Source organism: Lampetra planeri, chromosome 20, assembly GCF_965212315.1.
Source record: "Lampetra planeri chromosome 20, kcLamPlan1.2.h2, whole genome shotgun sequence".
In the NCBI taxonomy this organism is placed as follows: domain Eukaryota; kingdom Metazoa; phylum Chordata; class Hyperoartia; order Petromyzontiformes; family Petromyzontidae; genus Lampetra; species Lampetra planeri.
The window spans coordinates 6,917,701-7,188,011 of record NC_136126.1 but is presented as its reverse complement, the minus strand read 5'-3'; the positions used below and the strand labels follow the sequence as shown (position 1 = coordinate 7,188,011).

Genomic DNA, 270,311 nt, shown 5'->3' with positions numbered 1-270,311 from the left:
ATTGAAGCACCATTCATTGGGTAATTCAACAAAATCTTAATGCATTTAAGAATGTTGTGTTACTCTTGGTTTTTCCCCAATGAGTAAAATATATTCATAGTTTTGACAATCGCAAATATGAAATGGTTTTGCCATGAATATTACTGGTGTACATTCAGAAAATTATCTGCACTCTGAGATAAATTCACTTACCTTTTCCTGCTTTCACCATTACCTTTTCTGTGCTGCACTCATTTCACAGCCTATACACATTTGTGCTTTGTTATCTGAGTGTACTTTATCTCTCCTGTGCTAAACATGAACAAGGGTAATCGTGTTGGCCTCTCTCTGCCGCAGTATGTAAACATTACTAATGGCAATGCATGCACGCTTTTTTTTACTCTAGACCAAATCAGCAATCCTCAAGGTTTTGTGCTGGCAGTCTGCTAGTAGCCCGAAAATTCTGTTTGGTGATGACCTGGCAGTTAGTGGTGGAGGGTGTAAAATCTATCTTAATATCCGCAGTGAGGTTGCAACTGTGGTTGCATTACTTTTATAGGAGTTTAAAAATCACTGTTCTGCTTTCCCCGTCTCTGCACATGGCTACGTTTGTTGAGATACGCTTCAGGATACTGCTGCTGCGGTGTAACGGTGAGTACTCAGGACTTGTCGCCGGTTCTGTCTGGCGCAGCAGTTGAAACAATTTGCGAGTTTCTTATATCAACCCACCCTTGACCACCCAACAGTATATTGGGTACAGCACAGTTGATCAGCAGATTGTGTGTGTGTGATATGGCAAAGTGTGAGTTATCGTATCTCTTCCAAGTTGTCTGGCCAGCATGGAAGAGTAGGCCAACTACCCTTTATAGGGCCTCTATCTCCCTCAAGTGGAAGCCCTTCTGCCGCCAGCATTGGCATGAGCAATACATTTATAGCGCTGTACATCTCAGAGTTTATCCGATGTCCATTCAGTCGTGCGCGTTTCCTGAATGTGATGTTGAAAACAAGACTGGTCTCGTGCATGCATGTTGCTTGTTTTAGGCGTTGCTGTAAAGTGCTGAATGAACTATTGGGCACAATGCAACGTAACAACTTGGAGGCTCGTAAAAAAAGTGAGGGGGGGGGGGACTACAGCCCTTCTTAACTCGGCAAATACAGGTCAGCTTCAAGCGCTGTGTATTGTTGTGCGTCTTTAACCTGAACATTCATTTTACAGAAAGCATACGATCTGGAACTGAGATGAAATACATCTGAAAGCTCAAGTTGGCTTGCAATGTAGTTTAAAGTAGTTGCGTGTGGCCAAGAGTTGAGAGAGATTTAAAACTAGTCACGAGTTTTATCGTGCCTTTTTCATGTTGAAAAATGCACTGTTACATTTGCTTGTGAAGTTAGGATTCTTATGTTTTGCAGGTAGTTGAGTACTGAACGCAAATTAATCCAGAACTTCCTTGTAGTAATACATTGAATGATAACATGCTTATTACTAAACACTGCAGTTTATCTTTAGAACGCATCACTAAATGTGTGTATTCATGTACTGTGTACAATTTACTGTGTATCTTACACTGATTAAAAAATTTGTTTAGAGGTACTAGTTTGGATAAATGCTTACATCGTAAGCGTTTCTTGAGCAATTGCGCATATGTAAACCTATTTCTGTGTTTTTAAATTGAATGTCATTTTGTCACAATTTATTTGGCATTATTTACGTACCGGGCGTTGTACACTGCAGACTAAATATTCAAAAAGTCATCCTAATTGTAAGCATTTTTTGTCAAACAGAATTGTTTTGGGGCTCTTGATGTTCTTCCGAGAATATAACAATTACTCATCAACAAGGAACACATTCCTGCGGAGGGAGCTGGTAGGAACGTTGGATTGCTCGGTCAATGGCCAGGGTCAACGGCGGCGTGGTGTATTCCGCAAATATGCCCGACTGAGGGCGGGCACAAGCCGGCGTGAGTAGGTTAAACGTTGAGTTTTATAAGGGCACCACGGGGTGACCAGCCCCTCCCCACCCAACCCCACCCCTCCCACCCACCCCCCACCCAGCCCTACCCTCCCCACCCTCCCCACCAGCCCCTCTCCACCCTCCCCACCCAGCCCCTCTCCACCCTCTCCTCTCTACCCAGCCCCTCCCTGCACGACGGACACAATAATCCCCAGTGGCCTGGTGTAACCAGGAGGTTCCTACCATAAACTGAGCGTCTCTTCATCATCCACTAGCGCTGTGCTGTAACTGTCTCTTGTGCAACTTGTTCCTTATTAATAAACCACCCCTCTCCTGTTCCATACCCTTTATATGGTGCGGTCCTTTTAAGTGTTAATTAAAATCCTGTTTCTGAAGCAGAGTGCCATAATGCAGCTGGGTTTTAAAACTAATGTTTGGCTTCAGAGGTTGGCAGAGCCATTATTTGTCATAATCTTTTTTTCTTTTACTCAATGATATTTATGATATCGTTACTGACTGGTCTACCTGATTTGTGGATGTTGGTAAATTGGGTAGGATGGTAGATAAAAAGGAGCAAATGTGGAAACAGATTTTGAAAAGCTTGTTGATTGCCCAGATATTGAAGGATGTTACCTAGTGATCTAGTACAAAGTGTGGCATTTTGATTCCAGAAACTTAAATAACCTCTCGTTTGAACATGGCTCAGTGAAAATGTAGGCAATTAACACAAACGTTCATTTCTAAGACGCACATAAATTGTATATTTCTGTCTTCATTGCCAAATAAATTACAGTATACCTGTGATGCATAAGCCCAGACAATTATTAGAGTGAATTTTCACATTACAGTAATTATAGTTCCGAATAGGTAGTTAGGTTTATGCATTTCTGTAGCTATGATCTACTAAAAGCTCTGGTTTTTACCGGGGTTTTTTCACTGCGTATATACGTTTCTGAAAATACTGACTACCAGACACGTTTTCAAATGAGAGCGATTCTAAAGAAGTATGGCCCCTTCACTCATCACGTAAAGGGCTGTTAACGCATCCACACGTCAGCAGGCAGGGTATCTCCTCCAAAGAACGGCACTTTTATTTGTAAATATTCACACAGCACGGGTACCATCAAGGGATACCACGTTGGGGCCTGGAATCAGGTCAGAATGGTGAACCCTGGTATTCTCAGGTGACCAAACTGATCCGTTCATGTACCCAGCCGGCCAAACAATTGGACACGAGTCGCACGGCTGGAGTAGATAGGTCAAGGGCCCTTTGGCAAAGCGGCTGCCAGAAGCTTAGTCGATTATGATGGTAACCTTGATGGTTTCAACAAAACGTATGTGTGTAATGCGGATGCGGGAGGGAGCAAAAAGAAGGTTATCATGTCTAGAAATGTTGCAAATGTAACAAGCGCAGCCTGGTAGAGATATGAATTTCATGTGCATTTTCAGTGTTTTATTTGTAATTGTTAAATGAAAAGTGCGTTAATTTGGTTAAGCAGAATGGGTTTTGGTGAGTTCTGGTCTTTGTAAATAAAGCACGATATAGAATAAACGGTAAAATGTTTATTTTGTAAGGTATATAAAGGATAGATGCAAGTGTTTTTTTAATACACTTTTATTTAATTTTTCTTTGGGTCTTTCGGTAAAACCATGTAGAACAAAAAATAATTCTGCGTGACATTACCGAAAGACCCCAAAAATATGAATTCCTACAGTCACGAAAGCTTTATTGTTTGTATAACATTGCAAGACGGGTATCGTGACAATGTTTATTCCCTCAAACCTATGTGAAATAAATTATTTATTCGGCATTATTAAATCATGATTTTAAATAGGCTGCTAAACAAGTGGTGTAAAAAAGGACGATCCACTTGATATTTTTCTGCCACTAAAGTTTCAGAATGTTTCACTTTAGACACCGAGGTTAAATGTGCTTTCTGCACGTGTTCTGGCAATGAAAATAATGGAAGAGAGAAGCTAAATTCATAAAGGGATGAACCACTAAAGGCTGTGGATACCTTTTCCCGATTATACAACTCCTTGTGCTCTTATACTTTGCGTGTTCAGCAGCAGAATCCATTAGGGAATACGGCAGTATAACTCGTGATATTAAAGGGCAGCCTTTATAACATTCAAAGCAAGGATTGGATTTAATGTTTAAGAATTGTACCCCTGTGAGGTAAAAGGTTGACTATAAATTAACAAGGACGGGAGAAGACGCTACCTAAAATCATGCTAAACTAGGGCGCGTGGCAAGGTGGCTGCCTTTTAATGAGCTGCACATCAGACAGGCAGACGATGTCCCGTGGCATTATCTTGGAACACTAACATTGCAACCGCAATCACTCTATGAATGTTGCCAAAAAATATATATTTTACAATTCAAGTTGTCGCCTTGCTGTGTTGGTCACTTGGCAATGCTCGTAGCTCAAACACAAAGCATCAAGAGCAGCAGCAGCACATTCTCCTCCGACCTCGAGAACACGGCGGACTGATTTCGCCGTTGGAATCTCCATCCCAACCCCTAGAAATCAACAGTGACAGCCTTTAACCCGGATGATACCCTCCCCCCTCCCCCCCCCCAGAATGAATCACGAAATGTCACTACCACCTTAGACCAAAAAAATTAACCCGTAAAAACAAAGTTTTTCACTATAAATCCTTTATATGCATGGCGGCTAGAGTCCTCTCGTCCTCTGGCTTGAGATGGCTGCCACCTATGGGTCAGATGATTGCCTGCCACCATTAAGCAATTGGTAATTAAATATAATTTTTTTTTCCTAAAAAGTGTAACATTTTGGAAAAAAAAATTCACGAACATTAATTGTCACGCACAACGAGTCTGTGTGGAAAATGTCAGCTCGATTGGATCACGGGACGTGGGTTAAAAAACGACCGAAAGATTTGCACGGTCGTAAGCAAGCAAGCACGCAAGCACGCAAGCAAGTAAGCAAGCGAATTTAATATAAAGGATTTTAAAAAAGCAGCCTCGCCTTCAGAATTTGCCTCGAAAAGAGGAAATTGCCTGTGGGCGTTGTCTGAAAACTAGTCAGGGCAACGTGGGGCAATGGTGCCCACTCACCACAGATATTGGCCCTCCGTGCTCGTACACACGCCAGCCGAGCACTGCTCTCCGCTGTGTTGGGGGCAGCCCTCCACACGAGATCTCTCCACGCTCGCTCAACGTCGAAATCCGCCTTCTGTGTCTGGGAGTTTAAACGTGTGACACCTGTAAAATGATAATTGGTTTTATACCCTTCTATCTGGCAACAAAACTGACACCTTTTTTTACAAGGAGTCATGTTTACATAGACCACAATACCTGCAGTCATAATGCAAACAAAAAACAGCTCTGATAATGTGCACTGTCCTTGAAGTTGATTGGTCCACACCCGAGACAGCTTTCCTTAGAGCCTAGTCTCACATGGGTTGGACCAGATGACGCCAAAAGGCGCACATTATCAGAGTTATGTTTTTTGTTTGCATTATGACTGCAGGTATTGTGGTCTATGTAAACATGACTCCTTGTAAAAAAGTTGTCAGTTGTGTTGCCAGATAGAAGGGTAAAAAACCAATTATATTTTTTACTGGCAAATGAGGTTCCAAACCTGTAAAATGGTTCAGGAACACCTTGTCCAATCCAAGTGGGGGCAGGGTGGGGTGGGGGAGAAATTCCTGAACGGGGCCTCATTTCGCGCTGATGCATGATGGGACAGCTTCGATGGGCAGCACTAACATCCCGAACGAGAGCCTCCGTCACCGACTCCCACTTGGAAGGATCCTTCTTGGATTCGAGAGCAGTGCTCCACCATTCGCCACAACCGAAGAGTTCATGGTCTATGCGGTCATTGTCTGCACGAGTAGACAATGAAAGGCGACCAGCGGATCCTAAATCCAACCAGGGCACCGGCTGCATTGACAATTCCCCCACTAGCACTATTCATTTTAACACGTAGGCTTTCGCGACCAATATTATTCATAATCAACGTTTTTTGGTTTAGATCGCGTTATTTATAAATGTGCTGCTCTATTTAAGACTGGGAGCCAGAGCAGAGCCTCACCATTCTTGCGAATTGCCCGATGATGCTGGATGCAATTACCAGCGAAATGTCGTACTCAAAAATTGTAAATGTTGTGGTTTCACGCTTCAACAAACCGGTGGGCTAAAGCAGTGAACTATTTGTCTTTTGTCAACGTGACACTTTTTTTTTACTGATTGGCCGTGTCGGGTGGTGGAGGGTTACGACACATTTATAAATAACGCGATCTAAATCCAAAAACGTTGATTATGAGCACTATTCATGGTCGACATCACAGACATCCACAACATCACCGGTGCAGTCATCGCGTGGCTCAACAACGTCGACATGAGCACACACAAAGGTCTTGCTGATCACCATCCACCACCACCGCCACCGCTATTCTAAGGCGCTCCATTTAGCGGCATTGCATTCTGATATTTGGACAAGGAACACTCGCAAATCGAAGGGCAGAATAATGAAGTGGTTTTAGTCTCTTTAGTGTTTCATGAGCTGATCTGTGAGCAGTGCCACAGTAGTCGAACGGTGGTAGACTGATAGCTTCTACAATTTGCAGGCGCTATCGAATGGGGAAAACAATGTTTGTTTCTGTATTTTTAACAAACGTATTTTTGATTAGAGTTTCGTTGAGATGTCATCAATATTGGGTTGGAATGTAAGTTTCGAATCAATCAGTAAACCCAAGTATTTGAAGCACTCTGTTCAATGATGTTGTTTCTGATATCCGTAATAGATGAATGGAATGAAACTGGATTTGTGTTTAAGCTGCACGCTTTTATTTTGTGATCCAGGTCAATGTACCTCAGTACGAGTAGCGTTCCCTTTATTTGTTTTACTGTCCCTTGTGTTCTGCACACAGGCGAATACTCAATACTTGTTTGCAGTGGTGGTATGAATTAATCATATCCTTTCATAGGTTCACCTCTAGGTTTTGGCTGTACGTTTTTATTAGCGTAGCATGCACCGAATAGCACGTTTATCATCATTGTCCGTCTTACTGCAATCTCTGTCCTCTAACCCTGCCTGTCTCCTTTTTGTTTGTCTATGTTTCTCTTGCTGTCTTTCGTTCCGTCTCCCTGACTGTCTTTTTAAATCATTTATATTAAGTTCACTTGCTTGCGCACTTACGACCGTGCAAATCTTTCGGTCGTTTTTTTAACCCACTTCCCGTGATCCAATCGAGCTGACATTTTGCACACAGACTCGTTGTGCGTGACAATTTATTTGCGCGAAATTTTTTTTCTATAACTTTACACTTTTTAGGAATTTTCTTTTTTATATTTAATTACTAATTGCTTAATGGTGGCAGGCAATCATCTGACCCATAGGTGGCAGCCATCTCAAGCCAGAGGACGAGAGGACTCTATCTGCCACGCATATAAGGGATTTATAGTGAAAAACTTTGTTTTTACGGGTTCATTTTGTATTCGTCACTTTGTGTCTCCATATGTTTGCCTCTCTCTCTTTCTCCCTCTGCTGCTATATTTTTACGTCTGGTCTGTGTCTATCGCTCTCCGATTTCCTTATTTTCCCTCTCCCTCCATCTGTAGCCCTTGTGTTTCTCTGTCTCTCTGTCTCCCTCTGTCTCTTTGTCTCTCAGGCACCTTGTCCTGTCCTGCTTTGTCTCTTGATGTATCCACCTATCTCCGTCTCATCTCTGTTTCTCTCTCGTCTCTGTCTTATATCCCTCTGTCTCCACTCTCGCACTCACCATGTGCTTACAAGGTGAGATTTGGGTTTTTTTGCAGCTCCCTTCCCCTGCGCTCCCATCTTTTCTTCCAACACCATGTTTACGTGGCCATGTTGGCCCATAGTGAGTCACTTTTTTTCTTCCCTAGATTTGGCCAGAGACTAAAGAACAGCTTGAATTTGGCCAGCATTTGAAACCGATATTTGGTACATCCCTAGTTTAAACATGAGCCTGCGGAGCGGTTTTGTTTCTGTTATGATGATTTTTCCCATTATTTACAGAATCGATCTTTGGAACAGTGCAGGATATTTTGCATATATGTTCAGTATGTTAGCTTCTTTGGACTGGGGCTTGGCTGACTTGATGGCCAGCATATGACCAGGCCCTACCCCTCCTTAACAACCCTACCTGTTCTGTCACCATAACTACACCAACGCATTTCATAACCCCACGATGTATTGCAACCATTGTTTGTACAATTTGAGAATTGTTGTAAAGCGCCTTGGATGTACAATTTGAGAATTGTTGTAAAGCGTCTTGGATGCAGGCGCTGTATATAGATAATATGAAACATTGCGCGGGGGGGAATAAACTGCAAAATCGACAATGTATAGGCATGGTGGTGGCTGTAGGCCAGAACATGCGAGCGGCAAGAGCAAGAAAGGTTTCAGCCACGTACCGAGATTTCTATGGAAGCAGAGCAAACAGTTACTGGCACGTGTCCCCATGGGCCACGATTGTAAGAGGCTCAGAGGGGAAGGTTTGTTTTTTTTGGCTGGCGGCGAATGCGATGTTGTATGTGCCTTTGCTGACCTAAAACTGTCTGCCTGGTACGACTTTCTTTTGAAAGGATTTAATTGAAAATTTCCCATATTATCTCATTGACTCTCGTGGCTTAATGCACGCAGATTAAAGTAATTGAAAAGAGTTACTTCATTATTTCCCGTTTCCCGATGTAATACGTGTTAATGGATTGTGGCAGGAATTTATGATCTTAAAAATTCACTTTTTTCCCCATCCGTTGGATGAACAGCTGGAGAATAATGTCTGGAGCCCTTATCTAAATAATTGTGTTGGCCCACACACGGGTGGGCGTGTGTTAAAGGGACTCCTGCAATGGAATAGAATCGTGGCAATAATGGTGGCGATAGCTGTAACGCTTATGACATTAATGGCTCCTGGGGCCAAATAATTATCCAACCCAACTCGTTCTCAACAGCAGATTGCAGTTTTCACTTACCATTGTTATAACCATTGATGGGGTGGCATCAGGCAGTGTGCGTAAACAGAACAGGATTGGAATGCTGTCTCACTACAAATGTGAGACTGCTTGTTACATACGTGGCAGTGTATGTGCTAGCAGTCAGAACTGAGCTCATATGGCTTGTTGATGCTTCTAAATAAGGAAATAATTTTAAAGGTAATTGGCAACAATTAATTATAGATAATGTAACATTTACCCTTTCTATTGCCGTACAAGCTTAAACCACTTAAACTGTTCACAAGGCTTAGGATTCAACAATAAAATTGTTGCAAATACTTTCAACTTAAACTGTGTCCATGTGTCTTTGTGTAAATGTGTGTATGGGGAGGGGGAGGGGGGAGCAGTGAGTAGCGGCACTCTGCTACGAATTGCAGCGTCCTAAGTTATATTCCTTGCCATGGCCAATGTCATCCATGTGTGTTAGTCTTAAATGAGTATCTGGCGTGGTGTATAAACACTGGGGAGATAAAGACGTCTGGTAGAAAACTAATTGTATTTTACCAGGTAAAGCCCACGAAGCTATATAGCTCTTTTACTGGTAGGAACCTCCTGGTTCCACCTGCCCACAGGGGATTATTGTGTCCGTCCGTCCGTCGTCCATCCAAAAATGGGAGGGGTGGGGCTGGGTGGAGAGGGGAGGGGCTGGGTGGGGAGGGTGGGGCTGGGTGGAGAGGGGAGGGTGGGGAGGGGCTGGGAGGGGAGGGTAGGGCTGGGTGGGGGGTGGGAGGGGTGGGCTGGGTGGGGAGGGGTTGGTCACCCCGTGGTGCCCTTATAAAACTCAACGTTTAACCTACTCACGCCGGCTTGTGCCCGCCCTCACAGTCGGGCATATTTGCGGAATACACCACGCCGCCGTTGACCCTGGCCATTGACCGAACAACCCAACGTTCCTACCAGCTCCCTCCGCAGGAATGTGTTTCAGAAGCGACCTAGCCACAAATGATAACCCAACGAAGCGGCTTATCACGTGGAAATTTCCATCAGCCAAATACTCTAAACATGTTTCTAAATTTGGAGGAAAAAAAAACCGGAGGGTCCAGAGAAAAATATGCGAACTTCAACTATATACAGCCGTCAGGTTGATGATCGAATCCCACGGCCTCCTGTGTACCAGGCGAGGTAGTTAACATCTCCTAGCCACCGCGGGGTGGTGTGACCCACACCGTACCTGCCTCCTTGTGCACAGTGACTGCCGAAACAGATGCTCGCTGAGAGCTCTTGCCCCAACAGTGTATGTGTTGGCTGTTCAGTGGATCTTTTCCATCTGTCTGTGAGTTGGCTTGAGGGAATATGTTAATCTGCAGTGAAGGTAACACGAGTGTCAATGTTCTGCTGTGTGCACGGGGTGTATTTTTTATAGTAATTTAAATTTGGAGTGCGGCAGTGGTTTCACGCACTCCTCTTTGGACTCGCCGACCCAATTTCTATTTCCGGCCACTCCTGACATTGGTGGAAAGTGACACGTACACTGGTATTGAGTGCCCAAGTCACCATCTCACTTCTGACCAGCATGATGGTGAAGTATGGTTAAACAACCCCCCGCCCCCATGACCAACACAGCCTGGGAAAGGCCTTCATCCAGCAACGGATTGACAGAGGGTTTTAATGCTACATGCCAATCAGGCAAATAAAATATCTCGATTTTAATTTCAGTTGGAAGCGAGCCCTTTTTTTTCTCGTATCAAATTCTCTCGTCGCCACTGTCACACAAGCCCGCTGTGCTGCAGCGTGCCAATGTTCAACATTTTACGTGGGTCGTAGGTATTGATTTATTTCGTTTTCACGAGGAAAGAAACCGAGCGTTGTGTGAAAGTGCCGAGTTGCCACGGCCACTATTTGCAACGAGCCTGCATTCTTGTAATTCGCATTTTCGTGCGTTATTTTCATTCGCATCTTCCTGCGTTGCTCGTGCCTTGTTATTCCTATCCCCTGTCTAACTGCCGAGTGAAGGCCTGAAACTGTATCCGTTAAATTCCCAGCAGTTTCTATGGATGCTGTGATGATGCATCAATTCAACAATGCCCATCGTTTCAGCAATGTCTTAAACTCATGATATATTAGAGGTCGCAACCGGGTACCCGATACCCGTACCCTACCTGATACACGGCTACCCGTACCCGGCCGGGTACGGGTACGGGTAGCCATTTGCGACCCTGGTGCGGCCGGGTACGGGTACGGGTAGGCCGTGAGTCACTGGTGAGTAACCGTTTGTCACTCATTTCGGGCAGGGTACGGGTAGGGAATGGGTACCCGTACGGGTACCCATTTGCGACCCAGGTGCGGCCGGGTATGGGTACGGGTAAGGAATCAAAACCTGTTTGCGACCTCTGTGATATATGCATTGAATTGCGTGCGAATCAATGCTTTTTCAATCCATGCGTTGTACCGGCCCGAAACGTTAAGCAGTCAGCAACGAACAGCGTTTTATAGTTATACCAGATAAGAGTCTACACGATTCTTGAATTGAGCCAAGACAAGCGGAGAGGGTGGGAGGGATTCCCAAAGTCGGGCAGCGCAAAGGGAGTAAGCGGATAGAGAGATGTGATATGAAACTTGAAACTTGATCCTGCAGTGTGGTGGTTGAACACAGCGTGGATGAACAGAGTGTGGAGTTTACGAAGCTGTCTGTTAGACCGAGTCCTCAACACGGGTGGAGGATCAATGAGTGGATTGCATCGTGTGGCGCAGTGGCGCTGTGGTGAGCACATTGCACTATAAACCCCGGAGTGTAATTGCCTGCTATCGCTCACTTCAGAAGTGAGTGATTCCTCAAATAGTCCTGGATCTCTTCCCCACTTCATCAAACCCGCACTGACCAGCGTGCTTAAGGCGCCGTCCATAAATGACGTCACGCGATTTTAGACGATTTTTGACCCCCCCCCCCCCTTCGTCACACGGCGTCACAAAAAGTCAGACCCCCCTCATATATGACGTCACAAAGCTCTGCCTCGCCCCCCCAATTTTTTTTAACATGCTTCAAATCGCTTTAAACTATTGTCATTGTAGTGTGTATTTAATGCGGCGCTGCACTCTGATGTTGTAGAAGAAAACATTTATTATAAAGTTTATTAATTAAGTAGAACGTGTTGTCTATATTTATTTAAAGTTGCGCATTTTCACGTGACGTCACATTTTCCACCCCCCCCCCTCGTCACACATCGTCACAAATGTCTGACCCCACCCCCCAGGTGTGTGACGTCATTTATGGACGGCCCCTTAATATGTTCAAACGACTCGCAACTCGTGTAACTCGCACGCAGTGGAAAGGCCTTCATCCAGCAGTGGATTGACAATACAATGTTCTTGAAAGCGAAGTAGGATTGAGCCTGGATCGCGTTTGGATCAGTGGTTACCATCGATATAAAAAACACGTTTGTCATCGGCCTATGGGATACATGGACGGGTAGCAGAGGGCAGTGCATCAGCATCCGTTATTGTACTCTACTATGGTCTCGCATCTATGGCTCCTTGCCTTGGCCAATCTTGACCGACACGGCATGGGGAGGACCTTCATCCAGCAGTGGATTTACAGAAGAGCGAAACACGTGACAACTGTTTGTGTTACACTATGAGACACTTCCTTTACCAGTGGCAAGATATAGTAATAGGTTTTTACCCTTTCAACTGGTACAAAAGCTGACACCTTTATACAAGGCATCATGTTTGTTTGCAATAACCACAACACAAGCAGTCAAAATGCAAACAAAAAGACACAACTCTGATAATGATAATGAAGATGTCTCAGTGTAAATGCTTACCCCTCAATACTCTGATAGTGTGCTGTTTTTGAGTTGTACGCCTTATGGCATCATCTGGTCCAACACCAATGGAGACTAGGCTCTAAGAAAAGCTGTCTCGGGTGTGGACCAATCAACTTCAAGGACAGTGCATATCATTATCATTATAAGAGTTGTTTCTTTTTGTTTGCATTTTGACTGCTTGTGTTGTGGTTATTGCAAACATGATGCCTTGTATAAAGGTAGATTTGAAGCTTTCGTGACTTCAAGGATTCATATTCTTAGGGTTTTTTTCGGTAAAGTCACGTAGGTAAAAAAATATAATTAATAAAAGTAAAATTTAAAAAAATACTTTTATTTATTTTAATGTTTTACCTACGCGACTTTACCGAAAAAACCCCTAAGAATTTGTATAAAGGTGTCAGTTTTTGTACCAGTTGAAAGGGTAAAACCCTACTACTATAACTGTTTGTGTGTAATAAGCAGAGGTGGGACAAAGTCATTGTTATGCAAGTCCAAGTCGAGTCGCAAGTCATCAAATTCATGACTCGAGTCTGACTCGAGTCCAAGTCACATGACTCGAGTCCACATCTCATAGGTGGGACAAAGTCATTGTTATGCAAGTCCAAGTCGAGTCGCAAGTCATCAAATTCATGACTCGAGTCTGACTCGAGTCCAAGTCACATGACTCGAGTCCACACCTCTGGTAATAAGGTTGTATGACGACTGCCATCGACCACGAGAGGCCACCGCATTCACAGCGGTGTTCAACCATTTTTTAAAAATATATTCTTTGGTTCTTTCGGTAAAGTCACGTAGATAGAAAACAACAAAATTAAAAACCCAAAACTCACGTTTCGATCGCAACACGAGCGGTCGTCAGACGGAGAGAAAGAATATTCATTCCTGCAGTCACGAAAGTTTAAAATATTTTTTATTTATTAATCGAATACGCAACAACTCATCGACTCCACTTTCCCACGGTGGTCAGTTGCCACAGCTTCATCCAGCCACGGACCCCACCGAGCGAGCAATGCTGTGTTGTGCTGTGTGTTTACTGAACGATTTCAGCAGTGTGGGAAGATGGCTACTGACGGCGGCTGTAGCTGATGAGGAAGGCGACTTCGTGGAGAGCTGGGATTAACACCCCCCCCCCCCACACAGTTAAGGGAAGGAGCGCGCGCTTTGATGTTGAGATTTGTATAGCAGAGGACAAAGCCGGACCACGAAACGGGACTCTAAAAGTGCGCACCGCCACACGATTCTCCCCTAACAGCGCGTTACTATAAGCATGTTGTATCACCGTGTCGTTGGCAAGCAATCTGGCAGTTGGCACATTCGAATTGTTTCTTCCGCTTGTTTTATTATTAACCTCATCTGTTTTTCCATTGTCAAGGGATTCCTTGTAGATTTACATTTGGGAGTTTAGCCGCGAGGGTTATCAGCATTTGGAAAGAAAGTGGCACGCTAGTCGAAAAGACATTTTATCTACCGGACCTAATGTACAAAATAGTGTATTTGTATTGGTAGGCATAGTCCATATTCTTAAAATTAATAAAAGTACTTTTATTAATTAAAATGTTTTACCTACGTGACTTTACCGAAAACCAAAGAATATGAATCCTTGCAGTCACGAAAGCTTCAAATCTAGAACTCATAGTCCACTGATGTCAAATGTCGTCGCCATAGAGTGGCAGTAATCCATGTGAAGATAAAACCCGAAAACCCAAGTGCAGGAGAATGCAGGTGAACTTGTGTTTTGGTTGTTCAGGACATCTCACGTGGATGTCCCCTCATTGTTGGAGAAGCACGACAACTTTACTTACATAAGACAAACTCAAAACACCTCCTTTGGTTAATTTTAGATGATAAAGTACAGTTTTCTGCTGTATAGATGGTTTAGAAACCGACATAACAAAGGTGATTTCATAAAAATTCACACAAGTCAACATTGCAACTTTTATTTTTGGTACTGTTTGCAAAATTGACGATTACTAGTCGTGACGAGATGCATGGTTTGTATAGAAGGTATCTCTACAAATGATGGTCACTGCTGCATTGGACTCAAGGTCCTTTCGCTGGGGCCTTGAGACCACGACAGCAGTTTTTACCCCCAAATCTAACCATGCACACGCATTGCGATTACAGCGTTTATAAAAGCAGATCCTAATAGTAGGCGAAACTATTTCACGCATCTGTGTCAGGCGCCACAAGTCCACTGGGCAGCACCTCGTGACACGCAAACACGCAAACGAATGGCCGCAAGGTTCCTTTCCCCACAGCGGACGCCGTCCTTCTTGTGGTGACACCCCTGCCGCCTGTTTCACAGCTCTGCCGCATTTATAATAAATTCCTCTTACACCGACGGCCGAAAAACCGCACCGCAGTGCAAGACAGTTCAGTGGCAGGCATCCCCAGCAACGAGCAGCACCGGCAGCCAAGAAGCCGGAGGATGGGGTCATTTAGTACCTTCCGAGAAACAAGCGTGCTTGATCACACCCACCCACAATATCTCAAGGGCCATGTGCGTCTTGTTCTGATGTGTGCGCCGCGTCTCAGCCAACGGCACTTTTGTTGTTCTAGATTTGAAGCTTTCGTGACTGCAAGGATTCATACTCTGTTTTTTTTCGGTAAAGTCACGTAGGTAAAAAATAAAATAAATGAAAACAACTAAATAAGATTAATTAAAACAAATACATTTAATTGTTTTCATTTATTACGTGACTTTACCGGAAAAAAAAACAAAGACTACTTTTTGTTGTTGTTGTTGTAGTTGAGCGAGCTAAGAGTGCCGGTGTCTCTCCGACTCAGCTTTGTGGAGAGATTTGTGCCGTTATTCTTCCCGGCACGAGTGGTGTGTTCCAGGGTGTTGGCGACAGAGATGAAGGGGCATGGGCGCGTGGTAAAACCGTAAACCATTAGCAAGTGAGGCCGTGCTGGTGAGATTTACTTGGGTAGATATGTGAAACTTGGTTACTCTATTCTTTGGGTCTTTCGGTAAAGCCAAATTATAAAATAATAACAATATCACGACGTTTCGATCGCAACACAAGCAATCGTCGTCAGGTGAACAATATAGCGGGAGAGCTGCTGAGAATTTATGCATGACCTGTGCTGATCCTAGCACTTCCATGCCTCGAGGTGAAGCTTCTGATTGGTGTTGGAAAAGTGACTTTTAACTGTGAAAATGCATTTCCCCAGGCATGCTGAGACTATCACTGTGGTGCAAACTATGTCCATATTATGTCCACCAGCTGCAGACCTGTGATAGCAGCGAGTAATAGGTGTTAGATTATTGTTAGAGTTAAAATTAGGATTAATTCAAAAATTCATTTTAGACTGGTTCGCAAAGGTGGGTTCAGGGTTACTGACAATATAAAGACAAGTGTTGGTCTCACTAATTAAGTTAGATTATTGTTAAAGTTAAAATTAGGATTAATTCAAAAATTCATTTTAGTCTGTTTGCAAAGGTGGGTACAGGTTTACTGACAATATAAAGACAAGTGTTGGTCTCACTAATTAAGTTAGGGTTCATTGTCATCATTATTATCATCACCCATTGGTCGCTGGCAGAAATGCTTTGTCACAATTCATCTGACTTCTGCACTTGAATGGATCTTATTCGTCCATCTCCCGTGGCGGTCACACTCAGAGGCACATTATATCCTTTGGTTGCCTTTCCATCACCAGGATTTACTACTGGCAACTATCTAATCGACATAGTTTTGCCGAAGCCCCACTAACTTTATGTAACAATGTCTCCATTTTTCGTTTGTTCCCTGACCCAAAAAATGCATGGTTGGGGCAAAAAAGACAAAGATCCCCCATATAGCTTTAACAGCCCTTTGGGCCAAGTGCTGTTAGTGAGCACCTATTAAGGCCCGCACAGCACACGATGTGGCCAGCACCACGCCGGCTGCTTTCTTTCCCCAGTGCTAATGTTTGCACACTGCACCAGGTACTCATTTTAAGGCTGCGTTTACCTAGTGGAGTCCCTGGACAGGTTCAGATAATCATCACCGATGTTGGCCATGAGCGGGAATTGAACTCGGGCCGGCGCGTTCGTAGCGCAGTGCGCTTGCCACTCTCCGTGGTTTAGAAAACGTGCGGTCAATCGGCGTGCATTTGAACTTGGACCGGGTTTGAGCTGCAACTTCCTTGCAGATTTTGTTATCTTTGTGGGCACACGCGCGAGTGTGCCTGGGTGTTTTCAGAATATCACAACACTACTGCAGTTTTCTCAGGCCCGCGGTGTTTTGAAAGCGTCGCACGCGATGTGCACGACGGTGCCAAATGCCGCCACAGGATGGGAGCAAGGTCCGGCCTTGGGTTACCCCGTTCTTCTCTGCGTGTGAAGCTTTAAGCAAAAACGCTTTTATATGCCGCCAACTTCGGACGCTTTCCGGTGTGCTCACGATTTTCTAACTGAACCAAACGCGCACCACTGCATGCGATCGTGCCTGTGACGGGTTGGCGCAGCCCTTTTCTCTACGGAATAATCCACGGTGTCTCGGCCTCGCTGTGCGCTGCGTTGCACCACTATCCGAGTAGTTAACCTCGCATTCAATAAACCTTCAGAGCCAGGGTGAACATCTGACGCCAACGTATTTAATGGATTAAACGAGGTAAAACTGATGGAAAACACAACACAAAATACAGCATCTGTTAATACTTACAATATCAATACAATGAATGAACACTGCAGCATCATAACATTGTCTTAGCTAACATGAATCTCAACAATAGGTCCTAGATGGACCAGGCACCTACATTAGCACTGATTAGCTATACAACAAGAGAAAAGGTCACTTTATATAATCACCATACTGCAGCCTATATACTGAACTGTGGATGAGATACTTCTTCATCCTTGCTACGTCGACCTGTCATCCACTGGGATGTGTTTAGGGGTGACTGCGAAATTCAACCCTTTAGCTAGTACCAATTTTAGGCTGTCAGAAATTGGGATGTTACTATGATTGATGACAATCTTGTTAACATCTAACTTTTTAGCGTGTGGCTCTGGCTTCTTTTTTTACACTACCTGGCCGGGTACGGGTAGGGTACGGGTAACGGCCGGGTACGGGTACCTGTTTGCGACCCTGGTGCGGCCGGGTACGGGTAAGGAATCAAAACCCGTTTGCGACCTCTGGTACCAATTGCTGTGAGATGGAACAAACGCTGAACAAATTGCGCAAAGAAGCAAAGGCGGGCGCGCACCCTTGGAATTAGACTGAGAGACAATAGGAGGAGCACGTGGATCAGGAAACAGCCACCGCATTTACTTTTAAGGAAAGTGGGCCTCGTCAGGACGTGTCCCTCGAAGGCGCAATAACCCAAGCATGAAGCTGGCGACGGAATTGCAGCCAAAAGAGAAAAACAGCCAAGAGGGCGACCTGCCACGGAGATGGAGCGACGAGATGGGCTTGTGGACGGTAGTGAGATGGGCTACGTCTTCACGAGGCCATATGTGATGGCGGCAGCAGGGGGAAGGCTTCCATCCAGCAGTGGATTGATTATGGACACTGCTGACGATGACACTTTTTGGAAAACCCAACTTGCATGTAATGACGATTGTTCATTACCAGGGTTATTACAGTATTTTTTTTCTACGTGTAATGCTTTTCTCCAGTTTTACAAAGTATGAATAATTTATATGTTGTTAACTTTTGTAATAGCTGTGTAACAGCTGAGATTATTGTTGTCAAGTGTATATTGAAGTTCAGTCGTATATAATGAGAATTTTAGTTAATTATGTTTAATATTTATTATTTTATTATTTCCCTTCTACGTGACTTTACCGAAAGAACCAAGAATAGAAAAATGATAGTCTTATTGAACATCTCTCACCGTCATTTAGTTGCAAGTGCAACGAGCTCGTAGGACATTCATTAATCAATCAATTACTGTATTTATTAAGTGGCACTTTCGTGTATTTTACAATGCCTTAGCCTGGGGCATCTCCACATCAATGTTCAAATTTACAGGAAATCTCAAACTAAATCATGCTGCCCGTAAACGCATGATAAACTACATGATGGATACTCTTAGTTCTTTCGGTAAAGTCACGTAGGTAAAAAATGAAATTTTAATTAATAAAAAATAAAAACAATAAAATATTTTTTTTATTTTTTAATAAAATATTTAATTGTTTTTATTTTTTATTAATTTTAATTTCATTTTTTACCGAAAGAACTAAGAGTATGAATCCTTGCAGTCACGAAAGCTTCAAATCTACATGATGGATCACTGTCGGTTACCACATTCTCTTCGCATTCTGGCGGGGCATTGCCTACATCTGCATCGGAGCCGGAGGGACATTTCTCATCCGTTTCCTTCGTCGTGTTTTTGTTGTTTTGATTATATGATTGCGTACGAGAGTCAAAAGCAGCATACGGATGTTCCCCAAGAAGAGAGTTTTCAATCAACGTATTCTGCCAGCTGTGACGTAAAACATCAGAAACTTGGTCACTAAAATTAATAATAAATGGAACAGCATCTGAGAGGTGTGCAATCCAGCAAAGACAGATGCACGATATTATTTACTCTTAAGACCGTGCTAATAATGCTAATTTATAACGCGCACAATTTTCACTTGTCTGTAGGCAGCGAATAGAATATCAGCCAAATGAGTGAATACCACCAAGGGCATGATGATCTCGCCCACCAACGAGATGGAACAGTGGGATTTCGTGCGTGTGCCGGACTATGTGGGATGGTTTACGGTGTGGGGATGCCTTCAACCAGCAGTGGATAGAGAGAGTCCGGTAATGATTCTAGATTTGAAGTTTTCGTGACTGCAAGGATTCATACTCTTTGTTTTTTTCGGTAAAGTCACGTAGGTAAAAAAATTAAATAAATAAAATCACGACGTTTCGGGCACAACACAAGCGTCCTTCTTCAGGTGGGGACAACTTAGCGCAAGCACACCGCTTAAGTGTGTCGGCAATGATTTACTTCGCAAGAACATGATGGTGACCACGGCGATGATGGCTGAATCATTATTGACCTGCGCCGGCATTCGAGAATACGGAGGCTGTGTTCTGTTCGCGAGACCGGCACTCACTACAGCCACGGTAATTCAACAGAGGAAGGCGTGAAAATGTTAATTTACGAAGTCAGCATGCCTGCTAGGGGCGTTTCCCTCATCCACCCAGCGCCTTCTTAGCCCCCTCCCACCTTGTTGAGCCACTTCTTGGTCACAGAAGCAGAAAGAGGTGGTTTTAATTTGATCATTTAAACATCACCAGGGAGTTAAATGTTGGTTGGAGCGAAGCGGAACTGAAGGACGTGACGGTGATTAAAGTTCTTGCCTTACACGCGGCCCCTTCCACTCCCTCGCCTCCGAAGCAGCACCCCCACACATCGTGCCTTCTCATTCGCACGGTTGGTTTCGTACGGTGCGAATGAAGTTCGACATTCGGACATACACAAAGCCTCCCTCTCCGCCTCTCGTTCCTTTCGGGTTTGCTCCTGGTGCTGGTTGCGCGGGGCAAAGCTGGAAATAGTCGCGCATTCACCTTCTTGAATTTACTTCTCACCTGATGACGGTTGTTTGTGTTGCAATCGAAACGTCGTAATCTATTTTTTTTTCCACGTGACTTTACCCAAAGAACCAAGGAGTAATTCATCACCATCTCGTCGTCGATGCCCTCAATGGGTTTAAAAATAAAAGGTAGAAAACCATCGTGGCTGTACACTCACGATGGTTATCTAAATTATTCAGAGGACACGGACGAGATTAGTTATTTCTGAGTTAATGGGTGACACTCTCTGACACTCCTCGAAATTGTGGTTGATCGGGGGGGGGTGTATCTTACAGCGACGGTTTCACATTCCACGTGGGCCCTCTCTTCCTAAGCCTCCAATGTCGCTGGCCACGTACTGGGGATTGACCCCCAACTCGCCGTGCGCTCTTACAATGGCAGCAGTGTTTGACGTCTTAGTCATGGCCAGTTCTCAAAGTGCGGCGATTTATTTAAACAAACAAACCAAAAAAAAATCACCATATCGACGCCTTTGTTCACGTGCGAACATTTACTACTCAAGTCCTTGAATATTTTCAAAAACAATGGCTCCAGGAGTTGAAGCTCTCGTTCAACTCGTTGCTGCTGTTGCTGCTGTTGTTGCTGCTGTTGCTGTTGCTGCTGCTGTTGCTGCTGCTGTTGTTGTTGCTGCTGCTGTTGCTGCTGTTGTTGCTGCTGCTGTTGCTGCTGCTGCTGTTGTTGCTGCTGCTGCTGTTGTTGCTGCTGCTGTTGTTGCTGCTGTTGTTGCTGCTGTTGTTGCTGCTGTTGCTGTTGCTGCTGCTCTGATGTTGTAGGAGAAAACATTTATTAAAAAGTCTATTTAATTAAGTAGAACGTGTTGTCTATATTTAGTTAAAGTTGCGCATTTTGATGTGACGTCACATTTCTCAAACCCCGCCCCCCCTCCTCGTCACACATCGTCACAATGTCTGACCCCGCCCCCCCCAGGTGCGTGCCGTCACTTACGGACGGCCCCTGTTGTAAAGCGACGACTGTCAGATCGTCTTTGTGAAGAATGGCGTCGTCATCAGCGCCAGAAGTACAATCACGCGAAGTTGACGACCTCGTACCGAGTGTCTCATGGGCTGAGTGTGTCCGCAAGTGGCGAAATGTGAAACTCTACGGCAACACTCGCAAAGCTTCGTACAGCAAGCAGCTAAAGTCTAATTTAGCTTTTTTTTCGATTTAAAGCTTTCGTGACTGTAGGGATTCATCTTCTTGGTTCTTTCGGAAAAAGTCACGTAGAAGGGAAATAATAAAATAAAAAAATTAAACAATTAAATACAATTGTGAGAATTGTATTTTATTATGTTTCACTTTTTATTATTTCACATACATAATAAAATACAATTATGAGAATTGTATTTTATTACGTTTCATTGTTATTATTTTATTATTTCCCTTCTACGTGACTTTACCGAAAGAACCAAGAAGATCTAATTGAGCTGTGCAGTACACATTGCTAGAGAGCTGTACAGTACACATCAATAGCTCTCCACACGAGGCTGACTGAGTGTGTACACGATCTGCAACAGCATTCTACTCATCACTCCCCGTTGTCACAATCGTCATCAATTGCGACTGTCGTAATTTGAATCATTCAGTCGATGGTCCTCCAATAGCCTCACCTATGCCTAAGCCAGTGGTTCTTCACCTTCACTGCAGCCTGGCACCCCTTTGGTTTTCAATCGTTAAACAAATGTTTCATGTTAATAAATGCATAGGTTTGATTAAACAAAGTAGTTGTATTTTGTGCACGTGCTTCGATGATTTACCTTCTAAACAAATCTGGCCATGCCTCGTACCCCCAGAAAGGGCATCTCAGACCCCAGGGGTTGCTTGCAAGCACCCCAGGTTAAGAATAAGAAGAACCAATGCTCTGACAAATGCCTTCTCAAACGCAGGGCACAACATTTGTGATGGTCCTACACACTTGCTGCGTAAAGCCGGCCCGGTCAACTTTTCTCTCGAATGGCTTTTGGGCTGTAATTGCTTTCTAATATCTTAATTAGTAATCTGTGCTTGCCACGATTTTCTCCTGTTCGCTTCAATTATCATTCCTATCAGCCTCTCTTATCCGCAAGCTGCAGTCTCTGATGGGCATTGTAAGCGCCCTCTAAGTCAACCGCACTGCATACGGTAAATGAGATTAACACACACACACAAAGGTGCCGAATTCTACGTGTAATTACGTAAGTGAAAAAAAACAGACGATGAAAGCCTCGGGACACATTCAAGGACATGTTTGCGTTCAAAGTCCTCCACGTAATTGGAAAGCAGTGGCCGCTGTAACCACACACGCGGTTATCCGCGGCGCAGGGGCACCCGAAGGAGGGTTGGGGATGGGGGGCCCGGGGCAAATCAGACTGTGGGCCCCCTCCCCCAACTCCTTCAAACTAGACCCAATGTGCGACATCTCATTTCTAATTTGAAATTGCAAACTCATTTCTTTGGAACGGTTTTTTGTGTTTAGTTTGTTGTGTGTCCCCCTCCCCTTCCACCGCGCGCGCCTCCGATTAGCACTTTTGGCTACGTACGGTGTGAAAGAAGTTCAACGTACATACCGTGACGTCAAAGCGTGCCCCCCCTCCCAAAGAAAAAAGCGGGGCCTGGGGCTGTCGCCCCAATTCGCCATCCCCTAGGGGACGGATCTGGACCGCGGGGATGAGTACTCCATTCCGTTGTTGTTGTTGTTGTTTACAACGGTTTAATTATCCAGCCTATCCCACAAAGCTTGGCCATCAACACCTTCACTTGGCGAAGCAATTTCATTCGCTGCTAATCAGCCTCCCGCATGGAAGCTTGTGCAAAGTGCGGCGCCGCCAGGCATCTAAAGGCTGTGTGCGTCGTGCGAATGACATGCTGCATTTAAAATTGTTTTATTATGAAAGAAACGATCGACGAACACGGGTGTGATTGTCTTGGCCATGGAAATGAACAACATTGCGACCGCGTAAACAAGGCGGAGATACGCCCGGGGTTTAATGGTTGGCACACTGCTCATGCCATCCAGATGCGATCTCCTGGCATGAAATTTGAAATAATGGTGCACTTCTCATAAATCGCCCTGCATTTGTGACGAGAGAGAACGTGATGCGAGAAAGTGGTGAGGGATCATCTGATCATGTCCATGTATTTACTAGCTCGTGGTATTTATTTAAGGAAACATTTCGCGGATAATATTATTATCCGCGACATTTTCTATTCACGAGGGAATACTCCGCTAATTCTATCGAGGCCCCCACCCCCTTCTCCCCCCAACCAGGACTGGGTTGACCCCTGACCCCTCCCCCCACCAAACAGGAGTTGAATCGAGCCACTCGCTCTATATCTGAGCCATCTGGCCGCCATTTCAACATTCAACCATAGCGCTTCGTTACAAATGTAGCTTTCATTTCAGAATATAATTGGGTGTGCACCGGCAGACACATTTGAGTCCCACCGAGCACAATGCGTGCCATTTCACGGCTGCTTTTGAAAATGTCAGCCACAGATTTCAAATGACGAGCGTCACACGTTTCATGCCGCTACGAGCGGTGGCGCAGATGCCACCCTGTGGGTTGTTGCATTTAAATATCCTGGCCTTATTGTGGTAGGTTTTTACCCTTTAAACTGGTACAAAACTGACACCTTTATACAAGGCATCATGTTTGCAATAACCGCAACACAAGCAGTCAAAATGCAAACAAAAAGAAACAACTCTGATAATGGTAATGGTATGCACTGTCCTTGAAGTTGATTGGTCCACACCTGAGACAGCTTTCCTTAGAGCCTAGTCTCCATTGGTGTATTTTGCCACTGGTAAAGGAGGTCTCATAGTGTACCCTGGCCTTATTGTGGGCGTTCGTTCCGAGCTCCAGCACGCGGAATCAATTGTCACGCATTGCCAAGCTCAGCAACATCACCCTATTCTTAGCAGCGTTTACTTGGCTAGAAGAGTTCACGCGACTTTTAAAACCAACGCCGCATTATGGAATACATTCGGTGGCTTGGGCTGATTTCATAGGGGTGGTGCCTTAGTCGCGAACACACCCAGGGGGTTCAGATGTTATTAAAAATGTGGAATAGGAACGTGGCCTCTCACCTTCCCCGCTGCCTCCTTGGGTCTCCGAGGACCCACGGTGCTGTCACTCTCCTCACCTCTTAACCTTTGCCCCCTGCTGACCCCCACCGATGCTTCATCTGCTTCCCACTTTATCTTTACAGACCGGCTGTGCAAAATGCGGCGTTCTTTTTACGAATGCGTGCAAGGCTTGAATGTTTTTAAAACGTTCAAATTAGAAATTAACTTATACATATGTACTCTTAGTTCTTTCGGTAAAGTCACGTAGGTAAAAAATGAAATTAAAATAAGAAAATTCACGTAGGTAAAAAATGAAATTAAAATAAGAAAAATAATAAAAACAATATAATCACGACGTTTCGGAGGCAACACAAGCTTCCGTCTTAATTTTAATTTCATTTTTTACCTACGTGACTTTACCGAAAGAACTAAGAGTATGAATCCTTGCAGTCACGAATATAAACTGAATGTTTTATTTCACCAGGCAAGGTCCACTGAGCTATATAGCTGTTTTTCAGAAGCGACCTGGCCACAAATGAAAGCTCAACAAAGTGGCTTATCACGTGGAAATTTATAGCTGCCAAATACTCTAAATGCAGCAAGAACCAGCACCAACATGGCCCAAGCTTTTTCTTCCTATATTGGGATGTTTGGCCAATTCCACGAATGTTTCTATATTCTGTGTTTGCAATGTAAAACACAAAACATGTACAATATTTCGATTTAAAGCTTTCGTGACTGCAGGGATTCATCTTCTTGGTTCTTTCGGTAAAGTCACGTAGAATGGAAATAATAAAATAATAAAAAGGCAGAGTCTTCTCGACAGACCTGTTCTTCACCTGAGGACGGCTGCTTGCGTTGTGGCCGAAACGTCGTGAGAATTATTTTATTATGTTTTATTTTTATTATTTTATTATTCCCATTCTACGTGACTTTACCGAAAGAACCAAGAAGATGTACAATATTATGAATGTTACTCATGTAGCTTTTCTTATATTAAAAAGTGCGTTTTCCTGCTCATGTAGGTCTCGTGTGGCGATCATCACGGGTGGTGAAACTCTACATTCCTATGGCAAGGACCAGGCTGCATAAATTGAGTGGTATTTATTTTATTGAACCTGAAGGGATGAAGGACTGGGTTGGCCTGATCATGTTAACCCGATGTTTTTGGAAAGATTGGGAGTACCCACACTTTACCCCACCAAATATGACCTGCCCTTCGACTAACCCTGTGGTTCAATCTCGATTTGAGGCTGTCGTAGGTATACCTACGTGACTTTACCGAAAGAACCAGAGAGTATTGAACCCTGTGGTTGTACCCAATTACACTGCTGAGTGGAAAGAGACGGGGGGGGGGGGGGGGGTGGAACCGTTGTTTCAACTGCCCAACCAGGAGATCAGCCGATGACGCAGTGTACTAACCATTGCACTACAGCAGCGTCCCTATGCAATCTCTATTACCTAAGGGGATGTCTCCATTGTAACGTGCAGCTCTCTAATACTGCACGTGCAGGTGTGCGGCCTTTGACTGCTAAGTAAGAACAGCGGTGCAGGAGATATTGCATTCAGCACAACTTTGCAGCAAACGTCCATAAACGAAGCGGGGATTTCGTGAAATCCATCAATTTGCTTTCTGTCATTCTCAAGACTACGGTGCAGATTTAGAACGTAATGGTTTTTACTTTTCTCAGTCTTTCATACTTTTTTGGCATTTAAATTTCAAGTCGCGGAAATTATGCTGGAAGACTATGTTATATTATTAAAATGTTTAGTTTAATGGATATTTTTTTTTATCATGAAAGCATGTTATACAATATGCACATATTTTATTTGGCCATGAATTTGTTTTTCAAAAATCTATTTTGATCATCAGCAATTCAATTCAACTTAATTCTGCGCCCATTAAAATCCTCATTTGTACAAAGCGCTGCACCCGTGTGTCAATTAATTAATTTTAATTAAGCCACAAACCCATGAACATATTTCGCTGCGATATTAAAAAAAATTCCTATTTCTCCTTTACTTTGAGCGATTACTATTTTTCCCCCCCCGGAATTTCTTCATAAATCACAATTAGCTGATGAGCATGGAAACGTCTTCAGTCTCCGAGATTGACTCAAGGTGGGGGCCATTTAACCTTGCGCGTATAGCTGGAAGGTCATGTCTGTGGTAGGCTTCCTCATGAATAATTCATGCAGGGAGACATTGTCAGCATTGTATTTTTGCTACACCCCCCCACCCCTAATTCTTCCACACGATCTTTGTTTGCGTGCGCGTTGCGTGCGTGAGTGCCCGTCGCATATGCTTCACCGAACACCGCTGATCAGCTACAGATTCCCTATAAAGATTCATGCCTCTGTGTGTCCCCGCTATGGATGGATTGCTTCGCTGGGAGACTTGGCATTTATCACGGGCCACATTAACCCATTCGTCTGCGAGATGTTTTCGTTGCGTCCGGCAGTTGAAAATTTATCGGGAGAAATCGCAGTCAATTATATTTAAAGGGACGTCGCGTGTGTGTGTGTGTGTGTGCAAGTGCACGTGTATGCGGTCTCTGGGACGTGAGCCCTGTTCGTTATGGGGTAAATACTCTTGCATTAACACTGCCATGAGGGACCAGCATTGGAAATGACTCAAAATAATCCCTCCCATACCCCACCCCAGTCTCGCCATCTCTCGCTGGACTTGGGATCGCGCAGGTAAAGAGGTTAACGGCGCAAAATGACACTGTCAGGGACAAGTAATTTCTCTTTGAGCGGAATGTCTCCCGTCTTTGAGTATGATGCTTCTGTGGTCCAAAAGAGGCGCTCATGGGAGAAAGTGATTCAAACTGTGATTGATTGGATGTGAACAAAGGCAGCGAGAACATATATATGAAACGTACAACATTGCAATGTCGGAAGGATCATCATCAGGCAAAAAAAATGCAATCAGTAGCTTCAACCCTTTCTTAAATTGCAGTGCAGTTGGTTCAGCAGTTTAAGGTTTCCACTGCAGACATCGTTAATCCAAAATTAAGCAGTGACCCACAATGAAGTTACTGCGTATGAGAGCGAAGTGGAAGACACTTCATCTCCGGCAGACTGGCTCATTGGACTTTAACAATCTGCGTTACACATTCCTGGAATATTTCCTGATTCAACTTTTATGCGATGCTGTTGCAAACGTATGGAAATTACCGTGTCGGTGGTCGCAGTAATAACTGCACAGCTGTCCGATATGTTTTTCTGGTTGTACCACGTGTTGTTCGGTGTGATGTCCGACGTTTCGCTCAATGTGCTGGAAGCTTCTTCAGGAGTTCCTGAAGAAGTGTTATTTTTTTCCCCAAATTGTGCATGAAACGAAACGTTGGACATCATGCCTAACGGTTTGCAATTCAACTCGAGAATGCTTCTGAGGTCTAATGTGTGTAGAGTGTATGAAGGTAACAATGCGGAGCTGTTTCCTGCCACCAAGCCTGTTAGTTATGCAGGAGTTTAATATACAAACCAAATGCGGTACTGTACCTGCTCGTACTTGAAACCTCTGGCTTGGTTTGTATAAAAATAGGTAATTCCTCAAAGATGTCCTGGGACGGTATCTGACAAATGTGGATGCTTGCCTCTCCTGTAATGGGATGTCATTTGTCTTTTAAGTGAACAGTAACTCAATACCAAAAAAAATCGATAATGTAAAACATTTTCGTTTGCCTAAATTGTCAGCATAATTGTCCTGTTTTTAAAATACATATTCGACGCTGAGCATCACCCGGGTTCCAAACCATCACGTGAATAAACAAAGTCATCAAGCACACTGACCCTTGCCATTATTTGGTGAGGTTATGCAGTGGATTTGAGAAATTACAAGCAAAGTAATTTAATAGTTGACTGGATAGCACGAGTCCCATTCATCATGGGGAATATGTAGCCATTCGTTTTGGAGAAGCAGCGATTGCCAAACACATTTACTCTCGTACATCCTGTTACAAAGCATCCCTCGGCAATCGTATGCTCGCTAAATGAACGCAGTGTCACATTTTTTGGACACCAAGGAAAGTTGGCCATGGCCGGTGCCTGGGCTTGGAGGCGAACAAATTAAAAAATAAAATCAGGTCAGAGCAGCAGATGGCATTGCGAGACCCAGCATGAGCACACTGGACTATGGAAAATAAGAGTCTATATAAGTAAAATTGAACATTAAGTCAAAGTATGTCCTTCCGGTGGGCATCAGATTACGGGGTTTAGATAACTGGCGAGGGCTTAGAGCTATTGTTCAACTCTGAATGGCTTAGTGACAAAAATAACTGCAATTTCACTTGAAGCGATTGAATGCGGGGCATGAACTTCCCCCTTTATTTGGCAAGGTGCACTTTTCAAAAAGAAAAACCTGGGAATCAGTAATGGCTTGTGTTCTCATCGATGTACAGTGATGTATACGAACAGACCCATCCGTTCCTTAGAAACAGTACTCGCCAAATAGCTACGGTGCTGCTTCCATAGAATAATTTTTTATTTTATTATACTGGAGGAATCCGAAGAGCTATGAAGCTCTTTTTCACAGGTGTCCAGTGATAGACTTCCAGTCACATCGTGGCACAATATTCACATGGGCAATATGTATTTATGTTGGAGGAATGCGATGAGCTTTTAAGCTTTTTTTCACAAATGTCTAGTAGTAGGTAGGCTTCCAAGCACAATATTCACGTGGGCAATATGGCAATGCTGCCAGCCAATGAGTGACACTGACAATGGCCCAAATACTTGGGCACCGAATACTTTTGAATTGAACTGCTATCGGTGCAAACCAGCACAGGGCAAGGACCTGCACAACCAGAGAAAGTAGATCTCTTTATCACTTTCGCATCAGCACAAACATTGCCTTGAGGACCTGTCCTAAACCACACATTTCTCCGTGAAGGAAATATTCCACGGCAATCAACAGCACACTTAGTAGGTGCCGAGTTCTTGCTGCTGCACCGCTCAGATCGCATCGATTGCGGCTTCGCTCACAAGGTGTCCCAGACCCGGCGCTGTTCCCGCAGGTGTGATCCAGAGATTGAACTTTCCTCCGCCCGTGATTGTAATTGATGAATGGGCAACAACCTTAATGTGGATTTGAGTGTAGCCTTGTTATTAAATGCACGCATCGGTGCAGCTCAGAGCTTCCCAACACAGTGCGGGCCGTTGGTGTTGTTTGACCATACTTCACCACGCTGGGTCAGTGCGGGTTTGTGAAGGTGGGGGAACGCAGACGCGGAATTATAGCAGTGCATTATTATTATTATAACAACTCGCTTATTTGCCCGTCCTAGGATGGAAGCTGTAAAATTTACGACAAAAATCGAGCAGAGTATAATTGTATCTCGTGTAAATTTAATGGCAGTGATTCTTGCACAAAACTACGTCATAAAACGCCTAACTTAATGTCACTGTAGCACTGTGTATAAACTGACCTTCAATTTGTTCAAATTCACTGCTCTGATACTTTATTCTGTTCTGCTTTCGGTCGCTGGGGTTGAAATAAATTGGAAATCGATGCAATATGTGGAAAATCGCCAAGAAATGTCTATTTTACCATAATGTAGAAGCATAAATTAGACTTACCTTTTCTCTCAAGTGCTGAAGAAATAAATAAAGACACCAAATCCACTTTGTTGCTGTGTAGAATTATTTATTACATTCACTATCAATGAAGAAACGTCAAACTTAAAGCAAATTTGCGAATAACATTTTATTTCCGTTCGACCTGCGTGAGTGTAAAATGACGGGGGGGGTGGCATGTGGAGTGACGTCACGCGCGTTACATACATTTCTGGGCTATTATAGTAATTTCCATTGCCGATGCCCTTCGCTGCTCCATGTGTAACCCCACAGTCCATACCACTTATTTTGCATGGTGATTATCCCGTGCATCGATCCGGGCTTAAACATGCTTAGTTTCCGAGCTCTGGCGAGATCAGGTGCCTCGATGTGATTTGGTCATATGCTGTATTACAGATCATATATACACCCTGTTTGTACGTAATATTCAGAACACGTGTTGAGTGCACTACACTCTCTCGAACAAATGAATTTGCAATATAAAAAACGCACAACAGAGGCAATATACAGGGTGTCGTGATGGGTGCGTTGCAGAAGCCCTAGTTTCTAACCCTAATTGTTTAAATCAGATCGATGAATGCATTAGTTAAATCTGCGTTGCATTACACGAGGATCTCGTTAGGAATGGGGATGATGTCACGGGATAGGATGCTGATTGCATTTAGTACACGGGCTAATGGCCTAAGTGGCAATGCTGGAGCGTGCGCCTCCAATTAACACGGTTGACCACGTCCGGTGCATATACAACAATGCATGTGAAGAATCACCGCTGACTCAAGTCCTTTACCCTCCGAGTAACTTTCATGAGAATCTCCAAGGTCTTCCTTGCAAAATATTCTTATTGTGTTCACGGCCTCTCTGCGTTCCACCACATAGCCTCACAGCAGCGCTTCCATTATGACACCCTGTTTGTGCATGGCGGTCACCCATCACAGCACCATCCAGGCGCAACCACGCTTAGCGATTTCGCGGTGATGCAGTAGAGACGTGGGAGCATTTTACTGGTAGCAACCTCCTGGTTCCACCAGCCCACAGGGGATTATTATATCCGTCCGTCGTGGATCCAAAAATGGGAGAGGTGGGGCTGGGTGGAGAGGGGAGGGTGGGGAGGGGCTGGGTGGGGAGGGGCTGGGTGGGTAGGGGCTGGATGGGGAGGGTGGAGCTGGGTGGGGAGGGGAGGGACTGGGTGGGGAGGGGAGGGACTGGGTGGGGAGGGAGGGGCTGGGTGGGGAGGGTGGGGCTGAGTGGGGGGTGGGAGGGGTGGGGCTGGGTGAGGAGGGGCTGGTCACCCCGTGGTTCCCTTATAAAACTCAACGTTTAACCTACTCACGCCGGCTTGTGCCCGCCCTCACAGTCGGGCATATTTGCGGAATACACCACGCTGCCGTTGACCCTGGCCATTGACCGAGCAACCCAACGTTCCTACCAGCTCCCTCCGCAGGAATGTGTTGTGCTGCACTGCTCTCTGCTGCTAACCAAGGAAGCTCCACATCCCTCTGCCAACCTGTTTGCGCTATGAACCACCACCCATGACCGTTGGGAAACACTCCACCGCTGTTCACCTTGGTTGTTGCAGATCTCGGTGTAAATGTCATACACGCATGGTAAAGGTAAATCGAAATTTAAATGAGCAACACTTTTAATATCGGCCCATAAATGGTAGTAATGCCCACAGTGATGCTGTGCCTTTATTTAAACGACTTATAGGATTTTTTTTGTAATGATCGTCATCATCACCTTGGTCAATACAATGCTGGATTAAGCCATCACCAAGCAGCCCGCCTCTGATGGTTCTGAAATGTAACAATCCGCCCACTAACACTTGCACGCATCGCTCTGTCTCCTTGGTGGACGCGTTCCATTCCTTGCCACAGGGTGTATCATAGGGCTACAGCGTTGCCTTTTGGTTATTATAATTACACTAATAAAACAAGAATATACTTTTGGAGGGCTCGCTAAAAATACAAAGCTCCAGAGGTGTGGACTCGAGTCATGTGACTTGGACTCGAGTCAGACTCGAGTCATGAATTTTATGACTTGCGACTCGACTTGGACTTGCATAACAATGACTTTGTCCCACCTATGAGATGTGGACTCGAGTCATGTGACTTGGACTCGAGTCAGACTCGAGTCATGAATTTGATGACTTGCGACTCGACTTGGACTTGCATAACAATGACTTTGTCCCACCTCTGCAAAGCTCTCTCGGCTTGCGAGTCCCTAAAGACCGTGTGCTGTCCAGATGCCGTGCCTTGTGCCAAGGTGTTCACCACTGCTATCGCGTGAGCACTGAATCCTGATGGGTGCCCAGGTTTTGCCAGCTCATGTTGAATAACACGGCGCTCCAAATGGGAAATTAGAAATGCTATCCTGCAGCGATTCATCGACCCACATGTTTCAGAGCGATAAAGTCTCCAGCTATTATAAGTATGGCGATATATGAACGACCTTGCCTGGTATTCAGGTCGTGGTTTCAATCCCGACACTGATGCACGTATATTTGGAATGGGCATTGTTTTTTTTTTGGTCGCGTGGGGTTTCCTCTGGGTCCACATTTATAAGCGTGCGTTTCGAGCATTTTGCGGCGAGAAATTACCACGTGATAAGCCACTTCCTTGAGCTTCAATTTGTGGCTCTTGAAAAATATCTACATAGCTCGTTGGGTCTTAACTGGTAAAATAAAGTGTTTATTTTTATGCAACTGTGCATCATATAGAATGTGTCTGCGTTGCAGAACAAACGACAGAGTGTGTGGGGTTGGTAGCAGTTTGCTTCTCTCTACATAAATAAAACCTGTGACTATTCCTTAAATAAAATATTTAAAAATACTTTTAAAAAAAAACACGCTTTAATTAAATGTACCGTACTCGTAATGGCAGAACTCAAGGAAGTGGCCCCGCAGCTTGCCACAGCGTAAGGGACCGTGGTTATTTACAGGCAACGTGAGTTGAGCGTGGACAATTAGACCCGTAAAAAAGATTGTTAAAAATATAGATATTTAAAAAAAATTCTTATGGTAGAACATAGTCTTGTCATCAGTATGACATACCTATACCAAGTTTGCAGTCGATACGATATTGGGAAGTGGGGGGAAATTGTGGTAATTCTAGATTTGAAGCTATCGTGACTGCAAGGATTCATATTCTTAGGTTTTCGGTAAAGTCACGTAGGTAAAACATTAAAATTAATAAAAGTAAAATAAAATAAAAATAAAAATAACGACGTTTCGGAGGCAACACAAGCTTCCGTCTTCAGGTGGAACCGTCACAGCCACGACAGCTGTATCAAGTAAATGAGAGATTGCAGGAGCTACCACTCCGTTTATATATAATTAATTAATTTCAATGTTTTACCTACGTGACTTTACCGAAAACCTAAGAATATGAATAGGAAATTGTGTTAAAATATTTTTTAAGGATACGGCAACAGACGGAGTGAGTTAAATAAAAGCGTGAAAAAGAGGGCAGTACACAGCAAAATACATTGTCATACTGTACTATGCTCCCAGGTCTATGCTCTCCACCTTCACCACCCAACAGCAACCAGCACCAACCAGCATTTCTTTCAAACTCGTGGACTCAAACCTCATTCCCCATCTTCTCTCTTTCTCCGGTAGATCTCACAAAACTCGTCGCCTGTGTGTGTGGTCTTTAACTTGTTTTCTTTATTTCTACTAAAAACTGAGTCCACTCGTGCCTTTCAATGCGAGAGAGAGAGAGAGAGAAACATAACACAACTCGAGTCTTTAAAATGTCAGCGATAACAAATAAGGGCAATTCTAACGGAAAAATGTTCAGCCAAACCCAATCGATCGGGAAACTCCAGAAAGCGACGCTATCAATATCACAATCCAAACACGCGCATGGACCGCACAGTACTTTGTGGCGACGATTCCACGTTAAATAAAATGCAACTTTAAATCAATGGAGCATCAGGGCTTCTTCGAAATTGGTGATCAGCATTGAGGAGCGGGTTTATTTGTCATCCGACCTGCATGAACCATGCAGGGCCTCTCGTCAGCGTCCACGGACAAATATCGGGGGTCAGCGTGCTGGCGCGTACCAGGCACGCGAGGTCAATCCCCTCTTGATGTTCCGCTCTGAACCCCGGCTGCCTTATCAGCCTGCGGTGGCTTCAGATCTGCCACATGCCGACCTCGCGGCCACATTGGCCATCGCCCATCGAGGGTAGTTCAAAGCCCGAAAAAAAAATGTATTTGCGGTCAACGTGACTACAAGCAGCCATGAATTTGTCTCCTTAGATGATCGTGCAGCAAAATAAGCGTTCGCGCCGCGTGCTGAGCCTTGCACGTTCGTCTGCGCGTCGCGGCGATCGATCCTCGCGTTACGCGGCGCACTGCGTTCACGGCCACACAGCGCTCGCACGTCCGTCGGAAAGAGGTGCGCGGAATAAGAAATGTTGCAGCCCCCCTTCCCCCCGTCGCCGACAAAGCTGTCAACGCTCATCTCGGATAGTAATTGTGCAGCCCCGCCATTACCTGCTCAAGGCACTTTTTTCAAAGGACCAGTAAATTGCGGGTAAACGACTGAAGATGATTCATACCGATGCTACGTTTCCTTCGTTAATGATGAATATTAACTCTGATTACTGACTTACGGGGTGATTTAATGGAGACTGATTCAGTTGACGCTGATTATGGCTATAAATGCTCAGGCGCAAGATGGAGTGCGAGCGAGACGGAACGTTGGCACGCACGCCGTTTAATGAGGACAATGAGGATGGCGATGACCGGGAATTATTTATTGACAACGTTGATGAATGCCAAGGTGCAGCCCTGCAATTGCTGGGCCACGCCCAAGAGGGAGCCCTTCCAAATGATGTTTTGGCCAGAGGTCTTGGAAGAGGTGGGAGGACCCACACTTTTACCCCCACCGCATGCAACCTGTGGATTGATGATGAACCGCGGTGAACTCGTTGGCACTGCTGAGTGGACAAAGGATGTGGAGGGGAAAGTTGGAGGCAGTCGCCTTCCAGCAACAGCGGAGGGCAGAGGAGCGACGCTCACAACAACGAGCGGAGCGCCAGGTGGCTAAAACTCAGAAAGTTGACAAAGTGGGCAGCACAGCTGATGCATCTGTCAATCATCTCAGTCCGTCAACTCATCGCACCTGCTGGATCTGTTCCCTGACCTCCTGCTAACGGCCCTTCGACACTTCATATGACGGCCTCAAAGTGCACCTGGCCTGGCACAAGCGCCGTGGTGACGTCACCGCCACTTAGTGGTGAACGGCGGTTTTTGTTGTTGTTGGGGAGATTAAGAGAGGCATCAATTATTTCACTTACCGTGGCGGGCGATCGACCCGTCCACTTCTACGTTGCAAGTCCAATGTGCTGAACCATCACCGGTGTGTTCACCATCACCGGTGTGTTCACCATCACCGATGTGTTCACCATCACCGGTGTGTTCACCATCACCGATGTGTTCACCATCACCGGTGTGTTCACCATCACCGGTGTGTTCACCATCACCGGTGTGTTCACCATCACCGATGTGTTCACCATCATTGGTGTGTTCACCATCACCGATGTGTTCACCATCACCACAGCACGGCAGAATCAACCCCCCCCCCACACACACACCATTCCTCTAGACAGATGGCAGGCGAAATGAATGAATGTCCTCGTCGTAAATTAATGATGGCGTCGGTGCCCGGGCGTCGCGTTACAATTTGAGCGCGCGGGGGGGTGGGGGGGAGGGTAACGGGAAGTGGGGTGGGGGGCAACGGAAAGAAGGGGGGGGGGTCAGCGAGAGGGAGGGGGGGGGGACGTGGGGGGGTGGATGGCTGCCAGCTCGCTCTGCCCAGCCCCGGCCGCAGCCCAGAGGTCGCAACCGGGTACCCGATACCCGTACCCTACCCGATACCCGGCTACCTGGTGCGGCCGGGTACGGGTACGGTAAGGAATCAAAACCCGTTTGGGACCTCTGCCGCAGCTTCAACCCAGCGTGTCGGGTGACGCTGACCCCGTCGGCTGCACTCAGGGAGGACACTGGGCCGGGAGAGACAGGACCAGGGAGCGGCTTTTGAACTTCCCCGCTGCCCCGGTCTCTCCGGGGTCACGCCCAGCAGGCGACGGACGGTAGAAGGGAGCCTTTTACGCGCAAACGGTTGGCAGGGAATGGGGTCGCGTCGATGAATTAGCACGGCGAAGTTGTTCGCGGTCGTAGTGCTGCACGGCTCTCCGATGATGTTTTCGGGTCGCTCCGCACCGTGTTGTCCGACGTTTCGCTCCACGTCCCCGGGGGAGCTTCAGTGTATGACAAAGCTCCCAGCGCGTGGTGCGAAACGTTGGACATCGTATTGAAAAAGACGCGTTACGTCCCCGAAAACACATCGGAGAGTAATGCTGATGAACCCTCGTACGTGTGCGCACACCCGTAGGAGGGAATGGCCTGGTTTTTTTTCTGATTGAAGAGCGAACAATTAACATGAATATTTAACGAGGGTGCCACGAATAGACAAATGGATATCAAACGAATATCAAATACCGTTGTGCTTGCCTTTTGTTAGACCCCTTTTAGAAATTGAAAACTGACACTGCAGTCATCCAGGCGAAGAAAAGCCTTTTATGAAAAATATATGACAAATTATCCGAACCATTTATTAAAACGGAACAGCTACACTGAGATTGCATGTAGATACATTACGTAGCGACAACATACGTACTGAGAGTAGTCGGGCACGGATATATACTTTCACCATGGCTTTTCACAGTGGCATTAGAACATATTTTTCACCCAAAAAATGTCAAATACAGAGTACACGTCAATGGAGAAAGTATTAATCATCTTAGATTTGCCGATGACGTGGTCATTAGAACGACCAATGGACTAGAACTACAGAAAATGATCGAATAAGTTCCCAAAGAAGGCGACAACGTTGGGCTCAAGATAAATACGAGCGAAACGAAATCTACGTACGAGTTTACTGAACAAGAATTAAAAAGTATATATTGTTGGAGCGACACGTCTGCAGAAAACGCAACACAGTATAAACAAGGGCAATTATTGACGGCATTTGGAGCATGAAAATAGTGAAATGAAGAGGCGAGTGAGAGCGGATATAATTTTTAAAAAAAATTTGACCATGAAAAGTAACACATCAGTATGCCTAAAGAGGAAAGTGTTCAGCCAATGCGTATTGCCCGCGATGGTATGGATCGGAAACATGCACAATGACAAAGAAAATTGCATTTTTATTTCATTTTTTACGATGGATTTCACTTTAAATTTATAGATCTGATTGAAAATGGTTGTGGGAATAATAAAAGAAACTGGAAAGCACGCGAATAAGTATGGATAGATGCAAGTTGGGAATTGCACTGAGGAACGGAACGAGGTACACACGGAGCAGAGAACACACATTAGAGACGTCGTATTGACTAATTCTAGATTTGAAGCTTTCGTGACTGCAAGGATTCATATTCTTAGTTTTTTTCGGTAAAGTCACGTAGGTAAAACATTAAAATTAATAAAAGTAAAATAAAATAAAAATCACGACGTTTCGGAGCTTGTATTGCCTCCGAAACGTCGTGATTTTTATTTTATTTTACTTTTATTAATTTTCATTTTTTACCTACGTGACTTTACCGAAAAAACCTAAGAATATCGTATTGACTGCTAATGAGAGGACATGGAATTGGACAGAGCATATCGCTGGATGGGATCGTGACCTTTGCTTGACACTGATGATGGATGGGCATCCAGTGGAGGTAACTTTTCTCAATTGTATGTTCGTATGTTGAGCTTCTTTCGCACCGTACGTAGCCAACAGTAAGTCAACCACTGTGGAGATGGAGTGATGAAATCATCCCGTGCGCAGGAGCGAGATGGATTGTGGTGTCGCAATGATCACGAGGGATTTCAAGGGTGTTGGGGAGGTCTTCATCAAGCACTGAATAGAGGATGGCTATTCCCGATGACGATGATCATGCTAATTCACGCTTCTTGCCTTTAAAGTAATTACGCAATTTCCTTTTTATTTGCCTCAAAATTTCCTCCGTCTCCGAGTGCTCTTCATCTATTTACCCCCACGAATAATTCTCCAAACTGTTCAGTAATGAAAGGGTAAAATATATATTGGCGCTAACAAGCGTGAAAGCAAAAGCTATTTTCACGTTAAGATTGTGCGTGTTTTTTTTTTGTAAAGTCTCACTTTAGCCGCATTAAATTGCCTTCTGGGAGTCGCGTGCGCGAGGTTGCATCAATACCATTGAGCGTTCGCCAAGGTGCCATTTCCCCTACGACAGCACGACGTTACCAGAAACGTTTCCACGTTCAAAAAGGTAACAAAACATGCAAAGGGCAAACGGTCCAATCGATCTCCGCGCGTCGACGCGACGTTTTTTTTGTTTTAAGCTGAATGAAAATTTGTGCCAGCAGGTGTGGAGACGAGTCAAAGGTGGTGGGGGGTGGGGTGTCAGGGTCGAGGCGAGTTCATTCGTCGTGGCATGGAAGCGTGCTTGGTGCAAATTGCGCTCGAGCGGTTTGATCGAATGCGTCACCGCTCGTCACCCACCGCAAGCCCTCACCACCCGGTGTCAGTTGAAGCTGTCTGTCCTCAAAAAGGCGACGTGAAATCTTCCCTGTCCCGTAGGAAAATAATAAAAATAAAACATAATAAAATCATTCTCACGACGTTTCGGCCACAACGCAAGCAGCCGTCTTGCGTTGTGGCGGAAACGTCGTGAGAATTATTTTATTATGTTTTATTTTTATTATTTTATTATTTTCCGTCTACGTGACTTTACCGAAAGAACCAAGAAGATGAATCCCTACAGTCACGAAAGCTTTAAATCGAAACTTCCCTGTCCCGTCCGCCGCAATTGTGCGGGCGTACGCGCGTCCGTGACACTGTCCACACGACAACAGCGGTGGTGGTGGTGGTGGTGTGGGGGGGAGAGATTCTGTGTGGACGTGTAAACAACGTGTCGCCTTGACGTTGCAATGCCCGGGTCACCCCGAGTTATTCGGCGCATCCGCACGAACCGCTGGAAGCGTTCCGTGTTCAGTGTCACGCATTGACTTTGGCAGCTCTTTGCGAGAGTCCATGGAGACTCGTGTTGATATTGTTTTTGTTTTAATGAACTTAGCACCAGTTTTGTTACGTAAATAAAAATGCCTTTCGAAATTTGCGTCATGGTCGAGGTGCAACGGCTTACAACAAGCACATCAAATTTCGATTTAAAGCTTTCGTGACTGCAGGGATTCATCTTCTTGGTTCTTTCGGTAAAGTCACGTAGAAGGGAAATAATAAAATAATAAAAATAAAACATAATAAAATAATTATCACGACGTTTCGGCCACAACGCAAGCAGCCGTCCTCAGGTGAAAACCAGGTCCGTCGAGGCGACAGCGTCTGAATGAAACAGCACACGAGCTTGGAGCATCTATATAAGCTGGGCGCCTTGACAAAGGAATTTGCATATCAAGAGGAATTTATCATATTTATGGGAAATGCAGGAATGTGATTAGTACTGCATATGCCCGTGCATTATGCAGGATTAGCAGGATCAAAGGAAGGGGTAGCATTAATAAAGGGAAGGAGTGTTAATAGTATGTAGCTGCAGTAACTAAAACCAACACGTAAACAACTAAAGTATAAACTACATAGTATCATCAGTATACTAACTATACTAACTATACTCTACAACACCAAGTCCAGGATTCTCAACGTCTGTTTGACAGCTGACAGCAAAAGCCTCTATCGTCAATGGGCGTTAATGCCCTCGATACATTAACGGGCGGCATCATCGCTTGTTCTTTTTTTCACAGAGAGCAGCAGCTCAGCGAAGAGCGTTGCTGACCCAACGGGAATGCGCGCCCGCCACTAACATAGCCGCTGCCGTATAATAATAATAATTATTAATCATAACCTTGACCCGGTCGAGCGCCCACGTTTCTATAAATCCTGGCTGTGTGCCCTTGGATGGCAGGCTGTTTCCGCGTGCATCCAACAGCCTGGACCGGCCACCATCACCACCACCCACACCTCGAATCGCGGGCGACTGCACGAACACCGCGCGAGGTGGCCGCTCTCCACGGCTGTTTGCGTGTGCGCTGCAGCAGCAGTAGCAGCAGGAGTAGCAGCAGCATCAGTAGCAGCAGCAGGAGTAGCAGCAGCATCAATAGCAGTAGCAGCAGTAGCAGGAGTAGCAGCAGTAGCAGCAGCAGCAGCAGCGGCAGCAGCAGTAGCAGCAGTAGCAGCAGCAGGAGCAGTAGCAGCAGCAGAAGCAGCAGTAGCAGCAGCAGGAGCAGCAGCAGCAGTAGCAGCAGTAGCAGCAGCATCAATAGCAGTAGCAGCAGTAGCAGCAGTAGCAGCAGCAGGAGCAGTAGCAGCAGCAGTAGCAGCATCAATAGCAGCAGCAGTAGCAGCAATAGCAGCAGCATGAGCAGCAGCATCAATAGCAGTAGCAGCAGCAGGAGTAGCAGCAGCAGCAGGAGCAGTAGCTGCAGCAGTAGCAGCTGCAGCAGTAGCAGCAGCAGTAGCAGCAGTATCTGCAGCAGTAGCAGCAGCAGTAGCAGCAGTAGCAGCAGCAGTAGTAGCAGCAGCAGTAGCAGCAGCAGTAGCAGCAGTATCTGCAGCAGTAGCAGCAGCAGTAGCAGCAGTATCTGCAGTAGTAGCAGCAGTAGTAGCAGCAGCAGGAGCAGCAGCAGCGTCGTCGTCGTGACACGGGAACGCGCCTGCTCCGTGCCAATGCTGCTGCAAGCTGCTGCTGCTGCAAGCTGCTGCTGCAAGCTGCTGCTGCTGTCTGGAAGTTAGAATCTATATTTGTTTGTCATCAGTAGACGAATTAACGCCAAATCACTTTGGATGAGATTTGCATTTCAATGCCAACCAGCGTTGTGATACAAATTCCGGTTACGTGTTGCTAGCTATACCCCTCGCGAGGTCATGTCTTTCTATTACACCTGAAGATTTGATTTATTTATTAAAACCACCCCTTAACACCTCACTTTCAAGCCTCTCAGCAGGCCTTAGCTCCCCTGCTCAATAAATCCACAGATGGCCATGTAATGCACTGTATATGCCCGAATTTTTAACTTATTGTCGACGTTGGAAGAGGCGACTGGGTGAGCAACGCAGGTCCGCACAATGGCGTTTGAAAAGCTCTAGGTCCTAATCAGATCCTTTAATATGTTTTCATCGAAAACATTGCCGGGTGACTCACTCTATGAATTGCTGCTCCAAACTCTACTAGACTGTTATATTGCCACCGAATTAATTCCGAAGTCAGAGTCAAACTCACGCTCGGCGGCTCTCCGAGAAGGAGAGATAGATCTTCTTGGTTCTTTCGGTAAAGTCACGTAGAAGGGAAATAATAAAATAATACAAATAAAACATAATACAATTTTATAAAAAAAAGCAATAAAATAAAATTGTATTATGTTTTATTTGTATTATTTTATTTTTTCCCTTCTACGTGACTTTACCGAAATAACCAAGAAGATGAATCCCTGCAGTCACGAAAGCTGTAAATCGAAATTTAAGGAGGGATAGGTTCACAAGTCACTCCGTGCGTGAGCACAAATGCACGAAGCCAGAGGCACCAATCAATCAACGCATTTTAAAGTCGGGACGCCTCTTAACGGCCACGATATGGGGCTGCTATTAATTTGCACCAATTGTCCACACGTATCCCCCAAACGCACATCCTATCGGGGCGGACGTCAGTGAATAAACGCGTTTCAGAATCAGAATATTTATACTGGAGGTATCCGATGAGCTTTGAAGCAACTTTTCACAGATGCCCAGTATTTCACAGATGTCCAATCCTGTGGATAGATGGGAGGAGCCTGCTGCTTCGTTCCTCTTGTCCGACAGGAGACCACGGTGGCATTTTGTCTGCGCCACAGAGAAACGCGGATTACAGGAGTTGTCCTCCACTTTCAAGTGGCTCTTCTTATCTGCCAGATGACCACAGATCACGGGAGGAATCCCATCCCGTGAAGGAAAGCAGTGGCCAGAATTAACAGGAATCGGAGAGATAATCGGAGCATGGCCAAGAGGAATCCCACTATCATCGACGATTGAACTAACAATTAGCAATCGCTCCATGCGCTCTACCATACAATTGCCACACAAGAAAATCACTGCCACAAAACTACAGAATCCTTTATTTAGTTCTCACGTGTAGCAAGCCACACGTGCTGCTGCTATTATGTGGCTTACCGATGCAAACTCCACACCACAGAGAAAAGCGCTACTTTTTTTTACGGATAAAACCCTGTGTCTTGTCACAGCCAGAGAGTGGGTAGAATGATCTGATCAGAGGCACTTTTGTCACGCCCGCCTGCCTGGTTGGCATAATTCAACACCACAACCCCCCCCCCATCGTGGGGACGCGGTGAGTTATTGGCGCTGAGCTGAGTGACTGATGCAGGGCTGTTGCTGGCTTGCTCAACGTTCAAAAGCCTTTACAAACCTGGGGAACCCCTTGTCGGGACCGGGACCGGCTTGCGCGGTGCGCCGTGCCGTGATGGCCCAACGTTGGGCGGAGCGTTGACTTCGTTTCGAACAATCGTGGCGTTAGTTCCAGTGCCGCGTGTAAGAGGTGGGTCGTCTCTACGGGATGAGCGCAATTAACGAGATGGCCATCAATTGGGATGGGGTTTTCTGTCCTATTCTTGCGCGTAATGGGCAATGCATTCAGGAGCTCAATGCCCAATGTCAAGGTCTCACAGCCACGAGAGGGCTTCAGGAGAGCGTTTGTGTAGTTTTGATATTTCTCCTCCATTGTATATATATGCATGTTGAACTACTCTCGCATCGTACGTAGCCAACCGTGCCAATCGGTGGTTTACATGGTTCATGGCCACGGTCGAACCACTGTGCCTTGTCTGTAATTTTTACATTCGTGGGGGAGATGTGCACTCACCTGGGGCGTATGATTCCTGTCACTTTGAACGCAACTAATACCCGCCATCGAGGCCAAACAGACGTCGTTCATGCTAGTCGAGATTCGATCGGTTTAGGGGTCATCGCACCGTACGGCGAAGGGAAACCCGCAAACAATTTTGGACACAAATCCGAGTATTTTTGAGTCCCGTTTGTTTTTTCTACTTTGATGAGGCGATGCAAAATGTAGATCTCTGCCGATGACGGAACCCGCAAGTGCACAACGTGGCACATCACGCTGCCGGCTCCGTGCTGAGTCGGGAGGCAGTGGCTGCGTTGATTTATAGCAATTGTAGTGCAGCAGAACTGCGTCCTGTCCGAGACGAAGCCGAGAGGTCAACTTCCCGAATCCAGTCTGTTATCTCACCGGTAACATCGGGAAGCATTCGCTAGTCCTCCAAACTGTGACTGCGTCCCTGCCTAGATGAACCTGCCAGCCTGAGTTTGATCTCCAGCCGTGGCCAACGTGAGTGGCGAGTGAAATCTAAGCCAGCCCAAGGTCGCCCCTCCCCTCCCCAGCGTGGCCAAATGACGCGCACGACGGCCATCATTCTGCAGGGGATTGACAAAGGCAACAACAACGACAACATTGATTTGAAGCTTTCGTGACTGCAGGAATCCATACTCGTTGGGTCTTTCGGTTAAGTCACGTAGGTAGAAAAAGTAATAGATCACGACGTTTCGAGCGCAACACAAGCAATCGTCATCAGGTGGGACAACGACACCCCCCCCCTACCCCCAGTGACTCAAGTTCTGCTGCACGGTCTCTCAGCAGATCTCTCCTCCAGTGCTGCTACGGGGTCCCACTTCTGCCCCCCCCCCTCTACCCCCCTCCCCTCTCTACCCCCCTCCTCTCTACCCCCCTCCCCTCTCTACCCCCCCCCTCTACCCCCCTCCCCTCTCTACCCCCCCTCTCTAATCCCCCCCTCTCTACCCCCCTCCCCTCTCTACCCCCCCCCCTCTCTAATCCCCCCCTCTCTACACCCTCCCCTCTCTACCCCCCTCCCCTCTCTACCCCCCCTCTCTAATCCCCCCCCTCTCTAATCCCCCCCTCTCTACCCCCCTCCCCTCTCTACCCCCCTCCCCTCTCTACCCCCCCCCCCTCTCTAATCCCCCCCCTCTCTACCCCCCTCCCCTCTCTACCCCACCCCCCTCCCCTCTCTACCCCCCCTCTCTAATCCCCCCCCCTCTCTACCCCCCTCCCTCTCTACCCCCCTCCCCTCTCTACCCCCCTCCCCCTCTCTACCCCCCCTCTCTAATCCCCCCCTCTCTACCCCCCTCCCTCTCTACCCCCCCTCCCCTCTCTACCCCCCTCCCCTCTCTACCCCCCCCTCTCTAATCCCCCCCTCTCTACCCCCCTCCCTCTCTACCCCCCTCCCCCTCTCTACCCCCCTCCCCTCTCTACCCCCTCCCCTCTCTACCCCCCTCCCCTCTCTACCCCTCCCTCTCTTAATCCCCCCCTCTCTAACCCCCCTCCCTCTCTACCCCCCTCCCCTCTCTACCCCCCCTCCCCTCTCGACCCCCCTCCCCTCTCTACCCCCCCCTCTCTACCCCCCCCTCTCTACCCCCCCTCCCCTCTCTACCCCCCTCCCCTCTCTACCCCCCCCCTCTCTACCCCCCTCCCCTCTCTTCCCCCCTCCCCTCTCTACCCCCCCCCCCTCTCTACCCCCCCCCCTCTCTATCCCCCCCTCTCTACCCCCCTCCCCTCTCTACCCCCCTCCCCTCTCTACCCCCCCCCTCTCTACCCCCCCCTCTCTACCTCCCCCTCCCCTCTCTACCCCCCTCCCTCTCTACCCCCCCCTCTCTAATCCCCCTCTCTACCCCCCCCCCCTCTCTACCCCCCTCCCCTCTCTACCCCTCTCCCCTCTCTACCCCCCCCTCTCTAATCCCCCCCCTCTCTACCCCCCTCCCCTCTCTACCCCCCCCCTCTCTAATCCCCCCCTCTCTACCCCCCCTCCCCTCTCTACCCCCCTCCCCTCTCTAACCCCCTCCCTCTCTACCCCCCCCCCTCTCTAATCCCCCCCCTCTCTACCCCCCTCCCCTCTCTACCCCCCCTCCCCTCTCGACCCCCTCCCCTCTCTACCCCCCCCTCTCTACCCCCGCCTCTCTACCCCCCCTCCCCTCTCTACCCCCCTCCCCTCTCTACCCCCCCCTCTCTACCCCCCCTCCCCTCTCTACCCCCCTCCCCTCTCTACCCCCCCCCTCTCTAATCCCCCCCCTCTCTACCCCCCTCCCTTTCTACCCCCCTCCCCTCTCTACCCCCCTCCCCTCTCTACCCCCCCTCCCCTCTCTAACCCCCCTCCCCTCTCTACCCCCCTCCCCTCTCTACCCCCCCTCCCCTCTCTACTCCCCCCCCCCTCTCTACCCCCCCCCCTCTCTACCCCCCTCCCCTCTCTACCCCCCCCCCCTCTCTACCCACCCCCCCCCCTCTCTACCCCCTCCCTCTCTACCCCCCTCCCCTCTCTACCCCCCTCCCCTCTCTACCCCCCTCCCCCTCTCTACCCCCCCTCCCCTCTCTACCCCCTTCCCCTCTCTACCCCCCCCCCTCTCTACCCCCCTCCCCTCTCTATCCCCCCCTCTCTACACCCCCCTCTCTACCCCCCTCCCCTCTCTACCCCCTTCCCCTCTCTACCCCCCCCCTCTCTACCCCCCCTCCCCTCTCTATCCCCCCCTTTCTACCCCCCTCCCCTCTCTACCCCCTCCCCTCTCTACCCCCCTCCCCTCTCTACCCCCCTTCCCCTCTCTACCCCCCTCCCCTCTCTATCCCCCCCTTTCTACCCCCCCTCCCCTCTCTACCCCCCTCCCCTCTCTACCCCCCTCCCCTCTCTACCCCCTCCCCTCTCTATCCCCCCCTTTCTACCCCCCTCCCCTCTCTACCCCCCCCCCTCTCTACCCCCCCCCCCTCTCTACCCCCCTCCCCTCTCTACCCCCCCCCTCTCTACCCCCCCCCTCTCTACCCCCCCTCCCTCTCTACCCCCCTCCCCTCTCTACCCCCCTCCCCTCTCTACCCCCTCCCCTCTCTACCCCCCCCCTCTCTAATCCCCCCCTCTCTACCCCCCCTCTCTACCCCCCCTCTCTACCCCCCCCCCTCTCTACCCCCCTCCCCTCTCTACCCCCCTTCCCCTCTCTACCCCCCCCCCTCTCTACCCCCCCTCCCCTCTCTACCCCCCCCCTTATCTCTACCACCCCCTCTCTACCCCACTCCCTCTCTACCCCCCTCCCCTCTCTACCCCCCCCTCTCTACCCCCTCCCCTCTCTACCCCCCCCCCTCTCTACCCCCCCTCTCTACCCCCCCTCTCTACCCCCCCTCTCTACCCCCCCCCTCTCTACCCCCCTCCCCTCTCTACCCCCTTCCCCTCTACCCCCCCCCATCTCTACCCCCCTCCCCTCTCTACCCCCCCCCTTCTCTCTACCACCCCCCTCTCTACCCCACTCCCTCTCTACCCCCCCTCCCCTCTCTACCCCCCCCCTCTCTACCCCCCTCCCCTCTCTACCCCCCCCCCCTCTCTACCCCCCCTCTCTACCCCCCCTCTCTACCCCACTCCCTCTCTACCCCCCCTCCCCTCTCTACCCCCCCTTCTCTCTACCACCCCCTCTCTACCCCACTCCCTCTCTACCCCCCTCTTCTCTCTACCCCCCCCCTCTCTACCCCCTCCCCTCTCTACCCCCCCCCCTCTCTACCCCCCCTCTCTACCCCCCCTCTCTACCCCCCCTCTCTACCCCCCCCCCCTCTCTACCCCCCCTCCCCTCTCTACCCCCCTCCCCTCTCTACCCCCCCCCCCTCTCTACCCCCCTCCCCTCTCTACCCCCCCCTTCTCTCTACCACCCCCCTCTCTCTACCCCACTCCCTCTCTACCCCCCTCCCCTCTCTACCCCCCCCCCTCTCTACCCCCCCCCCTCTCTACCCCCCCTCTCTACCCCCCCTCTCTCTACCCCCCTCCCCTCTCTACCCCCCCCTACTTCTCCCCCCCCCCCTACTGCCGAGGCCTACTATATAACCTCGTGCCACGGCAGCTCTCTTGCCTACTTCAGCAGTTTTTTCTTGCTGTGGTTGTCTCTCCCACCTGATGACGATTGCTTGTGTTGCGATCGAAACGTCGTGATCGATTGTTTTTTCTACCTACGTGACTTTACCCGACAGAACCAAAGAGTAACGACGATAACATATCACGGTGGCGTGATGTTGTCTTCTTCACCTGGTATGCAGGAGGTTTGATCCCAACCCTGACGCCTGTATATTTGGGGCTTGCGTGTTCTCCCCGTGGTTGCGTGGATTTTTTTTCTCCTGCTTCTCTGGGTTTTCCCTCCACATGTAAAAACATGCGTTTTAGTATTTGGCTGCTATAAATGTCCACGTGATAAGCCACTTGGTTGAGCTATCATTTGTGGCCAGGTCGCTTCTGAAAAAGAATCTAATAGCTCAGTGGGCCTTACCTGGTAAAATATATATTTTTTGCGATTTGCTTCCCTTTACTATACTTTGCAGTCCGGTCGTCTTTTTGGACTGTTCGTTGTTGTAATGTTCTGACCATTCTTCTTGGTTCTTTCGGTAAAGTCACGTAGAAGGGAAATAATAAAATAATAAAAATAAAGCATAACAAAAAAAAATTCTCACGACGTTTTGGCCACAACGCAAGCAGCCGTCCTCAGGTGAAGAACAGAGCTGTCGGAAAGACAGCGTCTACGTGCCTTTACCGAAAGAACCAAGAAGATGCAGTCACGAAAGCTTTAAATCGAAAAATCTTCTGACCCGCCCCGAATCGACATCTGTGACAAAGAGCTTTACAGCTCATCGGATTCCTCCAGTATAAATAAATATTCCGATTATGAATGTTTTTCTTGGTGGCTCTGAATGGAAGTCCGCTCACTGCTGGTGAACCTGTGAACTACAGCATCTCCTTGGGAGGTGCTGCGTCCTCCTGATGAAGCTGGTTCTCCTCTAAGAATCGCCTTCGAGCCCACGACACAACACGTGACGGTTCATCAAAGGGCGACAGGCAAATGGGTCCCATGGGGCTAGAGAAGCCAAGTCCCGTTGCGGTGATCGACGACATTCTGCCACAGGCTTTAGAGGTCACCTCTCGACGCCCCTCCGTGTAGCCTTGAGGTTTTTGCAAACATATTCAAGAAGAATGACCGTTTCTTCAATCCATCACGTTTTGTTGGCAGGCTGTGTACTGGAATAGTATCTTAATTGTTGTGAGACGCCGTTGACATGTTTGACGATCTATAAAATGTACGTATTATTATGAATTGTTGCTCAAGTATGTTTTTATATTACGTGAATGCATTTTATTGTGGGTGCCTAAACTGTCAATCATACGTTCAAGATTCTATGGCTGGATGTAAACTTTTTAGAAAAAAATGTTTCATCATCGCGAGGCACGGAGATTCCTACTGGCCGTGCTCCCTTGCTGTCACAGGGTTTCAAGAAATGATCAATGTAGACACATGGAATGGAATCTCAAATTACCCGCGCAGTCCTTGACTTTTACGTAACACATAAGGCAAAGGCAGCTCTGTGCATACATCTGGTGGGGATACATTCGACTTCAGCCTGTAGAATTCTTTCCCGACATTTTTTTACGAAGCGTTTGGGGACTGTGTTGGTCGATATTATCACCTTTTCGGGGGGAGAAAAGAAATAACAACTCAAAATTGCAACCCCTTATAGTGTTCGAAAGAAGACCAGGCATAATTACGACATTTTACACTTTTTCTCATATGGCTCCATTTATTTTATATTTTACATACGCTCACGAAATTCACTCAAAAAGTTTGAAGGTTGTTTGAACCGCGCGTCTGGATGGTTTCTCTCTCTGGCAGCTCACACCGCTCCTCGGTTCAAATGACTCCGTTCCGATGCGGAACTTTGCCGTATCACCGCCGTGGGAAATTTTAATTCAAAGCTTTTTTTGTTCGAACTGGTGGCTTACTCGGTACATTCCCCGTGAACTCTACACACCCCTCTTCTACTGGGACACATCGGATATCCCGAAATCATCTCTCGAGCCGAGAACATAGAATCCACAGCAACAAAGCCACTTTGCGCGAGTATCCGCCGTTGACATTTGCTCCAAAACGTGATCTCGTACCTCACTCAGATCCTCTCGAGAAGTGAAACACCGTGTCCTTCTTAAAACCTTGCGAGTAGTTACACGCTGAAGGGTTTGGTTCAGAGGCGCCTGGTATTGCCACTGAAATCGTACATCCAGAGGACAAGTTTACAATTCCCATTTCGAATAATATTCATTTCCCCCTTTGCTGCAATTCACAGAGTGTAATTTGAAATTAAGATTTCACTCGAATGCAATAACTATGGCAAACACCGAGGCATGCCATAGGTTATTAAACCACGGGGCAGCTGCTTAATTTGGAGGGAAGGTGAGGCAATGTCCCCCTTGGGCTGAGTGAATCTTCTCAAGTTTCCTAGTAATTTGGGGGTAGGGGGGGCACGTATCCCACATCCAAAGCACTCCCTTGTACGTGAATGGCAACTTCAGAATTAGAACATTTCCATTTGTACTGACTTCACTTCGTCCGTGTGTATTTATTACTGTACCGTACTATTCAAACGTAAGTTTCTATTTTTTGGTTGATGAACATGATGATGAATATGCTAATAATTCCAAAGCAAATATCTATATATATAGTTTTTTTGGGACTTCCAGCTTCGTGTGAAACTCTCCTCCACTGCCCACCTGTGCTCACTGTTCAATCAACACCTCCCCCGATAACTGTATCATCTCTCGCTGAAGAGAACAAAACGCAGCACTATAAATATATTCATATCTCCGTTTGCTCTGCCGTGATGCACGCACATCACTATTGTCTCTCGCGGCATCCTTGAGACGCAGTTGCCCTCAGGCACCGTGTCAACTCACGTTGCATTGCGTTAAGTAGGTTAAAGGTAAAGGTGCAGCCCTGAAATGTCTTGCTCGTGGTATGTCTGATGGAAGGGGGCGCTATTCCTTAAGAGAGAGCCCCCTAGGAGGGTGTTTGGTGTCATGGTTCACTCACTGGATTTGCAACACAGAGGTTTGCCGGTTCGTATCGACGAGTTTCTTAGATCCTCCGTAACTCCGTCCACTCAGCAGTGTAAATGGATGCGGCACATTTAGTCGAGTGGTGGGGTAAATTGTGGATGCTCCCACCTTGTTGAAGACGGCCGGCAAGCGTGGAAGAGAAGACAAAAATATCTTTCAGAGGGAGCTCCTGAGAGCTGGTAGTGGAGGCCCGTCAGTCAGAAGTGAGGGGAGCCATCAATTGCAGGGCTGCAACCTTTACCTTTCAAACAGACAGATTCCCAGAGGCCATCGCGTCCATCACAGACAGGGGCTGCACCTCGCGACGCACTGCAGGCACGGGGCACCGCGACTCGACGACTCGATCGCCGGACGTTCAAGATCCCTTGTGGCACGCTTTACAAGAGGCAGGGCAGCGCGCTCGCTTGATCCAGGGAACCAAATGAACCCCTTCTTGGATGACAAAATTACCCCTTTTGTTTAATTACGGCCCGAAGGAAGAAAAAAAAACACGACGCCGCTCTAAGTAGGATGACACGTTGACCAAAATGAGGCTCGCCGCCATGCAGCGGCTGCGCGCTTAGACGGACAGACTCGGTGCGATAATAGCAGTTGCGGCCGTGCGCTGGGCTTGTTTGTGAGAATTAACATTTTTAATGCGATGTTCATTTAACGCGAAGGAGTGTTTTTTGTCGTTGTTGTCGTCATCGCTGCAGAAGCGTTGCGATGTTCGACTTTCAGTCGCACTGCCGCGCACAGCGGTGGCTTAACGGGATTTCACGAGTCACACTGTCAATATGATCAAATTGCAATTCTTGGCACCGCATGTTTTATTCACGTGGAAATGAATTACATTTACAGCCATTCATCGTTGCAATGATAAAACAAAAATTAGGGTGGGGTGGGGTACTCTCCTATCCACATCATTTATAAAAACACGAGTAAACTGTTCGTAAAGAATGCAATTGAAAGAACATAATTTTAGAAAAATCGACAAAGACCATAGATTTAGTTTGAACGCTATATTCCACAACGTGTGAATGTGACATGAAGCCATAACAACACTTGGTCACTCTGTTGTCCCGTAACAAAATCCAACCCGGCATTTACAGTTTGCTCGGAGATTAAACAACAACAAAATTCCAACATGAAGAATTTTTTCTTGAAATCGGCCAACCTTCGGTTAATGCTTCAAACAATGAGCACACTATTGTCATACACGCCTGCTGAAACCAACTGTTTGTCCCTACTGCGACAAATTAAAACAAAATACAAGGCTGGAAACATGTACATGGCACATGTTTGAAATTAAACATTCATGTTTAATTTATCCTTGCAGCGGCAGTAACGGAGGATAGTGGATCAATCGCAGAGTGCCCAGAGCACAATTTACAAAGACAAACACTGCACGTGGGGCAGTATATGTCTTTGTAAATTGCTCTAAGTGCGGTAATTTTGCCAATTGAAGGCATGTTGCATTAAAAATGGTCAATGAAAATCAGAGTGAATAAATAATGTTGTCCATGTTCCGGTTAGCCATAGTCATTGTCACAAACTGAATGCTGTTTTTTGTTAAATCTAACAGTCCGATTAGCGTCGGTATGACTATAAAACTATGTTAAATGTATTTATGTAAACTTGACATCGGATAAGTTTGCTTTTTTTACATGCGTGTAGCTGTTTCCAAAGCAAACGTTATCCAACAGAGCAACACAAAACAGCGTTTCATTTGCAAAGGGGACTCATAATCCGTGATGTTGTCACTCGCTTTATTTTTCTTTGCCCGAAAGCTACAAAACTCATAAAGCAACCGCGCGGCAACTCCACCGCACGGCTCAACCAACAGATCTGTCACCACCTCCCCCTCCTCCTCCCCGTGGTAGCCCAACGTCGCCTGTATGTCTGTCTAAAGCACAGCAAGTTGGCACAGTAGGGGGCACAGGTGGTGCCATCGGCCACTCATCTCAGTCATCTCAGTCAGTCGACCCGTGGCAACCTGCTGGGTCTGCCCCGTGACCTCCTGCCAGCGGGCGTTCGACACTTCACGTGGCCTCAACGTGCACCTAGCCTGGCACAAGCGTCGTGGTGCCGTCACCGCCACTTAGTGGCGAATGGCGGTTGTTGTTGTATGTATAACTTCTTTCGCACCGTACGTAGCCAACCATGCTAATCGTAGGTGCCGGGGGGGGGACAACACTAAACACACACACAAACTTCATTCGCTCCGTACGTAGCTAGTCGATCACCCTTCCTACTGCTGCTGCTGTACTTCTCAGCAGCTGCAACAGCAGCGTTCAATCCACAGCGACTTGTATGAGACAACTCAAGAGCTCCCTCCCCTCCACCTCTGTCGCTTGGCCGTCGAGTGACACTGAAGCGAGTCCCAATGGCCCAGATCTGTTGAGTTGTTTTCGTTTGTTCGCAAGATTGCCATTGAAATGCTTCAAATCTACATGTGAAACGTGTCTGTGGGCACGTGCCAATCGCAAGCGTGTTAGAACGCGTGCGATTAGCATGCACGCCAGGGGGTGCGTGTACTTTCGCGTGTGCGTGTGGGGAGCGGTGGTGTGGCGGTTAGCGCCACGCTGCACTACGAACCTGGCGACCCAAGTGCGATTCCCGCTCACGGCCAACACCGGTGAAGATTATACAGTATCACTATGTCACACCATTTTTGTTCCTGGGCAGTAAGTGTTATTTTTAAATTGCTTATGCCTCAAAAGTACAGAAAATGGCTCTTATTCCCCACAAACTTTGCTTTTGTGACCAGGACTTTATGTGAAGGAATGACACAGATGAACACGTTTTCTCACTAAAAATAGGTATATTTCTAAATATCACTGCCCTGGTCAGAAAAGCAAAGTTTGTGGGGAATAATAGCCATTTTCTGTACTTGTGAGGCATAAGCAATTAGGAAACAACACTTTCTATCCAGGAACAAAAAAATATATATATTGTTGCGCAGTGAATTATTTGAACCGGTCCTTGTCCTCCCCTAGGTCGACTCAGCCTCAGATGAGTACCTGGTTCAGCGTGTAAACATCGCCACTCGGGAGACAAAGGCGGCCGGGCGTGGTGCTGGCCACCCACCCCCTCGTGTGCCGTGCCGGCCTTCATAGGTGCTCGCTAACAGCACTTGCCCCAACAGTGTGTTAAGGCTATACGGGAGATCATTGTCTTTGTGTCCATTCCCACATGTGTCTGCACAGTTGAATCCGCCTAAGAACACATTCCTGCGGAGGGAGCTGGTAGGAACGTTGGGTTGCTCGGTCAATGGCCAGGGTCAACGGCGGCGTGGTGTATACCGCAAATATGGCCGACTGTGAGGGCGGGCACAAGCCGGCGTGAGTAGGTTAAACGTTGAGTTTTATAAGGGCACCACGGGGTGACCAACCCCTCCCCACCCACCCCCCACCCAGCCCCACCCTACCCACCCAGCCCCACCCAGCCCCACCCTCCCCACCCTCCCCTCTCCACCCAGCCCCACCCCTCCCATTGTTGGATGCACGACGGACGGACGGACACAATAATCCCCTGTGGGCTGGTAGAACCAGGAGGTTCCTACCAGTAAAACGTGAAACTCATAGACATTCGTCAATAACACGGTGGCCTTGAAAGGGAACTATTATATGCGACGTTTAAGGCAACGAGCCTTCTTCATAGCACATAAATAGTGAGGCCAGAGAGGAAGAGCGTGGAGAGGAGTTGGATGCTCCCTTATGGGACTGCCAGCTTGTTATTTATATTCTACACTAGCATAAGTACCCGGCGTTGCCCGGGTGAAAAATATATTTCTTAATAACCTTACATATATACACACCCTCACCACTCACCACTCACCCTCACCATTCACCCTCACCACTCTCCCTCACCACTCTCCCTCACCACTCATCCTCACCAATCACACCCTCACCAATCACCACTCACCACTCACCCTCAACACTCACCCTCACCACTCACCACTCACCCTCACCATTGACCCTCACCACTCTCCCTCACCACTCATCCTCACAAATCACACCCTCACCACTCTCCCTCACCACTCTCCCTCACCACTCATCCTCACCAATCACACCCTCACCAATCACCACTCACCACTCACCCTCAACACTCACCCTCACCACTCACAACTCACCCTCACCATTCACCCTCACCACTCTCCCTCACCACTCTCCCTCACCACTCATCCTCACCAATCACACCCTCACCAATCACCACTCACCACTCACCCTCAACACTCACCCTCACCACTCACCCTCACCATTCACCCTCACCACTCTCCCTCACCACCCTCCCTCACCACTCATCCTCACCAATCACACCCTCACCAATCACCACTCACCCTCAACACTCACCCTCACCACTCACCACTCACCCTCACCTTTCACCCTCACCACTCTCCCTCACCACTCTCCCTCACCACTCATCCTCACCAATCACACCCTCACCAATCACCACTCACCACTCACCCTCAACACTCACCCTCACCACTCACCCTCACCACTCACCCTCACCACTCACCCTCACCACTCAACCTCCCCTCACCAGTCACTAATCACCACTCACAATCGCCACTCACAACCGCCCTCACCATTATATTTTTGCCCCAGTCAACGCCGGATATTTCCCATTCGTAGCAGTTTATATCAACTCTATAAGCAACTTATATTAAACAGGAAGCGCGATCCTAAAGTAATTTACAACCTTCGATTAGTCCTTTGTGCGATTCAAAGAATCGATTCCTGGAATGTTGGGGGTTTACATTTTGAATGATAGAGTTTCATTTTCATTGTTATTTTACTTTTTAATTTTTTCAGGAGTTTTTAATTACATTTTTGCCCCGGTCAACGCCAGATATTTCCCGTTCGTAGCAGTTTATATCGACTTTAACCAATTTATAGTAAACGGGAATCGTCCGAATCTAACGGAATCTACAACCTTCGATTCCTTTGCGCGATTCAGAGAATCGATTCTTGGCGCGTCGGGTTTAAAAGTAATTACACAGTTGTTTTTTCATTGGTATGTAATATTTGAAAGTTTTCATAAGATTTTAAATGTATTTTCCCCCCGGGCAACGCTGGGTATATCGAGTTTATACCACAAAGTCGTCGCTTGACACGGGTGGGGTGTCGAGGCCTAGTACCGTGCAGAGCCTCCGGCCTCGCTTAGATTGCCCACTCGGCTGAGGCTGGGTACCGGGGCCGTTACCCCCCCCCCCCCCCGCGCTACAATAATACTGTGTAATCGCTATAATTTGATTATCTACCGACCCTATAATAGTAATTGCACACATTGTGGTGGGGGGGGGAGTGAAGAGGACGTGAAACTTTGATGAATTTTCCTCAGAGTCGCGTGGTGGGTGTCAAGGCCTAGTACCGTGCAGAGCCTCCGGCCTCGCCTAAATAGCCCACCCGGCTGAGGCTGGGTACGGGTGCCGTTCCCCCCCCCCCCCCCCACGCTACAATAATACTGTGTAATCGCTATAATTTTATTATCTACCGACCCTATAATAGTAATTGCACACATTGGGGTGGGAGGGGAGTGAAGAGGACGTGAAACTTTGATGAATTTACCTCAGAGTCGCGTGTTAATGCGTGCGCATATTTTTAACGGGAATTAAAAATGGCGTCCACCCCGCAGCGAATGCGTCGCTACCCGTTGCCAGGGGCAACCGCCGTCCAATGAAACTGCGTATGGTCCGGCGACACACAGACACACACACAGACAGACAGACAGATTTGCGATTTTATATATATAGATAAATGTGTACATACCAAAAAAATGTATTTAATGGAGAATTAAATGTACTTAAAACTATACTGCATAGGGAAATTAAATTTTGAACATTTTTATCAATTCTCTCAACCGAGTTAAGTCAAATCATATGCAAAATTTATTTCTTTTGCCCATCAGAACCACTACAGATAATTCTAGATTTGAAGCTTTCGTGACTGCAAGGATTCATATTCTTAGGTTTTTTCGGTAAAGTCACGTAGGCAAAACATTAAAATTAATGAAAGTAAAATAAAATAAAAATCACGACGTTTCGGAGGCAACACAAGTCTCCGTCATCAGATGGGACCGTCACAGCCAGATTTGCTGCATCAAGTGAGGCAATGATTCAAGATGTAATCCCTTAAAAGCAAGTTGAGGGGGGAGGAGAGGGGGGCGGAGCTCATCAGAATGTGGTAGTCAATGAATGGAACGTATCGGGAGGGAGGGGGGCGGGGCTCAAAGACGGCACGACGTGCCACGTAGAACGCATCGGGAGGGGGAGGGGGGGCGGGGCCAAAAGAATGCACGACGTGGTACACGAGAGTCGGCGGCGTGGACGTGGTTGTGCGCAAGCAACTACTGCTGCACACGCCAACGCATTGGACAGAGAGGGGGAGGGGAGGCCAAAAGAGAATGTGGTGCAAGTGTACGTGGACATGTGTGTGTACAAGCACCTGTTGATACACATGATAGAAAAGAACGAAAATGCCCATGTTTATACCAGTGCTGGCTGAACAATGAAGAGAGTACTGTTAAACACTGGGGATGTTAACACTCGGTAAAGTAAAGTAAAATAGTGCCTCTCAGATAAGATGGTCCAAAAATGTGTAATTAAGTCTTTTTTGCGTGGTTGATAACATATTTCCAATGATTACTAAGTTTGTACCCATCATCACGGTTGAAATTATGTCTGTGTTTGTATATTTGTATGGCTTCGTGTACAAACCTCCCGATGCGTTCTACGTGGCACGTCGTGCCGTCTTTGAGCCTCGCCCCCCTCCCTCCCGATACGTTCCATTCATTGGCTACCACATTCTGATGAGCTCCGCCCCCCTCTCCTCCCCCCTCAACTTGCTTTTAAGGGATTACATCTTGAATCACTGCCTCACTTGATGCAGCAAATCTGGCTGTGACGGTCCCATCTGATGACGGAGACTTGTGTTGCCTCCGAAACGTCGTGATTTTTATTTTATTTTACTTTCATTAATTTTAATGTTTTACCTACGTGACTTTACCGAAAAAACCTAAGAACACTACAGATAACATTTTCCAATTCTCAATAACAACAAGACCACATTACCCCACCACTCCAATCCCTCCACTGGCTCCCAATATCCCAGATCAATTTCAAAAATCGCACTCACCGTCTTCAAGATCCTCCACGGAGACGCCGCTGCCCACCGCCACTCGCAACCCCCCCCCCCTCCCCCGTACGTACTCAGCTGTTGCAGCAAACCGGGTTCTCTGTCAAAGCCCCAAGTCAAACCGTCCCTCAGTCGCCAGATTAAGCTGGTTGTAATCGCCAGCCGAAACGTCGTACTCGAATTGTAAATGTTGTGGGTGTTCTCTCCACAAACACAGACACTTGTGTGTTAAAGTATTAATTAATTGGCACGTTCTGTCTACGTGACAAATCCTACGAATTGGCTGTGACGAGTGATGGGTGGGTTAATGACACATTTATATTCACGTGATTTAACCCCAAACATTTTTTTATTATGAATAATATCGGTCACGAAAGCCTACGTGTTAAACGGGCTGGAACTCACTTCCCCCAGTTCACTGTGCTGTCGATTCCCTGTTCAAGCAAATATTTTCCTCTTTCCTCTGTCTATGACTGGACTAACTGTCCGCAATGTATGTATGTTGAACTTCTTTCGCACCGTACGTAGCGAACCTTGCTAAATCGGAGGTGCGGGGGAAGGACAACAAACTAAACACAAAAAAGCAGTTCTAAAAAAATACATATTTTCAATCTGGATTTAAAAGTGGATAGCTCCAGCCGCTTCCTAATATCGGAAGAAAAAGCATTCCAGACGGCCACAGAAGGGCATTTGAAAGCACGTGATGCAGTGACTATCTTTGGTCGATGGCTCGCCAAACAAAAAAATAAGTACGCGCACTGCTGCTATACGGCGTTTCGAGATGCGGTTACACTTAGACGCCGTATGAATCCACATTGTATCGTAATAATTAGTGAGAAAGTAACATGCCATAAATAACGGGCCATCGCGAAAAATTACTGTACAGATGTGCAGGGCTAGCTCGGTCATTACGGTCACTTTGATTAATCGGAAATAACCTGCTATTGGCTTATTATTATTATTCCCAAGACGTTAATTTTTGTAATTGTGGAAATGAAACAATAGAAAAAAATTAGTGTGTTTTATTATACATGTATTAAAAATGTATACCAAACTATTCCAAGGGGATAATTATCGTAATCTCTTTTTTGTGAGAGGATTCGTTTCTGATTTTTAGAACGTGTAAGGGCCAAATATGCTCATTAGCGAGCCTGCAATTTACTGTCGACATGTTTGCCGCCTTGCTTACATGTTCGCTAGTTTTATTTTTAATGTCCCTTGACTGCAGAACAAACCCGATGCTGGAAAATGCAAACGGTTTGACCGTACGTTTTATTGGAGCCAATTAGTGGCAGATGCTAGCGTTACAAATTATGTGAGGAGCAAACAGCCATTAGTGTGAAAGTGGCAATGTGGGAGTTAAGGAAATGCTCAGAGGATATGAAGCGAGTTCATTGTCTTTTGTACATTTTTTTGTCTGCGAGCGTTTTTAGCTGTTACCTCCTTGCGGAGTAATTGAGACTCAAGAGCCTCTTCTAATTCTGTCTCTACGCGTGGGTGACGAGGAACACCTCAAAAGCGGTGCCTGGCTAGGGTACAAAATGCGTTTTTTACGATCATGCCCATGCTTTCCACACATGCCTCTACAAGCCCATTCCATGACCCAGTAATATATAAACACACTACATCATTCGGTTTTTCATTTTGTCCAAACAAAAACAAAAACCTCGTGACAACAATATATTTTTGCGAGGCGCTATGAATAAGGCTTATAAAGCCAGCATGGAAGAGTAGGCCAAATTTCCCTCTACCCTAGAGCAGTGGTTACCAACTGTTCTGGATCTATGGACCACCATGCACCAATTAAATCAAAATATTCGTACGTCGGCAACCAGTGACAGAAATCAACAGATGCGGTCACTGGCCAGTTAGATGAGTCATTAAATTATAGTGTGTATGTTGAATTTATTTCGCACCGTACGGAGCCAACAGTGCTAATCGGAGGTGCGGGGGAACGACGACAAAGTAGACACAAAAAGCAGTACCAAAGAAATCAGTTTTCAAATCGAGATTTAAAAGTGTATCGCTCCAGTGGCTTTCTAATATCGGAAGAGCGTTCCAGACGGGTGCATCAGTTCACCTGAAAGCGCCCGATGCAGTGACCGTCTTCGTTCGATAGCCTGCCAAGAGCCATTGTGAGGATGACCGCAGTTCACGTGATGGTTTATGCTACTCGACGAGATCGGCAAGGTAGAAATCTAAACAGATGTAGAATGGGCACTGAAATAATTTTGCGAAATCAACGGTGCTCTTTGCAACGGTCTCGCGTGCCACTTCTCACAGCCAGGGGGACACCAGCGGTCCGCGGACCACAAATTGGGAACCACTGCTCTCTCGCTCTCTCTCTCTCTCAAGCGCTCCCTCTGGTGGAGGCTCTTCCACAAGCGAACAAACGAGCGAGCAGTTGCAGGGCTGCACCTTTGGCGACGTCGAGAAAGCCACGGGGAGAAAAAAAAGTACGCGCGGAACGACGGAGCAACGCTTCTTTCATCAGCGACACTCCAAATAACCGCGACGAAAACATCCCGCCCTCATTAACCGAGCACCCAACGTGGAGTCTGGTGATTGCTGGTGCTGTGTTTGCTAATTCTCGGCAGGCCTAGCTAAGGGGGTGGGGGGTGGGATGGGACTGTGAGTGCAGAATGCAACGTCGTTTTCCCCTTGTTGTGTCACTAACCTTGTTCAACTGTTTGAAATGTACCGTTTACGACCAACATCATAATGATGTTTCGTCACCATCGACGCCAAACGCTTTTTGGGATAATTTTGTCGCACGGGTTATTGAGCTAAACTGGATTCTCATAAGTGCCTGAATATGGAAGCTAGGACGCGATTAAATAAACGTGTCGCTTTCCCTCGCGCTTGAAATACGCAGTGTGTTATCCCAGTCACTGACTGAAGACGAGGCGATGGTCGGTCTAAAAAAATGCGTTTCATGATTAGCTTATTGAGCATTCTTCATCCACTGCTGGATTAAGCTTTCTGATCATGACGTACATCTGTCACTTCACACTGATAAACCTCCACGCCCTCTGAGTCCTGTATACAGCTCGTGCATCAAACTATACTATTTATCATTTACGGTGCCGTAACACATGTGCACGCACGCACACACACAAGCTGGCGTACTTATATCGCAGTGCATCAGCAAGGTTGACGCGTGATGTTTGGGGTGAGTTCAGGGTCAGGGGCCGTGTATTGATTGTTTTAGAGTTCTAATGTTTACCGGTTAGCTCCCAACTCTTCGACTCACCGCCGCCACGTGTTTGTGGCCAGCGCGCTAATTATAAACGGACGTAATGATTTTCCCCCTTAAATTAAAGTGTCGTCATCATTCGGGGTAAATAATTATTCGACTCAATAAAATGTAGCTTTTTTTCTCTTCGTTTTTTTTGGCGAATGTAACGGCCTCTAGTGGCCGAAGGAGTCACGTGAAGCCATGAGATACAGCATGCAAATAATTGAGCATCGATTCTTAAATATGCCATTAATTGCAAATGATCATGAGCTATGGTTATCATCATCACCATCATCATCAGCAACGATCAATCCACTGCCGAATGAAGGCATCCACAATCCATCGTCATCTCTCACAGTCTTGCAACATTAATAATCCACCCAGCGCCCGCACGACAACTGATTTCATCTCTCCATCTCCCTGGCCCCCCCTACGCCTTCCCGTACGCACGATTTGCTCCTCGGCATGAGCTGAGGATCGGTATTATGCATGCATGCACGTTGACTTTCTTTCGCGCCGTACGTAGCCAACCGCGCTAATCGGAGGTGGGGGGGGGATTCATCGTCGAGTCGACGACCGCATCTCTCCGCCGCCAGCGATTGATCGTCGGGACCCGCGCCGCTCGCGATGGGGTGAAACGGTCGCGAGCGGGAGCCGCGCACTTGCATCCGCTCGCTAATTAAGCGCAGCGGCAAGGGCGCCAGGCTCGCAGATGAAGTCTTCCCGCCGTCGCAACGCCGCACGACAGGGGTTTCTGGCAAAGGCGATGCTTCACAAGCAAAAGCCCCGTTACCTCGTGCTCTGCCAGGGAGGACAGCAATAACCCCCCCTTCCCCCCGGCTCAATGTCAAGAACAAGGGCAAGAGAGGAGCTGCTGGAACCTCGCTCCCACGCGCGCTCCTCGCAGTGGGAGGCTGATTGAATGCAGCGGGGTGATATTTCTGCTATGCCTGCTTACCACGCATAAGCACAACATTATCATTTAAAAAAAAAAAACGGCTATCGGTAAGGGAACTTTGTTTATTGACGCTATTTTTTATTTCGATTTAAAGCTTTCGTGACTGCAGGGATTCATCTTCTTGGTTCTTTCGGTAAAGTCACGTAGAAGGGAAGTAATAAAATAATAAAAATAAAACATAATAAAATAATTCTCACGACGTTTCGGCCACAACGCAAGCAGCCGTCCTCAGGTGAAGAAACAGGTCTGTCGAGAAGACAGCGCCATATTTTTTTTTTAATGTATGTGCGTGTGTGCGGAGAAAGCCAACAGAACCTTTTTGTGTGTCCTTCTTACGGCCCTTTCTCTCATCGTCCCCCCCTTGCCTCCCCGAGGCTTACGAGGGGAGTGCGCGCGACAACATTACGCTTGCACTCCCCCCACCCCAGCGCCGCTGTTGTGGTTATTATTGCGAGCTCGCGAAATGAAGATGAGCGTTAACGCTCGGATAGTCACGCAGATTTAGAATCCGGCGGCCCCCCGAGGCTTGCCATAACGTAAGGGGCCGTGGTGATTTACAGCCAACGTGAGTTGAGCGTGGACAATTAGACCAAAGTCGAAACATTACATGTAAAAAAGAATGTTTAAAAAAAATATTAATGATAGAATATAGTGTTGTCATCAGTATGACATAAGTATACCAAGTTTGCAGTCGATACGACATTGGGAAGTGGGTAAAAATTTAGTTACAAGATTTGAGGATACAACAACAACAGAGTGAGTTAATAAAAAGCGTGTAAAAGAATGTTTTAAAATATGTCTTTTTATTTTAATGATAGAATATCGTATTGTCATCAGTATGACATAAGTATACCAAGTTTGCAGTCGATACCACATTGGGAAGTGGGTAAAAATTGAGTTACAAGATTTGAGGATACAACAACAGAGTGAGTTAATAAAAATAGTGTAAAAGATTGTTTTAAAATATATGTTTTTTTTTATTTTTTTAATGATAGAATATAGTATTGTCATCAGTATGACATACGTATACCAAGTTTGCAGTCGATACCACATTGGGAAGTGGGTTAAAATCGAGTTACACGATTTGAGGATACGACAACAACAGACAGAGTGTGTTAATAAAACGCGTGTAATAATAAAAAAATTAACTCGTAAAAACAAAGTTTTTCACTATAAATCCTTTATATGCGTGGCGGCTAGAGTCCTCTCGTCCTCTGGCTTGAGATGGCTGCCACCTATGGGTCAGATGATTGCCTGCCACCATTAAGCAATTGGTAATTAAATATAAAAAAAAAAATTCCTAAAAAATGTAAAGTTATGGAAAACAATTTTCACTAAAATAAATTGTCACGCACAACGAGTCTGTGTGCAAAATGTCAGCTCGATTGGATCACGAAAGATTTGCACGGTCGTAAGCGCGCAAGCAAGTGAACTTAATATAAAGGATTTAAAAAGCAGGTTACATGCCGTGCTCTGAGTATGTATGTATGTTGAACTTCTTTAGCACCGTACGTAGCCAACCGTTTGCTAATCCGAGTTTGCGGTAGTATAGGAGGATGGCGAGAAGGGCACTAACATCACAACAGCTGTCTCCGTTTTCCGTTGCAAAGCGGCGCCTTTCTCTGCTCGTGTTCTTACTCATAGCGCCTATGTCCCACCTATGTACCATAGATTTCATTAAAACATAATTTCGTTTTAATTGCATTGCATTAAATTTGTAATACATTACGCTGGGGAAAATGTGTTTTTTCGCGTATGAATTAAACGGTGAAAATATTAAAATAGCCGGTGGAACAATGAAAATGTTTGTTTTTTTACAACGTGACTGAAAATATGTTGACGTGGCTTTTATATCCTACAGAATTTATTGACTGGATATTATGATATGTTTTTTCCTACAATCGAAAAAATTACTAAATTAACGTCCTGTTAGATTGCGATTTAAGAACAAGGTATACAAAACTATCTTACGGCCGTACCGAGCGTTGTTCGGCACGACGTCCGACGTTTCGCTCCACGTGGCCCCCCGGAGCTTCAGTTCCCGAGGAAGCTTCGGTTCCCGCAGAAGCTGTCAGCGCGTGGACCGAAACGTCTAATGACGCGCTAAACGCCAACGCGGGTGCGACTCCCCCGAGGCACACCGGGGGAGCTGTAACGGCACGACCGCAAAACATCCACGCGCGCTCATCTACGGCCGCATTACCCCACGGTCTTATTTTAAAACCCCGTATTTATACCTTAATTACATAACTCATTACAATAAGTGGATGGATGCGAGGGCGTACAATATAAACGTACAGCACAGGCGCGTTTAATAATACGTTGTCAATTTTTTTGGTAATCTTTTTTTTTCCAATTCACACAGCTGGAATGGAAGCTCAACGTCGCCTCACTCTTTGGCCTCTTCTCCGCGGGCAGACAGCGACAAATCATCACCCTCGGTGGAGCCAGGTGTGTGGCTGCGATTGGGATCGCTTGGTGGCTTGCGGGAAGTTGCCGCTTACGTGGCCACACTCGCCACCTATCCCGACGGACCTGCTCTTCCCGAATGGCAATGAGGATCGATTGCAAATTAAGGTTGTAGTGGGCTTCTCACGAACATAACTGTTGCGTATTCAGCCTACACGAAGATGATTCGTTTTTGTTTCCTTTCAATTGCTTGATCGAAGCGTCTTTTTTGCTTGAAATAGGTGCAATTCACGAGATAGAGAGAAAACATGCTTTTAATGTAACAGCCAGAGTGATTATAGCTAACCTTAGTTGCTCAAAGCGCGCAGAGTAATGGCCATCTTCGGAAATGTTATATCACGAAATAACGGCAATAACGGCGATTACGGCGAGATTTTTGTAAAATAACTCCCGAGCTATGCAACTCTACTCTAGAATTGCAAATGTTGTGGACTTAATCTCCAACACAACGGTGTGCTGTAATAATAACGAATTGGCATGTTTTTTTTACGTGGCAAATTGTACTATTTGGCTGGAGCCAGGTTTAACGACACTTTTAGATTTACGCCATCTAATGCAAAAAATAAATTTGTATTATGGATGTTAAAATTACGCGGGGAGGCGTCCGACAGGATTTATAATGACACTTTGCGTGCGGGTTAAACTGGTAGTCAAACACTGCCACAAAGACCAACAATGACTCGTGCATTACATATGAAGTATTGAATGACGGCAGGAAACTCCTTGACGGGTAACACACTTTTTATTAAATCTTGACTTGTCACTATACAACGAGTGGTCTCTATTCCTCAGACTACACACACTTGACTTGACTCGTGTAGCCTCTATTCCTCCGGCTACACACACTTCACTTGACTCGTGTAGCATCTATTCCTCCGGCTACACACACTTCACTTGACTCGTGTAGCATCTATTCCTCCGGCTACACACACTGCACTTGACTCGTGTAGCTTCTATCCCTCCGGCTACACACACTGCTCTTGACTCCGTAACGTCCGTGAAGCCTACAGGCCCACCCCGGCTTGGGCGTGGGCCACAACCTCCGAGTCCCACGAGCCGGCTCTCTCACGGACGTTCGGCTCCGGGTCCCAGGGTTCCGCCTCTTCCTCCGTCTTCCGTCTTCGCTGGTACTCTTCTCCCCCCGTGCGCCTGTGCGCATCCCCTTATATAGTCCCCGCTCACGGGAGACGGAGTGTATGCGGACCTCGACGTGAGCATCGCTCCTTAGTTGACCAATCACGCCGCGCTGTTCCTACGATCCGTTTTCCCCAGCGCGTGTTACCACTACACAACCAATCACGCCGCGCTGCCACACGATCACTCCCTCTCAAGCGCGTCACCGGCACACAGCCAATCACCACCACACAACCCATGACCCCGCGCTGACCCCTGATCCTCCACCGTCAGCGCGCGTCACCAACACACACAGCCAATCACTACGCGCTGACACACGATCCCTACCCCAGCGCGTATCACCACTACATCACCCCCTCCCACATAGCTCGCAGCCCGCCCGGCTGCTAAACAACAACACAAGAAACCCCACCCCCCTAGTGTGCCCCGTAACGCAACAACAACACAACAATAACAACAACTTATGTACAAATCGACAACCAACGCAATAAAAGTCAACAACAACACCTAGATAAGAAGCTATGTACAGCCCGACGAACAACACAATAAAAGCGAACTCCAGAAAATGAACGCGTCCAGTGTCTCTGCGACCACATGCAGTGACGAGGCGCTCCGGCCGCCTCGACTCCTCAATCGGTAGGTCATAACAAGTAGCGTGACCTAGCGCGAGTCTGCCTGGCCGGTCCGTCGTATGGAACGGGACGCTGACGACCGTCCGGTGGCTCCGGCAGCTCTGGACGGCGCGGATCGGGCCTGGAAGGACCGGTCGCGCCGTGAAGATCCGGCCGCCGGTGGTCGGCAGCTGTCAGTTCCGAGACACCTGGGAGCGGATCAGGCGGAGACACGTGAGGATCAGGCAGAGACATTTCCCCCCTTGGGTCGTCGGTCACGTCACATGCTCGGCCCTCACGACACAAAGGGAGGCCATATGGAGGCGAGAATGGTTTCAGTCGGGAGGGGTGGACGTACCAACGACGCTTTCCCCATTTTATCTGAACGCACTGGGGGCGTGCAACCCGCACGACCTCCACGGGTCCCCGCCATGGCTTCAACAATTTAGGCGACGTAGCCAAAGGTGCCTGAGGGCAATGCAGCCAGGCCCTATCACCAGGTTTCCAGTCGTGCACGGACACCTTCCGTGCACGCAACCGCTCGTTTGCAATTTGGCGAGCCCGCGAATTAAGCCGTGCGGCCTCCCTTGCCTCTGTCAGCTTATGGATATTAAATTTAATATGTTCAGCCAATTTCGAATTTGTTCGTGGTGCGGGCAGGCCCAGCTGCGTTTCCATGGGCGGGTCGGCTTCCCGACCGTACATCAGATAGAATGGGGAAAATCCCGTTGCTGAATGGGGGGCCATTCTATACGCGGCGAGGACCCCCGGGACCTGCAGGTCCCAATCAACATGTGCCTCACACACCTGCTGGCACAGCATAGAAGTCAAAGTCCTGTGGAGTCTCTCCACCATCCCATCCGTCTGTGGGTGGTACGGGGAGGTACGCACCTTCTTAGTACCCAATAGGTCGCACACCTCTTGCAGCAATTTACTTGAAAACATTTTCCCTTGGTCGGTCAGCAAGCGTTCGGGAGCCCCCTTGTCCAGGACGTAGCCCTGGACAAAGGCGTCCGTCACAGCCGCCGCCGACTGGTTGGCGAGTGGCCACGCCATAGGCCACCGGGTAAAATATTCGACACCCACCAACAGGTACCTATTACCCCTAGGCGTGACTGGAAAAGGCCCCAAAATATCGAGCGCAACGAGCTCGTTAGTGCGCGAGACCTGAATAGATTGCAGCGGTGGATTAGATGCCACGGGCGGTGGTTTCCGTCTGGCACAATCAACACATCCCTTTAGAATATTTACCACGTCACTCCCCATCCCCGGCCAATAATAGTCACGCTGAAGCAGAGCAAGCGTTTTGTTTACTCCCAAATGCAAGAGGCGTTCATGTGCGGCCAGGACAACTTTCCCCCTCACAGTGGAAGGCACCACAAGTGCGTGCCGCCGGGACAAACTATCCCATCTCATTAATAGGCCTTGCTTAAGTACCCAGGAGCCAGTTCGCTCACGGCCCTCCTCGGGGCCCCCCACCCTGCGGCGCAATGCCAGCAGGGAGCTGTCTTCCATTTGGAGACGGCCCCACTCAATCAGCGACAGTGAGAGTAGCAAGTCCTCTCCCTCAGGGGTAGCGGGAACATCCCCGATTGGTGCACCCGCAGTCGCAGCCAACGCCCCCACACCTTCCCCAACTGTCGGTTTACAGCGCGCCGATCCCGATAAGCACGCACATTTGTGACAAGGCGACAATCGCGACAGGGCATCGGCGTTTGTGTGGCGCAACCCCTTACGGTATGTAGTCGTGAACTGATAGTCCTGGAGGACTTCCAACCACCGTGACAATTGGCCCGAGGGTTGGGCGACCCTCAATGAATACTGAAGCGCCGCGTGGTCTGTCCGGACTGTAAAGTGACGGCCATATAGATACGGTCTAAACTGTTGTACAAAAAAAACAATAGCAAGCAGCTCGCGACGGGTGACGCAGTAGCGCTGCTCCGCCGGTGACAATACCCTGCTACCATAGGCGACCACCCTTTCGACCCCTCCAATGACTTGCGAGAGCACCCCCCCAATGCCCGTGTTGCTAGCATCCGTGTCTAGCAAGAAGGGACTCGCAAAGTCAGGATAACGCAAGGGTGGGGCACCCACCAAGGCGTCCCGGAGGGAGCAGAACGCAGCCTCCTCCTCCGGTCCCTATCGGAACTTGATTCCTTTTGCCGTTAGAGCGTGCAAGGGTTTTGCAATGGTGGCGAAATGCTCAACGAATCGGCGGTAATAAGAAGCAAACCCGATGAAACTGCGCACGTCAGAAACTGACGTGGGCGTCGGCCATGAACTGACACAGTCCGTCTTCGCGGGATCGGTAGAGATCCCCGAAGAGTCGACAATGTGGCCCAAGTATCTAACGGACTTACGAAGAAGGTGGCATTTGGCCGGTTTAAACTTTAAATTAGCCGATTGCATTCTCAAGAACACCCCTCTCAATCGCTAGAGGTGTTCCTCAAACGTCTTACTGAAAACAATGACATCGTCAAGGTAAATCAAGCACGTATCCCATTGCAAGCCCGACAAAACCAACTCCATAAGGCGCTGAAACGTCGCGGGAGTGGAATGAAGTCCCATGGGTAACCGGTTAAACTGGAACAGGCCCCCTGGAGTCCGAAACGCTGTCTTAGGTTTAGACTCGTCGTCGAGTGGCAACTGCCAGAATCCCGATAATAAATCAAGAGTCGAAAAATATCGCGCACCAGACAATGCATCGAGGGACTCGTCCATTCTGGGGAGCGGATACGCGTCAGCCACAGAGATTTTATTCAGGTGACGGAAATCTACGCAAAAACGCAAGGACCCATCCTGCTTTTTAACCAGCACAATAGGTGCTCCCCAAGGACTGGAAGAAGGCGAAATAATGTCGGCTTCCAGCATATCGTTGACGGCCGACTGAACGTGTTCCTTCTCAGTAGGACTCAGTCGGAAGGGATTTTGCCTGACCGGTGCCGCATCGCCCGTTTCAATATGGTGGCGTAACAGGTTCGTGCACCCAATGTCATACTTATGCTTACTAAACACATCAGAAAACTCTATCAGCAACGCCCGCAGCGCACCCAACTGTACCGTTGACAAATCGTTCGAGTCCGCGCACAGCGAATCGACCCATACAAGGTCCTCCGTCGCTGTAATGTTCCCCGTGGGGCTCGGATCAACCTGCGCAACCAGCCGCTCTTCCGCAGGGATCCGTGCCGCGTGAGCTAGCACGGTGCCCTGCTGAATAACGGCTGGCCGCGACCCAGCGTTTAAAACCATCACAAACGGGTCCTTGTCAGCCCGAACCAAAGTGTGAGCCACCGACAAATCGAGACCCCCGACAGCCCTATTTGAAGGACCCAACAGCATGCCTTGTTCCGAGGTCTCCCCCACCCACGGTTTCCGCAACCGGAGGGGAATTAACATCTGTGAACCCGGGGGCACGTGCACGGTCTGTGTCGCTAACGCTTGTATCGTAGCGCACGCCGTCCGAATTTCAGTAGGGTTCGTCAAAAATGAAATACGGCGACCCGATGGTAGTTCAATGCAACGCTGATCGATGAGAATTTTAACGGGCATTTTAGCCAAAAAATCAGTGCCCAATAGACAAGGAACCGCCAAGGAAGAAGAAACGAAAATGGGACCCGACAATTTTATATCTCCAATGCAAATGGACGCCCTAATCTGACCGATAATGCCCAACGATCCCCCATTAGCGGCGTAAAATGGCACGTCCACTGGGAGCAGCGGTCGACATTGGACGGGGAGAATGTTGTAAATGAGGTCCGATATAATAGTCGCTCGTCCGGCGCCCTCGGCAGATCCTGCGGCGTCGGCATTTCTTCTTCCTCACCCCCCGATGCCAGCTGGCCCGAGTCGTCAAGGTTATCCTCGCGGTCAATCTCGTGAGTCCGACGGGTCTTCCTTGTATCCATGCTTGGAAGACTGTTTCACTTCTGACGCCAGTTGAAGTATTGAATGGCGGCAGGAAACTCCTTGACGGGTAACACACTTTTTATTAAATCTTGACTTGTCACTATACAACGAGTGGTCTCTATTCCTCAGACTACACACACTTGACTTGACTCGTGTAGCCTCTATTCCTCCGGCTACACACACTTCACTTGACTCGTGTAGCATCTATTCCTCCGGCTACACACACTTCACTTGACTCGTGTAGCATCTATTCCTCCGGCTACACACACTGCACTTGACTCGTGTAGCTTCTATTCCTCCGGCTACACACACTGCACTTGACTCGTGTAGCTTCTATTCCTCCGGCTACACACACTGCACTTGACTCGTGTAGCTTCTATCCCTCCGGCTACACACACTGCTCTTGACTCCGTAACGTCCGTGAAGCCTACAGGCCCACCCCGGCTTGGGCGTGGGCCACAACCTCCGAGTCCCACGAGCCGGCTCTCTCATGGACGTTCGGCTCCGGGTCCCAGGGTTCCGCCTCTTCCTCCGTCTTCCGTCTTCGCTGGTACTCTTCTCCCCCCGTGCGCCTGTGCGCATCCCCTTATATAGTCCCCGCTCACGGGAGACGGAGTGTATGCGGACCTCGACGTGAGCATCGCTCCTTAGTTGACCAATCACGCCGCGCTGTTCCTACGATCCGTTTTCCCCAGCGCGTGTTACCACTACACAACCAATCACGCCGCGCTGCCACACGATCACTCCCTCTCAAGCGCGTCACCGGCACACAGCCAATCACCACCACACAACCCATGACCCCGCGCTGACCCCTGATCCCCCACCGTCAGCGCGCGTCACCAACACACACAGCCAATTACTACGCGCTGACACACGATCCCTACCCCAGCGCGTATCACCACTACACATACACGAATCCGGATACGCAGCTAAAGTAGAATCAAAGGGTTATATAGTTCACTATATTGGGTGACCGAGATAATGTTGATTTAGTCTGAACGAGGGGGGGAGGGGACAGGTCCTGCAGCATCTGACCAGCGAGCATCCCTGCAGTGCAACAGCTGCTTCTGTGGCAGTAAGCACTCGTCACAACAGGGAAACAGCGATGACACGCACAGGATGCGTTAGGAGATAGATAACCCCCTTCCCCTGCCATCGGCTGTTACCTGCGGTACACTAAATCCTGTATGGCAGCACATGCGCGCGATGTTAAGAAGGGCGCAGTTTTCATGCCGAACAATAGCTCAGCGTGAACTTTAAGAAACAATATCCCTAACTTAGGTCAATAATTCGCAAACACAGCTGCTTCTCGTGATCGATGGGCGTAACACAAAGCTGTCGTTAGGTCATAGCTGACATCAGGGCAGATGTACACGTCGTTTCTCGAAGAGGAATGTTCACTGTTTGAACTATTGAAGTGGCAAATCAACCGATACCAATGAAAACAAATACATTTACAATTGTTTTCCCCTATCTGGTGATTTTTTTTACGTGATTAAAAGCTAATGCCTTGCCTCCCTCAACAAAACTGCAAAGTTAACTTTTTCATCCAAATATGGGAACAATTTTGGAAAATTGATCCATGGATACCGAACATATACCATCAGAGATATGAATGCTGACATTTATGGTAAATTTTCCAACTAGCTAAGAATGAACACATCCTTGCCTTATGAAGGGTTTCAATTAATCCTGCTTGAAAATGTTCTATTTTATCATTAATTGGATGTGTCCTTTGGCAGAAAAACATATTCGTAACTTATCGTAGATTTCATGATGCAAGTGACATCTCTTTCTGGAAACGTAACTACGGCGAATTCCAACAAAGTTAATTCGACTCCGATGCACAGGCTGTGCTGATGTCACCACGCGCGCGTTTGATGTTCCCGTGCACCAGTATAGCAGCAGCCACAGTAAGCACCCCCCCCCACACACACAGCGTTCCCTCGTTATTCGCGAGGGCCGCGTTTCGGAGATGTTCGTGAATAGCAAACTTCGTGGATAATGACATTGGCCTACAAAAACCTTGAATAAATACATTTAATTGATCATAACACGAAAAAACATTGCTTATAATAAACATGAAGTAAATAACAACTATTAGAGTATGAAATCATCGTTTATAAATGAACTTACCTTAAACTATGATGATGCTCTCATCACTTTATCTCCCATCACGTCATCTCATCACTTAATCTCATTTTTTCATTTCATCACTTTATTTCCCATCACTTTATCTCCCATCACTTTATCTCATCACATTATCTCTCATCACTTTATCTCATCACTTTATCTCCCATCACTTCATCTCATCGCTTGATCTCATTTCTTCATTTCAACACTTTATCTCATCACTTTCTTTCTCTATTTCGATACAGTAGTAGTGTCGAGTTCCAGATGCGATTCGGAGATCGCCGAAATTTGCGGATTACAAGTTAGTGAATAACGAGGGAATGCTGTATTTGTGTGTGCTGACATCATACTCCAGTAAGTAATTTTCCAAGACTGTTAAGAGCTCAGTAATAATATTAAAACAGTGGCTACATTTTCTGAAAGAAGAATGTGGTCAGAGCGTAATTTTAACACCCATAATACAAGTTTTTTTTTGCATTAGATCGCGTAAATCTAAAAGTGTCGTTAAACCTGGCTCCAGCCAAATAGTACAATTTGCCACGTAAACAAAACATGCCAATTCGTTACTATTACAGCACACCGGTGTGTTGGAGAGTAATTCCACAACATTTACAATCTGAGTAGAGTTGCGCAGCTCGGGAGTTATTCTACAAAAACCACCGGAGCACTTCTTGCCTCAGAGGAGTTTTTGGCATCAACATATTGTTGATATGAACTCACAGGAGAGCAGGCATCTCATCCAGCGAAACAAATCAACAGGAGCCAGGCGAGAGTATGAAATGCATGTGACGATGTTGTTGTCAAGTGCATTTGTATAAATTATACGAATTGCAGAGTGATTATTTAGGTGCAGTGAGGCTTTTCTGGGTAAACAAAACGTCGGCGGTCCCTCGGGTACGACGATGACAAGTGTTACGTGGACAGTGTAACCAATGGTGAGTCTGGATGTGGCAGAACAGACTGATCTGAGATCCGCAGTGCTCAATAGCAGACACGGCAGGCGGTTTTGGGGAGGGAGGAGTGGGCCCCGTCGATGTCACGCCAATGCTCTTCTCTCCTCTGCCGTTTATCTTCTTTATATAGGGGGGGGGGGGGGGGGCACGGTGCTGAGATGTTAACTCCCTCGCCTGGTATGCAGGAGGTCGTGGGTTCGATCCTGATCCTAATGATGCCCGTGCATTTGGAGTTTGTGTGTTCACTCTACCCGTGGTGGTCGCGTGGATTTTTCTCCGGGTTCTTTGATTTTGCCACCCACATTCATAAACGTGCGTTTAGATTATTTGGCTGCTACTCTAAATTCCCACGTGCGATGACGATGATGACATCAGCCCCTTCGATGAGCTATCGTGTGTGGCCGGGTCACCTCTGAAAGAAATAGAGATTACAGCTCATTCACTACCTGTTAAGATAGTTTAGCTTATAAAAACAAATATAAAAAAAGTATTATAAGCATTCGAGCAAATTGTATCATCTGCAACTTGACAGCATGTAACCCGCATGTCATCGTGGCACTCAGCACATGGCTGAGACCCATTGCATAAACGATTGTGCTACATTTATAAGTGATCAATCGCATTTAATACTCTTGACCACCCGTAACATTTTACGTAGCACGGGGGAAGGCATGTTAGCAAAGTCAGACATTGAAGTGAGCGCCCACGGGTCTTTGACCTGGAAAACGACCTCAAGGCAGATGTGGGGATACTGTGAGAGTAGACCTTGAGGCGGCCGAGTGTTCACTTCACGAAATAAAAACTACGAGATCTAGCAGGACAAAAATATTATCGCGGAAATCGTAAACATGTCGTAACAGTCAATCAAGTTTCGTCACAGGGATGCATTTTTGGGTTGTTTTTTGTACCAGGTAAGGCCTACTGAGATCCATGGCTCAGCATTAACGTGCCCCTCCCCCCGTATTAATTACAACAACAATAAACAGGCCCTTTGTGGGGCTCTCTTTTGTCTGAGACGTGAGACAAATTTCCCCTTTTGTCCCTCACCACTCCCGGGCAGTCTTGCTAACACAAGCACGGCCACACACACACAGGAATGCCCTCCTCAATTCTTGGCTCTATTAAATCGAGGGCTTTCAGTACTTTCTGTAGCGGGCACACCCAGAGGTATGGCCTTGACAATACAAACTCTTGTTACCTTATCCTTCCCCAGGACCGTTATTAATAACGCTGCAGCGGATGGTTACTTCAGGCTCAGCTGACCTTGAGGGAGGCCAAAGCCAGACACATGCATCAATGTTCACTGTTGTGCGTCGGGAGATGAACTCGGAGCGTGGGAATTGTTGCGCCGTGTGAAATATTCTACGTCGCAACTTCTGCCAACTCACTGGCCCTATCAGATCCGCACACCAGCAGGAGGGCTGCCAGATTTGGCGATTTTTGTAAACGATTTGGTGTTATTTTAAGCCGTTTTGATTCAGAAAAAACTACTTAAACAAATCTCAACTTTGTAGACATTTCGGCTCCGCTCTTGGCAAATGGAGCATTTTTTGGCTCTTCTTTTCAGAAGCTTAGGCTCGATTTCGATATAAAAATATATATTTTCAGTCATTCTCAATTCTCCAATGGATGGATGAAGGTCTCACAAAACCGTGTCAGTCATCGTGGTTTTGGACCATATTTCACTATGCTGGTCAGTGCGGGTAAGTGAAGGGGAGGGTAGGGACATTTCGGAAATCACTCGCCGCTGATGTAAGTCAAGGCTGGGAATCGAACTCGGGTTCCAGGGTTTATCATGCAGCTTGTTAATAATAATAGTTCAATTTGTAACGCGCGCAAATTTGCAGACGTAGTTGCCGCAACTCAGAGGCGCGGAGCCAAGCTCAGAGTCGCACTATACTTACTCCACCCACAGGCTCAATTTACCAAAAAAAACATCCGGCAATCCCACACAGCAAGCAACTGCCCCTATTGTGATTACCACCACCAACAACTAAGTGGCGGTGACGTCACCACTGCACTTGTGCCAAGCTAGGTGCAAGGTGAGGCCACGGGAAGTGTCGAAGGCTCGCTGGCAGAAGGCCACGGGACAGACCCAGGTGCCATGGGTTGACTGACTGAGCTGACTGACAAATGCACCATCTGTGCTCCCCCATTGTGCCAACTGATCGCACCACTCGCCCTTCGTTTACCTCCTACCCCACATACACCCAGGTCAAATGATTACACGTGGGGAATTAGACTGTTGGGGCGGTTGCTGTTAGTGGGTACCTGCTATGGCTCGCACAAACACACCAAGGGGTGGTGAGGTTAGATTGCACTGGTCAACACACTTTTTCTGGCATAAGGTATTCCAACGGTTCTAAGGTAATTTTGGGGTGCTGATTCCAAATCTGGGATCAGTTTTTGTCTATCACATCAGGTTTTTGAGATATCAAATATTGTATTTTCAATAAAAACTGCAGAAGAAAAATATTAAACGAATGTGGATATCTACATAAAATGATATTATAAACACACTATCCTAAAAATACAGCACCATATTTTAACACTAAAGCAGTCACTGACTCGCAACAACTTGCAATCATAAGTGATAGAGTTAATTTCGGGTAAAATCGATGAAAATGGGGTATGCCGATAGCATAAAAATGATGTGATAGAGCAAATCTGAGATCAGATTTGAAATCAGTACCCTGAAATTAGTCTAAAACAGCTGCAAAAGTCCAGGCCAGAAAATTTGTTTCGTTTGTTGACCAGTGTTGTCCTTGCTCTTGTGGTTTGTCATCCACCTTCAAGCAGCAGCTGGAGGCTCACCTTGCTCCGGTTGGCAAACGAGGGACTCCGAGCTCCGTTGCCGTGCAATGCCTCCCGAGTTGTCGATCAAACAATGCATCCCGATTGGTGAAATATGTGCGCGCTCATAAATTTGCATTATTATTATTATACTAATTATTTGAGGATGAAAGCCTCTTTCGACTCTGAAGACTTTTTTTTTTTAAAGAGAGTCCGATTCTATCTAGATTAGAGTCCGATTGTTCAATGTTTGGACCATACCAACAATGAGTAATGCTGCGGCGTTGAGCTCTATGGCTCTTCAATGAGTTTTGGAGTTGTGGTTCGACATAATGTCCTTCCTAAACAAGGTCCCAGCAAGGTGAGTGAAACAACAGACTATAAAACACATGGGGTGGGGGGGGGGAGAGATTTAAACAAGCGAAGATGTTTATCAGGAAATCAAATGAGTGGAATAATGCTGTGCACATGAGTGTAGAGAGGAGATTAGACATGTGACATATACATGTAGTGCTCGACTTGACACGATAGCTTCTTGCTTCTCTCTCTCACTTTATTTCGCTGATACCGATCAATATTCCTCCAGCTAACGCCAATCAACATTCCTCCTGCGCGCTCTCCGCTCGCTCGCCGCGTTCCGCCGGCCTCGCTCGCTTCGCGTCTCTCCTCCGTCGACTCTCCTCTCCACTCTCTCCGTCACAGTTCAGCCGCTCTTTATCGGCTTCGCCGTCACACTCAGCCGCTTCTGCTGGCATCTCCATTGCTACCCTACACTTCTCCACTGCTACCCTACACTTCTCCGCTGCTACCCTACACTTCTCCACTGCTACCCAATACTTCTCCGCTGCTACCCTACACTTCTCCGCTGCTACCCTACACTTCTCCGCTGCTACCCTACACTTCTCCGCTGCTACCCTACACTTCTCCGCTGCTACCCTACACTTCTCCGCCGCTACCCTACACTTCTCCGCCGCTACCCTACACTTCTCCGCCGCTACCCTACACTTCTCCGCCGCTACCCTACACTTCTCCGCCGCTACCCTACACTTCTCCGCCGCTACCCTACACTTCTCCGCCGCTACCCTACACTTCTCCGCCGCTACCCTACACTTCTCCGCCGCTACCCTACACTTCTCCGCCGCTACCCTACACTTCTCCGCCGCTACCCTACACTTCTCCGCCGCTACCCTACACTTCTCCGCCGCTACCCTACACTTCTCCGCCGCTACCCTACACTTCTCCGCCGCTACCCTACACTTCTCCGCCGCTACCCTACACTTCTCCACTGCTACCCTACACTTCTCCACTGCTACCCTACACTTCTCCACTGCTACCCTACACTTCTCCGCCGCTACCCTACACTTCTCCACTGCTTCTGGCTCCGCTGCTGCGGCTCCAACATCCTTCTTCCTCTCCCAGGCGCGGACTCCCGTCTGCTCCAAAAACTCCTCTCTTTATCCCCGAGCCAATTAATCTCCAATTAAGCGGTGGCATCCTCCGCGACGCCACTCGCTCCCCAGCCCCCGCTGGCACCTGCCCCGTTTTCCAGACAACACGGCGCCACTAACCGACAACAACAACTTCCCGGCCAATCAGCGCCCTGCGTCCTTAATCGCCCCTTAACCCCTGTTACTGTCCTCAGACAGCGTGGCACCACATTTGGACAATAACAACTTCCAGCCAATCAGCGCCCTGTGTTCTTAATTTCCCCCTGCCCGTCTCTGACCTCTTCAGGCCTAACGACAACAACAGCCTCGACCTCTGATAATTGGTTTTTTACCCTTCTATCTGGCAACAAAACTGACACCTTTTTTACAAGGAGTCATGTTTGCATAGACCACAATACCTGCAGTCATAATGCAAACAAAAAACATAACTCTGATAATGATATGCACTGTCCTTGAAGTTGATTGGTCCACACCCGAGACAGCTTTCCTTAGAGCCTAGTCTCACATGGGTTGGACCAGATGACGTCAAAAGGCGACCTAGTTTGCTCCCATTGTACTCTGCGCGCGCGTACACCCACTCCCGCGTGTGGAGTGTATTTTCAGGCACTACATATACATTGAAGGCTGAGTTAATGGTTCTGATACCAATGATCGCTGCTGCTCTTGTGTGTGACTAGGAATCGGACTTTGGTCACTGGCATAATCTGGTGTTATATTAAACCTCGACACCAATGCTGTCCACACAGTCTAAATTCTCTTCCATCATTGTCACGTTTGGTAGACGCCTGGCTCTTTATCAGCCTTTTGAGATCCACGGGCCATTTCCACACTCCCGTAAGGCTGAAGAAAATAAAAATATGCAATATAATTATTTTTTTCCTCTGGCAACGTGAGGTTTTTCTTTCGTTAATACTGTAGTGAAGCGCATTTTTTAGCACCAGGTGTGGAGAATTTTGCAAGGTAATTAAACAGGTGTGTGCCCTGTGTCCAGTGATGTGAATGCTTTATAGAGTAGAACGAAAGATATGTTGAAGGGGTTTTATATCGTCTGGCTATGCACGGCATTTAAAAACAAAACACCCGAGAATTACTTAACGATATGCGAGTGACCCGGTGAAGACGGCGACAACACGAATCCCTTCCCACCACCCTAAATAATAATACCACCAACTAATTGTATGGCAATTACCATTCGCTTAATATAATCAATAGTTGATATTAACTGATTGCTCCGATAGCTGGTTTGTGGTCAATAGTTGCAGGTCTATTAAAGTGGGAGGTGCGCGTCTTTTCCAGTGACCTATGCACCACTCCATTTGCTGTACCCAGTGAGGCAAATACTTTGAAGCCCTCGTGTGACAACAGAAATGAATGTCCCACTTTGCTCAGCTGCTTCGGTTGTTTATTTACCAAATCCTCCAGCGAAGGGCACCGTGTTGTAATTAAGATTAGCCGGAGCCATCCATCCTGACGTCTACTGAGGGTTATTTTGCTCCGTGTTCCGCTTATCACAAAGCCCCCATTGGTGGCTAAAAACCCCACAAGAAAGGGATTACTCTCCAACATTCATCTTTGGTGAGCACTTTATGTATGCAAATAAGGTGCGTGTGTGTGTGTATATATGTATAGCGCAGTGGCATGGCCTAGGCGGTAGTGACTTTACCGAAAAAACCTGAGAATAGGCGGTAGTGCATTCACAGCTCGTAGCAGAGGTTGGTGGTTCGAAGCAGGCAAGCCGCCCTGGTTAGTACTGCTGGGGTACTGATCATACAAATGCGCACTGTTTGCTGCGCAGTGGATGTTCAAGATCCCATGATGTGATTTGAAACGAGAAGGCCGATTGTGAACCGGCGTCAAATTTGAGAGAGAAAGAAAAATACTCGCAAATTACTGAACCTGTTTGTGAAACATTGCACGTTTGCTATGAGAATGGCGTGAATAGCAAAACCACTGTGTTATTTTAAAACCGTTTTTGTCTTTGTTTTTTGAATTCTGCTTGGTGACAGATTACGCGTCCAGGTATATATATATATTTACACTTAGTATATATAAGAAATATATTATGATACATATCATTAATACAAATATATCGTTATTTATAAATATATGTATTCATATATAAACATACATTATCATTATATTTAATACAAAATATATATATACTGTCGTCTCAGTTGCATTTGACAGGGTTGAATACATTTTGATTTGAAGTGGATACGTAGACAGATTTTATATAGGTAAGTGGAGCATTTTTTTAGATTATTTAGATACTTTGCAAGTGAGATTGAAACTATTTAGGGAGAAATACAGATGCAAGGGCAAATATATAAAATCTGCATAGTACCACACACTTATAGTGAGAATATATGAGATGGTTAATGATATAAAATAAAAGTACTGCACTATAAATAGCATGGTAATATTAGCCATAATTCCCTTGTGAATTAGGTTTAGTGGAAAAAATCTTAAAAGGGCCTAGCAAGGGTTTCTAATTATCAACCTATAGCGCAAAGGGGACAGAATTCAAATTGGATGCAGCATTCATTTATCTCTCTCTCTCTCTCTCTCGCAGATAACATTTAAATTGTGACTGGGAGCAGCTTCCTTTGAATATGTATTATTAACTGCCATGGTGGATTGTGGGTAAAAAAAGCAAAACAAGAATTATCATCAGATGCCATTGCACACTGACGTGTACGTGGCCAATGTGCTGACCTGTAAATGCTTGCTGACACCACCGCTCGAGGCAGGTCTCGGCTAGAGGGGCTTCAAAAGAGCCGAACCTTCTCGAGGGTATGTCTAGCGTACTCTGTCACACTAGCCCGACGTCTTGGAGGAGGTGGCATTAGGGGCCGTTCATAAATGACCGTCACGCGATTTTGGACGATTTTTTACCCCCCCCCCCCCCTTCGTCACACGGCGTCACAAAAAGTCAAACCCCCCCCCTCAAATATGACGTCACAAAGCTCTGCCCCCCCCCCCAAAAAAATATTTCCATTTTGAAAATAAAACATGCTTCAAATCGCTTTAAACTATTGTCATTGTAGTGCGTATTTAATGTGGAGCTGCAATCTGATGTTGTAGGAGAAAACTTTTATTAAAAAGTATATTTCATTAAGTAACAACGTGTTGTTTATATTTATTTAAAGTTGCGCATTTTGATGTGACGTCACATTTCTAAACTCCCCCCCCCCCCTCGTCACACATCGTCACAAATGTCTGACCCCCCCCCCCCCCGTAGGTGCGTGACGTCATTTATGGACGGCCCCTTACCCACACTATACCGCACCAGAAGCGAAGCTGCCCAATGGCTAAGTGTGGCATTCACCTCATACATTGCTGGATGGACAGAAGCAGTGGGGGGGGGGGGGGTTAAGAAACTTGCACTTGCCCCAACAGTCTGTTAAGGCTATATTACAGGGGGGATCTTTGTCTTTGTGTATAAATGTGCTCACCGTTGCTTGCACTGCCACGCTAGGAGACCAAACTGGCGACCTCCGGATTTCAGGTTCAGCGTGCCAGCCATTACACCACTGCTCCGGTGGCGAGATGTTAACTACCTCGCCCGGTATACAGAAGGTCGTTGGTTTGATCCCGACCCTGACGCCTGCTGTATATTTGGAGTTTGCATGTCTCTCTCTCGCTCTCTCCCCGTGGTCGCGTGGATTTTTACTCCGTGTCCTACGGTTTTCCCCTCCACATTTAGAAAAGTGCGTTTAGAGTACTTGGTTGCGATAGATGTCCACATGATAAGCCACTTCGTTGGAGCTATCAATTGTGGCCAGGTCGCTTCTGAAAAATAACTATATAGCGCAGTGGACCTTATCTGGTAAATAAAAAAAGTTTACATTTATGACTAAATATAGTATATAAAACAAATACATAAAAATTATTATACATTCAGAATTTTGAGTAGCAGCCTTTCTTCAAAGCCGAGAGAAAAGGGCAGATATATCTTAAGCAACCAGCAAACTATTTATACAGGTAACATTTGCACAGTTTGATATCTGCATATGAGCATATTTATTTAGTTTTGGGTTACATCGTGCAGGTCTTTCAATGTTTATATAAATAACCATCTACCACCCAGCAGGGTCACGTAGGCAAAGATGGAAATAGATTTTTTTGAAAAACAAGCAGAGAGTTACATCCAGGTTCATCAGGTGTTTAACAAAAGCATTTTTTTCCATGAGGATATGAGCATCAATTTCGCACCAAGTCACATAATCACGGTTCCCATGAAGTACGTGATGTTGCACGTAAATATGTAGCGTCATTGACAGGCATTGTGTATAGCGTCTTGTTATGTATACTTACCTGTAGTAGCAGATATGTGTCCATAGGGAGTGGTAACCCGGGATGGGTTGGATCAGCCGGGCCGTTGGGACACGAGCTTCTCCCAGCCCCAAGAGAGGGGTTGGGGGGGGTATTCCAGAGCCCCCTAGAGAGTTCCAGAAGGAGGGCGTGGCCAGGGGCGGAGAGGGCGTGGCCAGGGACGGAGAGACCCTGGCATGAGTATAAAAGCCGGACCTCGCGACGAGTCCGGCAGTCTTCGTCAAGCTGAAGAAAGAAGACCGGCTAGGCTAGGACCCTGGGAACCCCCAGACCTGACAGCCTTCTAAGGGCCGGGGCTGTCGTGGGCCAGTGGTCAAACCCTGGGAACCCCCGGGACCTGCCGTCCTTCTAAGGGCCGGTACCGGGTGGGTCAAGGGTTCGAGATCCGAGGACCTTGGCTGGGTTGGGTCAGGTAGCCTCCCCCTAGGTGCCCTTAGCCGGAGGAACGTGAGGGTAGTCCCAGTGATAAGGACACGCTAGCCCGGAGGCTGTACCTCCCTAAGTATCGGGTAGAGGGGCCGCTACCCCTCTGTGTTAGGGAGCGTGTATCTCACACGTAACGCTAATAAACGTGTTGCCTCAAGCGCTCCGTCTCCAGGGTCCTTGGACCCACTACACACGAAAGGGCACCTGCAACCATATTTGTGTAAGTATAAGAATAGGGTTTACCCTTTCTGGCAATTAAAGACGCGTTAAGATGTTCAATCACCAAACAGAAACCAAGTCTCAACCAGTGTTAGACCAGAGAACGCCAAAAGGCGTTGAGACTCGGCCCTAAAGAAGGCTGTCTCTGGTGTAGACCAATCAGTTTCAAAGACAATGAATATATTATCATAGCACTTCACCCAGCCGGTGCCACGAACCTGGTGAAGTGCTGAGTCACCTACCTGACCCTCATAGCACCTCACCCAGCCCGTGCGACAGACTCGTGTGAAGTGCTATGTCAGAATCATAATATGTATTGATACTGGATGAATCCGATGAGCTATAAAGATTTTTTTCACACAGACGTCCAGTAGCCATCCACCTGACCTCCGTCAGACATTCACCACTCACCTGGTACCACACCAATCAGCAGCTATCTACTCAGCTGAATCTCATAACCAATGTGTACAGGGTGCTCCAGATGTCTTGTTACCCTCCATTTAATTTTCTAAAAACGTAATATTTTCAAAGTATGGTTTATTTAAAACAGAAAATGAATATGCGAAGAGAAAAAAATGTTAGGGGTCAACTAATTGGTGGGGTCACATGCCATCTGGACCACCTCTGTACATTGTACGTGGCACGAAGAAGGGCAATTTGGCCAAAACATGGCCTATTATATATTTGAGTCGGAAGGCAGTGTTATTTACGAATGCGTTGAGTGCGTTGTTTATTGCGCAAAATTGTGGTGGGCAGGCCTTTTGAGATTGAATGCCCCCCCCCCTTCACACGTCCCCTCCCTGCACGTCGATCCGGTTTGTGCGACTGAAATTTGGGCTGCAGGAATTTGTGTCACGCGGCGGGGTATTTCAGTATCATAAAAAATATAAAAATGGTAGAGCGTATCAAATAAAAAAAAGCGACGCCGCCGTGGGGGATACGACAAATGATCAGATCAATTGTAGTTTTAGTTTTAATTTTGAGCTGATTTGCATGACAACCCCATTCGGCGGAGGTGAAATTGGTCGAGGAGTTCACCAAAGATAGGTGCACGCATGCAAGCAGATTAGCCCCCTCGTTATATGTGTCATTTAGGATGGATTAGAATTTACTGTTCAGTTTAAAAAAGTCCCAGTTTTCTCAGCGCCCCACACAGTGTAGTCCGCGACTATATAGTCAGTAAATCTCGCTGCCCTCTCTGATCTGTGGAAGGCCCAAACCGTTTACGATTCTATTAGAAAGCAGTGTTCAATTACTTTTTTTGTAACGTAGCAGTACGCTGCTACCAACAGTTCCCTTACATTTTTGTAAAAAAAATACAATTCCTTGAAAACCAATGCAACAACTTGTTTTTTCTGTTATTAAACGGACCGCCGTCTGTTGCACCACATAAAAAACATTTCATTCCGTCAGCCTATGGGCATTCTTAATACATGTGTCCCAGAGGCATTTGCTAAAGCTGGCACTCTGGGCCTGTTTGTCTTTCTGAGACATCAGCACTGATAGTGAAAGAGACCTTTGTCTGATTAATTATTACCCCTCAGAATAGCCTTCCACGAATTGCACGCTGCGTAGGGACATCCACATGAAAGCGTTCAGAAGGGGGACTGGAATGATACGTCAATGAAACCAATGAATCGATTAAAAGTTTCAACCAACTACTTTTTTATGTTCGATTACTCAGGCCCTTTAAAAACATGATAGTTGTTCCAACGTCTCTGTTTCCCGAATGCCGAAAACGTCACCAAACTACTCCCATCAGATCATGTCCAGCAGCACGTGTGTGGGGAACAAATCGCATAGAATTTCGATACTCTCCGATTTGTCAACTAACTACTAGTTCAGAATGTACCATCCTGGGATCATATCTCAAAACATCTAAAGCTGCAATGGAGTGATTGAGACATCGCCAATTGGAGTGCATGCCTAACGTGGGGTAGAGATGATGATGCCCCGTGCTTGTTTGCAACTCATCTCAGATGAGGCATCTCCTGGCGAGGCTTTGTGTAACTCCAAAAATTAAGATTTGTGTAACTCCTCCACGTCGCTATTGCTTGAGTCAATTTGTTGCACAGTTTAAATCGACATATCATTGCTTCAATAAATAGATAAAAACCACTAAACGAACAGAGCGTAAACCATGACGCAAACTCCGGTCATCCCCACGGCGGCTTTTGGCTCGCGATCGAACAAAAGCGGTCACTGCTTTCAGATGCGCTTCTGCGGCCGTCTGTAACGCTCTTCCTTCCAATATAAGGAAGCCACTTGAGCTATGTACTTTTCATTCTTTAGAACTGCTTTTTGTGTTTAGTTTATTGTCCTTGCCCCGTACCTCCGATTACCACGGTTGACTACGTACTGTGTGAAAGAAGTTAAACATACATACGTGCAAGCGATCAAGTAGAACACCAAATAGTTGATGGTGGGACACTGTTTGGGCAGATCTTGTGTACTTTGCTGCAGCCAAGGGATTTGACAGAGGGGATAAAGCATTGAATGAGTCAAATGCTTTGAAGGTAGATGTTGATGAATTGCAATTGCTTGTGTAATGTGGCATTTCGCTCTTTGTCTTTATTCAATCTTCCCTGGCACAACTCTTTTCATCCCAATGGGCTCTTTGATTTTTAATGAAAATGTAGTAATACAACATCATACCACACACACGTAATTTCATACATTTTCGGATGATCAAATCACCCTGAATGTGCTATATCCGGTCTGATCGCAGAAGCTGAGCAGGATTTTAACCTGGTTATTTCTTGGATAGCTGACGACCAGGGCTTGCCAGGTGTTGCACGTGTATGGGTTACGAGGTGGCCAGTAGATGGCAGTGTTGAGTTGTCAGCACTTTGCACGCACGGTGGAATTTCTCCAGGTTCTCTGGTTTCCAAGGCCGTAGCCATGGAGTCAACATTGGGGGGGGCTAAATATTCCAGGGGGTCTGGGGGTCCCCCCCCATAAAAAAATATCTAAATTTGAAAACGAATTTCCTGCCTAAAATATAAAAAAATTCACTTGCACATAAGATGGACTTTTTTTATTTTTAACAATAATGTCTAATAATGTATTGTATTACATTGCTCGGTTTTTTTCTATTTTTTCTCTTTTCTGGTTTCATTGTATGCAATAGCAGAGAGTAGGGATTTATAAAGTACAACCATAACCACAATCATATAAACAGAAATCTATTTTATAGCAATATATGGGGGGGGGGGGGGGGGATGTGTACCCCCCAATATATCTTATAATTACGGCCTTGCTGGTTTCTTTCCACATTCATCCTAACACTCATTCATGGAAATGGCCCAACAACTCAACGCAGGCTCTTCCTGAAAAATAAGTGTTGAGACTCATTGGCGATGCTCTCCTAGGCAAATAATTGATACAGTTAATAATTCCCTCTTTCCGCCCATTACTTACACGGTATACACAGTACCCTTTGCAATTAGGCTCAGCGGTGGTAACACGCGGCTCACATCGGAAGACTGGGTGCTGACTCGCTCAGCCCATCATCCAGTCGGGGTCGATAAAATGAAACCGCTTTGTGTGGAAGTCACCAGTGGTTGCCCTATTTATAGACTCACCCTTTCCATCGGAATGTGGAATTTCTACCACTGGTAAAAAATAATAATCAGGATGCTCATTTAATCCGTAAATTACGGGATTTTGTCGAAAAAATGTAATACATTCATTTCGTTGTAATATCAGTTTTTTTTATATTCATAGCGGTGTTATAGCGACGTGCGGTATTTAACATAATTACCCCGCCCATACGCCTCCCATCGCCTGGGAAAGGTGGCTTGCATAGGCTGGATGTCACTCTGTAAGAGCCCGGGCGAAAGGGGCTGTCGTCACGCTCACACACATTGTGTGTGTGTGTGCCTGTGTGTGTGGGGGGGGGAGATCACGTGGATCCCATCTTATGCAGCTCTCCCAAACGAGCGAGTGGAGGAGCAAGAGAGACGAAGATAGGGGCAGGGAGAGAGAGAGGAGAGAGAGAGACACACACACACCGCGTGCACAACAGCAGAGGCACCACCACCACGCTCCGACTGGCAGCACGGCACGCTGCTGCTGCTGCACGCTGCACGCAGACAAAAGCTCCCCCGTCTCACAAGAACTGGTCGCGCTGTTATCCCAACTCAGCCCTCTGCGGAGAAGGTAACGGGGGGTTCACGCGAACGGTAACACAGCCAAACGCCGCACACGCGAGCCGCTATTTCACGTATTCACCACCCGTATGCGTTGCGTTCATCGTAGCGCGTGTACACACACACACACAGCGTGTACACAGACACAGCACAGCGTGTACACACACAGCGTGTACACACAGAGCGTGTACACACACACAGCGTGTACACACACACACAGCGTGTACACACACACAACGTGTACACACACACACACAGCGTGTACACACACACACGGCGTGTACACACACACACGGCGTGTACACACACACACGGCGTGTACACACACACACGGCGTGTACACACACACACGGCGTGTACACACACACGGCGTGTACACACACACGGCGTGTACACACACACATAGCGTGTACACACACACATAGCGTGTACACACACACGCACAGCGTGTACACACACACACGGCGTGTACACACACGGCTTGTTACACACACACAGCGTGTACACACACACACACGGCGTGTACACACACACGGCGTGTACACACACACACACACAGCGTGTACACACACACACAGCGTGTACACACACGGCGTGTACACACACACACACACAGCGTGTACACACACACAGCGTGTACACACACACAGCGTGTACACACACACAGCGTGTACACACCACACACACAGCGTGTACACACACGCAGCGTGTACACACACGCAGCGTGTACACACACCACACACACAGCGTGTACACACACCACACACACAGCGTGTACACACACACACAGCGTGTACACACACAGCGTGTGTACACACACAGCGTGTACACACACACAGACACCGTGTACACACAGACACAGCGTGTACACACACAGCGTGTACACACACACACAGACAGCGTGTACACAGCACACACACTCACCGTGTACACAAACACACAGACACACTGTCTGTGTGCTGTGTATACACACACAGACACACGTGTACACACAGACACACGTGTACACACAGTACACGCTATATCTGTGTGCTGCGTGCGTCCGAGCAGCAGCCCCACCGAGGGACACTCCGCGTGCCTCTCTAGCCCGAATGTCGTCGTCGTCTTCGCGTTGTTCGCCGCGGGAGCCGCGCAGAAGAAGCAGCAGAAGCAGCAGCAACAGAAGCAGCAGCTGCTGCTTCTGCTGCTGCTGCGGTGGTGCGCCCCGTGCCCGCGTAGCGCTCGCTCCGTGAGCCCGAGTCGTCTTCCACATCCGACACATCCTACACATCCACATCCACCTACACGTCCTACACATCCTCCACATCCTACACATCCACCACATCCACCACATCCTCCACATCCACATCCTACACGTCCTACACGTCCTACACATCCACCACATCCACCACATCCTCCACATCCACATCCTACACGTCCTACACGTCCTACACATCCTACACATCCACCACATCCTACACATCCACCACATCCTCCATTCTACACGTCCTACACATCCACCACGTCCTACACATCCTACACATCCACATCCACCAAAAACTACACATCCACCACATCCTCCACATCCTACACGTCCTACACATCCTACACGTCCTTCACATCCTACACATCCTACACGTCCTCCACATCCTCCACATCCTACACATCCTACACGTCCTACACATCCTACACATCCTACACATCCACCACATCCTACACATCCTCCACATCCTACACGTCCTACACGTCCTACACATCCTACACGTCCTACACATCCACATCCTCCACATCCTACATGTCCTACACATCCACCACGTCCTACACGTCCTACACATCCTCCACATCCTCCACATCCTACACATCCTCCACATCCTACACGTCCTACACGTCCTACACGTCCTCCACGTCCTACACGTCCTACACACCCTACACGTCCTCCACGTCCTCCACGTCCTACACGTCCTACACATCCTACACGTCCACCACGTCCTCCACGTCCTACACGTCCTACACGTCCTACACGTCCTACACACCCTACACATCCTCCACATCCACCACATCCACCACATCCTCCACATCCACCACATCCTACACACCCTACACATCCACCACATCCACCACATCCTACACGTCCTCCACGTCCACCACGTCCACCACGTCCACCACGTCCTACACGTCCTACACGTCCTACACGTCCTACACATGGCGGGCGATGCGTGGTGGTTGTGGTGGTGGTTGTGGCGGTGCTTGCCAGCCACCCCCTCGTGTGCCAGTGTCGGCCTTCATGGGTGCTGCTACTCGCTCATCACAGCACTTGCCCCAACAGTCTGTTAAGGCTATATTTCAGGGGGGATCTTTGTCTTTGTGTTCATGTGTTCGCTAACAGCACTTGCCTCAACAGTCTGTTAAGGCTATATTACAGGGGGGATCTTTGTCTTTGTGTGTACATGTGCTCGCTAACAGCACTTGCCCCAACAGTCTGTTAAGGCTATATTTCAGGGGGGATCTTTGTCTTTGTGTATACATGTGCTCGCTAACAGCACTTGCCCCAACAATCTGTTAAGGCTATGTTACAGGGGAGGATCTTTGTCTTTGTGTGTCGTGGAGAGCGGTGGGATAGTGGTTAGCGCGCTGTGCTGCGCTACGAACCCGGCAACCCGAGTTCAATTCCTGGTTCACGGCCACAGCACCAGCGATGACTATCAGAACCGTTCTTGGGGGCCTCTCCTAGGTCGACTCGGCCTCAAATGAGTAACCTGGTGCGGTGTATAAACATCACCACTCGGGAGACAAAGGCGATCGGTCGGATGTGGTGCTGACCACCCCCACCCCCTCGTGTGCCGTGCCGGTCTACATAGGTTGCTCCTCGCAAACAGCACTTGCCCCAATAGTCTGTTAAGGCTATACGGGGGGGGGGCATCTTTGTCTTTGCGTGTCTACGATCAAAGCAATTCCAGGGGCACCTACAAACCTGTAAGGTCCCACACACACTCACGCATCGTTTGGAATCAACACGTTGCTTGGCTCGACAAACCACGGGTTGTATAGAACACGTTTGTGGATGATGCTGTTGCTCTTCTGCGTATTTGTTATGAGCGGTGGAGGACGTCTGTCAGAGCGAAGTGCTCGCATATACCGCGTGCGGTCCGTATACATTGTATGTATACTGCATGGCTGTACTGTCAGTGGTGAATCTATACATAGATGTTGATATATCTGGTGGGTCTGTCTGGTACTGCCAGCGCACGACGTGGATTACAGACGAAAGGCATTTGCGGTGTTTGTTCCACACAAAGACAAAAGATCCCCCTCGTAGCCTTAACAGGCTTGTAGGGGCAAGTGCTATTAGCGAGCACCTATTTATGCCACACACACACACGGCTACATGCACCCTATTCAGCTATTACACTGTCGATAACACGGCATTGTTATACTTCTGTAAGGCTAATTACGTTTCTTTTTACAGTTCTACAAAATGTACATGATTCTCTGCACGCTGTTACCACCACGGTGGTGGTGTGAACACAACATCTCTGATGGTGGCGTGTATATCAGTCCCTCCAGAAAAACGCGGAGTTTTTTGGTGATTGTTGCGGGCAAAAATCGTTGATTATGCGGCACGTTTTCTAAAAAAATGCGATGGAATATGCGGGATATTTATGCAATTTTATGCGATTAAATTGCGGGAACTTGCAAAAATTGCGGGAACTTGCAAAAATTGCGGGAACTTGCAAAAACTGCGGTTTGATGAAAAAGAGAAAAAAAGTGATTCCCCCAACACCCTATTCACTAGGCTACTACTTTAATGTAAAGAGTCATTTCTTATTACTTCCTATGATAAGCAAGCATACTACATCACAGAAAGTGCTGGGAATATTTAAGTTCTCATCTTGTTTTATTTCAGACCTTAACAAACAGATGGCTCAAACTTACAAAACATTGAGTCGAACAAGTTCTGTAGCTTTACAAAATGAATATGCTACAACTTCTGTAAAAATGAATAAATAAAATATTAAAAAATAAAATGTGTGCTTCCTGTTTTACAGAGGTAGCTATGCAAAATAATTTGCCCCCACTGTCATGTAACACACTGGGGAACTGCTTTGCGCGGTCTTTTGCGCTTATGTTTGTTGGCAAATGAGAGATTTGCGGGCTTCATCATGGTTTCATTGGCATCGCGGGGTTTGCAGCTTTTCAATGATGTCGCGTAATGAGTGACGTCACTTCATAACGTTCCCATGGCAACAGGGGAAATGGCTGCGCTTGTGTGAAGTAAACGCAACATTTTTCAACTTTCTGCTAAGATATATGTGACTTTTTGCAACGAAAATGCGGGGATTATGAAATCATGCAAGCCCGCATATTTTGCGCGCGGAAATCTGCAATTTATGCGGCGAAAGTGCGGCGTATATGAAAAAACGCGCCCCCCGCATAAATATGCGTACTTTGGCTGATTTTGCGTGAAATCTTGCGATCGCATAATCGCGTTTTTCTGGAGGGACTGGTATATACTGCAATATCTCTGTGTATATCTATACACCAACCGCTGGCTCTTGGGCACATTTGCGAATTAATAATCAATTCTCGTCTCCGCATTGTTTGCGGCGGCTGAGTTGTGAACAGGTCTTATGCTCCCGGCGGAGATGGTCGCCGTATCTTGGAAACAGCCGCTTTGCTCCCATTCCCCTCCCCACAATAATAATGAAAATAAAGGTTTATGTTTTAACCCCACTCCCCCCCCGGGGTCTCGCACTCAGTGGCTGCACGGTGGAGCTAAGGGGCTCACGATATTAATAATAAGACTTGGCGGACACAATAGCCGGCGGTGGTGGTATTTTATTCAAAGGTTTGTAGTTGACTCATAAGGAGGGTGCCCTGCTTGGCAGTGAAAGAAGGTTTACGCAGAGTGAAATCAGAAGCTGTATTTATGCTGAAGGAATCCGATGAGCTGTCAAGCTCTTGTTTTCCCACAGATGTCCGGTCAGAATTGCCACGTGATGTAGACTTGTGTGTGCCGAGAGAGAGGGCTTTCTCAAAAACAGCCAAAACACAATCTAAAAGCTGGTGGGGTTCCTAACGTTTCTGCACCAGTGGGTCCAAACCTAACCCAACATGATTTAACGGACAGCCATGTGCAGCGTACCGATAAATCGTGTCTGGAAGTTGCGCTGACCACATCCCACGCACAGCCTTGTTGGTCTGCGCAGCACAGTTTGGGCCACTGGGGGCTTTATGGTAAGGAGCAGTATCCCGGAACAGCGATTATTGGCCAGGGAGCCATCAAATGTGGGCCAAGAGTATGATACGCTTTTATCAGTGCAAACAAATACATGTAAAGGGCAAGATGGCAGAAACAAAAAGCCAAAAAGTTAAATCGGACAAGATTCAAATGAGACATTTTTCAAGGAACACCAATTTTTGCAAACAGTATGATACCATCTTCTTGGTTCTTTCGGTAAAGTCACGTAGAAGGGAAGTAATAAAATAATAAAAATAAAACATGATAAAACAATTCTCACGACGTTTCGGCCACAACGCAAGCAGCCGTCCTCAGGTGAAAACCAGGTCTGTCGAGGTGACAGCGTCTGAATGAAACAGCACACGTGCTTGGAGCATATATATAAGCTGGGTTGGATACAAAATGTATAATTGTTGATAGACTGACAAAATTGTGAAAGTGAAAAATAAGGGAAAAAAGTGTTGCCGAGAAAAAGGAATGGAAATAGTATTTGCAGCAACCAATTTGGTGATTGAAGCTCTTTGAGGTACAGCTCTAGAATTTCACCTCCCCCCCCCCAAAATGGGTGCTGCTCGTCTCGTGCCGTCATCTTTCCAGACACCTGGCTTGTGGGCAATACCTCCTTCCCACGGCTCTCTGTCCCTCCGCCAAGTCTCACCGCAATGCTAATCTGCACCCCCATCCTTGCGCCTATTTACGTCAGCTGTGTCCATCGCATCGCATTCTTGGTCTCCCTTGGAATTTCTGAGCAAGTGTCATTTTTTTTTACTCGAGGTGCTCTCTCCGGTTTCCTCCCACATTGATCGACAATTCATTAATATGGCTGAAAACATCTTAATATATCTACGCAGCTCTGTGCGTTGTAGATTGTGTGGCGTTTTGAGATGTATTTGGAATAAATGATGCTACTCTCTCTATATAAAACATATCCTCGTCAGATATCCTTTTGTAGACAAGCTGTAAGGTGGTGGATGATGTGTCCATAACAAGGCCGTAGCCATGGAGTCAACATTGGGAGGGGACCAAATCTTCCAGGGTGTCTGGGGGTCCCAACTCAGAAAAAAAATAAATCTAAATTTTAAAAATAATTTCCTGCCTAAAATATTTAAAAATTCACTAACACATGGGATGGACTTTTTATTTTATTTTATTTACAATAATGTATTAAGTTGCTTTGTATTACGTTGCTTTGTTTTTACTTTTTTAACATTTCTTGTTTCATTGTGTGTAATGGCAGAGATTAGGGATTAAAAAAGCACAACCATAATCACAATCACATGAACAGAAATCGACGCATTGATTTCTATGAAGACAAGTCCAGATATTGTGGCCAAGGTTTAGCAAATTGTTGTTTTTATTTACATAGCATAGCAATTATTTTTTATACCAAAATATTGGGGGGGGGGGACATTTTGTGCATATTTCAACATGGGGGGGGGGGGGACATGGGATGTGGAATGTGCCCCCCCCAATATATACTATAATTACGGACTTGGTCCATAGAATCGTCGTTTCTGCCTTCGTATCCCATCCTCGAGTCCCCTTTTCACACCTCGTGTTTCCAACACTCGCTCATTTGCACGGTGTTCTGTCCACGATACCCATAGGGGTCCGTCTGTAGCACAGCATCCCCCATGCTTCCATCTGTCGTTGCACATTCTCTTCAAGGTCCAACCTTCGCGACTATTTTCAACATGGCAAACGTGTGCTTGGTCTCGCTTTGAGCCTGTTCCTAAACCCCAAGTGCAACTTCACCTACCGTCCAAATCACGCACTCGTTGATGTCTTGAGCCGTATAGTCCAATTCACGAAGTAGTTTCTTAAATACTTCCACTTGTGATTTTGGTTTCTAGTTGGGGCATATTGCAAGGCCATAAATTTTAAGGCACATTGCTTTTTGGAGCTTTCATGCACCTGGGGATGGCCCTTTAAAGGTAGTTCATGTTTTATCTTTCAGACGTGGGCACATTTATTCACTTACGCATGCATGACCAGCTGTTCATAATACAATACACACCACATGCAACACGCATGGCCACGGTGGCTCATGTATATACGGTGGCGGGCCAAGCAGGGTTTAGGAAGCAATACGATCGACAGCTAAACATAGATTCTAATATTATGATATTTGGCTTATTTTTAAGCTCTCTATGCAATACCAGTCTAGATAATGAATGAATTAATTATTTGGGTTTTTAAGAAGAAACGAAATAAATATGAAACATAGCTCGTCCATACCCTTTTAACAATGTTAGGTTTACTCAATCAAGTGTGTATTTATACGTGGTGGGGATGTATACACCTTCCCACAGCAGTTGGGACCATAGTGCATGACGGGAACAGCAACATCAAAAAAACCCATCGCTTAAAAATTAACACAATGTGAGAAAGCGTTTCCTTTGTGCGATATTCGACAACTACATATTGCAGTTCCCATTCTGTGATGAAAGACGTCAATTGATCGTTTCAGATATGCCAGTCCCCACCGATCATCTACAGGAATTGTTAATGCAGAAGTCGTGACGTAATAAAACTAGGTCAGGCCACAAAACCCCTAAGTTTCAGTCAATAGCACTTATCTGACTGTCGCCTGATGAAGCTAGTTGTAATTACTGGCGAAACGTCGTACTCAACATTTTAAATGTTGTGGCTTTGCTCTCCAACACACCGGTGTGCTGTACTAGTGACGAATTAGCCACGTTCTGTTTATGTGACAACCCTTACTAGTTGGCCGTGTCGGAAGGTGGTGGGTTTAATTACACATTTACGCGATCTAACCCAAAGAAAAACCTGTATTATAAACAACAACAACAACACACGGCAAACACGTGTACAAAAAGCACTCGGAGCCTTTGTACATTATGCAAAACCCATCGGAGGTGTCGTTTAGTTAATGTGCTACTCTTGTTGGAACGAGGAATGCAAATGATAGAAGCAGTAGGAGGTGGGGAGTGGATTCGTTGATGGGAGGCGAAGGTGGCAGGGCATGGCATGATGGCATCTCACTTTGCGGGGGTGTAGGGAGAAATGTTTATCTCCCCTGCCCACCCCCCCCCCAATGAGAGATGATGGTAGACTACAGAACTCCTACATTATGCCTTCACTCTGGTGATAAAGGCTCTTGTGGCGTACACAGATGTGGTCCATTAAATTGCCATCTTTTAAAAAGGGCGCTTGGGTTTAACATGCTACCACCCCACCATTCCTCCTTGAAACACAACAGCACTTGAAACACAGCCGCTCTGTTGTCTTACCACCTTCCCCTGCAGACGTCGAGGACTCGGCGATGAACCCCCGTGGCTCCTCAAAGTGCTTTGTCACAGCGCATTTGCATTGCAACCCCTCAAAGAGATTCCACGCACTCGGCTCGTGAGCTTGCCTGTTCAATTGTTTAGCATCAGGGTCGTGTGGCTGTGGGCGCGCGCTCGTGTGTGGGGAGCGGAAGGGCATCTCGGTTTAGCGCTACGCTGCGCTACTAACCCAGAGACCCGAGTTCCATTCCCACTCTCACGGCCAATACCGGTGACGATTATCTGAACTGTTCCTGGGCCCTCCCCTAGGTCGGTCGGTGTGTATACAACGCCACTGGGGAGACAAAGGCCGGCCAGGCGTGGTGCTGGCCACCCACGGCCTCGTATACCGTGTCAGCCTTCATAGGTGCTCGCTAACAGCACTTGCCCCAACAGTCTGTGAAAGCTATACGGGGGGGGATCTTTGTCTTTGTTTGCACAGGGAGAGGGTGGAGGGTTGATGCTCAGAGTGGCCAGTGCTTTCTTTTTCCCCACGAGAAAATATTTAATGCAAAGCAGATGTTTCTGCCGGATATTTTCTGACAAGTTACTGGGATTGCCGCCCCAGCTCCTCTGCACAAAGTGCACGGTGGTCCTTGCGGTCTGTGGGTCCGTCGCTTGCCGTTCGCGGCGTGGGGGTACCCACCACGCAGAGTGGCGCTCCTGCTGACTGAGATTGACGAGGAAGCTGCTGTAGGAGACTGCTGGTGAGCCGGAGGAGGGACGAGGCCAACTGCCCAAAGGCTGCGGCAAGGCTCGGCTCGCTTCCCCGCAGAAGGTGGTGGCCGTGCTGGTCGCTCGCGTGCTCTCGGTAATGGGAAACATCGCTGTCCGTCCATCCGTCATCGGCCATGATTGATCCACCGCTGGATGACAGCCTTCTCGAGCCACCGTTGCCTCCCGCGATCCCGCGATCCGGCGATGTAATGATCCGCCGAGCACCCGCACACGAGACTATTGCATTGCTCCGTCTCCTCGGTGAATGTGGTGCTGTGCCCCCCCCCCGGACGCTTTTCGCCCCTTGGCTGCTGCCACTTGATTGTTATTCTCGACCATCGCCCATCATCGCTGATAACGACGATGTTCTGTTTAAGTCCGCGTGCTCTTGTCTGCAATCTGCAATGTGTTCTCTAATTCATGTGGTCCTCTTTCTGTGCAGTTCCCAAAGCGCGTTTCTCTCAACGCTTCCCTGAACACGTTTCAGATTTTGTTCCATTTAATTCACAAACGGATATGTTTATGATCCACGTAGCATTGCGAAACACAAGAGTCGGATGCCTCCTGTAATCTGCGAGTTTGCCGTTGAAGTGGCCTCTCAGAACGGGGTCATCCTGGAGTTGATTTTAATGGCCTGGTAGTTTATGAATGCTGATACCTGGGCGAGGGTGATTTAAGGGAGTGGGTGTGATTAGCTCTATAATAGTGTTTGAGTCTGCTTGATTTTTGTGCAGTCATTATTGTTTAATCTTGTAATCACTGACATGTTGTTGAATCACTCGCCACGTAGCATCATGAGTGAGGCAAAGTCCATAGTCCACACAGTGTCAGAGCAAAAAATGCAATCCTATGTCATTGGCATGTGCACCTAGATAACTGGTCCATCTGTCGAGGATTCCTAAGCTACCGAGAGTTTCGATTTAAAGTTTTTGTGAATTTGAAAAAAGTGGCGGTATTTTTTTCTTATGCTAACGTTAAGAAAAAACCCGCCACTTTTTTAAAATTTTCTTGCTGTGGTTTTCACACCTGATGATGATTGCTTGTGTTGCAATCGAAACGTCGTGATAATGTTATTGTTTAATATATTTATTATTTTATTATTTCCCTTCTACATGACTTTACCGAAAGAACCAAGAATATGACAACAAAAAACTCAACACGTTCGTCAATAGCCTCGTGTGAAAATATATTTCGGTCAATGACCCTTCTTCATAGCACATAGAGAGGCCGGAGTGATTTAAGAGTTAAACTATGAGTCCGTGATGAGCCTGACACTACTATATCATTCTGTAATTAACTCGTCCTCCACCAAGATTTGTACAGATGTCGAGGTAGTGCCCACCATGTTTGTACCAATTGAGTTTGTGTGTATTTGTCTTTGTATAGCGATGTAGCGGTTATGTGCAGGTTAGCGCTGCGCTACGAACACGGCGACCCGAGTTCGATTCCTGGCTCGCGGCCAACACCAGTGACGATTGTCTGAACTGGTCCTGGGCCACCCCTGGGTCGACTCAGCCTGAAATGAGTACCCGGTGCGATGTGTAAACGTTGCCATTAGGGAGACAAAGGCGGCCGGACGTGGTGCTGGCCACCCAGCCACTCGTGTGCCGTGGGAGTGCTCGCTAACAGCACTTTCCCCAACAGTCTGTTAAGGCTAGCCGGGGGATCTTTGCCCTTGTTGTCTTTGTCTTCTAGAGATGAGCCATCCTTGGAGGCAAAGTCCTGATGCAAAATTTGTTTCGTATAATGGCCCGGGAAAGCGGTTGGGTAAAGCTTCCTTAAGTAAGTCATTCTAGTACCTGTGAAGACCCTTTTGTTGAAGAGGCAAAGGTTGTGTCAAGGTATGCAGTTACTTCTGCACCTCCCACGCTCCCCCATTGATATTTGAACAAAGACGAACTTTTATTCAATCGGTAAATCCCACTGAGCGATATACTCCTTTTTTCAGAGATGACCTGGCCACACGCGATTGCTCTTCGAAGTGGCTTGCTTCGTCACTCGTGGAAACGTATAGTAGCGGGCAAATAATCTGAACGGATGTCGCTTTTGAACGTGGAGGGCAAAGACAGAAGCCTCAGAAAAAAAAAATCCACGCGACCAACACAGAGAGCACGCACACTCCATATATACAAGTGTCAGAGTTTGGGGTCGAACCCACGGTCTCCTGCATACCAGGCAGGGGAGATAATACCTCCCCTGCCCTTAGGTGACATCCACAAACATTACTTAGGCAATTATGCAAAGCAGGATTCTGTTGTGCCTGTAAACGTCCTGATGGAAACGTTTTTGCGATGCCATATATCACGAAACAATCATACGTTCGTTTTATAGGGCATCGTTGATTTCACATCGAATCATCAGCTGGTGGAAGATTTAGTACACTGAATAAGCCAATGAAACTAAATAATGGTCAAATGATGTGCTTATGAAGTTGTTTCCAGACTGTGCAAAATGTAATGCTAAATATACCCTAAAGTAGACAATGTATGGCAACTGGGTATTATTCAGAACGCGATTAGTTTTGTATTTGCAAATGGGGAAAATAACCACTTTGTAAAAAGTTATTATAATGGAGCCGTAACTTCACAATGAACAGACTATGCTGTGTTCAGTATATCACCTTTTAGTTTAATTATTTTTGTGCTATAGAGAGGAAGATAGAGGGGGAGAGTCTTGTCTCTCAACCATTGTGGCGTTGCTTTAGAAACCACACGCACAGGCAAATCCCTGGCATTGGCGAGATGTTAACTACCTCGCCTGGTTAGCAGGAGGGACGTGGGTTTTATCCTAACCCTGACGCCTGTATGAGTTTGCATGTCTCTCTGTCTCTATCTCCGCCCGTGGTTGCGTGGATTTTTCTCGAGGTCCTCCCATTTTTCCCTCCACATTTTGAAAAACGTGAGTATTTGGCTGCTATAAATTTCCACATAAGCCACTTCAGACTTAAAACTTTCTTGACTGCAGGAATTCATATTCTTGGTTCTTTCGGTAAAGTCACGTAAATAGAAAACAAAACATGTAAAATAAAAGCAAAAAACCCACGACGTTTCGATCGCAACACAAGCGGTCTTCATCAGGTGGATGCTTTTATTTCAGATTTTTTTTTTCTATTTGCCTGATTTTACCGAAAGAACCAAAAATATAAGCCACTTCATTGAGCTGTCATTTGTGACCAGGTCGCTTCTGAAAAAGAGCTATACAGCTCGGTTAGCCTTACCTGGGAAAATAAAAAGAGATTATAGTTTTAATTGAGTTTCTTGTAAAGAGTGGAGTCCCTATGAACTCGTGAATGAGGAAACCGATTCATAATACGCTTTTGTCACTCCACTGCTGGATGAAGACAGTGTTGGTCATGGGGGTTGATGGGCTGTACGTCAAACCGCCGGTCAATGCGGGTGGGTGGACGTTGCTCGCCGCTGATGTTCGTCGTAGCAGCCGGGAATCGAACTCGGGTCGCTAGGTTCGTCGAAGGGCATTTCATGATTACTCTTGCAGAACCACCCACCGCTACACGCTGTGAGCTCTGCAGTAAGTTGTATATTGCACGACAAACCGGCCGAAATTTTTTGGATATCGGCAATGATGCTTTCGAATGTGACTTTGGGTCTTGTTCGTTGGTGGTTTATATCTCCTTATAAACAAGCAAGTTCGGTATGTGGTGTGAATATTTCGAGATGATGTATTCGGCAGAACATCTCCTTGACTTCACATGATAATAATCTATTGCTTGAGCCATTAAGCAACATGTTAAGTACTCTTTGGTTTTTTCGGTAAAGTCACGTAGGTTAAAAAAGAAAACAAATAAATTAAATCACGACGTTTCGGAGGCAACACAAGCTTCCGTCTTCAGGCGAAACCGTCACAGCAAAATTGCTGTATCAAGTGACGGTGTCACCTGAAGACGGAAGCTTGTGTTGCCTCCGAAACGTCGTGATTACATTTATTTGTTTTCTTTTTTAACCTACGTGACTTTACCGAAAAAACCAAAGAGTATGAATCCTTGCAGTCACGAACGGCGGCTCCGTTATTTTTTAAGCTTATTAACTTCATCGGGGGTAGTATCGTTAATTTATTTATTACAAGTTTCAGTGCTCGTGGTAATGTTGGTTCGCTCCATAATTGATGAATTCACTGCTACCTTTACCTGGGACAAAAGCAAACGGCAACGTTGCCACCAGCTACGCCTAAGAATAGAACGTGCGCTTTTCTTTAAATTATTCTTCCCCTCCCCCCCACAAGTGTAAATTATAAATGTTGGTCTTTTGTAAGGGGTAGGTTTGACAAAATGAACCCACTTTACACATGGGAAGCCTTATTATTCTTTGTTGTGTCTCTTTCCCCATTGTGAATGCAACACGGACTCGCTGATATTTACGCGATATAATCCCCCCCAAAAAGCCTAGATTATGGATAGCCTCGCTTCACAGTATGTAGTCTGCATCTGCAGTTCTTCGTCTGCTTGCGTGAACGAGTAGTTTGAGTGCGTAGAGTTAGAGCAGTGCATTTATGCAGAAATTGTCAATGCTCTGTCTGGTCGTCGACTAAAGAATTGTGAAAAATCAGATCGTAACGATTTTGTGATTTTTTTTTTGCTCGACATACAGCAGACATTCGTGATAGGAAACCATTTTAGAATAGGTTAGCCTCACAAAAACATTCTATCCATGTACAGTTGTTGGCTTATGATTGGCCATCACCAACCAAATGACGTAGATTTTTCCATCTCCTGTAAAATTCAAAATCTCAAAAGTCGTTTCGTATTCATAATGAACTTGGGATGGCATTGTGAATTCCACATTCCATTGGTAAGGGTGAACATCTACAAATTGCTACTCTGGATGGATTAATTTGCACATTTGCTTTCTTTTTCTCATTCCTGCAACTTGGCAGCCTTCTCCGTGAAGTTCGTTAACAATTCCCACAGTTCATTCCCATCAAGTAGTGGATTAATCATGGCTGATCGTGGTGCTGATGAATGCACGAGGGGCTGAGTCAATCTCTGACCAAGATTTGATCTTATAACCTTGAGCTTGTTGTGCATTCTAACCATTGTACAACTTGATCATTTCATGCTACTTGATATCTATGTATACATTTCTTCAATTTTCTCTTGGTATGTGTGCGGTAGTGTAGTAGTTAGTGCGCTGCGCTACGAACCCGGTGACACAAGTTCGATTCCTGCTCACGGCCAACATCAGTGGCTATTATATGAACTGGTCCCGGGCCTCCTCCCCTAGGTCGACTCAGCCTTAAATGAGTAACCTGGTGCGGTGTGTAAACATCGCCACTGGGGAGACAAAGGCGGTCGGGCGTGGTGCTGGCCACCCACCTCCTCGTGTGTACCGTGTCGGCCTTCATAGGTGCTCGCAAACAGCACTTGCTCCAACCTTCTGTTGAGGCTATACGGGAGTCTTTGTCTAATACAAATCCACATGTGTACAAATTTTATAATGATCTATTTGCTGGAATTTTTTTTTTCAATCTAAGACCTTTCCTGGCCGAGTTATGGTTGCGAAACCAAAAAATGCTTCATGCGGACTACAAAATTTTAAATTATTGAACACTAAGATGCCTTATGTGTATTTACAAATCAAAATGTTTAGCTGCTGGTTGCCAGGACCGATCGGCTGCCAAGCAACAGGATTCCGCGAGTGACGGCGCCATTAGCAACAGGCGGCTCTACAACAGGCAGCATCCCTAGCAACAGGCAGCATCTCTAGCAACGGGTGTCCCTAGCAACGGGTATCCCTAGTAACGGGTATCCCTACCAACGGGTATCCCTAGCAATGGCTTGCCCTGCAGGAAGTCATAGGAAAACATCAGGGTGCCTGGTGGGAGGTGTTGGACGAAAGGATTTAGTGAAAGAGGCAAAGATGAATGAGGGATTGCGAGAGGAAATGAGAGACCCTTTTACATCAACATTTTTATCAAATTAGTGCACAGATTTGCTTCTATGGAATGTGATATTTAACACATGCAATATGAAGCGCTTATGTGCATTGCGAAATAGAAAGTTTTGATGCTGTTCGCCGGAATACAGCGAGTGCAAATGAGAAACCGAGTGCGTCAATGAGGGAAGAATGAGAGCGAGAGGATTGACTGAGTGAATGAATGAGTGGATAGTATCTGAATGAGAGGGGAATGAGTGAATGAGGCATGAGTCGGAGAATGAAGAAATCGTTAATAAAGTAGAGAATGAGTAAATAAGGGATAAATCAATGAATGCAATGAATGAGGATTGAGTGAGTTTATGAATGAGTGAAATTATTGAATTTGTTAAGACAATGATTGAGAGGAATTAGTGATTGAATTAGGGAGGAATGAGATAGATTTGTATGACAATACTGGGACTGTATTAACTGGGGTTAATAATGTACGTAAATGTACCAAATAAATTACAGGTATGGACTATTAAAATACTCAACCCTACCATAAGAATGTGGAATTTCCATGTTTTGCTCAGGGTTGTAAACTAGCGCTGAGCACTGCCTCAATGCTCATACAAGCAAGGAATCACTTGCACTTTTGACTTGGTCTGTGGAATCAAAATATAAAATAACTTGCTTGATCACAATAGACGGTGGGGAAGGAGGGTTTTGAACAATTCTAATCATGTAATAAAAGCATTGATGAAATGCATCGATTGTCAAGCAAGTAACCATGACTACCTCGTGGTAATGAAGGCAGCGATAACAGTTTCCTGATTAAGAAGGCATAATTCGCGCATGTTTTTTTTTAACCGCTGGGTGATTTTGACAGCTGTTGTCTTTAATAATAGGAATGTGAACGTATTCTAGACAGTAGCTCCCACGCAACCGCCGATTCCGTCTGAAGGACGGTCCACCAAGTATGTCCTACCCCTTGTTCTCGGTCGACTTTATTCCCAGGTAGACGACGTGCAATCATTTCCCAACGCTGAAGTGAGCGGCTGCCATCGCTGTAACCCTTAATACGAGGCGAGGGGTGGCCACTTGTGCCAACATTTTTGAACGCGCGAGTCTTTTTTTTCCCCCAGCCGCTCCGTCAACCAACGTGCGGGTTTTTAAATCCTTTATATTAAGTTCACTTGCTTGCTTGCTTGCGCGCTTACGACTGTGCAAATCTTTCGGTCGTTTTTTAACCCACTTCCCGTGATCCAATCGAGCTGACATTTTGCACACAGACTCGTTGTGCGTGACAATTTATTTTCGTGAACATTTTTTTCCAAAATTTTCAATATTTTAGGAAAAAAAAAATTATATTTAATTACCAATTGCTTAATGGTGGCAGGCAATCATCTGACCCATAGCTGGCAGCCATCTCAAGCCAGAGGACGAGAGGACTCTAGCCGCCATGCATATAAAGGATTTATAGTGAAAAACTTTGTTTTTATGGGTTAATTTTTTTCCTGATTGAGCCCGCGGGTTGAGCAGTTCCTTAACCTTTATTCAACTCCGGCAGATGCCTGCCTGCTGCAAGCAGTGCGGAGTAGTTTCTTGGCCCAAGGTTGAGAGGAGAAATAATGAACGCTCGACGTTTTAAAATATAATTAATTTGAGCCGTGTGGTAGGTAAGTAGTAATAATTTTTCGATTTAAAGCTTTCGTGACTGCAGAGATTCATCTTCTTGGTTCTTTTGGTAAAGTCACGTAGAAGGGAAGTAATACAATAATAAAAATAAAACATAATAAAATAATTCTCACGACGTTTCGGCCACAACGCAAGCAGCCGTCCTCAGGTGAAGACCCCGACAGACCTGGTCTTCACCTGAGGACGGCTGCTTGCGTTGTGGCCGAAACGTCGTGAGAATTATTTTATAATGTTTTATTTTTATTATTTTATTATTTCCCTTCTACGTGACTTTACCGAAAGAACCAAGAAGAAGTAGTAAGAAGTTGATTTAGTGCGCCTTTTGGCGTCATCTGGTCCAACCCACGTGAGACTAGGCTCTAAGGAAAGCTGTCTCGGGTGTGGACCAATCAACTTCAAGGACAGTGCATACATTATCAGAGTTATGTTTTTTGTTTGCATTATGGCTGCAGGTATTGTGGTCTATGCAAACATGACTCCTTGTAAAAAAAGGTGTCAGTTTTGTTGCCAGATAGAAGGGTAAAAAACCAATTATCATATTTTTTACTGGCAAATGAGGTACCAATGGTGTACATACAGTAATTAAATTAAATAATTGCATCGAGGATAATTAAGATATCTGATTTGTAAGAAGCACTCATAATCCAATGTTATGAGAAACTTTCATGCATAATTGCCAACAAACGAAACGTTTATCAAGCTTCCAAGTAAAAAATTATGTAATGTGCACGCATTCTTATTTAGAATGTATTGACCCGTGTTAAGTTGCCAAATATACAGATTCACAATTAGACAGGCGTCTGTGTCTCAAAGTAGGCATCAGCAGTTTCATGTTGTCAGGAGGATCTTTGAAAACATTGAGCAGCAGGCATAGACGCATAGTTGAATGTATAATATTTTGCCACTGTTAAAAATAATCTATGGCGTGAGTTTCCTGGCTGGCTGCTGGCTGGGCTCTTCTCTACCCCAACTCTGTCCTGAGTGGTGGCTGAGGAGCCGTCGCCACGGAGACCAGCTGGGTAACTGGCTAAAGGGGATTCTCCGTGTAACAAATGGGCATTGAATGCAATTGAAACAGCGGAAGAAGTTCGGAAGACATCGAATAGATCGCGACAACGAAGAGATGGAAGTAACGGATACGGAAGACTGACATGGTTAATTTAATTGCCGTAACTTTTCAATTTGTGCTGCTATTAATGTTATTATTTTGCCAGAATGTTTTTTTTTCAATCCGAGAGAATATAAAAAAACCTCAGGATACATATCATCTTGGTAATTTATTTAATGAAAAAGCAGATTACTTTTGGTGCTCCGAGTACAGGATTTCGAGAAGAGCATGACAATGACAGCCGCCTGTTATTTTATGTTCCAGAGCAACAAGTTCTCTACTCGTCTCCTTAAAACAGTTCTTGTAAAATTTCAATAAACAACCCTTTCTCATATTCTTGGTTCTTTCGTTAAAGTCACGTAGAAGGGAAATAATAAAATAATACAAATATAAAACAATAAAAAGGTGTGATTGCTTGTGTTGCAGTCGAAACGTCGTGAGAATTTTTATTATCATCACACCTGATGATGAATGCTTGTGTTGCAGTCGAAACGCCGTGAGAATTTGTATTGTTTTATATTTTTATTATTTTATTATTTCCCTTCTACGCGACTTTACCGAAAGAGCCAAGAATACGAATCCCTGCAGTCACGAACGCTTTAAATCAAAATTTAACCCTTTCTCAATTTAATGCTGGATCAAGGTGGCCCTCCCCAACGTTGCGCATCGGTCACATTGGGCTTGTGCGACGATCAACTTCGCCGTCATGGCCAACGTGGATTGGTGAATGTGGGGGGATCCAGAGCTGAGGTCAGATATCACTCGCCACTGATGTTGGCCGTGGGCCCCTACAATTTGAGCTGGGTCGCCGCAGTAATGAACACCGTGACATCACGTAACCAGTAACATCTCTCAAGACGAGAAGAAAAAACAGCTAAAAGGGATTTAAAAAAAAAATAATGTCAGTAATACATCAAATTATTATTTTTCATTATCTTTGAGGCAAAATGTCCTCTGGGCGTAATGGGAATATAATAATTGCGTCCCAACTTTACCTCTTTCCTGCTCTGATCTCGGTCAAAGCCGCAAACAGTATGTAATGTGACATTATTATATACATCATGTGTTTTGTGTACGTTTTTATAATTTTTGGGGATTATAAATTACATAAATACTTGCAGAAAGCTCGCAATTGAGGCATACACGACCATCTTGCAACCACTGTGGAACATTTAACGATTTTTTTCTGTACTATACCAATTTGTAAAAAAAAAAAACCCCTCCACTGGTGGTATGCTGCTTACCGTGCTGCGCTTTGTAAACCGGCGACCAGAATACGATTCCACGGCTAACTTCAGTGGGAAGTTATATCAAAACTGATCTTGCCCTCCCCCCCATCATAAAGCCCCACTGACCAGTGTGAAGTATGGTTAAACACAAATAAATTCCCCGTGACTGACATGGTATGGGGAGGCCTTAATCTATTGGTCGATCGAGAATCGCTGGAACGTATTAATTTTTAAATTACTAAAACAGCCAAGTTCTTGCGCTTCTTTAATGAACCCTAAAACGTTTTGCTAACTCCATAAGTGATGCTTATACGTAGTTGTCTTGCAACCTGTTAGCCACGATTTGTATAGATTCCTTGCTATGTTGTGGCTAGAAAGTTGTTACTGTATGTACACTTAAGGAGATTGGAATCTGTTTTCCTTCAATAGGTAGGGGACTGTGATGTGGTTGTGCTTCACGAAAGTCAGGAAGGCGTTTGTCACATAAAAAAAAGAAAACTACAACAAAGCTGCTTGATCAGAATTGGAACACGGAGGGTGCAGCTTTGTGAAATCACAGGAATATTTACTCGGCCACAGACTGGCATCGTTGTCACTTGCTGCAGGATAAAGTTGACTCGGAATGAGCGTCAGCATCCCAAAGCAAAAATTGTACCCTCTGCACACAGGATAATGCTGCTGCTGTGCTTTTGCGTGGATTATGAAATCAGCACTGAGGTGTATCTTGCCCAGCCTTTACCCAATGCATTTTTTGACAACATGAATCGTTTCCAAAAACATTTCTCTCTCAAAGTCTAGCGATGCTCGGGAAGAGAAAAAATAAAACACTTTTTAAAGAATTTGAAGTGATGGAGACAAAAAAAAATGGTTTATAGTTTGCGGGTTTCTTTTTTTTTAAACTTATCGTTCAAGTCGAACGGTAACAATGAAGGCAGTCCGAAATGATGGTAGCGGCACCTTGAGGGTGATTTTACAGTTAGATTGTGTCTCGTGTGCAGGCCCCAACTCTTTGAGAGAGGGTGGTGAGCAGAGGCGGAGTGAGTAAGTAAGCAGCTGCTCACAATTGGTTATTTGTTTTCCTCATTATCTGAGGTGAACTTTGAGTTTGCCTCGACGAGTTAGCACCCGTTGGTTTTGATACCGGAGAGCCCTCCTCTTAATGAATGGGGCCAAAAACCTGACGCGAACCCCCAGTCACACCCCACCGCAACGCTGCCTCTGCCAATATCTGTGTAGCAATTAGCACTCGCGTGACCCTTTGCTTTTCCGGTTAACAAATCCTCAAATCCTCCCGCAGTCAAAGGCAGATGGCAACAAAGACGTGAATTAAATCTTGACTTAAAGCTTTCGTGACTGCAGGAATTCATATGCTATGGGTCTTTCGGGAAAGCCACGTAGATGGGTTCGAGGGAAATAACAAAACGTAACAAAAAAACTACGACCTTTCGATCGCAAAGCAAGCGGTCATCATCTCGTTTTTTCTCCTGATGACGACTGCTTGCGTCGCGATCGAAACGTCGTAGTTTTTTCTTTTTTTTTCCTTTGAACCTATCTACGTGACTTTACCGAAAGGCCCATGGAAAAAGATTTGAATTTATTTTTTATATGTGTTCATTCGCACATATCTACTAAATGAAGTTACTATGCAATTATTTCTGCAGTGTGTTTTATATAAAAAAAAGACGTTTTCAAATGTTTTCTTCTCATGTAAAATATCGATTGTTATCGAGCATAGTTTAATGGCACCACCTGCCATAGGTTTACGCGCTTGTAAATTTCAGTTCAATTTCTGAATTTGGCTCCTGAAGAGTTTCCCAGCACATGGGAGCAAAAACGTAGGGCATCGTACAGAATAACGCGCGGCACAAACCCCCAAAAACGCATCGATCAGAGAGTTCATAAATCACAGTCTTACTCTCACAATTCCAAGTTGTGATCTGACACCGCTTGTCAGACATTGATTGGATGCTCTAGAGACGAGACCAATTCTTGAGCAATGCGACGAAATGATCCTGTTTAGAGTCCCCGCATTACATTACCATTGGGTTCCACGAATCCCATAATAAATCCCTGGTGCCTCGTGCAAACAGGTGAAGAAGAATAAGGGTTGTTTGTTGTATAAAGTCTGACCATTGGAACAAAAACGTCAATGGCTGGAGTGAAATACATATGAATAGGTGTGTTTTAGGGTTTAAAACATGCATCAGTTGTCGATATTTTGAGCCGACTACTGTTGAACAATGTGCTGGTATGTGTTTACAGTGAGTTTATTATAATTTTGGCAATGAATCAAAACAATACAGTATAATTTTACACATGTAAACTAAATTTAAAGTGGATTGCTTAAATGTTTAATGTGCATTCTTGATGGTATAGACGGTCGTGTGTGTGTGTTCGTGTGTGTTTTTCTGGAGGCATGTAGCTCACTCAACATTTGTTTACCCAATCCTCCAGAGACCCTTGTTTCACAGGAGGGTTCTACATTGCAATGTTTGACCATCCCTTTAGGGGAAGTGCTTTGTAATAAACACGTAGTGTTTTCTCAATTAACTATTTTCAGTTTGCCAGACTTACCTCAACTGGAATGGCTCACCCCTCCAATGAGTCCGGCTTTGAAACGATTTCCTGAAGTGTGTCTCTGGTACCAAGATTCATGATGCATTCCACATCATATCGCGCACGCCACACGGCATAGCCGGGCAGTGGTGGCTATGCATGCCTGTAATCCAGCACTGTGAAAGCGGCGAGGGTTGATGGATCACACAAGTGTTGTGAAACTCCGTTGCTGTGGGCATTTGAGGTGGGCCCATACCCTGGCTCGCCAGAATGCGGTAAAGAAATGTTCAATCTGTGTGGGATAGTGTTGCCCCCTCATACAAGTGGGGTTTCTCCAGGTGCTCTGGATTCCTCCCACATGAAAACACTCATTAATTGGCCAATAACTTAATATATAGAGGACCACAGACCTTGGACTGTTATCTCGTGCCTCTGAGTCATTGTGTGTTCGAGAGTGAGCAAATGCTGTGTGTCATGTGGGAATGTACGAAACAAATGGCTGCTTGGCAAACAGCAGCCATCTTATAGCAGCAGGACTTGCACCTATCACAGGCATAATTAATTCCCCGTGTGGTATGTTTGTTTATCAGGGCTCATAAAAAGGTAAAAAGGAGCCAACTTGCAATTGCCTACTGTCTGGGGGAAAGGTCTCCACTCAAGGGATTTCTAGGGGGTATCTGTTCTACTGTTCCACGCTGACCAGATATGTTGGAATAGGTGTGTGTGCGTGCGTCTCCGTGTATCTGTCGGAGTATTAATGTCTGTGTTTTTGTGTAGTTACGTGAAATATGCAAATGCACGGGCGGCCATTTTGGTGAGAAAAAAAACCGTGGATAACCTGGAGGTATTATTCAAAATCGCGAGTATTAGGAAGCCACTTCGCTGTGCATTGTGGATAAAATCTTGGATAACGCGACAGACCATAGGAATAGTGTTGATTGGCAGATGGCTTATTGTGGGGTAAGGTGTGGGGCCTCTCTCGTCCTCCAAGATAGTAGTCCTTCAGTGTGGAACACAAGTCCATGATACCCTCTAGAAGGGCGTGATAGAGCTCCTCCCGTGGAGGCCTCTCATGCCAGCAGTGGGGTGAGCCAGCACTTGCGGGGCTGCACCTTGGTATTCATCATCGCGAGAAACAATTCCCAGTCATCACGATTGTCGTTGTCACCATCCTCGTCGTCCTCATGAAACGGGGATGCGTGCCAAAATCCGTCTCGCTCGCACTCCGTCTTGTGCGTGAACATTTATAGCCATAAATCATCGTCAATTTGAATCGGTCTCCATTAAATCGCTCGTGAGTCAGTAATCAGAGTTAATATTCATCACTAATGATGGAAATGTAGCATCGGTATGCTTCATATTCAGTCATTACTGCAGTTTAGTGGTCCTCTGAAAAGTTGTTGCTGTTTTTTTCTTAATAAAAGCGATCTTGGATAATAAAGTCCCCTTGTAGATGTTTATTTTTTTACTTTTAAGGATACATTTTTTAAAGTATATCTTTTTGTTCATGTTGCTTCATCAGCATTTTTGCTCATCAGTGGAATAAGTGATTTGCAATTGGCTGGGATTGAAATGCTCAATGCCTTAAACTAAATATTTTTATCCTGAGTAATATTGCGGTTCAGGATGTGGTAGCACCAAAAGCACTGCGTGTTCAGTTATTCAAATTTTGCCTATGTGTTTAGTTTCTTCTTCTGCAGTAATATAATACGTACGTTCACAGATGGTTTTATAAATATATTTCAGAAAAAAATAGCCACGAATCTCCGTTCAGTAGGCTTGAACATACAGAGTCCACGCTTATGCCATCTTGGAATAAAATTTCAACACGAGGTCACCGTGATTAGCACACCGCCATTAAAAGTTATGCATTACGCAAAAACCAGATCGAAAAGGCTCTTTGAGAAATGGACGTTTTAAAATGGGCTCCTCGTCGTGATCGCTGGCGCTCTTGAATTGCGCGCGGCGCTTCGGTCCACGTGAAGTGGGCGGCGAGCATTTACCGCATGCTGGATGTTACTGTCTTCAGTCTCTTTTGTGTCTTCGTATTTCAGGGGAAATCTCGAACTCGACGAGCCGAGGGTCGATTCCCGCGCGCGGCCAATAGCTGGTGAATATTTGAACCTGCATCCTGGGACTCCCCCCAACTGAGGTCAAATCAGCCTTATAAAAAGATTGCATCTGGTGCGAGGAGCCAGCACTGCCACTCGGGAGACAAAGGTGGCTGGGCGTGGTGCTGGCCACCCTTTGCCTGCTGTCATAGGCGCTACTCGCTAATAGCACGCGCCCTGACAGTCTGTTAAAAGCTATACGGGGGGGGGGGGGGAGTCTTTGTCTTTGCTACAACCTAGTGTGCTGGGATGCCAAATTACGATACGAATATCAACCGAAAACGATGTGATCATAGAAAAGTGACCTCATACAGTACGTCTACACGGAGTCACCTTTTAATGCATTACATGACATTAATACCGTTACATAATGAATTTGTGGCATTTCTCCAACATCAATATTCTGGGCCCCAGCAGAGGTGACGGTTGCTTGACCTCAAAGCAATAACCTCTTTCTAATTAATATGGTGACTAACCATTAGAAGCGCCATTGGTTGAAGTCGGTGTGGGCGGTAGGAGGCTTAAAACAAATACGCTTCCCGTGCCTGACTTGATGGGGGGGGCCCCCTTCGGCTTGTGTCCAGGAGACCACCTCAGTTTACACAAGTCACAGTTTTAAGCTTAAGTTCCGTGCACAAACCGGCAGCGTGTGAAAAGACAGCAATTTCGATTTAAAGCTTTCGTGACAGCAGGGGTTCATCTTCTTGGTTCTTTCGGTAAAGTCGTCACGTAGAATGGAAATAATAAAATAAGAAAAAATGTTTTATCTTGGTTCTTTCGGTAAAGTCACGTAGAATGGAAATTTTTAAAATATTATTTTATTATTTCCATTCTACGTAACTTTACCGAAAGAACCAAGAAGAAGAGAGCACTTGTTCGATTCAGGAAGGGGGGGGGGTGAAAACCCGTCAAGGCCTGGTCCAAAGGTTAAGCAACTCCCGGGCGATCAATCACGTGAATCACGTTTGATTCATTTCACGTCCCCAATGACAAACATTTGTCCGCATTTTACAAGAGCTATTTGGGGGAGGCGGGGATGGGGTAGCTTGCACGAGGGCGGCCCACTCTCAACTACAGCAGTCTCTTGTGGTCACTTCCCCCCCCCTCCGTTTTTAGTGATGACCAACAGCTTTCTATCCATAGCCAAATTAATTTACCGCACACCAAGTGCACCCGGCGGTTACAGAAAGCTGCACACGTGATGGTGGTGGTGGGGTTCATCTTCTTGGTTCTTTCGGTAAAGTCACAGTGACTTTACCGAAAGAACCAAGAAGATGAATCCCTGCAGTCACGAAAGCTTTAAATCGGTGGTGGGGTTGTTTGGAGGCACCGACGTTGATGAGAATCGCCAGCCCCTGCACTGACCCTGCGCTGCCCCTGTTTCCTCCTGGCGAGAACAAACGCAACGGCGAGCAACGGACCACTCGATGATCCTCGTTTTGCGTCGGGGATCTGGGCGCAACGAGTAGAACGCGCGAGTGTTTTGTGCGTGCGCGCTTTACACCACGCCAACCCCCGGGGCTGCGTGGTGCACGGCAGAGGGCAGTGTGCAGTGTGCGTAAAAATGTAACCATTGTACTGTGCTTTTACGCTGCCGTATCTTTGCTCCCTGCCTTTTTCGAACATGCGCTGAACCGGCTTGATGTGTGGTCAAGTCACACCGCCACAGCCCGCACGGCTTGAGGGGGGTCCCCCCTGATCCAGTCGCAGGTGGACAAGCGGGCTGTACACGCGGGCACTCGTGCGATCTGACGCAAGTGATCCCCTGCCCTGGATCTTTCCGCAAAGCTTTTGGGCGCAACCCTAAACCGCATCTGGCAGCGGATTCGGACGTTTGATACACAGATGGAAAATGTTTAAACATCTTCGGTGTGCGAGAGTGGTGACCCAGAACAGAACCGTGGAACGTTTATGACGACGTGATGCCCAATTCGCATTTACGAAAGAGGCCTCGCCAAAGAGACGCACCTCCTCTGCTGCTCCTGACTCGGCCACCTCGGTGTAAAGAAATAGCTGATGGTCGACCTCAACGTCGACCATCCAACGAAGAGGAAGTGCGATCACGTATTGCGAATGCTACAACGATTTGACTTGCCATTGGCCGTGCCTGCGAGTTTGACGCAGAACGGCGGAAAGGGGTGACAACGATGAAGGATCTTTTTAAATTCAGACGCTGTCTTTCTGACAGACCTGTTCTTCACCTGAGGACGGCTGCTTGCGTTGTGGCCGAAACGTGACTTTACCGAAAGAACCAAGAAGATTAATCCCTGCAGTCACGAAAGCTTTACATCGAAACGATGAAGGAGAGAAGCTCCCCAGCTTTCTGGGGCAGTCCCACGCACATCCAGCGAGAGGTGGGGGGGGGGGTCCAGGGGTGACTCAGCTCGGTGGCTGTCGGTAGCAATTTGGCCTCGAGAGGCAAATCTGTTGTTGTGACCGCTCCCCTCCCCGCCCCTAATTTACTTCTTTTGCCAATGATGACAGAAGCCCTCAGAGCCGTTTAAATTCCTTAATGGGGGGTGGGGAGGAGGGAGCAGTGGCGAGAAAATAAAAAAATGGAAGAAAATGGCTTTAACGTGTGTGGAAAGATGTTACGTGGTTTTGGTTGAAACATTAAAATGAAACCCCAGGAAAATCTTTACATCTTGGAGTATGAGCCATCATCACAACTGGGGAAATATGTGCTGAACAGTTATTGGCCATCTGCGGTGTTTATCGATGATTTGTTTTCCAAAATACCCGTAGCATTCAGTATTTAACTAGGCTCACAAGACCCTTGCACGAATGCATTCCAAATACTACGATTGCACTGTGGATGATCCCTGAGCAATCATGATTGCTCTATGGGTGATTCCCATGTTTACTAAAATTTACATTCACTTGAACGGGATTCTAACAGGGATTCTGCCAGAGAACTGTGCATTGGAATCCCATTCATTTCAATGGAAACACAGGAATCGCCGTTTGAGATTAATAGGCTTGCTTTGTGAGTCTGGGAATTGCTTTGTAGAATCTGTTTGTTTCAATGGTGACTCCTGGCATCACCATTGGAAGGAATCACCGATGCCTCGTGCATGGAATTGCCCTGATTATATATGCCGATTCACACAGGAATTAAGGGCCTAGCGGGACCTGGCCAGCGGAGTGAAATCGTCATTGGGGCGTGCGATGCATAAGTAATAATTTGCGTACTGTGATTCTGGTCAATACTGAACGGCTTGAATCCAAACGTTAGGCATTGGCCTCATGATTCAATGGTGATTTCTCTTGACAGGCCAGGCCCTACGGGGACCCTCCCTTTTTGTCTCAATGCCGAGCCTGGCTCTAAACAATATTTCAATATTCTGTCAATCCCACGATCCCATTAGGGAATTGTATTTGATTCTCAAACTAAAATTGACAATACAGGCTAGAAATCTCCCATAACTAAATAAATCATAAGCATTTTGTTTAAAAAAAAAAAAACAATTGGAAATTATATTAATCTACATGTTGTAAATGAAACGGCGATAATATTTACGTGATTAATGTAGTTGGATGCCAATGTCCTCAGGTGGCACGCTCTGCTGTACTTTCTCCCGCACGTTTAGCGACGCAGATATTCAAGCCTCGTTCAGAAAGAAAGTGACTGCTGAAACACATTCAGATCTGGCAACTGTTGAATTCTGCATGGCTGCTATATTTATGGCCGCTGTCCATCAGGCCATGTGAGCATTAAACTATTCCTTAAATTTGCAGAAAGGAAACTCTATTCAATAGCCATGATGGTGTAGGTTCCTAGCAGACAGTTGTGTGCGATGTCTTGCAGAACGGAGAGGCTTCATGCTTGCAAGCTGTGAAAATGGAAGACGCATCTTGCTTAGAAATTCACCGATTTTCAGAACGGATATCAAAAATAACAACTTGCATTTGATGCTACGCCCAAATATGTACTAAACGTATCCCAGCACGAACGTTACAATTACTACCACATAATTCTGGTGGGTAATAATAACCTCTGTTTTGTTGCTCTGTAAATGTGATCACAATAGGAAAAATATAATATTTCATTAGATTGATAAATATAATCGGACACAGGTGATCGATTTGATAACATGATTAAGTAGCACAATGTTGTGGCTATGTCGCCGTATGGAATGCTCTTCCGATATTAGGCAGCCACTGGAGCTATGCTCTTTCATATCTAGATTGGAAACGCGTTTCTTTAGAACTGCTGTTTGTGTTTATTTGTTGTCCTTCCCCTGCGTCTCCAATTAGCAGAGTTGGCTACGTATGGTGCAAAATAAGTTCAACATACATACACTGCTTATTTACGCCACTGTTGGTAGTAGGGCATCCACTAGAAGGAGATCTAGATAGCCCCTCTATAGATGGTGTGCGATTAAATAAAATATATTTCCAAATCGGCAAAGGGTCTTAACTGGTAGTATGGGAAATTATATTTGCACAATTGCACGTTCTGACCCCAAATATCGACCTGCACTGCAGGGCTAAAAGGTCACCGTGCGTTTTATGATCTGGCAGAACGGCAAATGACGTTTATGATCTGGGAGTGACGGCCATATGATGATTTAAATGCAAATTCATAGAACACATAAGCTGTTCATGTGCACACACTTGCGCTGATAAAAAGGGCAAAGTTAATGCATGCAATGTTGTGTTTATACTTCCTGCAGATAAATAAAATTATACATGGCATATCCTGTTAACAGAGCGGAAATGTTCTGTGTTACAGTGAGAATGCATTAGGAATTTTGGTCTTTTGTTCCCCCCATCATATTTTTCCATACGTACTCTCGCAAAATGCAATTGCTTTAAGGAAATGAAATTGCTTTTAAGGAGCCCGCAATACACCGTTGTAAATAAATAAAAAGGCCCGCATATATGCAACAAGAGGCAATGTTACACAACGTGTCCAGAGTAGCAAAAAGCAAACAAGCAGTATATTGATGAAGCCGAGTCATACTTAATATGCACAGCAAATTGTTTGGATTTTGAAAACTGCTGCTCCATAAGCAAATCAATGTGTGGCCTAATGATTTTTAAGTCTTAACTAGCTGAGGCAAAACATAGTCCAGGGCATATGGAGTAATAGTTTTTTGTACAATTGTTTGAATCGAAATATATTGGTCCAATTTTCTGCCAAAAGTATTTTTCATGAACTTATTCAGTTGTTTTCTAAGTTAGCCAAATGACCGCGTGGATAAAATGTACCATCCTGCAATATTTTAGTGGAGGGGGTGGAGTTTTTGCATAATAGGTAATGGGCATGTAATGAATTTATCGTATTTGCTTTACATGCTGTAAAGTAGTCATTGCAGATGTACAGAAGTGTTAATTATTTAACTAAGGTAATAGCGATGTAATGTGTAGCAGTATCTCAAGTTATGGACAAATGCACAAGCGTTATTATCACACAAACAAAAGTAGTAAAATAGAAAAGTGCGCACGTTTGGCTCTCATATGGTATCAATTATTTGGACGTAAAACAGTACATTCCATTGGCAAAATAAATACTTTGGAAAGTTTCAGTAGAACACTATTTTTAACATCATGGCCTCTTCAACGTGACCTTCTTTCAAACTGTGTGGTTTTCCGTAATAGACCGATTGCTGTGGGTATTTCGATGTGCCACAGTACTACGCTTGAGTGCTATTATTGCCAGTATAAACACGTTTTTTTTTATCGTAAACAGTTTATCATTTAAAAATATAAATGGGGTTTTGTTACTTGTAGTTTTCTTCACCCGATATTTTTTCCCCCCCTCTTTCCCGCATACCGACATTTTTGAGGAGGGATGCTGGTGCCTTTATTTATTTAAACGGAGTCTCTGCCTGCTTTCCATTGCCTGCTCTCCATTGAGCGCCGGTTGCGAGATGCGATCTGCTTCGGTTGGTATGCAGGAGATCTTGGGCTTGATCCCGACCCTAACGCCTGTATATTTGGAGTTTGGATTTTCACCTCGTGGCCGTGTGGATTTTTCTCCAGGTCAACCGGTTTTTCCCTCTACATTTAGAAACATGCGTTTAGAGTATTCGGCTGCTATAAATGTCCACATGATAAGCCACTTTGCTGAGCTCTCATTTGTGGCCAGCTCAGTGGGCCTTACCTAGTAACATAAAATTGTTTCTTTTATAGTTTACATCAAATCAGAAAAGGGGCATTTTCTTTTCTCCATCTTCATCGTCAGCAGTAAAAATTTCAAGGTACACGTTTCTCCACTTTATGGCACCTACTCTCAACCTCCACTTTAATTCTCTCCCCATCCTCTGATCCTGCCACCTGTGCCTGGTGGCTGGAAGTAAATCTCACTACGGTGCTAGATAAACTTGCTCTATACTCTTAGGTTTTTTCGGTAAAGTCACATAGGTAAAAAATAAAAATTATAATAGAAATAAAAGAATAATACATCAATTAAATCACGGCGTTTCGGAGGCAACACAAGTCTCCATCTTCAGGTGGGACCGTCACAGCTAATTTAGCTGTTGCCTCCGAAACGTCGTGATTTAATTGATTTATTATTATTTCATTTTTATTGTTATTTTTAATTTCAATTTTTTCTTTTTCTTTTTTACCTACGTGACTTTACCGAAAAAACCTAAGAGTATGAATCCTTGCAGTCACGAAAGCTTCAAATCTAAACTTGCTCTATCCATGATAACCATTCGCAAGCTGTAGAAGCCATTCACGCTAAGCCTTACAGGAGACGGGAGCGTATCCTTTCTCGTAGTGGATTTGACACTGACCGCGACCATTTCAGAGTTGCCTGCAAGACTGTAAATAAACTGATCCTTGCCTCCCGGTCTGCCTATATCAAATCACACATAACAGGTGCATCTTGACAAGCCTAAACACATCTGGAAATCTCTTAATAACCTCCTCCACCCAGGCAGAAACTTGGCTCCTTTTTCTGAGTGACTCACTTGCCGCATTAACACTCACCACTTCGTTCAGCACTTAATTTTACTAACAAATTGGCACTCATTACTAGCTCCATCACTTCTTCTTTTAATTCCTACTCTAATTCCCTTGGTTTCCCAGCTCCTATTTCCCACGCTCCTCCTACTTATCTATATTGTCCCCTGTATCATGGAATGATGTTCTTGCTTTAATTCGATCCCTTTACATTAAGCCATCTTTTCTCAAAATCCTTCCTAGGCCCCTCCTTTAAAACATGCTCCATTGAGTTCGCAACTGTGATTGTGCACATCGCCAATTCTTAATTTCAGCTAGTGTTTCCCACCATCTTTTAAAATAGGACAAGTTTTATCACCGCGTCTTAAGAAATTCGTGTTGCACACTCTAAATGAAGGACGTGGGCAGGTGCTCCAAATGGAGGGCAAACACATTTATTGTGGTCAATCTGTAAAATGCAACAGCACGTCTGTCACACATGGCAATCCTCAACCAGTCCCCATTAACCACATGACTGGTGTACAAGTCCAGTTAATCAATAACCCTGCCAGCCACCCACAGGCCCAACTCAGTCATCGCATGCTGGTGTACACACGTGCATTGATGTACTGCACAGCACATCAGGACTTTAACAAAACCACACTTTACTCCCTTGCTGCACGAGGAAATAATTAAAAGAGTGGTCCATTCCTAATGTGCCACATTCGGACTAGATAGTGGTGAACCTGCCACTTACCGGCCGACTACTAACCTCTCCACCATCTCCAAACTCCTTCAGCGTCTTGCTCAACTTAAGACTCACATTACCTCTTCCCCAAGCTTTTGTCCCTATCAATCTGCCTACCGTCAGACTTACTCCACGGAGACCGCAATCACCAGAGTCTGAGACGACATCCTTTCAATCGTCGACTCCGGGGCAATCACGCCTCTCATTGGTCTGGACATTTCATCCGTTTTCGATACTGTTCATCGCCTACAGCTTACTATTCTTCTTGAGTCCGACTTTGGAAGCAGAGGAGTAGTCGTAATGTAGTGAGCGACTTCCGAGACGCAACGTTTAGAGGGCTTCTTATTTATTTCTCACACTTCAAGCAAAATCGCTGGGCGACAAATATATATACACGGCTACGCATAGCTGACCCATCTAGACAGCCCTTATCGTCGGCATCTAACTATATAGCTGGCTGACGAATATAGCGATGGCGACGATGGGAGCCGTGCAGAGGATCGGCCATGCGGCCGGATGATGAAGAGAGATGACGGCGAAGACAGCGACGGTAGCCAAGACCCGGGACCCCACGACAGCCCTGAACCTTCTGTCTCGTCCCCCCTATATACTTCCTGGCATGGCCAGGCCCCGCCTCCAGCCATGCCTCTGGCCATGCCTCCGGCCCTGCCTCTGGCCACGCCTCCTTCAAGAACCTTCGAGCAGGTTCCTGGAGCTTCCCGACCAGAGGTCGCAAACGGGTTTTGATTCCTTATCCGTACCCGGCCGCACCAGGGTCGTAAACGGGTGCCCGTACCCGTACCCTACCCGATACCCGGCTACCCGTACCCGGCCGGGTATCGGGTAGGGTACGGGTACCCGATTGCGACCTCTGGGATGAAGCCATGTTGCAGGCGTGGGTGGGTTGATTCTAGGAACTTGAATTGTGAGAAGAGACAAGACGTTGGGAAATGAGTGACAAATGGTTACTCAGCAGTGACTCACGTCCTACCCGTACCCGGCCGCACCAGGGTCGCAAACGGGTTCCCGTACCCGTATCGGGTACCTGGTTGCGACCTCTGTTCCTGACTGACCCCGCCTTTAACCCAATTATGCTTCTCTTGTCGTTGGTTCTTATATAACGCACCCATATTTGTGATCATCCCAACTGGTCAACAGATTGGCACCCTGTCGTTACACTAAAATGGATTTCGTACGATTTGGCCCGAGATGATCTCCTCTTAAAATAGGTGAATCCACATCCACTATCATAAAGCACTCGTGCGGGATACCCCAGAGCTCCGTGCTTGGAGCACTTTTGTTTGAAGTCTACACATCCCCCCATCGCGCCGACTTATTCATAGTTTTGGAATTAAATACCGCTCCTGTGCTGATGACATTCTATTGTACACGTCAATAAACCCCACTAATGCTCAAGGAATTATAAAATGTCTCCGAGTGCACCTTGCAGAACTGCTCCTGGTCGCATGATCTTTCGTTAAATGCAGCCACATCTGAAGGCCGTACTCATTGGGACCCGGCAATGGCTCTTGTCACCCTCTCTTTTCCTCAACATCGCCATTGCCGGCGCCATCATTCCCTTTATGGACTGCATACAATTCCTTGGTGTCACTCTGGATTCTTCCACCTCGCCTCTGGACATTTGCGTCAACCAAATCATCACAACTTGCAACTATCATCGCAAGGCTCTTCGTCACCCGCGTCCACTCATTGCCATCGATATTGCCAACACCCTCGCCTGCACTAGAGTCGGGTCTCGCCTCGACTGCTGCAAAGCCATTCTCTCCAAGTCATTATCAAGCAACATCCTCAAATTGCAATGGTTAAAGAACAACCTTCCTCGTGTTGGCCTTGGTGTCCACCGTCTACGACTCGACTCGGGCACCGCTCTCCGTACTCTTCATAGGCCCCCTTTTGTCAGCAGGACAAATGATCAAATCGCTTACCTTTGTCGGCATGCCTTCACCACCGGTCCCCCCCACAATACCTCGCCTCACTGCTCTCGCCTTGCACGGAAGCTCACGGTAGAAGCCTCCGCAGCGTCACTCAAAATCTCCTTCGGACGCTTAGGTCTCGAACTGTTACAGCCTCACGTCGGTTCTTTGCTGTCGCCCCCCTCGATGTGGTACTCTCTATCCCTTTGCACATCCACAACATCAAATGCACTCTGACTTTTAAGCAACATCTAAAGGCTGTTTGGTGACGATATCGAGCAGCCCTGAGCTTGGCTCCGCGCCTCTGAGTTGTTGACTTGCCTGCACAATCTGGCACGTTATAAATGTCATAATTATTATTAAACTGTAACAATGATGATTTCTTCTTTGCCCATGGACTCAGGGGCGGATTAAGGCACGGGGCTTTAGGGGCTGCAGCCCAGGGGCCTCCGCCAGCTGGAGCGGCCTCCAGAGATTAAGTGAAACGTTATTCATTTGTGAATGCTGAATTTTTATTTGTTGTTAGCCTTGTAAAAATTTATTGTTTTTTTCTTTAACTTTGTTTTCCTTTTGAAAATATTACTGGGAGCCTCACAGTACCTGTAGCCCAGGGGCCTACAACATCTTTATCCGGCCCTGCATAGACTTGAACTTCCTTTTGACACGTAAAACATGCTTTAAAATACACATGTGCTTCAGCAACCGTTGAAGCTTTCCCGTGCTTGCGTTGTTATTATACGATCTGTCATTTAAATGCTGCACTCTTACAATTCCAAAACACGGACGCTAAAAATAAAAAAAAAACGTGTAACATTCGTGTACGATGGCAGAAACAATATCCGGCGGAGTGGGCTAGATTTTTTTTTCCAGACATCCCTCATGCTTTACCCAAGCCAGCGCTGGCTCGTACCGCATTCAGGGTGTCGATTGCCCACTCATTCGCACCTATCTCCTCCTCGCTGCGCTGAGGCTGTGACACAGCCTGCATCCAGAGGTGTCGCTCTGCCCGATCGCTGACGGACACGTCAAACGGGCAGCGGTGATGGCGCCGCACGGCCGTGATTAATCCTCTCCCGCGTTCCCACAAAAGGGCCCTGGGTGTACTATGCGGTCCGTGCGCATATTTAAAATAATACGCACCGCCCTGCTGGTTAATTGTTGTTTATATTTCACCGTGTTACCGTCCCATTTGCCGGATGGCATTCCGTGTGATCCTGCCTCTCATGGAAATGGGGGATGATCGTGACCTGAAGAGCATCCCTCAGATTGCTGGACCCCTAGAATATCTGTGCACGTGGCAACCTGAGTTTGATTACTGTCCCCGGCACGCCCCAGCAGCAATTGATATCTGAATCGGTTCTGGGTTCTCCCTTTACCAACGCAATTGTACACCGCAGTGAAGTCAAAGTTAGATATGGGGATCCTTGGTGACCTCGAAGATTGCACGCAAGCGGTGCACGTGTGATTGCATGAAACCGAAGTGCTGCTTAATCCAGAAAAGAATTGGGTTCTGCTGGTTGGCACTCAGGCTCAGGCAAAAAAGATTTGTGGGAGAGATCAGGTGTGGCAGTCACAGACTTCAGGATTCGGTGCTCTACTCATCTAAAGAGCCTCGGCACCATACTCAACCAGAATGTTGTTTGATCACCACGTGCAAAATATAGTCGGGTCGAGCAATTTTCATGTCGGGGCTCTACGGCACATTTGACCACTTGAGTCGTGACACAGTCAACATGGTGGCGTGCAGCATAGTATTGACAAGGCTCGATTATTGCAACTCGGACATCTGTCAAAAACATTACCAAGCTGCAGCGTGTACAACATTCTCTGGCACGTGTCGTGACGGGTACTGCAAGATCAGACCATGTCTGTCCCGTGCTCGCTGAGCTGCACTGGCTTCAGGTTGCTGAACTAATACATTATAAAGTCACACTCATTACACACAAATGAAGCACACTCCCTTGCCGATCTCCTCAAGGAGTACAAACCATCACGTGAAGTCCGGTCATCCTCGCAGCGGCTTTTGGCTAGTCGGCGAACGAAGACGGTCGCTGCATCGCACGCAGATGCGCTTCTGCAACCGTCTGGAACGCTCTTCCTTACGATATTAGGAAGCCACTGGAGCTATGCACTTTTAAATCTACATTGATAACGAATTTCTTTACAACTGGTTTTTGTACTATGGGAACCTCATTTGCCAGTAAAAATATGGTAATTGGTTTTTTACCCTTCTATCTGGCAACAAAACTGACACCTTTTTACAAGGAGTCATGTTTGCATAGACCACAATACCTGCAGTCATAATGCAAACAAAAAGACATAACTCTGATAATGTATGCACTGTCCTTGAAATTGATTGTTGCCAGATAGAAGGGTAAAAAACTATTTATCATATTTTTACTGGCAAATGAGGTTCCCATAGTGTAGATGCTTGACCCGAGCTCTCATACTCTGATGGTGCATTGTCTTTGAGTTGTGCGCCTTTTGGCGTCATCTGGTCCAACACCATGTGAGACTAGGCTCTAAGGAAAGCTGTCTCGGGTGTGGACCAATCAATTTCAAGGACAGTGCATACATTATCAGAGTTATGTCTTTTTGTTTGCATTATGACTGCAGGTATTGTGGTCTATGCAAACATGACTCCTTGTAAAAATGTGTCAGTTTTGCTGCCAGATAGAAGGGTAAAAAACCAATTATCATATTTTTACTGGCAAATGAGGTTCCCATAGTGTAGATGCTTGCCCCGAGCTCTCATACTCTGATGGTGCATTGTCTTTGAGTTGTGCGCCTTTTGGCGTCATCTGGTCCAACACCATGTGAGACTAGGCTCTAAGGAAAGCTGTCTCGGGTGTGGACCAATCAATTTCAAGGACAGTGCATACATTATCAGAGTTATGTCTTTTTGTTTGCATTATGACTGCAGGTATTGTGGTCTATGCAAACATGACTCCTTGTAAAAATGTGTCAGTTTTGCTGCCAGATAGAAGGGTAAAAAAACAATTATCAACTGGTTTTTGTGTTTGGCACGGTTGGCTACGTACAGTGTGATAGAACTTCGGCATATATATACCAACGTAGAATCATAATACACTGCTGGGCGAATGCCAACTTACCCACACGTCGCGCTGGCCATGGGGGTTGTTGGGGCATACTTTACCTTGCTTGCAACTTGCATGAAGACGTTTTGAGGCAGTTGGAGGGGGGGGGACCGATTGAATCGAACTCGGGGCGCTTGATTATTCATAGTGCGGAATAAGAATAGGTTTTACCCTTTCTGGCAATAAAACAGGTGTTAAGATTTTCATACACCAAATAGAAACCTTTTGCAGGGAATCAAGTCGGCATTTACCACACGTGATTGTGTTAAACATGCAAACAAACATGCTCTGATAATATATGGCATTGTCTTCGAAACGGATTGGCCTACTCCAGAGACAGCCTTATCACGAGTACTGTGTGTGGTTAATGCGGACTTGATTCCTTGCAAAAGGCATCGATTTGGTGTTTGAACACCTCTTTTGTATCCAGAAAGGGCAAAAACCTATTCTTATTTTTGATACGTTGATACTGGCAAAAAAGGTCCTATGAGAATTCATAGTGCATTGCGCTAACCACTGCGCCATTGCTCTCCCCTGTGAACGTAGTACAGGGACTCCTCTACTTACAGACATTCGACTTACGAACGTTCAGAGATAAGAACAAACCTGTCCGTGTGTCCAGTTGCCTGTCCGGACCGAGAGTCGTAAGTTCAACCGCCGCGCGACAGACGGTGGCGGTTGTTCGGTGTCGCACAGCGTGGAGGTCATCGAGGAGGAACCAGGAGACTTGAGCAACCCAAAGGGTTCGACACCGAGCAGCTGGCTGAAGGTTTCCGCATGATTGAGAAGGCACTGGCTTTTTTTTTTGAGTCTCAGCACCCAAGCACTGAAAGGTTTACTAAGGTGTCGCAGCAGCTGTTCGCGATGCTATCGCCTGTTACAAGTTGATTTATGAAGAGAAGAAGAGAGCGACTGTGGAGACATCTCTTGGAACGTTTTTGAAGAGAGTAGAGAGGAAATACGAGCACCAAAGTTAATTAGCATCTACATCTGCAGAACATGAAGAACCAGTGTCATCTACATCTGCAGGAGATTACAGTAAAACATTAGATTGCGAGTAACTTGGTCTGCGAGTGTTTTGCAAGACGAGCACATTTTAAAAGTAAATATTAATTTGATAAACGAGCGAGGTCTTGCAATACGAGTAGTACGTGTATACGCTTTGTCTGCCGAGTGTCACGTGATCACAACTGATATACGAGTGAAGCTTTCGTGACTGCAGGGATTCATCTTCTTGGTTCTTTCGGTAAAGTCACGTAGAATGGAAATAATAAAATAAAAAAAATAAAACATAATAAAATAATTCTCACGACGTTTCGGCCACAACGCAAGCAGCCGTCCTCCTTCACCTGAGGACGGCTGCTTGCGTTGTGGCCGAAACGTCGTGAGAATTATTTTATTATGTTTTATTTTTTATTATTTCCATTCTACATGACTTTACCGAAAGAACCAAGAAGATATACGAGTGCTTTGGATTACAAGCACGTTTCTGGAACGAATTATGCTCGCAATCCAAGGTTTTACTCTATACAACTTTTAAAGCCATTCCCCGTGTTTAGTGTACACGCCGTGCAACATGTTTGGAATCGACAGGAGTAAAGTTGGACTTACAAACAAATCGACTTACGAACAGACCTGGAACCTAACTTGTTCGGAAGTAGAGGAGTCCCTGTCCTGTAATACCTCACTTTACGAAAGTTGATGCGTTCCTGGAGCTTTGTTCGCATGTTAAAACTTCGTTTACTGAATAATTTATAACATTACTACAATGAGGATGCGTTCCCAGCCTTCGTAACTTTATCATTTACACACTTTTTATTTAACTCACTCTGTTGTCGTTGTCGTATCCTCAAATCTTGTAACTCAATTCTAACCCAATTACCAATGTGGTATCGACTGCAAACTTGGTATACTTATGTCATACTGATGAAAATACTATATTCTATTCAAAAAAAATACAAAAAGTATATTTTTAAACATAATTTTTTATATGTTATGTTTCGGCTTGGGTCTCATTGTCCACGGTCAACTGACGTTGGCTGTAAATCACCTTGGTCCCTTACGTTATGGCAAGCCTCGGGACCACTTCCTGGAGTCGTGGAGTTCTGCTATTACTCGTACGGTACATTTCATTAAAGTGTGTTTAAAAAAAAGTATTTTAAAATATTACTTATTTTATACCGTAAACACTTCCATTCATCTTTGTAAACAAAGACAATTTATGTTGAAAATAATATATTTTATACTGTCCAGTGTTAAATTAAAAAAACTAACATAAATAAAAGAAACATTGCGATATGCAATGCTCAAGAATCCATATCTTATAACATATGCTTTCTTATTAATAAAATAGCATATAGGCATGTAATTATTTATTTATTCATTAAATCGCTGTATTCATTATTTTACAAAATTTTGAGCTTTCCATTTTAAAGTAATGGTAATAAAAGCAAAGGTCGTTATACCGAAACTTTATTGAATATACGAGGTGTTACTGCACTGAATAATATCCATGTATATTATATTATCAAATGCTAGAGTATATAACTTGTGAATTGCATTCGCTGGTGAAGTATTAGTTATGCTGTGGATGACATTGTTTTCTAAAGTCCAAGTTAGTTTAATATATATTTATTTAATACATTACGCATTGTTAGTATCCGCCGTTATGTTTATGGGGGAGAATTAATATCGATCGTAATGAATTGGACAATTAGTCACAATGTCCCACGGCATTGGGGGTGGGGGGGGAGGTGGTGACGCGTGGATGCACGGACACATAACGATGTCGACGAAGCGAGAAGCTAATTTCGTGAAATCTCGTATGATTGAGAGAGAGAAAACACAACAATCGAGCCGAAAGAGAGATGGTATTGATGTGCTTCCTAAATCGCGAGAGCGGACGCTATTAGTTGCAGGCTTAACCATAAAACCAGTCGGCTTGAAAGCGCGAAGCTCGAATTAATAGAGGCGGCTTTCAGAAAATTCGTATTTTCTCCTGCTAAGTGATGTCAGAGACGCATAAATGAAAATCCTCGGGTGCTGAGGATGCTTTCAGTTTGTTTGCCTTTTGAATTTGGTCTTGAAAATGTGACCCGGAGGTAAGTCTTGACGTGCATGTTTCCGACAGCACTGTGGTAGCCACTGGAGATATCCCCAAGTGGTTAGGGTCCCAGAAAAGACGAAAGCAAACACGTCTCCTGCTGGGAATCTGCAGGCAACCATCGGCTTTAGGGGATGAAACTGTCCGGTGGCTGATGAAGGCAACCAATGTGGGCTCGCGGCTGAAAATTGTCAATGCAAAGAACACTGCGGTGTGAGAAATGTGAACTACCTCGTCTGGTATACGGGAGGTCGTGAGTGTATTGCCTGCACTGATGCCTGCTGTAGATTTGGAGTGTGTGTGTGTTTCTCTCTTCGTGGTCCCGTGGATTTCTCTCCGGATTTTCCCTCCACATTGAAAAACACGCGTTTCGAGTATTTGGCTGCTGCACATGTCCACATGATGAGCCACTTGGTTGAACGATCATTTTTGATTGCCAGGTCGCTTCTGAAAAAGGGCTACAAATCTCAGTGGGCCTTACCTGGTTAAAAAAAAAAAGTAAAATTTTGCGTTTATATTTTGTACTATGTACATTTCATACCATTTACTAACAGGATGGAGAATTAATCATTTACCAACTAAATCAGGTGCGACTGCATATGTGCAACTTGTTATCAAATTCCGTTTTATTGTCATCACCATTTTTGCCTTCTAAAGGAGCAAAGTCAAACATCGGCGTTATGGATCGAGACGTTTTCGCCGTACCTCAAGAAATGGTCTCGGTGCTCCTGTATGGAAAACTTTTCTGTGAAAGATAAACAGCTTCACGTATTTCGTTTCTTTAAATATTGTTTTCTTCAATGTAATTTAGACGTTTAAAAAAAAAATGAAAATTACAAGTTATTATAAAGTCCTATCTGTATACCAGCACCCGACTAAATAATAACAATGATTAATAATGTACATCTGTCAATACACTGCTGGATGAAGGCCCTCCCAATGCCATGTCAGTGATGAGGGTTGTGTTACCATACTTCACCAACCTGGTCAGTGAGGGTGATGAAAGGTTGGGAGGAGGCCGAGATGTGGTGTTCGGATATTAATCGCGTGGATAGCAATTAAACTCGGGTCCCATGCGGATTCATAGCGCGTTGTACGAACCACTCACTGCATTATATAACCGCTAAATTTCTGAACCACTCTCAATACCCCCACTCAGATGCCCAACTCGGCGGCGGTGTGCCGTTGTGGCAAGTACTGCCATCTAGTGATATACAGATACCTTATGTTTGTGGTGGCTGGCCACAGATGAACTACTGCGTTGAAAAGGATAAAATTCGCTTTCCTTGTCCCGTGTATCACTTAAAGTGCATACAATTCACCGCATCCAACGACAGCGGGGATAGAAGAAAAATAGCAAAAATAATTTACATGACGTGTTTTTTTTGTTCGAAGCACACGTACTATACTCACTCCTGTATGTGATGAATGATAAATGTTGGTTCTGGGTGCCAGGTAAATGTGTAAAAGCATAAATAAACGGCCGCCTGCATCGACGCTATTTATTATCTCGGTACCAAACTGTGCGGGAAAGTTTCCCAGTGGTGCACTGGATAAATCAATTGTCCATAATAAAAGCGATAACATTGAAACGAGTAAACAGATTAGCACCCAGGGAAACTTTAAACATTTCCAGAAATCTTAGGCCGATGGTATATGTTGTCCCATATGTGCTGTTACAATTTACGGCACATAGGCTCTGCTCCGATGTTTAGTATTCTGCATCTGGCCTCTAAGCCGCTTTTTACGCTTGTTCAACTTTCGGCATTCTAACCGTTTTGGATCTGTCTCTTTATACATTCTGATAATCGTGTGATTTCATCCTGACAAGGCCAATCAGTGATTATGGATTTAGCGCAAGCTCTCGGGCGCAGAAGGTCGAAACAGACCGATGTTGGGGGGCGGATTGGTAGCTGGGCAGCTTGGGGGTGGTTGGGTGGGATGGTGGCTGGGCAGGTTGCTATATGAATGGTGGGTTGGTGGTGGGGTGAGTTAGTGGTGGGGTGAGTTGGTGGCTGGGTGGCTGAGTGGATTGGTGGCTGGGTGGTGGGGTGGGTTGGTGGCTGGGCAGGTTGGTATATGAATGGTGGGTTGGTGGTGCGGTGAGTTGGTGGCTGGGTGGATTGGTGGCTGGGTGGGTTGGTGGCTGGGTGGCTGGGTGGGTTGGTGGCTGGGCAGGTTGGTATATGAATGGGTTGGTGGCTGGGTGAGTTGGTGGCTGGGTGGTGGGGTGGGTTGATGGCTGGGTGAGTTGGTGGCTGGGTGGCGGGGTGGGTTGATGGCTGGGTGAGTTGGTGGCTGGGTGGCGGGGTGGGTTGGTGGCTGGATGATGGGGTGGCTCAGCGATCAGAGTACTGAGCTGGCTCGTCTTGAGGTCCTCAGTTCGAATTTTGGTTTCAAGACACCCGTGATTAAACTGGTTTCTCGATTATAGCGAGTTGATGGTCTTATAGCCTGATCACTCATTACTGGAGGAAAAACATAAACTAAAATTGTGATTACAGCATGTATATTTAATGTAGAGCTAAGGTGCATTTACTTGTCTCTCATATGCTGGTGTGTGATTGGCTGCGTATTCCCTTTCAAAGGTGTCATTCTCCACTGTTATCGGGGCAAGTTTGTAGGTGTCCCCCCCCCTCTCACGACACCGAGGCCTATCAATCATAATCGAAGTAGGGAAACGCTTGCATTTAAATTACTCAATTATTTGAAGTCAACGCGTTTGCTGGTATTGTTTTATATATCTATCTGAAATCACACTGGCGTGACTGTAGCTACTAATCCGATGCCATCGCACTTGATTTAAAACCCACTCTGCAATGCTTAATAGGAAAATGACGTATCGCTCGCAATCTAACGTTAATATACTACGCAGGAGCAGTAATCGTTGATTTCTCAACGTGGGTTTATAGAGGCCCACTGATCAACAAGTTTGATCAGTGGCCCCCGTGGGGCTTATATTTTAATTTACTTGGCATTTGTATCCCGGTCAAAAAAACCCCAGTAAGGAACGCAGTGATTTTCACAAATTAGACACCGACATGAAAGGCAAAGTTGTGTAGCCCTGACGTTGCTCTCGCACAACGCTGCTGGCGGAAAGGAGAAGCTCTAGAGAGGCCCTTTAACGTATTGTCATGTCGGTTACATCCTCATCAAGTATTTTCTGAGACCATATTACGGAACAAGACTGTGGATCGGAAGTTGGTATATGTTCTGGACGTGAAATGTGTATATATGTGTACAGTATATATATGTACGCACATAACGTTCTACATTGAAAACCAATTTATTGAAAACCGCCTTTTGTGTTTAGTTTGTTGGCGTTCCCCCGCACCTCCGATTAGCGCGGTTGGCTACGTACGGTGCGAAAGAAGTTCAATATACATACGTACTTAGAATCCCAATCCACCCCGGTTTTACTCCAACGGTGCTGTCGGCATCACGTGACAGGAGGCAGTGAAATGTTCGTTCAGAATTTTGTCAGAGCGGTGCGCGCACCACCACCTCGTGTCAGAGAAGGGCCCGCGAGAGGTGAAGAGGTGGCACGATGGGAACCACCTGTGTACGTGTTGGAGAGGTGGGTAGGGGGTGATGTTTGTCGCATGACACTAAAACCAACACGTGTCATTATAGAAATTGCTTGAATTTTGGCCAAATTGAGTGAAGAACCTGGTTTAAGATAATTGATCTCGGTTCGCGTGCGGTGGTCATTGGTGAATGGGGTCGAGCCGTCAATTACGCACACCGTGAGAAACCGGTTTTCACTCGATCGGTGCGGCCTGGGAACTCGCCAGTGCTGGCTGACTCGGTGTTCGTGATCACTTGGGCCACCTGGCCACCTCGCAACGCACACGGTAAATTGATGCCTGGCATCTTCTAAATTTCCCTCGGTGTCGATACATAACCGGTGGGGGGAGGGTAATTTGTTTTCCCCGTCTTCTACGCAATACATTAATACGTGTGCAGTGTGCGGAAGGACACGTCTTGAAAAAAAATACTTGATCGCTGGAACGGGAGGCAGAAGCATGCCAGGCACGCTGGAAATTTACATTCGCTGCGCAGAGAGCATGAATCACCCTACCGGCCAGCTTGCTGCTGCGGTAGCAGCAGCAGCAGCACTTGAAATATTTCTCATTTGCAATGCGGCGCAAAACGAAGAAACTATTTTGCACAGAATCAAGTGGCGCACGAATGTTGATATCACATTCTTTATATACCTTCGTCGTTACGGATAATAATTACATTTCTATTTATGTTTGGTCTCGTGAACATATCTTTTTAATACAAGATTCATAATTAACCAAGTCCATTAGCACACATTTAATATTCCGTCTCATCAGCTGCTCGTAAAGTGTAAGTAACTAACTGCTTTAAATCCATTATAAACGACCCGAATTTACTGCTTTAAAAATGATTGCAAATAATACAAACGGATAAATATGCGATATTGATTAAGGTATCGCTCCATTGTCTGCCCAAAATGACAAATGTTTTAGGCGAGCTGACACTCGCTCCCCTTTCCTGCGTGTATAATGAAGGGGTAATACTGGACCCGGCCTGGTCGATGGCATGTGTGGCCATTATTATGGCGTTGTGATCTTTACTGGTCCAGGCAGGCAGGTCCGGCGCTCCGTGCCGTGAATCAAAATTGTACGGCCATGCCTCCTTCTGGGCCTGCTTTTTTTTTTTAACCCTTCAAGATCCGCACAGCCGTCCAGGTCTCTCCGTGTCTTGCAACCCCCGTGCGCTGACGCTCCGCAGGCGTTAGATCACATCGATTGAGTTCGCTAGCGTTGCCCGGACACGGTTATTGTGCGACGAGCGGCAAAGTGGGGGTGTCGCTTGGCCCTTTTGTTTGTCAATCTTGAAGCCTGTTGACTCTTTCCAATGCGCAATGGTACAATAGACTTCCGCTAAATATGCGCAAATTGATTGTAAAGAAAAAGCCGCCACGTATTTGTTTCCGCTCCGTTGGTTTATAAAGTGTTGCACTAAGGGCACGGAGCTGTGTATACGCAGTAGCAAAAGATTGGTTTGAAATATCACTGGCTTACATGTGACTTCAACAGGGATCTCTATACAGGGCTGTAGGTTTAAAATAATTCGCACCCCAGCGTTAACGTGTACACGTTTAGCAGAGCTGGCAACGGCTAGAAAAAAGCCCCCATTATTTAATTGTACGTCTCTGGCTTGCTCGTGAGGGCACACAGTGGACACCATCTCACTTTCTCTCCAGGTCCTCATGAAGACAAAAGGTTTTTGAAATTGATGTCTGGCTATAAAATTGAGGTTAAAAAAGGTCAGCGGTAGGCTGTCGGGTCAGGGTTGGGCAAAAAATTCAATTTTTTCTTTAAATGCCAACCCGGTTTAATATTGGATGACAAAATCAATTAAGCGCCCTCAATGTTCACACACTTCATGTTTTCCAAACAACAAAAAATCACAACGCTTAACCATTCACTTCTCGTGAATTAAGTGTCCGATGTGTTCTTGTGTTGTGCCGCTTGTTGTTCGGAGTGATGTTCGGCGTGACGTCAGACTTTCTTAAGGGAATTCAACGTCAGACATTGTGCTGGACAACACGCCATACCATTTGAAGCATAGACACTACCAAGAGGACAGACACTGTGCGACTGTTCAGTCACTACTGCTGTTGTAAGTACAGCCCAAAAGTCAATAATTTAGGCAAGTCAAGAGTTCCGACCAGAGGTCGCAACCGGGTACCCGATACCCGTACCCTACCCGATACCCGGCTACCCGTACCCGGCCGGGTACGGGTAGCCGTTTGTGACCCTGGTGCGGCCGGGTACGGGTAGGCCGTGAGTCACTGGTGAGTAGCCGTTTGTCACTCATTTCGGGTAGGGTACGGGTACGGGTAGGGAACGGCTACCCATACCCGGCCGGGTACGGGTACCTATTTGCGACCCTGGTGCGGCCGGGTACGGGTACGGGTAAGGAATCAAAACCCGTTTGCGACCTCTGGCTCCGACACAGTGACCGATAGTGTGAGTGTGTTTCGTTACAGATGCGGGAGGGTCGTGGGTCCTCCGCTGGCCTGGACCACTTGGCACTGTGACTGAGCACCCGCCCTCAGAAAGGAGCCACATTTCCGGTGCGTAAATTGCGCCGGGCACAAGCATCGGTCGAGCAGCCCCTTGCTCCTGCCGACATGTTCTCTGCCGGTTGATGTTCTTGTGTGGAGGGCGTGCGCTTTATGACACGATGTTTCCACCGCACGTCGACGCAAGCTGCTGTTAAAGAACCCCGCGGCGCGCTGCTCCCAGCGCCTCCACGCAGCGCCTGCCCACTCGTTCCTCTTCCCTCCTCCCTGAGAATTGAGAACTTACGCGGTCGACCCGCGTTCAGGTCAATGCACAAGACGTACTCGCAAAAAGGCAACCCCATTTCCCCCCACCACCACATCCCCATGTTATTATCGGCCTGCGAGCTACGTACAGTGCTGGAGTGAAACACAACCGCTTGATTGGCCGTTTTTCTGCTATTTATTTGCACGAGCTCTGCACTTGTTGTGCTCGGCGTTCATACAAGCAGTGAGGAGGGCAATGCCCTGCAAAAAAAAGCAAACCATGGGCGGTGGATGGCAAAGCGTGGCTCGGTACATCCCCCAGACTCACGCGGTATTTTTACCTGGCAAGACTCGGGCCCCCCTGCACAGCAAAGGGCTGCCTGTGGTACATTGCATAACATCGTGTGATCCGTAAGTCAGGGGCTGCGTTTCCACAGCGCTGTTGTCAGCGAATCCAGCTCGCCTTGACCTATTATTCAGACGGCGCGAGTGCAGCTGATGGCTTTGAATCATTACACTGGCTGGAATCATTTATGGTTAACCAAAGTGTCCTGCGTTTGATTCACGCAGACTTTGGTTTCATGCTTGGGAGGCAGCTTGCGTGCTCGCAGCTTAGGGCCGGAATGGCGGGTCGCTATCTCTCGGCGCTTCCTGCGCGAGCGTGGCCCCCCCAGCGGGATTGGCCCGATTTCACGCGATGGCGGAACCATGCTGCAATTGCTCGTGAACTCTTGACCAACGCTCAACGCTGCCTCCGCCCTAATCCTCCCCTTCCTTACCACAACCGCCCCTATCCCCATCCATTATTACTGCACAGAACGTGAGTGGTGGCTGAATGGGTGTGTTTTTGTATCAAGTGGACCCTCACGTGAATCGCAAAATGCCGAGTTTGCCTGATTTTATGCTAAAACGGCCGTCATTCCACCAAAAAGTGACGGGGGCGATGGCCAATGAGAGCCACGTGATTCTGGTTCTACGAGTCGAATGCTTTTACGTTTTAAAACATTGTTTGTGACACATCTGTTGTGCGATCGCTCCCTACTTATGTAAACGCATTCGGAGTAACCCCCAGGCTCAAACTTAGCTCGTTTCTTTGTTGGGCCCCAAGGCAGAGTTTAAAATCTCCCCTGAATTTGGTGGGGCCGAGTTTCCCTTGAGGGACGCCCCAGCGTTGACTTCCCACCCCTTGGTGGTGCTGATTAAGCCGACCTCGGTGGGACGATGGCACGATGGCACTGACCGTTTTGAAATCCTGCGGCCTCACGGCAGCGAGTCTCCCGTATTTCTGGCCGAGCTGTATCAACACGACTGCAAGAGATATCAATCATCGGTAGATTTACTTTGATTCTTCTTCTTTTGCAATTTTATTTTTGAGCTTTAAGTTTTACAGTGTGATGTCAGTTAATCGTCGTCAGCCTCCACAGGACGAGTTATTTCCCAAGCTGTCGCCATCCGTCATGGTTCTGAGATTTAATTCATCCACCTGTGCGAGCTGATCGCTCCATCACCTTGATCAATGTCTCCCCCCTCCCCCACCATGCGATCCATTCCTTGAGACTGCCACTTCGTGCTTTTTCTTGACCATGAGTCATCAGTTGTATGTATATATGTTGAACTTCTTTCGCACCGTATGTAGCCATCCGTGCTAATGTGCTGTCCCCTGTGAACGCTGCCAATGCGCTTGCCCCTTCTCAACATTGGAAACAGGATAACAAACAATTTAGAGGCCAAAAAACGATGTGAGAAAGATGGATTTCGAAAAAGTCTTTCTTCAAAATAACGAGCATCGTTGGGTACTTTACCCATGCACATAGGTGATGAAAATCACCATACCAATGTGCCTAAAGGGAAATGTTTTTTTTAATCAGTGCACTTCACCTGCTGTGACGTACGGATCTGAAACAGGGAAATTCTTGAAGAAAATGGAATGAAAGCTGGAAAAGCGCACAAAGAAGCATAGGGGGAGACAGAAAGAGGAGCGCATGGATCGGATAACAAATGCAGAGCCGGTGTCTGTTAAGAAAAGTGAGTGGGCTTGGGCAGGACGCATCGCTGTGAGTGAACATGGCTGGCGATCAAGACGAACGGTGGAGTGGCAGACAGAGGAGCGAGCAGTGACCGCCATGGAGGCAGAGAGCGACGAGAGCAGTGAGGCGAATCGCGAGAGATGTTGATCCTGCAATGGAGGGTGCCACGGTGGCGAGATGTTAACTACCTTGCTGGGTATACATGAGGTCGTGGGTTCGATCCTGACCCTGACGCATGTGTGTTTGGAGTTTGCACGTTCTCCCCGTGGTCGTGTGGATTTTTCTCCGCGTCCTCCAGTTTTTCCCCTCCACATTTAGAAATGTGCGTCTAGAGTATTTGGCTGCTATAAATGTCCACGTGATAAGCCACTTCGTTGATGTTATCATTTCCGGCCAGGTCGCTTATGATAAAGAGTTACGTAGCTCAGTGGGCCTTAACTGATAACAAAAATGTAGTTAGTATGCATGTACGTATGTATGTATTGTTGAAGCCCTTTGGCACCATACATAGCCAACCATGCTAATGTTTACACCTTGGGAAGACCTTCATCCAACATTGCACAGATATGGCTGATGATGATAGGTGCCTCGTATAAAACAGGGGGGCACTGCAGTGCCTCTCTTTGCGGAATGCTTCATGGGAAAGTGATGACTCAAGATTTTGAAAACACGAATGGCGTTGGTGATTTCCTCTTTTTTGCTCTCAAGCCACATTGCCAGTTTATTGGGTTCAACGATTAGACTGCAGTCCATAAAAGTATAATTACATCCGAGCAGAGATTAAAATGTGTAATTTCTCATCTGCAGTAACCTAATTTCCTGTTAGCTCATGTAAAAAAAAATCGCTTGTGCACACATACCAAATCCTGCCAAAAAATAAATGTGTGTATAACTTTTTTTATGGAGTATGAGTGAAACCGCATCAGGGGGGAATTTTCTTCCCCTCTACTCTGTATTTTATAAACCATTGCGGACCCTTGCCAAGGAAGTGAATTTGCATGGCACCACAATGCTCTGGATAATTCTAGTTATGATTTTCAGAGTTCTGTGCATATATATATCAAAGGCTTGCAGATGTAAAGTAATTGGCTATAGTTTTTTTCTAGTGAGATGCCAATGGATAAGAGAGGAGAAGAGGTAACTGTGGACAACGCGGCTGCCAGTATTGGGCCTCGTGTGCAAGCGTCTGCACCTCCACACGGAGTGTACGAAATGACGCTTCGAACTGTCACGTAATTATTTACCCGCTTGTTATGCCAGCAGTTGAGGATTCCAAAACATTCATCATTTGTGCTTGGTTAACAGAAAATGTGTTTCTCGCAAAGGTAATATTTAATGATCAATTTGGCCATCGATAAGGGAAGTGCCCTCGGCAAAGCTTTGTCACATGCGCTACTTTAAAAATCAATGGGCGTGTTTTTTTTTTTGCGACGACACGCTATTTTTAGGGATCGACGGGGTCGCACAAGCAGTGCCCTCGGCAGCTAGTAGGAGCCGGTTTGCATATGTTACTGTGTTTATATGGTCCACAGACCGTATATTTTCGCACTGCCCGGGGTGTTCATTTGGAGGTGGTTGTACGTATCTGAAATTCACCAACTCTCAAAGCAATTGCATGGCAATGACTTACAACTGAATCCCTAATCGTTGTTCTTCATTAGCCGTACAATACAATGTTGTGCACATGGATTGAACACGTTATGGGGCCAGGTTCATATGCTCGTGGGAAAAAACAAAAGTTGCAAAACAGGAGGTAATTTCGGTGCACATTATATGCCCTTTTTGTCTGCAGGAGATGGTAGAAAACTGCCATTTAGCGATCGCAAGATGAGTCCCCCACGTGTCGTAAGCGATGGCGGTGAAGTACTCCACCCTGTAGTTCTGCGTTGCCGACCCGCGATCCACCGAAAATTATTTTTGAAGTCGATCGCTCGGCACGTGCGTGGCCTCACTGCTGCTGCGCGGACAACGTGGTGATGTTGTGATGCCCAGCTGGACGGAGACGTCGTCGGTGCCAGCGGACTTGAGCGTGACGCTTGTTCAGCATTCTACCAAGTCGAGCGAAAATCAATAAGCATTGCATTTCACGGCGTGACACGGACTGACCCGGCACCCGCTCCCCAAAACAAACACAATGTGCCTACTCAGATATTACAGATTGCATGTCGGGTTTCGGCCTCTTGTGGTCGAATGAGTCCTTTTATTGATATTCAACATTGAAACTTTCTGCTCTCTTTGTACAAGTCATAGGGAATTCTGATTAATCCAGAGTGGAGCATTGGGCTAACTTCAAGCAAGTTCAATCTGACGGCGCCGACACTGGCCACTGTTATTCTGAGTGAGTTTGCTCGGTTTAGTGTACACCACTCTTGATGTCATAAAATAATTCTTATCACGTAGTCTCAGTGCCTGCAACGTGATGCCCACAATGACCTTTTTTTAGCAAGGAACAGCAACACCGTTGGCTTGAATGTGTCGTAACAATAACCGTTCAAATTGTGGTTTGGGTTTTTTTTCATCGGAAGGAAATGTTTTGAACAGCATTTTACAGTAACATTTTAAAAACATGATTTTCAAAACTTCAACCCAGAGTGATAAACATTGCGAACGGATAATCTCCACTCTTAAACAAAATCCTCTTTAAGTTGACAATTAATTCTAAGTATAGTAAGTACTATACATTGAAGCTTCAGGCTTTGCTGCATAAGGGGCCATCCATTTAGTCCGTACGCAAAAAAATATGTCAACTTGACCCCCCCGCCCTCCCTGTACGCACGCGGACTTTTTACACCCCCCCCCCCACCTGCGTACGTACGCCTGACGCACCCCCCCCCCGAATCCTATAGAATGGCCGATATTTAATCCACGCAGAAACGAACAAGGATTAATAATATTAACGTGTTTTAAGCAAACAGATAGTCCACCTCCGGACCTTCTAACTCATTTGAAGGCCAATGTAGACAAATTATTATCGAGGCTTCACCCCCACACCCCCCGTTTCCTATGCGTACATTGTCAGTAGACCCCCCCATACGCAAGCGTACGCGTTTGGGTTAACCCCCCCCTCCCCCCTCCATAGGCCCCTAATTTGCAGGTACATTTGAAGGTGAGTAGGTAGTGCCATTATAATTAAAGAGTCATAATTATAGAGCGCATTGATTGTATCTTATATGGAAAGCCATCCTAAGCTGCTTCAGTAATGGTCAGATATTTATACTGTACACATTCTGTCACACACTGTACAAGTTGGAAGAGGGAACTACAATAATAATTTAGACAGAGTATTGTATGACTAATACTGGTAGGAACCTCCTGGTTACACTAGCCCACAGGGGATTATTGTGTCCGTCCGTCGTGCAGGGAGGGGCTGGGTGGGGAGGGAGGGGGGGGCTGGATGGGGAGGGGCTGGGTGGGTAGGGTGTGGAGGGGCTGGGTGGGGAGGGTGGGGAGGGGCTGGGTGGGGAGGGCGGGGCTGGGTGGGTGGGGAGGGCGGGGCTGGGTGGGTGGGGAGGGCGGGGCTGGGTGGGTGGGGAGGGCGGGGCTGGGTGGGTGGGGAGGGCGGGGCTGGGTGGGGAGGGGAGGGCGGGGCTGGGTGGGGAGGGGAGGGCGGGGCTGGGTGGGGAGGGGCTGGTCACCCCGTGGTGCCCTTATAAAACTCAACGTTTAACCTACTCACGCCGGCTTGTGCCCGCCCTCACAGTCGGGCATATTTGCGGAATACACCACGCCGCCGTTGACCCTGGCCATTGACCGAGCAACCCAACGTTCCTACCAGCTCCCTACGCAGGAATGTGTTCGGTCTATTTGTAAGTGTTCATATGTGGGAGAAAATTGTAGCGCACGGAGAAAACCCCACGCATGGTACCTGACTGGACCCCCTCCCCCCCCCAGACAGGCCCCTGACTCGACCCCCCCCCCCCCCCAGACAGGAGGGGATGTCTCAGAAGGTGCCCCAGTCACCTTCTGAGACATCCCCACCAGGACGATCCTCCTCGTTGACATCACGTGATTAAAATACACAACGACGCTGTCGGGGCCGGACACCGTGGCTCATTTGAATCGCCCATCAAGGAAACAAAGGCACAAGCGTCAAGGGGCGTTGCGTTCCTGAGGCCTGAGTGGGGTAACAGAGGAGCGCCTACGCCGCCGTCATACTTTTCTAAACCTTTTTTCGCAATCCTTGAAGCGTTGCCCCTTTTGGGCGAGGACGGGGGAGTGGTGGGGGGGTTAAGTGGACAATTGCACGCGCGTGCTGAGAATACAATCGCAGAGAATCACGTTCTTAGCTGCCGTCGAACATGTGTGTTCTCTTGCACAAAACAAGTAGCTCCTAATGATTTGTCGATGCTTCCTCGTGTGTCGTAAAACTGTCAAGATCAAGAGGTCATCGGGGCCAATGCCATTGATGTCGCAAGGCCTTGCCAAGCATTCCCTTCCCTCTGCCAGAAACAAAACTGTTGCCGTGTGAATTCCTGCCTTAAAGGTCTGCACTTACAGCATCCCACCATTTTTGTCGGGTCTTGTTCAGTGAACCCCCTTCCTGGGTGTCACGCCAAAAATACCCAAGTCGGTAAACTGCCCTTCCTCCTATATCCAGCAGTGCACGTACCCTGTCCACCATGTCGAGATAAGCAGTGTTTATAGAGCCTCATCAAATGTTGAAGAGAGTCACATCATTTTTTTTTACCAAGTAAGGAGTTGCTCCTACATGGGCTCTTTCTCAAGGTCGGTCTGGTTAAGATTGCCATGGAGGTAAGATGAAGAGATAACGCAAGCGAGCACGGTTATTCTGTCCTTGTTCTGGTCTCATCCCGTGGCAGAACTTAAGGCAAGACCACGTGACACGTCAATGCTTAGTGTTGATGGCCTTTTCTTGACGCTTGGTGGAAATTAGACCAGAAAAAGGACAGAAGGCTGCTTAATTCAAACTGAATACCGATCAGCCAAGAGGACTGAAGGAATTCCTCGCCTTCACTTGAAACGTAGCTTCACCATTGACTGCTCGACACACATGTGGTGTCCCTTCTTTTGGAACGTACATTTGTTAAATAAACACATTTGATGTCTCAGTAAAATTGCATGGGCTAAAAAAAAATAGCATGGGCTAAAAAAAAACCCACTAATGAAACTTATTTTTAATTGCCTCCTTTAAAATTCTCTACTCTTGCAAGGTTCAGGAATTTCAAACAGTTGTAAGTCCCTTTGCTGCTTTAGACTCAAACATTTCTTGATCGCTTCCTTAATGCTATTGATATGATAATTAGCCCTGGGAATGCATCACTGAGTGGAGTTATCCATTGACCACACAACAGTTACTGTATATCCATAATAATGTAATTGTGCCAGCAACTTTGAACACAGATTAGTCTTTTTTAGCGATGTATTTTTTTATTATTGCAAGGTTTTTCTGCTACTCCATAGCTACGAATAGGTAATTGCATTTACAAATTCAAAACCTGTTCATCAGGAAACATGTTTAAAATGTAATTGTGAGTCCATAATAGAGGTTTTTGGGTTTGATCGGGTGAATATAAATGTGTCATTAACCCACCACCACCCGACACAGCCAATTAGTAAGGTTTGCCACGTAAACAAAACGTGGCAATCTGTTGCTACTACAGCACACCAGTGTGTCGGAGAGTAAACCCACAACATTTACAATTTGAGCACGACGTGTCGCTGGTGATTACAACCAGCCTCATCAGGCGATAGCCGGAATTGTGAACAAACTTCCTGTTTCGGTCTTAAATATGTAATGTAGTAACTCGGCGGGAGACGACTTCACGGGTAACACACTCTTTATTTTATCAAACTCGTTCACAGGTGACTAACACCTACTTTGTATCTCGGGTGACAAACACCCACTTAGTATCTCGGGTGACAAACACCCACTTAGTATCTCGGGTGACAAACACCCACTTAGCTACTTGGCGACTAACGCCCACTGAGCTACTCGGATGACCAACATCCACTTAGTATCTCGGGTGACAACCACCCACTTAGCTACTCGGCGACTAACGCCACTGAGCTACTCGGATGACCAACATCCACTTAGCTACTCGGCGACTAACGCCACTGAGCTACTCGGGACACTCCCTGCCCGGGGTATCCGTCTCGACTGTGGGTCCCCAGCCCGACCCACGGGGGCGTCGGACCCCGGGTCCCACAGCCTCGCCTCCGAGCCACACAGGGCCCCGGTCCCCACAAGGACGGCGGGACTAGGGGTCTCGGGGCACTAGGTCTTCAGCTCCGTCTTCGGGTCTTCAACTGGGTAACTCTCCCCGAGTGCTCTCGCGCGTCCCCCTTTATACCCCACCTGCGGACGTCGCTGCGAGCACCCACTTATTCGACCAATCGCCGGGCGCTGGCTACGATCCTCTTTTCCCACATCTCATCGTGCCTCACCACCCACGCCGCGCCGCCCCGTCATCTGTCACTCCCGGCGCGCGCGTCCACACCACGCCCACAACGCGTGCCCAACCCCGCACCCCGCGCCGCCCCGTGATCCATCACTGTCACAGTCGGCGCACGTCAATACCACCACTACATCACCCCCTACCACATAGCTCGCAGCCGACCCGGCTGCTATAAAAATATACAAACCGCCCTGTGTGCCCCGTAACACAACACAACAACAAGAACAACAACTAACTTAACAACACAACACGACGCGAACACTACCATCCGCAACCCTCAACCAATGCCACCGCGACAATAGAACAATATATACAAACCGGCGAGTGACAATAGCAATGTGTATGCAAAAAGGAAAATAAATGGAAATTTTTTTTTTTTCTTTCGACTCGTGCAGTGTCCCCTTCTTCTTCCGAGCGTCCCTACAACGGGACATTACCCCGGCAGAGGGGAACACCGGGCGAGCTCGGTGTAGAGAAAAAAACGTCTTCATGAAAATTGTTGAGACCTAGCCCGAGTCCGCCTTGCCGGTCCGTCGTACGGCACCAGACGCGGTTGAACGTCCGGTGGTGCCGGCGGTTCAGGAAGACATCGGCCAGGCATCGAGGACCCGTGCGTGCCCCGGGGTTCAGGCTCTCGACGGTCAGCAGCCGTCAAGCCCGAGGCACCTGGGGGTGGGTCAGGTGGAGACACGTGAGGATCAGCCTGCGACACCTCCCTCCCCGAGTCGACGGTCACATCACACGCCCGGTCGTCACGGCACAGAACGGGGTCACACGGTGCCGCATAGGGCTTCAGTCGGGAGGGGTGCACGTACCAACGGCGTTTCCCCCATTTAATCTGTATACTCTGGGGTCATGCAACCCGCACAATTTCCACCGGTCCCCTCCAAGGTCTCAACAACTTGGGGGACGTAGCCAACGGTGCATGTGGACAATGCAGCCAGGCCTTATCGCCTGGTTTCCAATCATGCGTATGCACCCTCCGCCCATGCAATTTCTCGTTCGCAATTTGCCGCGACCGCGAATTCAACCTTGCCGCCTCCCGCGCTTCAGTCAATTTGGCGATATTAAATTTGATGTGGTCTGCCAATTTAGATTTTGCACGTGGCTGGGAAATCCCCAGTTGGACGTCCATGGCCGGATCGGCCTCCCGCCCATACATAAGAAAAAATGGGGAAAACCCCGTCGCCGCATGAGGGGCCATTCGATAGGCCGCGAGTACCCCCGGCACCTGTAAGTCCCAATCAACCTGATCGTCGCAGACCTGTTGGCACAACATAGACGTAATCGTCCTGTTCAGACGCTCAACCATCCCGTCAGTCTGCGGGTGGTAGGGGGAAGTACGCACTTTCTTTGTACCCAACAGGTCGCACACCTCGCGCAACAAAACGCTCGAAAAATTCTTTCCTTGATCCGTCAGCAAGCGTTCGGGGGCGCCCTTGTCCAAAACATAACCCTGGACAAAGGCGTCCGCCACCGCCGCAGCCGACTGGTTGGCGAGCGGCCATGCCATAGGCCATCGGGTGAAGTATTCCACGCCAACCAGCAGGAACCTATTTCCCCTTGGTGTAGCCGGAAAGGGCCCCAAGATGTCCAACGCTACCAATTCGTTTATACGCGAAACCTGAATGGATTGCAGCGGTGGATTAGCTGCCAATGGTGGCGGTTTCCTTTTGGCGCACCCTACGCATCCCTTAAGAATATTCGCCACGTCGTTACCCATCCCCGGCCAATAATAGTCTCGCTGGATTAGGGCGAGCGTTTTGTGAAAACCCAGATGCATGAGCCGTTCATGAGCTGCCAGAACAACCCTACCCCGCATAGCAACAGGCACAACGAGCACGTGACGCCGGGACATGTTGTCCCACTTCATCAAAAGGCCCTGTCTGCACACCCAGGAACCGACCCGCGCCTCCCCTTCCTCGGGAGCGCCAACTTTCCGACGTAGCGTAAGTAGGGAGCTGTCGGACATCTGGAGGCGGCCCCACTCAATGAGGGGCAACGACAACAGCGAATCCCTCCCCGTGGGGGCGTCCTCTCCCGGGGTGTCAGTGGCGGCGAGCGCAACTCCCGGGGTGCCGGCGACCGGGGGTTTGCACCGCGCCGATCCCAACAAACATGTGCAGTCCGTGCACGGAGGCAACCGCGACAAGGCGTCCGCATTTGAGTGTCGCAACCCCACTTCTGACACCAGTTGTAATGTAGTAACTCGGCGGGAGACGACTTCACGGGTAACACACTCTTTATTTTATCAAACTCGTTCACAGGTGACTAACACCTACTTTGTATCTCGGGTGACAAACACCCACTTAGTATCTCGGGTGACAAACACCCACTTAGTATCTCGGGTGACAAACACCCACTTAGCTACTTGGCGACTAACGCCCACTGAGCTACTCGGATGACCAACATCCACTTAGTATCTCGGGTGACAACCACCCACTTAGCTACTCGGCGACTAACGCCACTGAGCTACTCGGATGACCAACATCCACTTAGCTACTCGGCGACTAACGCCACTGAGCTACTCGGGACACTCCCTGCCCGGGGTATCCGTCTCGACTGTGGGTCCCCAGCCCGACCCACGGGGGCGTCGGACCCCGGGTCCCACAGCCTCGCCTCCGAGCCACACAGGGCCCCGGTCCCCACAAGGACGGCGGGACTAGGGGTCTCGGGGCACTAGGTCTTCAGCTCCGTCTTCGGGTCTTCAACTGGGTAACTCTCCCCGAGTGCTCTCGCGCGTCCCCCTTTATACCCCACCTGCGGACGTCGCTGCGAGCACCCACTTATTCGACCAATCGCCGGGCGCTGGCTACGATCCTCTTTTCCCACATCTCATCGTGCCTCACCACCCACGCCGCGCCGCCCCGTCATCTGTCACTCCCGGCGCGCGCGTCCACACCACGCCCACAACGCGTGCCCAACCCCGCACCCCGCGCCGCCCCGTGATCCATCACTGTCACAGTCGGCGCACGTCAATACCACCACTACAAATAGATTAAAGGCGACGTCATCGCTGTGGGCCTATCAGGTGCGAAGACCGGGGGGGGGGGGAGGGGTTTAATGTAGTCGTATAAATTGGAATGTATTATGTTAATCTGAGAATATGCAGGCCCCAGGTGGAATGTGCAGTCTCCAACTCTCATCTCTGCTGCCTCTATTTGTGTGCTATGAAAAAGGGCCATGGCTCAAAATGTCCCCTAATTATATATTTCCCCAGGTAAAATAGTGTTTTTGACGATTGAGTTGAGTTTCATGCGACGTTTTGCATGTTTTATTTACTTGGTTCCATTTTATTTGCTAATGTCCATGTATTTGATCTATATGTTGGAACATGCAATGCACATTATAAAAATTGAATCGTTCTAAAGAGAAATGCAATTTTGAAAAGAGGTACAGAATTCATGCGTATGCACAATATTTATTCCACGTGAAAACAACAATTACGTACCGTAATGCAAATTGAATTGCACAATCTCATTAACACACTCAGCCTGCGTGTTTCCAATTGCAGTGTAACACCACTTTAAATTGCAGCTATTCTTATGGATGGTGTAAACTAGATTCTAAAAGATAAATGTTTCTGAAAATCGTTATTAACGTGTGTGACTTGATAATTAAATAACATGATGATACATTTTCCATGCTCATCTCGTCTACGTTTTTTAAATAAATATATTATACACCTGCTCACGGCTCAAAGTTTATAAATCTTTCCAGCAGGATACAGACTCGGCATTCAGTCACATTTAAGACGTGGACTAATAACATGACTCCCAACACCCTAGACACTTTGAATATACAAGTATTCTAATAACGTCATAAATTCATCCGGTATCTCAGAATAACAATCGGCACGATGCTTGTACACTTGTTGCAAAGCGCACGATACAAAATAACAACAAACAGCACCCCCCCCCCATCTGAAGCAAATGCACGCAACGACACGGAGACCCAGCCAACCAGCCAGAAATGCGAGATCTCCTGCCCATTCTCCGCCTGTGCACCACAAATGATCCTCATGGCGGTACCCCGGGGGGGTACCAATTAATACAAAATTGCCGAGGCAATTAAATGTTTTATTTCTGGGACACAATTTTTTTCCAGGGGTGTACTTCACTCCGCGACTGGGGTACCAATCAATCCGAAATCGGTGCTACGCCGTGATGTCCAAACGCAACACATCAGCATAAAAAAAATCCGTTATCGAAAATTTAAACTTTGAACAGTGCATCGTGTACAGCTCGTCGAGATGAGTCGATTGCCGCATCGCCGACCATCAACAAGCTAAAAATGACTGCATCACGGACATTATACCGCCATAAGGTTCAAATTTCTCTTCGTGCACAAGCAAGCGACGTCTAAACACCCCCCCCCCCTCCTCTCGGTGTTGCACGAGGCCCAGGGCGGTGCGCGACGAGGCCAGCCCTGGCCACTTGGGGCCCCCTGGCCACTTGGGGCCTTCTGCTCCTGGCCACTTGGGCCCCGCCCGTGCCGGTGGATGGTGGCCGTCGCGCGTTTCTCAGATTCTCCGTCGCCTGTCCGGCGTTGCTTCCGGTGTCACATACGAAGATTCCAGGCGACGGAGATGTTTTTGTTGTTGTTGTTACCAGGTAAGGGCCCCCCCCCACTGAGCTATGTATAGCTCTTTTTTCAGAAGCGACCTGGCCACAAATGATCAGCTCAACGAGAAGTGGCTTATCACGTGGAAATTTACAGCAGCAAAATACCAAAAACGCACGTTGATTTTGAAATGTGAAGGGGAAAAAACTGGAGGATCCGGAGAGGGAGACGTGGAAACTCCAAATATAGAGCAGGCGTGTGAGGGTTGGAATCAAACCCACTCTCTCCTGCATACCAGGCGAGGGAGATAACATCTCGCCACTGCAAGCTCGGTTAAACACCACGCAGCCTTCGCACGAAATTAACCTCTCATGGGTCGTGCAGTGGTGTGCGCACACTAATGTGGCGCCCTCTTTTAGTAAGGGCGTCCATAGCATTGCTGCAATTCGCCATAACCTAATGGGGATATTGGCGCTTAAATGTGCTCGAAAGCAGTGACTTGATACATATCGGGCTGGAGCCTGGAGCTGTGTTTCCGGTTCGACCAAAGGGCAACGGACGAGCTCGTGGCCTCAGCGTCGTTAATAATTACACTGGTCAACACACTTTTCTGGCATAAGGTATTCCAACGGTTTTAATGTAATTTTGGGGTGCTGATTCCAAATCTGGCATCAGTTTTTGTCTATCACATCAGGTTTTTGAGATATCAAATATTGCATTTTCAATAAAAACTGCGGAATAAAAATATTCAATAAATGTGGATATCTACATAAAATGATATTATAAACACACTATCCTAAAAATACAGCACCATATTTTAACACTAAAGCAGTCACTGACTCGCAACAACTTGCAATCATAAGTGACAGAGTTAATTTCGGGTAAAATCAATGAAAATGGGGTATGCCGATAGCATAAAATGATGTGATAGAGCAAATCTGAGATCAGATTTGGAATCAGCACCCTGAAATTAGTCTAAAACAGCTGCAAAAGTCCAGGCCAGACATTTTTTTTTTTTAACCAGTGTTATTACTCTTAATGTGAAGGGCAGTATCCAGCTCGGAGCATGCTCAGACAGGCACACTGTCGGCAATGAGTTGCATAAACCCGTGTTGCACTGCTCAGGAAACTATACTTCCTGCAGCCGTTCGATAAAACCTTAACTAACGAGCAAGAGCTGTGTTGTGTGTTCCGAGGCGAGGGTTCAAATCGGTTCTAGATTTGAAGCTTTCGTGACTGCAAGGATTCATATTCTTAGGTTTTTTCGGTAAAGTCACGTAGGTAAAAAAAAACATTAAAAAAAAAATCACGACGTTTCGGAGGCAACACAAGCTTCCGTCTTCAGGTGGTACCGTCACAGCCACGACAGCTGTATCATTTACTTGATACAGCTGTCGGGGCTGTGACGGTACCACCTGAAGACGGAAGCTTGTGTTTTTTTACCTACGTGACTTTACCGAAAAAACCTAAGAATATGGTTCAAATCGGGTTTCTGGACTTTAATTCACACCAACATACTTCACCATGCTTGTGTGTGTGGATTGGTGAAGGGGTGTGAGGGCAGGACTGGTTCTGATATCACTTGCCACTGATGTTCACAACCGTGGCTTGCCATCGAACTTGGGCCCCCAGATAATAGCGCAGCGCACAAAGCACTGTAACATTGATCCACCCCTACTGCTTCGATATTCGAGGATAATTCATGAAGCATGTACACTTTTCATCTTCCATTCTTGACGCTATTTCTTCCCCTATAAGCCATCGTGTTCATTAGAAACATGTTTGCTCCATTGGTGGCCTCTGATATTCGTCGCTATGCATTTCGTGGCTCGGGCGGAACTGCAAGGGTGATGACACAGCAGCATTAGCACTGCCCGGGAACACTGTGCTGCTGGAGGCCTTTCGTTGGTTGCCTCGTTTGCGACGTGACGTTGCATGAAAGCGCCGCATTCCCACCCTGTTTGAGGAACGCACATTGCACACTGCACACGGTCCCCGCACACCTGTAGTGCACACTCACATGACGATAATTGAGTTGGAGAATAATCAGTCCCTCCAGAAAAACGCGGAGTTTTTTGGTGATTGTTGCGGGCAAAAATCGTTGATTATGCGGCACGTTTTCTTAAAAAATGCGATGGAATATGCGGGATATTTATGCAATTTTATGCGATTAAATTGCGGGAACTTGCAAAAATTGCGGAACTTGCAAAAATTGCGGGAACTTGCAAAAACTGCGGTTTGATGAAAAAGAGAAAAAAAGTGATTCCCCCAACACCCTATTCACTAGGCTACTACTTTAATGTAAAGAGTAATTTCTTATTACTTCATATGATAAGCAAGCATACTACATCACAGAAAGTGCTGGGAATATTTAAGTTCTCATCTTGTTTTATTTCAGACCTTAACAAACAGATGGCTCAAACTTACAAAACATTGAGTCGAACAAGTTCTGTAGCTTTACAAAATGAATATGCTACAACTTTTGTAAAAATGAATAAATAAAATATTTAAAAATAAAATGTGTGCTTCCTGTTTTACAGAGGTAGCTATACAAAACAGACATCTGTTAAAATAAGTGTTTTCAGTGCACAGTAACGTAAGCAATACAGTAACAGTACAGTCTTACAGTAATGTAAATTTTTATATACTACTAACAAAAAAGTGCAATCTTACAACTGTAAAGTTGCATAAACTCTTCATCATGGTTTCATTGGCATCGCGGGGTTTGCAGCTTTTCAATGATGTCGCGTAATGAGTGACGTCACTTCATAACGTTCCCATGGCAACAGGGGAAATGGCTGCGCTTGTGTGAAGTAAACGCAACATTTTTCAACTTTCTGCTAAGATATATGTGACTTTTTGCAACGAAAATGCGGGGATTATGAAATCATGCAAGCCCGCATATTTTGCGCGCGGAAATCTGCAATTTATGCGGCGAAAGTGCGGCGTATTTGAAAAAACGCGCCCCCCGCATAAATATGCGGACTTTGGCTGATTTTGCGTGGAATCTTGCGATCGCATAATCGCGTTTTTCTGGAGGGACTGAATAATAGTCGTTCGTTTGGTGTATTTTTGGCATGGCGTGAGGACGAAGAATGTTAGGTTTATATTTGATGTGCCCTTTATTTTACCAGTATATAGCATATTAAGATGAACTATTCCTCCTAAAGAGGGGTTCTGAGTTCCACAGGAAATGTTTGACTCAAATGATGCATGTGAGGTGCCCAGGTGGCTCAGGTAGTTCAGAGGTCAGAGCATTGAGCTGGTGCCACTTAGATTATGGGTTTACATCCTAGCAGCAGCCAGCCATGAACAACATAGGGTTCTCAGACCCAGAGAGTTGATTTTCTCTGCCAGATCACCAGTGACTGCACACATTTGGTTTAGTGCTTGACTTGGCTAATTTCTGGCTGTTAATTTAAAAAAGAAAACCATCAGCTTGACCATCATTTGAGAAAATCGTGTCAAGCCACTTAAAGGAATTTTTAAGATTTGCTGTGAAAATATTTTACTAGGGTCCTTCTCGGACACACTTAACTCAGGGATATTTCTGAATGGATTTTCAATATCACGAACATTTTGAATGGTTTTTCAATTGCCATGGAGTGGGCTTACCGTCATGAATGATGACGCCACTGGGCCCTTTTTAATGCCCCACTTAATACCTGACAACACACACGCTTCGCTAGCTCCCCATAGAATGTATTTGGCTGCTGCGGGGGAATTGAACCGTCAACTCTGCAGTCTGGCTCGGTAGCAAGCGTGCTGTGCCCGGGATGGAGAATGTTTGTACACACTGTAATATTTTTCCGTGGATTTCGCACATTCAGCGCAAATGCATTTAACACCACATCGAGGATTGCTGCCAAGTGCACACATGGCGGTGTTGAAGCCACCACAGTTTCCAAGCCGAGCATTGATGACTGGGCAACAACAGGCCGGAAACATCAGAATATGTGTTTATACCGGAGGAATCCGGAGAGCTTTAAAACTTTTCGATTTAAAGCTTTCGTGACTGCAGGGATTCATCTTCTTGGTTCTTTCGGTAAAGTCACGTAGAATGGAAATAATAAAATAATAAAAGAAAACATATAAAATAATTCTCACGGCCTCAGGACGGCTGCTTGCGTTGTGGCCGAAACGTCGTGAAAATTCTTTTATATGTTTTATTTTAATATTTACATTCTACGTGAGCTTTAAAACTCTTTTTCACAGATGTCCAGTAGGAGCGGGTAAGAACATTACAACAGCAAACAATCCAAAAACATGATAGTAATGCAAAGTACAAGAAATGTAAACAAAGACAAAGATCCCCCCTATAGCTTGTAACAGACTGTTGGGGCAAGTGCTGTTAGCGAGCAGCACTTGTGAAGGCCGGCACAGCACAGCAGGGGGTGGGTGGCTAGCACCACGCCCGACCGCCTTTGTCTCCCAGTGACGATGTTTACACACCACACCAGGTACTCATTTGAGGCTGAGTCGATCTAGGGGAGGCCCAGGACCGGTTCAGATATTCGCCACTGGTGTTGGCCGTGATTCGGAATAAAACTCGGGTTGCTGGAATCGTAGCGCAGTGCGCTAGCCGCTACAAGAAAGGTAAACAAATCACCCAAACACATACAAATACAACTAAACCATCCCCATCATACCACGAAAAGGCCCCAGTTTGGTATTAACTTATTTTTCAAAAGCGGCCTGGCCATAAATGATAGTTCAACAAAGTGGTCCATCATTTGGACATTAATGGCACCAACATAATCTGAATATTGAACCAATTCCTCAACCACATCAATTCCATACACCACATCAATTCCACATCAATTCCATACACCCAGCCATCAAATTCACCATGGAGGTGGAAAAGGATGGCAAGCTACCATTCTTGGATGTTTTAATCGAAAAGATCATATGACTCAATGGGCCACTCTGTCTCCAGGAAAGAAATCCATAAGGATGCCTACCTAAAACCTAACTCACACCACCATCCATCTCAGAAGAATTCCCTCATCAAAACTCTACGCCATAGAGCTCGATCTATTTTCCAACCATCATCACCTAGCCAGTGAACTGGAACACGTACACCAAGCTCTCAAGATGAATGGATATTCAGACTACTCAATCCGTAAAGCTATCACCCCAACCGTTGGAAAAGATCCCTCTGAGGACCCAATCAAAACCATCACCTTGCCATACATAGCAGGGATCACCAAAATATTTCCAAAATCATGAACAAACACAAGATCCAGGTTCGATTTAACACAGTACATAAAATTCGTGATCTGATCCCATCTGTGAAGGATGTGATCCCTGACATGCAATACCCCGGCATCTACAAACTAAGCTGTGTCTGCGGCAGTAGTTACATTGGGGAAACTAAGCGACATGTCTCGGACCGTGTTTGTGAACACAAGGCAGATCTGAAATACGATAGGACCAATACCTCGGCCGTGGCTGACCATTGCTTTAATGCAGTGGGCTCACGCGAAATTTATTTATCAAAGACGAAGGTACTTTGCAAACCCACTGGCTATCAACAAAGATTCATTCGTTAGGCCATCTATATATACAGACATAGACACAATTTCAACCGAGAAGATGGGTACAAACTCAGCAATCACTGGAAGGATGTTATCAACCAGTTTAAGTCATAACTGGCTGTAATGTTTCCATTTTAGACCTGGTAGCCCTTTAATTGGTGTAAGCCCACCACCAGGACGATCACTGCCCACTACTACCATCGCCACTAGCAGTAGCCCTTTAATTGGTGGAAGCCCACCACCGTGACCATCACTGCCCACTACTACCATCACCACTAGCAGTAGCCCTTTACTGGTGTAAGCCCACTACCAGGACCATCACTGCCCACTACTACCATCGCCACTAGCAGTAGCCCTCTATTGGTGGAAACTCACCACCAGGGCCACCGTGGCCCTCTACGAGTACCATCACCTCTCGCAGCAACCTCCACCGTCAACAGTGTGAGTGTGTAAAGCGAGGTGCAATGATTACCTGGCAGCCCTTTAATTGGTGGAAACCCACCACCAACGCCAACGTTGCCCACTACTACCGTCACTTACATTAACATTAGCTGCCCCGCCCATGGCTGCTGACACTTGGGCTACGCCCATTTCAAACCTTTATAAACAGTTTGCCTTTGGAGGCTAACCCCCTTTTCCTGATGACGACCGCTTGTGTTGCGATCGAAACGTCGTAGTTTTCTGTTATTTTCTTTGACCCTATCTACGTGACTTTACCGAAAGACCCAAAGAATATGAATTCCTGCAGTCACGAAAGCTTTAAGTCAAGATTGAATCTAAATATTCTCAATGCATGTTTCTAAATGTAGAGGGAAAAACTGGAGGAAAAAATCCACCATCATGCAAAGAGTGAGGCTAGCCAACTGTATATTGATTATCTGCTGAAAACTGCATTTAAAATGCATTGCGGTCAAATTATTGGAGTTTTTTATTATTATTATAGTGTTGCATAAGCCAGTATGAAACATTTACATTGGCCTCACTTAATTTTGCAATTAAATTAGGCCAAGGACAGAAATCGTGTGTTGTGTTTGTTGTTCAAGATACGAGCACGTTTGAGTGTTGCTGCAAGGGTTTTAACGGTTGAAGAGGCATGACCTGCCTTGTGTTGCCTATGATGACATTACTACTATTATCATCATCGCTGATGCATAAAAAAGCAAATCACGTCCAATTGACTTTTCGCCAAATGACCATTAATTTCAATTACATTTATGGGCAGGCGGGGGCGGATCTGTCTGTGATTAGTCCACATTTCTGTACAATATTCCCTCATTATTCACGAACTTGCTTCCTGCGACTCACATCTGGAACTCTACACGATTGCATCGAGAGAGAGAAAGTAATGAGATAAAGTGATGATGCGCATCATCATCATTTAAGGAAAGTTCATTTATAAACCATCGAAATATCTAAAAGTCTAAAATTGTCTGTTTGTGGCTTTGTGTATCGAGATTTGAAGCTTTTGTGACTGTAGGAATCGATGCTCTCTGGTTTTTTCGGTAAAGTCACGTAGATAGAAAAAAGAATTAAAGAAAACACGACATTTCGGTGGCAACACAAGCAGATCACTTTCTCACCTGAAGACGGACGCTTGTGTTGTGACCGAAACGTCGTGTTTTCTTTTGTAATATTTTCTATCTACGTGACTTTACCGAAAGAACCAGAGAGTGTGGCTTTGTGTGTGTTCGCGCGCTTGCGACGGATTTGGCTCTCCAACGGTGGGGTTTTACGTTAAATACAAGTATAACCCGTAAAAACAAAGTTTTTCACTATAAATCCTTTATATGCGTGGCGGCTAGAGTCATCTCGTCCTCTGGCTTGAGATGGCTGCCACCTATGGGTCAGATGATTGTCTGGCAGCATTAAACAATTGGTAATTAAATATATTTTTTTTTCCCTAAACAGTGTAAAATTTTGGAAATTTTCTTTCACGAAAATGCATTGTCACGCACAACGAGTCTGTGTACAAAATGTCAGCTCGATTGGATCACGGGAAGTGGGTTAAAAAACGACCGAAAGATGTGCACGGTCCTAAGCAAGCAAGCAAACTTAATATAAAGGATTTAAAAAAATAGCCAGGTACCACGCCGTAAGCCCTGCCGTTAGCAACGTTATTCCTTTTTAACATCCGTCAACTTTTAATAAGTTTAATGAGCGATTTAGTTCAATGTTTTTGCGTTATCTCTTTATTTATTTATGACGTGTACACGACCATACCAACTCGCGCGCCTTTGGTGGGGGGGACGGCCCATGGTAATAACTGAACAGACCTTTGACAATCCACAGCCGCACTACGGCCTCCCCGTGCCATGTTGAGTTGTTTGGGTTGTTGGGTCATACTTCACCACACTGTCAGTGTGGTTTCGTTAAGGATGAGGGGCAGCCCTTGGACCGGTTCAGGTGTCACGCGCTCGCCGCTGATCCTGTAGCCAGCGTTAGACTCAAACTGGGACCTCCAGATTCATAGCAACAGTGCTCTAACCATCACGCCACCCCGAATATAAATGAAGCTCTGGCAAGCTTTTGTATATATGGTATAGGTCAGTGGCGGCTCCTGCAAAATCTCTCAGGGGGGGCAAATGTCTGGATGATTGATAAGGATAAGGTCCACCCATGCAATGGATAAATTAACAGCTTAAGCATGTAAAGGCAACTTCACTTCTTTAATATTAATGAAAAATAAAGTGACTCTTACCATACATCTTGTTTGTTTCTATACTCACTATTAAAACAAACCACTCAAGTTTCTTTTATTAAAGATTCCACTAGGTGGCGACAAATTATATTGTTGGATGAAACGTGCTTACGTATGATGACGTAAGCACGTATGATGACGTAAGCACGTTAGGGCGAGCCCTCCCGGAAGCCATAGAGAATGCATTGCAGCGCCCCCGTTCGAAAAAAAACATCTTTGAATGTAAGTCTATGGGACCACTCGGGGCGATTCTCAGCTGGAGGGAAATCGCCCAAAAAGAGGCGGTACTCCACAGAACGTAGCATGACGCTGATTGGACTATATCCAGAGGCACAGTGACGGCTAGCGTGACTCTGTGGTTGAATGACATTGGTGGTGCGTCGCCCAATCTCCCTAATGAAGAAACCGTCCCTGGTATAGGTCACTTTTAATTTAAACGTGTATATCGGTCCTAGGGGTTTGTTTTTTTACGATGCTTTACCACGCTGGCCGTGGTGTCGGTTCAAGGGAGTGAATTTTGTCTCATCTCCGAGTATCTGACTAATATGGATGACCCGATCCAGTCTGGCTCCTCCAGATTCTCAAGCATCTTATCTGTTGACGAGGAAACTTGCGGGATGGTGACAGTGTGTGTGTGTGTGTGTTGGGGGAGGCGGAGATGCTGGGGGAATTATCCAGCAGTGGATAGAAAATGCCGGACGATAACGATACATTATTATACATATATTTTGTTTGTCTTCTGAAGGAATACAGAAGACCTGTTCTTCACCCGAGGACGGCTACTTGCGTTGTGATCGAAATGTCGTGAGAATTGTATTTTATAATGTTTTATTTTCATTATTTTATTATTTCCCTTCTACGTGACTTTACCAAAAGAACCAAGAAGAAGGAATACATCATTTCACATCACCATCATTGTCATCAACACACCAAGTGCTGTATTTTTCCACTACTTTTGGCTCTGAATCACGCTCAGCTGAACATTAAACCTCTAATTCAGGTCAAGGTAGAGGAGCAGGCAGGGGTGGACATCCATTTAAACTTAGTCTGGAATTTTTTCTATACACTTCCTTCTGCCTTGCCATTAGATCACTGATGTCTGGCCTTAGTAAGTCAAAGGGATCGAGGCCATTAATAAGGTCTATGGAAGTCGCCCCCCCCCCCCCCCCGCTGTGTGGCATTAAATATTTACAATAGCATTTTCACATGATTATAACATGTCGTCTTGCACGCAAGGCTCTCACGTGTTTGTGAGTAGATTGTTGGTGGCAGGGGAGCAGTCCCTAACCCTTGTCCTGTTTTACCTTAGCACATTTGAGGTGGGTAAGATTTGAAATGTATTTTGTGCTTGAAGCTACTCGCACCAAAATGACCGCGTTCGTTCATCGAAGAAGCGTGGATGTTTGTTGCCCAAGCAGTTAAAGGTATGCTTGATTGTAGCTCAATTACACCGTGTGGAACAAACACACAACCAACTCACTTGGATTACACTAAACATTTTTTCTCCCATCTGTATTCTCTGGATTTACACTGGGGGGTTAATCATTTCTATAAGCTTACCATTATTAGATTACAAATTTTTATTTAATGCAGGCAACGTTCCTCTCCCATTGAGGAAATTGTATAGTTGCTTTATGGAAATGTGCATGCATGTGTAATGAGTAACTTCGTAACTGTATTTTGAACCACTTCTGACACCAATGTAATGAGCGACTTCCACGACACGTTGTATAGAGGGTACGTCTTCTTTATTTCTCACACTGGGCACTTCTTCTTCTTTAGTGCTGCCTAACGGCGTGTGCGACTTCACGATGATATTGGTCCCGGTCTAGCACGGCGTGTAGAGTTTGTGCTGCTGTTGTTAATTGTAGCCATGTTTTGATGTTACTGAGCCATGTCGTTTTTGGCCGTCCTGGTCGTTTTTTCCCTTCGATTTTTCCTTCCAGGATTAGCTTTAATAGCTGGTATTTGTGGTCGTTTCGGGCAATGTGGCCTAGGTAGTAACACTTCCTGCTAATGATGGTCTTCAGCAGTTGCCTGTCAGTGCCCATATCTTGCAGAACTTGTGTATTGGTGGTTTTGGCTGTCCATGGGATTTTCAGCATTCTTCGATACAGCCACATCTCGAAAGCTTCGAGCCTTTTTGTTGCTGTTGTTGTCAGTGTCCACGTCTCTACTCCGTACAGCAAAATTGACCAGATGTAGCATTTCAGTGTGCGCAGTTTCAGTGATGTACTCAAGTTGTGGTCTGCAAGGAGTGTTTTCCATTTAATAAATGCTTGCCTTGCTTGTTCAATTCTGCTCTTGATTTCGACTTCATGGTTCAACTGATCGTCAATGATTACACCAAGGTATTTAAATCGGTGTACTTGTTCCAATTTTTCGCTGCCAAGCTTGATTGTTATTTCGCTTGTAGTTCGGCTGACCTTCATAACCTTTGTTTTCTTTTTATTAATTCGTAAGCCCCATATTTGACTCTCTGTGGCAACCTCGTCCAAGATTTGTTGTAGGTCTTGTTCCGAATCGGCCAGCAGTGCAGTGTCGTCGGCATACCTGATGTTGTTGATGTATTGTCCATTGACTTTAATACCAATGTTTTTATCTGCTAGTGTTCGATCAAAATCTGCTCCGAGTAGATGTTGAAAAGACTGGGTGAAAGTGGGCAGCCTTGTCGTACACCTTTTTGTATTGGTGTTGGGTCTGTCAATTCGTTGTCATATCGGAGTTGGGCTGTTTGCTTCCAATAAAGAGCAATGATGAAGTTGATGTCGTTTTTATCTAGTCCCAGTTGTTTTAATAGAGCTGCTAGTCGGTCGTGGTCGACTGAGTCAAAGGCTTTCTCGTAATCTATGAAGCAGATGTACACTTCTTTCTGATGTTCGTAGCATCGCTGTAGTAGTATCTGTAGACAGAAGATTGCTTCTCTTGTGCCTAGTCCTTTGCAGAAGCCAAACTGTGTGTTCTTCAATGCACACTGGGCACAACACAGGTCAACACTGGTTCTTTCTCTCACTGAATATAACTCTAGGCAGTGACACCTCTACTGGCTACACGTACAGCCGGTCACTCGGCGGGGTCCCCTCGCCCTCACTCATCTCCGCCGATGGCTGAGCGGCGTGACGATGACGGCGATGAGATCTTCCACGTGGCCGGACGACGGAGAGAGATGTCGTCGGTGACAGCGGCACAGCCAGGACCCAGGACCCCACACACAAGCCCCGAGCTCCGGGTCCGCTCCCCCTTATATCCCCCCAGGCGTGGCTAGGCCCCGCCTCCGGCCACACCCTCTCGTGGAACCTTCGAGCAGGTTCCCGGAGCATCTTGGCTAATCCCACCTGTTACCTTTGCCCCAGATACACCTCCTTCCCTGATTGGCTGTTACCTCTGTGGCTGTACCCGTGAAACCCTTCCCAGGCCAGCAGGTGGTGTCACTTTGTCATGTCAGCAGGTGTAACCCTGTCATTACACATATATGAGGTTGTGTGTAACTTTTTTTGTGGTACAGTGGTTAGGGTGCTGTGCGGGCTAAGCAGTGGTGCTGCGGTTAACATGCCGCGCTACGAACCCGGTGACCCAAGTTCTTATTCCCACTCACGGCGAACAGCAGTGACAATTATCTGAATTGGTCCTGGGCCTCTCCTAGGTCGACTCAACCTCAAAATGAGTACCTGGTGGGATGTGTTAACATCGCCACTGGGGAGACAAAGGTGGTGCTGGCCACCCACCCCGCGTGTGCCATGCTGGCCTTCATAGGTGCTTGCTAACAGCACTTGCCCCAACAATCTTTCGAGCAATACGGGGGATCTTTGTCTTTGCTTTTGTGTGCTGTGCTATTAAGTCAGTGGCCCGAGTTTGGTTTCTTATTACTACTAACATCAGTGGTGAGTAATTTTAGTCAAATTGGTCCTGTCTCCACCCAGCCTTTTACAATCACACACTGACCAGCATGATGAATTATTGTAAAAAAAAACACGTCAGGCATGGCATAGGAGGGTGGCCTTCATTCATTGGTGGATTTGGAATAGATACACTGTAATTATTTTAAATGATTTGCATACAGAAATTAGGAGCCACATAGTTTGAAAGCCGCCAACATAATAGATGTGTGAAAGCTAATTATTGATAGTGGCGACCTTACAGCGTTAAACTGACATGATAACAGCGAGCCACCGAAAATGGCTCGCGGATTGCAATCCACAGTATATTTTCTGGATAATAAACACTCTGCTGCACAAAGGGTATAGTATAAAAGAGGTGTTTTAATATACCGGACAGATTCACTGTTTGTTAATAAATTCATAGAGTACAAATCAGAAAATTGAGAGGTGGGGTCTGGGCTTATCAAAATACTTTGTGTGTGAATGATGTTTAAAATTGCCTCAATTTCATTTATCACGTTAAATTGCACCTCTTGCTGCAGCCCTCTTTTTCCCGACACATTGCTTCCAAGAACGCGGCGAGCCTGCCTCCTGCCACATTAACTTTGCGGGATATTGCATTCTTGGGAAAAAGCCGTTTAAAAAGCCGTTCATTGGCCGGCAGTATTTAAAATTTAAAATACATTTTTTTATGCGTGTCTTTCTTAACATCTCTAACAACTAAACCCCATGAGCATGTGCATTTTAAACGGAGTCCCCTTTTATTTTTCTCAAACTCGGATATTATTTTGCTCAGAAAACACATTTTTTTGGAAATATATTTTTTGTATCGTGCCATTTCATTGCAAGGCCTTTAATAATTTATTACCCACCAAGGGTGAGGTCTGGAGTGAGCTTGTATAATTAATCCGTTCTGATATGTGTCTACATTGTCTACCATTTCCTAAAAATCATAAAACATATTGACCACATTGTGCGATAGAGATCTCTGAGCCAATTTGGTCTTCTAAGTCTATTCATCTCTTCATAATTCATGCACGTATTTGCAATGCAGAAATGCACCTTCCGTATTTCTCAGTATTTTTAATAGTAAGAGGTATGGCGTCGTAGCTGTAATCCCAGCGACCGAAGTTCGATTTCCAGCCATGCAGAGGCCTCAATCCAGCAGTGGACTAACAAGGCGACTACATTATTATTCATAATAGAGGTTTTTTTGCGTTAGATCACGTCAATATAAATGTGTCGGTAAACCCGCCACCACCCGACGCAGCCAATTAGTAAGGCTGTGTCACGTAAACAAAACATGTCAATTCGTTACGAGCCCAGCACATCGGTGTGTTGGAGAGTAAACCCACAACACTTACAATTCAAGTACGAAGTTTCGCCAGTAATTACAATGAGCATCATCAGGCGACAGACAGATTTGTGGAGAAATCCTCATGTTATAATTCTTAAGTACATTACATTATTATTATTGTCATACTAAGAGGAGGAGAGTTTGATTGTGGAAGATGTAATGAGGGACATTAATTAGTTGCTTATCATTTTCTTGTACTATCAAACTTAACGGGAAGACAGGCATGATGGTATATGTTTGGTATATGTTACTGTGTTGGCGGCAATGGGTAGCCGGGGTTAAAGGAGCTTTTGTGAAGCATATTATTTTAGTGGGCTTGACACATGGGGTGGATACGAGGAAGATCAGGACAATGGGGAGCAGAAGTGACTGTGTGTGCTTATTGGCCAATTCTCAGCCTCACTGCTGGTTAGGACCCCATTTGGCATACCAAGCCACCGGAATAAATTACAGGAATTGGCAGAAGAAGATAAAAACACGTTCCTTAGGAGTGGGCAGGTAGGAAATTGGTGACAGCGCATTCGTGCGATCCGTGTCACGCGGCGCAAGCTGCGTGGGGCGGTGCGTCACGTGGTGCTGAGCCCGCCCGAAGCGCTCTATGAAATACAAATCGAGGGCGTGGCTATGCACGACAGACAGACAAATACTCCCTGGTGGGCAGTGTGGAACTGTTGTTCCTACCTGTATTAAGTTTCGTTTGCACCCCGGCCTCTGCACGCACTCAGCAACATCAGCTCTGCGACCACCTAGCGAAGAGCTTGGCTGTGACCCACTTAGAATCATCTGGGCGCGATAGCGTTCAAATTTGCCCCAGTGCTTTAACTGCATTTGCAAAGTGTCCTATTCCTCAGTCGAGCAGCAACACTGTGCTCGCTATTCTTACCCACACCTCGCAAGAGTAGACCGCCGTTCGCTGCTGTCATGCCACATTTCGCCCTCGCATTAAACAATATTCCCTGTTGCGAAATGTCAGCCTCCTAACAAACACGCTCTTTGTGGATCCGCGGCTTATAACGGCTGCTGTGCATGATGATTTTTGTAACAAAAAAAGTATGTTCGATCACACTCATTATTTCCAATTAGGGGTTCGTCCTTGGCCTCAGGTGCAAGTCGGTGAAAGTGAAATGTACGTAAACTTAAAGTTGCACCGGGGAAGGAAGTGTGCAGAGGGCTTTGACTTTGAAGCTCATCCGCTATGAGAACGGAGTCTGTCCAACAGTTTAATGAGCGTATTCCAGGCCGTAAGTGCAGTGATGAGCCGCTATCGGGTTCCAGCGAATCCAGGTGTCGGGATTATGCCGTTTTAATGAATTCCTGGCAGATGCCAGCAGAGACTTAGATTTTCCCCGTTCCGTCTGAAGCTTTCTTGTTAAATTATGGAAATCCCTATTTTAATGTTTCTGAACAGCTTCACTCTCCGCTCGGGTGTCTGCATGCAATTCTGCGCCGCATCCTCCGAGATCAAAGACAAGCGACCAAAGGCAGTGCGAGGGAGAGAGATGTGGAGAGAGTGAGAGAGAGCCACCCTTGGATCACTACGCCGCGTGAAGTAGTGGTTGTAGTGCTCACATGCATGCATTTTTTATGATTTTGTACAAATCTGGATCAATCACTTTCAACCTGTGCGCGTCCGCACACCACGCGACCAGACTAAACTCCTCCGCCCCGATCTCGGTTTAAGTCCCCGACTAAAAGGGCGCACGCGCTGTTCTCGTCAGCCAGCGCCGACCTCATCGTCGCCGCTTTCTGCTCAGATCAACCATCGCAATGGCCACCCCCCTCCATCCCCAGCCGCGTGGTTCAGCGGCCACGTGTTGGGAACGGCGCGCAGTGGCGTCGCACGCCGTGTGCGAAATCTGCACTTGTACGGGTGAACGCGGCTCATGCCGTTGTGTGGATCAGGCGTTCCAGGGGCTCGCGACCCAGAAACGTTCGGCTAAACATCCCCTTTCCAGGTCATCGAAATGGAAGGCGTGCGTTCCCTCCATCCATCTTCTCCTCGTGTGGCGCAAGAGATAAAAACAAATTGGGCGCGATGTTCCAACGCAGATTCGGTGATTTGCTTGTCGTGGCGGCGTGGTGAAGTCACGTGTCCGCGCATTTTGCGGTCTTTCAACCGATCTCGCCGTCATGTAGAGGAGCAGGATAAAGGCTCCTTGTCAGAGGGAAGCCATATATGCCTGTGGTGGGGCAACAAATTTGTAGTCATGGCACAGCCGGTGGCAATTTGTGCTCAAGCCCTTGCTGTAAATATGTTTTTCCCCCACAAATCGTTAGTGCTTGGGGCCGGCTTTTATGGGAAGTTTTTATGGGAAGCAAAGCCTCAACCGTGGTGAGTGTTTTTTTTTCTAAGGCAGCGCTAGTCCGTATTAGAACAAATGACTGCGCTGAAGATGGAACAGCGCGTGTGTGAACATCCTCCTCACGCAATGCACATCGAGTGCCATGCGTTGCGACGTGTGGTGCATTATGTATGTGAAAACGTGGGCAAATTATTTACGAATTTATCGCCCAAGTATGCTGCAGGCGCGCATGCTGCCAGGGTACATTCCATACCAGGATAGAGGGCATAAAATTACACGCTCGTTTGAGAATGCTTGTTTCAGGACTTCTGCTTTTCATTGAAGCTGTAGAATAAATAAAAACCACTGTACAATGTACAAACAGGTCAAGGTGCAGCCCTGAAAGTTCTTGCTCATGCCACTGCTGGTGGAATGAATGCCCTCCTTGAGAATGAGCCTCGAGAAATCCCATCCAGATGGTATTTTGGCCTTTTCTCCTGCCACACCGGCCAGATGCCACACGCAACCTGCCGACCGACGAAGTACGGAGCACCCGTTCATACTGCTGGCAGGGGCAGGGCGCGGGCGGGGGGATAGAGACAGGGAAAGTGCAGGAACCTTCATCACCATTGTTTTCGACCGCCGTTCCAGGAGACTGAACCGGCAGCCCTCTGGATTGCAAGACCAGCGTGCTAACCACTACGCCGGCGACAGCATCCCACTGCGTCGCACTTGCAGATTCAATTTTTTTCACGGTGTCACAGAAATAGAATTTCAAATGGAAAGGTTTTTTTTCTTTTAATGCTGCGGATGGCTCATTTGCATTTTAATCAATTGTGCGATGCGGGCGCTGCCAAGTGCGGTGGCGTTGTGACTTTGCGACGACACGGCGTTCCGCGACGGGTCTCGGCGTTGTTTGGCTGCGTGCCACGTCCCGGAGGACCGACTGGCTGAACCACAGGGCCCCGATGGTTGTGTTTTCACGACGATGTCCGCGGCAGTTGAATGCGTATAGAGGAGGGGGGAGAGAGAGATGTATGGAGAGACACATCCACACTCGGGAGCAGTTTCATACTTAGTGCCCGCTTACATCTAACGATATATTTTACGTAGATCTTTAGGGCAACAACAAAAATTAATATAGCTCAAGCATCAGACCGTTACTCAGAAGAGGAAGTTCCAGATGTGGCATTTTGTGAAGTTAACTGCCCTTCGCAGAAGGAAAATGGGGAAATCTTCTGGACCAGATGGTATAACTGTAGACATGAGTGGATCGACCGTGGCTGCTGATGATGATGAATTGACAACCCCCTGCCAATCCCCTGCTCACCTAAGGATGTGTCCATGCTGTATCAGTTTTGGGGGTTGTTTGACTATACTTCATCATGCTGGTCAATACAGTTCGGTGTTTGGGGGGGGGGGGGGCTTGCAGGGTGGGGGAGGGGGGGGCAACAATAGGCTCCAGTTATCAATAGACTAATGAATGCACTTGAATAATCTCTGATGTAAGAACACCGCAGGATGATTGAGGAGCCTCGTTGCCTGTTCTTGCTGCAGACATTGAGCAGAATGTCCCAACACTGATCAGTGTGGAGCGATGCTGGCACACGAAACGTTGAAACTCTTTAGATTATTTACTCTTTCTGTGCGGTTTTCCCAGTCGTCCGCTCACTCTTGATGATTTCTGACCACCTCCATCTCGGAGTGCACACCTCCAAACTTCTCATCCCATCCGGCCACATCATGCTCCATCTACGTCTCATTCTTCTTCCCTCCATTGGCATTTCCGTCTGGTCTAAAATTTTGCATATGTTTAAACGACTGCCTGCAAATAAACATTGAGCGTGCTGACATCAAAAATACATTATGCTGCCTTATTAATCTTGATGAATATTTAACGGTGACCCCCCCTCCCCTCCCCTTATTATAAGAGCTCCTTAAATAGCAGTGACTGGGAAGCTGCGTGGATGTTGTTAGGACCCGCGGGTCACCTCTGGCAAGTATTGACAAAGGCGGTTGTGGCATCATCGCCGCTTGTTTGATGTCGCCGCTTCAGATGTCCCACGCCGAAAGATGAAGCCGCAGATTGATTATGTTTTAAGTTGGTTGTGCGAGAAATGTAAATCAAGTGGCTTCTGCGCAGTGCTTGCGGGCGTATTGATGGTGTCGTAAGCTGTTGTGCGCGAGGTATTATCAGACAACGCGCCACACAGCACTTTCTCCTGTCAAGGTGACGCCACTGTTGTAGAAAGTGGAATCTATTTACTTTCTTTTTGGTTTCGTACGCATCTTCGAGACCAGTGGTGGCGTGCGCCTAATTGAGGGCCCAAAGCTGACGTTCTTGTTTGGGGACCTCCCCTTTCCATGTATTAAAACCTCGTGAGAAGAGAACTGGAGCTTGACATTTGAATATAGACAAGATATACAAATGTAGTAAGTTAAGAGAGATGTAGACCAGAGGTCGCAAACGAATTTTGATTCCTTACCCGTACCCGGCCGCACCAGGGTCGCAAATGGGTACCCGTTCCCTACCCGTACCCTACCCGAAATGAGTGACAAACGGTTACTCACCAGTGACTCACGGCCTTCCCGTACCCGGCCACACTAGTGTCGCAAACGGGTACCTGTACCCGTACCCGGCCGGGTACGGGTAGCCGGGTATCGGGTAGGGTACGGGTATTGGGTACCCGGTTGCGACCTCTGATATAGACACACACGTGTATATATATCGTGAAATGAGTGCTGAGAGAGGTTCCATTTTTTATGTTAAATAGCGTGTAATGTTTATTGGGATTTTAATTTCAGCTGATATTTTATGTGCCCCTATTTTCGTCACGAGCTGCTTGGGGGCCTTACGCTTTTGCTTGGTTCGCTTATGCCGCCACCATTCTCGACATAAAATCATTTCCTACTGCGCTAGTGCAATTTACTGATTTATACTGTACAGGCATGTTTTCTAATGGGTGTCTTTACATATTATTGGATCTAAAAGCACAGTTTGGAGCATTAATAGCTATAATTAAAACCCAACTGCAATCATTGCCGTGCTAAATAAATTAATAACAATTAAACACAATGCACCTTTTATCTCAGTAATGTTTTCTATTGAACAGGGCCAGATGAAAGGATAATGTTTATTGCTGCATTGGAGAGCTTGGTGATGTGATTCCTAGATTAAAAAGCCCCGAGGAAAATAAATTAAATGGGTCCCCGACATGAGCGGCCTACATCTGATATTCTTTGAGCCGCCTTTACGGGAACACGTGTTCGTCTTAACTCGATGTGGAACGTGCCATTTTTTTAAGGGGTGTCATTTGAATTTGATGCTTTTCGTTATTCCCACCCCCCCCCCCAGGTCAAGGGAGGTAATACGAGTTTGAATGTGCCGCGACAACATTATCGTCCACTTTTGAGTTCGCTGTTACACTGAGCACATGAAATATAATGTACGCAAAGCACACTTTAAATTCAGAAGCTGTTACCCCCCCCCCCAGCTATTAGTTATTTATTTTTTAAAATTATTTCGGTCTCGGAAGGCCTTATTTAATTCTGCCACACAAAGGTTTGATAGGGCGCAAGGGACTGCACGTGACCAACGTAATTTACGTCACCTCCTATTAAGTATAGGCAAAGTGTCGTGCCACGCAGGAGGATGCAAGTGAGCGCATGAGACGTGCAAGACGTTGGCTGCAAAGTGAAGTATGTGGCTGTGCTCTGGAAATCCCAAGTTCCATGAATCAAGTTTAAAGCAACGTTGCATTACAGCGTTTTCCCATTCGTCATTACGCGATGAAATTCATAACCACTGTGCAGGATAAATACGTGTTTTTTCCCCCATGCGTTCCCAAGGGCGGAGCTTACCTTAATCAATTGTTTCAAGTTCAACTCGACGTATTACCACATTGTGAGTGTTTCTCATTTCTGGGGGAGGAGTGCTGACGCAGTGCCTCACCCGCAATGCTGTGCATTTCTACCGAGGTTTGAGTCCGAAGCAAACGGCTGCACATGAAGTAGCCAGCGATAACTGAACCAGTTCCGCCTGGGCCCCAACCTCCACCAACCTGCACTGACCAGCGTGGTCAAGTATGGGAAAAATAGCCGCAGTGGCTCACGCAGTATGGGGACATTGACAAGGGGGCTATGAAATGTAATTGCTATTTTAATCATATATTCTTTGGTTCTTTCGCTAAAGTCACGTCGGTGAAAAAAACAAATAAATCAATTAAATTACGACGTTTCGATTGCAACACAAGCAATCGTCATCAGGTGTGACAACCACAGCAAGAACATTTTTACTGAAGTGGGAGAGAAGCCAGGGTTAGGGCAGTTAAAAGAATATGGATCATTGCAGTCACGAAAACTTCAAATCTTTAATCATATAGTTAAAAAAAATTATTTCCATTTTCTGTTATCTGGCTTCCAATGTGTCTTCATTCGCTGCAGGAGGTGTGCTTGTGTGAGTATTACAGGGAGCTGATATTTGGCACCTCCGATTAGCACGGTTGGCTATGTACTGTGCGAAAGAAGTTCAGCATACATACATACAGGCAGTGCACACCTAATCTATTTTTTATTTTATCAATTAAGGCCCATGGAGTTATATAGGTCTTTTTCATAAGCGACCTGGCCACAAATAAGAGCCCAACGAAATTGCTTATCACGTGGAATTTTTTTTAGCAGCCAAATATTCTTAAACGCATATTTCTAAATGTGTGTGAGGGGTGGGGGGGGGGCGACCGGAGGACCCGAAAAAAAAAATCCAGGTAACCAGGGGGAGAACATGCAGGGTGAGGATCGGGTGAGGATCGAACCCAATGCACTCCTTGACACAAAGCAGCGAGGCTTTTAAACATCTCGGCACCACGGCGCCACCTGCAACATCCTTAACCTGAGCCGTCGTCCTCAATGCGTGCCATCGAATCGAGTGCTTCTTTGTTCACTTTCAACAATGTTTTGGCGGAATGACTGCACCTGCTCATTAATGGCAGCAGCCGCTGTCTGTTGTGCTGTGTTGGCTGCAATTCAGCCGTTGCTGAACTAGAATGGAGCCTTGCCTACTCTCTAGAATAAACCAGAGAACATCCTCGTTGCTTTAAACAAAAAAACAGACTCTCTTGAGTAAAATCACGTGGTAGCGTTGAGCGGCGGCTACTATTATCGTAACCTGACAGACGAGTGCGCGTTTTCTGGGGAGACAGAAGCTCACGTAGGTTCACTGTGGTGGTTGATTTAAGAGAAAAGTCGGAGACCTAGACAATGTCACACTAATTTGTTCGGCAGTTTGATGATGACTTCACTGAATCGTTTACTGGACACCAGGGATGAGTTACTCCGCTGTTCTGACCCAGACACAGTCAACCTGCCCATATCCGCCAGCTTTTGCCATTCAGTGTAAACTGGATGACCATTACCTAACACTTTTTGTCTGTCGGCATGGCAAGACCACAACCCATGACACCTTCATTTGCGATCATTTAGATGATGTGGCAGCTATACATTTCCACGTGATAAGCCACTTTGTTGAGCTATCATTTGTGGCGAGGTCGCTTCTCAAAGAGAAGCTAATAGCTCAGTGGGCTTTATCTGGTAAAATAAAAAAATCAATTTATTTGTATCGGTGATTCGCTTACATTTTATAAACGTTGCACTCCTACTGTGAGTTTGTATTGTTTGTTGTTGTAGCGTTCTTACCCGCCCCCTGGTGGACATTTGTGAGAAAGAGCTTTATAGGTTATAAGATTCCTCCTGCAAAATACATCATTCTCATTTTGGATCCCTGACACAGGTATTTTCCTTTTGAAAAAAGTGAAAGATTTTTCCGCAAAATTGCCACAGTCTGTCGCATTTCACTTTGAGGATTTCACTTTTCACCGCTCTTCTGAGAATTTCATTTTCTCGACATTGAAGTGCACTCTGCCAAAAGTATGCATTTTTATCGTAAGCTCTTCCAACGTTCAGGTATCAGGTGAAAAAGAAAGACATTTTTATCCTTTGGTAAGTTTGCCCAAGTTATATTTCTGTGTCACGGCATGAGTACTATCCATCAAAGGGTTTAATTTGCTTCCATCCACTCGGCTCCTCTGCCATGAAAGGGACATCCTCACTGTGGCAGTGATGATGGTGTCTCTCAGTGGGGGTGCCCAGGTCGCTATTCGAGTGTACATGACGATCCCTACTGCACAGCCGTGCCCATATAAACGCAAGGGTTGTTTTTATTCCACCCTTTAGTACTGCTCATGATGTGCATGGCAATTTCAATAGAATATTCTCAATGGATATACTTTAATTTCTCGTCCGAGTAGCTTGTGTAAATGTGAAGTTATTGCATCGGCTTTGCAGTTTTTGAGCAAAGTGCAGCTTGCTCTATTGTTTTCAATTTCTCAGACAACAAATTTTACCATTGCAGCACAGGAAATTGATTTTTTACAAGCAATGGGCATGGGTCGTGGGCCCTTGTGTGCCAACAATTTGTAAAACAAGTATTTTTATGAAGCTGCTGTATCCAGTATTTTTGTAAACTTATAGTTTCATTTTAAAAAGTGTACCAAATGTTGGTTTTAGTGACGTGTTTTGAACGTTTACAGGGCATAAAAAGGAAGTGCGTTTAGTGTGGCTAAAGAGAATACATGAAGTGATGATTTCAGAAGTGGTTCTTGGAATTCATTTTTTGGGGGCCATTTGTTGACACAGGATGATGCACTGATAGCTACATCAGTTGTGAATTGAAATATCTGCGTCTCATGGTACACCGCCCATTGCACAAATCTAATATAACGGAGTAAAAATCAAAGAAGCAAATATAAATAAGGCAACATTTAATTATTTTTTACATTTTCACATGACACGTTTAAAATCTTAATTTAATATCCACGAGTGCACTTCATAATACTGTACTTTAAACATACAATTATATTACACTTTATTCATATACAAAGCTCCTCCATATAGCCTGAACAGACTGTTAGGGCAAGTGCTGTTAGTGAATACCTATGAAGGCCGGCACGGCACACGTGGGAGTGGGTGGCCAACACCACACCCGGCCACCTTTATCTCCGCAGTGGTGATGTTTGCACACTGCACCAGGTACTCATTTGAGGCCGAGTCGACCTAGGGGAAGCCAATGACTGGTTCAGATAATCGTCACTGGTGTTGGCCATGAGTGGGAATCGAACTCGGGTCGCCGGGTTCGTAACGCAGCAAGCTAACTACTACAACAACAACAACCGCCATTCGCCACTAAGTGGCACTGATGTCACCACGATGCTTGTGCCAGGCTATGTGCACCTCGAGGCCACGTGAAGTGTCGAACGCCTGCTGGCAGGAGGTCACGGGGCAGACCCAGGTGCCACGGGTCAACTGACTGAGATGACTGGCTGATGCACCACCTGTGCCCCCTACTGTGCCAACTTGCTGTGCTTTAGCCACCTAGCGCTCCGCTCGTTGTTGTGAGCATCGCTCCTCCACCCTCCGTTGTTGTTAGAGGGCTACTGCCTCCAACTGCCCAGCAGCGTCTTTCACGAGTCTCCTCCACAGAGGCCAATCCTGACACCGCTGGTACCAGTCATCGGCAAGTCCACTCAGCTCCACATCCTCCTGTACCACATCACTCCATCTCTTCTCTAGCCCGTGCCGTGCCCGTTTAGCCCCCTCTAACTTCTACACTACATCATCCACACACACATACTCACCAGTATCTTGGCTAGAGTGTATTCAGCACATTGGCGAGATGCGCGAACAAGTTTAGTTGGTTCCAGATCAAAAGATCACTCTGGATTTAGTCGGCTTGTGGGAAGAGTCATTAAACGTTGAGATAGTGTCCAATTTAGGATGGGATAGGAAATTGGATATATTAGAATACGGTAAGCCTTGAAGATATGCCAAGAAAGTAAGGCATTACAATTAAACGACCACAATTTTTATTGCTTTAGGAACACAGCATCGTAGTTATGTACAGTATTGCAACAGCTTTCAACATGTCACATTTAAGAAGGTACAGATTATATGATCCTGCGCCAGTTTAGGACAAAAATGTTATCCATGTCATGGAAAAATACATTGCTTAAAAATTATACTCAAGGGTTCAAAGGAACACATGATTTGTTTTGGTTTTGTTACAATTGCAAGGTTTAACAGCTTGAACATGAAACGCTACGCAGTTAAAGTTGTGACAAATCACGGACAGGGCGAAACAAGGAGACGCCTCATTACACACGCGTATAGATCCACCAATAATTGCACGGTTTCCATAGGTTGCCTTAAAAGCTTCGTAATTGTGGCACTGCCACAAAGGGGCGGGCGGGGGGGGCGGGGGGAGCATCGCAAAATGACCTCGGAGCGCCTCACCAGAGTCCGAAACAACGGGGTCCGTGCATGCCACGTGGATGAACCGCGTCGATACCGTGTAAAGGCAGGCCCTAAGTGAAGGGACTCCACATTTGTGTGCGTCTCGATGGAGTCCGTGAGAGACGGTGGCGATGCGTCAGCTGCAAGCAACGCAGAAGGTTCCATTGATTTCTCCTCTAAGCCACGTCATGCACACTTGTGGTGAGCTTTCACGAGCCACTCAACCGCCGCTAACAATTGCGGGACAAAAGAAATACAGGCTTCGATCGTCCAACAGTGCAAACTAGAATTACAAAACTACCTTGGCCAATGCAAGCTTTCAAAATGTGAGTTGTCAGTGGGTGCTCTCAGCACCACATGATTTGCGATGCCTATGAACACTCACTCGCTGTAGAATATACAATTGCACTGTTTTCTATTGAAAGTCTCAGCGGCCACCTTGACTTTTCACGACATCCATATTTGACCAAGCTTGGAGGGGCTTTATCTCTCTTGTTGTCTTTGCTTCGGGTCTCAAACCCCACAACCTTCTGGATATGTCGTGCAGTCTGTTAGAAATCTCCCCCGATCTACAATAGTGTCACTCATCACTCACCGTCAGTCCACCACAATGGTTTTTACTCTTGTTTTAATTGGTATAAGGTATGTGTGAGTATTGGCCGCTTTGTATGTTTAGATGATAAGAACGCACGGCCCTGTGTCAATGCATTGCTGGATGAAGGCCTTACCACGCTGCTGTGTTGGTTTTAGGGGAGTAGTGCAAGTTGTTGAAGTGGAGGGTGGAGAGGAAGGGCGGGGGGAGGAAATTTCTGAGCAGACACCACGCACCACTGATATTAGCAATGGCCCGGGACTCAAACTCAGGTGTGTGAGTCTATCGTGCAGCATGCAAACCATTGCACAACCGTCCCTGCATGATTGTTCCCTCGATTGTGGATGTTTGCCTTGATGGCATGGTTTGAAAACACCTTTGATCGCAGCCTCTATTATGATTGGACTCGCATTTTATTCATGTTCCATGAATTGGGCCGAAGGGGGGAAAAACATTTGTAAGCATAACTGTGAGAAGGGGGTAGACCGTAGCAAATGGAGACAAGTGTGGAAAGTGCGAACTTTCATGAACAATGCACTGCTACTACCTTTACACCGTCGCACTCATTGCACACAAAGTGCTGCAAATGAGCCACAATACCTTGATGATCTCGTCAAGGAACATAAACCACCACGCGAACTCCTGTCATCCTTGCAGCGATCACTGGCCATCGAACAAATACGGTCACCGCATTGCGTGCTTTTCTGACGTGCTTATACGGCCGTCTGGAACGCTCTTCCTTCCGATATAAGGAAGCCACTGAAGCGATGCACTTTTAAATCTAGATTGAAAACTAATTTCTTTAAAATTGCTTTTTTGTGCTTAGGTTGTTGTTTTTCTCCCGCACCTCCGATTTGCTGCGTACGGTGCGAAAGAAGTTCAACGTACATACATCCCATGGCACGAGTGGAATAGCAACCACACCACACCATGCCGTGCGTATAAGTGGGGGAGGGCCCTATCGGCATCGCAACTTTCTTGCTGACCAAATCATTACTCCTGCATCCGCTGTGCATTGCACAAAATAGCTCCGCAAAAAAAATGTTGTCCGCAAGCTGGTGTCGCCGATATGTCTTTTAAGGAAGCACAACGTAAACCTGCAAAATATTCCTCCGAGTGGAGAAATGTGTGCGTGTATCCAGGGCGCAAGCGATAGTCTGAAATTGCTTTGGCTGTCGGAGGTTTTGAATATACAGCCAAATGTGTCGGGGGAAAGACGCATTAACACGATGCTGTGCATCAGGCTGTAATAGTATGAATGAGTTCAGGCTGCATTAATTGAAGCATGCATGCTGCCAAATGCATTTGCATTCCATGTGATCCGAAAAGAGAGGGACTATTAAACACGTGGCATTAAATGCTTTCAACCGGTAATTTCTTTGGGGTTTGCCATAATGGGCACCTCAACTGGATTGCACAGGAGTTTTGCCGAGTGGACTGGTACATACAGTGCCGGATTAAGCTAATGCGAGGCCTGTAGCATATGTTAAAAAGGGGCCCTAAATAAAAACTTAAATATTAAAACACACATTGTTAAATAGCATCGCAAAGTAATTGTATTCTTTCATTTGCTATACAGACAGGTAATATGACAAATCGCGAACCTTAAACACCCAGTCGTTCATAAAAGTTGAAGGCAGTATCAGGGGCGGTTTCTTCATTAGGGCGATTGGGCGACGCACCACCAATGTCATTCAACCACAGAGTCACGCTAGCCGTCACTGTCAGCCTCTGGATATAGTCCAATCAGCGTCATGTCACGTTCTGTGGAGTACCGCCTCTTTTTGGGCGATTTCACTCCGGCTGAGAATCGCCCCGTGTGGTCCCATAGACTTACATTCAAAGATGTTTTTTTCGAACGGGGACGCTGCAATGCATTCTCTATGGCTTCCGGGAGGGCTCGCCCTAACGTGCTAACGTCATCATACGTGCTAACGTCATCATACGTAAGCACGTTTCATCCAACAATATAATTTATCGCCACCTAGTGGAATCTTTAATAAAATAAACTTGAGTGGTTTGTTTTAATAGTGAGTATATAAACAAACAAGATGTATTGTAAGAGTCACTTTATTTTTCATTAATATTAAAGAAGTGAAGTTGCCTTTACATGCTTAAGCTGTTAATTTATTCATTGCATGGGTGGACCTTATCAATCATCCAGACATTTGCCCCCCCTGAGAGATTTTGCAGGAGCCGCCACTGGGCAGTATAGTACTATAGTAATAGAGCAAGTGCAGAATCACTGAACCGGAATTGATAGCTTGAAAGCATTTAGCGCGGGGCCCTTGAACGTGTGGGGCCCGTTGCATGTGTAGCTACTTGTGCTACTAGGATAATCCGGCAATGATTGCACCAATTCGTAAGCAATGGCTTGCTCTTGGCTGCATTTCAGTGGAATGCATGTTAAAGAGCCACCCGAGAATTGAGGTTAGACGCACATAGTGTATGTCAATTGAAGATATTGTGTATAATGTATACAGCAAATGCTGAACATTACCCATTTATAAATTGCATCTCGTAGCATATGTGGCTACTTGTGCTACTAGGAAAATCCAGCACTGGATATATATGTCTTTGCCTTGCTTTTGCGCAGTAAAAAGCCATGTTATGACTCTGGGTCCCAGAAGGAGTTTGTAAAACGAATAAACAAAGCCTGTGCTTGTGACACGTCTAGATTTGAACGTGGCGATACTGTCATCATGAGAGTTAAAAGTTCCTCTTTGACTTGGCTTGCGTGTAAAATGTATGTTTGGCAATGCCTCTTTAAAAAAAAAAGGGTGCAATAATACGTTTAAAAAAATGCAGAACTAGTTGTGGTATGAAGTTCCGGCACCAGTATAAATACTATGTAATGTTTGCGTGGGGCAGGCCTTCATCCATTAGTGGCTGAATAATGACGTTCGTAGTGGTACGTCGGTGTAAATTCCCAAACGACAACATTTACGGCGTGACGACCGTTTTATTCACACGTGAAATTGCTTTCAAAGCAGCGAGACCAAAAAAAATCCAGCACAGCTGAAAAAAAACAGTTCTTGAAGAATCCTGGGATTTGGTGGAAAACAAATATTCTTTAGAATGTGGGGGGGGGAAGGTCTTCCAAAAATCCTAGCTCACGGCCGGGTATTTCGAATTTGCCGTAGGGGGTTTGCTGTGTGAAATAGGGGTGGTGGTGGTGCACAGTATGTGAGCACGTGAATACGACCCCCCGTATAGCCTGGGCGTAGATTGTTTTGGGCAAACGCTGTTAGCAAGCACCTATGAAGGCCGGCGTGGCACACTTTTAGGGGGTGGTGGGTGGGCAGCACCAACTGTGTGAGCACGTGAATAGCGCCACACACACTCACACCACACACACTCACACCACACACGCTCACACACCACACACACACATACCACACACACTCACACCACACCACACACACACCACACACACACACCACACACACCACACACACTCACACACACACACTCACACACCACACACACTCAGACCACACACACTCACACTACACACCACACACACACGCTACACGCGCCCTACAGCTGTGTCCATCAATCTAAGCGTTCGTTGCCCACGATGTAAAAACAAGTGCCGCGTGGGCATCACACCGTGCGGGCCCTGGTGCTCTGTGACCAGAGGTCGCAAACGGGTTTTGATTCTTTACCCGTACCCGTACCTGGCCGCACCAGGGTCGCAAACGGCTACCCGTACCCGTACCCGGCCGGGTACGGGTAGCCGGGTATCGGGTAGGGTACGGGTATCGGGTACCCGGTTGCGACCTCTGTCTGTGACTGTGCTCCCACGCATAGCTGCTCACACGAGCACTTGCGAAAGCCACAGCGGGGGGGGGGGAGTTGGGAATGCTGTGGAGATTTCGGCGTTTTGCTGTATTCTTTGTGGCAAACGACTTTTTTTCAGAGCGTGCGGGGGGTGGGTCGGTGGGTGGCCGTTTTTCTGGGCAGTAGTGGCCTGGACGGTGCATTGTGGTGGCCAGCACTACCCCAGCAATGTCATTTAATGTGAATGAATGTTGTTTAATGCTATTTAATGTTATTTAATGTTAATGCTATTTAATGCTAATTAATGTTATTTATGTTAATGTTATTTAATGCGAATAAATGTTATTTAATGCTATGTAATGTTAATGTTATTTAATGCTATTTAATGTTATTTTATGTTATTTAATGCCATTTAATGTTCATAATAGAGGTTCAGTGAACACATTTCTAAATCAGCTCAACTCGCAAAACCCATCCATCCAGTTCACCATTTCTCGGACGGGGTAGAAATGGTAAAATAACACACGGTGAGAATAGGTTTTTCCTATTTTAATCTGGCAAACAAAACAAGTGTTAAGTTGTTAAAACACCAAACTGAAACCTTTTACAAGGAATCATGTCTGCATTAACCACAATACTTGTGGTCAAAATGCAAACAAAAAACATACTCTGATTATAATATATGGCATTGTCCTTGAAACTGATTGGTCTACACCAGAGACAGCTTTCTTTTGAGCCTCGTCTCAAACGAACGCCAAAAGGCGTACAGCTGTACGCCTGGCAAAAAAGGAGGTCCCATGATGTAGATAACACACAGTGTTTACCGAAAGAAAACGCATACTGACGCTTATCTGAATGCAGTCACACCATCACTCCGTGCAGAAATCTGCTCTTATCAAGACGCTCATTCATCGAGCTAAGAAAGTGTCAGATGGTCACAGTCTGAGCAGTGTAATTAAACGTGTTAAAGAAGCGCTGCAAATGAATGGTTACAATGATGCACAAATCAACAGGGCATTGAATACCAAAACCAAATCAAATAACACGAGCATTGAAACTGCCCAAGTAATTAAAAATATCAAAATACTATACATTGCGGGAGTAACTGTTAAACTAGCCAGATGTTTGGAAAAACAAAACATCCGAGTCAGATTTGGCACGATACATAAAATACATAAATAAATATCTGGTACCAAAGCTGTATTACCGAAGCTATCAACAGAAGGTGTGTACAGGATTAACTGCACGTGTGGTAAATGTTATGTTGTGCAAACAGGACGAATGATCAGCACGAGACTAAAAGAACATCAGAGGAATATTAAATTATCCCAAATGCAACTGTCAGCAGTAGCGGAACACGCGTGCCAACAAGGACACTCGATTAATTTTGATAATGTTGAAGTTTTGTGAAACACTAGCTACTACTGGCCAAAACGAATTCGAGAATTTGTCGAAATTGAAAGAAATCTAAATAACTTTAACCGTTCGGATAGCTACCGCCTTAGTGCTGCGTGGAAACGAATAATACAATAATACATTATTTAAATGCATGCCTACAAAGGGCAGCGTACTTCAATAGGGATTACCGTTAGTAGGGATATTTTAACAAACACAAAATGGACAGGAAAGACAAGGTCAAAGGGCTCGCATAATGCACATGCATAATGTACGTTGCCTCAGTAAACCCCCCCCTCCCCACGTCATTTTGCAAGAGCGCAGAAGGGTGGTCAACACATCTACGCCTCTATATAAGGAAGGAAACAGGTGGACTTCTCCACAAATCTGGGTTTCGCCTGATGAAGCTAGTTGGTATTAATGGCGAAACGTCGTACTCAGATTGTAAATGTTGTGGCTTGGCTCTCCAACACACCGGTGTGCTGTACTATTATACTACACTATACACTACACTATACACTACACTATACACTACTATACACTACACTATACACTACTATACACTACACTATACACTACTATACACTACACTATACATACTACACTATACACCAGAGGTGTGGACTCGAGTCATGTGACTTGGACTCGAGTCAGACTCGAGTCATGAATTTGATGACTTGCGACTCGACTTGGACTTGCATAACAATGACTTTGTCCCACCTATGAGATGTGGACTCGAGTCATGTGACTTGGACTCGAGTCAGACTCGAGTCATGAATTTGATGACTTGCGACTCGACTTGGACTTGCATAACAATGACTTTGTCCCACCTCTGCTATACACTACACTACTACACTATACACTACACTATACACTATACTATACACTACACTATACACTACACTATACACTACACTATACACTACTATACACTACACTATACACAACACTATACACTAAACTATACACTACACTAGTGCTGTACTAGTGACGAATTGGCACGTTCTGTTTACGTGACAACCCTTACTAGTTGGCTGTGTCGGGTGGTGGCGGGTTTAACGACACATTTATATATTTACGCGATCTAACCCAAGATAAAACGCTATTATGGATGATATTGGTTGCGAAAGCCTACGTGTTAAACTATTTTATAGTATTGAATGCTGTTTAATGTTAATACTATTAAATATTATTTGATGTTATTTAATGCTATTGAATGTTAATTAATGTCATTTAATGTTAATTAACTTGATTTAATGTTAATTGTTATTTAATGCTATTTAATGTTAATTAACTTTATTTAATTCTTATTTAATGCTATTTTCGTCGGAGAACTTCGACTGCAGCGTTAAGTGCAAAATCCGCGGAGCCTCTGCATCACTTTCATTTGTCGTCCAAATTAAGTATCGCGATAAATGCCGTGGTTGAGCAAGAAATCATGAATGTATAATTCTGCTCACAATGCCAGCTGCTTGTCGTGGTTTCACGTGCAAGCAGATCAGCAAAGATATTGCTAAATTTTTTGAAAAAAATATTTAACCAGTGTTTATTTTTTTTATTTTAAGCTTTCGTGACTGCAGGGATTCTTTCGGTAAAGTCATGTAGAAGGGAAATAATAAAATAAACAATATAACAATAACACAGTGTTTATATCAGCCGAATTATTTTGTGGATCGTATAATGGAGGCTCCCGTAATGGAAGGGCTTGGCCCAGCTTGTTATTTTTTTTAGCTTTACCATTTAAACCTCTCCATGGCCCTTAACTCTTAGGCCCTAACGTTTACTTGAGGCTGAATTTCAAGGTCGCATAGCTTCATGTTAGTATTTTTACATAAAATATCTATCATGGCACATGAGAACGAGTGGAGGTAGCTCTTGGGCGCTTCGTGAAGACGACGGGAGTGATTGTCAGAGCTATTCGTCAATGTTCAGTGAGAACATGGCTATAAGAACACGGCCTATCTGGATGTACCCCACGGGTTTGCGATTCTCATTTGAATTTACACAAGGCCAGATTAGTGATCCGGGCGTCGTCGTCAGCGACACGATGTGCTTCATTTTGCACGGCACGAGCATTCATCTCACGAAATGTGCAGCGACAGAGCTCGCTGATGGCACCGTCATTTACCAGGCCAAAGCCGGCTCGCGTGGCCGAGCGAGCCGTGCTATCTTCCGCCAAATTCGCTCTCGCAGCAAAGCCGAGGTTGAGAAAGCTGAAAGGGCCACGCGGCCTCCTGTAGCGTAAATCTGCTCAACGCATCGTCCGTTGCTGAGCGATTTTAAGTACCGGGAGACGGGGCAGGCGGTGGCCCTGCGAATCTCACGGGTAAGGGGCCATCCATGTAGTAGGTGCGCAAAAATCTGTCAAAACTTGACCCCTCCCTACGTCCCTGTACGCACGCGGACTTTTTACACCCCCCCCACCTGCGTACGTTCGCTTGACGCACCTCCCCCACTCCGAATCCTATAGAACGGCCGATATTTAATCCACGCAGAAACGATCAAGGATGAATAATATTAACGTGTTTAAGAAAACAGTCCACCGCCGGACTATTTAACTCATTTGATGGCCAATGAAAAAAATTATTATCGAGGCTTCACCCCCCCCCCCCCCCGTTTCCTATGCGTACATTGTCAGTAGACCCCCCCATACACAAGCGTGCACATTCGGGTTAACCCCCCTCCCCCTCCATGCGTACGTGCTGAATGGATGGCCCCTAATCGACTGTTGTCTTGGCCACGTTGCAATAGCGCATTCGGGCCCCGTGCAAACACGGCCCGCGCCGTCGCGTGCTGGCGTTGCAGCAAGCAGCAGCACGGGCGCGCACCCGCTGCTGCTGCTGCCGCTACAGCGCAGCTTGCGTGGCCGTGCTGGTGCCGCCCAGCTTGCCTGGCACCATCACAACCATGCAGCTTGCGTGGCTGTGATTGTGCCGCCCAGCTTGCCTGGCACCATCACAACCAGGCAGCTTGCGTGGTTGTGATGGTGCCGTGTAGCAGCTCCGCCAGGTCGTGCCGCGTGTTCGGCACCGACGTCGGCTGTTTCCGCTCCGCGTGCCGCGGGGGGCGGGGGGCCTTGAGGAACGTCTGCGTGCTGGGGAGCTCCAGTCTCCGCAGAGGCTCCTAAATTCGGTAGACTTTTGAATTCTCCACAAAAAGCCAATTGTGGCACCTGACTGCATTTGGGGGGTGATGCCATTATTTTGCCAGTGCATCGTCCAGCGGTGAGGCCAGACGAATAAATTGCGGCCTTGTCTGTATGGAGACCACTGATCACCGTCATTAATCATGGACAATCATCAGCAGTGACCCCAGCCACCGTCGCGTGGCATCATTGCAACCGGCGAACTTAAAATTGTCATTATTATCTCATAAATCAACGTAAGACCATCACCAAGTAGTCAGCAGCGATAAACTGATTAAATTAATCAATTCAGTGGCTGACTAATAGTACAGTGGATGCAGATCTGCTCTTACTACTGTGTAAAGAGATAGACACAGCCCAACTGTGCAATGTAGAAATGCGATTTTATACAGATTGCACTCTAGTGAGTCTTTATGGGGAAAATGTAAAGAAGCACTCGTATGCCTAAACAGCTTTTGTTTGGCCAGATCGAGGGGGCGAAACGGGCGTGGCACGGGCTAGAGAAGAGATGGAGTGATGTGGTACAGGAGGATGTGGAGCTGAGTGGACTTGCCGATGACTGGTACCAGCGGTGTCAAGATCGGCCTCTGTGGAGAAGGCTCGTGAAGGACGCTACTGGGCAGTTGGAGGCAGTCGCCCTCCAACAACAATGGAGGGCGGAGGAGCGACGCTCACAACAACAAGCGGAGCGCCGGGTGGATAAAGCACAGCAAGTTGGCACAGTAGGGGGCACAGTAGGGGGCAAAGGTGGTGCATCAGCTAGTCGTCTCAGTCAGTCGACCCGTGGCATCTGGGTCTGCCCCGTGACCTCCTGCCAGCGGGCATTCGACACTTGACGTGGCCTCAAGGTGCACATAGCCTGGCACAATCGTCGTGGTGACGTCACCGCCACTTAGTGGCGAATGGCAGTTGTTGTTACAGCGGGCGGTTGTAGTTACAGCGGGCGGGTAGGATGGCTAGATTAGGAAAGAAGTTTGGCTGGCTGGGTATCTGGCTGGAGGGTGGGATGAATATATTAAAAGAGGTATATATAGGCTCCTAGTAATTGATAAGTTACATTAAAGTATCGATGAATTTAGGATATCTATATATATAAAATCGCAAATCTGTCTGTCTGTCTGTGTGTGTGTGTGTCTGTCTGTCTGTCTGTGTGTCGCCGGACCATACGCAGTTTCATTGGACGAAATGTGAGGGATTTGCGAGACACGATTGGTCCGTTTGGTTTTCCTAGCGCTGCAATTGGCCCGTTCATCGCGGACCACGGCGGTTGCCCCTGGCAACGGGTAGCGACGCATTCGCTGCGGGGTGGACGCCATTTTTAATTCCCGTTAAAAATATGCGCACGCATTAACACGCGACTCTGAGGTAAATTCATCAAAGTTTCACGTCCTCTTCACTCCCCCCCCACCCCAATGTGTGCAATTACTATTATAGGGTCGGTAGATAATACAATTATAGCGATTAGACAGTATTATTGTAGCGCGGGGGGGGGGGGGTAACGGCCCCAGTACCCAGCCTCAGCCGGGTGGGCAATCTAGGCGAGGCCGGAGGCTCTGCACGGTGCTAGGCCTCGACACCCCACCACACTATAGGCCGTACATATTACTGCACAGCGGCCGAGGAGATCGTGGCTGGGGGGGGGGCAAGGATAGCAGCCCATCTGTGTATATATGTAAGGTTATTAAGAAATATATTTTTTACCCGGGCATCGCCGGGTACTTCTGCTAGTAATATATATAATCAGTGTTAGTTGTATTATATTTTACGGCCCGTCCTGTAAGCACATCTTGAATTCCACTTGTACTATAATGTTGCATATATATGTATACGATTGGAAAGTGATTTGAGAGCATTCTCAGATATTAAACATTGTTTCTTGCTTTTAAATATCTCTAAGAGTTGCATTGTAACGTCGGCCATGTATTTTGACAATAAAAACATTTTATTGAAATGCTCATTCCTATTGGTGGGGAATTGCCGTAGGCCTTTGTAACGCTTTAGACTTGTTTCCCTTTTACATGAGACTCCAGGAAGTGTCAATAATAATGCTGTTGCTCTCGTATTCTTGGTTCTTTCGGTAAAGTCACGTAGATAGAAAATAAAAATAAAATAAAAATATAGTTTCAAATAATTTTTTTTTTTAAAATTTAAAGCAATTTTTAAAAATGTTTTTAATTAAATTACATTTTCTATCTACGTGACTTTACCGAAAGAACCAAGAATATGAATTCCTGAAGTCACGAAAGTTTTAAGTCAAAAGTTGTTGCTCGCATCAATATTGCGACACATTCTTCATGTGCTGCCAGTTTTTTTGAGTGGACTGGAGAGAATTTATAATTTAAAGATTGCTTCGGTGGGTGTGCGAAAATTTGTGAGCATAAATAAACCCCCCCCGTCTTGAGTTATAGAACTCCAATAAATCTTGTATTCAAAGGCAAATAGAAGCGTGGAGTTTGAATTTGGTACAAAGCAATTCAGTTTTGGGCAGTCCTATGTTTAAATTAGTAGTTGATGATTGTAGATAAAGAAGCAATTGTGTGCTCTGTGATGCTTTTACACCGTTCTAACAGTTTGAGAATTGTTTTCTTAATTAATGTTTTATTGCCCATAAACATGGTATTAAATTGCGTCTAAATCCGTCAGATCTCAGTAGCTCAGCAGTTATGAGCCTGGCTAGTCTGGGCATATTTTTTGGCTTGGCCTTGTGTGCCGAGAATGTTGACTCCTGAAGATGCCCCCACCAGGGCGTGGAGAAAGCTCGAAAGAAGAACAAAAACGCTCGTCATGCAGCCCAACTTGGAACACCTCTCTATGAACGCGTTACGCATCAATCTGGCCGATGTTTGGATTGTATCAACGCGTTAAGCGTTGACCTGGCCAGTGCTTGCTTTGGGTGACCAGCGTCACCTGCCAGGTGCTGTGTGTTGGCGTGTGGCTGTGATCCGGCTAGGAGATGGCAGTGCTGACGATTACCCCTTGGTGTTCGTGGGTTTTCTCCGGGTACTCTGGATTCCTCTACCTACTATCCAAACGCCTTGTTCATGATACAGTCATCGTTAAATATCCCAGTGCAGGGATCCTCCTGAATGAGAGTCTTGAGTCTCCTTAAATCTTAGTCTAAAGACTTTTTTGAGTAAATTATATCATTGGCTTGATTGATATTGCCCTTTTACACTTAGGCGGACGATACTTTTATTGTTTTTTTGCTGTTAATTTATATTTGGGTTTACTTACAGGCCTCAAAATCTCCATTGGGATTTCAATGGCTTATCAATAATATGGGTGCTGTGCATGTGTCCTTCAGGAGACCCCTGTGGTAAGGGGGTTGGATAGGCACTAAGCATTATTATTGGCATCGTTATTTATTTCACAAGGAATATATTTTGTCAAAATTGGTCCACTATTCTGTGAGGCCTTTAACAAATACAGGATATCACACTTTCAAGTGAATAATGCTTTTTTTATTTCACTCTGGGTAATATCCCTTGTTTATATTTGAGACATTTACCAAAGGAAAAAAAAAAGAGAAGTCACATGACTCAATGGGGGTGGTCCAACACCATTGTTTGCACAGAGGGGCGATATTAAAACTTTTGAACTTCAGATAAAATTTTCAATATTTGATTAAACAAATCCCCTTGAATCATGCATTTTTAAGTGTTCTGTAATTGGCCTACTGATGACGATTGCTTGTGTTGCGATCGAAACGTCGTGATCTATTATTTTTCTACCTACGTGACTTTACCGAATGAACCAAAGAGTATGGATTCCTGCAGTCACGAGAGCTTCAAATCAAGATTGTTCTGTAATGTTAACATGCAATATATATATACATATAACTGATGAATAAAACATATAATTTAAATTGCTATGTATGAGCGTCATTCAAAAGTTCTGAACGTATATACACAAAGTACATACGCCAAGAAGAATCTCATTATTTTTCAGCTTTAACAATGAATTTGTCACGTCATTTTCCTAAAGCTTCTCATTTCCCTCTAGAATTAATCTCTCTTCCAGCCCACAAAGGCAACCCTGCACACCCTGTTTCAGGTATTTAAAAAATTTATATTCTCTAAATGCTGTCTTCGGAGGTACTCCCATCAACTCGATAAACAGGGGAACGTCACTGGGGCCAAGGTCTGGAGAAACCAGCAGGGTGCTACAAGCATCATGCGTTGACAGCATCGACCTTTGCAACTATTGCGGTGCAGCCGTCTCCACGTGTGGCATGAAGTCAATACGCACCACCCCGTTGGCATTCCAAAATATGGTGCGCATGATTTTTGTTCGCAGAGCACTCTGCTACTTGAATGTCTTGGGCAATCCATTTGTGCTTTGGCGGGGGGGGGGTCATAATGGTTAAATCCATGTCTCATCGCTGGCAATACATCACCTCTTAAACTTGTCGCGGTCTCTGCCTTCATTGAGTGAAGACCGTCACGAGAAGTGATCAGATGCTCCGTCTTGAATGTCGCACGTCAGCATTCTGGTGACCCAGGGGGCAGTGCACACACATGCGGTTGTTCGGTCCCAGACGATCGTGCGAGGCTGTGTCCGCCTGATTTGCACACCGATGCTAAAAGTGGCAGCTAGCCGTGCAGCGGTGACGAAACGGCGGTCTTCAAAGACCAACTTCCTACGCAGCCTCGGATGTCGTCCTCGTTCACTGCTCTCGCAGAGGCTGTGCTGACCTGTGCTTAACTTCAAGGGTGTTTCTGCCGGCGTGAAATTGTGCAGCTTTTTAACGGTCCCCGATTCGCTTTCAACGGGGGGGCCCACAAATTTATTTTTTCTTCTATACAAATGCCGCCGTCCACAGGACTATTCTTTATTCCTTTACATGTAGCGCATTCCTGCGGGGCTAAGGAACCGTGCAGAGTGGGCTTTTCTCCAATGTAAAACAATTCACAAACAACACGATGCATAAAATGTTCTTATGTTCACATCACCTATCGTGGTACTACCTGCAATGGAGGCACAGTTGAGGAACAAAGTACAGTTAGCTACAATGTGGTGCTCTGGGTGGTCGAGTGTGCCCAGCATGGAATGTAAGTGGCTGTGACATGAATGGCCTCTGGGATTTATTTCTATGTCAGGCTCGGAACTTTACGTACCAACCTTGTGCGGCCATGAAACTGAGATTCCGTGGCCAGCGTAAAATGTGTGCTGTGCATTTCATATATGCATGCGCACGCTCGTGCACTGCAATACTGTGGGGGGCAAACATCAGAATATGATTTAATTTGGAGCTTTCGTGACTGCAGGAATTACTTATAGGTTCTTTCGGTAAAGTCACGTATAAAGATAAAATAATAAATTAAATACTAGCCTAAGACGTTTCGATTGCAACACAAGCAATCACCATCAGGTATAAATGAAATAGAAACACAAATCTAGTATACTTAGAAATGTAATGTAATACAACAGATAGTCGGATAACATAACAGTCAACACCCTACCTGGTTATCCGACTCTCTGTTGTATTACATTACATTTCTAAGTATACTATATTTGTCTTCTTAGGTTTTTTCGGTAAAGTCACGTAGAAAGTAAAATAAAATAAAAACAAAAATCACGACGTTTCGGAGGCAACACAAGTCTCCGTCATCAGGTGGGACCGTCACAGCCAGATTAGCTGTATCAAGTGAGGCAATGATTCAAGATGTAATCCCTTAAAAGCGAGTTGAGGGGGGAGGGAGAGGGAGGGGGGAGCTCATCAGACTATGGTAGCCAATGAAAGGAACGTATCGGGAGGGAGGGGGGGCGAGGCCAAAAGGGTGGGCGATGGACGTGGAAGCGCTTGTGCGCAAGCGGCCAATTACTGCACACGCCAACACAATGGAGCGATTGTGCGCAAGCGGCCAGCTACTGCACCCGCCAACACAATGGGCAGAGAGGAGGAGGGGAGGTCTAATACACATGATAGACAAAAGAACGAAAATGATGATGGGTACAAACTTAGGGGGAGCTCATCAGACTATGGTAGCCAATGAATGGAACGTATCGGGAGGGAGGGGGGGGCGGCGAGGCCAAAAGGGTGGGCGACGGACGTGGAAGCGCTTGTGCGCAAGCGGCCAATTACTGCACACGCCAACACAATGGAGAGAGAGGGGGAGGGGGTGTCTGATACACATGATAGACAAAAGAACGAAAATGCCCATGTTTATACCAATGCTGGCTGAACAATGAAGAGAGTACTGTTAAAATAACTGGGGATGTTAACACTCGGTAAAGTACAGTAAAATAGTGCCTGTCAGATAAGATGGTCCAAAAAATTTGTGATTAAGTCTTTTTTGCGTGGTTGATAACATCTTTCCAATGATTACTAAGTTTGTACCCATCATCACGGTTGAAATTATGTCTTTGTTTGTATATTTGTATGGCTTCGTGTACAAACCTTTGATGGTAGCCGGGAGGTTTGCAGAGAACCTTGGTCTCGGAAAAGACAATTTCATGAGAGCCCACCGAGTTGTAGCAATGATCGGCCACGGCAGAAGAATCAGTTCTGCCGTGTTTCAGATCTGACTTGTGCTCGCGGACACGATCAGAAACATGACGTTTCGTTTCTCCAATGTAGCAATCACCACAAATGCAACTCAATTTGTAGACTCCAGGATACTGTAAGTCAGGAACGACATCCTTCACAGATGGAATCAGATCACGGATTTTATGCACTGTACTGAATCGGACTTGGATCTTATGTTTGTTTAGAATTTTGGAGATCTTTTTGGTCACGCCAGCTATGTATGGTAACGTGATGGTTTTGGTCGGAGTTTCATGTGGCTGTTTGTGTGTGGTGGGAGAGACAGCTTGGCGGATAGTACGGTCAGAGTATCCGTTCATCCTGAGGGCCCGATGTACATGTCTTAATTCACCGGTCAGGTGGTGTTTGTCAGAAATGCCATGTGCTCTGTGGTATAGCGTTTTGATGAGAGAGTTCTTTTGAGATGGGTGGTGGTGGGAATCCGGTTTCAAGTAGGAGTCTGTGTGGGTGGCTTTTCTGTAGACAGAATGTCCCAAGGAACCGTCAGGACTCCTCTCAAACAGAATATCCAAGAATGGTAGTTTACCGTCTTTCTCCACTTCCATGGTGAATCTGATGGATGGGTGTCTAGAATTGATGTGGTCCAAGAAGTGGTTCAATGCTGGGAGGCCATGTGGCCAGATGACGAAAGTGTCATCCACATATCTCTTCCACAGGGAAGGACGCAGGGTGGATGTCTGGATGGCGTCTGATTCAAACTTTTCCATGAATATGTTGGCTATAACTGGTGACAAAGGGGAGCCCATAGGGGTACCCTCATTCTGTTTGTAGAAGGTGCCATTCCAGGTAAAATAGGTGTTGGTGAGGCAATGCCTAACCAGCGCAGGTGCATCAGAATTCAATCCATGTTGGACTAAGTCCTCAATTATTGTTAGGGTGTCCGGTACTGGGACTTTGGTAAACAAAGATACTACATCAAAGCTGACGAGGATGTCATCAGGAGATAGTACCATGTCCTTAACCATAGAGACTAATTGGGTTGAGTTGAGTACTGCTGAAGAGGTCTTGCCTGTGAAAGGGAGCAGAGTATCTGATAGAAAACGGGCTAGTTTGTACGTAGGAGAGTTTATTGTCGACACAATGGGTCGTAGCGGGGTGCCTTCCTTATGGATTTTGGGAAGACCATAGAGTCTGGGAGGTCTTGCCGCCGATGGTTTTAGAGAGGGACGTTTGCTTGGTTCGATTAGGGAAGTCGAACTCGTGATGATACTGTTGGTTTTCGTCGTTAGGCTTTTAGTGGGATCGTTTTTAATTTTGGAGTAACTCCCATCATTAAGAAGGTCCAGGATTTTGTTGTTGTATGAATCTTTATCCATGATGACCGTGGCATTGCCCTTGTCTGCCGAGAGGATGACTATATCATCTCTCTTTTTTAGGTCCGCGAGTTCAGAGCGTTCGTTTTTGCTGATGTTACTAGTGGGTTTCTTAGCATTCTTAAGAATAGTAGCTATTTCAGCTCTTGCTACATCCGCATGGATGTGTCCTATGCCTCTGAGGGCTACATCAATCTGGGAAATCATATCCTCTACTGGTATATATTTAGGGGTGACGGCGAAATTTAGTCCTTTGGCCAGTACCGTTTTTAGAGTGTCAGAAATTGGGATGTTACTCTGATTAATCACGGTCTTGTTAACATCCAGCTTTGCGATGTGTGGCTCTGGTTTGTATTAGTCAACTGATAAGGTTTGTCACGCCCCCCCCTCCCTCCCGATACGTTCCATTCATTGGCTACCATAGTCTGATGAGCTCCCCCTAAGTTTGTACCCATCATCATTTTCGTTCTTTTGTCTATCATGTGTATTAGACCTCCCCTCCTCCTCTCTGCCCATTGTGTTGGCGGGTGCAGTGGCTGGCCGCTTGCGCACAATCGCTCCATTGTGTTGGCGTGTGCAGTAATTGGCCGCTTGCGCACAAGCGCTTCCACGTCCATCGCCCACCCTTTTGGCCTCGCCCCCCCTCCCTCCCGATACGTTCCTTTCATTGGCTACCATAGTCTGATGAGCTCCCCCCTCCCTCTCCCTCCCCCCTCAACTCGCTTTTAAGGGATTACATCTTGAATCATTGCCTCACTTGATACAGCTAATCTGGCTGTGACGGTCCCACCTGATGACGGAGACTTGTGTTGCCTCCGAAACGTCGTGATTTTTGTTTTTATTTTATTTTACTTTCTACGTGACTTTACCGAAAAAACCTAAGAAGATGATTCCTTGCAGTCACGAAAGCTTCAAGTCTAGAATACTATATTTGTGTTTCTATTTCATTTATACCTGATGATGATTGCTTGTGTTGCAATCGAAACGTCGTATGCTAGCATTTAATTTATTATTTTATCTTGATACGTGACTTTACCGAAAGAACAAAAGAGTAATCAGAATATGATATTGGTTAAAATGGAATCGGAAGTGCAACATTTTTCATTTGAATTTTTTTTTTAATCCTCTGAATGAAAAAAAAGTACTTGACGAGAGATGCTGAAGTATAAAATTCCCAAGACTTTATATTTTATAATGCGTAGTACACGAACCAATTAAGAGAAGGGGTCACCCCAACAAACCAATTGGCTCTTATTTTTTAAAAATGTGTGTCCGGGGTGATGCACGTTTAGAGCAGCACTGTTAATGAGGAACAAGACTCTAAAGTAGTGGTTCTTAACCTTTGCTGCAGCCTGCTCCCCATTGGTTATCAATAATACAAAAATGTGTAACGTTAATAAATACATAGGTTTGATGAAACAAAGTAGTTGCACTTACGTGCCCATGCATCTCGCACCCCCAGGGAGTGCGTGCACCCCAGGTTAAGAACCACTGCTCTAAAGTAATTGCACTGTAGCATGCACTGGGTACCATCGCTGCGGTGGAGATATGAGATGGTTCCTATTGTGTGCTTATCAACTTTTTTCGTTTATGCGCATTATAATGAAGCTTCAGGCGTCAGGTCGATAATTCCAGTTTAACACGTCGGCTCTCGTGACCAATATTATCCATGACCGAGGTTTTTTGGGTTATATCGCGTGAATATAAATGTGTCGTTAAACTCGCCACTTCCCGACACAGCCAATTCGTTACTCGTTCAGCACACCGGTGTGTTGGAGAGTAAACCCACAACATTTACAATTTGTACAACTGATCCTTATGGCGGTACCCCGGGGTACCAAATAATACAAAACGGGCGAAGCAATTAAATATTTTATTTCTGGGACACTATTTTTTCTCCAGGGGTGTACTGAACTCTGCGACTGGGGTACCAATCAATCCGAAATCAGTGCTACTCCGCGATGTCCAAACGCAGCGAGGACGATTGCGCTGAAACCCTGAATGCTCGTACGCACCGTAGTGGTGCATCGTGTACAGTTTGTCGAGATGAGTCGATTGCCGCATCGCTGATCATCAACAGGCTAAAAATGATTACATCACGGGGACATTGTGCGAGAGCCGGGGTACTATGGTACCGCCATAAGGTTCATTTCGTAAATGTGCTGTACTAGTAACGAATTGGTATGTTTTGTTTACGTGACAAACCTTATCAGTTGACTGCGTCGGGTGGTGGCGGGTTTAACGACACATTTATATTTACGCGTTCTAACCCACAAACTTCTTATAAATAATTTCTGTAGCGTGGGTACAAATCTACAAGATAAGTGCTACTCTTAGGTTTTTTCGGTAAAGTCACGCAGGTAAAAATAAATAATAAAAATAATAGAAATAATAATAGAAATACAATTATTATTTCTATTACTTTTATTATTTATTTTTACCTACGTGACTTTACCGAAAAAACCTAAGAGTATGAATCCTTGCAGTCACGAAAGCTTCAAATCTGGAAAAGATAAGTGCTCTTTGTTTTCCTTCGTTGTTTAATGAAAACAAAAGTAAGCAATGCTAACCGCATGCTCAAATCAACAGCATTACCCAACAGCATTACCCAAGCATTAAAACATATCCGCTTGAGGTGTATTCATTTACAGGTACATCCCTTTGTGTATTTGACGAGGAAGACAACACTCTGCAGCAGGTGGTTTGTTGTTTGATTTTCCTTTTTTTATATTTAACCTAGCCAGGTTGGCTCCAGCGGTGGGAGCGAGTGGCTCACAATCGGAACGCTTACGAGTTCACAATCCTGGTTGCGGGTTGACTCAGCCCATCATCCCTGCCGTGGTCGATAAAGTGGGTGTCACTTCATTTGGAAAATCAACAGTGGTTCTTGTGCTATGGATATACTTGCCCCTCGCCATAGAAATGTGGAATGCTGTCGCCATTGGCTTGGAGCTTTAAACAGGAGATGAATGAGCGTCAATGCTCATTTGAGCAGCACATAACCTGGACTTTTCGTCTTCGGAATTGGTCTGTACAGCATCTTGGTGAATGCATATTTATGTAATCATAAATACATTTACAACCAATCTAGATTTGAAGTTTTCGTGACTGCAGGGATCCATACTCTTTGGTTTTTTCGGTAAAGTCACGTAGGTATAAAATAAATTAAATCACGACGTTTCGGGCACAACACAAGCGTCCGTCATCAGGTGGGACAACTACAGCAAGAAACGATTGCTGAAGTGGGCAAAAGGGCTGCTGTAACAAGAGGCTATAGCTCTTCCCCCCTCTCTTACCTATATAGCATCTTGTTACAGCGGCCCTTTTGCCCACTTCAGCAATTGTTTCTTGCTGTGGTTGTCCCAGCTGATGACGGACGCTTGTGCTGCGCCCGAAACATCGTGATTTTATTTTATTTTATACCTACGTGACTTTACATTTACAACCCTTTGTCAATCCACTGCTAGATGAAGTACTCCCCATGCTTGTCAGTTACGGGAGTTATCACCATGCAGATGAGTGCGAGCAAATGCTGATGGTAGCCTTGGCCGGTAACCAAACTCACGTCACCAGGTTCGTAGCGAAGTGTGCAAAAAACTGCTCCATCCTCATTTAGGCTAATATTTATTTAATTCAACTAAACTTCAGCTCACAAATGGCTAATAATTCAGACACTTCTAATCACAAATTTGTTATGTTTATCCATCATTTCATGAAGAGTGTCAGACTTGAGAAGTTATTTGGCAAACTTTAGACCCATTGTTATAAATGGGAAATAAATGTTGCCATTTATTTGTTGCCATTTATTTCCCAAAACGTGTTTATGGCTTATTGCCATTCTGAAGCAGTGCTGAACGAGAGATGTTCAACTGCTTCCATTTGCATATCCACTTCATATCGACGATCATAGAGTGCTGCATCAAAGCGGCTGACGAGCAAGGAAGCACCCCAATCCATACACAGGTCTCAGGAATCACGTGCCATAGTTTCCCTGCGTATGTATATTTGGGTTTCTCAAAATGTTGTCGCTGTATCACGAGGTCTATGGTCACAGACGCGTTCTCAACCCTGGCTTCCAAAGCTCCGTGGCTATTTTATTTTTGCAGATCCTTTCGTGCCGCATGTACCAGGGATTATTAAGATTTGTTGTCCGCCTTCTGTCTGCCCAGGGAAGAGGACATCAGTGGGGGGCGGTTGAGTGAGAGATTAAGATCTGAATTAAACCGCTTTCCTTTCCTTCGCTATTGAAACCATTGGACATAGTGCTGCAGCGTTTCAGAATGCTTTCAATGTGTTCAGCCCATGCCTCTTGTTATGAAGCTGGGGGCAATACGCAACCAGATAAGACGGGAGCAATCAACGAAGAGATGTCAGATGGTCCAACAGCTGTGTATTTTTAGCACAGGAGAAATGTATGAAAGCTTCCCCATGTCAATTTCAATAATTCAACTCTAAATCTCACTGCTAAAAAGCAACCATTCCCGACACGCTATGCACACTTCAGTGTTGGAAAGTTAAAAGTGAAAGGGGAATGTGGGAAAGGGGTTTCAGCAATGGAGGAGAGTGGACGTTGTAAATACTGTAATAAGGTGGGGGGGGGGGGAATTGAGCCCTTGTGGAGATAAAAACATCCTGAAATCATCCTGAAATCATCCATCAGTGGAACACGACCATCCTAAAAGCATATGCCAATTATGAACAATGTATTTTTAAAAAGTCAACTTTAAAGTATCTAAGTAAGTGTACTTTGCTACTCCTAACTCGGTGTTTGTATTTAACAAACAAGCTAACAACATTTCATGAAATCCTATGCCCAATAAATGTACAGCGATGATGCATGCAATGCATGTCGCCATTAATTAAGGTACCATTATAGAATTAATTGTGAGTATAATACATCCTCAATGAGCTATCAATTCCCCCCGCCATCTGGCCCAGATGTTGCTTGGCTGTTCCACCCTGTTGCTGGCTGCCTGCATAGGCGGTGGTGTGCAAGCTGCGACGAGTGTGAATTTATTTTGTCGCACTTCTGCGTCGGCGGCGGGCTTTGTCTGTGTGTGTGTGTAATGGGACGTTACACAATTTGCCGTTATCTGGCATCACTGCAGGGGTAGTGCGTCTTGTATCAGCGAAACAGTCTTAGTAAATTCTCCTACCACCTGTTAAATTATGAAACATATTGTGTCGTAATTGCTTACATTTGTGGATACAAGCAGAATGTAAATAAGCCCCTCCGATGCGTTTTCAGGGTCCTACCGCTCATTGTTGGGCATAATGTCCGTCGTTTCGCTCCACGTGCTGGGAGCTGTGCATACATTGGTGGCGAGATGTTAACTACCTCGCCTGGTATACAGGAGGTCGTGGGTTCGATCCTGACCCTGACACCTGCTGTATATTTGGAGTTTGCATGTTCTCCCTGTGGTCGCTTGGATTTTTCTCAGGGTCCTCCCGGTTTTTGCCTCCACATTTAGAATCAACATGCGTTTCAAGTTCTAGATTTGAAGCTTTCGTGACTGCAAGGATTCATACTCTTAGTTCTTTCGGTAAAGTCACGTAGGTAAAAAATGAAATTAAAATTAATAAAAATAAAATAATAAAATCACGGAGGCCTCCGAAACGTCGTGATTTTATTATTTTATTTTATTAATTTTTATTTCATTTTTTACCTACGTGACTTTACCGAAAAAACTAAGAGTATGCGTTTGAAGTATTTGGCTGCTATATATTTCCACATGTGATATGCCACTTCGTTGAGCTATATTATTTGTGGCCAGGTCACTTCTGTAAAAGAGCTATATAGCTCAGTGGGCCTTACCTGGTAAAATAGAAAATAGTTTAGTTTACATGGTGGTGGTCCTCCAAGCATGGCCTAGGCTCGAACCTGCTGGGCTTCTGAGATCTGTTGAGATTGGGCGCATTCCGAGTGGATTTGGTCTTTTAGGAGATTTCAGATATTGTGCTTGTAAAACATTAAATACACAGTGTTTTACAAAAAGCTGAATAAAAAGGAACAAACAAATCCTGAATTAATTCTTTGTGAATAAATTGACACATTTAAATGAAAAAACTACTGCTAGGATGAACATAGGCGATTTTTACCACTTTTAATTTAAAGTTTGATTGCAAAATTGTATTAACATAATTTTGATAATCAGCCTTCTACATTGTTATATGAACTGTAATTATGATAATTCTTTGATAAAATATATATTATCGCCTGTCTCATACCTTACTGTGAATTCATAGCAAGGCTGATAATATTCATAAAACGATCTTGTGCAATGCTGCTTCGTCGTCCATTGAAGGCAATCAGAAATATAATGCCTCACTTCAAAAAGAGATGCACAAGGCTCATTGACATTGCTGCCTGTCATATGAGATTACTGCACGTCACAAATTACCTTTCTTTGTGTTTGATGAATAAGAGGCTGGGATACAGGATTAGCGCCTGTAGCCAGCGGTGCCCCCAGCCTGTTGAACATCGTTAAAGTCACCTCTTAGTTATGGCCCGTGACAGCGTTCTTTCTGGCCTGCAGCCGCGGGACCCCGTGTGTGTCACGCTTGGCTTGCTCCGTGTCTTCGTTTCGCACGGGTTATGGTAGTGAGGCAGCGTGCTGTGACGATACCGTCTGTGCCACCTCCATTGCTCGGCTTAATTTTGGTTCTTTTCTTGTTGTCATTTCACCCGTAGCGGTGGCGAGATGTTGACTACCTTGCCGGGCATGCAGGAGGTCATGGGTATTGATCGATCCTGACCCTGACGCCTGCATATTTAGAGTTTGCGTGTCTCTCTCCGTCGTCGCGTGGATTTTTCTCCACATTTAGAAACGTGTGTTCAGAGGATTTGGCTGCTCTAATTTTACACGTGATAAGCCACTTCGTTGACCTATCATTTGTGGCCAAGTTGCTTCTGAAAAAATAGTAAATAGTATGGGAAACTGCCGCCAACGGTGTTGTCGATTTAAGTCGAGATGTACAGAGGTCCAAGTGAACTAATTGGCAGGGTTCTGCAGGCCAACTAGCACCGTATGAGCATAATGCTGGCAGCCTTCCTTGATTAATATGCTTGTTAAATCATTCATATTTATCGTGATGCTTGTTTACCCAAGATAGCCTCACTGAGTTTCAAGAGGTGTCTTGTCAAATGTTTGCAGTATGGGACGATGTTGCTGCTATGTCTATAATCCCAGTTAGTAATCTGGAGGAAATTTTTCGCATCGGATGTTTGGCCGACACCAGTTTACATTGTATGGTATTTAAGCTATGGGAAGAATATTCTTGGTTCTCTCGGTAAAGTCACGTAGATAGAAAATTAAAATAATACATCTCAATTAAAAATAAAATAAAAATATAAGCAAAAAACCCACGACGTTTCGATCACAGCATAAGGGGTCTTCATCAGGCGGAGAGAAAAGAGGGCAAGCCTCCAAATGCAACTGCTTATAAGGGTTTCCAAAGTGAGTGGGCGGGGGACGAGAGTTGGGGGGAGGGGAGAGCTTGTGCAGCGTGAACAGCATGGGCGGGGCAGCCAGTCAGACAATGGGGGGAAGGGGGTAGAGAGGGGGGGAGAGAGGGGGGGAGAAACCAGAGAACCCGGAAGCAACCCATGCACAACAAGGGAGAATTAATATTCTTGGTTCTTTCGGTAAAGTCACGTAGAAGGGAAATAATAAAAATAAAACATAATATAATAATTCTCACGACGTTTCGGCCACAACGCAAGCAGCCGTCCTTGCCATTCAGACGCTGTCTTTCCGACAGACTGTTCTTCACCTGAGGACGGCTGCTTGCGTTGTGGCCGAAACGTCGTGAGAATTGTATTGAATGATGTTTTATTTTTATTATTTTATTATTTCCCTTCTACGTGACTTTACCGAAAGAACCAAGAAGATGAATCCCTGCAGTCACGAAAGCTTTAAATCGAAATTTAACAAGGGAGAACATACAATCTCTATACAGAAATGCACCTGGGTCAGAAATCCAATCTAGATCCTTCTTGATGCAAAGCACAGGTGTTACCACTTCGTCACGCTGCCATCCTCGATGATCACATTCATCCTCTCGTGGAAATGGTGACAAGCATGAGTATTATTCATAATATAGGTTTTTGGGTCAGATCGCGTTATTTATAAATGTGTCGTAACCCTCCACCACCCGACAAGGCCAAACAGTAAAAAATGTGTCACGTTTTCAAAGGACAAATTAATTGACTTCTTTAGCCTACCGGTGTGCTGAAGAGAGAATCAACAGCATTTTTAAAATTTGAGTAGTACGACGTTTCGCTGATAATTACAATCAGCTTCATCGGGCAAGAATGGTGAAGCTCTCCTGTTGCTTCCGGTCTTAAATAGAGCAGCATCAGGGTGACGTCATCATTTAATTCGTTGACACCCGAGAAGTTGGGAATGTTTGGTAATCTCGGATGCATGTTACCCTACTCGCATTACAACAATTACACGATTCGGAACCCGAGTGGATTAAGGGGGGTATTGCATTAGCCATCTGTGGATTTCCAGGGGTCTACAGGAAAACGTGTATGCGTAAGATTGGACTTGCCAATAACTGGCTCCAGTAGTGTCAAGATTAGCCTCTGTGGAGGATGGTCGTGAAGGACGCTGCTAGTGAGTTGGAGGCACTCGCCTGCCAGTAACAACGGAGGGTAGAGGAGTGACGCTCGCAACAATGAGCCGAGCACCGGTTGGCTAAAATGCAGAGAGTTGGGACAGTTGGGAGCACAGGTCATCCCAGCCAGTCAACCCATGCCACCTGGGTCTGTTCCGTGACCTCCTGCTAGTGGGCCTTAAACACTTCACATGGCCTCAAAGGTGCACCCAACTTGGCACAAGCGCCGTGGTCATGCCACCGCCACTGACTGGTGAACGGCGGTTGTTGTGTTGTCATGTTATGTGTAAGATGGTTTTACATATGCACTGCCACACGTTTAATGCATGAGCGTCAGTGATCTCAGCCCCGTTTACCCAGAGTGCCCACACCAGGCGCGTTCTCAACATGCCCTCATCGCATGGTTATTAGTTTTCCATACAAAACGCATTACAGCTGTTTACTATAACTCGACTGGAGACGGCCTAGTTTTGCTCCGCAAATGTAGTCCATTGGGCTTGGTCTCATGACGTGGCACAAAGTCTGCTCTGGCCCATGGACTAATGTGTGTGACGGCACATTCACATGGAGATGGAGCAAGGCTTCATTGTCAGGAATGGTGGCGGGGGGGGGGTATGAGAAAAAAGCTTAAGGCCAGTTTTGGTCAATGATGCAAAACGAAATACAATAGTTTAACATCCACTCTGCAATTAAATGTATTGGTCACGCCCTGAAAGGGGGGAATTCGTAATCCCTGCAACACAACACTGCACTCCCATCTCTTTGCTGAAGCCAGCTAAGCAATTACCGTGGTTTGTAAATGGAGTCATGATGATCTATATGAGAATATTAATATACCGTGTGTGTGTGTGTGGTGCGCGTGTGTATGTGTGTCTCACGTGGGGAGCGGCAGTGTAGTGGTTAGCACACTGCACTACGAACCTTGCGACCCGAGTTCGAATCCTGCTCACGGCCAACATTGGTGACTTAATATCTCAACCGGTCTTAGACTCGACCTTATTATATGAGCACACCTGGTGCGGTGTGTAAACATCGGCATTGGGGCGACAGAGGCGATCGGGCGTGGTTGAGGCCACCCACCACCTTGTGTGCCATGCTAGCCTTCGTAGTTGCTTGCTAACTGTACTTGCCCCAGTAATTTAAAGGCAACATGGGGGATATTTGTCCGTGTTCGTCTCGTGTATAACTCAGTCCTTCATTCTATGTCATCCAATTAAATAATTGCACGCAAACGCATTCTTGCGGAGGGAGCTGGTAGGAACGTTGGGTTGTTCGGTCAATGGCCAGGGTCAACGGCGGCATGGTGTATTCCGCAAATATGCCTGACTGTGGGGGCGGGCACAAGCCGGCGTGAGTAGGTTAAACGTTGAGTTTTATAAGGGCACCACGGGGTGACCAGCCCCTCCCTCCCCACCCTCCCCACCCAGCCCCTCCCCACCCAGCCCCACCCTCCCCACCAGAGGTCGCAAACGGGTTTTGATTCCTTACCCGTACTCGTACCCGGCCGGGTATGGGTAGCCGGGTATCGGGTAGGGTACGGGTATCGAGTACCCGGTTGCGACCTCTGCTCCCCACCCAGCCCCTCCCCACCATCCCCACCCAGCCCCTCCCTGCACGACGGACGGACACAATAATCCCCTGTGGGCCGGTGTAACCAGGAGGTTCCTACCAGTATTATTTTTGTTTGGTTGGCATGGAAGGCACGCGACAGCAGGACAGCACACACCAGGCCGTCCCAGTCATCGCCAATTTAGTGCAAGCATTGTGATGGCATGAGATAGATATCCATGGCTTACGATACCCAAGCAGGAAAGTGCAGGAGGCAATGCCGTTTTTGGCATCTTGTTTACAAGAGGCTGAAGGAACATTCACGCAAACATATATTCATGTTTATTCAAATCCCATCCAAGTGGGTGTTTGGTCCAAATATAACTTATTCAAACTGCATTACATTAATATTATTTACATATTTCAAACAACGGAATTTATATATAATTCATTTGCATCTTTAAAAAAAAAAAAGGGCATTATTATTCTATGCCTTTAGGCACGAGTATATATTTTAAATCAAATGCAGGTGGAGTAGTTGAGACGTTTGTCTGTTTTGTCCCCTCTGGCAAAGTCACCACAATGTTTAGCAATTCCTCGCAGTTCTGTATCAAAAAATAGGCTCTGCTGTGTGGAGATGACATTGGGCCGGTGCATTACACTCTGCTGTTGAGGCTTCCACAACACAGCACTTCTTTGTTTACTCGGGGCAAAAGGGTGGCTTATTTTAAGCAGTCATTTGACCCTCACCACAACTGGGCCAGCCTCACATCCTACCATTATAAAAAAAAACGTACAGCCCTTATTCAGTTCACTGCTGGGTGAAGGCTTCCCCACGCTCTGTCGGTCATGGTGGTTATTTGACCATACTTCACCACAGTGGCGTCACTGGGGGGGGGGGGGTGTAAGGACCGCTCCGGGTGACACCATCAGAGGGGGGTGACACCAAAACGACTGTCTATACAATATTTGTGCAGTGTTTCAGCAGAAATGTATTATTTTTTTATAACAAAAATATCCCTGTAGTTGGTTTTAACAACAACAAAACATTTTCGTAAGCCCAGCTTACATGTACTGTATCAATATACCTACACAACTCTATGGTAATTTACTTTTTTAACCTTCTAATGCGCTCCGGTCAGAGCCGTCATTATTACCCATTTACAGTGACGCGTCCAATCACGTGGTTTCGTCTGCACGCGCTACAAGCACTCGACGTTGTTTTCGTCGCTGCTGGCGTTTTTATTGTCGCTGATTTTGTAATTTTCTGGTGTTTTAGCCAAAATAGTGTGGTAATTAGTATTTGTGAACCTATATCAATGACTTTTTTGAGAATGAAGTAGTAATTAAAGGAAATATTGTAATTTAAAGGTGTCATTTTAATTTTGCTCGTTGTTTACGTCACTACTATTGCCATTACATTCAGTGATATACAGGAATCAAGATTTACGAGTAACATTAGTAGAAAACACATTACTAAGGATTCTGTATGGTCTGGTGATACCATGAGTTACCGCACTGGGTGACACCAACCCTAGTTACACCACTGCTTCAGCATGCTGGTCAGTGCAGGTTGGTGAACAGACGGGGGGGGGGGAGATCCACGATCGGTTAAGATACCACACGCCAACTGGTGTTGGCTGTGTCTGGGAATCGAACTCATGCCGTTGCCAGGTTGATAACGCAATGCGTAAACCACTGTTCCATCACTCCTTTGTCCCACTCCTGGTCAATAACACATCTTAGCCAACACAATAGTCTATCTTGGATAATCCTCAAAAATGAAAAAAAACTAAAAAATGAGTTGTTACATGAAATGGAATCCGGTTGGTCCCATAAATGAGGGCTGTACATCAAACATTGATAGCATTATTTAAATTCGATCAATACAAATGTAGTAACATCCAACCGTAGATAGAATTTTCAATTTATAGGAAACAAATGACACTTCTTACGCTGAGTCATCTTGATTCACCTTGAGGTTCTGCATTGAAAGCTGAAGTTACAGAGCATATACGGAATACAAAATGTGGCTGTTTTTATTGTTGTTTTCCTGGATTAAATTATCAAGCAGGTAAAACACTACAAACTTTTTATTTTATTTTACCAAGTAAGGCCAACTGAGCTATACAGCAGCCAAATACTCTAAACGCGTGTTTATAAATGTGGAGGGAAAAACCGGAGGACCCGGAGAAAAATCCACGTGACCACGGGGAGAGAGACACGCAAACTCCAAAGATACAGGCGTCAAGGTTTGTATCGAACCCACGACCTCCTGTATACCAGGCGAGGCAGCTAACATCTCACCACCGTGGTGCCCAATTAGGCGAATTAGGGATGCCTTTAATCCATCATGTAATGAGTCCCAAAACGGACCTGTTTCTGATTGCCAAAACAATGTCTGGAAAACACTACTTCTGGTTGTCATTGCAACCGCTGTCCTCGGTATTGTCTGTCGGGAGCTTGCATTTATGCCTTTTGTAATTGCCACGGCAGAGTGACACATTATCATTGTTAAAAAGCACTCCAGCCGTTTCTTTGCAGCTTGCAGCTTTGCAGCTTTGCAATTGCGGCAGATTCTGAACGTTGATGGGCACGGCGTTGTCTCCGCGATTTGAGTGGGGATGGTCGGCACTCGTTTCATCCAGAGACAGAGTTTCACATTTTTATTTACAAATCTGGATGTGACTTGGGCTTCTGGATTAAAATTAAAATTGACGAAGGGCATGAACGCCACGAGTGGTGTCTGATTGTGAAGCAGACTCCAGGGCTTGATTGAAGGCAAGCTGCACTTGATAAATCATGGCAACTTTTTTTTTATGACTACTACTGTGCACAATTGCTTACATCAATTGCCCCGTGGTGTTTCAATGTCCACATGAAGATATTCAGGACGACAGCGCAATCAGTGTTCACGTGTGTTCATCAGAGTTGATGACAGCATGAAGATATTCAGGACGATAGCGCAACCAATGTTCACGGGTGCTCATCAGAATAGATGACAGCATGAAGATATTCAGGACGATAGCACAATCAGTGTTCACGTGGTGTTCATCAGAGTTTATTACAGCAACTCTGCACGTGACGCATGGCACCTTGCCTCTCCCCTGCCTTTTAATTTTCTCTCCTGTCACAAAAAGCTCGCTTTATTGCGTACAACAGCACGTTTTGTACGTTTTTGATACGTTTTCCAACCAGCTATGTCAGAGCTTGACGTTCACACGAATGTTTTGTGATTTCTTTGTTTTACTTTCAGTTTTGGGTGAATGAAAAAGACAACAACAAAGCCAAGCTAAAGTTACGCAGTTTGCTTTGTAAGGAATGTTGTTCCGGGACCAATTGTAAGGAAGGAACTGAGTGCCTTATGCAACACGTAATCAAATTCGCAGCTCACGGGCTGAATCTTATTGTAAACATTTAATTAGGGCCATATAGACGAACGGTCAATTAAATAGGCTAATGCTGGCTTGCATTTCTCTGGTACAAACTGGCAGCTCTTTTGTTGCCCAACTGCAATAAAAACTAGAGTATTCCTAAATGGGTAGGGTGATTGTCTTGTGAAAGCCTACCTACTCCCATTGATAAACTATAATGGACCAAGCATTTGTGCTTAATAAGATAAGCCACATGCGTTTGTAATCTCCTCGGCAAGAGCGATGGTTAATGTACTTCAGCAATCACCAGTGTGTAGGATGCCCCTGTGCATTCCCAGCTCATGAATTTAGTTAGAGAGACGTTTCCCTCTGCTGTATACATCAGAGCCACATTAATAGAAATTCAAACAATGTTCACTCTTGGCCTTGAGTTTTGCTTAACAACTATGGTGTGGAATTACAATGAGGAATGTGCATCGGAGGATATCATATGTAAACTATTTTGAAAAGTGTGTTTAGAGCACACAGCATCTTGGAACGATAAGTGACAGCCTTGGAAAGAAATCAATATTTACCCTCGGGCTTTGGTGCCTTTACATCGTGCAATGCCGCTTGGGTATTGGAGCAATGTGCGCTGCTGTTAAAGTGTTTGCGTGTACGCTTTCACGCCGCAGTGTTTACATTGATTCTTCGCGGTAACCTTGATGGAGTCCTTTACAATTAGCTTATCTCGTACAAGACCCTACAAGTTCACCTTTCGGGATACAATAGTGCATTTACGCTCAGGGGCTAACCGATTAGTTGTTTTCTTTTTACTTTGTTCTCTTGCTGCGTCCTTTGAAGTGTTCGAGTTTCCAAAAGCCCGTGATGCCAGGGCTAATGGGGCAATGAATGAGTTGAGCGTCACACCAGCAGCATCGCGAAGCGACGGACGTGTGCCGTTTGTCTGTCACTGCGTGCCACGTCAAAGCGAGGTGCAGTGTGGAATTGTCTCCTGTCACTCACGCGCTGAGTGCGCACACGTTAAAGACGCGGATGGATCTCGCGGCGCTGATTTTTCAATGGCGCTGATTTTTCAACGGCGCTGATTTTTCAACGGCGCGGTCTCATCCTCCGATTGCCTTGATATTGAGCTGTCGCTGGATTCGTTGGATATACGTAGCATTGAAAGACAATAATCTGACAAGCAAGGCATTATCTTAGGAAGGGAGGTCAAAATGTATTCAGAATATTAAAAGTTCACGCAGGTTCATGGTTATTGATGCCACTTGCCACAGACTTACCGATATTAATATGGAAGACATTGCGGGGGGTCTGGTGGCCACAGCGGTTAGCGCACTGCACTGTGAACCTGGTGACCTGAGTTTGATTCCCGGACACAGCTGACATTCATGGCGAGCGACATTTGAACATGCGGTCACCAGCCTGCGTTGACCAGCACGGCAGCGGCATGGTCAGACAACCCCCACACGCGGACCTGGGCAGGTACGGCATTTGGAGATCATCCAAGCGATGGATTGATGGAAGAGCTGTACGTAAAGAAATGCAACCGCCGTTACATAATTTAACAACTCTGTCGAGGTTTAATGCGAGTCTGCTGCATCTGTGTAGGTACTGTACGTCGAACTTCTTTCGCGCCATACGTAGCCAACCATGCTAAGCGGAGGTGCGGAGGGAAGGGCAAAAAACTGAACAGGAATGTGAAATGTCTCCCGTTCGCCGTACGTAAGTACGTCGGACTTCTTTCGCACCACACGTAGCGAACCGTGCTTCAGCGGGTGCGTCGCTCAATACCCCGGCGGTCGAGATGCGCGATCGCTTTACCCTCTTGCCCCATCCCACCACCGCATGACGGGCGCTGCTTGAGAATGCGTCGCGGACGACGGCTCGCGTGCCGCGTGCCGCTTTGGTGTCACGATGCGGAGAGGTGGCGCCGCCACGGTCCGGTGGCGCACTCTCTCTCTCTCGTGTATTCCGACGCAGCTGATGTAACCCCCCCCCCAACCGGGGCTCCAGCATGAGCCTGTCGCGCGCGCTCTCGTGCAGAACTTGGCCCTGTTGCGCGTCGTCGCCCGTGCCCAACCGTACAGCGCACGATTCCCGGCGGTTTCGTATAAAACGCGCAACTCGCCATGCACACGCCAGCATGCTAATTGGCTTGCGCATGTGTGTGTGTTGTATATATTGGGGAGCGGTAGTTTAGCGGTTAGCGCGCTGCGCTATGAACCTGGCGACCCGGGTTCGATTCCCGCTCACGGCTAACACCAGTGACGATTATCTGAACCGGTCCTGGGCCTCCCCTAGGTCGACTCAGCCTTAAATGAGTACCTGGTGCAGTGTGTAAACATCGCCACTGGGGAGACAAAGGCGGTCGGGCGTGGTGCTGGCCACCCACCCCCTCGTGTACCGTTCCGGCCTTCATAGGTGCCTGCTAACAGCACTTGCCCCTACAGTCTGTTAAGGCTATACGGGGGATCTTTGTATCTTTGTATATATATTGCTGCGCAGTAAAGTCCAGCAGGCATTTATATGCATCTTTGAACAGCTCTGCAGGTGGCCACAAGTTGAGGATGGGATTATTTTTTTATTGTGCTTGCGTCTGGCAGCAGGGTGTTCAGGAGTGACACTCCGGTGTTGAGCTCTGCCTGGCCACGAGGAGGGGGCTTCACGAGAGAGTTGCTGGATTCTTTGCAGCGCCTCCTCTAACACGTAGGCTTTCGCGACCAATATTCATAATCAACGTTTTTGGGTTTAGATCGCGTTATTTATAAATGTGTCATAACCCTCCACCACCCGACACGGCCAATCAGTAAAAAAGTGTCACGTTGACAAAAGACAAATAGTTCATTGCCCGATGATGCTGGATGCAATTACCAGCGAAACGTCGTACTCAAATTGTAAATGTTGTGGTTTCACGCTTCAACACACCGGTGGGCTAAAGTAGTGAACTATTTGTCTTTTGTCAACGTGACACTTTTTTACTGATTGGCCGTGTCGGGTGGTGAAGGGTTACGACACATTTATAAATAACGCGATCTAACCCAAAAACGTTGATTATGAGCGCCTCCTCTGTCGAAGAAGGGTCAGACTACAGTGGTTTACTATGTGGTCCACGGTTTTGGTTGCATAGCCACAATCGCACGACTGTGGCTTGTCTTTTATCCCGCCCCGATGATGGTATTAGTTGCCAGGATGTGATTGAAACAAAGTCACAGCGTGTCACTGTAAAATCTAATCCTTCAGCTCAAACCGTCGCCAAGGAGTCTGATTAAGTAGTGTACGAAATGCAGTTTTTTCAGTCGGTAGCCGCATTGCGGACAAGTTCATTCGCTGCGCATTGGAAATAGAAAAATATTCATAATGAAATCGATGCGAGTGGCTGCTCAAGCCAATATCGAGGGCCACCCTCACGCGAATTACAGTCGTAGGAAATCTGGCACAAATGCTGCGGTGTTACACGCAGCAATTTTTGCTGCCTTCGCTCATCGCATGCTCATCGCATGCTCACACTAGCACGCGTACAAGTGTGCGCACGGGTGGAATGAAACCAGCACGATATCTTTGCGACACAAGGGTGGGGTGATAACGGATCAAATTCACCATCTGCACAGCTGCCCCTGCATGCCCCCTGCACACGATTAAATTCCCTCGGGTTTCAAAGACTTCGGTCGAAAAAGATACAGTTCATTGTTACGAACTTTTGATAGCTGAAGTAAGGCATTCTTCTCCCAGATAAAGATGTAATGCATGTGCTGCTGATAGTTTATTCTGCAAAAATTCCGTAGATGCTTAGTTCTGGCCACACATTTATCTCATCATAGCAATGTCTAAGAGGCAAATTATTGTATTACCGTTATTTTTCAAACTGCCCTCATACAAAAAATTCAACACGTTTGTCAATAACGCTGTGCGGCCTTTAAAGTAAAAATATACTTTAGGCAATAGTCCTTCATAGCATATCAATGATTTTATTATGTAAGTTATTGACAAATGATGGTTTTTTTGTATTGTGCTTGTGCACTACTGCTAATGCAGCTTTACCAAATAATGTTTTAGATATAAAAATAATAATAAACTGACGTGGTTAAACATAACCAACATTTAAGGGGCCCACCGCATAGGCAGTGGAGCAGAGGCGTGCATTAAAAACCCACCACATTCATCATTGGCATTGTCCCATAACAGGAGAATATGGCTGGCTGGCATTTCAGGCAATGGCCCTCTTCAGAGAGAAGAGAGTGCAGGAGAGATTGGCTGATGGTAACGTTGGAGATATTACTTGATACTGTGAGGCCCTAAGAAAACTGACACATTTGAACAAATTGGGCAAATGATCAATTTTTTATTGACATGAGAAAGTGTTTTACTCGGCATTGTTTAACAAATTTCCTTCGGAGCAGAGAGGCAAAGGAGAATGCTTGCGATTTGCAGCTGGAGAAATTGCCCCAAAGACCTAGTTGTTATTTTAATAATATCGGGTAAAGGCAGAATTAATAACTGTAGTGTTTTTAAAGTATTTTATGCCTGCACAGGTACAACCTTGCCTACCATGCACCCCCCCTCCTCCACCTTAGGTTTTGCACTTTTGAAATTACTTACAGATTTGTGTCGAGTTAGAGACGAGGGCAGCATTACCTTGGGGTGAATCTTCAAAGCGTGAGCTTATGTGCCTGCGTGGCTGCATTCCATCCGGAGGTGGTGCAGCAGTGTGGGCTGTTAGCTGTTGTGCTCTGGCATGTGTGAGAGTGTACGCTGGAGCGTGTTCCTCCCTGCATGCTTTTTAATGTGCTGCCAAACAGCATGCGCTATTCTTACGTGGAAATCGGTGATTGTTATGGATTGACGATCGATGCACCTGCACATAGCAGCGAGAAACTGGTGGTAACACAAAAAGTCTGGGCTTGAGTGCAGACCGTCTTGTGGCATGGAACGCCGCTGTGTTCGGGTATGCCAAATCGTGGCTCACCTCTACGAAGCGTTTGATCGGCCCGTTTTCTAATTACTCTGCCCATTCGCGATGAAAGCGAAAGCGCGGGGTGTCTTCTCTTTTTTGGGGGTTTCGTTCAGCGTGCTCACGTTTGTGCGGAGTCGATGAAATGGAGTGCTTTCTCGTCTTATCGCAGTGGTTCACATTGCCAGCTGGCCAGCACAGGCCATTTCCATTGCCAGGTGGGGTGAGGAGAGGGGTTCTAATGGGTGTGCCGTCGCAGTGGCTCGCAATTCTCCACGTTTCGCCGAGTGACCGGCGAGTGCATGCCGTGAATCATCGCAGCCATTGTGGCTGTGCGCCTTTGATTCCAATGTAAGGAAAGGTGAATGTACGTTTGTTTGCCTACATTCATACAGAAATATTCTACAGATGCTTCTTAGGCCCCACACTTAATCTCACAGAGCACATTGCGGTGTTGTTGATGCGTATGCCAAGTTGATTGGATATGCATAATGTATTAGGGTGCCTATTTCCGCTAAAGGCAGAGGGGGAACCCTTAACAAGCGTCGAAAGCATCATCTGTTCACATTTCGTGGATGGCAGTGATTTTATTGACACTGCATACCCCCACAGCAGGCTTATGCCCAGTGTTATTGTGTGTGCGTGTGTGTGCGCAGCAGACATAAAATCACACGGGTGAATGTGCGACACGTTCAGTTTTACAAAGAGATGAGGATTGACGAGAGTGGTGTTGGTGCACGCAACTGCTGCAGCAGTGAAGCAAATGCCGGTCGGTGAAAATAATAAACTATGCCATTACAGTATTCTGTATATTTGATCATGATTATGTTAATTTGTACTGCGTATTGTTACGTTGTATCATAAAATGTTTTGTAAATAACTACATATATTCTCTATGTTATGAACCTTAAACTAACGTGTAGCATGCTCTAATTGCTTTGAGCACGTTACATATTTAGTGTTAATATTAACTTGGCAGTCTCTGTATTACAGCAATTCCATGAACACGTTTTAATAAATTACGGTACAAAGCAGCAAATTGATCATTATCTTGCTTAAGCGTTCATTTGTTGGGAGTGTCCCTGTATGTTCAGGCAAACCCCCTAACCAAAAGTTACGGTTTGTTCTACACCACGTGGGTTGACAGGCAGCAGCAGCATGGAATATTCTGGCAACTGAACTCAAAGGGTGGTTGACAATCAAATTCAAGGCCAGAATATCCAGACAAATTGCATGCATGAAATGAAACCCTCCAGCACATGTTTTGGGGGTTGGGCTGGAAATCTACACTTGAACGCGTTATGATGGGTCTTATGACTTCCGGTGTTAGATGTTCAAACACCAAATAGACACCTATTACAAGGCGTCAAGTCTGCAACGTCTTAAGACCTCTATTATTGCCATCTTCATCTTGATACTAACAACAGGGTCCCGTTGACGTGTTACTTCCGTTTGCCGTAAATGGTGGGAACATTTTAGATGCATAATGGGACCTCCTTTGCCAGTACCAAAATATGAGAATAGGTTTTCCCCTTTATTCTGTCAACAAAACAGGTGTAAATATGTTAAAACACCAAACGGAAACCTTTTACAAGGAATCATTTCTGCATTGTGGTTAATGCAGACATGATTCCTTGCAAAATGTTTCAGTTTGGTGTTTTAACATCTTTACACCTGTTTTGTTGCCAGAAAAAAGGGAAAACCCTATTCTCATTTTAGATGCATATATATTCTAATCGCACTGCACGATGCGACAAACCATACATAAGTGCAGCGATTTTCAAAGTTGGTGTTTTGGGTTTTTACAGGCACAAAGAGAAGTTTTATTGGCGCAAATATCGCAGGTTCTACAGTGTCCACTTTAGAGCCGAGACGATGCTCTGGTAATGCCACGAATACATCGATTTTAAATTGTGTGCATGAAACCTCTGGCCTTGCGGATGCTGTGGTGAGTACGTTGACCAATAAGAGGACAGCTTAGTAAGTATTTAATGAGCAATCGATTGGCCACGTTTTGTGGTCGCAATTCAAATCGCGCATCAATCCTTGATTTTTGCCATGTGGTTGATATAGTGGCCTCCAGTGGCTGCATAAGGGTCACAGTAACCAATTTTATACAACGCAAATTAACTGAAATTTCCCACACCCGCACAACTTAATACATGTATTGTAAGCATACGACTTGATGATGTATCACCGATGTATATCCACCCCGTCGTGATAGTATGCTCATCGATACGAGGTCATCGGTGTGACCGTGGTACCACGTGGCTTGGCCTATTAAGCACGCATAGCTGCACAGCAGCAGAAAGAGGAACACGATAATGGCCCTTAACAAAGTGAAAAGGCATTTCAAAGGGTGCTTCAAAATACGTTGAAATTGTTGTTGCTACATTGGGAAACAACTGTAATGAGATTATGGAAACATTTACGACAGCATGGATGCTTGCTTGCGTATTTATGCAGCCTTATGTATTTGAATGCATTACTAAATAAAATTACGTTAGGTTAAAATATGATTAAATTAGACGGTACAGTATTGTTGTTTTAAAGTTATATAATAATTTTAATGGGTTGGAATTGTGTCATTTAAAAAACCCAAAGCCAAATGTGAAATTTTATTGTGATGTGAAACCTCTGCATTGAAGCTGAGTGTGTTTACAGCATCCGAAGGTAATGAAATTACAATGCAGAACTCCAGTGCTGTAAATTAAATTTTACACCGTCTTGGGCAATTATAGAGCAATTAAGTAAGATTCTATTTGTCAGTACAGGCTGGTAGACACATGTTACTCCGGCAAGAAATCGCATGGGGGTTTTCTGACAAACCTCATTATGTTTCAAGCTGGTGGTATGATTTGAAATGTGTACATTTAACCACACACCCACTTCCATCTCACAGAGTGTGCTCCATTTTCACAAACACAATTCGCTTGAATTATTGTCATCTAAAATCCCACCATGCTACAAGAAAGAGCAGGACTAATTGCCTTTGAGTTGCGGCAGTGGTATTTTCGATATTTGTTTGTGCCAAGCAATAGGTTTGAAAGAAAACGTGATTCGTCGGTAATTTTTTTGCACATTTTTAATGTTTCTTAACATAGTGGTACCAGCGTTCACGTGTGGTTAGTTTTTGTATCGTTTGCCACGGGAGTAGAAACGGCAACATTTTTATTTCCCCGTGGTGATCAATAACGTGCCGCGCAGTTTGAACTTCGAACCCACTGCCAGCAACGGGAACTGCCGACCACAGATCCATCTTATAGCGTTGCCAACAGCGAATCTTTCCTCCACAGCATGGCATGACGTTAGGTTTTCTTAAATGTTTTTCCCACCATTGGCATTCAAGCGCAGACTTGTTGCTGAACGTGGAGCGAGTATGCAGCCCATATCCCCTTAGCATGATTGATAGTTAGGGTTTTTTTTTGGTGGTTGGATCGCGTAGGGTATAATGCACTTCGGCGATGCACCCTCAACCACTCGACTCAGCCAAACAATTCAAGTTGTCACCCAGACACAAGTGGCGATTGATTTATTTTGTATTTTTCAGCGACCCGGTACAGAATGTTGAAAAAGCGAGCAAAATTTGACTAAACATTTCTCGACTCTTTTTACTGGAGATTTCATCCAGCATCATTAGGTGGTAGCAAGAGCCCAGACCTGAAACACGAGGTATGAAATAAAACATTTTTGTAGCGTGCTTCATGCTACAGGGAGGGAAGGGTGGGTAACAGCTGTAAGGAAAAGCCATCACTGGTGATTAATCACGTGACCTTCTGAGCCCACGCTGACCCTCACTGAGCATATGGTGGCAGCTATAGAGTCAATATACATTGAGTAGAACATGCAAACATGCGTGCCGCAAAGGTCTGCTTAATTAAGATACTACCTGATCAGCAGGGCAGGAGAAAATACAATCGTGTCAGGGATATTTAACGACCCCGACACAAGCCAACGAAAGCAACAGAGCGAACGCAATGGCTAACAACTTGTAACCACAAGCATTCTGGTCATAATGAAATTAGATGCGGTACACGTTTTGTTTGTTTGTGCATTTAATACACTTTGCAGTATTCAAACTGGCGGTCATCTGGATTTTTATATACGGTATATATATGGGTACATTTACAAACATGTATATAAGATCGATGACTTGATTTGCACACTGCACTTTGAAATTAGCGACCTTAGTTTGAGTCCCCGCCATAGCTAACACGATTCGCAGTGGTATCTGAACCAGTCTTAGAACACTCCCTTTCACCAACCTGCACTGACCAGTGTGGTGAAGTATGGTCAAATGACCTCCATAACCGACGCTGTGTGGAGAGGCTGTCATACAGTAATGGATTGGCAAAGGGCTGCAAATTATGTTTTATTTTTAAGGTAACATTTATTCTGGGTGGACCTTTATTGATATTGAGAGGCCTGCGTACAATCTATAATGGCGGGAAGACAAATGCATTGTTATTTTGCAGTGCCAAGTCCTGCTGTGAGAGCATTGCAAGTTTGTTCTTAATTTCCCCTTACAGTATTTGCCAGTAAAACATATACATCGAGGCTTTAAAGCTGTCAGCATTCACAAATGTAAGCATTGCTCAGTGCTCTCATGCTGGCTTTCATCCGAGCGCGTCACACGGATGATGCAGTGCAGTTTTTTTTTTCTTGGAGAAAGGTGAACAAGCTCATAATTAAGTAAATGCCACGCTACATTTGTGAAGGATACAAAATCAGCCACCGTTTCTAGATTATCGGCCGCGTACGTAGCGAACGCCAGGCAACGGTGGCTCTGCTGCACGTGGCTGCCTGTAATGCAGCACTGTGGAGACAGCGAGGGTATGGGCACCACACTCGTGCGGTAATCCACCAAACCTTGCGTGGTGAATCACCGCGCTAGTGACGTGCGAACTCCCTTCCCGCAGCGAAGTGGTGCCGTGCCCTTGCTCGCCAGGAGAAGGCGGTAGAGCAAGTGGACTTAGCGCCATCTGTTTTCACCTCGAGAGGTTTTCTGCACGTGCTCCGGTTTCCTGCCACGTGTAGAAGAAACACTCGACGTTAATTGGCTCAAGATATCTTCAAAGAAATAACACCCACAATGCAGCAGGACCCTCCTGGGAAAAAGTTCTGTAACTCAGCGCGGCTCTTCTGGGTAATTAAGTCAACTATTTGGGGTGGAACAACACATCGATTTGTGAATTAACATCGATTTTAAGCTCACGAATACATGCTTTACACGAGTAAGATTTTGGTTTTCTTGGTTCTTTCGGTAAAGTCACGTAGAAGGGAAATAATAAAATAATAAAAATAAAACATAATAAAATAATTCTTACGACGTTGGGAAGACAGCGTCTTCCCGACAGACCTGTTGCTTCACCTGAGGACGGCTGCTTGCGTTGTGGCCGAAACGTCGTGAGAATTATTTTATTATGTTTTATTTTTATTATTTATTATTTCCCTTCTACGTGACTTTACCGAAAGAACCAAGAAGATGAATCCCTGCAGTCACGAAAGCTTTAAATTGAAATGTAAGATTTTGGTGTTTTATTTCACGAGAATTCCGGCGGGCGGTGGCCGCCTTATTGTAGCACCTGCAGAGGGCTTCACGGCGCTTCGTGCCTTGCCCGTCGCCTCCACTGATGCCCCCTTTTCACCCCCCCCCCCCCCAATGTATACAGATACTACTGACCGTATTGTATGTATGTATGGCGTGTAAACTATTTGACTGTCCTGGCCTTCCAGTGTGCTGTCAGTGTGTTACTTTTTATGATTATAAGCCTACAAAAGAAATGTATTTTTTATTTGGAGGGGTGGGGAGGAGTAAACAATGTTTGGGGGAGGGGGGGAAGGTCGACAATTGTTGTAAACCTTCACCATTGGAACCTCATTTGCCAGTAAAAAATATGATAATTGGTTTTGTACCCTTCTATCTGGCAACAAAGCTGACACCTTTTTTACAAGGAGTCATGTTTGCATAGACCACAATACCTGCAGTCATAATGCAAACAAAAAACATAACTCTGATGATGTATGCACTGTCCTTGAAGTTGATTGGTCCACACCCGAGACAGCTTTCCTTAGAGCCTAGTCTCACATGGGTTGGACCAGATGACGCCAAAGGACAGTGCATACATCATCAGAGTTATGTTTTTTGTTTGCATTATGACTGCAGGTATTGTGGTCTATGCAAACATGACTCCTTGTAAAAAAGGTGTCAGTTTTGTTACCAGATAGAAGGGTAAAAAACCAATTATCATGTTGTAAACCTGTTGGATCAACTTTTTGACCCCACATCTGGGGGAAGGTGGGGGGGGTCCACTTTCTATAACTTATTGATTCAGGCCCTCTGAAAAGCTCTCTTAATTTAGTTGTCTATGATTTATTCACATGGCCTCTGCAGCTACGAGTCATTGAAAGAAGGGGGTGAGGGCTGGAGGAAGGGTGGGATCATTCTACCCGAATGCTCACGTATGCATGCATTCTTTTTTTAAGTCTCCGGGTAAGTTTTTTGTGTCATGCAAGGCATGCAAAAGAACCAGACGTTTATAAATGCTAGCCGTGTAGGCTGATCATAAAATAAATACGTGCATCGCTCCCAATACCGGCTGCATCGATGCACAATTAATTCGAGCTTGCGCCTGTCTGTGCCCAGCATCGTATTTTCAAGGTCAATGGACAATAACGGAAAATGTCTGGGGCTTGTTTCAATATGCATTATTCCTCGTCATATTTCAGGTCTTACTCGCCTGCATATAGCTTAGTTTCACGCACGCTTTGCTAAACATAAGTTATTCATTGCCTCTGTGCCGCTCGCTTCATAAGCCAGGAAAATTGTGATGCGTATCCACATTTCCCCGCAAACTATTCGACTGTCTTGGCACGCCAGTGTGCTGTCGTTGCGTTATTTTTAATGATGCAAAATGCTAAAGCGCAAAGTCGTTTATTTGCCATTACTCCGGGCAGGCTCATGATTGTAATTTGGATAGGAAAATAGCACAGCTGTCGGCATCCATCAGCTGGGCTTTGTGCTGCAAAGCCGCCCGTGCATGCGCCTCACAATCGGCACAGAGACAATGGGCGAGGCCCCAACGGTGGCTCATCGTATATTAGCACAATTGAAGTGTGGGATGCGCACATACATGATTATCACTCCAGCCTGCGAATGGCAAAAAAAACGATGTTGTGGCAGGTGAAGGATATGCACGGAATGGACATGCGGAGAGGGGTGGCTCAACATTGTGGGCTAAATCGGACTGAATAATGAATGCTAAATTGCAAATAGCAAATTGAAATTGGATGGTTTTATTTTTCTGCCCGCTTGTGTTGCTTGGAGAGAAAAAAGTATTTAATTGAAAAATGGTTCGTGATTTGTAATCTCATTTTGTGTACAACTTTGTGTTGGTATACCCGGCAGTCACGTGTGGTTTTGTTTGTTTAACAGTACAATTGAAATGACGTTATAATCGCGACTGTTGTGCCGCTTCTTAAATGACCATGAATTAAAAGCTTGTTTTTTTTTGTTTTTACAGCCTGAAAATTTTGATCTGAAAAACCATGTACAAAGGCTCCCATCTCAAGTACAGACGAATAAACAACGCATATGTAGGTAACCGCCATTACAGGTGAGCTTCTTGTAACATGGTTAATGTACACTGGGTCTAGCTCAACCAGTAAACCGCACACACACGAGCCCAAAACGTTGCGCTGCTCGTTACTCAAGTGGGATTACGCGTGGCGGACATTGCCAGGGACTGCGAAACGCCTGGCAGGACCCTCCTGAAAATGAGTCACGAGCGACGCTTTCCTGGGTAAAGAAACATCATGATAATCATCGCGATCCACAGGCAGATAGCTCGTAAGTGTCGACTGAAAATTTCGTCATTTGTTTCCACTTTCCTCTGTCTTGTGCCAATATGATCAAGTGTGTGTAAAAATAAAACATAATAAAATAATTCTCACGACGTTTCGGCCACAACGCAAGCAGACCTGTTCTCCACCTGAAGACGGCAGCTTGCGTTGTGGCCGAAACGTCGTGAGAATTATTTTATAATGTTTTATTTTTATTATTTTATTATTTTCCTTCTACTTGACTTTACCGAAAGAACCAAGAAGATGTGTGCCACAGCTTTCTGGCACACATCTCTTATGTCGTCATCAAGCCCCATTCTCTGTTAGGTCTTCCTCTCTTTCCGCTTACTTAAAATGTTTTCGAACAACAACAAACTTTTAATTTTCCGTTTGTTGTCCATCCTCGATATGTGTCCAATTAGTGCCATTTTTCTTCTCATCACCACCTGCATCATCATCATCACCATCAGGTCGCGTCTTCGTCAACGTGCGACCTTTTTCTCACTTCTACGTTGGTCACTCTTTGGATCCAGCTTAAACATAATAGCAGTAATAATACATGAAGGTTTTAAAGACATGCGTTTCCAGTGGTGATGCAAAGTGGCACACACGATGGCACAACAATAATTACGTACAGCCCTTTGTGAACCCATTGCTGGATGAAGGAAGTTGTTTGATGACAATTCAGCGCACGTGCGCGTCGGTGTTTGTTGGTGTCAAACTTGCCATTCAGATACATCGCCCCACTCACCGCTTATAATATTAGCTGTGGCGGGGGAATCGAACTCGTGTCACCAGGTTGAAAGGGTAATGCACAAGCGCCCCCGCCACCACGCCACATCTCCGCACGACGCGCCGTTTGGCACGACGCTTTATTTCCCTGTGGGGTGAAAGCGAGAGCCGTAGGTTGAGGATTGCGTGGCGCGCGGCACGCTGGCCGCCGTCGATTGACTCCGATGATCCGCGACGTTTGAATTCACGGCTCGCTTGCCTTCACCTGGCCCGCGCAGAAGCCTGCGCCCTAACGGCGTCGTTTTTCATTCGGCTCCTTTCGTGGAACTTGCTTTTATTGTTTACGCGCTAATTCACGCGCTTGTAATAACGCGTGTACCGTTGGAAACGTAAACATGAATGTGGCAACGAGCCGATTTACAATGTCTTCCAGCCCATTGACCCAGACTTAATTGCTACTCTCTGTTCCCCGGTAGCCGAGAGAAATAAAAAGTTAACTTTGGCATTTTGTTTGGCTAACGAATGTTATTTTCTCTCAGCTTGGCACATTAACAGGGATATGTAAAAAAAAGAAAAAAAACGTTTTTACCATTGCCGTGGTTTTGTTTCTTCACACCAGGAGGCTTTGTAATGCCGCAGGTTTAATGCCTTGCCGAGGTTCATGAAAAAAAATCCACACGCACGGCTCCGTGACGAAAAACATTACCTACGAGTAGAGGCTCATTGTCGCATACATGTTTTGAATGTCATTGCACCTCAATAAGTCGATCGCAGACAAGTCGCCGACTCTGAGCCTATATGACCTGTTAGACAAAGATCCCCCTATAGCCTTGGCAGGCTGTTGGGGCAAGTGCTGTTAGCGAGCACCTATGAAGGCCGGCACGGCACACGAGGGGGTGGGTGGCCAGCACCACGCCCGGCCGCCTTTGTCTCCCTATTTGCGATGTTTACAAACTGCACCAGGTACTCATTTGAGGTTGAGTCGACTCAGGGGAGGTCCAGAACCGGTTCAGGTAATCGTCACTGGTGTTGGCGGTGAGCGGGATTCGAACTCGGGCCGCCGGGTTCATAGCGCAGCCCGCTAACTGCTACACTATCGGTCCCCACCCATATACGCCCGCACACACACTATATCATGGGGTTCATAGGCAGGTTGGTGGAGCAGTGGTACAGTGGATAGGGCACTGCATTCTGAACCTAACCTCCTGAGTTCAATTGGCGGGGATCGATGGCGAGTGATATCTGAAGCACCGGACCAGCGTGGTGAAGTACGGTCAAACAATGCCCATGATCAGCAGAGTGCAGGGAGCAACCTTAATTTAGCAGTGGATCGACAAATGGCTGTAGACAATTGGTTTAACCGTACGAATTTGATATTTGTCCTTTATGTCATCACTTGGTGCTCTGAACGCTAAAGGTGTCCTATTTGTCCTTTTGAACCTTACGTCATGAAAAACTTTGCAAGATGAAAGAGTATACTCTTAGATTGTTCGGTAAAGTCACGTAGGTAAAAAATGAAATTAAAATTTATAGAAATAAAGTAATAAAAATCATGACGTTTCGGAGGCAACACAAGTCTCCGTCATCAGGTGAGGCCTCACTTGATACAGCAAATCTGGCTGTGACAGTCCCACCTGATGACGGAGACTTGTGTTGCCTCCGAAACGTCGTGATTTTTATTATTTTATTTGCATTAATTTTAATTTCATTTTTTACCTACGTGACTTTACCGAAAAAACTAAGAGTATGAATCCTTGCAGTCACGAAAGCTTCAAATCTATAATTAAGATGAAAGAGCTTCGCTAGAGATGCGGCGGTCATTTGCTCATGTGTTTCATTATGACTGAAACTACGCTTGTTTACCCAAGAGAGCGTCACTGAGTCTCAAACCTCCTTTTCAGGAGGGTCATGGCAAATTTCCCCAGTAGGGGGGGCGATGTTGCTGCGTGTAATCCCGAATGAGTAATTTTCAGGCACATTTTCATCATTGGGATGTTTGGCCAATACCTGTTACATTGTGTGATGTGTTTTTTTTTATGTATCTAAGTTGAACTTATTTCGCACCGTACGTAGCCAACCGTGCTAATCGGAGCTGCGTAGGACAACAAACTAAAAGGGGAGAAAACCCATAAGAACCCACGCGGAATTGGAGTAGAACGTACAAATTGGGCACGGAAAGGCGCCCCGAGTTGGGCATCGCACCCATGATGTGTTTTGCCGAGAGGCACACGAGCTTTTTCCGACCGAGCCATCCTGCCGCACCGACGACTCGAGTGAAACTGCAGGCACTCTCGATGCATTTTGTCGCAACCTTTGGGCGGCGAGAAAGGCGCACCGGACCCGCCGTCAATGGCTGCTAATTCGTACACGCGATTCCTCGCAGTGTGTTCAAAATGTGGAATGGTGAGTGCCCCACTGAAAGGACTGTGTAACAATAACATTGAATGGATTATTTCAAATCCAATTGAGCCCGACTGGCAGACTTGTCTGGCAAGCGACTGTAAAATTGGCCACACAGAAAAGAAAAAAAATCACAAAATCACTCGTATGCAGCGGCAATGTGGACGGGAGCGCTGTTTTCTTTTCACGAGGAGCCACACGCTGCCCAGTTTTATTTTCAAGGATCTCACAAAGTCATTTTGAACAACTTTTGGATGGAGGGGGGGGATAAAATACAATCCATATGTTTTCTTGGCTCCGCAATGCACAGTGCCGGCCAGAGTATTGCAGATGTTGATTTGGGTTTACTATCTCGTATTTTGTGAAGTAAAACACTACGTTATTAATACCTGTGGGTTGTTGAACACTCAAAAGTTCCTGCCTGGTAGAGGAAATCTTTGCGAGTAAAAAACAACTTATAGCTCATATGTTTGTTGTTGTAACTGTTGTTTTCCACATGCCATTATTTCGTTCGCAATTTTATTACGATGTTTCTTATATTGACCTACGGCAGTTACTGACAATGAATAGAGACCAAGATCACAAAATAGAGCCGACCAAACGGCAGGGCTTTTGGAAAATGAATTTGAGAATGAACAGCGGTTAGCATGCCACAAAGTTTCGATTTAAAGCTTTCGTGACTGCAGGGATTCATCTTCTTGGTTCTTTCGGTAAAGTCACGTAGAAGGGAAATAATAAAATAATAAAAATAAAACATAACAAAATAATTCTCACGACGTTTCGGCCACAACGCAAGCAGCCGTCCTCAGGTGGAGAGCAGGTCTGTCGAGTAGAGAGTCAGAGTAGAGAGTCAGACTCTCGACAGACCTGTTCTCCACCTGCGGACGGCTGCTTGCGTTGTGGCCGAAACGTCGTGAGAATTATTTTACTATGTTTTATTTTTATTATTTTATTATTTCCATTCTACGTGACTTTACCGAAAAGAACCAAGAAGATGCCACAAAGTGCCCGGTTTTAGTTTTGAATCGTCACTTATGGCCAGCCGTGTCACACCGGGATCCGGAACACGGACACTGACAACAAAGCAAATGGAAAGACGGGCTGAAATGTGTGCACGGACGGATGCGAGCTTGCAATTACATAACGGGACGGCAGACGCTTGAACCAGGGGACCCATTGCAAATTTGAGACGCCATTTTGACCCTTAAAAAAACAAACATTGCTGGGCTTGGGGAATGGCACATTGCTAGAGAGGGGATGGTGGCCGATGGATGAGACGGGAGATGATATGGCAGCCAAAGGAAAGAAAAACTTGACCGAGAGTTGACCTCCGTTCAGATGGAGTGATGGGAACAGTTCCCACGGACGAGTGAGATGGATCGTGGCATTCGCAGGACTGTGAGGAATGGTGACGGGCACCTGGATGCCTTCGTCCAGCAGTTGGATAGGCCATGGCTATTGATGGTGATAAATTACATGTGTTAAAACTATCTCGTAACACGGACGACAAATATAAGTAGACAAGCAAATACGTGCATAATGTATTATTATTATTATGTACGGAGTCCTAATACACAATGAAACGGAGGCACATTCCGAATGGATAAGGTCTTAAAATGCGCGTCATTTTCATACACAGTTAATATTGAAATAAAGTAATGATGAATATCATTACTTTATTTGGTTCAGGTAGTTCAGGTGGTTCAGGTGCCAGGTGCCAGCAGCACAGACCATGCCTTGCTGCATCATGGCCCCATGAATGCCATCGCATTGCGAAGTCGAATATTACATTCACTTGCAGATAGTTGTACCTGTAAATATCCGCCCTGAGGCCAATACAGTCTTTTGATTTGGAGAGTTTTTTTTCTTTCAGCGAGGTTGCCTTAAATGGAATTGTGTAAAGTGTTGTGCATTTTTGATGCGAAGCTCTGTGTGTGTTTTTTTTATGTAAATGTAATTACAGGCCAGCGATATCAGACTTTTCGTCCTGAGACGGCGGGCTAGAGATTTGATCCAGACGTCTTGTCTCCTTGCACGCCTCGAGGATGATGAAGCTACGCCTCCCGGTCCTGTTCCTCTCGCTGCTGCTCAGCGTCTTCTTGCTGCTGAGCGTCGAGTACAAGTACAGCTGGACTGGCTCCCTCGTTCGCGTCCTCGACGTGCTCGGCAACTCGTCCGTCTTCAGGCAAAAGTCGGGGTCTGCTTTCGATAAGATCAACCACGTGACGCTGTGCGGCCAACGGGGAGCGCTGCAGAACACGTCGATCATGCGCGTGCGTGACACCAAGATATTCCTGGTCTCGGCGTACCACGACCAGCGCGAGGCCGGTCAGAGCACACGCATCATCGGCATCGCCAACCGGTACGAGCCGGACATGCTCTCCTGCCACTTCTGCTGCCGGGGACACTCGGAGATCCTGACGGTCACCGCCAGCACCTACATCCACTCGGATCACTTTGACTTCCCGTACGGCACGGCCGATTTCCTGTGCATGGAGCCGCTGGACTGCGAGCCGGGACACGTGTCCGTCCAGCGCATGCGCACGATACCGGACGAGGAAGAGGCCGAGTGGGTCTTCATGCCCGTGCGAAATCGGCTCTACATGCCCCCCACCTTCACGCAGGAATTCAGCGTCTGCATCTCCACGCTCTTCGGCAACTACAGCAACGTCCTGCAGTTCGTGCAGGCGATCGAAATGTACCGCATCTTGGGTGCGGGCCGCGTGACGGTGTACAACACAAGTTGCAGCTCTGAGCTGAACAAAGTGCTCCTCTACTACATCAAGACCGGCCTCGTCGAGGTCGTTCAGTGGCCCATCACGGACTACGTGCAGGTGTCCAAAGGGTGGCACTACCCCGAGCACCCGGGCGAGCTGCACTACTACGGCCAGATAGCGGCGCTCAATGACTGTGTGTATCGGCACATGTACAGCACGCGCTACCTGGTCCTCACGGACATCGACGAAGTGATCATCCCTTTGAAGCACACAAACTGGAAGGACCTCATACAGTACTTGAACGACAAGTACGGCGCCGACATTTACATGTTCGAAAACCACGTGTTTCCCTACACGGTATCGGAAGAGTTTGGGTCGAAGTTCCAGGCGTGGAACGCCATCCCGGGCGTCAACATCATGCGCCACATCAGACGGGAGCCGAACCAGCCGGAGGTCTTCAACCCGACCAAGATGATCCTGAACCCGCGCGCGGTGCTCCAGACGTCGGTGCACAGTACGCTCAACGCGCTGGGCATCTCGGAGACGGTGCCCGGAGACACGGCGATCATGCACCACTACCGATCGCCCGAGCAGCCCGACCTGCCGCTCGACTCGCTGGTCGTGGACCTCACGCTGTGGAGATACAATGCCACTCTGATCAGGAACGTCAACAAGGTCCTCAACAGGGTCTTCTGGAATGAGTAGGCACAACGGGCGGTGGTGGCGGCGGCGTTGATTGCCGTGTTGCGTTTTTTGCGGTCTTGCAATTTAAGTTAAACACTGGTGTTTGTGAGTTTCCGGTTTGCGAATGTGGTCAATGTATGGGACATATTTAATTGCTAATCTTATGATTGTGTTTACAGTTAAAATTTATTATCTTCAATTTTTTCTGCATTTTAATCTACCAGGGCAAAATAGGATTTGTATTGGTACGTTTTATGGAAGCTAGGGAAGTTAACGGTGGTTCCAGGTTTATTTTAAACCAATCCTAATTATTTTTATTGCTTTTGGGAGTACGACTTTGACATGTTTTCAGGTTAAAACATTAAAAATGTGGCACAAATTGATTTAAATAAATGTTCAGTGTGTATGTGCTACCAGTCTCTAATGAGCTTATTGTTTTCATGACTCGTGTCCACGGAGGATAGTCAAATCCCAGCGGATGGTGTCAGGATTTTAAAAAGTAAATCCTGTGGTGATAAACAAAAAATGTAAATACGATTTTAAACTTTGAATGAGGGATAATTTGAATGACGGGTGTGTTTTGGGCCAAATGAGCTAGTAAAGATTCACATGAAACATTACAAATAGATTCGGTAGGAATATATATTTATACATCCAAATGTATATAGTTGTATATTTGAATATGTAACAACACCAGCTGTTGATACATACAGCTCATTTTAAATTATAAAGCCGTGTTAATGTATTCCTAAACAATGCATGGAGTTGACATTTCTGAATTGTTGGATTAGTTAGTTTCACGATGGATTATTCAGCAGAAATCATCATTATCACGTATTATCAATCTTGCGAACCAGTTTTAAACATATACAGCAAAATGCTATTACTATAATTAATATATTAATGTCGGAGAATTTTTTTTTTGCTCTCAATCTGATTAAGGGCTGTGTGCCACCATCGCAGTTTAATCACTGCTGAAACACATTTCATTACTTTCAATCACACACTCATTACTAGTCCGTGACATGCCTTGCTTTTGAAAGCGATTGTGAGATACCCTATCTGTACCTTTTTTATATCGAGTTTACATCTGACTGTCTGTTTGTAAACATCTGTTTAAATTACATGCCTCTCAAATGAGTTTCTGATTTACATAAACACATGTATCTTTTTTATTAATAATCATGTCTTCTTTAGTCAAATGACAAACAGGTCATTTGTATTTTCTCCACGACACATACCGATAGTCAATAAATGAATACATTGATAAATGAATTCATAATTGTTTCTCATATCCTCTTAAATAAATGCTACCTAGCATTTAAAACACTTCTGCGGAAAATGTACATGTGGTACATTAACCTGCAGATTCAATTTTGAAAGGAGTGGCGTGCATTTTTTAGAGCTCCAGGTCATGTACAGCATTGAAGGTTTGGACCCATGAACATTCATCTCAAGTTGCTGAGCAGAGTGGTAAAGAGATGTACTTTTAATGGAGAACTGAGCATATGCTTGAACAGACAGTGAATTGTCTTTTCACATGTTTTCATTTTTTACTTCCACTTTGCGTGTCAGTCGCTTTGGCTGTTGGCACACAATGCCTTTTTTATTTGCTTAAAATGAAAATAAAGCAATCACTCTTTGATGTGAACTACTTCTATATATTATCAATTTGTCACATTTTCAATGCAGAAGTTTGATGGGATATCATGCAATTTGGCTCTAATGGCTTGGGATTGAGATAAAGGAATCGAGTTGTATTCTTAGTTTCTTTGCACATTGAGGTGATGGCATTGTTTATAAGATAACGCTCTTGAACTTTGTTTGTTTGTTTGTTCAAGTTGTCCAAAACTGCTGATGACAAGTATTGTGTTTGCTGCAAGAGCACGTACACACATTATGTCTTACTTTAAAACGAAGAAGCTCGAATTGAAATTATATGTTATGGTTATTTAAATTGACAATGTTGCCATAATATATTGCTAGTTCGCTGCGTACGCACCTGCGACATTGTTTTAACTCGGTTATATTAAGGTCACTGGCAAGATCACAAAAACAATACAAATAGTTAGGGATTAGCTATAATGGTGTGAATTGCATATTTTCCATGAATTCGAAGTTTTATATTTATTATTCGTTTTTTCATTAATTACCCCATTTGACTGAGAATATGGCAGCTGTAACAATTACTTGTCATTACATAATCTACCTAATGAATGCCACGTGGTGCGTTTGGGTGTTAAATAACTTTAAAAAAATCCACATTTATATATACATGTATAAAAAACGGAGCCTATTGAAGATTTTTTTTTACATAAAAGCAGCAGATAAGGTTTACGAACCATGCCTTTTTTAAATCCTTTATATTAAGTTCACTTGCTTGCTTGCTTGCGCGCTTACGACCGTGCAAATCTTTCGGTCGTTTTTTAACCCACTTCCCGTGATCCAATCGAGCTGACATTTTCCACACAGACTCGTTGTGCGTGACAATTAATGTTCGTGAAATTTTTTTTCCAAAATTTTACACTTTTTAGGACAAAAATATTATATTTAATTACCAATTGCTTAATGGTGCAATGCAATCATCTGACCCATAGGTGGCAGCCATCTCAAGCCAGAGGACGAGAGGACTAGCCGCCACGCATATAAAGGATTTATAGTGAAAAACTTTGTTTTTACGGGTTAATTGTTTTAAATCCACAAATAACTGGAACTCATAAGAACTGGACATTGAAGGCCTTTTTCAAAATGCACATCATACAAAAGAGTAGTATCGATTATGCTCTAATTGACGAGGCTGCAATTACGATCACCGTTGATAACCTCAACCATTGTTGAGCAATCGCTGTGTTCCATGCACGGTTGTTGATTACAGGTATCCCTCGATTTTTGAACGTTCAGTTTACGAAATTTTCGCGTGAACGAAATTGACAACAACAAAATTATGGTCACTGTTCGGTCACAAAAAAAAAACCCATCGAATTTCCTTCCGTGTTCATGAAATGTCACGCGGCACGCGCCATGAGATCAAACACGAAGCACCGGGCAGGTTGCGTCATCCATCGGCGATGGTATCGCTATCTCTGTAGTGCGGTGGTGGTTGAGTGACTTTCATAAATGACGTCACGCACCTAGGGGGGAGAGGGGGGCGGGGTCAGATATGTGTGACGATGGGGGGGGGGGGGGGTTGAGAAATGTGACGTCACATCAAAATGCGCAACTTTAAATAAATATAGACAACACGTTCTACTTAATTAAATATACTTTTTGATAAATGTTTTCTCTTACAACATCAGAGTGCAGCGCCGCAGAAAATACGCACTACAATGACAATACTTTAAAGCGATTTGAAGCATGTTTTTTTGGGGGGGGGGTGGGGCAGAGCTTTGTGACGTCATTTGAGGGGGGGGGGTCTGACTTTTTGTGACGCCGTGTGACTAGGGGGGGGGGGGTAAAAAATCGTCCAAAATCGAGTGACGTCATTTATGGACGGCCCCTTCGTGCATTTTCAACAGCAGTGGTAATTATCATTCAATCTATTTACGTCCATCGACGCCATGATGAGTTCGAAAAAGGATTTCGTCTACAGCTGTCAAAGGTGTTAAGCTTGGTCGAATAAGCTACGGGACATCCTCAAAGACAATGACCCAAATATGGAACGCGGCATGAATTGTTCTCACACGACGGAGAGTGGCTCTGGCGTGTGTTACAAGGAGCTGTACCAAACAAAGAGGAAGAAATACTTCTGGATATCTCTCGATGTTTTCCTTAAAACTCGTGCACCAGGCCCCCCCCCCCCACACCCACGAAGATTCAGCTCAACGATCGTCAACCCTCAACGCCTCAAAGAACCTCAACTCCAACCCGATACGCAACAACAACGCCTCCGCATTTGCCTTCTCAGTCATTCCAACACGCTGATCTTTTGGTGAATTCTCTGAATTGTGTCACTTTTTGTTTTCAATAAATCATGATTCAATCGTTTTCACATTAATGTTATTTATTGTTCTGTTAGTGTTGTGAAAAGTGATGTAGGTTGATTTGAGGCTTTCGTGACCGCAGGAATCCATACTCTTTGGTTATTTCGGTAAAGTCACGTAGGTAGAAAAATCAAATAAAAAAATAAAAATCACGACGTTCCGATCACAACACAAGCGGTCGTCACCTACGTGGCTTTACCGAAAGAACCAAAGAGTAGTGATATAGGTGTATATATATTTTTTTAATCTTACGAAAAGAGTTGGAGTGACTGGTTTGAAACACATCCCAAATTGTTTGCTTTAAGTTCAGGGGAATAGCCATTTCGATTTACGAAATTTCGTTCAACACGTGTTTATTTGAAGTACGCATCCCTTTCGTAAATCGAGGTGTACCTGTATTGCATTGTCAGTCGGTGAGGCCAGAATGTTGTGGTGTTGGCATCACCGTGATTGACTCGTGGCTTTCAGCACTCTTCACCGAGTATTGTCTTCAAAATCCAAGTATAAAGTAGTTTTTAAAAATGCTTCGGGATAAAATTTGAAACGTGTTTCTATAACAAGTGAAAAGAAAAGGCTTAAAACGCTAATGAAGAACAAATACTAACTGTCCTCGCATTGTCTTGTAACCAAAATATATGATTGCTGCAAAATGAAAAGATGATTGATCATGGCTTGTATATTATATATTTTTTACAGTACCCTGAAATTGCCAATTCAACATCTCCATGAAAAAAGGGTGTAATATAAGAATAAGAAGACATGTTCTTAAATGTATAGATTTGTCACGAAGTCTCTTTGCACACATTTTAATGACAAGTCTTGTACTAATCGAGTGTCATGTAAAATTGCAGTAAATTATATCGGTGTTGTCAAAAGAATATTTCTTCATAAAGGTACGCTTTGTACTGTGTTCTAGAAAATAGTGACATTTTCTGTAAAAAGTGCAGAACAAAATGGTGTAAAATAAATGTGATCACATGAATTATTGGCAACGTTTAACTATTTTACCTATTTTTTATGGGTTTTCAGACTGATGGCTTAAGTCCAAGTACATGTTTTTCTACACATCTGTCTGACATTTGTTACATTTAACAGTTGCTCAAGGCAGTGGATAGAGCATGAAGCAGTGAAATAAGATTTTAAAAATGTTTACGTTCCAGCAATTTCAACATCACGTCATATGACGAAGAATTATTTCGAATCTCAGAACATTACAAGCACTTCATATTAAAGAAAGACCCGCAGAAGCAGAAATCACGGAGCTACCTATGAGATGACTTCAGGTGACCTCTGGTCTATTCGCAGTAGAGGGCAGCACTTTCTACCCGCTCAAGAACTTTTTTTCTTCTTCAGAATTTAGTGCAGAACCTATTTCCATTTGAAGGTTTTTAAAATCCTTTATATTAAGTTCACTTGCTTGCTTGCTTGCGCGCTTACGACCGTGCAAATCTTTCGGTCGTTTTTTAACCCACTTCCCGTGATCCAATCGAGCTGACATTTTGCACACAGACTCGTTGTGCGTGACAATTTATTTTCGTGAAAAAAAAATTTCTCCAAAATTTTACACTTTTTAGGAAAAAATAAATTATATTTAATTACCAATTGCTTAATGGTGGCAGGCAATCATCTGACCCATAGGTGGCAGCCATCTCAAGCCAGAGGACTAGAGGACTCTAGCCGCCACGCATATAAAGGATTTATAGTGAAAAACTTTGTTTTTACGGGTTAATTTTTTCTTCTTCAGAATTTAGTGCAGAACCTATTTCCATTTGAAGGTTTTTTTTTTTGTGCAGTCGTGGAGACCTGCTCTGAGACCATCCACTCACGGCACTCAAGAGCCCGGTTTAAATTATAATAATCACTGGCAATTGGCTGGATTTGAACTCGTGATCTGAACGGTGCGAGCTCGGCCTTTTGTGAATGGAGAGTCACTCGGCCACCTCTGTAAGATGTGTGGGTTCAGAGCGACCCTGGGACAAATCACTCGTGTCTATAGGATCACGCAAATACAGAATGAGCTGCTGCAGTCTCTGCCCGCACACAACTGCGACCGCCATGGTACAGCACATTTAATTGTGATTTGTAGTATTTAAAAGTTTGGCAGATACGTTCACGATGGTGAAATACTCTTGAGCACATTGATGTATCTTCTTGGTTATTTCGGTAAAGTCACGTAGAATGGAAGTAATAAAATAATAAAAATAAAACATAATAAAATGATTCTCACGACGTTTCGGACACAACGCAAGCAGCCGTCCTCAGGTGAAGAACAGGTCTGTCAGAAAGACAGCGTCTGAATTGAAATCGAAACCGCATTGATGTAGTCTACACGATTCAACTCAATGTGATGCCTGTGTTGTAAAATCACCGATGAAGGTACATAGCCAGCACTTCCAACAGAGATGCATACACACGAGGAATTGTTCTCATTTACATCTCCATGCAACATCCTCCACTTAACTCCAGTATTTCTCAGAACTGTGGCTCCGCTCAACTGAATCTATCCCCCACAGCCTGCCCCTCGGTCCCGATCGCCCTGTTTTTTCTGATGGAACAGACCCCCAAAATTAAACCATGTTATTTTGTATATGTAGATAATGTGACTGGTTACATACCCACGGACAGTACAATGTGTGTACAACAAATACATGTGTTAAGGGGAGCGCATACGCTCATTTGCGGGTGAATCCCATTAGTTTACAAAGCCCATGATAAATGAGAACCATTTAATGCAGATTAATTTCATTTGGAAATTGAAATGAGAAGATTGAACTTGTTTTCTTGTCCTTTTGGCATCTCATGCCACGTTCTCATGACAAATAGGCAGTGAAGCTGGACCAATAACAGCACAACTTTGATAATTATCCAACTCGCTGAGCACTTTGGGATATGTGAAAAGGCCAGATATATAAACATCAATACGACATCATAATTACACCACCATGTATCAGAATACTTCAGAATCAGAAGATTTATACTGGAGGAATCCGATGAGCTATAAAGCTCTTTTTCACAGATGTCCGGTAGGGGTTGGTCAGAACGTTACAACAACAATACAATACAAAAAACGGAATCAGTGCAAAGTATAGGAAAGGTAAACAAATCACTTAAAATAATATAAAAAATAAACTTTTTTAAAAATCTTACCAGGTAAGGCCCACTGAGCTATTAACGTATTTTTCAGAAGCGACCCTGGCCACAAATGATAGATCAACGAAGTGCCTTATGTAGAAATGTATAGCAGCAAAAACATCTAAACGCATGTTTTTAAATGTGGAGAAAAAAAACAGAGAAACCGGAGAAAAATCCACGCGACCACAGGGAGAACATGCAATCTCCAAATATACAGGTGTCAAGGTCGGGATCAAACTTTCGATCTCCTGCATACCAGGCGAGGGAGATAACATCACACCACCGTGGTGCCACTTAATACATCAATTACGATTATAAGTTCAACTTGCATTAGTACATCAATTCCAAAGCTTAGAAAAGGCAGTAAAACAACAGCAAAGGCAGTTCCAGGCAACACCAAGACAACACACGGCCCCTCAATAAAATTGTACATTTTTTATTAAACCACCGTCACTGTACGTGAACAGCTAAGGTTTGTGCACATCTGTGTACAACATCGATTACGCCATGCGGCCACTGCGCTGGGTGTGAGTGATTAATTGGCCAAGATAGATGTGATTTGGTCAGATATGCAACATCGCACGGTGCTGTACAGCCATGGCAGGTCGCATTGGAGCCAACCAAGCTGATGCACTGGGCTGTCTGCGTGGCTCACGTATACCTGGGACGACCCTCAGAACCAGTCCTCGTGGATGTCGTGGGTGTCACTGTGGATGTCGTGGGTGTCACCACGAATGTCGTGGGTGTCACCATGGACACAGGACAAACGGTTCGCGAGTGCCCACCACGTAAGTTAACATCACAGCGTGTGTGTGTGTTCTTTACACTGGCAATTAGATGCAATCAAAACGGCACACAATTTCCAATAACAACAAAAAAACATCGCGCTCTTTTTCTTGCGCAAAGGATGACCAAACCCTCGGCACATGTTTTACGTTACGTATTTTCTAATTGTTTTTAGCTCTTGCCATGTCGGGGCCAGGTGTTATAGAGATGGAGGTGCAGAGCACGTGGGAGAGCTGCACCGCTCTTGAAAGTGTTGAGATGGAAGAAATTCGCCTTCCTGTCCCACGCTTGGAACAGCACGGCTCGAAGGCTGCTTTCTAATGGTCGTGGCAACACAGCAACACCATTACGTTGTCATATTCTTAGGTTTTTTCGGTAAAGTCACGTAGGTAAAACATGAAAATTAATAAAAGTAAAATAAAATAAAAATCACGACGTTTCGGAGGCAACACAAGCTTCCGTCTTCAGGTGGAACCGTCACAGCCACGACAGCTGTATCAAGTAAATTAATTCACAGGTGAGGAGGAGACGTGGTCTTCATACGCAGTGACGGACACCAAGCAACTCATCAGTCCCTTTGTTTACCAGATGTCTCCATTCACCAGGTGTCTATTGATATGTAAGTCATGTATAAGTGTATATTGTGTGTGTGTGTGTCTGTTAAGTGGGGCGAGCGTTGAATTGCTGGTGCCATTCGCTTGTCGTGATGCTTCGATACAAAATCCACTGGCGAGGGAGGCGAGTCCCATGTCATGCGCCCTAAGCCGGCGTCTGAGCTCTTCGCACAAACCCAAAATGAGAAGCAGAATTACTTTGACCTTCACGGCTCTCGTGTGCAGCAAGCATGGTGATCCTCCCAAGGTCAATTGTGAATGACAACCCAAAATAACATCGCCGGTTATTGTATCTCTGCTTCGGTGCCTTGGCATGTGGTGAGTGCAGAGGGGGGGGGGGAATACTCTTAGGTTTTTTCGGTAAAATAATTATTTTATTTCTATTTATTTTTAATTTTTTACCTACGTGACTTTACCGAAAAAAACTAAGAGTATGAATCCTTGCGGTCACGAAAGCTTCAAATCTAGGGAAAAACATAGTTACTGCTTTGGCTAAAAGAGTGGTCTAGGTTTATAACGTCTGTGCAAAAGAGCTTCATAGTTCATCGGATTCCTCCAGGAGAAATAATTCTTCGGATTCCTTTGAATTGGAAGAGATTGTATGAGATGCTCACAACATACAAGTCTGATGCTGTTCCCTGTCCATTTCGGCATGCTGACGCAAACCCATTTGTAGGGAAATAGAAAGGGCTGGTAAAAAAAAATACAGGTTTAGGATGATAAACGTCGTGGCCAGTCCACGGGTGGGTGGTTCCCATGTGGATGTGGATCGGAGATAAGATTGGCAGAGAGCTACGGATGAATCAAGAGAAGACTGAACATATCACATTTGTATGTAAACCACGTGGGCTGGGAACCTTACTCAGGGAGGCTTCTGTCCATATCTCTTGGGGTTCCTTTTGTGTCCCGTAACAATGTGTCACCAACGTGATTACCTGTAGTGTTTCTCCTCCACAGAACTAGAGCCTGGCCCCGGGTTACACTGCTGTCCGATTTACATGCTGTTGTTTTGTTAAGAACATGCCCTGCCTGGCCTCTGTAGCCGCATGTATATCCGCCTGCCATTGTAATGCGTTCACACTAAGTCTGCCTCGCGTCGTTATTCCATGCTTAACGCTTGGAGGAGGGGCTGCGACTTCAGGCACGGCTGTGTCCGCCCAGACACCTTGATGCTGCTCGTAAAAATGAAGCCAGCCCATAAACGTTGCTCATCCTAATGGTGATGTAGGTTAAGGGCGAGGGCCTCTTGTGAAAGCAAGCTGTGTGGCAGTCCGTGATTCATTCTGTCTGTCCGCAACACCTTTGCTGCGAATTGTTTTGCCTTTTTGCCGCCTTACCTCCCCCCCCCACCTATTGTCCATTCCCTACCTCCGCAATGTAAGCTCAGTATTTTCTAAATGTACACACATTCAGAAAACAGCGAGCGATCGCAACGATGTGCTTATTTTGCTATTGCGTTGCAATGAGTGTGTGCGTGCGCTCGCTAACAGCGCTTGCCCCAACAGTCTGTTGAGCAGCAGCAGCAACTGCAGCAGCAGCAGCAACTGCAGCAGCAGCAGCAACTGCAGCAGCAGCAGCAACTGCAGCAGCAGCAGCAGCAACTGCAGCAGCAGCAGCAGCAACTGCAGCAGCAGCAGCAACTGCAGCAGCAGCAGCAACTGCAGCAGCAGCAGCAACTGCAGCTCCCTTTGATGCTGTTAATCCTGCATAACGCACATGCATATGTAGTACTAATCACATTCCTGCATTTCCCATAAATATGCTAAATTCCTCTTGATATGCAAATTCCTTTGTCAAGGCGCCCAGCTTATATATATATGCTCCAAGCTCGTGTGCTGTTTCATTCATACTCTGTCGCCTCGACGGACCTGGTTTTCACCTGAGGACGGCTGCTTGCGTTGTGGCCGAAACGTCGTGAAAATAATTTTATTATGTTTTATTTTTATTATTTTATTACTTCCCTTCTACGTGAGTTTACCGAAAGAACCAAGAAGATGAGTCTGTTGAGGCTATATGGAGGGGATCTTTGTCTTTGTACATTTGTTTTAGTCCTCGTTGACAGCGTCCACAGCTTTATCCACGTTCCGTACGTTAGCGATTGTCGTGCAGCGTCAGGAACGTGATGTAGAGAAGGTGCAATTTATATTCTTAGGTTTTGTCGGTAAAGTCACGTAGGTAAAAAAAAAACACATTAAAAAGTAAAATAAAAAATAAAAATCACGACGTTTCGGAGGCAACACAAGCTTCCGTCTTCAGGTGGTACCGTCACAGCCACGACAGCTGTATCAAGTAAATGAGAGATTTCAGTAGCTACCACTCCGTTTATATAATGGTTGGAGAAGATCGTGGGGCAAGGGGCGCATACTTATTATGAATATGGTAAGGTGAGGCTTAAGACTAAGAATAGACTGCATAACAAAGGCTGTTTTTTTACCGACGTGACTTTACCGAAAAAACCAAAGAATATGAATCCTTGCAGTCACGAAAGCTTCAAATCTAGAAAGGTGCAATTTATTCAAATGTTTTAGCCGTTTTAGAACATACATTGGGATTGTATAGAAAAAAATCGCTAGCCTCTTAGAGTCATCTTTGGACACTGCAGTGGAATGGTTACATTTGTAAAGTTGCGTCACCTTGCTCAGATCATGTTGCATTGTTAAGACAAATCCTCTCCACCACCTCAGCACTGGACTAGTGTACATTTATTCCCTGCTAAATTATGTCCAGGCTGACTATCTAATGCTATGGAGTGCAATTCACAATGGGGCAACGTGAATACTTTTTTGGCAGAATAATTGAACCGTAACAAAATGGTCTTTTTATTGACCACCCTATAATTGATGGCATTTCCTGGAGGGCTTTCCCTCTCAGCCAGTGGTTCTTAACATGGCACCTCAGGACCCTCAGAGTGAATATTATTTATTTTTCTAACATCTCCAAAGAACAACGCACGTAATGTATATTCTCTGTTACCTAGTTTACGTATGAATAGGAACGGCAATTTGTATACGAAGTGGGAATAGTGGGGAATGTGTGTTTTGTGGAATGTGTTGGTCCCCGGAGGCTGGGTTTTTGTAGCCACAGCTGTTGTGTTCTAACCCCAGGAGTAAGAGAGCGGCTTCGTGAATGAGGAATGCTTTTGCTGTCGACAGAATATGAATTAAGGGATGCGGCGGGAAGACGGAGCTGGAGATAAGGATTCATCTTCTTGGTTCTTTCGGCAAAGTCACGTAGAAGGGAAGTAATAAAATAATAAAAATAAAACATAATAACATTTTATTATGTTATGGACAGAAAGTCACGTAGAAGGGAAATAATTTTTATAATAAAAAATAAAACATAATAACATTTTATTATGTTTTATTTTTATTATTTTATTACTTCCCTTCTACGTGACTTTACCGAAAGAACCAAGAAGATGAATCCCTGCAGTCACGAAAGCTTTAAATTGAAATTTGGAGATAAGGATGTTATCATTAAGAGAATTGGTTACAATAGAAATGTATAATCTGATTGTTAAGCTGCACATTTATTACATTCGAAAGAGATTGTTAAGGACTAATTGAGCACATACAATTTTAACCGATATTTTTTTTAAAAGATAAGATACCGATAAATATTTTTCGCAACGTTAAGCACATACACATTGATAATTGGTTCTTTACCCTTCTATCTGGCAACAAAACTGACACCTTTTTACAAGGAGTCATGTTTGAATAGACCGCAATACCTGCAGTTATAAAACAAACAAAAGAACATAACTCTGATAATGTGCACTGTCCTTGAAGTTGATTGGTCCACACCCGAGACAGCTTTCCTTAGAGCCTAGTCTCACATGGGTTGGACCAGATGACGCCAAAAGGCGCACAACTCAACGACAATGCACCATCAGAGTATGAGAGCTCGGGGCAAGCATCTACACTATGGGAACCTCATTTGCCAGTAAAAATATGATAATTGGTTCTTTACCCTTCTATCTGGCAACAAAACTGACACCTTTTTACAAGGAGTCATGTTTGAATAGACCGCAATACCTGCAGTCATAAAACAAACAAAAGAACATAACTCTGATAATGTGCACTGTCCTTGAAGTTGATTGGTCCACACCCGAGACAGCTTTCCTTAGAGCCTAGTCTCACATGGGTTGGACCAGATGACGCCAAAAGGCGCACAACTCAACGACAATGCACCATCAGAGTATGAGAGCTCGGGGCAAGCATCTACACTATGGGAACCTCATTTGCCAGTAAAAATATGATAATTGGTTCTTTACCCTTCTATCTGGCAACAAAACTGACACCTTTTTACAAGGAGTCATGTTTGAATAGACCGCAATACCTGCAGTCATAAAACAAACAAAAGAACATAACTCTGATGATGTGCACTGTCCTTGAAGTTGATTGGTCCACACCCGAGACAGCTTTCCTTAGAGCCTAGTCTAACATGGGTTCGACCAGATGACGCCAAAAGGCGCACAACTCAACGACAATGCACCATCAGAGCATGAGAGCTCGGGGCAAGCATCTACACTATGGGAACCTCATTTGCCAGTAAAAATATGATAATTGGTTATTTACCCTTCTATCTGGCAACAAAACTAACACCTTTTTACAAGGAGTCATGTTGGAATAGACCGCAATACCTGCAGTCATAAAACAAACAAAAGAACATATCTCTGATAATGTGCACTGTCCTTGAAGTTGATTGGTCCACACCCGAGACAGCTTTCCTTAGAGCCTAGTCTCACATGGGTTGGACCAGATGACGCCAAAAGGCGCACAACTCAACGACAATGCACCATCAGAGTATGGGAGCTCGGGGCAAGCATCTACACTTTGGGAACCTCATTTGCCAGTAAAAATATGATAATTGGTTCTTTACCCTTCTATCTGGCAACAAAACTGACACCTTTTTACAAGGAGTCATGTTTGAATAGACCGCAATACCTGCAGTCATAAAACAAACAAAAGAACATAACTCTGATAATGTGCACTGTCCTTGAAGTTGATTGGTCCACACCCGAGACAGCTTTCCTTAGAGCCTAGTCTCACATGGGTTGGACCAGATGACGCCAAAAGGCGCACAACTCAACGACAATGCACCATCAGAGTATGAGAGCTCGGGGCAAGCATCTACACTATGGGAACCTCATTTGCCAGTAAAAATATGATAATTGGTTCTTTACCCTTCTATCTGGCAACAAAACTGACACCTTTTTACAAGGAGTCATGTTTGAATAGACCGCAATACCTGCAGTCATAAAACAAACAAAAGAACATAACTCTGATAATGTGCACTGTCCTTGAAGTTGATTGGTCCACACCCGAGACAGCTTTCCTTAGAGCCTAGTCTCACATGGGTTGGACCAGATGACGCCAAAAGGCGCACAACTCAACGACAATGCACCATCAGAGTATGAGAGCTCGGGGCAAGACTAGGCTCTAAGGAAAGCTGTCTCGGGTGTGGACCAATCAACTTCAAGGACAGTGCACATTATCAGAGTTATGTTCTTTTGTTTGTTTTATGACTGCAGGTATTGCGGTCTATTCAAACATGACTCCTTGTAAAAAGGTGTCAGTTTTGTTGCCAGAGAGAAGGGTAAAGAACCAATTATCATATTTGTACTGGCAAATGAGGTTCCCATAGTGTAGATGCTTGCCCCGAGCTCTCATACTCTGATGGTGCATTGTCGTTGAGTTGTGCGCCTTTTGGCGTCATCTGGTCCAACCCATGTGAGACTAGGCTCTAAGGAAAGCTGTCTCGGGTGTGGACCAATCAACTTCAAGGACAGTGCACATTATCAGAGTTATGTTCTTTTGTTTGTTTTATGACTGCAGGTATTGCGGTCTATTCAAACATGACTCCTTGTAAAAAGGTGTCAGTTTTGTTGCCAGATAGAAGGGTAAAAAACCAATTATCATATTTTTACTGGCAAATGAGGTTCCCATAGTGTAGATGCTTGCCCCGAGCTCTAATACTCTGATGGTGCATTGTCGTTGAGTTGTGCGCCTTTTGGCGTCATCTGGTCCAACCCATGTGAGACTAGGCTCTAAGGAAAGCTGTCTCGGGTGTGGACCAATCAACTTCAAGGACAGTGCACATTATCAGAGTTATGTTCTTTTGTTTGTTTTATGACTGCAGGTATTGTGGTCTATTCAAACATGACTCCTTGTAAAAAGGTGTCAGTTTTGTTGCCAGATAGAAGGGTAAAGAACCAATTATCATATTTTTACTGGCAAATGAGGTTCCCATAGTGCACATACACATTGTTGTATAGTTTGTTTGGATTCGGCAGATGTTATTAAAGGTTCATGTATTCAATTACATCCTGTATATAATACAACGGATTCATGTGCACACAAATGTAATATTTCTCTGTATATCGGGTACGAGACAATAGCAAAGAATAAGTGATTTTACGTTGTGATCTGATGCATGTACAAGACATCGACTTCACATGTGAAGAACATTTAATAGGCCACGCAGAATGGACAGCCCACACTGGTTCAATCCGAAGGTGGCCTTCAAGTTTCCCTTTTCACCTGACACTGTTTTACGTGACCAACTAAATATTTCGAACAAAAAATGTCAAACGAGTGAAGCTCACGGGCTTCATTCCTACAACCAGGCGAGGGAAACTGTTGTTTGCCATTTTAAGCATTTGGGGATATGCACTGATACCAGGAGTCAATTGAAGAATACAACGCCCAGAGTAAAACGTGTTGCGTGCATGCTCACACCTGGCAATAGGCGAAGGAGGCTGCCTGTTTCCATGGCAGCCTGCCAGGTCAACCCCCCGATGATCCTGATGGGTTCACCATCCAACCCGTGCTTTTTTGCTGGACCGAGCCACAGTGACAAGGCACGGTTAAATACGTTCAAATAATCCTGACGGCATACCCGTCAACCCACGCGGTTTACCCCGTATTCCTGCACAGGGAAATTGAGTTGTCAAGGTCCATACGGCGTACAGCCGTTTTAATACGGGCAACAACAAAAAGAAATTGTTGTCTATTTATTTGTGTTTTTCCCTTGTGATAGGACTTTGTAGGATGAACGTTGAGATGTATAAGGGGCACGGGGTGACCAATCAGGTTTTGAATTGGTCTGTAATAAGGTAGGGCACTGATAAGGGGTTAGCAGATATGTGATGGGGAGGCCCTCTGGTTTCCCAATAACTTGAAGTCACTCCGCAATCATTTGTGACATCGCGGAGTCGACGCACAAGCGGGATGCGCGCGCCATGATGTCCACTCGCTTCAATGTTTTTCAAGTTTCTGGCCGTGCAAGTGTTAAAACACAGGGCAGAAAGTCACAAGAGACGCGTAATGTAATGTAAACTATGGCTAACACCCAGGGGTCGGAAATCAGAATAACAACATGAGCCAATTTTTTTTTCGAATGGCTCAATTATTTCAAGAGCCGCAATGCACTGTGGTCAATACGAGAAGGTGGTCTCCTTAATTAACGACGGTCACGAGGCAATCCCTTAAAGAGCCACCGCACGCCTCTCCTGAGACGCAGTTTGGCGACCCCCGATCTAACCCAAGGGTTTATAATCTGTTCTTTGTTCCAAATGAGCCCTCAATTAGTTAGAGGATATCCATTGATTTCAGCTGTTATGCAGGTGGAGGTTTCAAGAAAAACCCCCGCAGGAGTGCAGCTCTTGAGGACCACAGTTATGAGCACTCCTGCTCTAACCTAACTCAAGCGCAACGTGAAACTTTGTTTAAAAATACACACAAGTATTCTAGAAGCTTGCTCACCCAATAATACGGTATGACCAACAGCCCTTGGCTGCAGAGGAGGCTGTTGGAGATGGAGTAGAGGAAGTCGAGTCCATTGGGTTTTATCTCGTCAAGGAGTGTAAACCACCATCACGCGAACTTCGGTCAGCCTCAAAGGGAGCGGCTTTTGACTAACCATCGAACAAAGATGGGCACTGCATCGTGCGCTTTCAGATGCGCTTCTGCGGCCGTCTGGAACGCTCTTCCTCATCTATTTAGAACTGTCTTCTTGGTTCTTTCGGTAAAGTCACGTAGAAGGAAAATAATAAAATTATAAAAATAAAACATAATAAAATAATTCTCACGACGTTTCGGCCACAACGCAAGCAGCCGTCTTCAGGTGGAGAACAGACTCTGTCTCCTCGACAGACCTGTTCTCCACCTGAAGACGGCTGAAGATGGCCGAAACGTCGTGAGAATTATTTTATTATGTTTTATTTTTATTAATTTATTATTTTTCTTCTACGTGACTTTACCGAAAGAACCAAGAAGATAAATCCCTGCAGTCACGAAAGCTTTAAATCGATATTTAGAACTACTTTTTGTGTTTAATTTGTTGTCCTTCCTTCGCACCTCCGATTACGGCAGTTGGCTACATACGGTGTGAAAGAAGTTCAACATACTACAACAGAAACTACTTAAACTATTTTTCTTTTACCAGGTAAGGCCCACTGAGCTATTAATGGCTTCATTTCAAAAGCGGCCTGGCCATAAATGATAGCTCAACGAAGTGGCTGATCACGTGGGCATTTATAGCAGCCAAATTCTCCAAGTGAACGTTTCTACATGTAGAGGGGAAAACAAACCGGAGAACCCGGATAAAAATACCACGTGACCACGGGGAGAACATGCAAACTCCAAATATACAGGCATCAGCGTTGGGATTGAACCTACGAACCTCCTGTATTACACGCGATGTGGTTAACATCAGAGCGTGTTAGCACAGCGGTCCTGGAAACACGCATGAGCCAGTGAGAGCTCTTACCGCTTAAAGTGTTCGTGGGCTCTCAGAGCTTGTTGACTCGAAGGGGAGCCACAGCTGTGTGGGTAGCATGAGGTCCAAATCTATTAACTGCATATGGAAGTACAGTGGTACCCCGGAGATCTAACTTAATTCGTTCCGGAAGGTCATTCGAACACCGATTTGTTCGAACACCGAATTAATTTTCCCCATAAGAAGTAATGCAAATTACATTAATTGGTTCCAGACACAAGAAATCTCTTATTATAAAGCATTTTTACGCGAAGTTTACAGTAATTACATGCATACAATCATACAAAAAAACAAAAAACACGATAAATAAATGCAATAAATGAATAAATATATGGAATACATGAAATAAATGAACATTGAACTTCACTTTACCTGTAGTGAGGAGAGTTGATGGCTTGAGTGGAAGGTGGTGAGGAGGAGGAGGTGGTAAAACCTTTGTCTGGGCAAGCGTCGTGCGCGCTGGCCATACGCGTCTCAGTCGTACAGGTTCTTTTAAGTCGTGATTGGCCGTTCGATCTCCGAATTTCGTTCGGTTTCCGGGGCAAAAAATGTTCAGAAATATCGTTCAAACACCGATTTGTTCGAGTTCTGGTGCGTTCGATCTCCGAGGTTCTATTGTATTTGAAAGGGGGGAAAAGAATGGTGTTTGCAATGAGCCCAAATGTAGCCCCTTTGTTATTGTACTAATTGAAACAGACAAACTTTCATTGTGCGGCAAATTTAGTCTTATGTACAGAACCCGATTGAGGCGAAAATCAACCCTGTTTGGACAGTTTGCTTTATCTCTTTTTCGTATGTATTTCTATGTATATTTGGCTGTAAATTAGATGAGGCAATTATCACGATGTAACACGATTTTTGTTCCTGGGTAGTAAGTGTTATTTTCTAATTGCTTATGCCTCAGAAGTATAGAAAATGGCTATTATTCCCCACAAACTTTGGTTTTGTAACCAGGACTTTACGTGAAGGAATGACACAAATGCACGTTTTCTCATTGAAATAGGTAAATTTCAAAATATCACTGTCCTGGTCACAAAAGCAAAGTTTGTGGGGAATAAGAGCCAGTTTCTGTACTTTTGAGGCCTAAGCAATTAGGAAATAACACTTACTACCCAGGAAAAAAAATACATATTTTTTTTGTTACACAGTCTTGTGTCATACTGAAATAATTTTAGTGGTGTTTTCAATTGTAAGTGGTGTCTTGCTTTTGTTTGTGCCTTTCCTAGTGATTTTTATGGATTGACTTTTAATCTTGTTGTGTTTCATCGCAGATAATTATGAAAGAGAAGCGATTCTGTCGTAGCGTACGAGAGTATTATGATGCTCAAATGGGATCTGTGCAAAAGTAAGAATACGAATAAAAAAAAGAATCCACAATTATTCACGGTTTAAATGCCGTTTTGTCATCAATTATTTGGTGTAACACCCTGCACGATATCCGCCTCTGCTGGCCGTCCTGCAGTGAATCATGAACAGGGCTTCATTTCAGCCGGAGCTGTTCGGCGTTGAGCTCTGGAAAATATGTCTTGCCCCAACACACCACATCCCATATACCGCGCACTATGGCTGTGTCTACTGGGTCATGTGTCACATGGTCTACCGCCGCCACAAAAAAAACATGTCCAGTGAAAAATTAAGTCGTGGTTAGGAAAATTCCACGTTCATTTCGGGAAGGCCCCCCCGCTCTTTAAAGGACAATCGCCGTTGACTGCCCACAAAGTGGCGCTTTTCAGATGGTGTTCGAATTATGGATCAAGGAAGGGGAAGAGGGCTGGTTGTGGAACCTGGCAGGGGGTTTGAACTCTTGACCTCATTACTGAGGGCCCTGCTGCTCTACCATATGAGCTACGTCTTAACCATATTACACCCCCACCCCCCACAGCTATAGGTACGATTCACCTATTAATATCCAATGTAAGCATCTGATCACTGTCTAAGCTTGCGGTGTTGCATGCATTGATTTGCATGATTATTTATTTAAAGCAGGGAACTATATAATACAATACGACGAGTTTAATATACAAGCAGGCAGTAATGTAAAAATATAGTGTAAATAAGTAATGTTACATTTAACTTGAACTTTACGCTCAGAAACAAAAATGGCAAGTAACACCAACACTCGCGTGTAATGTTTATAAACGAGAGAGAGAGAGAAAAAAAATCAATGAACTGTAAGACATTATTGAAAAATATTTTTAATCATCAGGTATTATGTATTTTATAGTAACAATCAGCACAAGTATATACAATGGCCACTGAATCTGTGGGATTGAACACTTTAAATTACAAAGCATACGGACGTTTTTTTTATTTTGTTCTATTGATTCGAGAGCCCATTTGAAGGAAAAACAGGTCTTTATTCCCAAAGGTTTGAAGCTTAGAAAAATTGCCCAGTCTGCCAATCAATACCAGCGGTGATTGTCAAATAATTCTTTTTGTGGTAAAAAAAAAAAAATCAACGGCACTGACAAACGGTGCGGAGGCTCGCGGTTCCGTCTGTGTACGCTGGGGACGTCAAAGTAAATTTAAGCGTGCCGGACAAACAAAATAAGAACGGCGATGCATTTACTTGGGCTTTCAGTTGTAATTCATATCACTTTGTGTAGTTTTTTTGTGCGCATCACAAAGTGGCGTTGTATGCATGCTGATTGTTTTTGGAGACGGGAGCGTTCTAAGCAATTGTGTTTTAAATGGGTGTTCATGAATTGTAAACATTGTATAATATAAATTTCGATTTAAAGCTTTCGTGACTGCAGGGATTCATATTCTTGGTTCTGTCGGTAAAGTCACGTAGAAGGGAAATAATAAAATAATAAAAATAAAGCAAGATCTTTTTTATTTTATTTTATTATTTCCCTTCTACGTGACTTTACCGAAAGAACCAAGAATATTGTATAACATAGTTTTTCAAAGGTTTTTTTGTAAATACATTTGTATTGTCCAGCAAGGATGTGCGTTCAAATATTGTCTGGAAGTTGACTCATCTCAGAATTTCCCTGTTGAGAAAACGAGGATCATTTTGTGGGGAAGTCAACAGTGGTTGTCCTATGGATGGACTCGTCCTCGCCATATAAATGTGGAATGTAAGCTGCTGTCTCCGGGCTGCAAACAGGAGATCAGCACTGCCTTTATATTTATTTGAGCAAGATATCGCATTTGGTGTTATTATAGCCATCTCTATACACGACTAGATTAATATACAAATGTGTCTGTGGCTGCTGTACAAAATGACAAAGTCTCGCCTCTGTGCTTTGGGAAATCTAGATTAATATCCTCCATGCAGGGTGATGAGCTATTTGATGCCACGGCTGATGTTCAGCTCTGGGAGGACAAAACGAAGTTTTAAAACTGCAATCGAGAACTAGTCATGCAATATATCCATTGGTGAGACCATACTATTGCCCGAGTATTTTTCACACATTTAAACACATTCCTGCGGAGGGAGCTGGTAGGAACGTTGGGTTGCTCGGTCAATGGTCAGGGTCAACGGCGGCGTGGTGTATTCCGCAAATATGCCCGACTGTGAGGGCGGGCACAAGCCGACGTGAGTAGGTTAAACGTTGAGTTTTATAAGGGCACCACGGGGTGACCAGCCCCACCCAGCCCCACCCTCCCTCCCCATCCAGCCCCTCCCTACCCTCCCCACCCAGCCCCTCCCCACCCTCCCCACCCTCCCCACCCAGCCCCACCCTCCCCACCCAGCCCCTCCCACCCTCCCCTCCCCACCCAGCCCCTCCCTCCCCATCCAGCCCCTCCTTGCACGACGGACACAATAATCCCCTGTGGGCTGGTGTAACCAGGAGGTTCCTACCAGTATGATGCATTGATGTATTGTTGATGTAAATTGTTTTTTTACATCATTCTCATCACTACCAATTCATGTAATTGCTAGTTATATTGAAGGGGCATGGAGAACTCATCTTTCTCATGTTTTTTTAATCGACTATCTACATAACTACAGGTCTATAAACTAGTTCATTGGCATGCTAATTTCTCTACCCCCCCCTCTCTCTGCCCCCCTCTCTCTCTACTTAAGACCTCGACACACAGGCGTTGTTTCTCTGTGTGCCTATGTGTGTGTCTCTCTCTGTGTGTCTCTGTGATATCTCTCTATGCTTATGTGTCTGTCTATGTGTCTCCATGTCTGTGTTTTGTCTCTCAAATTTAGCAATCTTTGGAAGAACGTAATCAACCAGGTAGGGTGTTGACTGTAATGTTAGCCGATTCTCTGTGTTGAATTTCATTATATTTCTAAGTTGACTAGGTTTATTTTCTTTTTCATTTGTACCTGATGATGATTGCTTGTGTTGCAATCAGAACCTCATATGCTATTATTTAATTTATTTATTTTTATACGTGACTTTACCGAAAGAACCAAAGAATAATTCCTGCAGTCACGAAAGCTCCAAATCAAGTTTTAATTCTGCTTATTCACCCTCCCTCTCGTGGAGGCTCTTCCACCAGCAGTGGCACGAGCAGGCAATTGCAGGGCTGCACCTTTGAGTACAGATCTGTGCGCTAACTATGATAATGTAATTGACGCTGCACGTGTCTCTCTGGATACATTATTTGTCGCATTATATATTAGCTTGAAAAACACAAAGAAGGAGCTTACATTTGGAAACGGGGCCGCACGTTTACTTGATTTATAATTCAACAAATGTGTGAATGCCATGCACATTGTTGGCCACAGTGCACCGTCTGATGCAACTTTTTTTTATTCAAAATAAAGCAGCAGAGAGAACACATTGACTGACAAGAAATATACTGTTTGGATCACGACACTATCTAAAGGTGGTTTGCAAATACTTGGCGGATGTTTGTGTACAGATGAGTAAAGGCAGACTGAAAAGAATACTTGAGGTAATAATTCAAACATCCGAGGTGTGCTGGAGAAAGGAGGTTTAAAGGATGAATACCCATTGGGAGATGACAATTGTGTAATGGCCTGATTGGAGCTGTTGTGATGAAATGCAGGCTGTTCGAGAGATTATTACTGACTGTATCAACTCTGATTTACATATTTACACAGCATGAGAAGAGTTTAAAAAAAGAATACAATTGCACCTACTATTCAAAGAAATTGTGACATAATTTTGTCGGAATATTATGTTCTTTTACTTGACAAATCGGTGACACGTGTGGGTATAGCGCACTGCGCTATGAATTTGTCAACCAGAGCTTGCCTCCCAAACCATGGCTGACATCCGTGTGCGTGGGTGGTTATCTGAACCAGTCCCGGGCCCCCTTTGCAAACCCGCACTGAACAGCGAAGTGAAGAACGATAAAAAAAAAACCCTCATGACTGACACGGCATTGCGTTCATCCAGCAGGAGATTAACAAAAGGCTGCATGTGATCACTTCTTGTCCGTTGACAAGATGAATTACAAAAAAAATGACGATGTCTGGATGAATAAGCAACATGTTTATAATTAGTAGTCAATTAGTTGGCATTTAATTCGTGGCAAATTAATACACTTTTTTATATATATAAAAAAAACATGTGTTACCTGACTCGAAGGTTAGGACAAATGACATATTTGTTGGGTTGGCTAATTAGCCTTTTAATGATAATGATCACCTATTTATAATGTACACATTGCAAGTAAAAAGCCCAACAAAGACACTTTGTTAAGAAGGAGGCACAGTTTTATATTGAAGATACGTCAGGAAACAAACCCTAAACCATGATTATATTTTATTTATTAGAAAATTTGAATGTATTACGCGTTTTTCTAATTTAACGTGCAGGCCACATTTGTGCAATTAATTATCAGTGCCAGCTCACAGAAGACATCTTCACAAACGGAGTTATCATCGACTTGTAAGTTAATGCGATATTTGGTGTGTCCCCAAATGGTTCCTATTGATTATTATTTGACAAGGGCCCACTTTAGTAAGCCTGGGTAGAGGCCTAACAGATTAAACTTTTGATGTTATTTTAAAAGCCTCGACAATGTTCACATCTTCGTCACCATGCCCACGTTCTCCGTATCCCGAGACTCACGCGCCAAACGCACACAAGATTTCACATCATAGCACAGAATGCCCGCTGCGTGCCACTCCATTTGAGCAAGTTCAACACATTCATTCTCCTTTCCCCGATGCCATCCTTCTAAAGGTGATGAATCCATTCAGAGGTAAGGCAACATGAGGGTCCACTCATCGTAAAGGGAACACCTCTCAATCAGGTTTACATCACCTTTGCCCTTCTATCTGCACGCATATATTCGAGCTGTCGTTGTTACTGGTCATCTCATTGCGGTACAGTTCACCGCGTGCTTTTGGTCATGTCTATGCGCCGCTTCTCGGTGGCAGCCCCAACAGTCTGGAACGATATCCCTCTGCACATTTGCAGCATCACCTCAATCGCCTCCTTCAAGAGAGACCTAACAACTCACCTCTACAACCACATGCTTTCGAGCGACTCTGAGCTTGGCTCCGCGCCTCTTAGTTGCGGCCACTACGTCTGCAAATTTGCGCGCGTTACGAATTGAACTATCATTATTATTATTATCTCGTGCCGCTGCTCGATCTGCCCAACTCGTGTTTTTATTTCGACGCATTTATCTGTCCGAGCGTGTTGCTCCCCTTGGTCTGCTGACCGCCCTGCGTGGCACATTTGCGATTCTTATAGCGACCAGAAGCTCTATAAATTGCAATCATTATTACTACTACTACAATCACTACCTGGTTGCGGCAGTGATTGGAAACGTCGCCAGGCGAGGAACTGTGAATGTTACATAAATAACACTGGTCAACACACTTTTTCTGGCACAAGATATTCCAACGGTTTTAAGGTAATTGTGGGGTGCTGATTCCAAATCTGGCATCAGTTTTTGTCTATCTCATCAGGTTTTTGAGATATCAAATATTGCATTTTAAATTAAAACTGCAGAAGAAAAATATTAAATAAATGTGGATATCTACATAAAATTATATTATAAACACACTATCCTAAAAATACAGCACCATATTTTAACACTAAAGCAGTCACTGATTCGCAACAACTTGCAATCATAAGTGACGGAGTTAATTTTGGGTAAAATCAATTAAAATGGGGTATGCCGATAGCATAAAAATGAGATGTGATAGAGCAAATCTGAGACCAGATTTGGAATCAGCACCCTGAAATTTGTCTAAAACAGCTGCAAAAGTCCAGGCCAGAATTTTTTTGTTGTTGTTGACCAGTGTGATAAGGGCGCGATTCGCGTCTCTTTCCCGGGGAGATCTCACCCAAAGCTCAACATGTGGGTGGATCTAAGTGGCGGGGGTTTGCATCTTCCCAGCCGTAGGATATTTACATAGCTCTGCCGAGTATCATACAGCTCTAGGGACGTCTTAAGCGGGGGGGAGAGGGGGGGGTCCCAAATTGGAGGTCCCAAATCCCCCCCTCCCCTCTTCCCGGCTTGGATCCACCACTGATCAGTAAATTAATTCTGCTGAAGCACACGTGGCGAAGTTAAAAACATATATTTCTCCCGACATTAAAAAAAACAAAAACATTGCTGACGTTTTCTAATAGCTACTACATTTCGTTTCCACTTAAAAAAAAATCTATAAAATGTAACACCGCAGAGGGGAATACAGATACAAATACTCGTCTTATTATATTGCGTTTATTATGTACCACATTCACACAGCCAGTTTAGTAATTAGGTTCTATAAATGCACCATTTAACATGTCAGGTCCAGCTGCCTATGTTCTTGAGCACTCTGCCTTGTTAAAACCACGCCGCTAATGAACTCTCGAGAAATTAGGATATTGAATGTCAGTCATTCATTGATTATAACTGCAGAATCATTATCACCTGCGCAGCGGTTGATTAAAATGCTTTAAATACTTGGCTATGCATATTTGAATAATCAAGGCCGTTTATGAAGACCCCTATCGGTGGTATTGACATCGGTGCCAAGGACATATACACACACAGAAGTCGACACTCATTTTGTATGCACGTACGTTGAACTTCTTTCGCACCGTACGTAGCCAACCACACTCATTTGAGGTGCGGGGAAGGACAACAAAATAAACGTAAAAAAACACTTCTAAATAAATGCAGTGGTTAGCGCACTACAACGATGGAACCAGGCCACCTGAGTTAAATTCCCAGTGGTGGCTAATATTGACTTCAAGCTTTTGTGACTGCAGGAATTCATATTCTTTGGGTCTTTCGGTAAAGTCACGTAGATAGGTTCAAAGAAAATTACAATTTAAAAAGAAAGATGACATCGTCATCCTCTCAACCGACAAGGGCAATGCCACAGTCATCATGGACAAAACCACATACAATGACAAAATTCAGGACCTACTTAATGATGGTAGCTATACAAAAATTAAAAGAGATCCCACCAACAGCCTCGTTACGAAAACCAACAATATCACCACCGATTCGACATCTTTAATCAAACCAACAAAGTGGTTTTCCTTAAAACCCTCTGCTGCTAGACCACCCAGATTGTATGGCTTACCAAAAATCCATAAAGAAGGTACACCCCTTCCTCCTATCGTCTCCACCATTGACTCACCCACCTACAAACTGGCCCGATTTCTGTCTGAGACCTTACAACCATTCACTGGTAAGACCACCTCATCTGTACTTAACTCAGCTCACTTGGCATCGTTAATTAAGGACATCCCACTATCTCCAGGTGATTTGCTCGTTAGTTTCGATGTAGTCTCTTTGTTTACCAAAGTTCCTGTGCCTGACACCGTTGCAATAATTGACGATTTGGTCCAACAAGGACTGAATGCTGATGGACAGGCCCTGGTGAGACACTGCCTCATCAACACTTACTTCATCTGGAATGGAACATTCTACAAACAAGTTGAAGGTACCCCAATGGGTTGTCCATTATCTCCAATTGTAGCCAATGTTTTCATGGAAAATTTTGAGACAGATGCCATCCAGGCATCCACTCTACATCCGTCCTTGTGGAAGAGGTACGTAGATGACACATTCATCATCTGGCCACATGGCCGACCAGCTCTGAACCAATTCCTCAACCACATGAATTTCATAATCCAGCCATAAAATTCACCATGGAGGTGGAAAAGGATGGCAAGTTACCATTCTTGGATGTTTTAATCAGAAAGAGACCAGATGGCTTAATGGGACACTGTCTACAGGAAAGCCACTCAAACTGATGCATATCTAAAACCTGACTCCTACCACCATCCATCCCAGAAGAATTCCCTCATCAAAACTCTACGCCATAGAGCTCAATGTATTTCCGATTATCATCACCTAGCCAGTGTACTGGAACACGTACACCAAGCCCTCAAGATGAATGGATATTCAGACTACACACTCCATAAAGCTATCACCCCAACCGTTGCGAAAGAACCATCTGAGGACCCAATCAAAACCATCACCTTGCCAAACATAGCAGGGGTCACCAAAAATATTTCCAAAATCATGAGCAAACACAAGATCCAGGTCTGATTTAACACGGTACATAAATTCGTGACCAGATCCCATCTGTGAAGGATGTGATCCCTGACATGCAATACGCCGGCATCTACAATCTAAGCTGTGTTTGCGGCAGTAGTTACATCTGGGAAACTAAGCGACATGTCTCGGGCCATGTTCATGAACACAAGGCAGATCTGAAACATGGTAGGAGCAATACCTCGGCCATGGCTGATCACTGTTTTTATGCGGTGGGCTCATACGATAATGATTTCTCTAAGACGAAGGTACTTTGCAAACCTACTGGCTATCAACATCTTGCAATCCCTGCCTCACTTGATACAGCAAATCTGGCTGTGACGGTCCCACCTGATGACGGAGACTTGTGTTGCCTCTGAAACGTCGTGATATTTTATTATTTTATTTTCATGTATTTTAATTTCAATTTTTACCTATGTGACTTTACCGACAAAACTAAGAGTATGAATCCTTGCAGTCACGAAAGCTTCAAATCTAGAATATCAACAAAGATTCGTTCATGAAGCCATCCATATTTTTAGACACGGACACAATTTCAACCGAGAAGATGGGTACACACTTAGCAATCATTGGATGGACGTTATCAACCAGTTTAAGTCATTAATGGCTGTGATGTTCCCATCCTGCCACCTTCCAATGTTCGTTGTTATTTTCAGCTCTCCGGTTTTACAATAACAGGTAAAATTTCTCACACCAACACAGCCTACTTCGAGGGCCGTACCTCGATGTGGCGGTGGCTCTGCGATATTACATTAGCATGCTAATTAACATAGCCACCTCAGTGCGCTCGCCGTGGAGGCCGCTCACCGATCTTACATTAACATGCAAATTTTTAACTGGCAGCCCTTTAATTGGTGGAAACCCACCGCCAATCGCGGTCGCTGCCCATCACTGACATTAACATTAGCTGCCCCGCCCATGCTGCTGACATTTGTGCTGTGCCCATTTTAAACCTTTATAAACAGTTTGCCTTTAGAAGCTAACCCCCCTTTTCCTGATGACGACCGCTAGTGTTGCGATCGAAACATCGTGGTATTTTGTTATTATCTTTGAACCTATCTCTGTGACTTTACCAAAAGACCCAAATAATATGGTGGCCGAATATTAGTTAGCTCGTGACATCTGAACCAGTACTGCCACACCAGGAAACCGGTTCACATTGTGGTGAAGTATGGTCAAACGACCCACATGATCAACGTGGTGTGCGAGGCCTTAATCCAGCAGTAGATTGACAAAGGGCTGAATCATCTTATTGTGTTATATGTCAAAAAGTGACAAAGAAGCTACTTATGGTTGAAAAGATATTTTATGTACACAGTAAAGAGCAATGCCCATTTCATTTGTAACAAATTCGCCTTTAATGAGAAGCATACAATTTTAATAACGTGGAAATACATCAATATGTTATCCTGACATTTACAATAGATCAATGATGTGCAATTGGTCGTACAAAAAATTAAGACGAATGCATCGTGTTTAAGAATTAATTGCCTGATTTGATCAATTTAATAAACATATTTTAATCTTGCTCGTGAAAAGATATTAAATGTGTGAAGGTTTACATGGTCAAATTAGTGGTGGTCAAAGGTTTACAACGAATCTTGATAAAAAAAAAATACGCTCACATATCCCCTTCGCATTGCTTCACTCCTCTATCCTTACGGCGTAATGTGGATTTTGAGAACTGATTTTCCAAACGGGTTTGTTTGACGATTTTCATGTACGATTTACTTGATTATTTTTCCAGAAAAAAACATGCACACCAATTCAACATCAATCTACGTAGTGTGGAAAAGATGAAGCCCTGCCACATATACTTTACTCGCGCTACTGTGGCCCTCTCTAGACTAGCATTGCAAGGCCCGCGGGTCAATGGCGGCCCCTGGTGGCCTTTAGTGCGGCCTCTGGTGGCCTTTAGTGCGGCCCCTGGTGGCCTTTAGTGCGGCCTCTGGTGGCCTTTAGTGTGGCCCCCGGTGGCCTTTAGTGCGGCCCCTGGTGGCCTTTAGTGTGGCCTCTGGTGGCCTTTAGTGCGGCCCCTGGTGGCCTTTAGTGCGGCCTCTGGCGGCCTTTAGTGCGGCCCCTGGTGGCCTTTAGTGCGGCCTCTGGTGGCCTTTAGTGCGGCCCCTGGTGGCCTTTAGTGCGGCCCCTGGTGGCCTTTAGTGCGGCCTCTGGTGGCCTTTAGTGCGGCCCCTGGTGGCCTTTAGTGCGGCCTCTGGTGGCCTTTAGTGCGGTCCCTGGTGGCCTTTAGTGCGGCCCCTGACAATAAACAAATAGTGAAAACACCCCCCATCATCATCATCAGCGTGCTGCTGTCAAACCCAACAATAGTTTCAAATGTGTGGTGGCATTCACACCGCTGATATGTTATCGGTGAAAGTGGCCCCGCCTCTGAAAATTAGTGAAGAACTCTGGCCGAGATGGTATTTGAACCTACTCATCAACATTGACCAGGCACGTTACTCCGCCAACCGTAACGAACTGTGCTGTACTCTAATTATACTGCTGGCTTGGGTCTTAAGAATAAAAAAATAGGATTTACCCTTGCTGGCAATAATAAAACAGGTGTTAAGCCGTTCAAATAACAAACGGATACGTATTGCAAAGCATCAAGTCTGCATGAACCGCGCACATACTTGTGGCAAAACATGCGGTGGTGTTTAAGAAACTTGCACCACCGTTTCGACTGCTGGGGACCTCTGGAGACCGCAACCGTTACACCTCGACTTAAAGCTTTCGTGACTGCAGGAATTCATATTCGTTGAGTCTTTCGGTAAAGTCACGTAGATGGGTTCAAAGAAAAGAAAATAGCATCCTGATGACGACCGCGTTCGTTGCGATCGAAACGTCGTAGTTTTTTTGTCATGTTCTTGGAACCTATCTACGTGACTTTGTCGAAAGACCCAAAGAATAGAACCGGCATCCAAACGACGAACTGCGGTGAGGATATTAATTGCGGTACACGATTTGTTGGCAAGAGAGTTGAGACCTCATTAACAAATGACCTCGCTTCGCCCCATTAATAAACACAAGTATTAATAACAATACGACTCGTTAAAAGTGTGCACCTTCGGTGCGGTTAGTTTCGAAGAACAAAGAAAACTAATTAAAGGTTAATGATGATTGTGAATAATTACTCGGCAAACCTGTGGAACCCGTAATGTGTTTTTTGCACGAGGACCCTCAACGGCAGAGGTGGTGTAACCCCACAGTTTTGTAAAGACTCTGTCGGCATTTATGATGTCATGGCAAGATGTTAACTAATAACACTGGTCAACCAAAAAAACCCATTTTTTTCTGGCCTGGACTTTTGCAGCTGTTTTAGACTAATTTCAGGGTGCTGATTCCAAATCTGATCTCAGATTTGCTCTATCACATCTCATTTTTATGCTATAGGCATACCCCATTTTCATTGATTTTACCCGAAATTAACTGTCACTTATGATTGCAAGTTGTTGCGAGTCAGTGACTGCTTTAGTGTTAAAATATGGTGCTGTATTTTTAGGATAGTGTGTTTATAATATAATTTTATGTAGATATCCACATTTATTGAATATTTTTCTTCTGCAGTTTTTATTGAAAATGCAATATTTAATATCTCAAAAACCTGATGTGATAGACAAAAACTGATGCCAGATTTGTTATCAGCACCCCAAAATTATATTAGAACCGTTGGATTACCTTATGCCAGTGTGTTGACCAGTGTATAATGAAAACCTATTTGGTCTGTATAAAATTCGCGATTTACGGGTGGTACCAGCTTTTTGTAAATTTATATTCTGATATATTCAGCTCCCCAACTTATTATTAAGGGGGGCAACTATGAGGTGGGGGGCATGAGAGCTTGAGGGTGGTGGGGAGGGCAGACCTGCAATGACGCAGCGAATGTAATGTTGGGAAAAAGCAGCTTCCTGCTGTAGCCGAGGGGTAGATCACGAGGTCACGAGGTGCCTTCATTTAACATGTAAAGGACATGGCTTTAATTTCCTGCCTCGGATTAGTAGTGTACAGTCATTCTCTTCACGTCACCCCCGCGGCTACAGAATGCCCCTCCGCTGAACGATACTAGTCTCTTTTCGATTTAAAGCTTTCGTGACTGCAGGGATTCGTCTTCTTGGTTCTTTCGGTAAAGTCACGTAGAAGGGAAATATTAAAATAATAAAAATAAAACATCATAAAATAATTCTCACTACGTTTCGGCCACAACGCAAGCAGCCGTCCTCAGGTGAAGAACAGGTCTGTCGATAAGGCAGAGTCTATTCAGACTCTTATTTTATTATTTCCATTCCACGTGACTTTACCGAAAGAACCAAGAAGATACTATTCTCGTATACGTCGGACTGCGTGTTTCTCAGCATGATGTACGACGTTTCCCTCCACGTGTCGAGGTGGCCATTCTGAAGAAGCTCCCAGCACGTGGAGCGATTTTAAAATGTTTAACGAAGGTCCCCGGATCGTGGAGCGAAGCGTCAGACAAGAGCGCCACGCGACATCGCGGCACGACACGAGAAGACACCGGAGCATGACCGCCCAAATCCACGGCGCTGCTACTTTTACCGTTTCATTTGAGCAGAACAAAAAAACATCAACTTCAACAAAATGTAGTCCTTTTGACTGCTACTCCCCAATGCGTGGATATTTTTTAGTGGGGTTTTAAAGTATCTGTCAAGGAGCATTAACCATCATCACGCGACCTCCGGTCATCCTCGCAGTGGCTGCTTTGGCGAACCGTCGAACAAAGACGGCCTCACTGCATCCCTCGCACTTTCAGATGCGCTTCTGCGGCCGTTTGGAATGCTCTTCCTTCCGATATTAGGAAACCGCTGGAGCAATACACGTTTAAATCATCTAGATTGAAAGCTCATATCTTTAGAACTGCTTTTTGTATTTAGTTTGTTTTCCTTCTGCCGCACCTACGATTGGCTAAGTACGGCGCGAAAGAAGTTCAACATAAGTACAACCTGTTTGCTGATAATTGTTCTTTTTTGCCCTTCTATCTGGCAACAAAACTGACACTTTTTTTTACAATGAATCATGTTTGCATAGACCACAATACCTGCAGTCGTAATGTAAACAAAAAACATAACTCTGATAATGTATGCACTGTCCTTGAAGTTGATTGGTCCACCACCCGAGACAGCTTTCCTTAGAGCCTAGTCTCACATGGTGTTGGACCAGATGACGCCAAAAGGTGTCAGTTTTGTTGCCAGATAAAAGGGTAAAAAAACAATTATCATATTTTTTCTTTTGGCAAATGAGGTTCCAATGGTGTAAAAAATCTGTTTGCTGTTTGCCTCCTAGTCTGCCAGGTCTGTGGGGGGGCAGTCATAGCCCCCCCCACTCCCTCCAGCATAAGCTGCTCAAATTAAATTATTGGGTTGAAAATCATTGCAAACGTGGGCATCGTGTTTAGATAGCTGATTAATACAATTGAGCAGTGTATGATGGTGTGGTATTTGTTTTCGACCACAATGGCTTTTGATCTTACATTCCTTTAATAAACTCCTACTACGGGCCATGCATATGGAAGCCATGATAAAGTAACCTTAAATGTCTGATACACATTCTAGATTTGAAGCTTTCGTGACTGCAATGATTCATATTCTCAGGTTTTTTCGGTAAAGTCACGTAGGTAAAAACATTAAAATGAATGAAAGTAAAATAAAACAAAACAAAAATAAAATTCACGACGTTTCGGAGGCAACACAAGTCTCCGTCATCAGGTGGGACCATCACAGCCGAATTAGCTGCATCAAGTGAAGCAATGATTCAAGATGTAATCCCTTATAAGCAAGTTGAAGGGAGGTGGAGAGGGGGGGGGGAGAGCTTATCAGGCTGTGGTAGCCAATGAATGGAAACGTATCGGGAGGGAGGAGGAGCGGTGATCAAAGACTGCACGCAGTGCTCAACACAATGAATGGAGACGTGTCGGGACGGAGGGCGAGCGGCGATCAAAGACTGCACGCAGTGCTCAACACAATGAATGGAGACGCGCCGGGACGGAGGGCGAGCGGTGATCAAAGACATCACGTAGTGCTCAACACAATGAATGGAAACGTGGCGAGCGGTGATCAAAGAACAATGAAGAGATTACTGTTAAACACTGTGGATGTTAACACTCGGTGAAGTAAATTAAAATAGTGCCTGTCAGATAAGATGGTCCAAAAAGTGTAACTAAGTCTTTTTTGCGTGGTTAATAACATCTTTCCAGTGATTACTGAGTTTGTACCCATCATCACGGTTGAAATTATGTCTGTGTTTGTATATTTGTATGGCTTCGTGTACAAACCTTTGATGGTAGCCCGGAGGTTTGCAGAGAACCTTGGTCTCGGAAAAGACAATTTCATGAGAGCCCGCCGAGTTGTAGCAATGATCGGCAACGGCCGAAGAATCAGTTCTGCCGTGTTTCAGATCTGACTTGTGCTCGCGGACACGATCAGCAACATGACGTTTTGTTTCTCCAATGTAGCAATCACCACAAATGCAACTCAATTTGTAGACTCCAGGATACTGTAAGTCAGGAACGACATCCTTCACAGATGGAATCAGATCACGGATTTTATGCACTGTACTGAATCGGACTTGGATCTTATGTTTGTTTAGAATTTTGGAGAACTTTTTGGTCACGCCTGCTATGTATGGTAACGTGATAGTTTGATTCACCTATGGTAACGTGATCAGATTCACCATGGAAGTGGAGAAAGACGGTAAACTACCATTCTTGGATATTCTGTTTAAGAGGAGGCTTGACGGATCCTTGGGACATTCTGTCTACAGGAAAGCCACCCACACAAATTCCTACTTGAAACCGGATTCCCACCACCACCCATCTCAAAAGAATTCTCTCATCAAAACGCTATACCACAGAGCTCATGGCATTTCTGACCAACACCACCTGACTGATGAATTAAGACATGTACATCGGGCCCTCAGGATGAACGGATACTCTGACCGCACTATCCGCCAAGCTGTCTCTCCCACCACACAGAAACAACCACATGAAACTCCGACCAAAACTATCACGTTACCATACATAGCAGGCGTGACCAAAAAGATCTCCAAAATTCTAAACAAACATAAGATCCAAGTCCGATTCAGTACAGTGCATAAAATCCGTGATCTGATTCCATCTGTGAAGGATGTCGTTCCTGACTTACAGTATCCTGGAGTCTACAAATTGAGTTGCATTTGTGGTGATTGCTACATTGGAGAAACAAAACGTCATGTTGCTGATCGTGTCCGCGAGCACAAGTCAGATCTGAAACACGGCAGAACTGATTCTTCGGCCGTTGCCGATCATTGCTACAACTCGGCGGGCTCTCATGAAATTGTCTTTTCCGAGACCAAGGTTCTCTGCAAACCTCCGGGCTACCATCAAAGGTTTGTACACGAAGCCATACAAATATACAAACACAGACATAATTTCAACCGTGATGATGGGTACAAACTCAGTAATCACTGGAAAGATGTTATTAACCACGCAAAAAAGACTTAATTACACTTTTTGGACCATCTTATCTGACAGGCACTATTTTAATTTACTTCACCGAGTGTTAACATCCACAGTGTTTAACAGTAATCTCTTCATTGTTCTTTGATCACCGCTCGCCAAGTTTCCATTCATTGTGTTGAGCACTAAGTGATGTCTTTGATCACCGCTCGCCCTCCGTCCCGGCGCGTCTCCATTCATTGTGTTGAGCACTGCGTGCAGTCTTTGATCGCCGCTCGCCCTCCGTCCCGACACGTCTCCATTCATTGTGTTGAGCACTGCGTGCAGTCTTTGATCACCGCTCCTCCTCCCTCCCGATACGTTTCCATTCATTGGCTACCACAGCCTGATAAGCTCTCCCCCCCCCCTCTCCACCTCCCTTCAACTTGCTTATAAGGGATTACATCTTGAATCATTGCTTCACTTGATGCAGCTAATTCGGCTGTGATGGTCCCACCTGATGACGGAGACTTGTGTTGCCTCCGAAACGTCGTGAATTTTATTTTTGTTTTGTTTTATTTTACTTTCATTCATTTTAATGTTTTTACCTACGTGACTTTACCGAAAAAACCTGAGAATATGTCTGATACACAATATGCCAGGATTCTAACTGAATGGTTAGAAATGAATATGTTCAATTTACTGTGTACGCACATCGTAATTTCCAGTATATTTAAAACACATCTTAATTTGTCCGATGACCAGATCAGCCTGAATGTGCCCAACCTTTGTCGGGATCCCAGAAGATTTGCAAGATTGAGCCTGGTTCGTACTTGGATGAGAGACTGCCCGGGAATTCCAGGTGTTGTCGACTTGGTCTGTGAGGTTACGAGGATATGGCAGTACAGCAAGACAAATGTTCACGTGTCATTCTATTGAGAGACTGTGCGTTATCTTGGTGTGCATGGTCTGGGACTGTTTTGTTGCATTGCGTTTTGGTTAGCCAAAAACGCACGTGTTTATTTATTTAGCTATTAACATTTTCTCTATGTTGCACTCCTGTAGCTTTTGTTGATGTATCGTTTGCTGTTGTAACTCGCTGAAATCGCCCGTACTGGACACCTGTGAGAAAGAGCTCCATAGCTTATCGGATTCCTCCTCCTGCAGTCTGAACAGACATTCTGATTCTGTACTCTTTGGTTCTTTCGGTGGTATAAAATAAAATAAATTAAATCACGACGTTTCGGGCGCAACACAAGCGTCCGTCATCAGGTGGGACAACCACAGCAAGAAACAATTGCTGAAGTGGGCAAAAGGGCTGCTGTAACAAGAGGCCATATGCCTATATTGCTTGTGTTGCGCCCGAAACGTCGTGATTTAATTTATTTTATACCTACGTGACTTTACCGAAAGAACCAAAGTGTATGGATCCCTGCAGTCACGAAAACTTCAAATCTAGAGTATTCTTATTCTGATTTGCGTGGGTGCTCGAATGTCCTCCCACATGCCAAACGCTCATAAATGAACATCTCATTGCAGTACCCTTACGGAAAATAACTTGATACTCGAATATGCTTTGCCAGATAATTATTAATTGTATTAAAATCACATCGATATAGTCTGCTCTTACACAGCCCTTGCTCATTCCGCATGCTCTGATGTTCCTATTGATTCTAGGAAGTATAGCTTTACCAGCTCCATTGACAGGGCTTTTAGCTTTGCAGGCAAGGCACAGCATCTGACAGTTTGATATCGGTCGGCCAAAATCTTTCCCAGTGTGAGCCGAAAATGAAAGACTGATAAAACACAGGTTTGGAAGATTTGCAGCTGAATCTCAAAGGCGTCCACAATGAGATAAGTGGCGGTAGTTTGAGCAATTTAAGACGGATGCTCAAATGGCGTTCACTGAGAGCACTTGGCCCGGATCTCAAACTATAACTGAAGTATCAACAATTTTATTTCAGTCTGTGAAGTCACGTGATTTTTTCACAAGTATAGTGTTACATAGGTGACATTTATATGGTCTGTAAATACCATAATCACTCAAACAACACATGTTTCGGATGGCCATACCGTGCATAGGTCTTTAAGAAGATGTGAACGACAAAATCTAAGTGGAGATTCAGAAACAAAAAAAATCACATGCTGTTGCGACACACATTTCCACAACTTCTCTTTTAGAGTGAAATTGGATTTGTAAAAAAAAACAGGATATTGGTCAGAAGTCTTCGTAATGCGCATTAATTTATTCATCAAATAATTGAATATTCCAGACGATTACAAAATAGTTGTTGCAGGCACGGGCACATTTCATTGTAAAGAACGGTGCGTCAATGTTTAAAAACAACAATCATTCGTCGCAAACAACTCCCTCTGCGTTGAATGTAAACCTCGGATCACGTCACGAGAATATTACAAATGAACAATTCGGACGAAATGAAATTGTTGTCGTATACACAAAACTCGGTGCGATTGAACGCGAATATATTGGATGTTCCAACGTGTCTTTTTCGAGATGAATTCCCTCCGCTCAACGTGACTAACGTAGGTCACAAATACATCAGATCATCCAATCGCGCAACCGACTGCAATACACGTAACATCTTGATTAACGCTTGCGTTTTTTTCTGCTGCATGTAAACAATTTGTTACACGCTGCATAGACCCCATTACTACTGACAATATCAGTCCCATCACCTCACTTGCCGAGCGAAACATGTGCAGCTTGTGTACTCTCTCCAGCAATTAACTTGGCGGAACCCGAGATAAATTTATCGGGAATAATTAATTGCTGAGCAAAAAAATTAGCACACAACAGGCATAACTTACATTTATATGCCAATATGTACTGCATTCACTACGTGTATTGTGCTTTTGCAAGGTCATCTTTTGGGATGCAATGAAATGCAGAAGCAAAATTTTGACTACGCGTTCACGCACAAATATAATTATTTTGCAGGATGCAGAACCTCAGCTCTTTCCACCGCATTGTAGACGTACTGTCATCATCCCTGTCTCGTCACAGATTGTGTTACAACGTTCTAACCATCAAATATATCGTAACGACCATTGAAAATCCACTGCTAGATGAAGACCTCCCCAAGCCTTAGCATTCTCTCACGATCTTGTGTCAGGGCTTCCACTGGCCATTATTCCTGCCCTGCACATCAGACTTTGGTCCATCCCCCCACCCACTCCTGGCCGTTATCACCCGATAGGTGGGCGAGGGATGAACATCTCAGATTTTCCCAGGAATTTTCAGGGGCGACGTGTGTGCATCGCGTGCCGTGAACAGCACTTCCTCCAACGGTCTGTCAAGGCTTTACGGGCGGGAGGGGGTCTTTGTCTTTATATGTTTTTTGTATTTTGTGGCGAGTGGTAGAGTAGCGGTTAGCAAGAACCCGGCGACCCGAGTTCGATTCCCGCTCACGGCTAACACGAGTAACGATTAATCTTGATTTGAGGCTTTCGTGACTGCAGGAATTCAAACTCTTTGGTTCTTTCGGTAAAGTCACGGAGATAGAAAATACACGTCGCGATCTATTATTTTTATTTTATTGTTTTTATTTTCTATCTACGTGACTTTACCGAAAGAACCAAAGAGTGGTAGTAACGATGATCTCAACCAGTCCTGGGCCTCCCCTAGGCCGACTCAGACTCAAATGAGTACCTGGTGCAGTGTGTTAGCATCGCCACTAGGGAGACAAAGGTGGCCAGGAGTGGGATACTGGCCACCCACCCCCTCGTGTGCCGTGCGGGCCATCATAGGTGCTCGCTAACAACAACACTTTTTGTTAAGTCTACACGGGGTATCTGTGTCTCTTTGTGTTTGTGTGTGTGGCACAATAGTTCCCATCCCGATGTCCCAGGTTCGATCTCAGCCTTAGCCAGCATCGATGGAAATTCGAATCGCTACCTAACCTGGACCTCCCTTAGTTTGGTTCAGCCCTGAAATCAGTAGCAGGCTTTTTTTAATAGTGACAATCAAAGTCGACTGTTCAATGCGAAATCTACAAACAGTTATCATTGTCATCAGCCATGATGAATCTACTGCTGTCATGCAGTAGATTAGGGTTATTTGACCAAACGTTAGCATTATTTGACTACCTACATTCTTGTGTGCTGTGTCGGCCTTCATTGGTGTTCAATAACAGCACTTGCCCCTCAAGTATGTTAAGGGTATAGGGGGAAACTTTATCTTTGGTGAGGAATGTGTCTTTCCACCTGGCACCCGCGCGACCTTGGCATCGCACTTGCAAAGCAACACAACAACTGTTATATCTAAAAAAATGACGAAAAATGAAACCCACCAGATTGAGTATGCGGCTCATTGCACACGCTCCAAGTACTATCTGGTTAATTCGGGTCATTACGGTGCTTTCATAATCGCGCGCACATGCGCTCGCTCGACTCGATGCTGACAATGTCACGTAGAATACAGAATTTTTTTGGGGGTTATATCGCGTAAATATAGAGATATGTTATTAAACCCGCCACCACCCGACACAGCCAACTAGTAAGGTTTGTCACGTAAACAGAACGTGGCCAATTCGTCACTAGTACAGCACTAACCGGTGTGTTGGAGAGCCAAGCCACAACATTTACAATCTGAGAACGACGTTTCGCCAGTAATTACAACCAGAAGCTAATTGTAATGTTGTGGCTTGGCTCTCCAACACACCGGTGTTGCTGTATTAGTAACGAATTGGCCACGTTCTTCTTCTTAGTTCTTTCGGTAAAGTCACGTAGAATGGAATTAATAAAATAATAAAAATAAAACATAATAAAATAAAAACGTGAGAATTATTTTATTATGTTTTATTTTTATTACTTTATTATTTCCATTCTACGTGACTTTACCGAAAGAACCAAGAAGATGAATCCCTGCAGTCACGAAAGCTTTAAATCGAAATTTGGCCACGTTCTGTTTACGTGACAAACCTTACCAATTGGCTGTGTCGGGTGGTGGCGATTTTAACGACACGCTTATATATTTACTCGATCCAACCCAACCCCTCCCCCCCTGTATTATGGATGATATTGGTCGCGACAGCTTGCGACGTGTTAAAATGCCACCCGCGTTTGCTGCAGTCGGGAGAGGTGGCTCACGGCAGAGTGCGAGTGTGTTGACCCAGGTGCGCGTCAATCGCCCGAGGCAGAACGCTTGCAGCGTTCACTGACATGTCGTTAAGAGGCGCGCGAGACGCGTGAAGATGACTTTTGTGAATGGCGTGTCCCCCACGCTGTCGTAGGAATTAAGTTGTGCTGAAATAAATAATAATAGAAATATAATAATAAATTACGACGTTTCGGAGGCAACACGAGTCTCCGTCATCAGGTGGGACCGTCACAGCTAGACTTACTGTATCAAGGGTGGCAAAATGCCAAGAGTCAAGCTTTTAAATACGAGTTTAAGGGGGGAGGGAAGGGGGAGGGGGTTATCTGAATGTGTGTCATTCAGACGCTGTCTTTCCAACAGACCTGTTCTTCACCTGAGGACGGCTGCTTGCGTTGTGGCCGAAACGTCGTGATAATTATTTAATTATGTTTTATTTTTATTAATTTATGATTTCCCTTCTACGTGACTTTACGGAAAGAACCAAGAAGATGAATCCCTGCAGTCACGAAAGCTTTACATCGAAATTTAACACGAATATATGTTGTACAGAAGGGACGGCAGACCATATTTGTCCACACTTTGCTGTACTGCGTTTTTTGCTGGCAAGCCAGGGTTATCGCACCTCGATGGGCACGAGAATGGAGTTTCACAAACCTCGGTGCGATTCACCAATTCCTCGCCTTCCACGGTGCAGGATTACAGGCGTGCGCCCCGCCGCTCTTGACACAGTTATCTGGCTCAACCAGCTCGATGTCAAATTTGATGGTTATTGCTCTGCATCAGCATGAGCCGTACGAGGAAGGAGATGGGGGGCACTTCGGAAAATACGTTGACTCTGCCCCGTGGTACGAGCGTCTGCCCAAGCGCCTTCCGTATTAGCTTGACCAGTTTTTGTTGTTGTTTTAGTAATCATTCCAGAGACATTCTCTTTCTCTCTCTTTTATATATATAACATGCTGTATTCCACATCTTCTCTCACATCATACATCGCAACGTCCCGACGTTCTGGACGGCATTACCAAGGGGGCCATCGACGATGCCAGCCAAACCGGACTCATCGGAGCAGGCGGGGTGGCAGGGTTTAGGGGAGCCAGAGACATTTCAGGCTTACAGCAATCGGTGGGAGTGCATCGTTTCGCCGTGAGTGCGTGCAGATCGCGACGCGCTTTCCACAGTGCCACGCGGACAGTGGCGGGTTCTGTGATCAAGGACGAAGGAGTCGTGACCACTGCAAGATCTCTCCCTCTGGAACGCGTTACCCCAGGAGCCTGCTATAGACCCAATAGAATGTTTTTTTCTCCATCTTTGAATCATTATAAAGGTGTCTTCAGATGGGTAATTATGAATTATTGAATGTCACTATTGACATGCTGCTGTATATACAGATCAATACATCTGGGTGTTTGCTGCTGGTCATCGTTGTCCTGCAATCTGAATAATGCTCCCGTTTTCTCAAGAGAGTTCAACCGACAGCTGCTTCAATGGTAATGCATTTACGTAGTCAAATGCGTGTAAGGAGTGCATATTTACGTGATCGTGTACGAATGCAAACAGCTCTCGCTTAAACAGCCTAATCAGTAGGTTTGCCACCTGGAAATAAAGCAAAGCACAAATACTACACAATACAATTAGCGAAATGCAATGATAAAATTATGGAAAAACTGATATCGGTATCGGATCGATATTGGTATCGTATCATGAAACATTATACCGTGACAACCATACTAATCAGACTAAAGGAGGGACCTTTGCACTTGCATGTATATGTGTGCAGTAATAGCTAATAGTAGTGTGTATGTGTATTTTATATGGACCCAATGTATGTCGCATGCGTTCAAGACAATGCATTCATATATTATTTACGCATGAAATGCATTTACTCAATTATTCATGTTTTCACATTCATACATACCTCATGATACACTTGTGATGCATTTTAAGAAAGTAGATGTATTAATTAATTTCACGGAATTATTTCTACATTAAAATGAAAATGCGCATTTGCACAATGCGAATTAACTTCAGTAGGAATTGCTGTATAATGAATCCCCCACCCACAAGTTAATTTCAGTGTACACAAATACGCAATGTATTTCTACTCTGTGTATATATAGGCACATTAAAGTGCTTTTTAACGGTTGATGCTAGTATAAACGCAAACAACATTCAAAATTTCAAATAATGGCAGTCATCTCCAGACGAACCGTCATGCGTCGTGTGCGTAATATCTCACAAGTGATTTTAAAACAAATGAAAACCCATTTACATTTCCTTTTCTCTTGTATGTGACCTTGGCCGTACAGTTTTGCATGCTCTGTTTTTACCCTATAGCCTTTGTAAAAACCCTTCCACAGTCCCGCCCAGTGGGGCACCTCGATGCAATTGAACATATACTGCCAGTGTGATGCGGACACTTTCGCATTTAAGGCCACATATGACTACAGAGGGGGCCTATGACCAAATAATTGACCCACAACGCGCCGAATCACGCCAGATCTTAAAAAGCTAAGCAGACCTCGAAATATCTTGGACGCTAAGCAAGTTTGAGCCTGGATAGTGCTTGGAACGGGTGACCAATATGCAGAACAGGTTGTTATAGACTACGGAGCTATGTGGTGGAGATAACCGAGGGAAATGCAGCAATATGGCTGTACCGGCCCTACAATGTCTATGTTCTCTGTTCTCACCAACCCACATGGGCCAGCATAGTGAATGAGGCATGGTCAATAACCCTCAAGACCCACGTGGTGTGGGGAGGCTGTCATCTAGCATTGGATTGACTTAAAGAACTGTACGTGACTGGCAAGGCACTTTTAGTAAATTATGGCTTTCAGAATGGGATCTGCTGACCGACTATCTTATGTTACACACGTATATGCATTCCTCTGCCCACGTGGCGAAAGTAATCTGTTAAAAATTGTTCTGGCAATTTGGGACTTTTAAAACAAGGTTTTGATCTCTTGTCACAATTTTTTTTCCAAGCACGAGGCTGCTTTAAGTTCGCCGCGCACAAAGCATTCATTTATATACCCTACATGCACGCGATTGTCTCCACTTATGTTTTTTTGACATTTAGTAATGTGCATGATGATTGAACGATTAAATGTATTTACTTATTGAAACAAATTCTGCGGAAAATGTTAGTACTCAGAGTAAACCTATGCCTATGAGTACATCTTACTAATACTCAAGCTGTACACGTATATTTGCCGCAAGTGTACTTGCTGTCTACCCTGTAGTGCCCGTACACCATTGATCATGGCCTCATCTTTTATAACCCACCAAACTCACACTGTCAATATTCTTTGGGTCTTTCGGTAAAACCATGTAGATAAAAAACATAATAAAAATTAATAACAATATCACGACGTTTCGATCGCAACACAAGCAATCGTCATCAGGTGATTTTATTATAATTGTTATTTTTTTTATATATCTACGTGGCTTTACCGAAATACCCAAATAATATGAATTCCTGCAGTCACAAAAGCTTTAAGTTAAGATTGACACTGTAAAGTTTATTTATTTATTTACAGAACCACACACGTATGATAATATAAAAACAGAAAAATTAAGTACATTGAAATACGTATTCCCAGATTTTGTCTCTAGATGGCAGACGTATCTTATGATACAATAATGCGGCGCCCTTGCACAACTGCACATCACAATGAGCAACATAATTTATTACTTGTGGCCATGCCTGGGGCTGTTTTGGGGCACTCTTTAATGTGAGGCCTGGGGATCTTAAAATCACAATTGACGAATTTCATTTCAGAATGTGCCCTATTCCATCCTGAGCAATCTGGCTTTCAAACCAAATTATAGCACAGACTCTGCTACTATTGACTTCGACAGTCTTGAATCTCGTCATCATTGCGCCACCCTATTCCTCGACTCGTCTAAGGCGTTGATCACGTTGTTATGTAGCAAAGCCTAACATGCTTAAAATACTAATAGGGTTTTTCCACTTTTTTCTGGCAACAAAACTGACACCTTTTGCAAGGAATCATGCTTACATTAACCACAATACTTGCATTCAAATGAAAACAAAAAACAATACTCTGATAATTTATGCATTGTCTTTGAAACTGATTGGTCCACACCAGAGACAGCTTTCTTTAAACCTTATTAGTATATTTTGGTACTGGCAAAGGAGGTCCCATGATGCTTAAAATAGTTTTGGATTGTGCATAAAACTGCATTTGCAACTATATTATCTGACCGATTTCAAATTGTCTCCCTTAATAATACATCGTTTGACAGGAGCCCCAACACTGAGAGTTTCTCAGGGCTCCGTGCTTGACCCTATCCTGTTTTTTTTCTTCTGAATGTCAACAATCTCGGCATCTATAATCTGTACTCTGACATTAAACCTTTCCTTGCTGATTACACAGCACTGATGACCTTTGGAAATTCCGTGGAGGAGTTACAAGAGCATCTACAATAGTACTTGGATAATCTTCAACTCCATCTTAATACCCTAAGACTGGTCTTCAACGCTAAAAAGACCAAAGTTATGTTATTCTCCGGCTGCGCCAAACCTGTCTAACCACCTGTACGTACGTTGAACTTCTTTCGCACCGTACGTAGCCAACCGTGTTAATCGGAGGTGCGGGGGAATGACAACAAACTAAACACAAAAAGCAGTTCTAATGAAATGAGTTTTAAATCTAGATTTAAAAGTGCATAGCTCCAATGACTTCCTAATATCGGAAACAGGAGCGTTCCAGACGGCCACGGAAGTGCATCTGCGTATTGTGGCTCTGGACTCGCACCTTATTGAGCAGGTTGACAACTTCAAATATCTAAGCGTTATCCTGGACTCAAAACTGTATATCATACCCCACATTGACCACATGGCCAATGAGATAAAAAATAAACTAAATTGGATTCCTACACAGAAACAAACACTGTATTCCACCTAGACTCCGTCTGAATATAGTTAATGCCATCATCCGGTCCATATTTGATCGTTGTGCTTCTGGATCTGCCTTAAAACATCTCATTACATCATAGCACTCTGCTCTTCATTATGCTCTTAACGCCCCCTCTAGACCTGATTATGGAAACGGAGGCAAGGCGCAGTACGTCCAAGGTAGACAACTTCTAAATGTGGGTAAAATACATTACACCATCACAATGGGAGACATCAATGCAAAGGTAGGCAAACGGAACAGAGGTGAGAACATAGTTGGTAGGTTTGGTATTTGTGAGAGATGAATATCCATTAGAGTTGACAACCAACAAGCACGTGAAGTTAATACATATCTTCTTCAAAACTATGGAACTTACAAAGCGGATAGTGGAGTCGTCAAATTGAACTCAATGTAGTTCTCGTGGTCAAGCCCATGATTGCCAGGGTTGCCTCTATCCTCACCGAATTCAACGTGGGAAATGATCATTGCCAGGTGCAGAGCCAGTTACGCTTCAATGTTCTGAAGGTGAGGACAAAGCAAATGAAAGGCAGGAAAAGTAGTCGATGAGAATTTAAAATACGGTTATGGGGGGGGGGGGAGGATAAATTCGACTGATTCTAAGTAATTTATGCAAATCAAGAGGGAAGCAACATCATGCAGTGGATGTGCCCACTACACATAATTAAATAACTAACATTGTAATGGGAGGTGCATGCTAAGTGAAACTGCGAAGAGCATGATGAAAACAAGGAGAGATGAAAATGCCTATTAACAAAAGGGCAGAATTCACAGAATTATGCAAAACGATTAGGAAAAGAATGAAACCATGAATCTGAGAACTCAACGCAAAAGTGATTGAAGATCTAATGATAAATAATAGAAGCATGAATGCAGTATAATATATATATTGATGATTGGTCTATGATAAAGGGTAGACCTCACCATTGCCAGCTGTACATTCACTCAAATCTGTGCCCCCGTTATATCCGGAGAGACCATCATTGGGCTGACTTCCTCTGATAGGTCTTGTTAATCAAATCCTCAAAATATCTCAATTACTACACACTAGCATAGCCTCTGAACTGCCTCCTTAAATCCACTTGCTCAAACTTTGTTTAGTAAAAAAAAATCATTTTTGTGTTGCTGCCCCACATTTCTGGAATATCCTTGACGCTCAACTAAAGATTGAGCCCCTCCCTTCACGCCCCCCCCCTCTTTACTCCCCTTATTAAACCGAAGCACAGCGCGTATTTGCACCTGCACCTAACATTTGTCGGGCACCTCTTGCTCCCACACGTTTGTACATGTCTCTTTCGATGTGTGTCTGTTAATTTCACCGTTGGGATCAAATATAGAGCTTACATTTCGATTTAAAGCTTTCGTGACTGCAGGGATTCATCTTCTTGGTTCTTTCGGTAACGTCACGTAGAAGGGAAATAATAAAATAATAAAAACAAAACATAATAAAATAATATAAAAATTATAAAGTGTAATTTTCATTATTTTATTATTTCCAATCTACGTGACTTTACCGAAAGCTTACTTGCACCTGTACGTAGATTTTTTTTTTTGTACCTCTTGCTCTCCTATTAGAGTTGCACTGCTTTTGTTTTATTCGCGTGTGTTTTGTTTACGACGACCATAAAATAGGCCGCTTGTTAGTGGTGCAATATTCATTAAGGACCCTCTACTTATTTATCCACAACGTCAATATTTTTGCTGTCTTTGTTTTATTGCTGCTGTGCTCACGCACCACGGATCTCCCTGCTAAAATAGACGGGACGAACTGTGTAAGGAATTAAACAAACTCTAAAACTCAGACTACGTCGATTTGCCTCCCCTCCCAGTCCGCCCGCCACCTCTGGGCAGCCCCTGCTCACGCCTCACACAGGTGTAGGGGTTGTTACGGGGAGAAAGGCGGACAGAAACACAAGGGTGTCTGCACCCACACACGGGTGTCTACATCCACGTCCGCATCGGTTAACCCTGGGGGGCCATGGGGGCGCTGTGATCCCCCATAACTCCACCCCTCGGAGAGGATTCCTATAAAAGGCGGGGAGCCAGAGAGCTCAGGGCCAGTGTATTAGAAGCTTACCAGTCAAGAATGAAGACCGGCAGAATAGGCCCTGGGACTCCCCTGGCTCGCTGTCCTTGTCAGGGCCGAGCAGGGCAAGCCAGTGGCGCGGCCCCAAAAGCTCCAGGACCGCTGCTCTTGTAAGAGCACGGCCTGGTTAGCTGGGTGCCGGGATCCGTGCTTGACCAGGGCCCGATCAGATAGCCTCCCATAGCACTATTAGAGGAGGACTGGGAATAGGACAGAGGGAATAGTGCTAGGGGTGTTTTCCATTGAGTACGGGTGAAGGGGCCGTTACCCCTTCAAGTATTGTTACCGCCCTTGGGTTGAATAAAAGAGTGTGCCTCGACTACGTCGTCTGTCTCCCTGGGAACTCACTACACAGGCATTAGACGAGTCCCCGAAGCGCCGACGGGAATGAGAAGCACAGCTGAGCAGGAGCGCTTGCCCTCCTGGCAAGCGGCACAAAAAAGGAAACTTGGAATCGCAAAAAGAACAAGTTTCCAAGAAAACACATGACCTCTGCGTAACAATGCAGCGTACATTAAATACGCGTTCACGGATTGCAACTCGCGTATCAGTGTTGGCTGAAGCGGCGAGCTGATATTAGGGGGGGTTTGTGTGTGTTCTGAGGGCGTAAATTATACCTTTAGTGGTTCGTAAGTTATTCAAATTATCCTTATTGAAATAAACTATCACGTTTTCATCGGATATTAAAACGCACGTTTGCACCCACATTATAAGATACTATAAATAATATTCTATGAGTTTAACACGTAGGCTTTCGCGACCAATATCATCCATAATAGAGTTTTGTTTGGGTTAGATCGCGCAAATATGAATGTGTCGTTAAACCCGCCACCACCCGACACAGCCAGCTAGTAAGGTTTGTCTCGTAAACAGAACGTGCCAATTCGTCACTCGTACAGCACGCCGGTGTGTTGGAGAGCCAAGCTACAGCATTTACAATCTGAGTACGACGTTTTACTAGTAATTACAACTAGCTTCATCAGGCGACAGCCAGATTTGTGGAGAAGTCCACCTGTTTCGTTCCATATATAGAGGGGTAGATGTGGTGACCACGCTTCTTCTTAAGTCAACGTACATTATGCATGCACATCATGTGAGCCCACTGATGTTGTCCTTCCTGTCCATTGTGTGTACTAAATAGCCATACCAACAGTAATCCCTATTGAAGTATGGTGGCCTGTATAGGCATGCATTTAAATAATGTATTTTTGATTATTCGCTTCCAAACGGTGCAAATTATTTGTATTTCTTTAAATTTCGATAGATTCTCTAATTAGTCTTGGCCAGTAGTCGCTAGTTTTGCACGTAACTTCAACATTATCTAAATGAATTGAGTGTCCTTGTTGGCACGCGTGTTCTGCTACTGCTGACAGTTGTATTTGGGAATATTTAATATTTATTTGATGTTCTTTTAGTCTCGTGCTGATCATTCGTCCTGTTTGCCCAACATAGCATTTGCCACAAGTGCAGTTAATCCATTACACACCTTCTGTTGATAGCTTCGGTAATACATATTTTTAACCAGATATTAATTTCTGCATTTTATGTACTGTGCCAAATCTGACTCGGATGTTTTGTTTTTCCAAACATCTGGCTAGTTTATCAGTTATTCCCGCAATGTATGGTATGTTAATGTAGGGCTGTATTGAATAAAATCAAAGATTTACTCGATGAAAGTACCTACCTTAAAATTTAACGAGACGTAAAACAACGGCAACCATTGCCAAGTCATCAATTCCGAAGGAAGAGCAATACCTGATCAAATCAAGGGCATCAAAACCACCAAGACTTTATGGTCTACCAAAAATTAACAAACCTGATGTCCCATTAAGACCCATAGTTAGCACAATAGGCTCTGCCACATACTAATTAGCATAATACATAACGAAAAAAATACAGCCCTACATCGGTAGGATCTCCTCGTTCATAAAAACTCTGAATATCTCTTAAATATAATTAAAGATGATAAGATATTAAGCTTAACCCTAAAGGTATTCTCGTAAGTTTTGATGTGACTTCTCTGTTCACGAGGGTTCCGGTCAACGAGTCAATTAAATTACTCGACACTCTGGTAACATTGTCTAAAGAACACCTATTTCTTGTGGAAAGGTAACTTCTATAAACAAATGGAAGGAGCAGTAATGGGCTTTTCTTTGTCTCCTGTGATAGCGAATTTGTACATGGAAGATTTTGAAACAAAAGCAATGTGTCATCCAATATGTGGATGACACATTGGTGGTCTGGCCACATGGCAAAGATACACTTAACGAATTTCTAAATCATCTCAACTTGCAAAACCCATCCATCCAGTTCACCATGGAAGTGGAAGCTGACAGAACTCTACCATTTCTGGATATTCTGCTCGGACGGGGTCGAAATGGTAAAATAATACAGTGTTTTCCAAAAGAAAACACACACTGACGCCTATCTGAATGCAGAGTCACACCATCACCCCGCACAGAAATCTGCTCTTATCAAGACGCTCATTCATCGGGCTAAGATGAATGAGCGTCTTGATAAGTGAAATTAATCATGTTAAAGAAGCCCTGCAAATGAACAGTTACAATGATGCACAAATCAACAGGGCATTAAATGCCAAAACCAAATCAAATAACACGAGCATTGAAACTGCCCAAGTAATGAAAACGATAAAAATGCCGTGCATTGCGGGAGTAACTGATACACTAGCCAGATGTTTGGAAAAACAAAACATCCAAGTCAGATTTGGCACGGTACATAAAATACAGAAATGAATACCTGGTTCAAAAGATGTATTACCGAAGCTATCAACAGAAGGTGTGTACCGGATTAACTGCACTTGTGGAAAATGCTATGTTGGCTGTGTTGGGTGGTGGCGGGTTTAACGACACATTTGTATATGTACGCGATCTAACCCAAAACAGATTCTATCATGGAGAATACTCCATGATTAATTACAAATTTAAGCATTTCTTGTGCATGGCTCATCGTATAAACCATCTTCTTAGGTTTTTTCGGTAAAGTCACGTAGGTAAAACATCAAAATGAATGAAAATAAAATAAAATAAAAAATCACGACGTTTCGGAGGCAACACAAGTCTCCGTCATCAGGTGGGACCGTCACAGCCAGATTAGCTGCATCAAGTGAGGCAATGATTCAAGATGTAATCCCTTAAAAGCGAGTTGAGGGGGGGAGGAGAGGGAGGGGGGAGCTCATCAGACTATGGTAGCCAATGAATGGAACGTATCGGGAGGGAGGGGGGGCGAGGCCAAAAGGGTGGGCGACGGCGTGCAAGCGATTGTGCGCAAGCGGCTAATTACTGCACACGCCAACACAATGGAGCGATTATGCGCAAGCGGCCAACTGCCGCACACGCCAACACAATGGGCAGAGAGGGGGAGGGAAGCTCTAATACACATGATAGACAAAAGAACGAAAATGCCCATGTTAATACCAATGCTGGCTGAACAATGAAGAGAGTACTGTTAAAAAATAACTGGGGATGTTAACACTCGGTAAAGTAAAGTAAAATAGTGCCTGTCAGATAAGATGGTCCAAAAAATTGTAATTAAGTCTTTTTTGCGTGGGTGATAACATCTTTCCAACTTAGTAATCATTGGAAAGATGTTATCAACCACGCAAAAAAGACTTAATTACAATTTTTTGGACCATCTTATCTGACAGGCACTATTTTACTTTACTTTACCGAGTGTTAACATCCCCAGTTATTTTTTAACAGTACTCTCTTCATTGTTCAGCCAGCATTGGTATTAACATGGGCATTTTCGTTCTTTTGTCTATCATGTGTATTAGAGCTTCCCTCCCCCTCTCTGCCCATTGTGTTGGCGTGTGCGGCAGTTGGCCGCTTGCGCATAATCGCTCCATTGTGTTGGCGTGTGCAGTAATTAGCCGCTTGCGCACAATCGCTTGCACGCCGTCGCCCACCCTTTTGGCCTCGCCCCCCCTCCCTCCCGATACGTTCCATTCATTGGCTACCATAGTCTGATGAGCTCCCCCCTCCCTCTCCTCCCCCCCTCAACTCGCTTTTAAGGGATTACATCTTGAATCATTGCCTCACTTGATGCAGCTAATCTGGCTGTGACGGTCCCACCTGATGACGGAGACTTGTGTTGCCTCCGAAACGTCGTGATTTTTTATTTTATTTTATTTTTATTCATTTTGATGTTTTACCTACGTGACTTTACCGAAAAAACCTAAGAAGATGATTCCTTGCAGTCACGAAAGCTTCAAATCTAGAATCATCGTATAAATATGCAAAAGCACAGTTGAGCGTTCACCTTCGCTAAATGCCCATTAACAAATAATAATTCCTGCAGTCACGAAAGTTCTAAAATTAAGATTGAACCACTTCTACGGGGAAGTTTTAAGCTTATCTTTTTTCTCTCTCTCTGGCGACTTGTTTTCTCTGCCTGTGTCCTCTTTAGAATGTTCACACTTAAATTCTAACTTAGCAATCTTTGAAATACGTAATCAACCAGGCTATGCGTTAATTGTGTGTTGACCGACCCTCTGTGTTGTATTACATTACATTTCGATATTTTACTAGGTTATTTAATTTTAGTGTGTCTTTCTCCTGATTTTCAGGCTTGCTTGCTGTGCCATCGTACTCGCAGCACCACGTTTTCTTTTGGACCACTCATTGATATGCTATTTTTTTCTAACCCCCCTCCCTCTCTCTGCCTCCGCCCCCCCTCTGTCTATTTAAGGCCACCCCACAGAGACGATCACCCCTCTCTGTCACCTGTGTTGCTCTCGCTATGTATGTATCTTGTGATATCTGTCTGCTAATATGTCTGTCTATAGTTTTCTGGTTAGATATTACGTCGCTATTTCATTATACCTGATGATGATTGCTTGTGTTGCAATCGAAACGTCGTATTCTATTATTTAATTTAATTTATTATTTTATCTTTAGACGTGACTTAACCGAAAGAACCAAATAATAATTCCTGCAGTCACGAAAGTTCTAAAATTAAGATTGCCCATTAACTGTATGCTCGCTGTAGTTTAAAATTGTGAGTATATACTGCACGTAGAAAAACATTAAAAACAGGATTTTCCTACTTATAACAACGTATTAATAGAGTGCTGGCTAAAATGTGAGATTTTTTATATTAAATTTACATTGTGTTAACAGTTTAATTATAGCTTTCCGTTGAATGAACAGCTTTTTAAAGATTGCCCGTAATTCAACGAGGATTCAAATTATCACGTGATCTTATTCAACTTCAATTTGTTAAAGTGGTCTCAATGTAATTTCCATATGTTTATGTTAATCCGCACTTGAATTAAATATTGTTCACGTCTTACAGAATAAAATGACACTTGAAAAAATATGGGTAATTATTTTTAATGCAGCTTAAAATAAGCAAATATGTAATTTGGGAGCTGTAATAAGGTCCAAAAAGTATAATGGCAAGTTCAACAACAATGTCTGTTTTTATTTTATTTATTGCAGAGTTAAACCACTAATTACATCTTGTGAGCTTACTGCTAAAAATGGTTGTCTTAAGATTTCAAAGGATGTGTAATAAAATAATAGGACTACATTTTAAAATGTTCTGGAATAAACCACCATAATTCCTTTTATAATGTTTCTTTGTATTTTCTTTTGCAGTAATGGAAAACGTTTAATAATGTATTGTATTGACAGTGTACGTGCTTTTAACCTACATAGTTGAAGTT

General features: G+C 45.4%; 1 protein-coding gene and 1 long non-coding RNA gene across 5 annotated transcripts; both read left to right on the top strand.

Moving 5' to 3' along the window:
- The first annotated feature begins 85,338 nt into the window (after positions 1–85,338).
- On the top strand, positions 85,339–218,722 carry LOC144724367 (glycosyltransferase family 92 protein F13G3.3-like). Of its 4 annotated transcripts, XM_078603440.1 has the most exons (5): positions 85,344–85,694; positions 131,284–131,370; positions 155,835–156,035; positions 211,460–211,552; positions 216,955–218,722. In XM_078603440.1, exons 4-5 carry the CDS (start codon positions 211,485–211,487, stop codon positions 218,330–218,332), a joined length of 1,446 nt encoding a protein of 481 aa, XP_078459566.1. In that variant the 5' UTR covers positions 85,344–85,694; positions 131,284–131,370; positions 155,835–156,035; positions 211,460–211,484; the 3' UTR covers positions 218,333–218,722. The 4 variants fall into 4 exon arrangements, 3 of the variants coding, with proteins under 3 accessions (XP_078459566.1, XP_078459565.1, XP_078459568.1); XM_078603439.1 differs by lacking the exon at positions 155,835–156,035; XM_078603442.1 differs by lacking the exon at positions 155,835–156,035 and having other exon boundaries at positions 85,345–85,694; positions 216,874–218,722.
- On the top strand, positions 138,684–143,698 carry LOC144724366 (uncharacterized). Its single transcript, XR_013586469.1, has 2 exons — positions 138,684–139,344; positions 143,006–143,698. It is a non-coding gene; the product is annotated as an uncharacterized LOC144724366 (long non-coding RNA).
- Positions 218,723–270,311: the final 51,589 nt, after the last annotated feature.

Coding starts and splice junctions, on each gene's coding strand:
- LOC144724367 (XM_078603439.1), top strand. CDS start 211,485: ATGTACAAAGGCTCCCATCTCAAGTACAGACGAATAAACAACGCATAT. Junction 211,553..216,954: donor GTAGGTAACCGCCATTACAG/GTGAGCTTCTTG, acceptor GCACGCCTCGAG/GATGATGAAGCTACGCCTCC.